The sequence below is a fragment of the Myotis daubentonii genome, chromosome 8 (assembly GCF_963259705.1).
Source record: "Myotis daubentonii chromosome 8, mMyoDau2.1, whole genome shotgun sequence".
NCBI lineage: Eukaryota > Metazoa > Chordata > Mammalia > Chiroptera > Vespertilionidae > Myotis > Myotis daubentonii.
Genome location: NC_081847.1, coordinates 83,447,011 through 83,734,378, shown reverse-complemented (window position 1 = coordinate 83,734,378; position 287,368 = coordinate 83,447,011). Strand labels below are relative to the sequence as shown.

At 46.7% G+C, this 287,368-nt stretch overlaps 4 protein-coding genes and 1 non-coding gene across 14 annotated transcripts in view; 4 read left to right on the top strand and 1 right to left on the bottom strand.

The window, feature by feature from the left end:
• The window catches only part of KATNAL2 (katanin catalytic subunit A1 like 2), a 145,250-nt gene extending 126,991 nt beyond the window's left edge, over nucleotides 1–18,259 (bottom strand). Inside the window, exon 1 of the mRNA XM_059707234.1 lies at nucleotides 18,126–18,259. Coding sequence (XP_059563217.1) covers nucleotides 18,126–18,176 — 51 coding nt within the window. The 5' untranslated portion in view covers nucleotides 18,177–18,259. The remainder of the gene's footprint in view (nucleotides 1–18,125) is intronic.
• On the top strand, nucleotides 14,510–14,625 carry LOC132240435 (U5 spliceosomal RNA). Its single transcript, XR_009454325.1, has one exon. It is a non-coding gene; the product is annotated as a U5 spliceosomal RNA (small nuclear RNA).
• A 7,438-nt stretch (nucleotides 18,260–25,697) lies between the features above and the next one.
• On the top strand, nucleotides 25,698–98,981 carry PIAS2 (protein inhibitor of activated STAT 2). Of its 7 annotated transcripts, XM_059707229.1 has the most exons (15): nucleotides 26,288–26,485; nucleotides 39,597–39,685; nucleotides 43,112–43,586; nucleotides 54,399–54,483; nucleotides 58,017–58,067; nucleotides 58,198–58,288; nucleotides 64,890–65,024; nucleotides 67,354–67,459; nucleotides 68,866–68,939; nucleotides 73,062–73,222; nucleotides 75,330–75,463; nucleotides 78,260–78,431; nucleotides 88,286–88,425; nucleotides 94,261–94,298; nucleotides 97,033–98,981. In XM_059707229.1, the coding sequence occupies exons 3-15, from the start codon at nucleotides 43,115–43,117 to the stop codon at nucleotides 97,213–97,215; spliced, it is 1,842 nt and encodes a 613-aa protein (XP_059563212.1). In that variant the 5' UTR covers nucleotides 26,288–26,485; nucleotides 39,597–39,685; nucleotides 43,112–43,114; the 3' UTR covers nucleotides 97,216–98,981. The 7 variants fall into 7 exon arrangements, with proteins under 7 accessions (XP_059563213.1, XP_059563212.1, XP_059563215.1 ...); XM_059707230.1 differs by lacking the exons at nucleotides 26,288–26,485; nucleotides 39,597–39,685 and adding an exon at nucleotides 25,698–26,009; XM_059707232.1 differs by lacking the exon at nucleotides 39,597–39,685 and having other exon boundaries at nucleotides 97,062–98,981.
• A 21,874-nt stretch (nucleotides 98,982–120,855) lies between these two features.
• Nucleotides 120,856–164,002, top strand: ST8SIA5 (ST8 alpha-N-acetyl-neuraminide alpha-2,8-sialyltransferase 5). 4 transcript variants are annotated; one of them, XM_059707223.1, is made up of 8 exons: nucleotides 121,455–122,137; nucleotides 131,995–132,102; nucleotides 143,344–143,436; nucleotides 152,528–152,614; nucleotides 156,115–156,259; nucleotides 159,684–159,796; nucleotides 160,541–160,633; nucleotides 161,794–164,002. In XM_059707223.1, exons 1-8 carry the CDS (start codon nucleotides 122,007–122,009, stop codon nucleotides 162,260–162,262), a joined length of 1,239 nt encoding a protein of 412 aa, XP_059563206.1. In that variant the 5' UTR covers nucleotides 121,455–122,006; the 3' UTR covers nucleotides 162,263–164,002. The 4 variants fall into 4 exon arrangements, with proteins under 4 accessions (XP_059563207.1, XP_059563209.1, XP_059563206.1 ...); XM_059707224.1 differs by lacking the exon at nucleotides 152,528–152,614 and having other exon boundaries at nucleotides 120,856–122,137; XM_059707225.1 differs by lacking the exon at nucleotides 131,995–132,102 and having other exon boundaries at nucleotides 121,467–122,137.
• An 18,025-nt stretch (nucleotides 164,003–182,027) lies between these two features.
• Nucleotides 182,028–284,161, top strand: LOXHD1 (lipoxygenase homology PLAT domains 1). The gene is made up of 41 exons (XM_059707222.1): nucleotides 182,028–182,188; nucleotides 184,623–184,737; nucleotides 191,019–191,099; nucleotides 191,571–191,755; nucleotides 202,601–202,699; nucleotides 208,076–208,224; nucleotides 216,001–216,124; nucleotides 218,381–218,631; nucleotides 219,701–219,836; nucleotides 220,871–221,031; nucleotides 222,020–222,106; nucleotides 222,537–222,672; nucleotides 224,997–225,151; nucleotides 225,445–225,605; nucleotides 227,619–227,695; nucleotides 228,537–228,733; nucleotides 229,944–230,136; nucleotides 234,536–234,696; nucleotides 236,229–236,697; nucleotides 237,175–237,329; nucleotides 238,680–238,816; nucleotides 241,225–241,397; nucleotides 242,180–242,284; nucleotides 243,362–243,490; nucleotides 244,612–244,776; nucleotides 247,952–248,133; nucleotides 249,100–249,216; nucleotides 249,910–250,072; nucleotides 253,175–253,329; nucleotides 254,572–254,781; nucleotides 254,901–255,036; nucleotides 257,249–257,457; nucleotides 258,316–258,501; nucleotides 261,240–261,367; nucleotides 262,515–262,632; nucleotides 263,596–263,770; nucleotides 265,730–265,915; nucleotides 269,277–269,447; nucleotides 275,660–275,792; nucleotides 277,842–278,000; nucleotides 283,173–284,161. The coding sequence occupies exons 1-41, from the start codon at nucleotides 182,059–182,061 to the stop codon at nucleotides 283,651–283,653; spliced, it is 6,840 nt and encodes a 2,279-aa protein (XP_059563205.1). The 5' UTR covers nucleotides 182,028–182,058; the 3' UTR covers nucleotides 283,654–284,161.
• Nucleotides 284,162–287,368: the final 3,207 nt, after the last annotated feature.

Below are 287,368 nucleotides of genomic sequence, written 5' to 3'. Positions count from 1 at the left end.
TTTGATTTACTATCATTTCCTGAAATCTGATTTTTGACTCTGTACCTAGCCATGCATTATGTGAACTGCAATGTATACGACTAAGTATAATGACCACAGTCATGACTGTCAGGTATTCTTAGCTCTGATCAAGTCAAGGATTGGCTGTATCTTTAAAACCCACTGTGAGGAGGGATATACAGACTGCTCAACTCAATAAATGATGTGAAACCAACTGACTCCTGGCATTTGTAAGTGTTGTGCCTGTGAATCACTGGGACACAGCCCCTGCCTCCCTGCCTGGAGCATGTGTGTGCATATGTGTATATATGCAGGCATAGAGAAAGCTCTGGAAGGGTAAATTGATAGGTATGATGGTTCCGGTGTGAATGCACATATGTCAAATATACACATATACAAGCTCTTTGATATAGCAATTGCAATGATAGGCTTTATATCCTCCAGATATAACTGTGGGGTGAGTTTGTGTGTGTGTGTGTGTGTCTGCGTGTGTGTGTGTATGAAGCTTAACACCATCTCACATCAAACACACAAATTAATTGATGATAGCAGTCCTAAATTTCCATGAACCTACTAACATGTCATCACAATAAATATAGCAAAAATTGACGGAAGCAAAAGAGAAATTGGCAAAAATCATATAATCACACTGAGAGAATTTTATATGACTTCCTCGGTTATTGATAGAACACGATATAAAAGATTTGGACAACACAATTTATAAACTTAACCATTCGTTGAGCCATAAAACAATTTTCAACAAATGTCAAAGGTTTGAAGTCACTTAGAAGGTTATTGTATGAATACAATGCAATTATTTTTTAATACATATATTTTTATTGATTTCAGAAAGAAAGGGAGAGGGAGAGAGAGATAGAAACATCACTGGAGAATCATTGATTGGCTGCCTCCTGCACACCCCCTACTGGGCAATGGGCCTGAAATACAGGCATGAACCCTGACCAGGGAGTCCAACTGGAATCAGACTGTGACCTCCTGGTTAATAGATGCTCACACACTGAGCCACAGTGGCCGGGCTTCGATGTTAAGGTAGGAAATAGTGTCAAAAAGATAGCAATAGATTTCCTTTCTGTAAGTAATACACTTCTAAATACTTGTGGGTACGAGAAAAATCCTAACAGAAATCAGAAAATATTTGGAATTGAAGGAAAAATTTTTAAATTTCAATGCTACATGTTAATATGTGGGAAGCAGGCACATTATTTCCCTCTAAAATGATTGGAGGGATGTTTAAATCCTTTGCTGAAGTTGCTAGAAGAGAAAAAAGGTTAAAACATTAATGAGGAAAGCAACCATCTGAAGAAACTAGAAAAAGTAATAAAATAAACTCAAAGAAAGTAGAAGGAAGTAAACGTTAATTTTAAGAATGTAAAAGGGTGCCGAAACCGGTTTGGCCGTGTGGATAGAGCATCGGCCTGCGGACTGAATGGTCCTAGGTTCGATTCCGGCCAAGGGCATGTACCTTGGTTGCAGGCACATCCCCGGTAGGGGGTGTGCAGGAGGCAGCTGATCGATGTTTCTCTCTCATCGACGTTTCTAACTCTCTATTTCTCTCCCTTCCTCTCTGTAAAAAATCAATAAAACATATTAAAAAAAATAAAATAAAAAGACAGGACTGGTCAACTGCTCAGCGACAGTGTTTCATGAAAAGGGCATTTGCTGTGGATCCTGAATATGAACTGGTTATAGAATTTGAAATTTCAGAAAAGTACAAAATCCACTGAAACACAGGGGACTTCCCATTCTATGCCATTGCTATTAAACACTGAACTAGATTATGGAATTATGATATGTATGTTCTTTTTTATAAAGCTCTTGCTCTCACATGATACTTTCTAATTGCAACAGAGCTGTGAGTTGTAGAGACCAGACTGCCATCTCAGTAAGTCAACAGCAGCCTCCTGATGTCCTCAGTTTCGCCTGAGAGGTGCACTGAGAGGATTCACTTAAAACCAACAGCCTTTAGAACCAACCTTCAGTTAACCAGGGATGACCAGCAAATGATATCTCAAGGAAATAATCAGACAAATCCAGAAAGGGAGAGGCTCTGCGGAACAATTTTCATGATTTCTAGCAAAAGTCAGTGCCACTAAAAATAAAACAAAGATAGAGACCATAGGGGCTGAGAGCTGTGCTAATTCAAAGAAACTTAAGGGATGGAAAAACAAGATACAATGCATGATCCTGAATTGGATGCTGATTGGAGAACGAATTAGTTAAAGGAACCGTATTAGAGGGTCAGCCTGAGGACTAAAGGGTCCAGGTTCCATACTATAGCTTGGTTGCAGGCTCCTCCACGCCCCTGGTCGGGACTCCTGCAGGAGGCCAATAGGTATTTCTCTCTGTCTTTTCCTCTCTTTCCCACTCTCTCTAAAAATCAATGGAGCCCTAGCCGGTCTTGTTCAGTGCATAGAGTGTTGGCCTGGGCACTGAAGGGTCCCAGGTTCATTCTTCACCCTGTTCAGAAGGGTACCCTCACCCTGGCCCTGGACTTCTTCACCTCCAGCTTGCGGTCTCCCTGTTACCTGACCCGCATATGCAAATGAATTTCACCTCCCTCCGCCTCGCCTCAGTTTCCTCCTCCAGAAATGGATGAATGTAACCTACAAGGTGACCCTGCTCCCTTGGCACCTGGGTCGCCCCCAGGGAGGGGCCAAACCCCGCCCCTAATCTTCGCACGCCTGGCCCCGCCCCCGACGCTACACCTTCATAAAGCAGCCGCTGGGCCTGCCCTAGACCATTCGGCTGGAGGAGAACCAGCGAGAAGGTCGCACGTCCAAGCGCCAGCATATCCGAAGCTTCGCCCGCCTGCCCGCCCGCCCGCCCACCCGCCCGCTGGGGACTTGGTGCCAGGAGCTGGTTCGGGGGGAGGAAGCACTGTGAGGAGCAGGCCTCGGAGGAGAGCCCTTTCAAAGCCCCCCTGCCCCCCACCACCACCCCGCCCCGCACACCCCCCCTCAGGTGTCTCTTCACCTGGGGGACGAGATGAAGGCAGACCCCCGCGCATCCCGCGGCCGGTCCCACAGCTCCGAGCGCCCACGGAGCAAGCACAGAGCGCCCTCGCCGCTCCCGAGGCCCCACCCAGGGCCGCGCTTTGGTGACTGGTCGGAGGAGAGAAGGCCCGGCCACCCAGAGCCTCCTGGCGGCAGAGGCCCGTCCCTTCCCCGGGGGGCAGGTGCTCCCTGGATGCCTGCAGTCCATCCGCGGGCCCCGGCCCTGGCCCCCGAGGCCCCTCGGAGGCCTGCACAAGGTCGCCTGGCAGCCTCTCCGGACAGGCCCCTGGGGGCACCCCAGGGCAGAGGGGAGCACCCGCCTTCCCACAAGGACCACCCCCCGCTGGGGGCCCAGGCCCAGGAAGAGCCCTCAGCTGGGAGCACCCAGAGGCCTCGCCCGGCCTCCGCCAGGGAGGAGCGCCCACCGCCTCTCTGCCCAGAAGGAACCGCGGGAAAGCTGTCCTCTCGTGGGGCCCAGAAGGAGAAGGAAAGAGGGGGCCGCAGCTCCCAGAAGCCTAAGCCTCCATCCCAGGTGGCTTCGCACAACCCCGACAAGAAGCGAAAGCGCACACACTCGGGGGAAACACAGTCACACAAATGTGAGCGGCGTCCGCACGGCTTCGATGCCCGAGTGGGGCCGGGGGGCCTGCCGCGCAAGGTCGGGGAGAAGGTTGGGGACAACACCCAGACTCCAGAAGGGAAGGTCAGAACCCCTCCCCTGGGAAAGAACCCAGCGGGTCCCCGGCCTGAGATGGAGGCAGCGGCGGCGCCTGAGGAGAAGGAAGAATTACACCCGCCCACCATGTCCTTTGAGGCCTCCTTCACCCACCACCAGCCTCCATCACAAGAGGCTTCAGAACACCCGGTGAAAAGGCGAAAGCACAAACACTCACGGAAAAGCCCATCGGACAAAGACAAGCAGCGTCTACACGGCTCAGATGCAGGAAGCGGGGCACGTGTCCTGACGCCCAACGTGACAGAGAAGGTTGGGAACACCCTCAAGACTCCAGAAGGGAAGCTCAAAACTCCTCACTTGGGAAGGAAGCCAGCGGTTCCCCGCCTTGAGGAAGAGGAGGCATTCCAGCCACCCACCATGTCTTTCCAGGCAGAAGTCACCTACCACCCGCGTCCATCACAGGTGGCCTCGGACCACCTCACCCTCCCATGGCTGGCAGGTGCTCCTGGCATGTCTGGGGCCCCATCCGAGGTGCCTTCAGAAAATCCCATGAAAAAGCGAAGGCGCAAACACTCGAGCCAAAGCCAATCACACAAAGACCAACAGCTTCTGCAAGCCTTAGATGCAGGAGAGGGCCCAGGGGGCCTGCTGCCCAAGGTGACGGAGAAGGTTGGGCACACCTGCAAGACTCCAGAAGGGAAAGTCAGAACTCCTCACTTGGGAAGGAAGCCAGCCTGTCCCCCGCCTGAAGTCCAGGAGGAATTAGACCCGCCCATCATGTCTTCCCAGGCCTCCCTCACCCCCCACCAGCCTCCCGCCAGGAAAGAGAGCAAGAGTGTCAAGCCTCCAACCACTGCGCTGGGAGCAAAGAGTCTGAGGAAAGAGGACACAACAAGCGCCCAGGCAGAGGCAGGCCAGTCTGAGAAGCCCTTTCCACCTGCAGCAGCGGGGGCCAGGCTCACACAGGTGCCCCCTGCCGCGACACCCGCCTGGCGGCCAGACCTCGGGCCCTGCCGGGGCCAGCCCACTGACCCCCCACCGCCTGCCTTGGCATCCATGTCCTCCTTCCAACCCAGGCCAAGGGCACCGCCTTCCCCTGGCGAAGACGAACCAGCTGGGCTCATGGGAATCAGGCTGAACTCCGGGACACAGGCGTTCTCTGGCTCCAACACGGCCAGGCGCCGCAAAATGATCACCATGCTCCAGCAGTGTGTCCAGACCCTTCAGCACAGAGTCACCTTGCTCTCTCAAGAGAGAGGAGTCCCCTGTTCTCTCCCCCAACCCGCTGTGGAGAGTTGCACACCTGAGCAGCTGCCTCGCCTGGGGGAACACCATGGAGCACCAGCTGCAGAGGCAGATCCCTTACGGAAGAAGCAGTGTCACCGCGCCTTGGACAGAGACAGGCGGGAACAACACACGTCGCACCTGCAGCCCCAGGAGCAGGAGGTCCCAGAACTGGGCCTGCACATCAGCGCCAACAGGCCCCAGGACCCACCAGCAAACATGGCTTTTGCCGACTCGTCTGAAAGAGGAGCAGCAGCAGCCGTCCAGGAAAAAGCCCTGCCGGCCCCAGCCCCCACAGCAGGCACCCGTGCTCCCTCTCACCCTGCCAGTGGCCACAGCTCTCGCCCCATCCCTGGGAAGCAGGTGGGCAGCAGCCGCAAGAAGCCTGTGAAGAAGATTGCACCGCTGATGGCCAAGTCCATTAGAGATTACAAGACCAAGACCAGGTGCTACCGACGATGAAGCCCGGGCTTGGGCTTGTCCTGGACATGGGGTTGGGAAGGAGGCCTGTGAGCACAGTCAGGGAGCGGTCCTGCCACAGGAGACCAGCATCTGGGGCTTTGTGGGAATTTGTGGACGTGACTCCCATAGATTTCCAGTGTTGCACCTGTGCACCTTCCTGCCAGCGCAGTCCGGAGCGCCTGTGAGCCCGTGCATGCATATACCACACACAGAGAAGGATCTGGACCGACACGGGACAGCTTTCCTGTATCTGCGGGGTGGGCATGTGGTGCACTTATTTGATTTACTATCATTTCCTGAAATCTGATTTTTGAGTCTGTACCTAGCCATGCATTATGTGAACTGCAATGTATACGACTAAGTATAATGACCACAGTCATGACTCTCAGGTATTCTTAGCTCTGATCAAGTCAAGGATTGGCTGTATCTTTAAAACCCACTGTGAGGAGGGATATACAGACTGCTCAACTCAATAAATGATGTGAAACCAACTGACTCCTGGCATTTGTAAGTGTTGTGCCTGTGAATCACTGGGCCACAGCCCCTGCCTCCCTGCCTGGAGCATGTGTGTGCATATGTGTATATATGCAGGCATAGAGAAAGCTCTGGAAGGGTAAATTGATAGGTATGATGGTTCCGGTGTGAATGCACAGATGTCAAATATACACATATACAAGCTCTTTGATATAGCAATTGCAATGATAGGCTTTATATCCTCCAGATATAACTGTGTGGGGGAGTTTGTGTGTGTGTGTGTGTGTGTGTGTGTGTGTGTGTGTGTGTGTGTGTGTATTCATTAATGCACAGGCATGATTGTGCCATTTGAAGCCACTTTTCTGCAAGGACATTGCCTGCTTCTCAGGGGCTGAGATGCTGAGTAGTGTGCATTTGAAAACCTCACCCTGGCCAGTGTGCTCAGTGTTTGGAGAATAAGCCCGCACTCCCAAGAGTCACAGGTTTGATTCCCATCAAAGGCATGTACCTGGGTTACAGGTTCAATCTCAGGCCCAGTAGGGGTGGGGCAAGTGGGGGAGGCCATCACCAATCAATCTCTCTCACTTCCTCTCTCTCTTCTCTTACCCACCCTCCCTCCCTTCCACTCTTTCTAAAAATCAATCAGAAAAAAATATCCTGGGGTGAGGATTAACAAAAAAGAAAGAAAGAAAAATAAAACTTCAAGGAGGTACAGGCACAAATGTTGGAGTCCAGGAGCCAGCAACAGTGGGAAGCCTAGAGGGGACCGTAGGTAAAATCTGTGAAGGGCTCAGTCCTAGGAATAAGGACAGAAGAGAAGTTAGCAGTAAGTTGCCCGGCTCAGTTTCCCATTCTCTATATGGTCCAGAAAGAAAACAAATCAGCTTCTGAAATTGGATTGAGATGCAGCCCCCTGCAGGCCCAAGGCAGAAACAAACCTAAATGCCCTCTACAGGAAGATAGCGTCACCCTTCATCCCAAATTATTTCTAAAAACAAATGATCAGCTACACTGACCTGCACAGTCAAACACAAGAACAACATAATGAGAAACACCAGTAATAGTGACCAGGAAACATCAAAATATTGGAACTGTCAGACACAGACTTCTGAAGAACTATTTTAACCCTTACCATTAATAATAGCATATATTTGGAACATATTTAACAAAAGTCGTTTAAGACTTTTTGGTCAGAATCGTGTCCCCTCCGCAACTTATACATTGAAGCCCTAACCCTGACTACTTTAGAATGGGACTGTGTTTGGAGATAGGACTTTCAGGAGGCAATTAAGTGAAAATGACCCGGTAAGGTTAGGCCCTCATCCAATATGACTGGTGTCCTTATAAGAAGGGGACTTTTGGACACACAAACACACCATTGTTGCTCTCTATATAGGAAAGACCTTACGATGTACAACATAACAGAAGATGGCTATTTCCAAGCCAAGGAGAGAAGCCTTACAAGAAACCAAACCTGCTGACCCCTTGAGCTTGGACCTCCAGCTGCCAGAACTGAGAGAAAATAAATTTCTGTTGTTGAAACCACTCCATCGGTATTTTGTTACGGCGGCCCTGGCAAGCCAGTACACCACTCTGTTGGAAATGACAGGACATAGCTAAGAGAAATTAAAGAAGACATAATGCTTATGATTGGGAAAATCACTATTGTTAGGATGTTAATTCTGCTACAAATTGACCCATAGATTCCATGGAATCTGTTTAATAGCTCAACAGGTCTTTTTCAATAAACTGAAAATCTGATTATAAATTTTATGTGAAAAATTATAATAACCAAGATAACATTGAGAAAGAGCTAAATCAGAGGATTTACACTACCAATTTTCAAGGCTTAACCTAAAGCCACATTCATTAAGCCTGTTTGATGTTAGCATGTAGACAGTCAAATATATCCATGGAACAGAATAGAGAACTCAGAAATAGACCCACAAATAAATGGTAATTTGATTTTTTTCACCAAGTTGGCTATGTAATTCAAATATGCTAGAGCCCTAGCCCGTTTCGCATAGTGAAAAGAGTGATGACCCTGCAGACTGAATGGTCCCATGTTCGATTCGCTGAAGGGTTATTTACCTCAGTTGCAGGCTGGATCTCCAGCCCTCGTTGGGGTGCATGTGGGAGGCAACCAATCAATGTGTTTCTCTCACATGGATGTTTCCCTCTCTCTGTCTCTCCCCCTCCAGTCTTTCTAAAAATTCATGAAAAAATATCCTCGGTGAGGATTAACAAAATAAAAATAAAACTATACTCAAGCAGCTAGATTACCATCCCCCAAAATGAAGCTTAACACCATCTCACATCAAACACACAAATTAATTGATGATAGCAGTCCTAAATTTCTATGTACCTACTAACATGTCATCACAATAAATAAAAAGCAAAAATTGACGGAAGCAAAAGGAGAAATTGGCAACAATCATATAATCACACTGAGAGAATTTTATATGACTTCCTCAGTTATTGATAGAACACGATATAAAAGATTTGGACAACACAATTTATAAACTTAACCATTCGTTGAGCCATAAAACAATTTTCAACAAATGTCAAAGGTTTGAAGTCACTTAGAATGTTATTGTATGAATACAATGCAATTATTTTTTAATACATATATTTTTATTGATTTCAGAAAGAAAGGGAGAGGGAGAGAGAGATAGAAACATCACTGGAGAATCATTGATTGGCTGCCTCCTGCACACCCCCTACTGGGCAATGGGCCTGAAATACAGGCATGAACCCTGACCAGGGAGTCCAACTGGAATCAGACTGTGACCTCCTGGTTAATAGATGCTCACACACTGAGCCACAGTGGCCGGGCTACGATGTTAAGGTAGGAAATAGTGTCAAAAAGATAGCAATAGATTTCCTTTCTGTAAGTAATACACTTCTAAATACTTGTGGGTAAGAGAAAAATCCTAACAGAAATCAGAAAATATTTGGAATTGAAGGAAAAATTTTTAAATTTCCATGCTACATGTTAATATGTGGGAAGCAGGCACATTATTTCCCTCTAAAATGATTGGAGGGATGTTTAAATCCTTTGCTGAAGTTGCTAGAAGAGAAAAAAGTTTAAAACATTAATGAGGAAAGCAACCATCTTAAGAAATTAGAAAAAGTAATAAAATAAACTCAGGGAAGAAGGAAGGAAAAATTAATTTTAAGAATGTAAAAGTGAAATAGAAATTAAATTTCCAATAGACAAGATCAACAAAGCAAAAGTTGGTTCTTTGAAAAGATTAACAAAATTGATAAACCACTGGCAAGACTGATGAAGAGAAAAAAAAGAGAGAGAAGGCACAAATAACCAATGTCAAGAATAAAAATGGAAGATGGTTACAGATCCTGTATATATTTTTTACAAAAATAACAGTGTAATTGGGGAGGCTGAACCAGTGGGTCCTAGCGGACATTTAGCACGGAAAACCACTTTATCAACACAGGGAAGCTTAAAAAATGCGGAGACAAAGAAAAAGGACACAAATGACAGAAATGGAGGAAAGCAAACTACTGTATATAAAGTTCAAAACCACACTTTTAAGGTTTTTGAAGAATTTTCTAGAAACTGCCGATAAACTTAATGAGATCTATAAGAAATCTAATGAGACCCTCGAGGTTGTGATAAAGAAATTAAGCATACACTGACTGAAATAAATATTATACAGACTCCGAACAGCAGACTAGAGGATTGCAAGAATCAAGTCAACGATTTGAAATACGAAGAAGCAAAAAACACCCAACCAGAAAAACAAAATGAAAAAAGAATCCGAAAATACGAAGATAGTGTAAGGAGCTTCTGGGACAGCCTCAAACGTACCAACATCCGAATTATAGGGGTGCCAGAAGAAGAGAGAGAGCAACATATTGAAAACCTTTTTGAAGAAATAATGACAGAAAACTTCCCCTTCCTGGTCAAAGAAATAGACTTACAAGTCCAAGAAGCGCAGAGAACCCCAAACAATAGGAATCCAAAGAGGACCACACCAAGACACATCATCATTAAAATGCCAAGAGCAAAAGACAAAGAGAGAATCTTAAAAGCAGCAAGAGAAAGAAAGTCAGTTACCTACAAGGGAGTACCCATACGAATGTCAGCGGATTTCTCAACAGAAACTTTGCAGGCCAGAAGGGAATGGCAAGAAATATTCAAAGTGATGAATGCCAAGAACCTACAACCAAGATTACTTTATCCAGCAAAGCTATCATTCAGAATTGAAGGTCAGATAAAGATCTTCACAGATAAGGAAAAGCTAAAGGAGTTCATCACCACCAAACCAGTATTGTATGAAATGCTGAAAGGTATCCTTTAAGAAGAGGAAGAAGAAGAAAAAGGTAAAGATACATATTATGAACAACAAATATGCATCTATCAACAAGTGAATCTGAAAATCAAGTGAATAATCTGATGAACAGAATGAACTGGTGATTATAATAGAATCAGGGGCATAGAAAGGGAGTGGACTGGCTATTCTTGGGGGGGGGAAGGGGTAAGGGGGATGCGGGAAGAGACTGGACAAAAAGCATGCACCTATGGATGAGGACAGTGGGTGGGGAGTGAGGGAGGAGGGTGGGGTGGGAACTGGGTAGAGGGGAGTTATGGGGAGAAAAAAGAGGAACAAATGTAATAATCTGAACAATAAAGATTTAATCTAAATAAATAAATAAATAAATAAATAACAGGGTAGCCCAGCCGGGTGTGGCTCAGCAGTGGAGCATCGACCCAGGAACCAAGAGGTCACCGGTTCGATTCCTGGTCAGGGCATATGCCCAGGTTGTGGGCTCCATCCCCAGTGGGGGGCGTGAAGGAGGCAGCCAATCAATGATTCTCATCAGTGATGTTTCTATCTCTCCCTCTCCCTTCCTCTCTGAAATCAATAAAAATATATTTAAAAAAAAGAACAGGGTATCATGAACAATTATGCCAATAAATTTGACATTTTATATGAGATGGACAAATTCCAAGATAACACAATATACCAAACCGACACCAAAATAAATTTAAAAATATAAATAGTCCTATGAAATGAACTTGAAGATATTGACTGATTTTGGTGCTGATTTTGTCACATTTTTCTGTTTCTTATGATTGCTAGTAATTTATTTATTGAATACTAGTCTTTGTGAAGGTCTGGTTTTTATTATTTTCTTTTTAAATGTGTTGAGTTTTGTTTTGGCAGGTAGTTTAGTTATTTGCAGCTAAGTCTGATCCTATAAAGGCTTATTTTTAAGTTTTATTAGGAAAGCTATATCTAAAGTAACCTTTATTCTAAGGCTCGTTTAGCTTACTCTTAATGCATAGCCTTCCCCAAATCTCTAAATGCTGTCCCACAAGATTTTTCCACTCAGGTTGTTCAGAATTCAAATGCCTTCCCATGTTGTATGAGCCCCAGTAGTTGTTGAGCCTATAGTAATTGAGCTTTCCCCAAGCTTCATTCATCTTCACTGTATATGTGCACAGCTTACTATTCAGCCCCAAACTCCGAATTATGAAGCAATTTGTTTGCATGGCTCCCTTCTCTCTGTTCCCCTTCCCTTCCAATTCTAACCACCTGAGTCTTCCCGAACTCTACTCTCTGTCTCATCTGCTGTGCTCTGCTAAGATCTCCCTCTTGTGCCGGAAGCCAGTAACTGCTTCCGGCAGAAGGCCTTTTCCCATGGTCAGATCGTCCAATGTCTGAAAACAGATTATTCATATATTTAGTTTAGTTTTCTAGCTGCATGCAGCAGGAACACTAGTCTGGTACCAGCCACTCTATCACATTTGAAAGCAGAAGGCTATCTTAGTTTTTTAAAAATGTTTTCAAGACTTATCTGGGTAGTGAGATATATACCTTTTTTTTTTTTGTATTTAAAAATAGAGCCTGATGTCATTTTTACAAAAGGAGGAGAGAATGTTTGCTTTTAAGTATATATGTACATTTTTACTGATTTCAGAGAGGAAAGGAGAGGGAGAGAGAGATAGAAACACCAATGATGAGAGAGAATCATTGATTAGCTGCCTCCTGCACGCAGCCCACTACTGGGGATCGAATCCAAAACCCAGGCATGTGCCCTGACTGGGGAATTGAACTGTGACTTCCCAGTTCATAGGTCGACGCTCAACCACTGAGCCACACCAGCTGGGCAAAAGAGAGATGTGTTTAACCCAAAACATCAAATATACAAGTTCATAGGTACATATTCTCATGTTTTCAGTTGGTGGTTAAAAAAGAAAAGAAAAGAAGAAGTCTGCAAGAGTAGCCATGTGACATTAGCAGTGTTCCAGGTTGTCTGATCGGTCTGCCTTTCTTGGCCCAGATACAGGAAGAGTGTGGTTCAAGAGCAGCCACAGCGTTGTCAAAGGGGCCCACAAGGCCGCACATGGGCAGTACTGAAGTGGTTAATCCTTCTTAAGCAGGAGCAGAGCACTTAAAACATGAGTTACTTAAAATTCAGCTTAGCTTTATAGGGATTTAGAGTTTGTTTAATGAGTATTTGGAACTGCACATTGTTTATAGCTATTGGTATTTCAATAGATGCTTAACTGTTTGAACACTTGAAGTTTAATAAACCTTAGTTCTTCGAAGAAAAACATTGATGTAATTAAGTTTTCAATTACTCTGGTGTTGTTTTTTAGGGGACCATGTAATTAATAAAAGCTAAGACATTTAACAACGCTCATTTAAAAACCTAGTCAACCACTTAATTAATTAGCTAATGCTTATAGTACATATTTTTAAATATAAAAGTCTCACATAAGCAGTCACAACTTTTGAAAAATACACATAACGACACATGAGACTAAATGAAAGTAACTTTGTTTCAGGATTATTTGAGTACACAATGAATGCGTGGATCAGTTATGGCTTTTCCAAAATCATCCTTACACACTCCTATCAATTACTGTTTGTTTGTTTGTTTGTTGTTTTAATTATGTGTCAAATTAAAAATACCGAAGCAATTGTTCCTCAGAGCTTCTTTGCCCTTAGCACATTCTAGAGCAGTGATGGCGAACCTATGACACGCGTGTCAGAGGTGACACGCGAACTCATTTTTTTGGTTTATTTTTTTTTGTTAAATGGCATTTAAATATACAAAACAAATATCAAAAATATACGTCTTTGTTTTACTATGGTTGCAAATATCAAAAAATTTCTATATGTGACATGGCACCAGAGTTAAGTTAGGGTTTTTCTTTTTTCTTTTTTTTCTTTTTTTTTTTTTTAAATATATTTTTATTGATTTTTTACAGAGAGGAAGGGAGAGGAATAGAGAGTTAGAAACATCGATGAGAGAGAAACATCGATCAGCTGCCTCCAGCACATCTCCCACTGGGGATGTGCCCGCAACCCAGGCACATGCCCCCGACCGGAATCGAACCTGGGACCTTTCAGTCCGCAGGCCGACGCTCTATCCACTGAGCCAAACCGGCTTCGGCAAGTTAGGGTTTTTCAAAATGCTGACACGCCGAGCTCAAAAGGTTCGCCATCACTGTTCTAGAGGGTCTTACATGCAAGTTGGAAAAAAATAAAGTGGCAGAGGTAGTTCGGATTTAATATAGTCTTATTTTAATTAAACATTAAATTTAAAGTGGAATAGGAGAAAATTTTCCATTCCCAGATCTTTGCACCCAAAGTTCAGCGCTAGCATCAGTATGACAAGGGCGCTTATGACAGATGCCCTCCCTCCCCCACGCCCCAACTACTGGATCAGTATCTGAATTTTCAAAACACCCCAGGGTTTAGTGTGCACGTTAAAGACTGAGAAAGCTGCAAAAGCAGGGTCAGTGTACTCCTCAGGAAAGTAACTTGCCGGGGTCTACTTGGGTGGAGGGAAGGAACCCACAAGGAGCAGTTCCTATACTTTCCTGGGGTGAAGGTGGTGCGGTGATCTCTATTCCTGCCGCAAAGGATGGGCACTTGATCGAGTTTGGGAAGCAGGCTCACCGAGAAAGGCACATTCCAATCCTAAAGGGCAAGACCTGGCAGGCCATTCCCACTGCTAAAGCGCCGTCCCACCTCCCTTCGCCTGAACTGTCCTCAGGTACAGTGGATGCCATCTCCTGGGGAGGGAGGGGGCGGCGATGTGCTGCTTCCGTGGCCCCGCTGCCCCTGAATGTCTGTGCGGGACAGTCTCCGCTTTTGTCCCTAGAACTGTGGGGTCCCTGCGTGTGTGGAAGGACAGCCCTGAGCCTCAACCATGGGGACTTCCTTCATCCCAGCCCGGAAGGGACTGGTGCCCGGCACCGGTGGCAAACGCCCTTTCTCTCCGGGCAAACCGGGCGCAGGTTTGCGGGTGGACCCGCAGTGAGAGAGAGGAAGAGCGGCCACCCCGGGTGCCACAGCGCCGCCCCGCGGAAGCAGCTGGTGTCGCGGCCCGGCCCCGAGCGGTCTGCGATTTGCATACCCATCGTGCACCACGAAGTCAGTTCCCACGCGGGAGCTCCAGACCCGCGGGAACCACCCACCGCCGCTGGGCACACTGCCTGCTACCAAGGCAGGGCCTCCACGAGCGCCCGGCGGAGCGCGGACCCGCGGGCACGCGATAACCATAAGCGTGCTGAGGGTGAGTGTGGTCTAAGGCATCCGGGCGGAGGTCCGCAGGTATACTCTGGTTTCTCTTCAGATCGTATAAATCTTTCGCCTTTTACTAAAGATTTCCGTGGAGAGGAACAATTGTGAGTTTTCACTCAATTTTTCGAGGCCTCGTTCTCACGAGGCTACTTTCCGAAAGTTGAAAGGTAGACCTGTTAGTGTAATCCTGTGGGTGGGGTCCGCCTTCCTTTTTTCTAGCGGAAACCCCGTTAGTATCCGAAGTGCCTGCCTTACTGGCGACGTTGCTGATCTCCAAACTTACAGGTGTGTATTAAGACCCAAGGCTCATGCTCCGTTCTCCTTCAGGTCTCGTGCAAACTTTTATTTTTATTTATTTTTTTAATACATATATATTTTTATTGATTTCACAGAGGAAAGGAGAGGGTTAGAGGGAATCGTTGATTGGCTGCCTCCTACACGCCCCCTACTGGGGATCAGCCTGCAACCTAATTGAACCTGAGACCGTTCAGTCTGCAGGCCCACGCTTTATCCACCGAGCCGGGCTCGTACAAACGTTTAAGTCTGCGCTCGCTATCCTGTATGAAACAGTCCCACTCCCACCACATCACCGTTCATTCTTTTAACCGGCTTTATTTATTTTATTTTTATTTTTGTTAATCTTCACCTGAGGATATTTTCCCATTGAAATGGGCCAGGGCCCTTGACCATCATCGAACCCAGGACCCTCCAGTCCGCCGGCCAATGCTCTATCCACTGAGCAAAACTGGCTAGGGCTTAACCCGCTTTATTTTTCTTCAGAACAGAAGCTACTTCCCGATTATAACATGCAGTAATTTGTCTGCTGTATGTTTCTCCTCCTAGAATGGCAGTCCCTGAGGCAGGGACTTCACCTGACTTGTTCTCTGATGGCTTCCATGGCCCCAAATCAATGTCTGGCCCATCAACACTCAGTGTATATTTGTGCAACAAATGGATAAATAGACTTATTTTCTAAACGAGACAGAGAGAGAGAGAGAGAGAGAGAGAGAGAGAGAGAGAGAGAGAGAGAGAGAACAAGACTGTGGAACACTAGGAGACTAGCATGAAAACCAAGAGAAGAGGCATTTCCTAAGGATAATTAACAGTGGTGATGCTCCCATTTATGGATAGCTCAAAACACCAGTATCTTGTTTTGTTTACTTACTAGAACACAGGTTTGTTATAAAATATGATGATTCAGGAGCAGCCAGATAAAAGAGATACATAGGGGAGGCCAGAAAGGATGTCTATAAGAAAACAATAGTGGAACTGAGAAACATCTGGTGAGCTTCACCATAAGAGAGGAGTTTTACAGTTCTTTCAGAAAGTGTAGGAAGGAAGTGGCATCAGAACTGTGTATAGAAAACTAACCCAAAGAATAAGGCTCTAGTTAAGATATGACTGAATCCTGCCCCAAAAGTTAAATAAAACCATATGGCTCAGCTCTGAATAATATTTACATATTCAGATTAATATAAATACTGAATCTTTATTTAACCCCAAATTGTGACAGAATGATCTTGGGAGAATGGGAACAGAAGAAAACCAAATGCTCTGTTTTCCATAAAAGTGAGTAGATTAGCCCTAGCTGGTTTGGATAGAGCGTTGGCCCTCGGGCTGAAGAGTCCTGGGTTGGATTCTGGTCAAGGACACGTACCTCGGTTGCAGGCTGGATCCCTGACCCTGGCCAGGGCACAGGGAGGAGGCAACCAATTGATATGTCTCTCCTATATGGATGTTTCTCTCTCTTTCTCCCTTCCTCCCTCACCTTTCACTCTCTCTAAAACTCATAGAAAAAATATCCTCAGATGAGGGTTAACAACAACAAAAAGACACTCATTATAGAAGTAGAATCAGTAAAATGTGCTGATGTCTTCTTTATGTAGAGGACAGAGGGGAGGGACTAAAAGGAAGAAACAGCTAAGAATGACTCCCAGAATTCTGACTTGAGCAATTGGATGGAGGGTGGTTTCACATTCCCCGATGGAGGAAGACTGGAAAAGAAAGATACAAGTTTTAGCCCGGCTGGTGTGGCTCAGTGGTTGAATGTCGACCCATGAACCAGGAGATCATAGTTTGATTCCAGGTCAGGGTACATACCTGGTTGCAGGCTCAGTCCCCAGTAGGAGGCGGGAGAGGGGGGGGTGCAGGAGGCAGGCAGCCAATTGATGATTGTCTCTCATCATTGATGTTTCTACCTCTCTCTCCCTTTCCCTTCCTCTCTCTGAAATCAATAAAAACACATATTTTTAAAAGGTACACGTTTTATTCAGAAAGGTTAAAAGTTAGGTATAGAATAAATTAAGATCCAGATACTTGAGATACCCCACTAGATTGGTCAAGTAATCAGTTCATTCATTGTCCTGCCTGTATTTCATCTTTTAGGACACCACAGGGGTTTGCGGCTCAGCAACGAAGTCCAGTCTAGAGTCAGTCTGGGGGATTGTTGGCATATAAATGGCACTAGAAGTCATGAGACCATTTCGGGAAGTAATTTTCAAACCTGGATTGTGTGTTTACAGTGCAATTTTCAAGTCCCCATCCCAGAGTGTTTCCGATTCAGTAAGTCTCCGTGAGGTTCAGGAATCTGCTTTACTAAATGCCAACCTAAAAGGTTCTGATGCAGGTGGGGTGGTTCAAGCTCAGATTGGAATGGGCTTAAGCACAATTCAAAAATGAGGGAGTAGTCACAGAAACCCTTTCCCGAAGTGAGAAAGAGAGGTTGTTATTATTAGGGGAGTAGAGGGATGGGGAGGCAATGTGAGGTCAAGCAGAAAGTTATATATATTTTTGTATTACTAGGGTTTGATTTTTTTTTTAAGGTAAAAGACACTACAGCAGTGTTTCATAACTTTGGCTACACATTGTAATTACCTGCTGACCTGCTGAGTTTAATATATATATATCAATGCACAGCCTCCATTCCAAACCAGTAAGTCAGCACCTCTGGAGGTGGGGCCAAGATAGCAGTATATTTTTTACTTCACTTTCATTTATCCTCCGCCTACACCCCAAGCATTGTTTTTACTTCCCCAGTATGTCCTCAATTCATGTTCCTTGTTGTAAAAAGTATTGCTGGCTGAGTAGCGGATGATACAGACAACGGGAAACCACTGCACATATTGCAAAGTTTATGCAATCTTCGTGTGAAAAGGAGGACAGGCCAATTTCCTTACTTTCAAATGGGGAACCTGATGACCGAAAGGGAAATTCCTAAAGTCCCTGGGCCTTGTAGTGGCGAGTCAGGACCAGAATCCAGTATCCAACTCTCAAGTCAGACTGTCCTGCCTCCCAACAGTCTTCATTTTGACCACTCCCCACACCCACTCACCTCTCAAGACTCAGTGTCTAGCAATACCTCCCCCTCGGCACCCCGTTGCTTCAGTCACTAACCGTCCCAGCCTTCCCTTTCATCAAACTCTCTGACGCCCTCAAACCCGCCTCGGTCCCAGACCCATCCTATCAGCATCATGAGATAACCTCAAGCCCAGCCCAGGACTTTACCAATAGGACCTAGAGGCCCCCTCTCCGCCCCCCGCCGTTGGCCCCGCCGCTCGGTCACCATAGCAACCGGAGACACACACATCAGCCTGCAGCAACAAGGGGAGAGGAGAACATACAGTTCTTTTATGTATTTGCTTTCCTTACCGCTTCCCGTGCCTGATGCGTGACTTTTATGGTCTGGTAAGAAAGCTCCATCGGACACTGTGTTAGGCCCGAAGAGAAGGACCCACTTGCTGATCAACGGGTAAGTAAATCCAAGAAAGACAGCTCATAGAAATCGGACGCTTAACCCGCCTGCCCCTTACAGGATTGGCCAGAGCCTAGACAGGTCAGCCAATCAGTGGGCACAGACGGATTCTTTATCATGCCAATCAATGTTAAAATTAACATGTCTAATTCAGAGTGTTTGCATGGCTCTGACCAATCAAGAGATCGAGAGAGGATGATTGGGGCGGGTGTCTGTGTGTGTGTGTGTGTGTGTGTGTGTGTGTGTGTGTGTGTCCGCAATTGGTTTGGGTCTCTTAATTCTGTCTCTAAAATGCAAGTTAACTCAAGTTTATTTACCATAGAATTTGTCCTTGATTTTGGCGGTTGTTCAGGCTTTTGTGATCCACTGCTTATGTTCTCAAAAGACTATACTTATGACATCTCTTCTTCTCTAGGACCCCCTTTCCCTCCCCACTAAGATCAAGGTTTGAAATTTCCTGCTTTACTTTGAAATTGCCTGTATGTATGTGGTCCATTTAGGCTGAAAAAAAAAATCTGCTGTGGACTCATGTTTTAAATCCCATTTAAAAATGGACAGAGGACTTGAATACACATAGAAATGGCCAACAGGTACATGAAAAAGTATTCAATATCACTAATCATCAGGGAAATGCAAATGAAAGCCACAATGCGATTTCACTTCACATCTTTTAGAATGGATATTGCCAAAAAGACAAGAGAAAGCAAGTGTTGACAAGAATGTGCAGAAAAGGGAACCCTTGTGCACTATTGGTGAGGATGTAAATTGGTTTAGCCACTGTGGAAGTTTCTCAAAAAATTAAAAATGGGCCGAAATCGGTTTGGCTCAGTGGATGGAGCGTCGGCCTGCGGACTGAGGGGTCCCGGGTTCGATTCTGGTCAAGGGCATGTGCCTGGGTTGCGGGCACATACCCAGTGGGAGATGTGCAGGGGGCAGCTGAGGCAGCTGATCGATGTTTCTCTCTCATCGATGTTTCTGGCTTTCTGTCTCTCTCCCTTCCTCTCTGTGAAGAATCAGTGAAATATATTTAAAAAAAAATTAAAAATGGAACTACTAAAGATCCTGCAATTGCACTTCTGGATATATATATATCAGAAGTAAGTGAAATCATTATATTTTGAAGAGATTTCTGCATCCCATGTTCATAGCAGCATTATTTATAATAGCCAAGACATGGAAACAACTTAACAGTCCAAATGGTTATAGAAATACATATTTCAAGTGTCCAAATGGAAGAAAAAAAAACAACCTCTCAACTGAGAATTCCATATCCAGTGAAAATATTGTTCAGAAATTAAGGTGATTTTGAAAGGGTGACTGCCAGGAGCTGGGAGGTCAGAAAGGAGGCTACAGAAGTAGTCTAGATCAGAAATAATAGGACAGGAACTAAGACTAAGGAAAAGACTCTAAGATGAGATCTTTGGAGATCACATGACCACTGAGTTACTCCTACAGTTAGTTTTCTAGAACAGAGAACATATTACACTACTGCCTACAAAATCCTCTGTGGTGGCCCAGAGCATCCAAACCTCCCATCTTGACATGTATATCCCTTCCAATATCCCTTACCCTGTTTTGAAATTAGTTTTAATTAAAGCCAACATTTTTTCTAGTTTCAATAGGTTTGATGAAAAAACAAAAGCAAATATGTATATACACATATATATGAATATTATAGTTATTTTTTTTTAAAAAAAAGAAATCTTGCCCTAACTGGTTTGGCTCAGTGGATAGAGTGTCACCCTATGGACTGAAAGGTCCTGGGTTCGATTCCAGTCAAGGACACATACGTACCTCAGTTACAGGCTCAACCCCTGGTGTCAGTCTGGCACCAGTGGGAGGCAACCAATCAATGTGTCTCTCTCACATTGATGTTTCTCTCTTTCTCTGTTCCTCCCTTCCACTCTCTCTAAAAAAAATCCATGCAAAATATCTTTGGGTGAGTATTAACAACATACACACACACAAAAATTCCCTATTCTTTCCTCCCCCCAACCCATGGCAGCCATGAATTTGACTAGGTACCACATATAGGTGGAATTACATAGTAATCATCTTTTTGGGACTGGTTTACTTATGTTAGTATAACGTTTTCAAAGTTCATTCATGTGTAGCATGTGACAGAACTCTTTCTTTTTAGGCTGAATAATATTCCACTTGTATGGAATATATAGCATATTTTGTTATTCATTTATCTGTCATTGGTCATTGAGATTATGTCTTAATCAGTTTGGACAACTAAAATAACAGGCTGGGTGACTTAAACAACAAATATTTATTTCTCACAATTCTGGAGGCTGGGAAGTCCAAGATAAGTTGTCAGCAGACTTGGTGTCTGTTGAGAACCTTCTTCTTGGTTTTCAGATGGCCACCTTCTTGTATGTTTACTAGTGGGAATCAGGAGCGCTGGGCTCTTCACCTTCTTAATACCATGATAGGGCCTCCACTATAATGTCCTCAGCTAAACCCATGACCTCCCGAGGGCCCTCCCTCCAAATACCATCACAATGGAGATTAGGGCTTCAACACATGGCTTTTGAGGGGACACAGACATTCAGTCCATAGCAGGTTGTTTCCACCTTTTAGCTATTGTGAATAATGCTGCTATGAACATAGCTGTACAAGACCTTGCTTTCAATTCTTTGGGGTATATACCCAGAAAAATGGATTAAGCCAGAGCTACATATAAGAACATGGACAAATCCCAAAAACAATGTTAAATGAAAAAATGAAGTTGAAAAAAATTTATATACCCTTTATATATTTTTTAAAAATATAAAACAATGCTTTATTTATAGATATATACATGCACATATAATTCATATACGTAACATTTTTAAATATTACATATATGGATTATCTACACTAATAAAAGAGAAAAATGGTAATTGGCGTACGACGATACCCTTTTCATTGGCTAATCAGGGCTATATGCAAATTAACTGCCAACTATGATTGGCAGTTAACTGCCAACAAGATGGCGGTTAATTTGCATATGTAGGCACAATGCAGGGAGGCGAAAGGGAAAGCAGGAAGAAGCCCCCTGCCACTGACAGTGATCGGAAACCCAGGGGGGAGCTAAGAACTGGGGGGCAGGGCAAAGGCGGCCCTGGGGCCGCCTTTGCCCTGCCCCCCAGCCATGATCGGAGAATCAGGCGCCTTTTCCACCCTGGCCATTGATAGCAGGAAGTAGGGGTGGAGCCAGCGATGGGAGCTGGGCATGGTCGAAGCTGGCAGTCCCAGAAGCTAGGGGCCCCTTGCCTGGGCCTAAAGCGGAGCCCACGATCGCGGGGCCGCTGCAGCTGCGGGTCCCCGCTGCCCGGGCCGAACGCCTCAACCAGAGGCATCCTGCAGGGGCAGGGGCGGAGCCCGCGTGATCGCGGTGCCCCCTGCTGCCACTGCAGGTCCCCGCTGCCCGGGCCAGATGCCTAGGCCAGAGGCATCAGGCCTGGGTTGGGGGCAGAACCAGTGATGGGGGGAAATGAGGGTCCCCTGCCCAGGCCTGACGCCTCTGTCAGGGGCCGATCCTGCGATTGGAGGGTGATGGGGGTCAATGCCTGAGGGTTCCCAGTATGTGAGAGGGGGCAGGCTGGGCTGAGGGACACTCCCCCACGCCCCACACCCAGTGCACGAATTTCGTGCACCGGGCCCCTAGTATATATATATATATATATGTGTGTGTGTGTGATAGAAATGCAAAAACACATGTGAATGATAAATATCAAAACCAGGACAGGGTACCTCTGAGAAGAAAGAAATGTAATCTGTGGGCCATTCTGGAGGATTTTATTACATTTATAAAGTTTTCTTTCTAAAAAAAAAAATCTGAAGCGAATATGGCAAAATATTAAGATAGAATTGGAAGTTGGATATACCAATTTATTATTCTCTATATTGTATGCTTGAAAGATTGCATAATAAAACACACAATACATTCTTCACTCCTTCACTGCTGCTGCCATCATCATCCTGGCTGACTGCAGTAGTCCCTGGTTTCATTTCCTTGCTTTCTTTTTTTAAAAACTATATTTTATTGATTTTTTACAGACAGGAAGGGAGAGGGATAGAGAGCTAGAAACATCGATTAGCTGCCTCCTGCACGCCCCCCACTGGGGATGTGCCCGCAACCAAGGTACATGCCCTTGACCGGAATCGAACCTGGGACCCTTCAGTCTGCAGGCCGACGCTCTATCCACTGAGCCAAACCGGTCAGGGCCTCACTTTCTATCTTTTTTTTTTAAAATATATTTTATTGATTTTTTACAGAGAGGAAGGGAGAGAGATAGTTAGAAACATCGATGAGAGAGAAACATCGATCAGCTGCCTCCTGCACATCTCCTACTGGGGATATGCCCGCAACCCAGGTACATGCCCTTGACCGGAATCGAACCTGGGACCTTTCAGTCCGCAGGCCGACGCTCTATCCACTGAGCCAAACCGGTTTCGGCTCACTTTCTATCTTGTTCCACAACCACCATTCTCCATATAACAGTCAGAATAAAATTTTATTAATATCATTCTGATCTCACCATGCCCCTTCTCAAAACCTTTCAATGGGTTTACATCACTTTAAAAATAAAATCAAACTTCTTATCACAGTCCCCAGGCCTTGTTTTATTGTGCAATGTAGCCCTTATTCTTTCCCCACCATCATTATTTATCTCCTCAAACTGATTTGTTCCCCTTTTGGAACTTCTTACTACCCCAATTTATATTAATTCATGGTGTATGGGTAATTATTCCTGCAGTCCCCAGCCCTCACTAGAATATAAGTTTCATCAAGGCAGAAATTTTGTTTTCTACTATATCCTTATTGCCAAGAACATTGTTTGACTCATATTAAGTGTGAAATAAATATTTTCTGCATCAATGAATAAGTGAATGATTGCATTTTCATTCAAAAAGGGGAGGAATAACATTTCAGTGGTAAAAAAAAAAAGGTGTAATAAAATGTATGGAGGTTGAAAATTACATAGTACACTATGAACAGTAACAATAGCTAAGACACACTAATTGCTCATTATGTCTAAGCACATAGTTTTTTGGGTTTTTTTTGCTTTTTTTTTATTTGCAGGAGGGGGGGGGGGGGCGTGTCAGCCTTGCTGTCCTCCTAGGCCCTGCAGACCTATGTGTCCTGGGAGCTTACCCCTAGCCTTAACTGGTTGGATCTGGATGGCATGCTGGCTGAGAAAAATTTTCTTGAAAATTTGTGCTGAGAGACATGCAGGCTGAGGAAGTTTGAAGATGAGTCATGCTAATGGCAGGACATTTTTGAGCGAAGGGAACAGCTGCAGAGGTCCTTGAAGCTGCACTGCTAGCTGCCCTTTCTGGACCTTGTTGTTCAATGTTCCTTGGTTTAATGATGACAGTTACCAGCTATCCTTCTGGTAAAATCCACTCCCTTCATTTTTAAAACGAATATGGAAATAAAAAAAGCAAACAATCTCTTAATCAAGGAAACTTGACTGAGATAGTTTTTCCTTTGCAACACTATGAGAGTGTATTACTGTTTCCACTTTACAGATGAGGAGACGGCCTGAACAGGCCCAATACCTTTCCTAAACTTGTAGAGCAGGAAAGATGCCAATCCTGGCCTGGGTGGCTTTCCTTGCTTTCTGTCTTTCCTTCCTTTCAGAGGGCTCTGAACTGCTATGTGCGGCTGTAGGAAGGGCAGCAAGAGGGCTCTTGTTGAGATGAAGTAAGGAAGACAGGGCAAACGTTTTGGTACCATTTCAGGTAAACTAGAAAATGACACTGATAACAGAGATGGGGCAGATACCAGATTTCACTTACTTTTGGATAAGCTCCCATAAAGGCTCTTCATTCTTCCATATCAACAATTGTTGGCAGAGAGAGATTTATATCTACGTGGAATGTCTATATGATTAAAACTTTTTCTCTTTCCATTGACAGAGCTGACAGTTTTTAAAGAATTACAAGATACATTTTTAGTAACATAAAAAAGGGAGTTTGAACAATATATATTTAGAGATGATTTATCGTTGACTGTCACAGGGTAGGCAACTAGGCAAGTACATTTCTTGTCATTTTTGAAAACTCCCCCCTCATTCTTGCATGCCTAGAACAGGTCTGCTGAAGATGGTGGGACATTTGCTAGTAAGTGAGGTTGTGAATACAGAATTCCAGAGGGTTTACTCTGGAATGGGGGGTTGGGGCGAGGGTTAGTAGAGAAAAAGGGATAGGACTGATGAATTAATATTTATTCAAAGAGAGTAATCAATAAAACAAAGAGCTTATGAATAAAAAATACTCAGAATTCACTCCATGAGGCATTGTGTTCTTACAGCCTTGTCCCCGAATAAACCTCAAGGTTACAGTTCTCGATTGCACAGCCAGCAAGAATCAGATGAATAATGAACGGCACTTGAGTGCTTCTAATGGGAAGTAGATGGGCCATGGTAGACGGGGACCCACCTCACGGTCAGATTGTGAAGACTGGAGTGGTATGGTGTGCCCTGAAACTATAAATAAATGTTATGCTACATGCTTTTCTCTTTTCAGAAAATTTGGCGTTGACCTCATCCAAGGTTGGGTCTTGCCTCATCCCCAACGGTCCATTGTCCAGCAAGACAAACGCTGACACTAAATTTTCCTAGGAGTGAGCCTTCCTAACACATTATCCAACCAATGCATCCTTTGGATTGATTTGTGACCAAAAGGGGGAAGCGTGGACAAAAAGGGGTCCTATACCAAACCTGATAAGCTCAGGGGAGGCCTGTCATGGGGTGGGGGGGAGGGGACCTACAAACTCAGAGACCTCAAGGAACCACACAGGATGGTCTGAAATTAAAATTTCCTCACGGAAAGCGAGTCATGTGGTGTCCTAGGCCAGAGGTCGGCAAACTGAGGCTCGGGAGCCACATGCGGCTCTCTGGCCCCTTGAGTGTGGCTCGTCCACAAAATACCACGTGCGGGCGCGCATGTACAGTGCGATGGAAACTTCTTGGCCCGTGGGCAGAAGTCGGTATTTAGTGGAAGAGCCACACTCAAGGGGCCAAAGAGCCGCCTGTGGCTCCCGAGCCGCAGTTTGCCGACCACTGGTGTCTCCTTGACAAAGGCCAATCCTTACCTTAACTGGGCCTGGCTATTGTCTTTTTGCATCTGATTAACATACCTTTGGGATGTCGGGGTAATTTCCTTTTTCCAGACCTCTCCGGGCACACTCTCCCACGTAAGCAGGGGACCGCGGAACCCCTCCTGGTTACTGTTACCGTGTTAATGGGTGCTCACTACCCGATCCCCACCAGCGTAAAACAAGTACTGTCTGCGTGCATTCCTTTTACTTTTTATCCAATCCCAGAGATTTCCCCGCTTTGCTTTCTCCCGCCTCCCTAATCTATCACCAATGGATTTCATGTAACCCCCTTACGTCTTCTCCTTTGATTCTAGTGTAGAAAATAAGGAGCCAAACTGCCATTCTCCGGAGCCTAAGCACGGTCCGCTGAGATTTCTGCTCCCCAGCAATCGTCCTCAGTTTGGCTCCAATAAACTCCTAACAATTCTTACAGCTTAAGACGTGTCTTAAACCGACGAGATTAGCCTTCCGGAGGTGCCACCAGTCCCGCACCGTCGGATCGGAACAATAGCTAACCCAGCGCCCGTATTCCTATCGTTCCCACACAACTACTCTGGGGGATGGTTGTATTCGCAGCTGCTTCCTCCGGCCGCAGCCACTGCCCCCGAAATGTTCCAGCCAGGAGTCCGGCCCAGCTCTTCCGGTCTGCCGCTCGCCGGGGCCAGGCCCTGCTCCAGCCCCGCAGGTAACGCTGAGGTCCCGCGGCGCTTCCGGGGGGTCTGGCGGGCCTCCGTGCGGGAAGGGGGGTGGGAGGCATCGCGCGGAGCTGAGGAGAGTAAGGCGGCAGGGCCGGGACCGGAAGGCGTGCGGCCGGCGGGCAGGCCGGACCGAGGGAGGGCGGGAGCTGTACGAGGCTAACGCCGCGCAGGGGCGCGCGCGGCCGGAAGCCGCGGAGGGAAAGTGGCGGGCTGGGCGCGGGGGTCCCCAGGGGGCGGGGCCGCGCGCGCCGGGGGCGGGGCTTCCGTGCCCGTCACGTGACGGGCCTGGCGGTGGCGGCGGTAGCGGCCGCGGCGTCTTCGGCGGCGCCCAGTGCAGGATGTTGCTGGAGGCGGCGGTGGCGGCCCTGGTGGCGGCGGCGTCGTTGGCGGCAGCGGGAGGGGGTGCTGTGGCGACAGCGGCACCCGCGGGTGGTATAAAATGGCGGATTTCGAGGAGTTGAGGGTAAGCGGGGGCGCGGGAATGGAGAGCGGAGGCCGCGGGGGAGGGGGAGGAGGCGGGGGAAGAAGCTACGTCGCCGGCCGCCGCCTCCTTGCTGTGCGGGGACCGGTTTGAGGAGCCCGGAGTCCCGGCCCATCTCCGAGGGGGCGCCGCGGTGGTGGTGGGAGGGGAGCCAGGCGGCGGAGGGCGCCGGGCCGCGCGGGGCGGAGGGCCTGGGGCCCGGGGCGAGCGGCCAGCCGGTCCCCCCTCCCTCCCCGCCACCCCCGGGCTCCTCACACCTGACGCGGCGGCCGGGCGTCCTCGGGAAGGAGGACGCGACCTCCCCGTTATTTTAAGGGCTGAGGTGGACCGCGAGGGCGCCCGTGTGGATGGCGATTTGCAAGTCCACAGGCTGCTGCTCACTTGGTGGGAGACTTGTTTCCCGAAACGTGAAGTTGCGTTTCGGAGTTCCTCGCCCTCCGCCCTGGCTGAGGCTGCCGGTTAGTCAGCGGTGTCACGGGAAGGCCCCCGCCACCGGTGCTGCCTCAGCATCTGGGAGGGAAGCGTGGTCTTGGGGGGAATCCTGCCTTCAGCCTCGACCCTGGATAGCCTCCCGGCGCCGCGGTCAGGAGCCCGCACAGTCCGCGTTGTGCTGGGGTTTGTTTGTAAACTCGTCTCGGGAGCTCTGGAGGGACAGACATGTCTCCCCCCTGCCCCAGAGCAAGGTCGCCGCCGCTTGGTTGTTGATGCCTTGCTCAGTGGTTCTCAACCTTCCTAATGCCGCGACCCCTTCATACAGCTCCTCAGGTTGTGGTGACCCCCAACCATAACATTATTTTCGTGGCTACTCCATAACTGTAATTGCGCTACGGTGATGAATCGTCATGTAAATATCTGATGCGCAGGATGTATTTTCATTGTTCGCGACCCACAGGTTGAGAACCGCCGCGGGAGGTTCGGGATGGGGTGTGCAGGGGGTGGGGTGGAAAGCGTGTTCCCCCCTGACCTTCAGCGTCCTCGGCGGCACAAAACGGTGATGAACGAGCCGGGCTTATTTATTTATTTTTTTTTACGGCTCGCTGAATGGCTGGCGACATAACTGGGGCACTTAGGGACGGAAACCCCGCTTTTAAAAACAAAGTCAAAAGTGGAGGTGAGAGTGAACTTGAAATGCAGGCAAATGCAAACCTAGTGTGTCACGCACGTCTGATGTCAGGGTTAACTTGAAAGAAGAAGGAAGAAGGAATCCGATAAGAGATTCGGTTTTGTACGCTTATTTATTTTATTTATTTTTGGCGAGGGATAGAGGGTCGGGGAAGGATGCTGGCTGGTTACCTGGCTGGTGGACTTCAGCAAAAGAGCCGGCAGAGCGCGTCTCCCTGCGCCTGCGTCCGGGCGCACAGGAAACCAGCGATGAATACCAACATGAGGGGGACAACCAGGCGACGTTTCTCCCTTTCTTTCCCTGACGCGCGCTCTCTCTCAAGTCAAGTGCATAAAAGGTGTTCATGACGATCAAGTAGACGGGCTTTAGTGTCTCAGAGCCCTGGCTCTAGAGCTTTTAACGTCTGTGGATCTTTTGGATGGAGCAGGCCTGAGCCTTACCTGTGCAGATGCATGCATTAAATTTAGGATGGCTTGAGAAGACTGAAGTTTGAGGTTAAGCTTCTTTTCTAACTGCAGTATTTTCTTAATTTTTGTGCATAACGGACGTATACCACTTTTTCCTCTTCTAAGGTATTTCGTTGGTGAAAACTTTTTCAAGTCTTGTCTTACACTTTTGTAACTGTTGTTGGTCAAAGCTTAGCAAAAAGCAGAGAATTTATGTACTGGGATAGGGCAGAGCAGGTGGTCAGTGCTTAGGTGGGAGCCGAACCAGGAACTGCAGAGTGGTTTGGAAACCAGAGAAGCTTTTCTCTTGTCTCTCTCCCTTTCCCCCTCCCATTTGTGTTCTGGGTCAGCTTCCTCATCTCTCTCTGTAAATCAGTTGTCACTGCTTCTCCCTGCCCTTGATCATTCCGGTGGGTTGAGGAAAGGAATGGGTCTGTTCTCTGTGAAGGGAAATTGTGGGCTGAATTACCAAAGATGATTATAATAATGCATCACGTATTAGAAGCTTCCAGGGTGTTGGAGGGAGAAATTATTCAATTCATCAGTTGCTTATTTTACAGCACTATTTTGGTAGGATTTTGTGGATAAACTAGTTTGCAAATTTAGTGAATTAACCTGGGACAAGCTTATAAGAGCTGATGCCTGGACTTCTGTCACTGCCACCCTGCTTTCTAGTCTCTAGCAGAGCCCAGCACAGAGGTGGAGGAGAGGCAAAATAGTTGGGGTTCTGAAGTCCCTCATCTCTTCTTCAGTCAGAGCAGCTTTTTACCCTTGTCTTTCTCCTCCAGTGCACCATTTCATGCTGGTGTCACCCTTCAGCCATCCTTAAAAAGGCCCCTGCTGCAATTTAACCTGGCTAATCTACTCTCCCTACTTCCCTCCACTCAAGTGTAAGGGTAGAGGAGGATCTATTGTATTAAGATTTCTTTTTTAAAGAGTCTCTTTTCTGTATTCTTCACACCCTTTGTTGCATTGAGAATTTATTATCTCTCTGTGTGTCAAAACAAGAGTAAATGTTTAAGTGTCTGGGTGTGTATTTGGGCTAGTGAAGAAGAGCCAGTGATTATAACTTTTTAAAAAAAATATATTTCTTTATTGATTTCAGAGAGGAAGGGAGAGGGAGAGAGAGCTAGAAACATCAATGAGAGAGAATCATTGATCGGCTGCCTCCTGCACGCCCCCCACTGGGGATGGAGACTGCAACCCGGGCGTGTGCCCTTGGCCAGAATCGAACCTGGAACCCTTCAGCCCATAGGCTGACACTCTATCCACTGAGCCAAACAGACTAGGGCATTATAACTTTCTTAATAGGTACTGGTAAACCAAACACAGAAAATCTTTTATACTAAGAGGCTTAAGTAATTTTGTAACAGATTTTCTATTTTGAAGTCTTGAGTATTTGGTTCCTTACACCTAGTAGCACTGGCCATTCTGGTAGAGTAGAATGGGAAGTTAAGGGGGGTTTGAAGTTAGAGGTTCTCATTTCGCCAACTCCCCAACTGTTGAGCAAGGAAATAGTCTAATTGATAATAGATGTAACAGAATCTACCATGTGATTCAAAGCTATTAGTGGTATTAAAAGATAAATGCAGGCATTACAATTTAGGAATTTATTTGAGCAAAAATCAGTTTGAATTGGGTAGCACTAAACCAGATGTGGTTAGGAGCACTTGGTTAATAGGAGCGGGGGAAAAACATAGAGAAAAGGTAGAAGCAAGGTAAGGAAATTATTGACTGGCTGTAGCTTAAATTCTTGTTGGCTTAGATTTTGGTTTGCTTACATAGGCACCACAGCATTAGAGTCACCTAGGTTTAATGGCTTCCTTGTTTAATTAATATAGCAATTTCCCCCTATGGTCATCACGTCAAACATGAGAGTTTGACTGAAAACTTGGTATCAGCACACTCTTAGTCACCATCAGAGTTAAAATGCTCTTGTTTCACCAAACTCAGGTTATGGTGTCATCTATGGAGGAATTGCTTTTGCTGTTTATCCTGTTGCTCATCTTGTTTCTGTTTCTGGGTAGTAAGGAGAACCTGCTATGGTCTCTTTTAACGAGGTTAAAGGGCATTCTTTCTTAGGTGTCATTTCCAGAATACCTACTCTCCAGGTTCTAAGCTGTGAAAGGTTTGATCATCTGTTGGAGGTTCATGGAAAGCTTCCTTTACCTGGTGGAAAAAACATTTTGACATGATGCATTAAAGCTTTACAGAATTGAGTCATTTCAGAATTTATGAGTACAGGAGATGTGTGGTTTTATCATCAAAGGCATAGTTCTTCTTGTTACTATTTCATAAGGCATTAATTTATGCTTTTCTACTAGTGTCTAATTGCCACCAAAACTAATGGTAGAACTTTTGACCAGGGCAGTCCAGTTAATTCTGTTAATTTAACTAGCTTTAGTCCATTGGAATTTACCAGGTGACTGAGGACAGTAAGGGCAATGGAATGCCATTGTGTCAGCAGTGCTGTATTTAATTAATAATTTGTCCAATGAAATGAGTTCTCCTGTGTGTGTGTTATCTCTGTGTGTGTCAAAATGAGAGATTTCTCTGGGGATACTCCAGAAAGGAAATATATATTTTCTAAAAGTTTCTTAGCCACTGTTTTGGTGTCAGCCTTTCTGTATGGGAAGGCTTTAATCCATCCTGAGGACATACAAACAATTACTAGAATATAGTGATAACTCATTGTGGGAGGCAGTAGAATGAAATCCATTGTAAGTTCAAATGGCCTAGTAAGTCACCAGTGGGGATGCTCTGTTAATACCTTAATAGCCTTGCCAGGATTATGGGCTTGGCAAATTAGACATTGGTCACAAACCAAATTTGTGATCTTAGATCAGTGATCTCACCAATACTTTTCATAGTTTGGATCATTTTATCTGTGCCATGATGAGTTGCTGAATGTAGAGCTTTTAGTAATGGCATTTTTAGGTACAGTGAACAAACCAGGTGGCTGTCTGGGCTCTCAGTGAGTCCTTGGTTAATATTAAATTTGCATCCTTGTTGGTCTCAACAGTGTTATCTAGCTTGGGTGCCTGATTTTGTCTTTTTAAAAAAATATATTTTTATTGATTTCAGAGAGTAAGGGAGAGGGGGAGAGAGATAGAAACATCAGTGATGAGAGAGAATCATTGATTGGCTGCCTCCTGCATGCCCCCTACTGGGGATCGAGCCCACAACCCGGGCATGTGCCCTTGACTGGAATCAAACCTGGGACCCTTCAGTCCACAGACTGACACTCTATCCACCGAGCCAAACTGGGTAGGGCTTGTCTTTTTTTTTTTTTTTAAGTATATTTTTATTGATTTCAGAGAGGAAGGGAGGGGAGAGAAACAAACATCAGTGATGAGAGAAAGGCTAAGTGACTGGCCGACCAGCCAGTAGGTATGACACACATTGACCACCAGGGGGAAGACGCTCAATGTAGGAATTGCCAAGTGACAGCAACTTTGCAGAGTGCCCTCTCCCATTCCAGGACCCCTCAGGGGATGTCAGAGAGCTGGTTTCGACCTGATCCCCTAAGGTCAGGACAAGGAACCTCACCTGCCCGAGGGACCCCCTCACTCCACAGGCGCCCTTCCAGCCATGTGCGGCCTTCTCCAGGTGTGCCAGTTGGGGAGGGACCTCAGGAGGTTGGCTCCAGGGCATGTCTGGCCCATCTTGCCCAGTCCCGCCCCACTGGCCACCTTCTAATTAATTTCCTTTCAATGTGCATGAATCTGTGCACCGAGCAACTACTTATAAATAATTTGGTTTGAGTCAATCATAGGAAGTTTATTCAAGTTGCATATTGGGACAATTTAGTTCTGATTCATGTTGCATCTGCCTGAGCGTTTCCCTGAACTCAGGTTCTGTTTTTCTAGTAATAGCTTCAATGTTAATAATTGCAATTAAGTTGGGCAGTAGAATGGCAGAGAGCAGTTCATTTACTTGGGGCCCATTCGCTCTCTCTTTTTTTTTTAATATATTTTTTATTGACTTCAGAGAGGAAGAGAGAGGGAGAGAGAGATAGAAACACCAATGATAAGAGAGAACCATTGATCAGCTGCCTCCTGCACGCCCCCTACTGGGGATGGAGTCCATAACCTGGGCATGTGCTCCTGACTAGAATTGAACTTGGGACCCTTCAGGCCTCAGGCTGACACTCTATCCACTGAGCCAAACCAGCTATGGCGGGCCCATTCTTGATTGCAGTTTCACTAGAAGTGAGGAAATCTCTCTGTTTCTTTAACATACCAAAGTCATGGACCACCCCAAAGGCATAGCTGCTGTCAATCCTCCTATATAATAAAAACCTAATATGCAAATTGGCCAAATGGCGGAACGACCTGTTGCTATGATGCGCACTTACCACCAGGGGCAGACGCTCAAGACAGGAGCTGTCCCCAGCCTGCAGGCTCCAGGCCAGCAAAGGCAGGTGCCAGCGGGGGCTCCCCTGATTGCCCTGCTGGTCACCCCACAGCTCGGCCCTGATCACTGGCCAGGCCTATGGACCCTACCCATGCACGAATTTCATGCATTGGGCCTCTAGTATAAAATGTTTTTGGATTTTCCATTGGATAGCTAACAAGCTAAAGTGAAGGTGTGTAGTTCTGCTGGTTGAGCAGACTTAAATTGAGGAAGGATTCCCCTTTCCAGTAGTTCATATTGAGTTGTTAACAGCATGTTGTGCTTGATATTTCCCGTCTGCAATTATAGCATAGGACCCATGGATGAAAAGGGTATTAAATCTGTGTGTTTTGCAAGTCAGTACAAGGGCTTAATAACCGTGACACCATGTCTACATAGTTATGGTGATCTGTGCCATTGTCTGGCAAGGGTAGCAGGATTGAGCAAATTGCAGCGCTTAATACGGAGTTTAAGTGAAAGGAGAAGGATCTCATAAGATGTTAGCCTGTTTGCTGAAAAATGTTGAGTTATTGGAGCTTGATAGACTCTCAGCAGCATGAGGTACTTGTAAGCATAAGTCATATCCTAATACTCATTCAGCTGAGGCTTCTACCAATTCAGCTGCCTTGGCTGCTGCTTTTAAACATTTGGATATGTTCTGATTACTGGGTCTAATTGTTAGTATAATTTGGGAGCCCTAGGACCGGAATTTGTTATAGAGCTAATTTTAATTGGCTGAAGGCTTGCTCGTGAATTTCTTCCCAGGGTCTGGGGTCTGGGATTGAGTTCCTTGTAAGCTGATACAGAGGAGTTTCAATCAGAGAAAAATTTATAACCCAAGATCTGTAATATTCTTCAAGTCCAAGGAAACTCATTAACTGTCATTTTGATGTAGGTTTAGGGAAGTTTTGGGATTATGTTTATTCTTTCAAGTGAGAGGGAAATGCCTTCTGCAGTCAAATCATGTCGTAGGTAGTGAACCTTTTTTGAGAATTGGAGTTTTTCTTTGGAGGCCTATGGCCTTTACAAACTAATTACTGTAATATATAAATTGAATCTATTTCTGAATCCTTATTAGCGGAACATAACAGATAAGTCATCTACATATTGAATGAGTGAAGATTTCTTAGGAAACTCAAGTTGCCAAATCTTTTTTAAAAAATATATTTTATTGATTATTTACAGAGAGGAAGGGAGAGGGATAGAGAGTTAGAAACATCAATGAGAGAGAAATATCGATCAGCTGCCTCCTGCACACTCCCCACTGGATATGTGCCAGCAACTAAGGTACATGCCCTTGACCGGAATCGAACCTGGGACCCCTGAGTCCGCAGGCCGACACTCTATCCACTGAGTCAAACCTTTCAGGGCTAAAGTTGCCAAGTCTTGATGTAAAACCTTCGAAAATAGGATGTGGCTTCAGTATACACTGTGGCATTATAGTCCAGGTATGTTGTTATTTTTTCTAAGTGAAGATAAGTAAATACTGATTCTCCTTGTCAACTGGGATACTAAGGAAAGAGCAGAGCAAAGATCCACCATTGTGGACTGTTTTGAGACGATAGGTACATTAGCTAACAAGGCATTGGAATTTGAAACTACCCTAGTATCACAGTTTTATTTGCACGCAGCAAATCCCCAGCTTCATCCATTTGGATTTTTAATGGGTAAGATCGGAGTGTTACAGGGGCTAGAGCGTGGAATTTTAAGTCCTTGCTTAATTAAGTTTTCTACAGTTGGTGAAAGCCCTGGGACAGCTTCTGGTTTTAGTGGATATTGAGGGGATTTAGGCAGGGGTTTGGAATGATATATTTGGAATTTTGTGGGTTCAGAGCTCTTAATTTTGTATTTCTCAATGTAAGAAGAAGCCTGTAGGCATTCAGGCACTTCTGGGAGATGGGGGTTTCAGATTTTCTCAATTTCATCAGTCCCTTGTTGCAGAGGAGCAGAGCAGCTCAGGTTCAGGAGAGTTAGGAATTTCTGAGACATTTCTTCTTCTGAGTTAAATTTTATATGACTCCTCAATTTAGAAAGCAAATCTTGTCCAAACAGGTTTATTGGGGCAGTGTCACATAGAAGGACAGTATGATTTCCAAAAATGGCCCTAGTGTCATCTGGACTGGTTTAGACCCATTGAGTTTGGTTAGAAATTTCCACTACAAAAATTCTCTTTACTCTTAGGGATTTGCTGTTTATGAAAGTAGATAAAGTGGCTTTGGTGTCCACCAGTACTACACCGATTCTTCATTAATTTTTATCTTAGTTTCCCCTTGTTCATTTAGAGGTATCATGGGGAGCAACTTCCAATGGATCCCTTGGGGCCTCATCAATGATGATTATTATTTTGGAAATAAAATCTTTCAAGACTTCTCTGATGGAAGAACAGTCTGGCAAAAGGTGGAGGTCTATTAAAGGAAGGTTCTGTAGGGGCATTCCCTTTTCCAGTACCCTGGTTGTTTACAGTGAAGGCAGAGATTTCAGGGCACAGTGTTCCTGAGTGGAGGACTTCTAGATTCTGGCTTGGAATGTGTATGTGAAGGTCCTCCTCTCGGTCCTTGGAGCTCTTGTTACTGTGGGGCCATGTTTATTGGCTTTAAAAAATTTACCTTGCTACAAGGTTTTCTCAAAATGCTCAGCTAATTCAGCGAGAGGGGCAGCTTTCCAGCCCAGCTTATGTCTTTTTATTAGGCTACTTAGTTCAGACTGGAGCCTGCTGATGAATACAGAAGTCAGGGCTTTTTCTGTGCTTGGGTTTAATAAAGAAAACCCAGAATGTTGCACACAAAAGGTTTCTAGTCTTGTATTATAGTCTGAGATTGGTTCACCCTTTTTGTTTTTGTTTGCAAGGTTGGATGATAGACCAATCAGTCTTTTAAATAAATACCTCATCAGTACTTTCAGCTAGGTCTTGCGCTATCAGGAAAGTGAAAAGGTTCTAACTTTTCCATATCCTCAAACTCATGGTTGTGGAGTGGTGTCTCATTGTGGTTTTGATATGCATTTCCCAATGACTAATGATACTGAGCTTCTTTTTTTAAAAAATTTTATTGATTGATTTTAATGAGAGAGAGAGGGAGGGATAAAGAAAAAGAGAGAGAGAGAAAGACATTGATTTGCTGTTTCACTCATTTATGCATTCACTGATTGATTCTTGTATGTGCCCCTACCAGGGATTGAGCCCACAACCTTGGCGTTTGGGTATGATGCTCAAATCAACTAAGCTACATTGGCCAGGACTTGAGCATCTTTTCATGTGCTTATTGGCCATTTTATATCTTCTTTAGAGAAGAGTTTGTTCAAACCTTTTTCCCATTTCTTAATTGGGTTATTTTAAAAATTAAGTTTAAATTCTTTATTCTAGATTCAAGTTCTTTATCAGATATATGATTTTCACTTTTTCTTTTTGTGGATTGTCTTTTCACTTTCTTGATAGTGTATGTTGAAACAAAAGTTTTTAGTTTTGATGAAGTTTATCTGCATTTTCTTTTGTTGCTTTTGATGTTAATTCAAAGAAACCATTGCCCAATCAGTGTCATAAAGATTTATGCCTGTTTTCATCTAAGAGGTTATATTTATAGTTTTAGCTTTTACATTTAGGTGATTGATCCATTTTGAGTTAATGTTTGCTTATGGTGTGAGGGATTCAACTTCTTTTGCATGTGGATACCAGTTTTCCCAGCACTATTTTTTTTAAAGACATTTTTTTTCCCTTTGAGTTTTCTTGACAGTCTGTTTTTATTCAGGTACCTCAACATAAGGAATTGTATAGTTGAATTGAAGTAAAAGTGTTATGTGGAATCAATTGGTATCATAGTCCAAACTATTTTCTATGAATATTCATTTCGAACCCCCTAGCAATGTGGCTTTTTTCCTAGACTTTTTGGAAAAGTGGTTTGAAACTGTTTGTTTGCTTTTTGACTTTGCAGAGAGCAATATAAACCTAACAAAGACATTCAGAGCTCTCCATTTGCTTATTCATGTAGGTCAGTAAAAGCAAATCTTGATTATGCCACAAAATGTATATATATTTTTAGTGTTTGCCTGGATATTGACTTTATGACATTGAACAAGTTATTGCACTTTTTCCTTAATCTGAAAAATGGTTTTAATAACATTTTATATTTTCTTATTTCCATTCCTCATTTTTTCCCCCCAAATAAAAACAGTCCTTGTGCAGATAGCGCAGAAAAATTCCAAAGGAAAGTAAAAGTCCATCCTTTCCCACTAAGTCTCACTCCTGATATAACTGCCTTAAACTCTTTTATTTTTAATTTTTAGGTAAATTCCCAAACTTAAAAATACCACATCTCTTTTTATATCTTAATTTTTCTTTGAATTCTAAGCAGTATCTGTTGCTTGACTTTCTAGTAAATATCAAATTTAGGTCATTATGTTTTCCACTATGTTTCTAATTCTGATGTTACATTTTTTTGGTTCCTATTCCGGTGTTGATTATTCTTAACTTTTTGCAGCAAATTTCTGTTTCTTGGCCTATCAGTTTCAGACAATACATCAGTTTCAGACAATACATCTTCCATTCCGAGCATTTAACACCTATCTATTTCTCTTTGTTTTTTTCTACCTCCACACTTCCTTTTCTTCCAACCTTAATTTTCTGTTTTATTGTCAAGATTTATGTTATTTGGTTTATAACTCTTGCACACTTTTTGTACTTCTAAAGGAGATTCTAGAGTACTAATAACTAGCCTTTGTTATGTAAATATTAATCACTGTTAGAACCAAGTAGAGTGGAGCTATAGAGGAAATTCTGTTAAGTAAACCCGTGCTGCCCTGGCCAATGTTGCTCAATTGATTGGGTGTTGTCCCATGCACCAAGCAGTTGCTGGTTCCATGCCCTGGTTGCAGGCTTGATTCCTGGTAGGCAGGCGGTGTGCAAGAGGCAGCTGATCGATATTGCAGTTTCATATCTATGTTTCTCTTCCCTTCCTCTCTCTCTAAAAATCAATAAATTATTCTTTAAAAATAGTATAAACCTCTGCTCCTTAAAGGAGAAATATAACAAAGTCCCGCTTGATTGAGGAACGCTCATGGACATTATTTTTTAAATTTGGTATTACAATGTGTTCTCATCTTGTAGCCATTCAGTTTTTCTGCAAGATAGGTATTCTGGAGTTCTCAACCTTCCTTTTCTAATTTGTGCACCTTCTTTCTAGGTGCGCTAATACAGCTGTCATTCTGGGATTACTTTACGTTACACTCCTGGGTTATGGCTATTATTTGGATTCCATGTCTTTTTATTTTTTAATTAAAATTTTATTTTACAGGAATACAGGATGGGGCAAAAGTAGGTTTGCAGTTGTGAGTACATGAAATAGTTTATTCTTGTATTATTATTTGTTAATCATTGTATTATTTTCCATACAAACACTGTAAGCCTGCTTTTGCCCCACCCTGTGTAATTATAAGTATGCTGGTGGGTATGTTGGTGATAAACTTTGTAAGTTTTGAATATTTGAAAATTGCTTGCCTTTTGTTTCTGATTGAAATTTTAGATATAGAATTTTAAGTTGGTAATACAACTTTTCTCTCTGAACTTTCAAAATTTTGCTATAGGAATTTAAAGCAGCCCCAATGTTGCTAATCTGGTGATTATCCTTTTGTAGTAACCTTCTTTACAGTCTTTATGATGATATCTTGATCTTTGGTCTCTTAAATGTGTTTAGTAGTAGGCTTTTTTCATTACTCCTGTCAGGTACCTTTCCAGTTTTAAGACTCTTTAGGCCTGGGGAATTATCTTTGATAATATCTTTCCTCCTTTTTTGTTTTCTTGGAGACTCTTGATGGATGACTATTGATTGGACTTCCTAGATTGAAGTTTCATTTGTTTATTACACTCTGGAAGAGTCCTCTTTTACTTTGCCTTTGAACTTTTCTGTAGAACTTATTTCAGTAATTGTATTTTTAATATATAAGACTGCTATCCTCGCTCCTTCCTGCCCTCCTTCTTCCCTCCCTCCTTTTCTTTTTGAGTATAGTGCATATTGTTGTGTTTGTTCAGACCCTTCTACTAACAAAATAATAAAGTTCCAGTTATTCCATGTCCTGTTTTTTGTTGTCCATTCTTAATTTTAGACGTTTTGGTAGATGTTTAGTGGTTTTAATTTGCATTCCCACAGTCCCCTAATAAGTAATTATATAAAACCCCTTTTAATATACTTGCAATTTGGATATCTTTTGTGATGTGACTTGCCAAGTTTTTTGCCCATTTTTATACTGGGCCTTCTGTCTTTTTCATACTTATTTGTAAGAGTTCATTATGTACCCTAGATACTAGCTCTTATAGATTATATTTTGCAGATAACCAGCCCTGTAAGTCTATTCAGAGTTCTGCTTGACTTCTCAACTTATCCACCATCCTTTCCCATTGGCAAATATCTCCAGGGGAAAAGAGGCATCCAATGTGCTACGCTTCCCTCCTTTCCACAGTCTTGGCCTCTCAGGTCCTTGCTGCCTTTGTAGTGCATGATGCCTTCAAACATATGTATTTATTAATATTATATTCAACTTTCAGATTTTAATAGAAAAAGTTAAAGTCAGTCATTGGGGGACATGGAAGTAGACCAAGTCCTCCTGCATTGCAGTTTTTCAAGGAGCTTCTTGAGTATTAGGTTCTCCACATAATTTTAGAGTCATCTTTTGAAGTTATGTAGGTACACACACACAACCTTTTGGGGTTTTTATGGGAAATGCATTGGAGAAAATTAACATTTTGTTACTAAGTTTTCTTAATCATGACCATTGTAATCTTCATATACCAGTATTTAGATCTTTTAGTGTCTCTCAATAAAGTTTTATAATTTTCTTCAACTAAACTATTGTAGATATTTGTTAGATTTATTTCTAGGTACCCTATGTTTGTATCAAATCATAAATGGTACCTTTTTATAATTATATTTTCTGTCTTGTTGGTAAATAGAAGTAAAATTTAACTTTGTATAACAATCTTGCTATACTCCTAATTATGATAAATTATCTATAGAACTCTTTTGGATTTCCTGTGTAGACCAACCTATCTGTGAATAATGACCTCTTTGTTTCCTCCTTTCCAATTCTTATGCTTTTTTTTCTCTTTCTTTCTTTCTTTTTCTTGTCTAAATGTGCTGGCTAGGATCTCCAGTACAATGTTGAATAGAAGCGGTGATGGGGGCATCCTGATCTTGTTCCTGATTTTAGAGGAAATACTTTCAAAGTTTCACAGTTAAGTATGATGCTTGCTGTAGGTTTATTGTAGATAATCTTTTCAGGTTAAGGCTGTTCCTTTCTATTACTAGTTTGCTAATTTTAAAAAATGGATGTTGAATTTTATCAGAAGCCTTTTTTGCATCTTTGAAGATGATCATGTTTTTATTCTGTAATCTCTTAATGTTTTTCTTCTGTAATCTGTTAACATGGTGAACTACATTGATTGATTTTCTAATATTTAAATCAACCTTGTGTTTCAAGTATAAAATCAACCCGGATCTTTCTGTCTCTGTCTCTCTCTGTCTGTGTGTGTGTGTGTGTGTGTGTGTGTGTGTGTGTCTCAATTTGAAGACAGTTAATTCAGGATTTTTGTCTCTAATAATGTGTAATATTGACCTATAATTTTAAAAATATATACTTTTCCCCTTTCTTCTGGAAGAGTTGATGTGAGATTAGAATGATCTGTTTCTTAAATGTTTGATAGAACTCCCTTGTAAAATTGTTACTGTTTCTTTCTTTGTGGGGCACTTTCTTAACTATTCTAATTGTTTTGGTTGTAGGATTGTTCGTATTTTCAATTTAAAACCAGTCTTGGTAGGTTATACTTTCATAGAAAATTGTCCATTTCATCCATGTTCTTCAATTTATGGTATTAATTTGTTAATCTCTAATTTTGTGTTACCTGTCTTTAATGTCCCTTTTATCTTTTTTAAAAAAACTTTCTTTTCCTTGATCAGTGTTAAGAGCTAAAAGTTTGCCAATTTGTAAGATTTCAAAGAGTTGAGTTTTTGTCTTATATGCTCTTAAATGTATACTTTACCATTTCATTAATTTCTGCTCATTTCTTTCCTTATTCTTCCTTTGGGTTTGTTTCTATTCTTTTTCTGATTGCTTATTTTTTTAATTTTAACATAGGCAGTTAAGACCAGGAATTTCTATGTATTGCTTTCCTTGTTCACACAAGTTTTGATGTGGAGTGTTTTCATTTGTGAATATTTTTCTATTTTCTTCTGTGAATTCTTTAATTTATCATTTATTTAAAAGTTTTGGTTTCAAATATAGAGACATTTCATCAGCTCCAGGTCTTACTCTTCTTTCTGGCTTCATGGTGCACATGTGTATAAATAAATATGACTCACAGGTGGGTTACCTTTGAGTTCAGAATTGACTGAAAATCACCAAGTAGGTTTATTTATGAGGCAGCAAGTGGATAAAAGTATAAACTAGGGTGCGTTGAATAAATAGATGGTAAAACCTGAAGCAGGAACTGCCTGTTACCTTCATTTTACTCCCAAGAACAAGTCAATAGGGAGTGGCTTGGAGGAAATATTGTCCTTTGAGATTTTTAAAAAATTTTTTTATTGCTTTTAGAGAGAGGAAGGGAGAGGGATAGAGAGACACATCAATTGGCTGCCTCCTGCCACACCTGCTACTGGGAATCAAGCCCAAAAACAGGGCATGTGCCCTGATCAGGAATCCAACTGGTGACCTCTTGGTTCATGGGTCAATGCTCAACCACTGAACCACACAGGCTGGGCATCCTTTGAGATTTGTGATCACTCATTTCCTTGCTCTTCAAAGGTCTTTTCCTCATTGGATACTCAGCTAGCTTAGAAATTCAGTTGTTCTAGAACAGCGGTTCTCAACCTGTGGGTTGCGACCCCATTGGGGGTCGAACGACCCTTTCACAGGGGTCGCCTAAGACTATCGGAAAACAAATATATAATTACATATTGTTTTGTGATTAATCACTATGCTTTAATTATGTTTAATTTGTAACAATGAAAATACATCCTGCATATCAGATATTTACATTACGATTCATAACAGTAGCAAAATTACAGTTATGAAATAGCAACGAAAATAATTTTATGGTTGGGGGGTCACCACAACATGAGGAACTGTATTAAAGGGTCGTGGCATTAGGAAGGCTGAGAACCACTGTTCTAGAAATTTTACTGTTATATAAGACTAGGGGCCCAGTACACGAATTCGTGCACCTTAAAAAGGAACTGTGGGCCACGAGGCTGCAAGTAGGCACAGGGGCAGGTCTTGGCCCATCCTCTGTACCCCCACCCAGTCCCTCCCACCCGGCCCCGGTACCCTGTCTGCCGTCAGTCCTGCTCCCACCGCTCCCACTCCCATGCGCTGACGTCACCAGCCCCAATCGCACCCACTGAAGGCATGGAGCGATTGGGGCCAGCGCCAGCAGTGGGTTCCAGCAGCAGCTGCTTCCCTGATGGCCCCTCAGGAGCAGGGGGAGGTGGAGAAGCCCTGAGGGGTGATTGGGGCCTACAGCCGCCACTCACACCTGCTGATGGTGCTGAGTGTTCAGGACCAGCACCGGGCACGGGCAGTGGTGGCTCCAGTGCTGGCAGCAGGAGCGAGCACTAGGTGGGACTGCGGCTTGCGGGAGCAAAGAATTTTCAATAACCACCAGCGGCTCGCCCCGATGACAGCAAGCGGTGCCCCACCTTGGTCTGGCACCCCCACTCACCTGTTCCACCATCTCACCACAGCCAACATCTGCCATGTTCTGCACACACCCCCTGGTGGTCAGCGCACATCATAACAACTGGTTGTTCATTTATTTGGTGGTTCTAGTTGTTCTGCCATTCGGTCTATTTGCATATTAGCCTTTTATTATATAGGATATATGGATTTTTAGCTTTAATATTAAAAACATTATTTTCTTATATTGTCCTTTGATATTTAAGCTGGGGTAAAAAATTCATTGGCTTTTGGATTACAAATCTGTCTTGCCCCAGCTGATGTGGCTCAGTGGTTGAGCGTCTACCTATGAACCAGGAGGTCAGGGTTCGAGTCCTGGTCAGGGTACATGCCAGGGTTGCAGGCTCAAGCCCCAGTATAGAGCGTAAAGGAGGCAGCTGATCAATTATTCTCCCTCATCATTGATTTCTCTATCTCTCTCTCCCTCTCCTTTCCTCTCTGAAATCAATAAAAATACATATTTTTAAAAATCTTTTCTTGATATTGTAAATTTACTGCTTAGTATCAGAAGTTATGCATATACTGTTGTAAAATTCTAATTGGTCAATTGATGATAATGCTGTAACAAATATTATGTATTAGTAGGGCTTAGTTTTAAAAAGGAACATTTTTATTGGTTATAAATTTCATAGTCCAACAAATACAAGTTTTCACTTGAGCATAAGTGGATTATGAGGCTTAATAGAAATTAATAGACTACCAAAATTAAGAGTACAACAAAACAAAATTACCACCATAACTTGAATGTAATTTAGTGAGGGTGGGCTGGCAGTATAAACAGGAATGATTCTAACTGGTAAGTGGAAATATTGGTTGCTAGCACATGCCAATTGATAGAATGCTGGAAAGTAAGATTTTATATTATATTCTAAACAGGGTTTTTATGTTCTTGGCTATTGGCTTACTTATTTATTTTTTCTTTCCTTTTAGAATATGGTCTCTAGTTTTAGGGTTTCTGAACTACAAGTGTTACTAGGCTTTGCTGGACGGAATAAAAGTGGACGCAAGCATGACCTCCTGATGAGGGCGTTGCATTTATTGAAGAGTGGCTGCAGCCCTGCCGTTCAAATTAAAATTCGAGAATTGTATAGACGCCGATACCCACGGACTCTTGAAGGACTTTCTGATTTATCCACAATCAAATCATCAGTTTTCAGTTTGGATGGTAACTCATCACCTGTAGAACCTGACTTGGCTGTGGCTGGAATCCACACATTGCCTTCCACTTCAGTTACACCTCACTCACCATCCTCCCCTGTTGGTTCTGTGTTGCTTCAAGACACTAAACCCACGTTTGAGATGCAGCAGCCATCTCCCCCAATTCCTCCAGTCCATCCTGATGTGCAGTTAAAAAACTTGCCCTTTTATGATGTTCTTGATGTTCTCATCAAGCCCACGAGTTTAGGTAAGTGTTAGACAAATCCATTTCTTCTAGATAAAAAATAAAGCAAAGGCCTGATTTGCTGTTAAAAGATAAATTGAGGCATTAATGCTAAATGTTTAAGTGCACAGATAAAGAATATTGGCAGCCATGACTGAAATCTAACAGAAAACTGTTGATTTCAACATTCTCATTCTTTTGGCTTAGAACTCAAATCGCCTTTATATGTATATGTAGGGGAGCAGACACAAATCTTCTTGCCTGTGATATTCTGTGTTTTGATTCCTTTGATATTTTTACAAAGAGACTTAGTTTCTGTTTAACATAGCTTTTAAACTGCTTTCCTAAGAAGTAAACCTTTTATACTTAACTAGAGGTACAGTGCACAAATTTGTGCACCAGTGGGGTCCCTCGGCCTGGCCTGCAGAATCGGGCCGAACATGGCTCTCCGACATCCCCTGAGGGATCCTGGATTGTGAGAGGGTGCAGGCCAGGCTGAGGGACCCCACTGGTGCATGATCAGGGCCTGGGAGGGACGAGGGAAGTTGGCCAACCAGGGAAGGACCGCGGGAGGGCTCCAGGGCCTGTCTGCCCATCTCACCCTGTCAGCAAGCTAACCTACCAGTTGGAGCGTCTGTCCCCTGGTGGTCAGTGCACATCATAGCATCTGGTTAACTGTCTGCCCCCTGGTAGTCCGTGCATATCATAGTGAGTGGTTGAGCAGCCTTAGCATATCATTAGCATATTACTCTTTGATTGGTTGAATGGCTGACTGGTCAACTGGACACTTAGCATATTAGCCTTTTATTATATAGGATTTTTTTTGTCTAAAGTGGCAAAAAAATATTTTCTAAATTTTTTTGCTTTTTGTTTAATATTCATCAATAGCTCAGAAAATATAAATTTTATCATGCTACTTAAAGTTGATACAGGTATGTAACAAATTTTTATCTAGGTTGATGACTTCTATGTTGGAACAGCATAATTTCTTACTGCTTAATGAAATTATATGCAGAGGTATTTGGATTTATTGATGAAATAAACTGTTTGGGATAGGTATTTCATAGTTAACCTGGGAGGTTACTTTCTTTTCCATCCTGTGAAGACCCTTTTTGTTTTCAGTTATTTGAAAACTCATATATATCAGTGTGCTCTTTTCCTTTGGGTAGGATTATACTGCAGTACATCTTGGTTGTGCTGGAAGGAAATTTTGAGGGTCAGAGCTGGTTAATGGAGTCAATATGGCCTGTTTGGTTGGCAGGCCAAGGTGGCTATGCTTTTTCCAGGCCCTTTCTCTTTGCTTTGTTTTCATTTAACAATATTGAGCCAGGCAGGTAGAGTAATGCATTTTTATCCTTCCATTATATTCATTCTGCAATAAGGATTCTGTACTTGTTCGCATTTTTATTATTTGTACAGAGTCCTACGAGTAGAATTATTGCATCAAAGAGTAAGAACATTTTAGACTCTCGATAACATATTGCTAAATTAGTTTCCAGAAGAGCTATGCTAGTTTAAATTACACAAAGTGAGGAATGCCTATCATTGCACTTTACTTCCTGCCTTTATTAGTTATTAAAAACAAATCTTTGTGATTTTGGTGGATAAAAACTTGTGTCTTCTTTAGATTATTTTATTTCTAAAATTAATAATAGGAGCAAACTTTTCAAATGTTTACTACCCAGTGCCTTTTTAAAATACTTTTTCATCTTTAACTTATTTTTTTTAACAGCTTCATTTATCTAGTTAAAATGTTTCCATAATTTTATTTCTCCCATTGTCATGGTTTTTTGGTTTATGCCATGCTACCAACGCACAGTATCATGGCTCATACATATGTTTCTTTCTCAGCAATTATTGCAAGAAAGCAACTATTTCTTTATATGTATTTTGAGAAAAATTCAGACTTATGATATATGCTTACGTGACCCTACCTCATGGAACTCCTCAGGAATATGGACAACGTGAGGACTGAGAATATAAGAGAGCCTGTGGGATCATGGTTACAGTGGAAGGTGTTTCAGAGACACGGTTGAATGCCCAGAAAAAAAGACTAGAGACAGAAGATGCAGCAGCGTGTCTTCTCTGCCTATTAGTATCCTTAGTGCACCAAGGGGTGACCTCTGGAGAGGCTTCCTGCTTTGTTCAGAAATAGAAATATTCTTGCTTTTATGTGTTCTTCATAGTGTTTCTCTTTCATTAACATCAGTAAGGTTAAAGAAAAGTAGTAGGGGTTTTGTAAGTTTACTAAAATAAAACTTTTTTCATTTGGCTTAGATAAAATACTGCCAGAAGTATTTTGTGTTGAAAAGTGGCTTAGAAAAACTTGTGTTATGCTCATGGTTAGAATGTAAGAAATAAAAATCTATATATATATATTTTTTAGAATTTATAAAATAACTTCTTACCTCTGCGCTGAAACTTATCTATATAGTTTTTCAGGAGTCTTGTCTATCATTGTTTTTATAAGCATTATAAACTGATTCTTGTTTAAAACAAGGCTTAAACATTTCGTTATTCTGCCTTCTTCCCTAAAGAGAAAAAGAATTTTCTTAATGTATTTAGTCCTATTATGTCTGATTGATGAAACACTCAGTGAAATGCTTTGAAATCCTAAGAAGTGCTCTTTTTAAAAAATATGTTTAATTGATTTCAGAGAGAGGAAAGGAGAGGGAGAGAGAGATAGAAACATCAATGATGAGAGAGAATTATCAATTGGCTGCCTCTTGCACACCCTCTACTGGAGATCAAGCCCGCAACCTAGTCATGTGCCCTGACCAGAAATGCTCTACCACTGAGCCATTCCAGCTGGGCTAAGGAGTCTTTTAGACTTTGAGGTAGAAAGTTTAAAAATCAGCATAGTGCCAAATAAAAGTGGAAAAATTTAATGTTTTCCGGTAATGACCTTTAGTTGAAAATTTTTTATTTCACATGTCTAACGCAATGTAATATGGTGTTGTTTTATGATGTTGGAAATACTTTTTTTTTAATTAAATCTTTATTGTTCAGATTATTACATTTGTTCCTCTTTTTTCCCCCCATAACTCCCCTCCTCCCAGTTCCCGCCCCACCCTCCGCCCTCACTCCCCACCCACTGTCCTCATCCATAGGTGCACGATTTTTGTCCAGTCTCTTCCTGCATCTCCCACACCCCTTTCCCCCCAAGAATAGTCAGTCCATTCCCTTTCTATGTCCCTGATTCTATTATGATCACCAGATTATTTGTTCACTTGATTCTTACATTCACTTGTTGATAGATGCATGTTTGTTGTTCATAATTTGTATCTTTACCTTTTTCTTCTTCTTCCTCTTCTTAAAGGATACCTTTCAGCATTTCATATAATACTGGTTTGGTGGTGATGAACTCCTTTAGCTTTTCCTTATCTGTGAAGCTCTTTATCTGACCTTCAGTTCTGAATGATAGCTTTGCTGGATAAAGTAATCTTGGTTGTAGGTTCTTGGTATTCATCACTTTGAATATTTCTTGCCATTCCCTTCTGGCCTGCAAAGTTTCTGTTGAGAAATCAGCTGACAGTCGTATGGGTATTCCCTTGTAGGTAACTGGGTTTCTTTCTCTTGCTGCTTTTAGGATTTTCTCTTTGTCTTTTGCTCTTGGCATTTTAATTATGATGTGTCTTGGTGTGGTCCTCTTTGGATTCCTTTTGTTTGGGGTTCTCTGCACTTCCTGGACCTGTAAGTCTATTTCTTTCACCAGGTGGGGGAAGTTTTCTGTCACTATTTCTTCAAATAGGTTTTCAATATCTTGCTCTCTCTCATCTTCTGGCACCCCTATAATTCTGATGTTGGTACGCTTGAAGCTGTCCCAGAAGCTCCTTACACTATCTTCGTATTTTCGGATTCTTTTTTCATTTTGCTTTTCCAGTTGTGTGTTTTTTGCTTCTTCGCATTTCAAATCTTTGACTTGATTCTTGCGTTCCTCTGGTCTGCTGTTAGGAATCTGTATAGTATTCGTTATTTCAGTCCATGTATGCTTAATTTCTAGTTGGTTCTTTATCACAACATCGAGGGTCTCATTAGATTTCTTGTAGATTTCATTAAGTTTATCGGCAGCTTCTAGACAGTTCTTGAGAGACCTTAAAAGTGTGGTTCTGAATTCTATATATTCCATTGACAATTTTGTCCTGTTTCTTTGTCTCCGCATTTTTTTTTATGCTTTCTTGGTGCACCCCCTAGTGGTCTTTGTGCGCAGTCTTGTTGTAGTTAAGCCTTGATTATTGTAGTTAATACTGGGGGGATTTGACCTCCAGGCCAACTGGCTATGAGAGTCAGCTGTGTCTGCAGTAGGAAAACTTCTGTCCTCTGGGGAGGTGCTAATCTAGCCTTTGCCTGAGGCTATCTGGCAAATGGCTCTGTGCAGGGCTTGGGTGGGGCGGGTCAAACTGGATCAAACAGGGCGGGTGGGAGCGAGCAGTTATGGCTGCTCTCAGTTCAGTCCCTAGGGGCTCTGCCTCACAGAGTCCCAGCAACTGCTGCAAACCTCGGAGAGAAAGCTGCCTTCAAGTTCCGACTGAAGCCAGACAGTCCCGCTTCTCCCGTTTGAGTCTGGGTCCCTAGAGACTCGCCCAGATCTGGAGCTCAGAGTCTGAAACTCCCTCCTGATTGAAAACAACAACCGCGCCCTCCTCCGCCAGCCCGCTCCGCGCGCGCACTCCGCACCTGAGTATTTCACTTCAGCACTGCGCCTCCTCTGAGTCTGGGTATGATATTCTCTTTCCTCCTAGTTGTAGAATTTCCACTCAGCCAGCCTTCCTGTGGTTCTGGATAATGTTCGTTCCGTCTTTTAGGTGTACCCTTGAATTGGTTGTTCGAAGCAGCAATCTCCAGTGTTAACCTATGTCGCCATCTTGGTTTCTCTCGGAAATACTTTTAAAAATAAAAATCTCTGGGAAAATTTATTCATTTGGATACCGCTATGGAGAAACCTGTTTACATTTGGGAACTGAGAATTAAAAATCTTCAGGAGTCAAAAGGGATATCAAATCCAAATTTTAAAGCATATATTTTTGACAACTGCAAGCCAGTTTGTGTGTTTTTTATTTTATATACAATTGATTAGAAGATTTTTAAACTGTCAACATATTGTTAAGTAGGAATTGACAACATGGGAGAGACTGGAAGAGCCCTGGTAGGAAAAACAGATACAAGAGGTTAAAAATAACATTCCAGAATCTCTTGTGATATTGAATCCAAAAGAATTGCTGTTACAGCATGGCACGCAGATTGATGCTAAAAAATACCAATGACACTGAAACTGGTTTGGCTCAGTGGATAGAGCGTCGCCTGCGGACTGAAAGGTCCCAGGTTTGATTCCGGTTAAGGGCATGTACCTGGGTTGCGGGCACATCCCCAGTAGGAGATGTGCAGGAGGCAGCTGATTGATGTTTCTCTCTCACTGATGTTTCTGACTCTCTATCTCTCTCCCTTCCTCTCTGTAGAAAATCAATAAAATATATTAAAAAAAGTCAATAAAATATATTTAAAAAAAAATACCAATGATGATGAGTATATTCTATTTAAGAAGATACCTTATTATATAGTTTGCAGTTTGGAATCATTTTTATTCAAAATGATTAAAATTAAAATATTTTAGCATTTGAAATGGCAGACTGGCATCTAGAAAAGCTGAGTGGACACAACAATACTAAATCAGGTTCTCTGTATCTGTGGTTATACAGTATCAAATGGGCAATCCCCTAATCTAAAAGCAAACTAACTAAAATCTCTGTTGTCTCTTAAATAGCTATTCTGATTTGCTCTCACAGGCAGTATTTTTCTTCTCAGTTTTTTTTTCTTTAAGATAATTTCTTTTGAAGGTGAAATCCTTTGAGAATTGTGTTTCTACTTTAAAAACTTGTCTATATTCAGTCTATACAAAAGATAATATATAAAACATTAAGTTCTAAGGAATATCAATGAAATTAATACCTGTGAAACCTCTACCCACTTTTTTGTTAAATCCTCACCCGAGGATCGAAGATATGTTTATTTACTAGGTGTACCGGTTAATAATGCGGATTTTGTAATCAAAGAAAACACGATAATTTCAAGAGAAACATCAAAAGTGCTTTATGCAAAATAATGTCCACCTCTAGCTACACATTTCCCCCATCTTTCAGGTAATTTGTGGATACCGTCCCAATAGAACTTTTCTTGTTTGAGGCAAACCATTCAGAGACCCAATTTTCCACTTAATCATACGTTTTGAAGTGCTGCTCAGAAAGTGTGTGTGTGCCATCGATCGGAACAAGTGGTCATCTGGAGGAGCAAGGTCTGGTGAATAAAGCGGGTGGGTTAATACTTCCCAGACAAGATCTTTTAACGTGTCTTTAACTGGTTTTGAAGTGTGTGATGGTGCGTCATCATGAAGCAAAATTACTTTGCCATGTCTTCTGGCACATTCTCGTTGTTTTATGATCAAAGTGTGATTCAAATTGATTATTTGTTGTCGGTAGCGATCAGTATTAATGGTTTCACCTGGTTTTAGAAGCTCATAGTACACCACACCTTCCTGATCCCACCAAACACAGAGCATTGTCTTTCCGAAGCGATTTGGCCTTGCAGTCGATGTTGATAGTTGAGCTGGCTCAGCCCATGATTTTGTGCATTTGGGATCCTCAAAATAAATCCACTTTTCATCGTCAGTCACAATTCGATGCAAAAAAAAGACTTTCTTTCGTGCAGTTGAAGCAACATTTTACTGATGACTCTTCGGTTTTCCATTTGTCTTTTGTTCAGTTGATGTAGCACCCATTTTCCTTTAAAGTCTTTCCCGTTTCCTGTAAACGATCCGAAATTGTTTGCTGAGCAATGTTTAATCTTTCTGCAAGTTGTTTTTGAGTTTGACACGTATCTTCATCCAATAATGCTTGTAATTGTTGGCCTTCAAACTTTTTCGGTTGACCTGGACATTCTTTGTCTTTGACATTGAAATCATCACTTTTAAAGCGTTTTAAACCAGTGTTGATGAGTATCTTGAGATGGAGCATGTTCACCGTAAGCTTCCCGAAGTTTTCAGAAGCACTTTTCTTCAAAATAAAGTAATGAATTAAAACTTGATGCAAATGTTCTTTTTTTTTTTTGGCACAAAATTTGACATTTATAAGCGTAAAATTATCTATGTTAACACCTTCAGAAAATTTGACATAGGAAGTTTTGAAGCTTGCTGTCAATACAACAAAATAGCATACATACCAAATCTCATATATATCAAAATATATGTAATTCCATCTACTGAAAAAAAATCTGCATTATTTACCACCACACCTAGTATTTTAGACAAGATGGGAGAGAGGGAGGGATGGAGGGAAGAAGAGAGAGCAAGAGCGAGAGGGAAACACCTATGTGAGAGAAATATCAATCCTCCCAATTTACCTTAGTGAATTCACTGAAGATCTTGCACCCAGCTTTGCATTTTGGCTACATGTTAATCAGGCTTATCAGAATGAATCAAGAATTATAGATGTTGAGTAGATAATTTCATATTTCTGTCTCCTTTCTCCTGCCTTTCAGTGCTGTTACTTTTGCTTTAAAGTTATATTTATAAGGAAATCATAAAAGAAAGCATATTACTTTATCATTACCATTTATTAACTGTTTGTGGTGATTTTCATTCCCGAAAATTTAAATTTGGTATCATTTTTATCTTGATAATTTTCTTTTACATTTCTTGTAGTGTATGTCTGCTTTCAATAATTGTCTCGGCTTTTTGTTTATCTAAAAGTCATTATTTCGCGCTGTTTTCAAAGAGTATTGAATTTTCAGTTGACAATTTTTTCCTTTCACTCCTTTGAAGATGACATATGGCCTACTTTGTTTCTGAGGAGAAGTCAGCCTTTATTTATATTGTTCCCTTGTACGTATGGTTTGTGTTTTCTCTAACTGCTTTCAAGATTTTATAGTCGTCATTAGTTTTCAGTAGTTTGAATTTGATTTGACTAAGTGTGTATTGTTTTTTTTACTGTATTTATTTTGCTTGGGGTTTGATCTGTAAGGGCTTTACCCCCTTCCTTAAAATTAGGGGATATTCTTCCATTATTTCTGCAAGCTTTAAAAATTTTTACATATTTTTTATTTTATTTTTTTATGCTCTGTTTTCTCTTTTTATGGGACTCTATTTGTACCTGTGTTGGACTGTGGTTTCTGGCTGGAGAGACTAGTTGCTCATACATTAACTAAAATTGAAAATGCAGTGTGTTTATCTCTAATCTCCAAATATACCTGGTAGGTTAGTAAATTTGACAGTTAAGAGGTCATCGGTAATATTAGCCCTAGATAGAGAATGGAAAGTAAAATCTGCACGGAAGAGTTGAAGAGTGAACAGGAATTGAAGAAGTGGAGAGACTTACTAATGTAGTTCTGTGTTTGTGTTTTATGTGCCATAGTTATGTTTATGACTTATAGTTTGTCTCCTTTTTAGGCCTTCAGCATAAACATCCTCCCTCCCCTCTGTTTTTAAATGTTCTGGGAGCATAATTGCTATAATAAATTACCTATGCTTAAAGAAAATACTTTTTTTTTTACTCAAGGAGTTAATATTTTCTTGATTTGGTGTGACTGGGGATTGAAGACTTCTGATATTGGATATTCAGCTGGTATCTTGTTTATCTTCATGCATTAGGAAAACTGGCCAGTAACACACAAGGACCATTTTGCCTTATTCTGTATGTTACTGTGGTATTTGTTGGGAAGCAGAACACCTGAGATCTCTATATTAGCTTTAGTTTTGTCTTAATGAGCGCTAGAATATCATTAATACACCAGTATATATGTGTTTAAGTTCTTTGTGAAGTGAATACATTATGATTTTTAATAATATAGTTAAGGATGATTTTATTATGTATCCTTTTAAACTAGATAATCTTTTATATCAGTGATGGCGAACCTATGACACGCATGTCAGGTGACACGCAAACTCATTTTTTTGGTTGATTTTTCTTTGTTAAATGGCATTGAAATATATAAAATAAATGTCAAAAATATAAATCTTTGTTTTACTATGGTTGCAAATATCAAAAAATTTCTAGATGTGACACAGTACCAGAGTTAAGTTAGGGTTTTTCAAAATGCTGACATGCCGAGCTCAAAAGGTTTGCCATCACTGTTTTATATGCAAATCACCATTATGTATTTTAATAACTATCAACTTAGACATTTTAAAGTTTTAAATTTTCTCTTCTGTGAGTAATCTGTAATCTATACTAATAAAAGGGTAATATGCTAATTAGACTGGATAGACCTGACGTCCTTCCTGACAAAGCCGAGGCCTGGAGGAGCCTGGGCAAAGCCGCCCGGGGTCTTCGGTGCCTGCCCGGGTGAAGCTGGCCCGGGCCCTAGTCCCGGGTGCCTGCAACCAGCCAGAGGGAGGGAAGCCCGAGTCCTGGTTGCTTGCAGTCGGCTGGAGGAGGGAAGCCTGGGTCCCGGGTGCGGGGGCTGAGGCAGAGGCAGTTAGGACCAATCAGGCAGGCGAGCGGTTAGAGGTGATCAGGCAGGCAGGTGAGTGGTTAGGTGCAATCAGGCAGGCAGGCGAGTGATTAGAGGTGGTCAGACAGGCAGGCAGAGGCGGTTAGGGATGATCAGGCAGGCAGGTGAGTGGTTAAGGGCAATCAGTCAGGCAGTCAGGCGAGTGGTTAGGAGACAGCGGTCCTGGATTGCAAGAGGGTGCAGGCTGGGTTAAGGGGAATCCCTGCACGAATTTTGTGCACCTGGTCTCTAGTCCTATATAATAAAAGCCTAATATGCAAATCAACCCAACGGTGGAATGACCGGCAGAACAACCAGTCACTATGATGTGCACTGACCACCAAGGGGCAGTCGCTCAACGCAGGAGCTGCTCCCAGCCCGCAGGCCCCAGGCCAGCCAAGGTGGGTGCCAGCAGGGGTCCCCCCATTCTCCCTGCTGGTCTCCCCATGGATTGGTCCTGATCACTGGCCAGGCCTAGGGACCCTACCCGTGCATGAATTTCATACACCAGACCTCTAGTCCTATATAATAAAAGGCTAATATGCAAATCGACCGAATGGCAGAATGACTGGACGTACACTGACCCCCAGAGGGCAGACGCTCAACACAGTTGTTGCCCCCCAGTGGTCAGTGCGCTCCCACAGGCGTAGCGCTGCTAATCCAGAAGCCGGGCTCAGCCAGAAGCTGGGCTCATGGCTGGAGAGTGCAGAGGTGGTGGTGGGAGCCACTCTTGCTTCCATGACAGTGCTAAGGACCCCTCTGCGGACATCCCCCAAGGGGTCCCAGACTGTAAGAGGGCTCAGGCTGGGCTGAGAGACCACCTCCCCCCCCACACCACCCCCAGTGAACAAATGTTGTGCACTGGGCCTCTAGTTGAATATAATGTATCAAAAACAAACACAACAAAGAAAGAAACAAAACAAAACAGAAAAAAATCCAAAACACGCCTGAATCTGGGTTAGAGTTCAACTGGGGGGAGTTTTTTAAATTTCAATTTTATTTATTTTATTTTATATACATACAGATTTCTTAATTGTTAATATTTAGGAGTTTTTCACTTGATCAGATTTTCATTAGATGGTATAATATAGTCAAGAATGCAATGTAATATTGAAGGGTTGTGTTATATTTTGACTATTATAATTAGTGTGCTAGAATTAAAAATGCTTAAGATGGGACCGGCTTTACTTTCATGATTTCAAGATGATTGCAATTTAGTACTTATCTATTTTGAAGTATTTTAGTTATAAAAAATTCAGAATTTGGCAGACTCTTTATCAGAATTACCTAGTTGCTGTAGGTTACAATATCCTTGGATTTGTTATTTTAATATCAAGTTTTTTCTTCCCTCCCCAGTTCAAAGCAGTATTCAGCGATTTCAAGAGAAGTTTTTTATTTTTGCTCTGACTCCTCAACAAGTTAGAGAGATATGCATATCCAGGTAAGAGGACTGTTTGGAATATATTTCTCCGTGAACATTGGTGTATTAGTCTGCTAAGGCTGCTGTAACAAAGTACCACATACTGGGTGGCTTAAACAGCAGAAATTTATTTTCTAACATTTTAAGAGGCTTGAAGCCTAAGATTCAGTGTTTACAGGTTTGCTTTCTCCAGAGTCCTTTGGCTTTTGGATGGCTGCCTTCTTGCTGTGTATACTCACATGGCCTTTCCTCCGATGTACCTGTGCATCTCTGGTGTCTCTCTTTTTATGTGGACACCAGTCATATTGGATTAAAATCCCAATCTTCTGACTTCATTTAACCTTAATTACCTTTTTAAAGTTCTCATCTCCACATATTAAGGGTTAGGCCAGGGCTTCAATATTCATTTTGGGATAATACAATTCATTTCATACGAGTTGAACTATTTCTTTTTAAGTAAGTGTGGTGTGTACTTTAACTAAGGTTACCAAAATATTTAATAAATACTCTGTATTAGAATAATATTTAAACTTTGAGTAAAACACCAGAGTATCTTCTGAATTACTTTTTGTCACATTTGGCAATAATGTTTTTAATGAAAAATTTATTTCAAATATAGCAACATAAAAAAGAATTTGTGATAGTCCAAAGACAGTATGATCATATACTGTATCATCCAAACTGAGGCATTTTTAGAGCAAAAGGAGACATTATTTGTAATTTTTCTGGGATAAGAACATCAACTGGTACTGTTCTGAGCATAGTAGAAAGATTAGTCCAAAAACCCCAAAATCCAAATAATTAGGGGATTCAGAAAAAATAGAGACAATTTAGAGGAGGAAATTGCCAAAGAAATAAAATGACTGTAGCTTGATGTAATCCATGTTCATCAGTGGTAAGGGGTTGAGTTAGTGTAAATTGGAAGTACTTTCAATCTTGGGGATAGTAATAAATCAGCTAACAAACAAATAGAACAAGTAAAATATTATAATTTATATCCAAAACCATGTCATTAACCTTAAGTTTTGTTTGTTATTTAGGGATAATCCCTTGCTTGAGATTAGCATTTACTAAGTGTTTTATAAGGTGCAAAGCACTGTATTATATGATATAACTCCTTTCTACAAGTTGTTTTCCACAAGTCTTGTTAGTGAACCAGTTTATATTCATAAAATGATCATTGGCATTGTGAGGTGTCATGTGAAAAGAGCCAATTCAGTAAGGACAAGTGAGAGCTGATTTATAGGAGGAGGAGATTACTTTTAACCTTGACGGTCTGGGGAAAGCTTCACTAGAGTGTTGAGTGGGCCTTTGACAGAAGATTATTTAGAGTAAGTAGATTTCAAGATACATTTTCAAATAAATTTTTAAAGTTTGAACTATGTGAATATATTCACTAAGAAATGAATGATTAAAATTTAAGTAATTTTAATTTACAAATTTAATCATGTTCTAGAGATGGGTGATGGTGATGGTTGATACTCAACCACTGAGCCATGCTGGCTGGGCACCACCAAAAACATTTTTAAAATTAATGATAAAAGTAAGGCTATTTACAGTTCTTCTTCCAAATTAAAAATAAAGCTCACATACACATGTACATAAAACCCCCAACCTTTTCAGTGTCGTCTAATCAAAAATTTCCTTCCGAAGTGGAAGTAAAAGCTTGGTACCCATTACTGTGCTTTAGTAATTATCAAAATTTTGGAAGTCTGTACCATATATGACCTCCCCTCCACATTTTTCCTGAAATATTTTAAAGCAAATAACAGGCATCATATAATTTCACCCAGAAATACTTCAAAATGCATCTTTGATTAATTTTTAACACAATCATAATTGAATCATAATTTATAAGTCCTTAATATAAAACAGTGTCTAGCCCAGCCGTGGGCAAACTACGGCCCGCGGGCCGGATCCGGCCCGTTTGAAATGAATAAAACTAAAAAAAAAAAGACCGTACCCTTTTATGTAATGATGTTTACTTTGAATTTATATTAGTTCACACAAACACTCCATCCATGCTTTTGTTCTGGCCCTCCGGTCCAGTTTAAGAACCCATTGTGGCCCTCGAGTCAAAGAGTTTGCCCACCCCTGGTCTAGCCTATGTATTACTTCGTACTCCTAAATTATTTTTACTTTGAAGTAATGATAGATTTACCGAAAAGTTGTAAAAAGTGTAGATATACTTTTCACCTAGCTTCGCTTAACATTAACATCTTGCATAACCATACTTTAATTATCAAAACCAAGAAATTAATACAATACTGTTAACTAAATTACAGACTTTATTCAGATTTTACCAGTTTTTCTACTATTGAATTTTTGTTCCTGGATTCAATCCAAGATCCCAAATTATATTTAATTGTGTCATTTTAGTCTCTTTCAGCTTCACAGTTTAATTTTGCCTTGTTTTTTTTATAATTGTTGATACTTTTGAAGAGTACTAGTCAGGTATCTGTACAATGTCCCTCAATTTGGGTTTGTCTGATGTTTTGTCATGACTAGATTGAGATCAGGCAATTTTGGCAAGAATGCCCAAGTTATATTTCTTTCTCAGTGTATCATATCAGGGGCTACAGAATATTGATACATCTTATTTTTGGTAATGTTAATCTTGGTCACTTGGATAAAGTGTTGCCTACCAGATTTTTGCACTGTAAAGTTGCTGTTTTCCCTTTGTTATTAAAAAATTTCTTGGGCCGAAACCGGTTTGGCTCAGTGGATAGAGCGTCAGCCTGCGGACTGAAGGGTCCCAGGTTCGATTCCGGTCAAGGGCATGTACCTGGGTTGCGGGCACATCCCCAGTAGGAGATGTGCAGGAGGCAGCTGATGGATGTTTCTCTCTCGTCGATATTTCTGACTCTTTATCTCTCTCCCTTCCTCTCTGTAAAAAATCAATAAAATATATTTAAAAAAAAATTTCTTGTGAGCCCTAGCCGATTTGGCTTAGTGGATAAAGCATTGGCCTGTGGACTGAAAGGTCCCAGGTTCGATTCCATTCAAGGGCACATGCCCGGGTTGCGGGCTCTATCCCCAGTAAGGGGTATGCAGAAGACAGCCAGTCAGTGATTCTCTCTCATCATTGGTGTTTCTATCTCTCTCTCTCTCCCCTTTCCTCTCTGAAATCAATAAAAAAAAAAAAAAAGATTAAAAAAATATCTAGGAAGGAGGAGGTACTTTGAGATTAGGCACATATTGTTTCTCCAGATTTTTGCTCACCAATTTAAGCATTCACTTGTGGTTATTGCCTTTAGCAGTTACTTCACCATAAACACTCTTTGTGTTTCAGTGGTATGATTTTCTTTTGTCCTTATTCTCTTCCACATTGGAGTTATTTTTTTTTTTTTTTTTTTATGGAAGAGCAGGCCCTTTCCCCCTATTTATTTAATTACTTACTTGTATCTATGTGTCCATATGGGCTCTTTCTTGGTTACTTTGAGGGTTGTATTTCAATGCTATAAGTAATTTATGTTGTTGCTCAAACTCTTCTATCTTTGGCCATTAGACATTCTTTCAGGTTGGTTAACCCAATTTCTTTCTGTTTTCCAAAGGGATTTTTTGCCAGGTGGTCGAAGAGATTATACAGTCCAAGTTCAGCTGAGGCAAGTTTGAAATTTTCTTTTACTTTAATAATATTTGCTAACTATGTGCATATAGTCATGAATTTGAAAATACATAAGCATGTTTGAGTATACTATTTAAGAATAATTTCTTTTTTCTTCTTTAATGCAGACTTTGCTTGGCAGAGACAAGCTGCCCTCAAGAAGATAACTATCCCAATAGTCTATGTATAAAAGTAAATGGGAAACTTTTTCCTTTGCCTGTAAGTTGCTTTTAATTCACCAGGAGGTCTGGTAGAATAGATAAAGACTAAAACTATGAGTAAATAAATTATTGATTGGATAATGGGTTTATGGGAGTGCATTATACTTTTTTCTTTCTTTTTGTATATGCTTTGAAATTTTCAGTAAATCTATAAAATAAAGAGGGAATATGCAAATTGACTGTCACTCTACCACAAAGATGGCGGTGCCCACAGCAGTGGTGGGGGTTTCTGTAACACAAGATGGCTGCACCCACAGTGGAGGCCGAGTTTCCGTAACGAGTCTTAACGAGCAATCAGCAGGACCTGAGGCTGCGCCCCACCTAATTCCCCCTCCCCGTGGGGCTAGACAGGGGACCTCAGGCCACTCCCCCCCCCCCCATGCCAGGCCTGGGACCTTAGGCCATGCCCCTGCCTGGCGGTGCTTGATGGGGGACCTCAGGGTGCGCCCCCCCCCAGCCCTGACACCAGGCCAGGGGACCTGAGGCCGCAACCCCCACCCAGCAGGGCTTGACAGGGGACCTCAAGGTGTGACCCCCGCCCAGTAGAGCTTGACAGGGGACCTCAGGCCATGCCCCCCCATCTGGTGGAGCTTGACAGAGGACCTCAGACTGTGCCTCCGGCCTGGCGGGGCTTGACGAGGGACCTCAAGGTGCGCCCCCTGGCCCGGGGTGGAGGACCTCGGGCCGTGCCCTCCACCCTGGTGCCGGGCCAGGGGACCTCAGGCCACGGCCCCTGCCTGGTGAGGCTTGATTGGGGAATCTCAGGCCACATCCCCCACATGGCGGGGCTTGATGGGGGACCTCAAGGCTTGCCCCCTGCCCCGGCCTGGGCTGGGGGACCTCAGGCTGCGCCCCCCACCTGGCGCCGGGCCAGGGGACCTGAGGCTGCGACTCTGCCTGGAGGGGCTTGACAAAAGTGGAACTGGCCAGGTCTGGATCTAGCCCAATGGGGGTGGGGCCAGCTGGGTCTTTTCGAGGCACACGTGGGTGGGCGGGGACTTGACTCTGGGTCCCATGGTGCACCCCAGACTCTGACAGGAGGAAGATTGTCATATACATTTTATTAATTTTCTTTCATCTCTGACACTTCTAGTATAGAGAAAGGGCAAATAGCAATATTAAAATATTTCCTCTAATTAATCCCCCTTTAATGTGCACGAACTTCGTGCACCATGCCACTAGTCTGTAATAATAAAAGGGTAACATTCAAATTGACCAGATGGCCAAATAGCAGAATGACCGTCAGGACCACCATGGTATGACATGCACTAGCGCCACGCCTGCCAAGGCAGGTGCAATGCTATTGGTTGGGGGGCTCCATGATTGGCACAAAGAGGGAGGCTCAGGCCACCTTCTGTGGGGCAGTAGATCGGGGGGCTCTGTGGAACTGGGGAACCAGGGGTGTGTGGCGGTGGACACGGTTCTGCACCAGGCCAAGGCAGGTGCAGGCTGGGGGCGGCTGCTGGCAGCCCGGGCTGCGAAGCAGGCAGCTGGTAAAAGGAAGGCCTACCCTTGCATGAATTTTGTGCATTGGGCCTCTAATAAAAAGATAAAAGACATCTTTGAGGCAATTGGGAAATTTGAATATAAACCTTACATTAGATAATTTTTAAAAATTATGGTTAATTTTGTGAGGTTGCGATACATTTTTTTAAGGTCTTAATAAAGATGCATATAAGAGTATCTATGGATTAAATAGCATGTCTAGAATTTGCATTTAAATACTAAGGGGCAAAATCAAATGTGTGTTTGTGTGAGGTGTGAATTTTGGTGTGGGCTGATTAGGCCAGAAGCAAACAAAGCACAATTAGCAACATGTTGATAATTATTGAAGCAAATTTGTGGGTACTTATTGTTCTCTTTACTTTTGTATATGAAAAGTTTTATAATATAAAGTAAAAAAGTAAATCTGTATTGTTAGTATTGAAGTAGTAGTAATTAGAAAATGCTAAAGGAACAGCATTCTTAACTTGTCAGAATTACAAATAAGGTAGGATGTCCAGATAGCATGTAACAGAAAAGGTTCTTTGAGTATATCTTTTATTGAAATGTTAGATTGAGACAAATAAAATCTTTCACTGGCTCTTCAACAGCCTTTATTAAAAAGCTTTTAGATTTTCGTCAGAGGTCCTCTGTTAAATGATCTTCATTTTATTTATGCGTAAGGTATGGAAAATTGTTAGAAATATGTGAAGGTTAACTATATTTTACAAATTTCCAACTACCAGGTCTACCGGTTAATAATGCGGATTTTGTAATCAAAGAAAACACGATAATTTCAAGAGAAACATCAAAAGTGCTTTATACAAAATAATGTCCACCGCTAGCTACACATTTCCCCCATCTTTCAGGTAATTTGTGGATACCGTCCCAATAGAACTTTTCTTGTTTGAGGCAAACCATTCAGAGACCCAATTTTCCACTTAATCATACGTTTTGAAGTGCTGCTCAGAAAGTGCGTGTGCCATCGATCGGAACAAGTGGTCATCTGAAGGAGCAAGGTCTGGTGAATAAAGCGGGTGGGTTAATACTTCCCAGACAAGATCTTTTGACGTGTCTTTAACTGGTTTTAAAGTGTGTGATGGTGCGTCATCATGAAGCAAAATTACTTTGCCATGTCTTCTGGCACATTCTCGTTGTTTTATGATCAAAGTGTGATTCAAATTGATTATTTGTTGTCAGTAGTGATCAGTATTAATGGTTTCACCTGGTTCTAGAAGCTCATAGTACACCAAACACAGAGCATTGTCTTTCCGAAGCGATTTGGCCTTGCAGTCGATGTTGATGGTTGACCTGGATCAACCCATGATTTTGTGCATTTGGGATCCTCAAAATAAATCCACTTTTCATCGTCAGTCACAATTCAATGCAAAAAAGACTTACTTTCGTGTCATTGAAGCAACATTTTACTGATGACTTTTCGGTTTTCCATTTGTCTTTTGTTCAGTTGATGTAGCATCCATTTTCCTTCCTTTAAAGTCTTTCCCATTTCCTGTAAATGATCGGAAATTGTTTGCTGAGCAATGTTTAATCTTTCTGCAAGTTGTTTTTGAGTTTGACACGCATCTTCATCCAATAATGCTTGTAATTGTTGGCCTTCAAACTTTTTCGGTTGACCAGGACGTTCTTTGTCTTTCACATCAGTATTAATCACTTTTAAAGTTTTTAAACCAGCGTTGATGAGTATCTTGAGATGGAGTGCTGGGGTCCAACCCCAGCAGGTCCAGGGGTCCCCATAGGTGTGGACGGAGTCAGCGAAGAAGGAATGACACGGAGACAGCGTTCAGTTGATCAGCAGCCTAGCCAGTATCTCTAGCCAAGTTCTGGTCAGGATCTCCAGCAAAGTTCTGGTTAGGATCTCCAGCCAGGTTCTGTGTCCATGTTCTCTTGCTAGGTTCTCCAGGTTCTAGTCAGGTTCTCTTGCCATGGTCTATCCAGGTTCTGTAGCCAGGTTCTGTCTCTAGGTTCTGTGTCTAGGTTCTGTGATCTGTCTTGTTACATCTGTATTTATACCAGTTGATTCCAATCCTATCAATCTCTATTCCAAAGGTTAGGGCGTTTCTTATCTCCATTCCAGGGAGTAAAGATTATGTAGCTTAAGCATGATTGTTCGTAGTTAAAGTGATTAATTTACCTGCCTGGCACTCAGTTAAGGGGTTTTATTCCCTCCCTAACTTCAGGGGAAAATCCCTACCTGGGGAAACAACCTTTCTCGGAGAGGTGACCTTGGTTAAAACACATAGCGCCAAGAAGGTGAGTAAACATATTAAGAACAGTATGCCATATACGCCAGGTAACTTGAAACATATGCTGTGCAGATGTTTCTTCCCTGCAGCAACTGTGTCAAGCAGCAAGGATGGACTGGCTCCCAGCAATGGAGCACGTTCACCATAAGCTTCCCGAAGCTTTCAGCAGCACTTTTCTTCAAAATAAAGTAATGAATTAAAACTTGCTGCAAATGTTCCTTTTTTTGGCACAAAATTTGACGTTTATAAGCGTAAAAATATCTATGTTAACACCTTCAGAAAATTTGACATAGGAAGTTTTGAAGCTTGCTGTCAGTACAACAAAATAGCATACATACCAAATCGCATATATATCAACATATGTGTAACTCCATCTATTGAAAAAAATCCGCATTATTAACCAGTATCCCTGGTATATTCTATTCTTAATAACGGTAATAGATGTTGAATGGAGGCGATGCTGATAATCAGAGGGAGACTACATGTTAACAGATAACTCAGAATTACCAGTGAAATCAAACTAGTCAAGTTAAAAATACTTGAGGTGATTAAGAGTAGTATCATATTTGATTTTGAATATGCTAACACCTCATTCTTACAGTCATTGTTATTATTTTCTTACCCCCTATTATTGCTCTCTTTCACAGACTAACTTAAAACATTGTGGCTTCGTGTCTAAAATTCCATTTTACAGAGTTCACTGTTTAGCTGGTTCATGAATTTTTATCATCTTGTTTTTATTTGGTTAACCTAGCAGTGGACGTACCAGAAGACAGAATTACCTTCCAGGCCAAATATAGGCAAAACAAAGGTTCCATTCAAATTTACCCAGACATTTGTGTTGATATTCCATGTGCTTGCTGCTCATTGAACCATTTCCTAGAGTTTTTAAATGAATGTTTTGTTGATTTATTTTACTTGAGCAACCTTAGATGAGCATCACCCTCTTCCACATACTACTACATACACATACATTTCCCTTTTTCAAAGTATAATGGAAGTTATTTTCTTTGCCTAGTACTTCCCTGTACACTGTTTTTAATGATTTTCAGTCTTATCACAAGTTGTAGATTACAAGTAACCATGTGATTCCTACTTACTAATTACTATCCTACCTCCTATGAAGCAGTGAAGGATGTTCCCTACTTGTGATAGACGGAATCTATTCCTTAGCTCTGCCGTGTAATACCATCAATAGGGTATTTCATTTTTTTCTAAGATGGATATTTTTAACATTCCTAAAATCTAGAGTTGTTTTACAGTTGCTAATGACCAGGTGGCAGCTGTAATATATTCTCATTTGCCTGTATTTGTACAACCTTGATGTTATTTCCATGGTATGACTCGTCAGCTGCACTCCCTGGGTTTTTCAGTCAGCAAGTGATTTAAGTACATTTTGAGCTAGGTTCATAAATCCAGGGTATTGTGTGGATACCACTGATTGATATCCTATACAATAAAAGGCTAATATACAAATAGGCCGAGTGGTGGAATGACTGGTTGCTATGACGCGCACTGACTGATGGGGCAGACACTCGACACAGGAGCTGCCCCTTGGTGGTCAGTGCGCTCCCATGGGGAGCAACACTCAGCCAGAAGCTGGACTCACAGCTGGTGAGCACAGCGGCGGTGGTGGGAGCCTCTCTTGCCTCTGCGGCAGTGCTAAGCACCCCTTGGGGGATGTCCTCCGTGGGCTCTTGGACTGCCAGAAGGCGCAGGCCCGGCTGAGGGAAGACCCCCCGGTGCACCAATGTTGTGCACTGGGCCTCTAGTATTCTCTTAAGATCCAGAGTGTATCAGCAGTAACACATGTAGTTAATGTGAGGGTGTCAGTCACTTGCAAGGAAATCTAAGAGATGTTAGTGGAGGTAGAGTATAGTTTTATAATCAAATACAGTAAATATATAGAATACCTTTATCTCCAGAGCTCATGGTGGCATATAGGAGAATATTATGTGGAAAACATATCTACTGATAACTGAGTGAAAAGTAATTCAGGAGATTCTTATCCAAAAGGAATATGTTAGCCAATTCATTTGCTTATATCCCCTTGCTATGTATGCAGAAATAAGTAGTGATACACTTGTTTATATCCTTAACTTAGTGTTTTTTCCTTCTCATTGGTGCATAAATTATATCAATTGCACCTTAGTAGTAAAATACATCTTTTTTAATATAGAGATATTTTTGCAGCTTAGAATTTTTAATTTTCTAAAAAATATATTATTTGGGTTTGAAAGTCAAACTGAAAAGTTCTATGGTAATTGAAAATTGGATATACCATAAATAAAAAAATGAGTACATTTGCTATTTAAAAGAAATACTTAATGACTAGGGGAGTGGAATAAAGCATAAATAGCAGTATTACTATAGACATCAAGTTAATTTAATACCAATTATCACAAGATTTTCATAATTATTTTGAAATTAATTATTATTACTTTTTTAATTCCCAAAGCTTATTTCCCTTCTTTCCCACCCCCAGTATTTGGATGCATTTTTAATGGGAACTCCTAAGATGCAGTAATACGAAGAGGTGCAGCTTTATTGTTTGTAAAGAGAAAAAAAGATTCATAACCAATGTGACAAGATGTCAGCATTTTAAATTTTAATGGTAGAACGGGGATTTTGTTTTTGGAGGGGGATAGTTTTCTGAACTTGTGAAATATTTTATAACTTTAAAAAAAATGTCATTTTTCTCTTTTGGATTGGTGACCTTAGGGTGAGGACTATGTGATTTCTAGTATAAAATTAAAAGAATTATTGTAACTGAAATTATACAAGATTCTGTATCTATCTTCAAGAAAATGCTTAATGCCTACAGATAATTTAATTTCTTTCTTATGGTTATAGGGCTACGCACCACCACCTAAAAATGGGATTGAACAGAAGCGCCCTGGACGCCCTTTGAATATTACATCTTTAGTTAGGTTATCTTCAGCTGTGCCAAACCAGATTTCCATTTCTTGGGCATCAGAAATTGGGAAGGTAAAAATTCTCTCCTCTGAGCAACATGAAAGTAATCCCATTAGTTGATATATTTTGGGGTTTTTTTCTTAGGCTACCAGGTCCAGTTTGTCCTGTTTTCTGATTTTAATCTCTAAAAAGCAGTAATTTCCAATTCAGGAATGGAGGTATTGGGATTCTTAAAGTTAAAAACTTTAAGGTTTCCTGAGTCTCATCTCTTTATTTTCCGAGAAAGGAAATACGTATAATTACAATATTTCTTAAGGTAATGGTTCAATCACAATAGTGTTTAAATGACATGTTAAGAAACTGGAAACTTTGGGTAAAGTTTTGTTATTTATGAATAACAAAGAAGCTTTATCTAGCTTTGGGGAAAATAGTTAAATGTATTCATGTTGTAATAAATAATCTGTTCTAGCCTTAACAGAAACAGCTGATACTTCAGATAATATGTGAGCATCTCATGAACACATTTATTTAGAATTGTATTATTTCCTCTATACCTTTAGGTTGATTATCTGGCTTTCTGTTGATTCTTAGTCTTAAAATGCATTATATCAGTTATGAGTTACTGGTTAATACAACAAGGGATTTTCATTTTAGAACTATTGTTCATGTAACTGAAATAATAGGCAAATTTCAATTAATTTCTGAACATAAACTTAAAAAAATGTTTTTATTGATTTTTTTTTTTCTTTGAGAGAGGAAGGGAGAGGGATAGAGAGATAGAAATATCAATGACAGAGAAACATCATGGATCAGCTGCCTCCTGCATGTTCCCCACTGGGGATCACTAGTTGAACATAAACTTTAATGTTGCTATTTGGTAGGAAAAAAGGATACTATTTTGAATTTTATGGATAGAGAAGTTGAGTCCCATGTTTGTACCAAGAATTTTTTGGTTTTATTACCAAGGTAATTGCAGAGATGGACAATAAAGAAGCTTGCAGTATTCATTTTAGACTATAAAGATATTATTCTCTAATGATTGTTCTGTTGAGTCTCATTTCTGAATTTTTACTATAACTTATCAGTATTATCATAGTGTACTGATTTCTAGTACTTTTTAACTTGCATGAACTGAATGTGCAGTGATAGAGCATTGGATAAAGATTCAGAAAATCTTGGCTTAGTCTTGGCCATTGTTTGATTTTGGCAAAGTTGCCTAATTCCCTGAGGCTTACTTATTAGAAAGAATGGGTAAAATCTTGAGAATGAGTGTTGTATGCAAATGTAAATAAGGTTATCAAAGGAGCAAGTATGAATACTTTAGAGCCCTAGTGAGTAGAATTTGAACAGAATAGTATATTTTTTTGAAATGATTATCAGCTTTCAGGTTTTTGAATAAATGATTGTAGGCATTGAAGATCTGGTAATTTTTTTCTTTTTGCCACACAATGAGAATAATATTCTTTCTTTGTAATTATATTAATTGACTTAAAATTGGCACACTGTCTTGGGTATTCAGATATTTAGAAGGACTGTTTCGGGACATTAAAAATGATACTTTATATAATTGGTTTGGCAACTACTCAAAGTATTTTCTTATTATAGAATTCATTGACTTCATATATGTAGTGCAAAGGTAAGAGATTTTTAGCATTTTGGTAAAATTATATTTCATCCCTTTATAGCTCTATAAATAGCTAATGAAGGTTCCTTTGTGCCAGATTTAATAGGTATAGATTGGTGCAATTCTGGCCTTGTCTAGTTCATTTTTATTATGTATTCATGTGTCTTACATACTCCAGTAGCTGCCCCTTTCCTAGTAAAATGCCCATTTCAGAACAAGAGTTAATTTCTTAGAGTTTTTCTCAGAAGATAGCTGATTTGGGGTTCATTTAAATGATTGCTCAAGGCCGTGAAGCACGTGGTCTCTTCTGCTCAAGACCATGAAGCAAGTGGAATTCTGGATTTGACATGTTAATTCAGACCACTGGTGTTTGAACTTTCTTCAGTGGAACCCATTTTTCAATGACAATATTATGAGAGCCCATGCATAAAAACAAAAATTCTAGTTAGTAGTCAGCAGGGGAGGGTATATTTTTATTCATATCATGATGGTCCCTGAGGTACCAGGTTTGCTAGATTAGGAACATAGTTTGAAAGCCACTGATCTGAGGTATGTAATCTTTCCCATGGATGTTTTAAAGTGATAAGTGATTGAGAAATATCTTTAATATGATTGGGCTTTTATCTCCCCTGAAGGAGCTGATTTTGTTTCCTTAGCAATCATTGACCTTCCTGTGGAAGTTATTTTGAATGTCATTTTTAGAAACCAAACAAGTATTTTATGTAAATAAAGAGACTATTATCTCTTGTCTTTAATACAGATTATCTTTCTTTGTAGAATTACTCCATGTCTGTATATCTTGTACGGCAGCTCACATCAGCCATGTTATTACAGAGGTTAAAAATGAAAGGTATTAGAAACCCTGATCATTCCAGAGCACTAAGTAAGTAATGTTTGTAAGGTTGAGCATATGAGATGCTTTAATAGAAAAAAAAAAGCCTCACATATACATCAATGTAGGAATAATTTAGGAACAATTATTAGAAACCTAAAATGAATATTGAATTAAAAATACTCCAAAAACACTGCCCTATAAATTGAAAAAACCTTTCTCTTACAAACTATTCCCAAGAAGATCAATTTTAAGCCCCTACTAGTGTGAATTTGGGCCTTCTCATGAAAACTTATTTAAATAAACATTAAGTTAATGGTAGTTTGGATGTATACATTAACTTGAGAATAGGAATCCAAGTTTTCAAAACCTCCAGTGTTTAATAGAATATGCATTTTAAAAAATTGTAAATAATCAAAAGCTCTTTTTGCTGAAGAATGGTTGATATCCACCAGCAACAATATTTGCCTTCTGAGATGTTTTATTTTGTACTTTGCTTTGATAATGTATACTAATAGGTAGAGAGAGAAAAAAATCTAACCCAAACTGTAAATAATTCAGACCAGTAACTAAATTTAATTGATCAAGACATTTTGGGGGGAAAGAAAATATTTTCCCTCCAGTTACTTCCCTCACCGCTGAATGAACCTGAAAGGAGAAAAGAATCTATAGATTGAAAAGGGAGCCAAGTAGGGCTTTTGAAATGGTATTTTGTTTCTTATATCTTGAACCATTTCTTATCTCCTCAAACAGCATAATATTGGTCTTTTTGCCTAGACTTTGAAGCCAGGGAAGATCTTTTCTAATTTTTCTTGTCTTGCTCCAATTTTCACTGTCTCTAATTCCAGTCCCATTCTCCCTCCCTATAATGGTGTTGAGAATTAGGCATCTGAAGAGAGTGCATATATTTATTAGCTTATATGTGCAGTAACTTGTATACATTACCTGGTGAATGAAAACTCAGACCGATTATCACATCCCTTGTAGTTTTCAGTTGTCAAAGGAAGTATAAAAATAGTTGACTTTTCTGTTTATAAATTTAGTAATTATTGGAAACAACCAAGACTCCCTAATAAAAAGTCATGAATGTATGTTAGAATAGCATTGAAACTCAGAGTACTGCTGCTTTCTAAGTTCCTTTCCTAATTGTTTTGTTCTTAAATCTTAAACAGCTTTCTGTTCTGAAATTCTTCTTACCTACAATTTTACTTTTAAAAATTTAGTTGAACATCTGATACAGAGTTTGCAAGTTTGCAATTCTTTAACCTAATACTGAAAGTATAATTCAGTTTTTAATACATTAATACCTAACATTTTGTTTGATTTGCTTTTGTAGTTTCTTGACCTATTCAGAGTGTTTGGGGAAACTTTAAATAATATTATATATATTTCTATAATTCTGTTCATATGCCACAATTAATATAAAAATTTTAAATTATTTTTCCTTCTTTTTGAAGTTAAAGAAAAACTTACTGCAGATCCTGATAGTGAAATTGCTACAACTAGCCTTCGGGTATCCTTGATGTGCCCTGTAAGTAAAGCAACAAAACATTCTGGGGTGTTTTACTTTTTATAAATCACTAATTTTCCTATGAAAGTAAGTGTGGGAATGAATGATATATTATGGTAGAACTAGAGGCCCAGTGAACGAAATTCGTGCACCAGTAGGGTCCCTAGGCCTGGCCAGCGATCAGGGCTGATCTGCAGGGTGACTGGTGGGCCAGTCGGGGGCCACCGCTGGAACCCGCCTTTGCCGGCCTGGAGCCTACCGGCTGGGGAAAGCTGCTGCATTGAGTATCTGCCCTGTGGTGGTCAGTGCATGTCATAGTGACTGGTTGTTCCACCTGTCGTTCCGTCGTTTGGTTGATTTGCATATTGGGCTTTTATTATATAGGATTCTAAACTTCTGTCGTTTTCCCATTTGGGAATTTCATGATTAAGCATTGTAATTTCAAAGAATGCAAACATTCTTCAGGCAGTGACTAAGCAAGAAGAGATGTAAAAGGATAGTTGATCGTAGGGGAAGAGAGTTTTTAGGTTCAGAATAATACAGGTAATGCTATATATAATCCACAGCTAATAATAAACCTATAGAGAGAGTTGTTTGCTCCTTTTATCAAACTATCCTATATAATAAAAGGCCAGCCACCATAAGCGTAACGACCGGAATGACCAGAGACCAGAACCACCATGGCCCCTCGCTGGGCTGGCCCTGCCCCCAAGCAATCGGTTAGGGGCGATCAGGCAGGCACACCAGCAGTTAGGGGTGATCAGGTAGGCAGACAAGTGGTTAGGGGTGATCAGGTAGGCAGGCCAGTGGTTAGCAGCCGTGGGCAAACGACAGCCCGTTTGAAATGAATAAAACTAAAAAAAAAAAAGACCATACCCTTTTATGTAATGACTTCTTTCAGACTTTTACTTTGAATTTATATTAGTTCACACAAACACGCCATCCATGCTTTTGTTCCTGCCCTCTGGTCCAGATTAAGAACCCATTGTGGCCCTCGAGTCAAAAAGTTTGCCCACCCCAGGGTTAGGGACAATCAGGTAGGCAGATGGCCCCTCGCCGGGCTGGTCCTGCCCCCAAGCAAGCAATTGGGGGCGATCAGGCAGGCAGGCAGAGTGGTTAGGGGTGATCAGGTAGGCATACCAGTGGTTAGGGGTGATCAGGTAAGCAGATGACCCCTCGCAGGGCTGGCTCCGCCCCCCAGCAATCGGGTGATCAGGTAGGCAGGCAAGTGGTTAGGGGTGATCAGGTAGGCACACGGCCCCTCGCAGGGCTGACCATGCCCCCCTGCAGGCACAGGCCATCAGCAGCGACTCCGTGGCAGGTGTGCAACCAGCCAGCGATTGCCCCACAGAGGGAGGCCAAGGCCAGCCAATCCATCGCACCCCATGCCTGTTGCCTGCAGAGGGAGGCCGCCGGTGGCAGGGGTGCTGGGGGTCCAGCTGCCTACAGCCGAGGGAAGGAAACCCTAGGGACCAGGCCTAGGGACCCTACCTGAGGGGTCCCAGATTGTGAGAGGGTGCAGGCCAGGCTGAGGGACCCCCCCCCCCCCAAGTGCATGAATTTTCATGTACTGGGCCTCTCATAAATGGTAATAAAATCGCTAGTACCTAATAAATGCTAATTGATGGTTCTACTTTAATGAGTTAGAATGTATAAGGTGTCTTAATTCATTTGTAATGTACTTCTAAATTGCACAATCATTTTTATTTCATATTTCCTAACATAGAGACTATAGGGGAGAATCGGTCAGCAATGCAGATAACTCCTCCTGTGTGTTCAGTACTGAGCTAATTGTGGGAGAAAATACTGAAGATTTGATAAAGTTTTCAGAAAGTTAATAGTCTAGTTTGAGAGAGAAAGCTAACTTACATGAAAAAGCAAAAGACTTGCCATATATAATTATGTTATTGGAGTACCAGAGAAGAGATGGGAAAGGTCAGGAATCGTGGATGAAGGCTTCTTTAAAATCAATACTGTTGGAGGGGACCCTTTCCATATGAGAGGGACTTTATATGGAATCAGGAATTTATAATGCAGTTTAGGTGGCATTTGGTAACCAGCCATCATTATAAGAAATGTATAGGGTGGGGAAAAGTAGGTTTACAGTTGCGAGTAGCCGAAACATAGAGCTTATTCTTATATTATTAATTAATTATTGTATTAATTTCCATACAAACAACTATAAACCTTTCTTTTTACTTTTTTTAAAAAGTATATTTCTGTTGATTTCAGAGAGGAAGAGAGAGGGAGAGAGAGATAGAAACATCAATGATAAGAGAATCATTGATTGCCTGCCTCCTGCACGCCCCCCCCTGGGGATGGAGCCTACAACCCAGGCATGTGTCCTTGACCGGAATCAAACCTGGGACCCTTTAGTCCACAGGCTGATGCTCTATCCACTAAGCCAAATCAGCTAGGGCTGTAAACCTACTTTTGCCTCGCCATCTACAATTTTAAATGGAGAGAGAATTGTTTCAGGGAGAGAGAGAGAAGAGAATAATTTCTCAATTTCCTATTATGTGCCCCTTATTTAACTTTCTTAGCAAACCTGTATGGGGGTTGTTCCCATTTTGCAGATGAGCAAACTAAGACTGAAAGATTGACTAATCCAAATCACACAGTAGTAACTAGTAGAACAAGGATAACAATTTTGGTCTTCTGGCATCATTTTAGTTCTCTTAACAATATACCATATTGCTACATTGGGCTAAAATAATAAATATTCTGATTATAAGTCCACGAGGAGGCAGTAACAAATGCCAAAAGCTTTTTTAAAAAAATAATTCATTTTTGTTGAAAATATTACATATGTTCCCCTTTCTCCCCCATTGAATCCTTCCAACCTGTCCCTGTCTCCCCTCCCCCCCCCATCCTGTACCCACCCCAAGCCTTCAGCACTCTATTGTCCATGTCCATGGGTTATGCATTCAAGGTCTTTGGTTGATAAGTCCACCTCTCTACCATTCTGGAAAGTGGTATTTGCAGTTATTTTTATTTTGAAGCTTTTTAAAAAATTATCATTAACTTAAACTAACATCTTTATTGAAAAAGGGATAGAATTACATGAAATTGGGATTGCTTAGAAATTGAGAATCTGTGGTTGTCAAACCCAGAGAGAAATCTGTAGTGCCAGCAGGGGAGGTGGTGGCAGAGGTCCTATCGGGCATGTGTTTGGACCCAGGACCTCCTATTCATAAGCTTTATGCAGACCTTCAGGTATAAGTTTTAATCCTTCATATGATATACTTCATATCAAATGTGATAGCTTCATATTGTGATAGTTTTTTCTGTACTGATATATGTGAAAAAGTTATAAATTTATATTATGTGACAGAAGGTTCAAAATTTTGTATATCACATGCCACCATTCAGGTGAAAATGTTTTTTAAAACAACATAGACCATCTATGAAAGGACATCCAAGAGATTGGTAACAGTGGTTCTCTCTAAATAGGAGAACTGGTGACAGACATGTTTTCATTGTATATGGATGTTATCCTACTTGTGAATTTATGTTACCTATTTTCAAAACATGAAAACATTTTTTTAAATTATAGGGCTATCGATGAATATTAATAAAACTAGAAGCCCGTTGCATGAAGATTTGCGCAATAGGCCTTCCTTCCCTGGGCTGCTGGCACTGGTTTTCCTCCGGCACCCGGGACTCAGGCCTTTGGTCCAGCCACAGTGGAGAAGCCAAGCCTCTTATCCCCTCCAGCCGCAGCGAGGCTTGGCTTCTCCCCTCCGGCCGCAGCGAGGCTTGGCTTCTCCCCTCCGGCTGCAGCGAGGCTTGGCAGCGGAGAAGCCAAGCCTCTTCAGTCTTCAGAATTCAGTCTTTACTCTGGCCGGAGCCTTCAGTCTTCGCTCTGCGCCTGCGTATGCAAATTAACCGCCATCTTTGTTGAGTTAATTTGCATAGTTGCTCTGATTGACTTGTGGGAGTAGTGGAGTGATACCAATTTGCATGTTTCTCTTTTATTAGTGTAGATGTGTGGCAGCCTTGATGGAAATAAATTCTTTTGAATTTTTTTTTCATTTTGATCTTCTTGTATGACTTCTTTCAGACTTTTATGACTGACTATTCCCATTGAGGTTTTGTTCTCCTTTCTGAAATGGTTTCTCATGTTTTCTTTCCTGCCTGTAGTTAGGGAAAATGAGGCTGACAATCCCATGCCGAGCGGTGACTTGTACACATCTACAGTGTTTTGATGCTGCCCTTTATCTGCAAATGAATGAGAAGAAGCCCACCTGGATTTGTCCTGTGTGTGACAAAAAAGCTGCCTATGAAAGTCTAATTTTAGATGGGTAAACATTAGCTTTGTCTCCAGTACAGCCTCATATCAATTCTCTTCTAGCATAAAGTCAAGATGTTTGTATGTTTTCTGCTTTATTATACTCAATCTTCTTTTAAAACTGTCGTTAATGGCTCTTTTATCTTTATGATTTCTTTTGGGGGCAAGAGGTAGAGTAGTGTCCTTTTTTTTTTTTTTTTTTTGCTTCCCAATATCATATTTCATAGCCTGTCTTAAAGAGGGCAAAGCCCACTTTTTAAGTGAGCTTAAGTCTGACTGGAAGTTCGTTGATTTTATTGACCTTAAAGTACCAGTATTTTTGTTTCATTGATTTTTCTCTATTTCATTTGTTTCTTTTTTCTTTTCCCATTTGTTTACTTTCACTTTAATTTGTTCTTTTTTTATAGTTTCATTTAGATAGAAGCTGAACTTACTGATTTGCATTCTCCTAATATAGAAAGACTAGAGGCCCAGTGCATGAAATTCCTGCATATGTGGCGGGGGGGGGGGGGGTGTCCTCTCAGCCCAGCCTGCACTCTCTCCAATCCGGAACCCCTCGAGGGATGTCTGATTGCCAGTTTAGGCTTGATCCTGGGGATTGGGATTGGGCCTAAATGGCAGTCGGACATCCCTCTCACAATCTGGGACCTCTGGCTCCTAACTGCTCACCTGCCTGCTGGCCTGATCACCCCTAACTGCCCCCCCTGCTGGCCTGGTCGCCACCAACTGCCCCCCACCCCTGGCCTGTCCGCCCCTTACTGCCTCCCTGCCCACCAGCCTGGCCACCCCTTACTGGCACCCCCACCGGCCTGATCACTCCCAACTGCCCTCCCCACTGGCCTGGTCACCTTTTACTGCCCCCCTTGCCGGCCTGGTTTCCCCCAACTCCCCCCACCCCCCTGCTGGCCTGGCCACCCCTTACTGCCCCCCCACCGGCCTGGTTGCTCCCAAATATCTACCCCCCCCCCCCAGCCCCCGCCTGCCTGGTCGCCCCACACAGACTGCTGCTCAGTTGTTTGGTTGTCCCTCACTAACCCCGCTGCCAGCCTGGTTGCCTCACGCAGCCTGCTGTTCGGTCGTCTGTCTGGTTGTTTTGGTCGTGATGGCCCCTGGCTTTTCATATATTAGTATTAGTGCTATAAATTTTCCTCTAAGTACTGCTTTAGCAACATTTTTAAAACAACATAGACCATCTATGAAAGGACATCCAAGAGATGGGTAACAGCCTTTTAATAGTTATTTTTAACTAGCCTTTTAACCAGCCTTTTAGTAGTTATTTTTCATATGTAAAGTAAATGAAAAATAAAATCATCAAATTATTTTAATATATGGTGTTTGTTACAAAATGAAAAGTTATAAATGACATTTCTATGGACAGTTTTTCAGAATTGTTTTTAGAGTACCTGTTTTGGTACCTGTGAAGGTGGGGTTAGAGAGATTACTTCATCCATTAAGGGAGGGTAGAGGAAGGTGATCAAAGGTTAGTTGCTCAAATATTTTGTTATATTTTTACTTTCATAAAGTTTAAAATACTTGCTAATTTATTTTTGTGTTTTTGATGTGTGTGTTTTTTTTTGTCCCATGGGTTGTTTGTAAATTTTCAAACATATGAGGATTTTCCAGATATTTTTCTGATGATGATTTCAAATTTAATTTTATTTTGGTCATAGGACATAATTTGTATGCTTAGTTATTTTAAAAATTTATTGAGACTTATATTGCTATTCCTTCTTCTTTCCCCCACCTCTATGATTCTTTTTCCTTGATAATATAAGCTTATAAGTTAGATTTTGTATAATAACATTTCTGTTTGCTTTTGTGTATTTTATGTGTTGTATTGAAGGTTGTTCTTTACTGCAATCAATTTCTGTTTAGCCACTATTTTTTAGATGACTCAGTAAGTCATTTAACTCTTTCATTGCCCTTTAAAGATCTAAAATATAGAAGGAAGGGGGTATAATAGTTTAATAGTTGTCCTAAAGTCTGAAGTATTGAAATACCAAAACAAACAAACTGAAGTCAGCATTACTTTTGTCTCCAATGTAATAAGTACTTCTTTGTTATAATTTCACTTTTGAACAAGGCCACTGATTACATTTTTCTACTTACTTGGTTTATAGCCTTTTTATGGAAATTCTCAGTGACTGTTCTGATGTGGATGAGATCAAATTCCAAGAAGATGGCTCTTGGTGTCCAATGAGACCGAAGAAAGAAGCTATGAAAGTATCCAGCCAACCATGCACAAAGATAGAAAGTATGTGTAGAATGTCAGCAGAGAGCAAAGCAGTGAGACTCCTGCAGCATTATCTTTATTCTTAACATTGGCCACTAGAACCTCATTAGAAGCTCAGTTTGCTAACTTTGTGTGTGTTAATTCTCACCCAAGGATATTTTTTCCCCTTGATTTTTAGAGAGAGTGAAAGGGGTGAAGCAGTAGGGAGAGACAGAGAGAGAAACATTGATGTGAGAGTGACCACATCAGGGGTCCTCAAACTACGGCCTGCGGGCCACATGCGGCCTGCCGGGTGTTTTTGTCGTCGCTGTGTGCATAGGAATTTGTTCATAGTTTTTTTTTAAACTATAGTCTGGCCCTCCAACGGTCTGAGGGACAGTGACCTGGCCCCCTGTTTAAAAAGTTTGAGGACCCCTGGACCACATCAATCAGTTGCCTTCCGCATGTACCTTGATCAGGGCTGGGATCGAGCTTTCAAATGAGGTATGTGCCCTTGACTGGAATCAAACCTGCGACCTTTCAGTCCGAGGGCCAATGCTATAACCATTGAGCAACCGGCTAGGGCTGCTAACTTTATCTGTTGTTTTTTTTTAATATATTTTATTGATTTTTTACAGAGATGAAGGGAAAGGGATAGAGAGTTAAAAACATTGATCAGCTGCCTCTTGCACACCCCCTACTGGGGATGTGCCCGCAACAAAGGTACATGGCCTTGACCGGTATCGAACCTGGGACCCTTGAGTCCGCAGGCCAACGCTCTATCCACTGAGCCAAACCAGTTAGGGCTAACTTTATCTTTTTGATCATCTGTTACATAGGTAATTTCCTCCAACTGGTTTTTATTCTTCCTTTTAAGAAATGTGCCCAAGTTTATATACCATTCTTTTAACCAGCCTTTTAATAGTTATTTTTCATATGTAAAGTAAATGAAAAATAAATCATCAAATTATTTTAATATATGGTGTTTGTTACAAAATGAAAAGTTATAAATGACATTTCTATGGACAGTTTTTCAGAATTGTTTTTAGAGTACCTCTTTTGGTTCCTGTGAAGGTGTGGTTAGAGAGATTACTTCATCAATTAAGGGAGGGTAGAGGAAGGTGATCAAAGGTTAGTTTTTAAAAAAAAGTGGAAAGGAATTTTACCATTGCCTTGGTTGCGTAGGGTGAGTACTAATCCTTCAGTTCCCTGTAGCTGTCCACACTGAGTGGGGAAACAAAAGGCAGTTTGAGTTTTTGAAACCCATAGGTGAACTTAACCCTTTGCAGTCGTATTAAATTTGGACATGGGTGTCGTACTGGTCGGAATTAATTTCCATTGAAAGAGCAGTGATACATAACATGCAAGATTATGAAGGATGAACAAGATTTATTAATTCTTTTTTGGAACTACGTCACTACTAGTAGAATCACTACAAACATTATCGCTTTCAACGTCAGAGTCAGTATTCAAGGTGCCAAAATAAAACTCTTCATCGTTACTTTCAGATTCGCAGTACACTTCTTTCGGTAACTTTCTTTTTGCCATTTTGGAGTATTATTTTGAAATACCTTAACAAGCGAGAATGCCTAATTACAGTTAAAAGTAATTTGTAAAGCTTTATTTGAAATTCTGCGAAGTATCTCCGAAGCTTGTCGATTTCTTCACTCTCAAAAGGCGACTGACTCGCCACGGTGTTTTGCATGGCGAGTGTGGAACGACCGCGTTTGTTTATATTGAGTTTCGATATCTCCGATTTGCTGGGGCAATGTTTTGGTTCATGACAAGGTCGCTTAGACACCTAAGAGCTTTCAGAGAAATTATGAACTGATACATGAATGAATAGAGTTAAGATTTGTACGGTTCCTTGCTGCGGTGGCTGAGAGCAGACATATGACCGCAAAGGGTTAAAACTTCTTTTTATCTGACATAGGCTACTCACTGCATTTGAGTTTTGTTTTGACTGTAATTGATGTTGTAATAATGTAATGGATAATAGATGTTCAGAGTAAGAAGAGAGGAAAAGTTCAGGATTAATGTCAATGTTAATCGGTCTCCTGTAATTGTTACTGAACCAATGGGTGGAATGATGAAGGAAAAGTTTCCCGCATCTTTGAGAGAAATAGTGATTTAGTTGATTACTTGCTGCTGCTTTTTCATTATCAACTAGCATTCATTTACTGCTAAACAGATTGCAGGGCACAATATACTTTCTATGAAATGGTGAGTGTATGAGACTATCATAATGGGCAAAAAGGAGAACCTAGGTGATTAGTAGACAGACAGTTTATAAGGAAAATTTTAAATGTCTGAATAACAAGTGAGAAGTTTGGGGTTTTTTCATGGTGAAAATTTTTGTCAAGTTCTGGTGAAGAGTCTATGCATTCTTTGATATGAGCACCCTTGCTTTGCTAGAATGGAAAATTCTGATTCTGACTGAACACTGCAACAAGTCTGTGAAAACACAGTGACACCACGTATTCTTGTTCATGGCCGGAGATCAGCCCCCTAACTCCAGATGTCTGTCTATAAAGTGACTGCTTACTTGCTAAGACACCGTGAGCAGCGGGATATGTGCATATCCATTGGTAGTGCCAGGTAGAAAACTAAGAGCATGTTTGAAGGAGGCTTTTGGCTCTCTGTCAAGGCATAGAGCTTACTCTGTCTCTCCAGGTTAGTAGTCATTTTACAGAGAGATGTCTGGAGTTAGGGAGTTGGTCTCTTTCTGTGGGACAGGGTATGTAGCTTTACTGGCATGCTGCACAATTAAGACTCCTGTGACTAGAGTTTGTGTCACAACCTTAAGTTTTTTCCTTTTTTTCTGTTCCCTACATGCAGGTTCAAGTGTCCTCAGTAAGCCTTGTTCAGTGACTGTAGCCAATGAGGCAAGCAAGAAGAAAGTGGATGTTATAGACCTAACAATAGAAAGCTCTTCTGATGAAGAGGAAGACCCTCCTGCCAAAAGGAAGTGCATCTTTATGTCAGAAACACAAAGCAGCCCAACCAAAGGGTTTGTTAATTTATAGTTTACTACTTTTTATTACACTTGGAACTGATTGTTATTGGGATAGGTTTGTACATGTCTCTTTGATAGTTACATAATCATAGAATGCTATTTTAATTTGCCTTTGTTTAGTTGAAGTATTTTCAATATTTAAAAGAAGAAAATATTCCCATCTTTGGGAAGTAAGAGTTGAAATCTTCTCACGTGTAAGTATTTCATGTAAGTAGCAAATTTGGCATCACAGACCAACAGAAAGAAGCCTATGGAATTGGGAATCTGACAAGTGTGGATTCCAAGTTTGATACCATTGCTTACTCATTCATGATGTTGGATGAAATATTTAACTTGCTTGAGCTTCCTGTTTCTGTTCTGTATAGTGGGGTTAGAAAATGCCTACCTCATGAGATTTTTTTAAGATTTCAATAAGTTAATGAAAGAACTTAGCCTCAGTGTCTGGCAAATCAGAAGGAATAGAAATGAAAAACCAGGAAATCTTATTTTATGTTTTAGTCTAGAAATTTTGTGAGCAGTTATTTTTTAAGAGGCACTGTTTTTGTAAAACTTACAGTTTTACAGAGCACCAGAGGTAAAAAGCATTCTGCCTACAGATAACCACTGTTAACATTTTGATAGTGATTCTTCTAACCTCTTCCTTGCATACTCTACTATAATCCTTAAATGCAATCATGTAGTACAGTGATGGCAAACCTATGACACGTGTGTCAGAGGTGACATGCAAACTCATTTTTTTGGTTGATTTTTCTTTGTTAAATGGCATTTAAATATATAAAATAAATATCAAAAATATAAGTCTTTGTTTTACTATGGTTGCAAATATCAAAAAATTTCTATATGTGACACGGCACCAGAGTTAAGTTAGGGTTTTTCAAAACGACATGCCGAGCTCAAAAGGTTTGCCATCACTGATGTAGTATCTATCAGAAGAAAATGGCACCTTAATTTAAGACATTTAGAAAACCTCTGATATTTTTGTACATGAAAAGATCATTTTAAATATTATGTCCCTACCCTATTCCCTGGAAATTGAATGTTGTTTTGTCATTAATATGGAGGTATTCTAAAGATAGGAAACAAAAAATAGAGGTTAATAATGTATTTCTCTGGATTAAAGATCATTAGGAATTGGTTGCAAAATTATATTAATATTTTTATGATTGTAAAGTGGGAGGGAGCACATGATTAATTTCAGGCTTTAGGATAACAATTCAAGTTAACCCATTTTTAGATATTTAAGTGTGGACCAAATGTGATAAATTCAGTGATCCAGTATACATTCTAGAATACTAATATTCACTGTCTTGCAACATTCTAGCAATTTATCTTTGTACTATGAAATAATGAATAAGACTATAAAATTTAAAAAATATATGTGTACACATTGATAATGTATATATACATATGCCTGTGTATTTGCCAATTCTATGAGGAGGCAGCAACATGTCAACAGCTTTTTTTTTTTTTTTTAAGAATTCTTTATTGTTGAAAATATTACATATGTTCCCCTTTTCCCCCCATTGACTCCCTCCAGCCTCCATCCTCCCCCCCACCCCCCGGCTTCGACCCTACCCCAGGCCTTCAGCACCCTGTTGTCTGTGTCCATGGATTATGCATTCAAGGTCTTTGGTTGATTACCTCCTACCCACCCACCCTCACTCCACCTTCCTTCTGAGATTCTGCACTCTGTTCCATGCTTCCATGTCTCTGGGTCCATTCTGTTCATCAGTTTTTTTTGTTACTTAGATTCTACATGTGAGTGCGATCATGTGATACTTCTCTTTCTCTGACTGACTTATTTCACTTAGCATGATACTCTCCAGGTCTCTCCATGCTGTCTCAAAGGGTAAGAGATTCTTCTTTTTTACAGTTTTTTTAATCTACTCATCTGTTGATGGGCACTTGGGCTGTTTCCAGATCTTAGCTATTGTAAATTGTGCTGCTATGAACATAGGGGTGCATACATTCTTTCTGATGGGTGCTTCAGGTTTCTTAGGATATATTCCTAGAAGTGGGATCACTGGGTCAAATGGCAGATCCATATTTAATTGTTTGAGGAAACTCCATACTGTTTTTCATAATGGTTGCATAAGTCTGCATTCCCACCAGCAGTGTACTAAGGTTCCCTTTTCTCCACATCCTCGCCAGCACTTGTCATTTGTTTATTTGTTGATGGTAGCCATTCTGACAGGTATGAGATGGTACCTCATTGTCGTTTTGATTTGCATCTCTCAGATGACTAGTTACTTTGAACATTTTTCATATGTCTCTTGGTCATCTGTATGTCCTCTTTGGAGAAGTGTCTATTTAGGTCCTTTGCTCATATTTAAATTGGATTGTTTGTCTTCCTTTTGTTAAGTTGTATGAGGTCCTTATGTATTTTGGTATTAATCCTTTATCGGATGTATCATTGCCAAATATGTTCTCTCATACAGCGGGCTCCTTTTTCATTTTGTTGATGGTTTCTTTTGCTGTGCAGAAGCTTTTTATTTTGATGTAGTCCCCTTTATTTTATCCTTAGTTTCCTTTGCTTTAGGAGATATATCTGTAAACATATTGCTATGACAGATGTCTGAGATTTTGCTGCCTATGGTTTCTTCTAAGATTTTTATGGTTTCATGACTTACATTTAAGTAGTTTATCCATTTTGAGATTATTCTTGTGTATGGTGTAAGTTGGTGATCTAGTTTCACTTTTTTGCATGTATCTGTCCAATTTTCCCAGCACCATTTATTGAAGAGACTCTCTTGACTCCATTGTATGTTCTTGCCTCCTTTGTCAAATATTAATTGAGCGTAATAGCTTGGGTTGGTTTCTGGGTTCTCTGTTCTGTTCCATTGACCTATATGCCTGTTTTGTGCCAGTACTAAGCTGTAATCAAACTTGAAATCTGGTATTGTGATTCCCCCAACTTTGTTTTTCTTTCTCAAAATTGCTGCAGCTATTTGGGGTCTTTCTGGATTCCATATAAATTTTTGGAGTATTTGTTCTAGCTCTGTGAAATATGCCATTGGTATTTTAAGACACCACTGCACTCAGACCAGCCTACCATTGGTATTTTAATAGGGATTGCATTGAATCTGTAGATTTCGCTTGGGTAGGATGGACATTTTAATGATGTTGATTCTGCCAATCCATGAACATGGTATATCTTCCCACTTGTTTATATCTTCTGTCTCTTTTTTCAACATCCTGTAGTTTTCTGAGTATAGGTCTTTTGCCTCCTTGGTTAAATTTATTCTTAAGTGTCTTAATTTTTTTGTTGAAATGGTAAATGGGATTGCTTGTTTAGTTTCTCTTTCTGAGAATTCATTATTGGTGTATAAAACAGCTATTGATCTTTGGGTGTTGATTTTGTATCCTGCTACATTGCCAAATTCATTTATTAAATCTATTAGTTTCTTGGTGGACTCTTCAGGGTTTTCTATGTACATTATCATATCATCTGCAGATAATGAGAGTTTTACTTCCTCCTCCTTTCCAATTTGGATGCCTTTTATTTCTTTTTGTCTAATCACTGTGGCTAGGACTTCCAGGACTATGTTGAATAAGAGTGGTGAAAGCGGACATCCCTGTCTTGTTCTTGTTCTTAGGGGAAATGCTTTTAGTTTTTGCCCATTGAGTATGATGTTGGCTGTAAGTTTGTCATATATAGCCTTTATTATGTTGAGATATGTTCTCTCTATTCCCACTTTGCTGAGAGTTTCTATCCAAAATGGGTTTTGGATTTTGTTGAATGCTTTTTCTGCAGCTATTGATATGATCATGTGATTTTTGTCTTTCAATTTGTGTTGTATAACATTTTGTTGATTTGCAAATATTGTATCAGCCATGCATCTCTGGAATAAATCCCACTTGATCATGGTGTATGATCTTTTTAATATATTGCTGGATGCAATTTGCTAATATTTTGTTGAGGATTTTAGCATCTATGTTCCACAAAGCCGGGGCCTGAGGGAAGCTGGCTGGGGTCCTGGGTGTCTGTGGGTGGCTGGAGGGAGGGAAGCCCGGGTCTCAGGTGCCAGAGGAGAGTCAGCGCTGGCAGCCCAGGGGAAGGAAGGCCTACTCTTGCACAAATTTTTGTGCATCGGGCCTCTAGTATACATATAAAAGCCTAAGCTACTGAACGACCAAATGACTGATCGCTATGATGTGCACTGACCACCAGGGGGGAGATGCTCAATGCAGGAGCTGCCCCCTGGTGGTCAGTGTGCTCCCACAGCCAACCTCCTGCGGCCAGCCAACCTCCTGTGGTCCCTCCCCCTGGCCAGCCAGCCAACCCCCTGTGGCTCCAATCAGCCCGCCCTGAGGAACACCACCTGTGCTCGAATTCGTGCACCGGGCCTCTAGTATGCAATAATTAGATGTGACCATGATGACAGTGTGTTGGGATGTTGATCTGACTCCTCTACAAGTATAAGTAAAGGGGCGGGGGAGGAAAGTGAGTTTGGTTGTTTCCTGTACATCTAATCCAAATTGAATGGTTAATTCAGGATCAAGACAAAATAAAATCTCCATTGTGTGATATCAAAAGAAGAAGAGAAGGGGAAGCAGGAGGAAAGCATGTTATTTATTCATTTTTGAGACTAACTCAGTTGCCAGCAGTCATATATGTACTCTCAGTAATGCTTCATTTTGCACATTTTCCAGTGATATCTCTATTATTGATAAACTAAAGAATAACACCTAGACAGCAGCCTCATGTCATAATGCAAATTAGTTTTAGGGGATTCAAGTGTTTAAGTCAGTTATTATTTAGTGGTTTGAGATCTAAATAGAGACTATGAAATAGTTTTGTTGTTTGTAGAGTATGAAGAGTGTCATGCAACTCTGTCATCATTTATTGTTAACTCATTTAATAATCTGAGCAATAAGAGGAAGTGTTTCAAACAAGAGAAAGGACATCATCTAGAGGTCCTACTTGACATCTTAGTTTAGCTTGTGACCATGGTTCTACCTTAAATTTCTATCTATTTTATTTTCTTTGTCTTTATTGTGGTCCCTTCCAGCTACAGAATTCTGAGCCTCTCATTAAACTTACAGTTTTCTAACAGCACTGTGGGATGTTAACCTAATGTCCCATGTCCCAGTCATTTCCCCTTTATTTAATAAAGTTTTATTTTTCAAAATGTACAATTGTTGGGACCTGTTTCTGAATCTTTAATAGCAGCTGGGCATGGGGGGTCCCCATCCTTGGTATTTCTAGTGTAAATTACTTGAACTTTGTGCTTTGAAACCAACATAATAAGTATTTTACTGAGGAGCTCCCAAAGGGGTGCCCTGGCCAGGAACTGCCAATGTTCAGTCTTTCATAGACAACAGCTGGGCATATGAGCTTATAGTTGAGAACTTGCAATGTATCATATGTGTTTTTGTCAAGATTAGGTTATTATGCTTGTCCCAAACTTGGCCTTTGGACCAGTTCTTTTTGGCCTTGCCCCCAGTTTGTTCACTGGGTCTTTGTCTTTCTTGGCCGATGGCACCTTTCTTGTCATCCTTGGGTAACATCATGGAGCTCAGAGAGCAGCTGCTACCACTGTAGCCTCACTGACATGTCGAACAAAAAGCTGGCCACTATCAGCCCGTAGGGTCCATAATATTGCTTAATTTCTTCTTTATATTAAAGATGTTTTTCTTCTTAAGTTCTGTTTACCCTGAGCAAAGAAAAAAATGAGGGGTAAATAGGAAGAAGTCAAAATTATCTCTCTTTATTCCTGAACTTAAAAGAAATATATTTATACTGCTTCTTAAAATAATAGTTAAAATTATATATACATATTGTGTGTATATATATAACACCATTTATAAAGTGTTGCTTAAGTGTGTTTAATTTCAAACTCATAACCCCCCTTAGAAAGATAGATTGTATCACAGTAGGCAACATTTTATTTCTGGCTATTATATCTTACATCTTGAGTAGTCATCTTTTTAAATTTCTCATTGCTGCCTATTGTCATCAGGTTGGCAATCTTTAGGATTGGCTTTCTTTGCTTAGGTGATCCCCAGATAAGTGTGTTAATAATTGCCCTAGCTCCGTGGTCGGCAAACCGTGGCTCGCGAGTCACATGTAGCTTTTTGGCCCCATGAGTGTGGCTCTTCCACAAGATACCACGTGGGGGCGCGCACATACAGTGCGATTGAAACTTTGTGGTCCATGCGCAGAAGTCGGTATTTTGTGGAAGAGCCGGTATTTTGTGGAAGAGCCACACTCAAGGGGCCAAAGAGCTGCATGTGGCTCGCGAGCTACAGTTTGCCGACCACTGCGCTGATTTGGCTCAGTAGATAGAGCATCAGCCTGTGGACTGAAGGATCCTAGGTTCGATTCCAGTCAAGGGCACAGGCCCAGGTTGTGGGCTCAAACCCCAGTAAGGGGTATGCAGGAGGCAGCCAATCAATGATTCTCATCATTGATGTTTCTATCTCTCTCTTCCTCTCCCTTCCTCTCTGAAATCAATAAAAATATATTTTTTTAAAAAATGAGTGCTAATAATTAACACAACTCATGCTAGAACGAAGTAATTCTGGTTGAACTATAGTAAGTAGCATCACTCATAAATTGCCCTGATTTAAATAAAATCTTAGGAGTCCTTTATTTTATTTCTAAATTTTAAAAATTGAATTTATTGGGGTGACAATAACTTTATTGCAAAACCATACAGGTTTCAAGGGTATAGCTCAATAAAACATTATCATTGCCCCAAGCAAAGTCTCTGTCCCAATTTTCCCCCTCTTTCCCCACCTCCACTACCCTCCCACTCCCTTTCCCCTCTATCACCACACTGTGGTCTGTGTCTGTGTGTTCTATATATATGTTTTTTGGTTAAGCCCTTTACCTTCTTTCATCCAATCCCATCCTCTCTGACAACTGTCAGTCTGTGCCGTGTATACATGCCTTTGTTTCTATTTTGTTTGTCAGTTTATTTTGTTCATTAGATTCCATATGTAAGTGTGATCATATGGTATTTGTCTTTCTATGACTGCTTTATTGCAGTTAGCATAATAATCTCCAGGTCCAACTATGCTGTAAAAAAAAAAGTCTTTCTTTCTTTTTTTTTAATTAAATCTTTATTGTTCTGATTATTACAGTTGTTCTTCTTTTTCCCCCCCATAGCTCTCCTCCACCCAGTTCCCACCCCACCCTCTGCCCTTACCCCTCCCACTGTCCTCATCCATAGGTGTACGATTTTTGTCCAGTCTCTTCCTGCACCCCCACACCCTTTTCCCCCCAAGAATTGTCAGTCCACTCCCTTTCTATGCCCCTGGTTCTACTATATTCACCAGTTTACTCTGTTCATCAGATTTTTTATTCATTTGATTTTTAGATTCACTTGTTGATACATATGTATTTGCTGTTCATAATTTTTATCTTTACCTTTTTCTTCTTCCTCTTCTTAAAGAATACCTTTCAGCATTTCATATAATACTGGTTTGGTGGTGATGAACTCCTTTAGCTTTTTCTTATCTGAGAAGCCCCTTATCTTATCTGACCTTCAATTCTGAATGATAGCTTTGCTGGATAAAATAATCTTGGTTGTAGGTTCTTGCTATTCATCACTTTGAATATTTCTTGCCACTCCCTTCTGGCTTGCATAGTTTCTGTTGAGAAATCAGCTGACAGTCATATGGGTACTCCCTTGTAGGTAACTGACTTTTTTTCTCTTGCTGCTTTTAAGATTCTCTCTTTGTCTTTTGCCCTTGGCATTTTAATTATGATGTGTCTTGGTGTGGTCCTCTTTGGATTCCTTTTGTTTGGGGTTATCTGCACTTCCTGGACTTGTAAGTCTATTTCTTTCACCAGGTAGGGGAAGTTTTCTGTCATTATTTCTTCAAATAGGTTTTCAATATCTTGCTCTCTCTCTTTTTCTGGCACCCCTATAATTCGGATGTTGGTGAGCTTGAAGTTGTCCCAGAGGCTCCTTACACTATCTTCGTATTTTTGGATTCTTTTTTCTTTTTCCTTTTCTGTTTGGGTATTTTTTGCTTCTTCCTATTTCAAATCTTTGACTTGATTCTTGGGATCCTCTTGTCTGCTGTTGGATCTCTGTATATTATTCTTTATTTCAGTCAGTGTATGCTTAATTTCTAGTTGGTCTTTTTTCATATCCTCCAGGGTCTCACTAAATTTATCAACGGTTTCTAGAAAATTCTTAAAAAACCTTATAACTGTGGTTTTGAACTCTATATCCAGTAGTTTGCTTTCCTCCATTTCTGTCATTTGTGACCTGTTTCTTTGTCTCCACATTTTTTATGCTTCCCTGTGTTGATAGAGTGGCTTTGTGTGCTAGGTGTCCTACAGGGCCCAGTGGCTCAGCCTCCCCAATTACCTGAGGTGGACACTCTTGGTGCACCCCTTTGTGGGCTTTGTGCACAGTCTTGTTGTAGTTAAGCCTTGATTGTTGTAGGTATCACTGGGAGAAATTGACCTCCAGGCCAATTGGCTGTGAGAGTCAGCTGTGTCTACGGTGGGAGAACTTCTGTGCTGAAGACACCCTTATGGGGCAAGACTTGGTGCTTGCTGAGTCTGCCCCCTGAGTGTGTCCCTTATGGATCTGAGGAGTTGTAATCTGGATGGTCCCACTCTGACCACTGGGTACACTGGCTCTTGGATCTAAGGAGATGCTAATTTAGCCTCTGCCTGAGGCTACCCAGCAGGAGCTACAAAGAGATCTGCAGATTCCCCTTCCTTGTTTGGGGTTTGGAGGTGCCCAGATGAGGCCCAGCTGCAGTTTGTTAGGTAATTTTCAGATTGCAGAGGGCCAGGGCATTCATATGCAAAAGTCTCTGCCTCAGCTTGGGTGGAGTAGGGTCTCAGGGAATCAACAGGGCAAAGCAAACAGCTATGGCTGATCCTCAGCCCTGCCCTCAGGGGCCCCGAGTCTCAGTGTCCCAGGGTAATCCCTGCAGTCACCTCTGAGAGAAAGCCACCCTCAAGTTCCGAGTTCTGCCCGATGCCAGACAGTCCAGTTTCTCCCCGTATGAGTCTGGGTCCCTAGGGACTTCCCGGAACTGGAGTTCAGCGCAGTCAGGGGCTTGTGACTCCCTCCCGATTCAAAAAGACAGCCGCCTCCTCAGTTGCCAGCCCTTGCTGCGTGCACCTCCGTACCTCTGCACTTTACTTCTGCAGCTCCTCTGAGTCTCAGTGTGCTTTTCTCTTTCCTTCTAGTTGTAGAATTTCCACTCAGCCAGCCTTCCTGTAGTTCTGGATGATGTCCGTTTTGTCTTTTAGTTGTATTTTTGTAGTTGTTGTGGGAGGCAGCAATTTCCGGTGTTTACCTATGCTGCCATCTTGGTTTCTCTCTCTTTTTTTTCTTTACGGCTGAGTAATATTCATTGTATAAATGTATCACAGCTTTTTTGACCACTCATCTACTGATGGGCATTTGAGCTGTTTCCAGATCTTGGGTTTGTGAATAATACTGCTACGAACATAGGGGTGCATGCTAGTATATTCTTTCGAATTAGTGTTTCGGCATTCTTAGGATATATTCTTTTTTTGTAGATAAGACTACTAATATCCATATGTGTTACCTACATTAATAAAAGCATATGCAAAGTATATTTCTACTTGTGAATGAACATTTTATGTATTACTCCAGCACTGTACATTATGTTTTAATGTTGACTCGCTCTTATGTCACAGCTGCTGAGAGCCATATACATGCATGTTAAAATGTAGACTGTTAATGAAAGAGGAGAGTAGAGGGTAGTGCTGTGCAGTGAGTAGCTGCCATATAGTCGTGCTGAAACTTAGTGAATTTACAACTGAGAATGTGCAGTAGTACAGCCCTTCTGTCCTGTGAACTAACAGCCAGATTGTTTGTAATTTCCCATGCTATTTAAAACAGGGTTCTCATGTATCAGCCGTCTTCTGTAAGGGTGCCCAGTGTGACTTCGGTTGATTCTGCTGCTATTCCGCCTTCATTAACAGACTACTCAGTACCATTCCACCACACGCCAATATCAAGCATGTCATCAGATTTGCCAGGTATGTGAAGATTTATTTTTGTTTGTTTGTTTCTTATTAAGTCTTATCATTTATTTTTAATCTTAACCTGTGGAGCAAATAGAGTTTTAAAAATGTAAATAGAAATGCTAAGGAAATTCGAAAACTTCATATAAAGGTAATGTCTGTTTTAATATATCATATTCATTTCCTATCATCTTAACTTCAGAGCAATCTATAGATTCCTAATAATAGGAAAGACAGTAGGATAGTAGGAAATTTTTATAGATTTTATTTTCCTTCAGAGAAGATTTGTACTCAGAGGTTTTCCTTAGCTTATTTATTATTCAAGCTTATAGGTTCGGGAGAGAGTATTTTCTCATACTCTTCTTGGTAGTCCATCACAACTTGGGGTGTTGCCAACAGCTTTACCTTGTGATTTTCCCCTGTAAAATAGGACCTACCAGCTGTCTCCCTAGAGCACTACTCAATATCTGAAGACATATTTTACATATATATATTAACTCAACATTTAAAAATTCAAGGTTATTTGAATTACCTTACTACCAAGACCTGTGCAACCAGGGCCATATTATACATTTAAACTCTGCCCTTCTCCCCTCTCTGTATACCCAGTGTTTTTTTTTTTGTTTGTTTGTTTGTTTTTGTTTTTTTTTAAATATATTTTATTGATTTTTTACAGAGAGGAAGGGAGAGAGATAGAGAGTTAGAAACATCGATGAGAGAGAAACATCGATCAGCTGCCTCCTGCACACTCCCCACTGGGGATGTGCCCGCAACCCAGGTACATGCCCTTGACCGGAATCGAACCTGGGACCTTTCAGTCCGCAGGCCGACGCTCTATCCACTGAGCCAAACCGGTTTCGGCTACCCAGTGTTTTTACAGACATTTTTGATCTATCAGATGTGAGCAAGTTAGAACCAGTACCTCTTAATATTCATGACTTCCCTTCTTTCTAAAGGGTGCTTTTAGTGGAATACAATTCCCTCTTCCAATTAATTAATTTTCCCCACCAGATTTCTGAAGTTAATTTTAATACTCTTAGGGAGGTCTTTATTGTAAGAACAATATATACTCTTTTGGACAAAATTTGTGTTGTTTGAAACAGTTGATGGTTTTGTTATCTGGCCAATTCAAATACAATTTAATGGAAAAGAATAGATTAAAAATACTATCCATCAAAAAAATTGTAAATACTTTTTCTTAAATATGTCTAGTACTTTGGGAATTGGTATTTAAATATGTTTAGTCCATGTATACTTTGGGAATTGGTATTTTAAAAAATTGTTTGCAAACCCAGCCATGACCAGTTATAAAGTATTTTTTGTATCCGAAGCTTGATGCTAAGGTATAGGTGAGGTCTCACAGTCCATAAGAAATACACTCAGAGAGTCTTAATTTCTAACTGCTATGTTTTGCTCTAACTTTGGCTAGTTTTAAGTGAAGTTGAAGAGTGTCCACATGTCATCTTAGTATACGTTATAAACATTTTTTAAGGATTTGTTTCCTAAAGACTTTGAATTAAAAATTGATCTGGAAAAAAGATTATAAACTTTCATTTACTAAAGTGATTCTGGCCATTTAGCAGTAGAATAGACACAATTTATAAATCACTTGCTCTGTTTTCAAATTATGTGATTCTGAATGAATTTTTAGCTTTAGAGAATTTACAGTTTTTCAAAATTTGGGTATAAATTGAGACTGTTTTATAAAATGTGCAGATTTGAGAAAAATGCAGTAAAATATGTTAACTGTATATTTCATAAAATACACTTCAAGCCTGGTATTAAGGAACTAAGACTAATATTCAGGCCAATATAAACCAATATGGTAATACTGGTTATTAAAATGTTGAAATGCTTTTTACAAGTTGATAAACTGAATAGAATAGGGTCTATTGTACTTTATAAGAATTAACAGTTTTATTTATCATCATCTGTGATTCATGTAGCAATCACTACATCTAAATAGCTTAGTTTTTACTTTGGTTTTATTGTTAGTGTGCTCTTTTGTAATTAGTAGTTACTTTGCTTTTATTTTTGTGCATAAATTTTATGTAATTAGTCATACTATACAGAGTTGATATTTATAAATTTAATAATTTATAATAAATATTAAATAGAACACCAAGAATAGTGATAGCATTTTAATACATTTCTTAACATTCTTTTTAAACATCATAAACATGAATCTTCTGAATCTGCAGGGGAACAAAGAAGAAATGATATTAATAATGAACTGCAGCTTGGAACATCTTCTGATACTGTGCAACAGTGAATTCAAAATAAAACATAATTTGTATTTATGGAATGGAAAACAGCTTGATTATTTCAAGAAAAAATATGACTGCCTTATTATTACTAGTGACATATTGTCAGGTGTGAGTGGTGCTCAAAAGTTGTGTCATTAAAATTTGGAAGTGCTAAACATTTACATATTTAATCATGTAGCAACCCTGTTTGGTTAAAGTTCATGGCTCAAGTAAGGAAGATGCTATTCTTAGTAAGACATGTAGAGTCAGTTTCACATAAAGACACATTTAAAATCTAAAAGCAACAATTTTAACTGTTAATAGAACAAACATTTAGAATGTACCATGAGAATTTTTAACCTGCTTTTTAGTTAAAAATAATTGAGCACATTTTCAACCTTGAAATACTTAGGAGGGCATAAATATATATTAATATAATCTATTGTTTCAATTGAAAGTTATGGTAAAATAAGAAAACACCATTTTGCTAAATTTATAAAATAAGGATATAACAATCACTATGAAACTTCAACTATTTCATATGAGTTTTAATAGTCTACTTAAAATATAAAATGCAAGACTTTGATAATGCAGTTTATTGGAAGGAATAACATCTGAAATACTATATCAAATTTTAGAGATGGTGTTTGAGAAAAAATGGTTTCACGGAGAAATATTTACATTAGAACATTATTGGATTTTGTATAGACAGCATCTGTATAATGCTGGGGAGACAGCCTAGAATTTCAACCAAGAGCTTAGAAAAATGTGTGGGTATTTTACTATCTATAATAACAAAAGCATAATATGCTAATTAGATTGGACATCCTTCTGGACGTCTTTCCTTGTGGACAAAGCCTCAGCGGGGGTGGGGAGGTGGCAGGGGGCTGAGGCAGAGGCGGCAGAGGCCCTGGCTGCGGCGGCGGGCAGGGGCCGGGGCCAAGGGCCTTGCACGAATTTCATGCATTGGGCCTCTAGTGCATTATGTAAGTCACCATATTCATTGATCTGTGGATGAGGTGTCAAAAGATAGAGATCAAGTGAATCTCTTAAATCACATGAAACAGTAAAGAATTACAATATATGTAAGAGCTGAAATAATGAAAATAGGAAGTCTCTGCACCTCAGTGGACAGCCTTCAGTTCTGGAGCTGTAAAAAAAAGCCTGAAAATTACAAGTCTGTGTGTTTATTTAAATTGAAGTTATGAAATGGGACTAAACATTTAGAAAATGAGCATTTTTGGGTGATTGGCTTCAATACAAATATTCCAGCAGAGATAGCAGTGCTTTCTTAGCTTTTTAAGTGTTTGTTATTCAAGTGGACTGAGTGATTAAAAAAACATTAAAAGTAATTGAACATATAAAATCCTATCTAATAAAAGAGCAATATGCAAATTGACTATCACTCCACAAGATGGCTACCCCCATGTGGACACACGATGGCTGGCAGGGGAGGGCAGTTAGGGGTGACCAGGCTGGCAGGGGAGGTTCAGTTAGGGGTGACCAGGCCGGCAGGGGAGGGCAGTTAGGGGCAATTGGGCCAGCAGGGGAGCAGTTAGGCATCGATCAGGTTGGCAGGGGAGTGGTTAGGGGGTGATCAGGCTGGCAGGCAGAAGCAGTCAGGGGCAATCAGGCAGGCAGGCAGGTGAGCGGTTGGGAGCCAACAGTCCTGGATTGTGAGAGGGATGTCCCAGATTGGAGAGGGTGCAGACTGGGCTGAGGGGGAGACACACACACACACACACCATGCACGAATTTCGTGCACCAGGCCTCTAGTCCTATATAATAAAAGCCTACTGTGCTGTGTCGAGTTGGCCATTAAACCAATCAAAGCGTAATATGCTAATGATATGCTAAGGCCGCTCAACTGCTCACTATGATGTGCAGTGACCACTCGGGGCAGACGACTGGTTGACCAGTCACCATGATGTGCACTGACCACCAGGGGACAGATGCTCCAACTGGTAGGTTAGCTTGCTGCTGGGGTCCGGCCGATGGGTACTGAGTGAGACATGTACCAGTGGGGTCCCTCGGTCTGGCCTGCACCTTCTCGCAATCAGGGCTGAAGGACCCCACCCCCTCCGAGTGCACAAATTTCATGCACCAGACCTCTAGTTAATAAAAAGAAAATTGTTACACCATTTGAAGCAAAATAAAATTAATAAAATTTAAAAAATTAATTAAATGACACGCTGATAAAGTATTTTTGTGACTCAGTCAATAATGGAGATGTTGAATATATAAAACTCTTGGAAGATATAAAAGTTAGACAAATTTTGAATTGGTGTTCAACAGAAGCAGAGAGGATTTACTGAACAAGATCATTAATGTGAAAAGAAACTGCTTATGGAAAAACGTCGCCTACTGAAGTTGGAATCGTTCATTGTGATTCTCTTTGTCCATTGTTATCTCAAACCCTGCTGTGCCATATAGGTAGTGACAGACATACAAAATGAAAAATCATAATTTTTTTACATGCTTTATAAATGGAATGGTTTCTTTCAAATGATTGGTGCTGTAGTTTCTATTACTTGATAAGCATTGTAAACATAGCTTATTTAGAGATTATAAGGGACTAACTATACTTAAAATGTTTGAGTTATAAATTATTCATTCTGCTTATGAAATATTTTAAAGATAATTTCTACTAATATTCTCTATTTTGAGTAACAGTCTAATATCAGACTTTACTCTGTATGATTGTTATTTAAGGTAACATTGAATGCCAGCAAATAAAAATGTATAAAATTGAATAGAAATTGACCTGTCTTAGTGACCTATACTTAGTATCTTTTTGTTGTTGTTTTGTTTGTTTTTAATGTTTTGGAATTTAGTCAAACAGGGACTCTAGGGGAACTGACTTGGAAGTTTATTGATAGACTTTTTAGGCTTGAAATTTTAAATTATTTATTGTTATAACTTTAATGCTTTGAAATGGTGTACTGGGCAACCTTTTTCACATTCCTGTTTCTAAAGCTTAGTTGGAGAATCTCACATCTTTGGTTTAGAAAATTGCATTGGCTTATAACCTAGTACGCCTTGATAGGATTTAGCTTGTTAGTGAGCAGAAATTACCAAGGCTTGCTTTGTGCAGAGCATGGAACTGGAGTGATCCCTGGATGAGGTACTGCTTTTAATGTGGAAATAGGGGGACAGAGAGCGCTTCATGAAATAGACATCTGTTTAAGAAGTGGTATTTTAGATGAAGTTCATTGTGATGTATTTCTGACAAATAAATGTGAAGTATCTTAAGAGCTTAAGTATGTTTTTTTAATGGTTCGTATCCAGATCATTATCTCATCCATTTTTTTGCTTCTCGTTCTGTTAAGTGATGAAGCTAAGAAATGTTTGCTTTGACTAGTCCTGCTTCTTCCTTTAAGTCTCTGGGAAGTGATTTTTCCAGATGTTTTTTAGGGGATATGTTCATTTTGGAATTTTATACACATTAAATAGCACTGCTTCTGGTGTAGACCTTTCCTATCATGGAATGGTAAACAGTTAACCCCAAATGTTTTCTGGCTTGTGATAAATATAAAATGATTTTGGGAAATAATTCTTGTCTCCAAAATATGAGACAACTATTAACAAAGCATTTTTGTTTTAGGTTTGGATTTTCTTTCCCTTATTCCAGTTGATCCCCAGGTATGTATCCTGAATTTAAGCAACTAATTTGTATTTGATTGTTGCTTATGTCATACTAACTAAAAATGACCAGTTGCATAAAATCAGGACAGTCAACTCTCAGTTACTTAAATTGATGCAAAGAAAGTACTATATAAACATTTCAGTTTTATTTGGAGAAATAAAGTTGCTGTTTTTCAATTTATGATATTTTTTGGTCTTGATATTTGAATTTGAAATTTTATTTAGTTTAATAATCAGTTGGCATTATCAAGTATTTCAGTGATTAAAATGAGGGAAGCAGTGCTAGATTACTAGAAATTAAAATTGACAGAAATTGTAAAACACTTGTTCTATATAGAGAAAATAGCTAAAACTGATTAAACTGCTTTGAATCATTATCTTGAGTCTTCCTTATTTTTAAAGGCAATCAGATTCAGACTTTGGGGATGCCCCAGCCTAAGTTGCTATAAATTATAAATTATTCCTGTTTTCTCTGTCAGAGGTAAGAAATTCTAGTATCCCAGAGTCCCAACATGAAGACCTTGCAGTGAGCATGGACCCCACTGGCAGGCGTGTAGCAGAGGCAGAGCAGAGGAGGGAAAGGCATGGGGCAAGCCAGGGGCAAAGTGAAACAGACTTTGAAAGGTGTGTTGAGAGTAGGAAGGGAGTAGAGGAAGAACATGGACCACCACTTCCTAGGTGCTCAGAATCAGCTAACTACAGGTCTTGTATTGGCCTCCTGTTTGAATACTCTGTATCTGATCACACAAACAACACCGGAAATACTGGCCCAAGGTAACGTGCACAGAATGAAGAATTTCTTCTTCTCACCCTGAATTGACTTTGTGACATCAGTAGATTCTATCTACAACAAAAGTATACCTATATCTTTCTAGGAAATTTATTCTTTGGGCTTAAAATATTACTGATTTTTTTTATGTGAACCATCCTTTTAAAATAAATTACCTTGGAACCTAGAGGATTCAAATTTCATAGTGCTATTTAGCCTGCTAGTGTCAGGCTAACTTAATTGATAAGGCAATAGAAGAGTTATAGGTTGTGCCTTCAGTCTCCATAGAATCCTTAAGATTTGTTCTACTTTACCTCCATGTTGCCCCATTATTTTTGTGCAGATATGTGCCAGTTACACATAAAGAATGGAGTTACAGGTAAATGCCTGCAACCCAAGTATAATAAATATTCAATGCATAGAGCCTATTGATAGCAGGACTGTAGTATCTAGCATTCATTTTATAAAGGAAGAAGAGTACCTTTTTACTATCACACAATCAAAAACTGCCTGAGAGGCAAAATAAAATGTAAGTTTCTGACCTTTTTTCTAGATTCCTTCCCCAATTTTGTTGGAAAGTAGGAAATGTATTTGCTTTTAAAGAAAGTTAATACTTGAGAGTTTAACTTTGTTTAGAACTCTTTAAGAACAATATCCCTTGAATTTCCTGGTGCATGACATTCATTTTATTCATGATCCAAGACAGTTATCCATCCTAAACGTTAAATTACTTTTTTGAAAGGCAGCTGAATTTAGTTCTTCTTACTGACTAGCAGCTCATACCTGGGGCTTTTTCCCTTATCATTTTGCAGATCACGTAATCTAAACAACCTCAGTTTTAAATTCTGTTCTGTAACTTAGTATCTCCAATGATAGCTGACTATAGAAGTGATAAGATTGATCAGATACCCTTTCATACAGTCTGAAGATAAAATATTTCTCACATAAAATATTCTATAGCGATATAAAAATAAAGCTTTTAGTCTTTCCTCTCTCTCTCTTGATCAATACTAGAGTGTTAAACTCAGGTTTGAATTTAAGAATCAGCAACCAAGCTGGTAAGGAAACAAAATATGAATTCTTGGAGAGGGGTGTCAAGGAAGCATCACAAGAAAAATTACATTAGATTAGATCTTTAAGATTTATTCCAAAATTTTGTGATTACGTGACATAGTTCTATGTTCTGGGCATCCCTTGGTAGCTAGCTACCATGTTGTCTCTGAATGCTGTCCTTGCAATTACACAGGTATTGTTACATGTATGTACAGAGGAGTCAAATGCCACTCTTTAGTTGGTCAGTTTTTTGTTTTGATATATGTTTTTTTATTGATTTCAGAGAGGAAGGGATGAGAGAGAATAATTGGCTGCCTCCTGCAGGCCCCTAGTGGGTATTGTGCAATGATCAGAATCCAACCTTGACCTCCTGGTTCATAGGTTGACACTCAACATGGAGCCACGTTGGCTGGGCTAGTTGATCAATTTTAACATTATTCCTAACCTGTCTGATTGATAATAAATTTTGAAAGAATTGTTGAATTTTGAAATAGCATTTTTGCTCACTACCATTAAAAATCAGTATTTACTATCATTTTGCAGTGTGATTTAAATCTGGTGTAAACACATGTAGCGAGAGATCTTTTTGAGGTTATTTTGAGTCATGATTGTGGGGTCCATATTCACTATTAAATATTGTTGACATTTTTGTAATTGCACCTATATATTTGGTCAGCAAACAAATTCTGCAAGTTTTGAGAATCAAAAATATATGCTACATTCTCTAAGTAATATAAAATACCTAAATTCATGCCATCTTTCATCCAAAGACCTGGAGTTTTGAGAAATTTTTAAATCCCATTGGGATTAAAATATGTGGCTCTCACTTGTACATATCTAACAATTTCTAGTCTCTTTATTTGAAATGAATGTAGCCTCTTCCTCATCAGCATCATTGTTTGTTTCAAGCAGTACTGTCCTCCTATGTTTTTGGATAGTCTCACCTCACCCTTAACAGCAAGCAGTACGTCTGTTACCACCACCAGCCCCCATGAAAGCAATACTCATGTTAGCTCATCCAGCAGCAGGAGTGAGACAGGGGTCATAACCAGCAGTGGAAGGAACATTCCTGACATCATCTCATTGGACTAAAGGAGGACTCGCTCGATTCCAGGAATCATTCATCAAAACTGCTCTTTCTTGGATCTCTGGTCCGTGGAAGCTATTTTTTTAATAACAGTTACTTTGATATTTATTGAAACGTCAAATGGATTCTTTTGCTTTCTGAAAGACGAACACAGATGACTGTGGCAAGAACCAAACGACACACATGATTTTCTTATTCATGCTGTACTCTGAGCATCAGATGCGTCAGCCATAACTTTGTCTTCTCGGGAGACGGATTTCAGTTTCATGTTACTGGATGGATTCTACAAATCAGTTAAACATTTCTTGTAATAAACAGCAATAAAATTATGTAAATGTGCAAGTAAACTTTTTTCTAATTAAAAAGGATGTAATCAATGATTTTAAAAGGACAGCAACTTTTGTTTAACCTGACGTGAAGGAAAAATATATGGAAAGAAGTTACGTTTGCCAAATGAGTCGTTTCCACGCAGATTTGTTCTATTTCGTTGAACTGATGAAGTCTTGGTAAGTGGCCAAAGCGTGGGCTCCACCTTTCTTCCTGATTCCATCAAAGAAGAACGGCCTTTGTGTCATGCATTTTCCCTGGTTGTCATTTACATTTGATGTTATTTGCTACTGAATGCAGAGAGGGGCTCTAGGGTCTGGCTGTTCGTTATTGGCGAGTGTGTCGAAGAACACTACACAGATTCTACCCTGATGTAACGTGTGTTATTTCTGGCAATTTTATAATCTCATTCTAGAGGTTTCGGTAAATTCGGGGCTTGGCTTCTCAAAGAAAAAAAAAAAGTGCTATGCAGTCATTGAAGGAAATGTTTTTGGAGTAAGGTGGCTGGAATGTTAGAATTTTGTTCTTACTGTCCAGAATCATTGAGAGCTTAGAGGCAATAGAAGAATGGATTTAGGGGAGCTTGGGAATAACAAAGTTTAATTTGTTCCTAAGAACTTCTTTTGCTCATTTACTTTATAGAATAATATTCAAATCTTGTTGAAACTTTTCAGATTTTAGTGACACTGACCAAGAAAATATGTTTTAGATCTCTGATCATTTTTAAAGAAAAAGCAAATAGCAAGAGATAGGGGTGGTATCAGATTTCCTTTTTATTTTTTAAAGAGAAATCTTTCCTGAGACCACAGAAGACCTGAACCCCACTTTAAAAACCACTCTACTTTCTTTTGCTTTATTTGGCTTCCTAAATAATTTTAGAATTCCCAAGGAGTTAATACTTTCCCAATGTTTAGCTTTCTCTGCCTACTTTACAGATAAACTCTTTTTAAAAAATGGGTAATCTGATTCTCAAGCTAAGTGCCCAGATGAAAAGCACTTAGTTCAGTGAGAACAGGGACGCAGGACTTGGGGTTGGTGCAGCTCGCGGAGCTGACTTGGCAGTGCTTGGTTTTCACACCTCAAGTTTTCATGGCCTCTGTACACCTTTTGTGCTGATTTAAGATCATGTGATTTTCTGTGTCATCCCTTCTTTGGCTACATCATCCCCTTAATGTATTACCCTTTTTGGAGAGCTGCTTATTATAAAAAGCGTGGAAAATAAACTTCCTGCAGTAGTTGTGCCATAGTTGCTAGTTCTATCTTGTCATTAGATTTCAATCCATGTTACAGTCCTTTGGTCCAGATACAGAATATCTTCATAGTAAAGTTTTATGTTGCTGCTTTAAATACAGATGCAATTTCTGTTAACTCTATAATCAGATAGAAAAAGTAACCTGATTTGTGTGGTATAATTTGTCAATAAAGAAATGATGTATATTTGTTATCATTTTGTTACCCTTTGGATTCTCAGCGACTCCCCTTCCCAATTTAATCAACGGAGTTTTATAAGGTCAATTAAAATGTGAATAGAAGTTTACTTACTTGTTTTTTATAATGGATACCTCTGCTTTTATAGTTGTGATCTGTTTCTTTTTCGATATTTTATGTGAATAGTTTTAGTGTGCCTTTTAGGTGCTTTCCACTGAAGTTACATATAAATTTTTAATTTATCTTGCGCAGGCATATTTAAAAATCACTATTAAGTTTATAATCTTAAAATTGGGGACTTTTGAGTATACATCTTTGAAGGTGAGCACTTTTCTTTATGCATTTGGCCTTATGACAACTGCATGTTTATTAAGCCATTATCCTTTTTCAATGTGGTCACTAAATATGTTTACCAAGACCCTGACTTTTTTTGTTGTTAATCCTCACTGGTGGATATTTTGTCCATTGATTTTAGAGATAATGGAAGGGAGGGGGGAAAGGGAGAAAGGAGAGAGAAACATCCATGTGTGAGAGCCACATCAATCAGTTGCCTCCCACACGCACCCCAACCCGGGGTGGGGAACCTACAACCCAGGTATGTGCCCTTGACCAGAATCAAATCTGGGACCCTTCCATTCTTGGGCCAACACTCTAACTATTGAGCTACGCTGGCCAGAGCAACCCTGTCTTTTTAGCAGTTGATTTTGCTAGTCCGGATTTTTTGTTTAACCAAGTATAATGCAGTTCTAGAGGAGATTGTCTTACTCAGGGGTCCTCAAACTTTTTAAAAGGGGGGCGGGCCAGTTCACTGTCCCTCAGACCGTTGGAGGGCCAGACTATAGTTTTAAAAAAAAACTATGAACAAATTCCTATGCACACTGCACATATCTTATTTTGAAGTAAAAAAACAAAACAGGAACAAATACAGTATTTGTATTTGCATGTGGCCCGCGGCCCGTAGTTTCAGGACCCCTGGTTACCTGTTGCTTAGATGTCAGCCAGCTGGCGATTATGTGGAGTACCTTAAGGGAAGGATCTGCTGTTACTAGTCTCTTGCAAACACCTGCCAACCTATATTTTTATCTTTATTCCCATAGAAATGTTAAGGGCTTGTCTTGCTTTGGTACCTCCTGGCAGTGTAATTGGTGCTGATAAAGCTTCACACCTGCAGTTCACTTACATTCAATGACTTTCTGATCCTTAGATGAGCCACTTTAGGATTTCACTTCCATTTTTACACTGTATTTTTCTGTGTGTAAGATGCTATACTTTTCTAAAATCGTTAGACTGAAAATTGAGGGGCGTCTTATACACAGCAGTCAGCAGAGGAGAGCCGTGTGGGTGCACAGCTGCCCATATCTTGTCAAACAGGCTTCCTCCAATCACGAGCCTTATTATTACTGATGTCAGCTGATGCCATAATTGGAGGTGGTGGCGGAGAGTGCACAGATGCAACAGGGACCTGAGCGTTCTGAGCCCATAAAGATGTCAAAAATAAAAAGATAAGTACCAGTAAGTGATTGTCTTATTCTGCAAAATTCAAACAATGTAATCAGCTCTGCAAAAGAACATGGAAAAAGACAATTTGGACCTTCTCCTACTGAATGTATGATCAGACAGTGGAGAAAACAGAAAGAACAACTCCTTAAGATGCCAAAAAAAGAAGGCCTTAAGAGGAAAACCAGCAAAATATTTAAAATACTGATTTCTTAATTTTGGGTTGGAAAATTATACACAGAAAAATTATACACGGAAAAATATGGTAAATACCTGGCATCTGTCATAGGATAATTATGAAGGCCTAATGAAACAGTAGAGGTAAATTTAGGCTATGTGCCATTTATCTAATGTGTTTCAGGAAAGCTAGAATGAAAATACCATGATTAGAGATCGTGAGTATAAATTAGTTCTGCAACTCTTGGTATAAAACAAGTTTCCTTAGCATCTTCAGGAATTTGAAGAAAGCTAAGGTGTTGCATTTTGGGTGAAGTGTTCTACAGAGACTTCTGACCTTGAGATTCAGATCTTTCAGATATTCTCCCTTCAGATCAATCTTGGACACTTGATTTAGTGACCAATTATCTGTGTTTCTTCTGCCAATAAAGTCTGTATTAGTTACATTTTGTCTTTTTTTTTAAAAAAGTTGATTTTTACAAAGCATTAGTTTAATTCTCAGGTATGCTGTTCATTTCTTTCTAGCCCCCAATTAGTAAAAAAAGCATTTAACTCTTTTGGTGTTTTTGGGGTGGGTGGGGGTGGGGGTGTATTTTCTTTTTTAGTAAACACTTTTGTTTTACTAATTTTTTCATGTCGAAAAATGTAGGGCAGTGTTCCATTTAAACTTGGGTTTGACATTGTATTTAGTGGCTCTGGATCCATGTGGTAGGAGCTCATTGATGATTCAATCTGTTCTATTAACCATCTTTTTGCTACAGTTACACATAAACATGGTGAAACTATTGGAAAAGACTAAGAACTCTGCTATTTTAAGAGTCTGGTGCTACTGTCAAATAAATGACTGGTTTGTAAGTTTTTATGTTGTTGCTAGGAACCACAGCAATTCCTAGCAGCAGAAACAAATAAAAATGCCCATTCTTCTTTCATGCTTGCCTGATTCAGTAATGTTTTTGTTTCTGTTTATATCAGTAATACATTCTCATTATGAAAAAGTTAGACAACAGAAAAGTATGAAGAAAAACGATGTCAACCTTTATTAATTGCATGATATTCCTTTGTATGGGTGTGCCATGATTCCTAGCACTTTTTCCCTTTGGACATTTTAGATTGCATCTCATAATGTTACAGTTGAGTGTCCTTGTGCACAAATTTTTCCTTAGGAAAAATTCCTAAAGGTGAATTTCTGGGTCAAGGGTATAAACACTTGTAGTTCTTGCTTCATGTCACACCTTACCAAGTGGATATACTAATTTCCACCCCAACCCTGTGGTGTGAGAAGAGCTATCTGACTGTATTTTCCAAGAACATGCACGATTTATCTCTATCTGACTATTTTCCAAGAACATGCACGACTTATCTTTATGCAGGTATCTGAACTAAGACTCTGCCTTGCTGGCCTGGATGAGATAGGCTAACTGATTTTGGAGGTAATTAGCAGAGATTTTCCTGAGCTGTCTCAGTATCAAATATATCTGACATGTTCCAGAAACACCTGTATGTAGATATCCCAATGGTTTTTCACAGAGTTGGTTTTTTGTTGTTTTTTTCACTGTGAAGTAGCCCATTGCCAGGGTACACTTTCCAGTCTTAGAAAATATTGACACTTTAAAAATATTGTGCCTAGGGCCAGCCCTTAGTAGCCTGCTCTTTTTTCCTCTTCCTGTAGGCTCCATTTTGGCCTTTCAGTAGGATCTCCTGAGCCAAAGGCAGTCCAGCCCAAACTGGGAATGTGGTAAGGCTAAAACAACAGCTGGCCAAGCTTTGCCTGTTTTACTTTAGTATTCTTTCATGTTTCCGATCAGATCTTGGTGTTCTAAGGGCAGCTATGGGGAAAGAGAAACAGATAGCTAGCTTCAGGTATTTAAGGTGTGTTATTTTCTTGCTTGGTATACCACATCGATTATTTCCCATTGGCTTTTTATTTCTGAGTGGCTTTAAAGCTTACTTTAGAATCTCAAAGTTTAACTCTTTTAAATGAAGAAGAGTGTTGTGTTAGAAAATAGACCATCCTCTTATTTTGGCCTCCATCAAACTACTCAACGAATGTTTATTCAGTATGTTTTGTAAGTGTATGTAGGGCACAGTAGTAGAAGCCATCTGGTCGCAGACTGCAAAGGGCTTATAGTCAAGTTATCAAAAATCAATAATTTTTACCTAACACTGTGTTCAGGACTTTACAAAAAAGACTCATTCCTTACAATAGCACTTCAAAGGGAAGTGGTACTGTCCCTATTTTACAAATGAAGAAACGTGTGTAGGGATGTTTTGTGGTAGACTTGGGAGTCTGAAATAGATCAAACCCAAAAGCCCTCTCTCTGACAGAACTGAAATGGCATTAATTAGGTACACTACCTAGGAGACTGATAGGAGAATCTGGACATAATTCTGAGAACTGATTTCAGACATGGCCACAGGAACAAGGAAGGGAGTGGATCTGGGAGCCATTTCAAAGGAATACTCAAGATTCAATGTGAAATGGGCATGGGAGTAAGGGCTGAGCCCATTTCTCAAGCCTAAGCAACCAGGATAATGGTGCTATTTACAGATCCAGGAGGCAGTTAGCATGGACATTCTCTGTAGGGGGGACGATGGTTTGATATTCACCATGAGGTTTCAGACAGGAAGCACTCATTGTTTTGCTGCTGTCTTTCAAGGAGTGCAGATTTCCCTTGTCCTCCATTTCATCTTCATTTGTCTTCATTCTGTGTATAGTCTAGTCCCTCCCAATTGACCACCCATCCTCCTTCCTCCCTGAACCATGCTCAGTGGCATCTCAACTTTTTCATTTTTCTCTTCCCTGCCCTGCCATAACAAGTTTGGTTGTCACCTGAAGTGCTACCGTAGCTTACAGCTCTCTCCAGTGTGGTCTGTGCTCACATTCCACAGAGGTCAAGAGTTGGTACTTGCCTCCTTTTCTATCATTTCTAAGAAACGAAAGGCCTTGTAAATCAGAAGTCAGTGAAGAGTTTTCAGTCATTAGCAGTGTTGAGCATTTGTTGAGTTTGGTATCACTCTTTCCATTTTGTAAATGTGGAAATAGAATCTGACGGTAAGTGATATGCCTAAGGTCTAGCAGCTTGATGGTGGGGAGCCAGGCATCAAACCCAGCTTTTAACCACAAGACAGACCTTTCCTGATCAGTCTATCTAAAAAGTGGGTGTTTCCTGACAATCCTTATAGCATCACCCTGTTTCTGTCCTGTATGGCACTTGTTACAACTGGTGTTTATGTATGGGTTTATTGCATACTGTCTGTTTCCCCTACGAGATTGTGAGCTCCGTGAGGGCAGGGCTGATATTTTATTTCACTTGCATCCCAGAGCCTAACATGCTGCATAGTAGGTGCTCAATAAATACTTGTGAATGAAAAAAAATGGTGGGTAACTGTATTTGACGCTGTCTGTGGAAATCATTTAATCTCTGAGTAGCAGGTGTTCACCCAGAGGAAGTACATGCTTGGGGCAGATGATAGTGGTGAAAGGTGCTGGGAGCTGGGAGGAAGTCAGTGGACTGACCTGGACTCCAAGGTCTTACAGGGGCAAGAGCTGGGAATGTGTGCCTTGTGATGAAAAAGGTTGAAAATTGCTGGCTTCTAGGACATGTTAGCATCACATGCATACATTGGAAAAGAAGAATATCTGAAATCAATAATCTAAGCTTTCACTTTAGGAAACTAGAAAAAAGAAGTTAAAGCCAAAGTACATAGAAAAAGATAAAAAGTATATATGTACACAAATGCCCGTAGCAGCATTTTTCATGATAGCCAAAAGATGGCAACTGTCCAGAGGTCTACCAATTGGTAGATGGATAAACGACATGTGGCGCCCTAGCTGGCTTGGCTCAGTGGATAGAGCGTTGACCTGCGGACTGAAGGGTCCCAGGTTCGATTCCAGCCAAGGGCACATGCCTGTGTTGTGGGCTCGATCCCCAGTTGGGAGCGTGCAGGAGGCAGCTGATCAATGATTCTCATTGATGTTTCTATCTCTCCCTCTCTCTTCCTCTCTGAAATAAAAAAATACATTTTTAAAAAAAGCATGTGGTATGTGCATACAAAGGAATATGATTTGGTCATGAAAAGGATTAAAATATATTTGTATGTTTTAAAAATTGGCTAGGCCAGCCAGTGTGGCTCAGTGGCTGAGCATCGACCTATGAACCAGGAGGTCACAGTTCCATTCCCGGTCAGTCCATATTCTCTGGTTGCGGGCTTGATCCCCAGTGTGGAGCATGCAGGAGGCAGCCCATCAATGATTGTGATCGATGTTTCTGTCTCTCTCTCCCTTTCCCTTCCTCTCGGAAATCAATAAAAATATATTTAAAAATTCTTGGCTATCAAAGATATACTTTTAAAAGGCGACTCACAAGGCAGTGTAAACAGCTAAGCAGTGTGTTTAACACTGAGATGCAGAAATGGAATAGATGGCCATTCACAAACTCTGCTTGTGCCTTCTGGGGGGAGAGGGTTGTGGAGAGGGAAGCAGAGAAAGTAACAAGTCCCCGACACAGGCTAGGCAGCAGGGATGATGCTTTGCTCATGAATCCTGCTCGCCTAAGAACACCCAAGAGAGACCAGCAACGCCTGTATTATATTGTAGCAGTTAGAGCCGTTAGAAAAAACATGGCGGAGGTAGGTCAATCTGAAACCAACATTTGCCATAGAAGGCCTCACCCTGCGCCCCAGCACAAACGTGAGCATCCTCAGAAATGAGACCACAGCACCCCCGCTGTCCCCACCCTGAAGGCTCTGATGACACTAGGATAACATTCAGGCAGCATCGTAGCTTAAAAGTACTTCTAGTTTTATATGCTCTTTCTTATTCACTCTCGCATCAGAGAATGACTTACCAAAGTGTATGGGAGGAAAGATACCCTACAATTAAAGGGGCCATTCTCACCCTTAGCCTCACATTGGAAATACTGGGGGAGTTTTAAAAAGTGTAATGCCCAAGACACCTCCCAGGCCAATCAGAATTCAGGGGCCAGGAGCCAAGCGCAGCAGTGGCCACACACACAGCTGCTTTCTCTGATGTCCGCCTGGGTCTTGGCCTTTGGAGATCCTCGGCATCACTGCCCAGGAGCAGCTGGCCCGCGGGGGGAGGGCAGAGTGTGTGTGTGTGGGGGGGGGGGGGGGAATGGATCAGAAGAGTTTTTTGGTGATAGAGGCTTAATGAAGCAGGAACTCAGCCTGAAGCTCAGCTGCCCAAAACTACCTGAATTGATGGTAGAAAGGAACGCAATGATAGTGAGTGCTGTACTTTATCTTGGCTCAGCAGCAGACCCAAAATCATGGATAGAGGGAGAGAAAGGTTCCCATTCAGAGCCCACCTCCTTCAAGAATTTGGCGATTTCTCGTTTGTCTCCCTGTCAGGGAACATTTCATAATTCCGAGCAGCTGCTTTCCTGCTATCTGCTCAGCCACTTTCACTGTTTGCCAAATTTCTGTACGTGTTTTGGTCTATTTCTGTGCTCTCTGTTCTGTTCCATTAGTCATTTGTCCATTCAGGTGTCACTACCATACTGTTCTAATGATTGAGGCTTTATAGTATCTGGTCAAGCTGTTTCCCGCGGATTGTGTTGGCTTTTCAGAGTTGGAGAAAAAGGTTTAATCAGAGTCACACGTTTATCTATCCTGGACTTAATTTTTCATGCCCACGGTTTGCAAATCCTCTCTGCCCTTGCCCCTGGCCCTATGCTCTTTTCTTCATCTTTGGTGAAACTCTTCCTTTCAAATGAAACCTTGTACGTAGACGAAGAGCGGCCCAGGTGAAAGGTGGTGGGCGCTGGAGACCTATGGTTTTGAAGGAGAGTCTGAAAATCACTGACTCATGTACTTACCATGCTGCTGCCTCATAATCTGCTAGAAACAGCAGCAGTTCTTCTCAGCCACTGCAATTAACATTACCTCAGCTCCTTCAACTGATTGGGTGAGGGATTGGGTGATGTCGACCCTCAGTATGAAGAGTAGTCAGAGCCTACTGACTTAAATGTGAATCTCGTCTTTAAAAATCCCTCCATGGAAACATCTTGAATAGTGTTTTGACCAAATATTTGGGTACTGTGGCTTAGCCAAATCGACACAAAGTTAACCACACTGAGCAGACATTAACGGAACATAGCTTCCCTGGTATAGCCATAAAGGAGAGGAAGGTTGCTGGTCTCAGCATTGTTACAATCTGGTCGGGTATAGCAGCTTGCACATGTAGGAGTAGGTGATGAGCTCACCCGCAGGTGAGCATGAAGGGGTGGAGGGAGGGAAAGCTTTTCGGGGGAGTGTGGGGGGGGGGGGCACAATTAAACTGAGCCTTGAAGGCTTATTTCTGTATTCTGAGCTCCTTGGCACATGGCAGGTGCTCAATAAATATTTGTGAGTGAAGTTGAGAGCCATGGAAAAAGGTGGAGTGAGACGGTGATAATCCTTGCCGAGGAGTTGAATGCGGTGGAGCGTGACTGACACATTAGACAGTGAGACCAGCGTTGAGAAGGCTGGTGGTGGGGTGCAGAAGGGACTGTAGGGGCTGACGGGAGGCTGGGGGAACAGTCTGAGTCCACTACATTCGACCAGCCTGGCATAAATAGGCAGCTAACCAAGCCACTGGCAAGCCTAACTGGCGCAGGATGGAGAGGAGGGAGACTTGGGAGGCAGGACTGAGCGTTGAGGCTCCAGGCCTGGACCCCACCCAGGAAGGGCTCTCACACACCCTTGTTTTACAGACGAGGACTCAGACCCCGAGGAGGCGAGCGCTCTGACAGCATATATTGGACCAGAACCCAGGTCCTACCTCTGGTCCGGTGCTGTTCCCAGGCCTCTTGCTCTGCTAACCAACTGGTGCTCAGCGAAGTTCCCATGGTCATCCCAGCCTCTACGGCGGGAGGCGGTCCCCAGGCTCCGCACTCAGTGCCACCTCTGGCTGCAGAGTCTGTGGGGACGGCGATGGGGGGAGCAGTCACCCGAGGCTCCTCGGGGTGCAGTCTTCATTCTGGAGTGGCATCCTTATTTTAAGTAATTCACGTTGGAGGGAGGAAGTGACCGGGGAAAATGTGAAAATGAGTAGAACTTGCAAGATGAGTGTGACAGGAAGCAGGGAACTCGAATGCTGACGACAAGGCACAGCTGTTATTTCTGCTCCTTTTTATAGCAACTCTAAGGCAGACTTTTCACACACGGTAGGAACCCCTTCGCTCTGAGTGATTCCGGGCCCACACCCTCGGGAGCCCCGATGGGAGCCCAGGAGGGTGGGTGCTGGGGGCCCTGAGACCAGACCACCCAGCTCTGTGCAGAGACAGGATGGGCTTTGAACGAATGCCAGCCCTTCCCAGCTGCCTCTCCATGCATTGAGGAACGGGGTGCCTACCTCAGTCCTCCCTAAACCCAGGGACACCCACACCCAGACTGTTCTTCATGAGCGTCCATGAAGGCCAAGCGTTCATTTTCGTAAGAATATGGACACCATCCCCTGAACGTGGAGAAATGCTGGCATCCTCCCTCCAGTCATTTTTCCTCTTTTTGGAGGCAGATGGGGTGCCCAGTGGCCCTGTGCCAGTGGGGACTGGGATACGTGGCTGAGAGGTGGGGTGACAGAGACAAATGATTGCGTCGTTTTCCGGGAGCTGCTGTTCGTTCTGAGGCCCATCAGCTGCTGTGAGGGAGGCCTGGAGGGCTGCGGGGGCCCCCCCGTCCCTGACACAGCCCCAGCCCGGCTGCTCGGGCCTCCACTTCCTCGGAGGTGCCTCCTTTGCAGGGAAACATCGTCGAAGGCTCTGGTGGAAAACAAACCTTGGCGGGGGAGCGTATACAGATGAAGCTGTGAGCTATTAGCGCCTTGGCGCGCACCCGTTTATTTCTGTTGATGGGCGCTCAGCGCGGTGCTAAGATTTATTGTGGGAATCGGAAGAGCTGGCCTGCTCTTGCCAGGGCGTCAGCTCCGGAGGAATGAGAGAGGAGCAGAAGGACAGATGAGAGGGGACGGAGGCAAGACCTTCTGCCGGGAACAAGGGTGGGAAGGGTGTTTCAGGAAAGTGACTGAACACGTGGAGTCATGGCCACAAGGCATGCAGGAGAGAGGAAGTGGAGGGGGCTCCGTGGCTGGAAGCCACGTGTCTGCAGGGCTGCCTGTCAGCACGTGGTGGTGTTTTCTCCGGCAGAGGGGACAGCCTGGATGTAGAAGCCATGGCGAGTCCTCAGTGGCTGTCCGTTGAGTTGGCCAGGCAGGTACCGCTGTGGGACCATCTCCCCACTTTTCATTTGGGACAGGAAGGAAGCAGGGACTGGCGTGGCTCTGTGATTAGGTCCGGCTGATAGGAAAAGGGATAGAACAGTAGGATAGACTGCTGGGGCTCTGCATTTTTTTGTCCTTTCCTCTCTCCCTTTCTCCATCGTGCTGTCTGGAAAGCGGGCACCACGGCCGAGCTCGGACGGCTCCCTTGGGCTCTGAGACAATGTGCTGAAATGAGTGAGCAGCAAGAGCGGAGGAGCACGGGCCCCTGAGGCCCTGACTGTCACCATCCCATCTCTGGGTGGGCTAACTCGAGGGTGTGTGTGTGTGTGTGTGTGTGTTTTATGTGTGAGAGAAATAGAACCTACAATTTTAGTGACTGTTATTTTGGGTTTTTTATTATATTGACACTGGACCTAATCCTAATAGAAACAGACCAAGTGCAGGGAAAGTGTGGGTAATTATAAGGATGTCAGTACAGTGATTGGCCAGGAGGTCTTAACAAAACAGGGAGGGAGGAGAAGCCAGGAGGTGGCCGGCACCTGAGAATGGGGGCTCCAGTCCCTGGGCAAACGCAGCAGCGTCGCCTGGCGGGGGCAGGAGGTCTTTACGGGTGGAAAACAGAACGTTGTGGTGGGAAAGTGAAATCTCTGATTTTGTGGTTTCAGAGTTTGCTTGACAAGCTGTGGCCACGTAAGTGCTAACATTTCCTGCGTGCCTCCGAAGCAGCCCTCGCCCTTTTCAGTAACTGGCGCGCCTAGCCTCACGCCTCATGTAACGCTGGCAGGGGGTTTCTCGTATTAGCCTGTTTCATAAAGAAACCGAGGCTCAGAGAGGTCCAGAAACTTCACTGCGGGGACAAGTCTGGTCCCTGGCTGGGTTGGCATCAGAACCCAGGCCCGTGACTCCAGGGCCCAAGCTCTTAGCCACGCCCACTCTCCTGCGGGCACGGAGCTGGGACCACCAGCGGGCAAGCAAGAGCGGCGAAGGCCTGGGTGGTGGCTGCTGGCTGCATCCTCTGGATGGACGTTCAAACCCCCCAGCGTGGTGGCCCGAGATGAGGTGAGGGGGAAGGCAGTGCCGCATACCAGACATTGGGTTTCCCAACCAGGGCGAGGAGAGGGTGGGACAGTGGTGACGGGACCCTTGACAGGGTGTGGAGGAGCTGAGACCTGGACACGCAGGGGTGCACCAGCCCTGCCCCTGGTCCCTGGGGTTCAGAGGCTTGGAAGACAGCACAGAGTGTAGGGAGCCAGCACCCTGCAGCGTGGGTTAGATTGGGGCCGATGCAGACGCCCTGGGTTCACATCCCATCTCCACCTCTCACGCGGTGTCACCTCAGACAAGTTTCCCAGCTTTTGTGCCTCAGTGTCCGCGTGCATATGGCCACAGTGGTAGTTTCTGGCTTGAAAGACTGTGAAGATGAAATGAGCACGTTGCCCAGTGCCTGGCCCGTGGTGAGCCCTCGGGACTGTTGGTGTTTCAGGGCTTCGTGGACAAGGTAAGGGCCTGAGACAGAGCGGAGTGAGGTGAGGAGGGGCTTGCAGACGGACAAGGGGAAGCCACAGGCTTGGCCACACTGCGTCCCAGGGAGGGCTCCCACCCTTGTCCTCCGGTCACCACGCTGGGCATGTCCCTGGGCCTCTCTCCTCAGCATTCTGTTTCTAATATAAGAAAAGACCCGCCCTTCTAATGAAATGCCTGAACATCTCGGGCAGGGGCAGTGTTTTCCTCCGCCTGTGTGTCACCCGGCACCTGTACCCAGGCCATGGTCTAACAGTGTTTGTTGGATGATGGCACAATCTACCCCGGCCTTGCTAGCAGGTTCACTGCCCTCCTGGTCCTGCCAGGAGCCCTGTTTGCCAGCTCCGGGCCCGGGCCCTGCCCCGGCTGCCGACGCCGCTCCGCTCTGACTGTTCACGTTCTGTCTGCGCCTGAGGGTCCCACCCTCTCGTTGCATGGCCAGCTATTTACTGCTTTGGGTCTGCAGTTATTATTAGACACCGTGGAACCCAATCCTGCTAAGGGAGTTTTTATTAGCAAGTGTCATAAGGCTGGCATCTGTGTGTCTGTTTAGGAAAACTTCTGGTGAGGCTGAGGCAAGTTATTAGGATGCCAATGAGTCTGTTAAAGAACCAGGCACCACTGGGCCTACAAACGCCTGGACGGTCACAGGCCGTGGGCAGGTCCAAGCTCTCTTTGGGTCTCAGCACCTCTGGGCCAGGAGGGGGCAGCTCCAGGTCACGTGCCGGCCCAGCCTCTCGCCCTGCACTCTGCTGCTGACGTGCAGGGTGACGCTGGACCAGGCATTTCATCTCGGGGGCATCATGGTGTGGATCTGTGAAATGGAAAGAATGTTGCCTCACAGGGCCCAGCATGCCGCAGGTTCTTGTGGGAAGGACAAGAACCAGCAGATTTGACCTTCAGGACAGCGCTTGGTGTCGGTGTCAGAGAAGCTACATCGCTTGCCCAGATTCACAGAGCGAGCGAGCCGAGGAGCTGAGATCTGGATCTTGGTGAGTCTAGCTCCAAAGGTCATGCTATTTTCTCTGCGCCAGAAGGTCAAACAGCCTCAAAGAATTGCCACCTCCCCCAGGGTATCTGGGAGGTTTGGGAAGGGAGGTGCACAGAGGAGAAGATGGGGCGAGGGCAGAGTTGGGAGGGAGAGGGGACACAAGGGAAGGACCTCAGTGGCACATTAGCTTGGGAGGACTCCAGGCAGGCTCTTTTTTTTTCCTTCCCGGTAGTTACATGGGTGTCTTCACGTTGTGATCATTTGTGGAGCTGCACGCCGAGATTTGTGCACTTTTCTGTACATATGTTACACTTTTAAAAAAGGTTTTTAAAAAAGGAACTTTGTATCATACAGTTATGGAGTCCAAATGTATTTTTAAAGTTCATACTCATACTATTACATATGCAGCTGTCATCTGCATCTATTCAAATGGCATTAAAAGTTACCTTTAAGAATCTGAAGATATGCGGGTAGAATTCCCAAGAGTCAGGGTCCACGTGCAGATCCCAGAATTTCAATTCTGGGAATGGCTGACTTTCCTGTGGTTGACTCGCTCCTGACCGGGGGACCACCGTGGGTCACAGACCCTCCTGCTCCTGCCCAGCTGGAAGGCTGTTTTCTTCAGCTCCCCTTGCATCTAGATCATCTACAGGACTTAGGTTAGCCAATGAGATGTGAGCAGAAGTGTTAGGTGAGGCTTCAGGGAATGTTCTTAAAGGGAGAAAGAGCAACCTGTCTTTACCTCTTCCTCCATCTTGTTAACTGGACTTTAGATGTCATGGCTGGAGCCCTGGTTTCTACTGTGTAACACAAGGACAAGAGCTACATCCTTGGGATAGTGGAGTAATGAGCTAGAAGGAGCCCAGATTTTCAAAGACTTTTTCAAGTGGAGCCACTCCCTAACCTTGGATTGCTTCCCTTAGAATGTCTGTTCCATGACCCAGAAAAAAAAAAAGTGTGTATCTATTAGATCTTGTCATTTGGGGATTTCTGTTCCTCGGAGCTGAACCTGATTTTATTTCATACTCCCCCCATGAAAGACACGGTGGCCTTTGCTTGTCCTTCTTGGGCCTCATGGTTAACCAAGGATCAGATGGGAACCCACCCTTTGACAGGCTGCACGTCGAAAAGCCAAGAGGTCACGCTCACCCCCACCTCCTGACATTAAGTCCCTACATGAAAGCTGAATGGATAACTCAAGTGGAATGATTTTATGGGGTCCAGGGAGTTGCCAACCACCTCTTCACATATGTGGTGCCTAAAATTCCACGATATGATAATTTCTTCTCAAACACAAACGAGTCGAGGAAGGAGTACAGCATATTAGTATGAAGTCATTATCTGAGAAGTAGAGTTAGAGAAGCTGAGTTAGAGAATGTTAAACATGAATGGGACCTCGGGGGCTCATCTAGCCCAGTGGTTTTCCAGCCCTCACATTCTGAGATGGTGCCTACAGGCTGCCATTTAGGCCAAGAAGGGGTATGTGGGGAGGACAGAGGACACAGGGCTCCCTTTTGCTTCGGAGCCAAGTCTTCTATGCTGGGAACAATTAAAAACCACATTCCTCTTTATTTTATAGGCTAATGTCCAAGGTTGCCAATAGGTTCATCAGGCCTGAGTTCAGAAGGCCCGTTGGTGGCAGAGCCAGACCTAGAATTAGGTTTCTGACTTTTAGGGCTGTGTTCTTTCTAGTGTCTCATAGTTCCTTGGTTAGCTTTAGGCTCACAGGCAACCTTCGGACAGGTAAACTTCAGACTTCCTGAAGGTCAGCTGCAGGTGTGTATTAAGGAGATGACATAGTTGGGTGGGAGGACAGTGAAGGGCACATCTTCTCACTCCCTCATTTCTCTGTCATCAGCACTACTCCATCACAGCATCCGTGCTCCCTTAAAAGGAGGAAAGGGTAAATGCGTGGGGAAAAGTGCTGCTCTTTAATTATTTATTTATTTGTTTATTTTTATTGATTTCAGAAAGGAAGAGAGAGGGAGATAGAAGCACCAATGACGAGAGAGAATCATTGATCAGCTGTCTCCTGCATGCCCCCTAATGGGGATCAAGCCTGCAACCAGGGCACGTGCCCTGACTGGGAATTGAACCCACAAACTTTCAGTATATGGGACGATGCTCTCACCAACTGAGCCACCCGGCCAGGGCAGAAGCCTATACTTTAGATGGCAGAGCAGAGAATGGAAAGAACCAGGGTTCTAGAAATACTGATTAGCCAGTTGTGGGACCCACCCTTCCTCTAGCTTTTCTGATATGTGGAAAAATAAATTTCTCTACAGCTCCTGTTACTTTAGTCAAAAGATTTTAATTGACACACTGATCTTCTGGACACAAGGAGCACAACCCATACTTAAGCTCAGTAGTCCCTGGTGGCAGGGGCATGTATGATGGGACAGCTGGCCAAACATGGAGGGCACTTCATGCATGGAAACGCCATCCCGTGATCTCCAGGCTGCACCTCAAAGATAAAGGAACCTGTGCTCACACCCTGGCAGTGGAGAATGGACTAACAGGTTATGGTTTATTAGGCCTTTGCAGACATAATGCCTGAACGTGGGAATGACTTTTCCTGGGACTGTTTGGGTCAGTGGGTAGGACTTTTTGCACGGGGCTCTGTGTATCACATGGTGTGGGCCAATTCTGCTCACGCCCATTCATTTCTGTGTGATGTACACGTTCATGGCAACACCAGAGTCCTGTGCAACAGACACCGTATGCCCCCAAAGCTGGCAGAATTTACTATCTGGCCCTTTCAGAAAAAGCTTGCTGGTCTCTGGGGTACAGCACTGTCTACCTGACCTGTCAGTCATGACAATTTCGGCAAACCCACAACATAGCAAGCTAGGCTGGCATCTTGGTGACCACACTGTGGGTGTGCAGGCAGAATACACCAATCCTCTTATTTTTTGTGTATAAGTATTGACATTGCAGGCAGAATACACCAACCCTCTTATTTTTTGTGTATAAGTATTGACATTGTTGGATGACAAGACATTTTCTTTAATCCTGTTTCCACTAATGTCTATTTTAGCATCAGGTATGTGTTCCCCATTAGATCGCACTAAAGATGGGTGAGGGTGAGGTTAAGGGGATGGTCGCCTAGGGTTTCCTTATGGTGCTCGGGGTGCAGTCCTAATGGTTGCGACCTTTCGTGCGGGCACAGAGGGTAGATGCTTCAGATAAATTGCTCTTCAAATGGAGCACCAGAATACACATGCAAGCTATCGGAACCTTTCCCAGCAACAGGGTTTTCAAAGGGAGGGAGAAAAGAGTGTTTTTGCACCAGGAACCTGTGGAGCAGGGGGAACCCCAGATCATAGCGGAACACGCATCCCCTTTCTCTTCACAGGTACCCACTCGCAAGAAAAGTGAGCCAGAGACAAGCTCCGAGGCCACCGGTGCTCAGTGGACCGGCCCTGGGTGACCATGCTTCATGGGGTTTCCATGCATATCAAACAGGTTGGGTGCTGAGGCACTTACTACGGCGCCAGGTTTCGTAGGGCAGTGACCCTCGGCCTGTCCTCCTTGCCTCTCCCCTGGAAGGAGGCAGAGAGCTCACCCTCAGGTTGGTACAACAATGAGACCCCAGTGGGGTGGGAGGCTGTGGCAGCAGGGAGGGGTCAGATCTCTCAGGGGGAAGAAAGATAAGCCATCCCATGCATGCCTTTTCCGCCATTTCTCCCTCAAGCTCTTCGCTACCAGCCTGCAGGCTGATTTATCTAAAGTGCAGATCTGATCATATCGTTTCCCGACTTAACATCTTGCAAGGAATGGATCCCTGGATAAAATCCCAACTCCCCATGCTCCGGCTCCTGCCCACCCACCCAGCCGCCTCTCTCTAGCCACGCTGAGCTGACTATGCTACGTCTTCCAGGGACAACCATTGCCCACATATCCCCCTCTGCCCAGCACACCTCACCCCACTCCTTCACCCGGCTGGCTGTCCTTACCCATCACAATTCAGGCCACCCTCCTTACCATTCTGCCCACCTCCCCACCCCTAATTTGGCTTAGACTTGGGAATAGTTACCCTGCTATAGGGTATTGTCTGTCTGCCTTCTCCACTGTGCTTCAAACTCCTTGAAGGGCATAGATGATGGCTGGCTGGTCCTCATCTCCTTGGCACATAATCCCTCAGTTGACACTCCCACCATGTCTACTGAATGACTGGAGCTGCTATTTAGAACCTAGGATGGCGGGTTCTTTTAGTGAAATGACACATGCTTTGCTGTGGCCATGGCACTAGCATTGGGAAGCTCCCCTGGTGCTTTAGGGGGTGACCATAGTGGAACCCTCATCCCTTTTCCCTTCTCAGGTACCCAGGGCGCCGTAAGCATTCCTAAGCAGCTGTGTTTATAGGGCATTCTTTTGAAATGCTAGCATTGTATAGGCCAGTGGTCGGCAAACTGAGGCTCGCGAGCCACACGCGGCTCTTTGGCCCCTTTGAGCATGGCTCTTCCACAAAATACCGACTTCTGCGCATGGGCCACGAAGTTTCAATCGCATTGTACGTGCACGCCCGCACATGGTATTTTGGTGGACATGAATCTTTCTGCACTGCAATGCATTGGATGCATAAACCGTTAGGGGTAAAAACAGAGGCGGCTGTTTCTCAGGTTGGAGATGTGAAGGTCAAAGGTATGACTTCATATCTATGTTCAAGATTATTTAATGTTCTTTGGAACGCAGTTGGCACTTCGTAAGGCAACTGAACAAGGGGTTAAAATTACAGTTCTATTCGGTAATAGTAACTTACTGAACACAAGGCTGATGAAGCAGAGTCCAGTGTCTGCAGTTGACCAGGCCACGGCAAACTCTGGCTCTCTGGTTGTCAAGGGGCATTTCTGTTTAGTGGCTGCAAAACCCCCTCATCACACGCAAAGCATCCCCACCCCAGAAGTCAGCCTCTTGAAGCTTGCCTTGTTAACACCAATATAAGGAGGCACGAGAACAGCATGATGTACTTATCACAAACTCCTTGAATACGTGGGTGGAATGTCACTTACATAATCTGGCCATCTGACACAAAACCTGGCTTTCCTAAACCGGCAGAAACCTCTGAGGTCTTGGGTAAAAAGGAGTCTTTCCATTTTGTATCGGAGACAGTGCGCACAGCATGAGCAATGCCCATCAGTTATCAGCAATTTACCAGCTTGTGCCAGTGTTGGCATGTGTTCTTGGCTTAATTGTGCGTGAGCTTGTGTTTGAAACAATGACGCAGCTGTCCTCATTCCTGGCAATTAGGATGTAAAAATGGTGTTCGCTGACTCTGGTGTTGCGATAGCTTATGCATGTGTTTACTCCTTTGTTTGCAAGGCTTGCTGAGTGTTTTTGCTGCAGTTCTACAATCAGTATGTGCTTTCGGCTTCAGATGGAACCAGATCCATATTAATAGCAACAACGGGGACTGCAGACCTCCGTGTTTCAAGATCTTGGGGTCTGACCCACCCCAGATGCTTGTGTTTGTGTGCATGTTAAGTAAGATGCTTCTTTGACTGGCTGTGAAAACAGTCAGATTTAAAACACCCTCAGGATTAGAAGGGCAGCGCCAGCAGAGGTGCGCTGGACAATGCTGATCGTTTGTAGAGAAGCAAGTGATCCAAATCCATCCCACACAGCAGGCTGCCGCGAGGTTCTAACTGTGCGAATGTCAGCATCAGTCTTCTTCCCCGCTAACTCAGGCGGGCGACCTGGCCATGGAGAAGTCAGTGCCAGGGTTCAATGCTGTTACCTTCCCTGGACTATTTTGGCTCTTGGCTCAGTGGGCTTTTTTCTATTAGACTAGCCAGATAATGATAGTAGTGTTGGTGAGGGTGGGGACCAGTTCCTATTAGGTCATGGCAAGTCTGGAAAAATAACTTATATTTTGGAAAACTGTTCGGTAGTCATCACTAAAGCTGAACATACGCACATTCTGTGACCTCAAAATTTCATTTTTAAATACCAATACCCAGCAAAAGACATGCACTGGAAGTTCATGGCAGGAACTACCCACATGTCCATTAACAGAAGACTCGGTGAATACGTTATATGCAGTCCAACAGTGGCATACTCTACAGCAATAAGATGGAACGTCCTCTAATGGTATCTATAAACTATCTAAACTGTAACACATAGGCCAGTGTTCTATCCCTATGAAACAAATGGCCACAGACTACAAATGACAAACGTAGGGCTGAAAATAAAACACATTTACCAGCTCACAGGTGTATAGGCCTTAAACCTGGGCACGATGTAGCTAGGTTCTCTGCTGAGCGCCTCACGAGCTGAAGTTAAGGTGTGGGTGGCTGGATCTCAGGATCCTATCGAAGCATGAAAGGTCCAAACCTGTAGAGAATTTTTTACGAGTTTATTTGAGTCAATTGCTGGGAAACAAAATGCTCCAGAGAATGGCCGTTTTACAGCTTATTTTGTATATTAGAATCAAAGAAGGAGATGTAAGGGGGTTACATGAAATCCATTGGTGGTAGAGTGAAACGAAGAGATAAATACTTCTCTTACATTGGTGGGTATAGGATAGTTAGCAATATTTACAGCACATAGAGATGGTATTTGGGGGGGGAGCAAGATAACAACGAGGGGTCCTGTGGCCTCTCTGATGTGGTGGGTGTACCCTGAGCGGTCTGGAAAAGGAAATTACTCTGACATTCTTAGAGAATAGACAGGGTCACTTAAAAAATAAAGATTGATTTTTGTCAGGGAAGTAACAGGCCTAGGAAGTGACTGCTGCCGTGGCTCACTTTTAGTTAGGAATCTTTATGTTCCGACCATCCTATATGGTTCCTTTCAGTCTCTGAGTCTGTAGGGCCCCCACTCAGGCCTCCCCTGAGCTTGCCAGGGTTAGTATGTGGCCCTTTTTCACTCACAATCCTCTTCCAAGCTCCTCAGGTTGTTGGCAGAATTCAGGGTCTTTTGTGATTGGAGGACTGGCTCTCATTACTTGCTGGCTATGGGCCAGGGGCCCATCTAGGCTCCTGGAGGCCAGCAGCATCTCTGGCGTGTGGACCCCTCTGTCTTTGAAGCCAACGATGTAGAACGTCCCTCGTGTCCATCCCCTCATACTTCGAATCTCTTTCTTCAAAAAAAGCCCTGGGCTCATGCGATCAGGTCCATCGGGAACGATCTCCTCAAACACAGGGCCTTAATTCCATCTGCAAAAGGACGCTACGGCAGCACCTAGATGGATGCCCGATTGACGAATGCTTGAGAAGGTGTGTGTACAAGAGAGACGGATGGAATCTTGGGGGCCATCCTAGAAAACTCACAGCATGTCACGCACAACATGTGCATGAATCTCACAACTGGTGGTGAGCAAAAGTCAGATATGAAAGTATATGTAATGTACGATGTCATTTGTATAAAATACAGGAACAGGAAGCACTGATCTTTGGAGCTAGAAGTCAAATAGTGGTGACCATCGAGTCCATGGTAACTAGAAAAAGAAAGGAGGGAGTTTGGGGCAGGGGGCTGATAATGCTTTTGTTTCTTGGTCTTTGTCCTGGTTACATGGGTGTGTTCAGCTTATGAGAACACAGCAAGCTGTACATTTTGAGAATAATCTGGATTTATTGCTTTCAAATAGATTCTGCCCCCTTCCCAAGGAAGCATGCATCTAAAGACAACTATCAGAGTGGATATCTGATGAGGGTGGAGAATGAGGAGGAAAATAAAGACACAAGGGTACCTTGCCTGGAGAGATGATTCATGAGCTCTGCAGGTGAGGGCCAGCTAGGTAAAAAATGGGAACTCTGCCAACGGGGGCCTGTGTGGGACCTGCCACAGAGTTTGTGTTTTGCCGGGGTCCAACCCCAGCAGGTCCAGGGGTTCCCAAAGGCGTAGACGGAGTCGGCGAAGAAGGAAGGACACGGAGACAGCGTTCAGTTGATCAGCAGCCTAGCCAGGATCTCCAGCCAAGTTCTGATCTGGATCTCCAGAGAGGTTCTTCTGCTGTTTATTGTCTTGTTACATCCGTATTTATACCAGTTGATTTTAATCCTGTCAATTTCTATTACAAAGGTTAGGGCGTTTCTTATCTCCATTCCAGGGAGTAAAGATTATGTAGCTTAAGCATGATTGTTTGTAGTGATTAACTACCCGCCTGGCACTTAGTTAAGGAGTTTCATCCCCTCCCTGACTTCAGGGAAAAATTCCTACCTGGGGAAACAACCTTTCTCGGAGAGGTGACCTTGGTTAAAACACACAGTGTTAAGGGGAGCAAACATATTAAGAACAGTATGCTATATATGCCAGGTCCCTTGAAACATATGCTGTGCAGATGTTTCTTTCCTGCAGCGACTGTGTCAAGCAGCAAGGATGGACCGGCTTCCGGCAGTGTTTCCCAGGGTAAAGTGAAGTGAGGGCCTCCTTGTTCAAAAACCTTATCACAAATTGGAAGACAGCAAGAGTGGACCAGTAAGCCAAGAGTGGGGTAAGAGTAGGCACTGGTCCCACCCCACGGAGCCAGCCCTGCCTTTATGTGGGAGAAAGAGCCACATCTCTGACTCCAAAGACTTCTTGGTAGGAGAGCTTTTGGGCAGCTAGAGCGTTGATCCTTTCCACCGCAAAATGGGCTAGCCAGAGGCTAGGGGGCGCTAATGAACTAATATATGCAAGAGCAAGCACTTTTGATGTGTAAGACACCAAACAAATATCAGGTTTATTGTAATAATGGGCCATATAAATGTTTATGTCTGTTTTTTTTAGTTAAAAACCCTATCTGGCCTGGCCAGCGAGGCTCAGTGGTTGAGCACTGACTTATGAACCAGGAGATCAGCGTTTGATTCCTGGTCAGGGCACATGCCTGGGTTGTGGGCTCCCTCCCCAGTGTGTGTCTTGCAGGAGGCAGCCCACTAATGATTCTCTCTCATCATTGATGTTTCTCTCCCTCTCCTTCTCCCTCTCCCTCTCCCAAGTCAATAAAAATACATATGTTTTTTATTTTTATTTTATTTTTTTAAAAATATATATTTTATTGATTTTTTACAGAGAGGAAGGGAGAGAGAGAGAGAGTTAGAAACATCGATGAGAGAGAAACATCGATCAGCTGCCTCCTGCACATCTCCTACCTCCTGCACATCTCCTACTGGGGATGTGCCCGCAACCCGGGTACATGCCCTTGACCGGAATCGAACCTGGGACCTTTCAGTCCGCAGGCCGACGCTCTATCCACTGAGCCAAACCGGTTTCAGCCATACGTTTTTTTAAAAAGAGGAAACTATTAAATGCCAACTCCAGAGCATTGGAGTCTGGGCACTTCTCCACCAAAGTTCTCTTTCTTGATGCTATCAGAGTTGAATCCCTGACCTGACTCTGGAACACCCTCCCTCTCCCCGAGGCTGGAGACCCTCGGAAGGGCGCCCTTAGAATCTTCCAGCCAGGGCTCAGTGGCGACGCCCCGCGGGCACCTGACCCCCAGGCGCGGGGAGGCTGGGTGTGGGATGACAGGCTGTCGCTTGCTTGCGTGGGGTGGGATGGGGAGGAGGAAAGGGGAGCGCATTCAGGGGTTAGGATTCCTGAAGAGGCACGTCTTGACATTGCATTTGTGTTTATTTTCCCTGGTGTGCACGCTTGAAGTACAAACCTTCCTACTTAGTGACTGAGTAAGGCTTTGGGGACTGTGGTACTCGAAGGCGGCCAGCTGCCTGACCTAAGATTTACGAGTGGTTCCAGCGACGAGACAAGGTCCCAGTGTCTCGGTGACAACAAGGTCTTTGATGAACAGCCAGGAGCTGCAGTTGGGAGGGAGAGGAGGCGAGAGCCCCCGGATTGCCTCCTCGCAGGAGTGGGGCGCCGGGGGCCATCAGCATGCAGGAGCCGCGAGCGTGTCCTTGAAGGGCTGCCCGGCTGACCTTGCTCCGCATTCTCCGGAGAAGCCTCCCCGAGCGCGCGAGGCCGAGACCGCGCGGTGACTCAGTGCCCGGCGCGCCGCATGCAAATGTTCCCCTCCAGCGAGCCCGGCGCCGCAGCTCGGCCTCCCTTTCCTTTCCTGCCCCCCTTTTAATTCTACTCTTCAAACCTGGCTCCCTCCTCCCCCTCTGCACCGCCCAACAGCCCGACTGTCCGGGCGTTCTGTCCTCCACTTCCCATCCGCAGGACCGAAGGCCAACCTTCGCGCTCCCTCGCTGCGGGGATCGGGGATCCGGGATCGGACCTGGCCCTTCCGAGCCGGCACCGCGCAGGGTAACCGCGATCCGGCCGACCAGAGGGGGCGGCGCGCGGCGCTCCGAGGCGCACGGGCGGACGGCCGGTCCCCGCTCCTCATTGGCCGCCACCTCCGCGGGAGGGGCCGTCCTGCGCTTGGGGCACGGGGCGGGCGCTGCCCCTCGCCGGGAAATCGGCAGATGCCGGGCACTGGCGCGTGGAGGTGAAGGCAGTGGAGGGAAGGCCGGGGCGCAGCCGAGCTCCCTGCAGCCAGCCCTGCCCTGCCCTTCTCTGTCCGCTGCCCCGGTGCTGGCGACGCTTGGTTGCCCCCTATGCCCGCTACGCCAGCCGGAAACTTTGCCCCAAGAAGTCCTCCTCCGCCTGACTGCCTAGTCCGTCTTGTGCCCCCTGCCCCCGGCCCCCGCGCGTGATTGCGGGGACCCCCGGCGCCTGTGCCTGCCACGCCCCGCCGCGCGCCAGCGGCCGCCAGGATGCGCTACGCGGACCCCTCGGCGAACAGGGATTTGTTGGGGAACCGAACTTTGCTCTTCATCTTCATCTGCGCCTTCGCCTTGGTGACTTTGCTGCAACAGATCTTATATGGCAGGAACTACATCAAGAGGTGAGAGAGTACGCGTGCGGTTGCTTGTGCGTGGAGCCCGCGGGCGAGCCCGGGTGGCGTCTGCGGCTTCCAACCGGGTGTCCAACCGGGCGTCCGGGGGTGCATGACCCTGGGGTTTGCGCTTAGCCCTGAGCCCCTCCGCGGTACTAGGTTTTGGCCACCGCGGTGCTCCACAGCGCACCTCTCCTCCCAGCCAGAAGAGAGCGCCTGCCCAGCGCGGCCCGAGGGCGCAACAACTTTGTTCTGTTGTACAAAATGGGGGACCGGTTAGAATTCTGAGTGGCCACGCTGACAATAAACCCATTTGACTGTCCTGAGCGGCCGCAGGGGCCCGATTGGTGTCCCCCAAATCTACAGTGCCATGCCATGCGGTTGGAGGGGAGGCTCCTGGGAGAGGGAAGCTCAAAGCCGAGTGGATTACCTGGCGAGTACTGAACTTGTGGGGACCCTTGGGAGAGAAGCATATCTCCCCCCCCCGCCCCCCCCACCCCCCGCAGGAGCGTCGGGTGATAGTGGGCTGATGTGATGCGACAGGGATAGTGAACTCATAAACCTCTGGATCTATGAAACTCACAGCCTGATCCCTTCTGAACAGATGGTCCTTTCTCATCCTTACGCCCAAGGTCAGACCTGCCCCAGGAGTTAACTCTGGCTTTGTTGGGCTCTGCTGTTACCCCCCACCCCCTTCTCCGTCTCCCATCCACCAGCAAACTCCATTAAGGGAAAGAGCAGTAGGATTTGTCACTGGGAGACTGGGGCCCAGCCTCGGTTCCTTGCTGGTTCTGCCCTGCCAGCTGAGGAGGAAAGCTTAGGGTTACCTGCCTGGTTTCCGGGCCTGGGAAGAGCGCGGATAGACCAGCCCTCTCAGAACCTCTTTTGCAAAGAGCCCACCACTCCTTTCTGCTGGAGGTTTTCCCTTTGCTGCCAGTGTCTCCCCACTCTCACTGCTCCTCCCCTGGGCTGATAGAAAACGAAACGCCTCTCTCGCTATGTAAACATCCCATTTCTTCCCTAAACTTGCAAATACAACCGTTGTTCTTCTTCATCATTTGTGCCCCCCATTCTGGGCCAGGCCTGGGCGTGGGAGAGTGAGGTTGCTGCGGAGACCCTGGTGCTCAGAGTAGGAAGCCAGCAGCTACCTCCTTCCATGTCCCAGGGCTGGGGATGTGAGGTCCCTTGTCTGGACATTTGCTTCAGACTGCCCCTGCTCCGGCCTGTCCCCCGCAGTGTTCTTCCTGGTGGAAGGCGGTGGATGAGCTTGGTGCTGTGGCTTTAAAGGACATTTTCCGAGAATTTCCTGGCTTGTTGGAGCCCATTGGGCCTGCTTCCTCCCCCTAACCATGTCTGCATTCAAGGACAGCGGGGCCCCACATAGCCTGCTGCAGCCCTCCCCTGCTGCACTTGTTCCTCAGCAGGTTGGCTCTGGGTTCCTGCCCCCTGCTGGCACCTACCCAGAACCAGAGGGGCTGTAGGGATCCCTGCTGCCTTATCAAAAGTGGAAGAATATCAGTGACCATGGCAAATGTCAACTCAACCGCTACTGCTTGCTCTGGCAAGCCCTCCCTGGTCCTGAGTGGATGGGCTAGCTGCTCAGGGTTCAGTGGGCATTCCAGTTGTTCTCATCCTCCCTCACACAGAGACCCTGGGCCCTTAAGTCTCAGGCGCCACCGCCCCTGGCCTTACGCCAGGGACCTGGTTAATCCAACCAAGCAAGCAAAGCTTATATGTGCCTGATTCTGGAAGGGCGCCAGAACAGTGTGGTCCTGGTGTTCAGGGAGATAGAATTCTGTTTGGGGAAACAAAATGACCACATGAGACAGCTATGAAGTAAGTGTTAAAATGTCTGAGGAGGGAGGCACCACTGGACTGAAGTAGTCAGGGTAGGCTTCCTGGAGGAGGTGGTACCTGAGTGGATCTTTGAGGGAAGGATAAGATTGGGGTAGGGCACAACCAGAACTAAAGAAGGAGGCAGCAGAGGTGCAGAGATGTGGCACGGCCTCCTCTCACCTCTCCCATGTGTGGCTCTACCCACACTGTGGCACTTGGCCTCACCATGGGTTAGCACTTCATGGAGCCACCCCGACCCTGAGCCAGGTTCCTTTTCTAACTTCTTAAGTTGGATGCTTATCTCTTTAAGTTCCAGTCTTTATTATTTCCCAATGTAAATGTGTAAGGTTATGCAGTTTCCTCTAAATAGTTCTCTAGTTATAGCCATTCAATTTTGAGATGATGATGATGATGATGATGATAACAACTCAGAATTATATTGCATTACTACGTGCCAGGTCCTGGTCCAAGTGCTTTGTATATTAACATTCTGAATTCTAACAAGTAGTAGATACTATTACTGCTCTCATTTTATAGGTGAGGAAACTAAGGCACAGTGAAGCTAAGTAATTGTTCAAGGTCATACACATAGTAACTACCAGAAGTACTTTCATTATTTTGAATTTCAAGAATTTTCTAATTTTTATTATTATTTTCACTCATAAGTTTAGAAATGCTCTAAAATTTCCAAATACTTTATTTTTTTACTTCTCTTTTTTGTTGTTGTTGTTAATCCTCACTCAAGGTTATTTTTCCATTGATCTTTTTTATTTTAGAGTGAGAGTGGAAGGGAGAGGGAAGGACAGAGAGAAACATCGATGTGAGAGAAACACATCGATTGGTTGCCTCCTGCACGAGCCCTGACCAGGGCCCAGGCCTGGGAGGAGCCTGAAACCAAGGTACATGCCCTTGACCAGAATCGAACCCGACACCCTTTGGTCGGAAGACTGATGCTCTACCACTGAGCCAAATTGGCTAGGGCTTTAGTCATCGTTTTGAATTTTGAACCCAAATGCATTGTAGGACAACATGGTATTTATAATGTTGATCCTTGAAAATTTATTGAGATTTGCTTTGTGGTCTAGTAGGTGGTTCATTTTTATAACTATTTTGTGTGTACTTAAAAAAAGTGTCATTCTTCTGTATCCTTATTGATGTTTTCTGTTTGTTCTGCTTGATCTATCAATTTTAAAAAGATGTGTGATGGAATCTTCCTCTATGACAGTGGATTTATCAGTTTCTCCTATCAGCTTTTACATTATGCAGATTGGAGTGATATTTTTGGATGCATACTAGTTTAGAACTATCGTCCTCCTAATGAACTGAATCTTTTATTGTAATATAGTGACTTTATTTCTAGTAGTGCTTTGAGATGTTTTGTCTAATATAATATAGTGAGACCGCTTCCATTGGGTTAGTACTTGCTTGTTGCAATAATATAATGGCCTTTAAAAGGAAGGCATGAATTATGGGGATTGGCAGATCCCTAAGGCAGCTTCTGGCTTAGAACTCATCTACTGCTTCTTTCCCTGCCAGATTATTCATCTGTTTAGGAAGGCATCGATACGCATTTTAATCGTTATTTCAGTGTTTCAGTGGGGATGGTGCAGAGGGGGTTCCTGGAAAGCAGACCCTCAACCAGAGATGCGAGCAGCATGCTTAGAAAGATGTGTCCTTGAATCTACACCTCAGAAGGGAGACTGAGCCGAGGGAGAAACTGAGCCACGTGCGGTCCCCCGCGAAGGCCCTGGCCAGCCCACAGGGAGCCCCGCAGCCAGGCCTTCATGCCTCTGTATTGAGTTTTCAGTCCCTGGATGTGGGCTGCCTCTGGAAGAGGGCGTGACCTTGGCCCAGTTGACTCTCCTCCCCTGAGACGATCCCAGGTTCCCAGAGGGGCCCTCCCTGCACCCAGCAGGTGAGGATGGATCCTTCATTCCTGAAGGGGCACCTGCCGCCGAGGCGTTTTCCATCTGCCGCGCTGCAGGAAATGGAAGTGGCTCATCCCCTCCTCCTCCCCAAACACGAGTCTCACTCCTGGGATCAGTCTGGGCCTGGAAGTCTGGGCCTGAGCCCCACTCTTTAAGGAGAGCATCGCTGCTGGCAGCCAGGGGTCTGTCTCGGACCCACATCACAGCTGTCCTGAGGCTGTGCCTTGACCCACCCGGTGTCCCCACTGCCCTGCCTTCCCAGCCGCCTCTCTGCCAGTCCAGTCCTGCTTCTCCTCTGGTTCCCAGCCCACAGTGTCCTTCCGGCTCCGGCTTCCTGGTGCCGTGCTGCCTGGACTCAGCGCTTCCCGCCCAGCGCTGCCCTCTTGCTTTCTGTGTGGCTGCACAGGGCCAGGATCCGAGCTGGGCGTTTGCCCGCCTTTGCAGAGCGGACTCTCCTGGGCTCTGTCTTCCCCCACCTTCCTCTCCTGCGCCTCCTGGGTGCCCATCTGGGCTGCCTGCGTGCGGCTGGTGCCGGCCTGAGACTTGAGGTTAAGAAACTGGGTCAAGGAAAAGTACAACCTGACTTGGTGCTGTGTCCAAAGTATGTATTCAAAGTGCTGTCCTCGCCAAGCTAATGTCCCCTGACCAGGGACAGAGACTTCGGTCCCACGGCCCAGAGGAACAGGCACAGGCCTGAAGATGGGGACCAGGGGACAGAGGATGGATGCAGGGCTGGGTCCGGAGGGGTGGTGCTGAGCTGGAAGGAGGACAGAGGATGGATGCAGGGCTGGGTCCCGAGGGGTGGTGCCCTAGAGAGGAGGAAGGAGCTGAGCTGACAGCCACCTGGGGTGTGTCCTATGCTGTCCGAACAACAGTTTTGCTGTTCAGAGCAAGCTTTTACCGAGTACCTACTGCAGGGCTGGCACGAGGGGGAGGCAGCAAGGCACCAAGGGGACAAAACTGAAGGAGGCTCCCTCTTGTGTGCTGACCCTGTCAAGCATGTCAAACCCGGAGCCGGCGGGCCGCATGTTTGACATGCTTGCACTTGGACGGGTCTGAGATGGGGCCGCCCTCACTTGTGCCCTGGGAGCCTTGCTTGCTCACCCTAGCCCTGACCCGGGCCTGCTGTGTGTCCAGCCTGCACCAGTGGTAGATAGTAGCTTCCTGTCCCTTCCCCAGCGTCCCCCAGGGACACAGTGCTGCCCTCTCACTCTATTCTTTGCCCATTTCTTTCTAGTCTTTTTCTTTTTGCCATTTGTATTTTCTGGAAATGTTTACCTCTTAGAGGATCTGGCTTCTCCTCTTTGACTTATCCAGGCCCGTTCACTTCTCATCTAATAATCGCTCACCCAGTCATTCTCTAATATAGCCCTTAATCCTATGTGTAGGGACCCCCTCCCCCCACCACACACACACACATACAGGTGACGGATTCATCAGGTAATAACATTAATTATTAACATTCACTAAGAGATTATGAGCCAGGCTCTGACCTAAGCAGATAATCCTGAATGAGGATTATTTCATTTAATCCTCACCATGATCCTGTTAAACAGATATGATCATCCTCATTTAATACTTACTCAGAGAGGGTGAGTAACTTGTATAAGGTCACACAGCTTGTCAGGCCCTTGTAAGAGACGATGTATTCATCCCTGAATTCCCAGGACCTAGCCCAGTGCCTGACATGAACTGTTGAATGAATGGACGCATACAAAGGGAGTCCTAAAGCTTTTTTCTAACCATCAAGGGGCGTTCAGCGTTGTGTCCGGGAAGAGGGAATGCTCCTGAAGAATTACTGGGTGTGATTCATGTCTTTGACGAACTTCCAGAACACTGAAAGAGACAAATATGAAAAATACCTAAGACAGTTCAAATACATTCATAATTGTGTGGCGTAGACTGTAAATCTTGTAGGTTTCTGAGGAGACAGTAATCAGGGTGGTGAGTAGCCAGGTAACATCACAGTTCGGGGCCCGAGCGCCAGAGGAGAGCTGGAAGGCTGGTGTGTGCGCCTCCTTGAAAGGGATGTTGATGAACTGTTTAACAAAGAGTAGCTGGAAGGGGCCTGGCATTAGTGGATGGTCTGGGTGCCCACGCATGTGGCTCTGGCCCCCAGGGCAGGCACTGTAGGTCTGGGATGTCAGGCCAGGGGGCAGGACTGTTTGGAGGTTGGCCTGGGGGGAGGGGCCCAGGTTCCTCTGGGGTGCAAAGGCAGGGGGTGGTGAGGTGGTCCTAGAGCAGTGCCTGGAGCTTGTCCAGTTTCTCTCTCTGGACTCTTCCCATGGCTGTGTGCCCCGTGTGCACTCTCCCTGCCCCACCCTGACACTGCCAGCTCTGGACTCCCCCCGGGCCCTGCCCCAGCCACTTACTCATAGCCACAGGCCTTAGAATGGGAGGCTTCCTCTGCTCACCAGCACCCTGGTCTCAGGCTGCAGGCCGGGGCCTCTCAAAGAAGCCAGCCCTCTGCTGCCTGTAGACCCTCCCTCTTCAGGGCCTGCCACTTGCTCTGCCCCCCCCCCCCCCTTTCCCCTCTGGGGATGGAGAGCGTGGGGACCAGCCGGAGGAGTAGCTGTTCCTCTTCTCCCTCAGGAGGCCCTCACTCAGCACCCTCTCTGTTGCCCAAATGAAGGGCCCCATAGGCGAACCCTGGGGACGATCCCACTTCCCTTTCCCCCTGAGGTTCTGGGGGGGGGGGAATGTTAGCATCTGATGCTTCACAGGGAAATCGTGAGTCACCAGTGAGTCAGGAGCCAGGACGGGCAGGGACACGTGGAACTGGTCATCGATCCCATTCATCCCGCTGAGAAGGTGTCCCAGCTGGCGGGCCTTTCCGCTCTGACCTGGGTGGGCAGGTCCCAGCACCTTCTCTGCGAGGTGTCCCCTGACCACCCACCACCCCTTATGTGGCCTGGGGAGGGCAGAGCACTGTGGGAGGCGGAGGAGAGCAATCTGGGCGCCCCAGGAAGGGCCCAGCACTAGACTCCCGGGTGGTCCTCAGCAGATGGGGCCCACCTCCCTCCTAGATGGCTTTGAGGGGCCACAGGAAGGGGCACTGCTTCTCTGAACTGATGCCACATCACCTGCCAGCTGTCCCTGACTCACGCAGCCCAGCTGCTCGCAGCACCTTGCCAGCCCCAGGGCCATTGGAGCAGATGATCCTCCCCCGGGGCGTTCTTCCCCAGGATCCGCCTGCTCCCGCATCACCCATCGCCCACTTCGTGTCCTGCTCGGACGCACTTCTCAGGAAGAAGCCCACCCCATGTGGGGTAGCACCCCCTACTCCCCCCAAACACCTGTCCCCCCTGCCCCCCTTTCCTTTTTCCCACAGCATTTCCGCCATCTGACCCATGACACACCGTGTCGCCTCTTAGTTTACAATCGCTACGTCTGCCTCCCTCTAGTAGAAATTGAGCGTCACGGGGGGCAGGGCTCTTGTTAGTTTGCTCACTGTTGAACCCCAGCACCCAGCCTGGCATGGCTGTGCGATAAGTTTAGAATAAGACAACAAGATAAATATTTGATATGTATACATATATAATAAAATAAAAATAGCACAGATGGATAAAGGCAAGATATCTTCAGGAGGCTGTGAGGTACAATGCAAGTGATTTGCTGATTAATAATAGAAGCGTGTTTATGCATTTCATTTCGCAAGCTCGGTTTGAAAGAAATGGCTCATTGCCTCATTTTCTTTTGATTAAGAAAAGGACTAAACCTTAGCCACCAGCTGGTGGAAAATTTAGTTCGTCATTATTGAGGAGCCTTCCCTTCACCTCACCCCCCTCAGGGTCATGTGAAGGTCATGGAGGCTCCTAAGGAACAAAGATTGTGGGGGGACTCCCCAGGCCACCCCAGCCTCAGCCAATCTGCTCACTGCTCTCTGGGGGCTTCTAGAGCCCTGGGTCTAGCCTCCTGAGGTCCCGAAGCATTAGTCTCTCTGGGTCCTGCTGTCCATTTAAGGGGAGACCTAGGGGAGGAACCCCAAGCCACCATAGCTTCCTGGGCCTGGGGAACTTTCTGCTCAGCTGTGGTTTCACCACATCCACCCAGCCCTCCACCCAGGCCTCCCCCCAGCCCTCCACCCAGCCCTCCACCCAGCCCTCTCCAGGCTCGAAGGCCCTCCGGCTGCCCTTTAGAACGGCCTAGCAGGGCTTCTCTCAGCCCCAACACCCCACATGGCCCTAAAGTAAGAGGGGTAATGAAGCTAAGCTCCCTTCTTGGACCAGGGGAGAGAGAATACAAACGAGTAATGCAATAGGTTATCCCCCCAGGAAAGGTAAGTACTGATGTTTTGTGAATGATTTTCTTCTTTTATTATTATTTTTTTTCAAATAGAGCCAAACCCAAAGTTATCCTTGTAATCATAGCAGCTCAGTCATTTGCATCTCTATTGTATGCTTCGTGGAGCAGGAGGGAACGGGGTGGTGCAGGCAGAGCTCCTGAAGGCTCCCACCTGGGCTCCCTCTGTGGGGGCCTTTTGCAAAGGTGGTCACGTCTGGTGCACGAGGCGGCCGGCAGCCAAGGTCACCACCCAGCCGCCAAGCTGGGAGACCCCAAGGGGTGCTGGGTGTAGCTGACTCCTGGGACGGGAGCCAGAACTTTCCTAGCCAAAGAGCTGAACTGGGAGTCAGGACTCCTGGGCCCCAGGCCCCGAGCTGGCTGAGAGGCCACTTCCCACTGTCTGCCTCAGTTTCCTCATCTGTGATGGGCGAGGCACACTTCGTCTCCCTCTTTGGACGAAGGCCAGGATCCAGCAAGGTGATATAGGGAGGGGGTCGGTCGCCCATGGGGGTCCCAGGCTGCTAGGAGTATTTGGTCTGCAGTGTGTTGCAAGCTTGAATGAGTGGATTAGCATTGAAAATCTGGGGTCATAAAGTCTGAATTTCCAGCATCTTTTGGGAAACTGAGCACAGTGCCATTTTGTTGGTGTGTGTGTGTGTGTGTGTGTGTTTCTGTGTATGTGTATGTGTGTGTATGCATGTATGTATGTCTCTCTCTCTCTCTGTGTGTATGTATGTGCGCATGTGCGTCTCTGTGTATGTGTGTGTGTGTATATGTGTGTCTCTGTGTGTATGTGTGTCTCTGTGTATGTGTATGTATGTGTGTATGTGTCTCTCTCTGTGTGTATGTGTGTGTATGTATGTGCGTGTCTGTGTGTGTGTGTGTGTGTGTGTGTGTGTGTGGCGCTATCTTCCCACCTTCCCAAATGGCAGCAGGGCACTGCCGCTCAGGCACCTACCCTGGCAGGCAGGACGCACACCCTGGCTTCCCCAGCTTCACTCATTCCCCTTCTGTTCTCCGGAGGCCTGACTCCGCTCCCTGGTGGAAGTGAAGCACTTTGTGGGAACATAAATATTAACGTCTGGTTGGATTGTTATGGGATGTGTTAGCCAGGGTGTGTCCCAGTCCAAATGGTCCAAGGAGAGTGTGAAGGGAAAGGGAGGGCACCACGGAACCACCCCCGGCTTCCTGAGCTGTGCGAGGGGAATAGACTTGCTTCTGGTGGACAGTTAGGGCTCCGCACCTGCTTGTCATCTCCCCCAGTGTTGTCCCTAGCCCCTTTCCATCCCTGGCTCCAAGCGCAGGTCCCTATTTATCCCTTTGCTATCATTTCAGCCAGGTTTGGGGAGGGAGCAGAGAGGACCTTGTGCTTTGAGTCCAGCGTCTTAACCTAGGAGGCGTGTCCTGCGCTGGAAACCCAGGTGTCACTAAAAGCTTTGCAAGTGTGTCTGGCCTCTGAGGACAGTGTGGCGATCAGGGGCTCTTGTGTAGGTCTCTAGAGGCGGGAACTGAGGGACACACCACTTGGGAGGCAGGAGGGCACCGTGACCTGGACCTGGCTGAGCCTCAGTTTCCCTGTGTGTGCAATGGGAAACCTCAGCTCTGCCGGCAGAGGTGCGATGAGGGGATGCAGTCGAGCAGAGACCCCTGTAAAGGTTTATTATCGTCGTCCCCACGGTTGGACATCACCCTCGTCCCCACTGAGTGTGTGATCGAGGCGATGTGCCACTGGGCACACGGCAGCCCGTGGCTCTCTCTGGTAGACAGGCTTAACCCAGCACCTGAGCGTGAGTACCGACTGCCTCGTTCTCTTGCCAGAGGCCTCCAGTTTGGTTGGCAGAGTGGCGACCAGCTGGACAATTGGACGGGGCTCTTTAATGCCACGGACGACCCAGAGTCACCCGGCGGCCGTGACTCCAGCTCCAGGTACAGACCCGGGCAAATAACCAGGGAGGGGGGAGCCTGTCGGGGTGACCCTGCAGCCCCCACCCCGTGGCTCACCCCCAGAGCAGCCCTCGGGGAAGAAGCCAGCTTGGCGCAGTGGCTCACTGCATCTTGGGATCCTGACTTGTGTCCTTTGACATGAGGGGTGAGGCCTAGGACCCAACCAAACCAAGTAGGGACTCACTGGCCCCCTTCTGCTGGGGGTGGGCTGGGGAGGCAGCCTGGGTCGCAAGCCTCCATTTGAGGTGGGGCCTCAGTCCATAGCTGCTGCAAGGATTTTGAGTATCAGCCTGCAAGTGTGTCCAGGTGTGTGGGGGTGGCAGCAGGGGTGGGTGGCAGCTGGGCTCCCTGCTCCTCTGCAATCCCACTGTGAAGGCGGTTCTGACGGCTCCACCCATTCGTGAGGGTGACCCTGGCTGGGGAAGGACCGTTGCCATCAAGACTGCAACTGAGATTTGACATTCACACCATCACGGGGTTATTTCTTCTCGATCTGCTGTGGTGTTTGGAGCTAAAATCAGTGATTCAGGGCAGTCTGCATGCTCAGCAGTGAGAGTTCAGTAATTATTTGTTGAATGAGAGAAAACAGAATATTCTCAGGCTGGATGCACGCTCTGCCTGGAGCTGGGTGTGGCTGGAACCTGCCAGCCGAGGGTTTCCAGGGACTGATTAAATTGTTTTGTTCCTTCATTTTTGCATCTCTAAGTACCGGCTGACTCTCAGTCTGTTTCCCTGGGAAAGAGGCCTGAGTGTCTGCTGCTGTTAATACTGACACCAAAACATTAAACCGCCCCCGCAGAGAAGTAGTATGTTCTTCAGGGACCCCCAGTATGGACGATTTTGTCCAGTGCTTTGGAAAATAAAAGATATGGCTGTAATATAAACACTCAGTCGGGGAGGTGTCCACAGACAGGCCTGCAGGCCGTGAACTGGAATCAGGGCCTCTCAGGAGCTCAGTTCTTTCCGCAGGTGTGTGCTGGGAGCTCTGGCCCCTGGGATGTCACCAGCGAGAGTGAGGAGTCTAGAGTTGTCCCTTCCAAATGTTGAGGCTCCAATGTTGGCCCTTTGCTGTGAGACCTGCCCATGCAGATAGGGGGGTGGTCTCGGCATGTCAGCAAGTTTCCTCATGGAGAGGTTTCTGTGGAAAGAGGTTTCTGTGGAAAGTGCTAATCCAAGACGGGACTGGCTCCTGGGGGCCGGTTTGGGCAGCCGCTCTGAGACCATTGCACATGGGCTGTTTCCAGCTTTTCCCCCTGCCAGCGTCTGCCACCTGCACCTTGCCCCCCATCCAAGTCCTGTTCTCCCTCCAGTTTCCGCCTCCTGCCCCACCTCCTCCCTGAAGCCTTCCCTGATAGCCCCTTTAATTCGATGTTCTGTGCGACGTGTGTGCGCAGAGGGCTATTTCTATCATTGCCCACACGGAGAACTCTCTGCCAGTTTGCATAAACCCTTCTGCATTTGCTCAGGCATCCCTCTAGCCCCACGGAGCCCCCCGTCCCGGAGAGCCGGGCCGGACCCTGTGCACGCAGGGTCTTGTGGGCCCTCTAACTTCAGACCAGCCCACAAGTGGCCTCGCTGGCTGGTCTCATCGGCCGCTTCTCCCAGGCTCTGCACAGCCTGAGGCACCCTGGCCTGGGGTAGGATGGCAGGGGGTGGTGTGCAAAGGCAGCTTCAGGGGCACTTCCCTCTGGGTTCTGGAGCAGAGCTGGCCACGCTGCCACTCACCTAAGCTGTTTGCTCCTGGGCAGCATTCTCCCCGTGCAGCTGGGCTTCAAGTTGGGGTCCGGGGCTCCCCTGTGGGAGGGTAGCCGGCCACAGGAGGAAAGAGCAGGCCCCAAGCTGAGGGTTGAGTGCTTGGGCCGGAGTCCTCTCGGCTGAGATCCACCTGTGTGTGTGTCTAGCGTGCACTGCACAATATGGGGTTTGGAGCAGTCGTATTTCAGAGCAGGAAGGAGGTGGATGGACTTCAGTTCAGCGCTTCATTATGCTGTGTTCAATTGTTCCCTAATTGTTTCAAGACTGTATATAATGAGGCGATAAGCTGTGTGGGCCAGATGGCGAGGGCTCCAAGGGCTCAGAGTGGAAGTCGGAGGCGCTTCCGCGGAGGGGTGAGACTTGGCTTGGACCTCCACAGGCGATGCCCGTGGCCAAGCACTACTGGGGGCTGGGTGCCAGGCATCTTACTGCCTTTAATCCTCACCCTCAAACCCTTAGGGTGGCTGCTGTCATTGCCCCCTTTACAGATGAGGAAACTGAGTCGCCACTTCCAGGTGCTGGTGGAGGAGCTGGAACTCACCCCGTCCAGTGTGACTCTGGGGCCCCAGCACTGACGGGCCATGCTGGGTAGAGGGATCCTCCCTTCTGGGCTGCGGGCAGGTCACGCAGGGTTGGGTGGCTCTCCTGAGCTTTCTTGCCAAGTCCTCCATGCTGTACAGTCCTGTCCTCGCCCCCGGCTGGTAGACTGTAATAGTGACTCAGGTAGGTAATTATGTACATATTCCCTTCCTATAATGACTGTTGTCCTTAGCGCTACAGGCAAGGTGATCTGTAGGGTTTCCCGTCTCCCCTCTCCTCTTTCCCACTTTTATCTTCTATGTGTCACCCTCTACCCCCATCCCTGTGCTTAGCATTTCCTGATTATTACCCCCAAAACGCTCCTGGGATTTCTGCCTTTTGAAGAGGCGCCCTCAGTGGCAAGGTCACCCCAAAGGAAAGAACTATGCATCGTGGACTTCCAGATGTGGTGACAGCTGTGGGGGGCCAGGCAGCAGACGGTCTGCACGCCCGCACCGTGGTGCAGCCTGGCTTAGCCTAAGCCTTTCTGGTCAATTTCACTTCTGCGGAAGGACAAAAATAAATACATAAATAAAGGGACAGCGCTCCTGGGCTCCATCCAGCTGGGAAGGATTCGGAGGCTTGGGTTTGGCAGAGTGTTCTGGGCTGGGTGCTGGAAAAACCAGACAAAGTTGGCACAGTTTCCCCTTCCCTCCCGGGCTCCTAGCGTGGGCCTCAGGGGCTGAGACAGGGACGAGGCTGACTGTGCGGGCAGGGATGTGGGCGCCCTGACACAGGGAGGAGGCTGACTGTGCGGGCAGGGCTGTGGGTGCCCTGACACAGGGAGGAGGCTGACTGTGCGGGCAGGGCTGTGGGTGCCCTGACACAGGGAGGAGGCTGACTGTGCGGGCAGGGCTGTGGGCGCCCTGACACAGGGAGGAGTCTGGGTAGGAGATGCTGCCTCTTGGGGCTCTGTTTCCAGATCAGAAGATGATGGGTGCCTGTCAGGGCCTCCCCCTTTCCTCCCCCAACATCAGCTCCCCAAACTGTCTGTTACCCCCTTCAACAGCCATCATCCAATCTCCCTCCTCTCCTCTTCACGGCTCCCATGCTCCTGGCCTCCCTGACCATCTGTGAGAATTTTGTACCAGTCCCTTACCGAAGGCAGAGGCCACAGAATGGAGTCAGAATGTAAAGAAATGGAGATGGAAAGAAAAAGGGTCGGGGTCTGGGTCGGGCTGGGAGGAGCAAGCACCCACCCCATAACCAGCTTAGGGGGCTCAGAAAGTAAGGCACCCAGGGCTGTCCCCGTCTCCCACTCCATGTGGCCGTGTGCAGCCCACAGCCCGCAGCCCGCAGCCCGCAGCCCGCACCCCCTTCATCAACGCCATGCGGGAGGGCGGGGAAGGCTGCTCAAGGCTGGCCTCTGCTCTGTAGCGACTGGGAAGACACAGCGAGGAAGAGGATTCCAGACAGACACTAATCAGGGAGAAAGAAGACCAGGTCAGGTCCCTGGCCCTGCATGGAGAAGAGGCCTGAAGTGAGCGATGAACTAGGAAGAGGCCACTGGGCTCAGCTGGTGTAGCTCAGTGGTTAAGCATCAAACTATGAACCAGGAGGTCACAGTTTGATTCCCGGTCTGGGCACATGCCTGGGTTGCGGGCTCGATTCTTAGTGTGGGGCATGCAGGAGGCAGCCGATCAATGATTCTCTCTCATCATTGATATTTCTAGCTCTCTCTCCCTCTCCCTTCCTCTCTGAAATCAATACAAATATACTTTAAAAAAAAAAAAGAAAAGAGGCCCCTGGGATGTAGCTCTCCGCTTGGGTGCCTGGGGCACGGTGGGGGAGCCCCAGGAGCAGTAGGACAATGTGCATGAGGAAGGTGACCAAATTGACTTTCGACACCTGGAGGCCCATGGCCGGTGAGCTGAATTTTACAAGGGGAGCTTGTCAGGGCTCCCTGATCTGGGCCCAGAATAAGGCCCCCAAATATGTGCTCTTGCAGGAATGTGCTGGACACGTGACTTGAGGCCCTGCAGAACTGCTGGTTGGGGTAGGGAGAAGTTTCGCAGTGGGCTATGCCCTGACCCCCAGCTCCCACCCCAGGCCAGGGATGGCACTTCAGCGAGGCCCCTGCTGGGAGAAGATCAGTCACAAGACTAGCACGGGTTACACTCAGAACATCAGGCTCTTTAGCTTTCAGTTCTCACATCTCCAAATAGCTCAGGGACCCCTGTGGACAGATGAGGAAACCGTGGCTCAGACAGGGCCATGGTCCAGGCAGGGGGCCGAGCCAGGTCTCTCCACCAGTGGGAGCTGTGACCTGCCGTTGTCAACAGCCAAGCCTTCGTGCCTGTCTCTGCACCCGTGTGGGAAGACACGCAGTCCTTTGTGTTGTCAGGCTGTAGTTTTCAGACTGATTTCTGTGCATTTGCTCTGACGGGTGGTGTGCTGTCTGGAACCGGCAGCTGTTCTGGCTCTAGAAATAGCACAGAGCTCACCGAAGGGGGCTGTGGGCCTTGCGGGGGGGGGGGGGGGGGGGGGGCGGGGAGAGGGGGCCGCTTACTGAGAAAACCCCAGTGACCTGGCTGTGGCTTATCAGAGTCAGAACTTGGGTTCTGGGCTCTTGGAAGCCTGGGGTTCCCTTTCTAGTGCCACCAATTACTAACCCAATGCCTGTGGGCAAGTTACTTTACCCCTTGCAGTCTGAGTCTTGGGTATAAAATGAGGAAATAATGCCTGCCTCGTAGGGCCGTTAGGAGGGTTAAACAAGACAAAATTAGAGTCTAGCATCAGGCTGCCAGATACAGATGTGCAGGGTGGGCTCTGTGCAAAAACACCAGCCGAGGGGGCAGGTGCGGCTGAAACCCCCCTCGCCCTCACGTGATAAGCCGTGTGCCTGGCATGAGGCTTAATTCACCAGGAGAAAGAGGTGCTTTTTCCTAATTTGTAGAGGTGCCATGCCCACGCGGGCTTCCCACCCAGTGTGGAACAAACAAACGACTGTTGTTCCTGGAGACTCTGCCCCAGGCTGACAGGGCCTGGGGTGTAGACTCCTGAGCTGGGGCCACTGGCCTGCTCCAGGGGCTGGAGGAGGCCTAACAGGAGTGCTCTTGCTCAGCACAGCCACCTTCTCTGGGCTTTTGTTCCCTGAAGGTCAGCATCTGGGGAGGAAGGGAGTGTTAGATAGGAAGTTGAATTCAGGGGCCTCATCCTGTAGCAGCCAGTAGTTGCTGGGCTCAAAGTACTGTGGCCCCCAAGGAAGACCCCATGGTCCTGAGGAAGCTCTGGAGGGGGGATCAGGCCAACAGGGGGGCCTGTGGGACAGGCTCGTGGGGAAAGGCGGGCAGACTATCTGCACACCAGGCCCTGGGCCTGCTGACATGAGGCCTCCTCAGCCTGTGAAGCTGGGGCCCAAGTCTGGGTGGGAGGAGGGGAAACCATGTCGGGACCACCAAGCGCCCTCTGCCCTTGGCCTTCTGCATTTGTCCCCTCACTTAGTGGGACCCCCAGTGGCTGGCCAGGCAGACAGGCCTGTCCAGCCTTGCCCGCCACAGTCCCGAGGGCACAGAGACAGGGAGCAGGACGGATGCAGCCTGGCACCAGCCTCAGACTTGGCTGCCGGAAGCCAAGTGGCATCTGAGACGAGCTGGGCTCCTGATCTGGCGGGCGGGAACTATTTATACCAGTGAGGTGCCCGAATGGGATGCCAGGGCCCCCTCCCCTTCGAGCTGCATAGAGATCGTCTTTCCTGAATTGAAAGAAGAGACAGTGACAAACTCACCTTGAGAGGCTAATGGCGTTAAGAAGGTTGGAGAAACTGCTTCTCCCAGTCTTCTAGCAGGTTAAGGGGAAGCTAGAACAATTTCAAGGGAGATCTAGGACTTAACATAAAAGGGCAGTTACTAGTGATTCCCAATAATAAAAGAGTCATAACTCCATTACAGAAAAGTCTTTTTTTTTTTAAATTTTTTTTTTAAAAAAATATATATATATTTTAAAATATATTTTATTGATTTTTCACAGAGAGGAAGGGAGAGAGATAGAGAGAGTTAGAAACATCGATGAGAGAGAAACATCGATCAGCTGCCTCTTGCACATCCCCCACCGGGGATGTGCCCGCAACCCAGGTACATGCCCTTGACCGGAATCGAACCTGGGACCTCTCAGTCCGCAGGCTGACGCTCTATCCACTGAGCCAAACCGGTTTCGGCTAAAAAATATATTTTTTATTGATTTCAGAGAGGAAGGGAGAGGGGGAGAGAGATAGAAGCATCAATGATGAGAGAAAATCATTGATTGGCTGCCTCCTGCATGCCCCCTACGGGGGACCGAGCCCGCAGCCCATGTGCCCATGGCTGGAATCAAACCTGGGACCTGCAGGCCAATGCTCTATCCACTCAACTAAACCAGCCAGGGCCAGAAAAGTATTTTTTAAAACCACTCGAAGAAACCCACTATTAATGTTTTGTTACAGCCCCCCCCCTTCCACATGCATTCACATATGTATATGTAATTCTTCTTATAAAACCACAGTTTTATAACTTGCATTTCCCACTCAATGTTACCATGTGAGCCTCTTCCTATGTCATTACACCAAAAAATGGAAGCCTCATTTTTGATGTCTGCATGATGGGCTATATCCAGACCAAACAGGGATTTCCATAGCCTCTCCAGAATGCAGTCCTAGGGCATCTGTCAGAAGCACGCTAGAGGTGATTAGTGTGGCCGTGCTTCTGGCAATTTCACTTCCTCAGGTCAGTCGTCTTTAGAGACGGATGGAGCAGTAGAGCTCCCCTCCCCCAAAGGAAAGCCCAGGTAGGATGGAGAAGGAAGCAAGGCCTATTAGTTCTATTTTTTAGATGGGAACGCTGGAGGCTCTAGACCCAGCCTTTGGAGCAGTTTTGATTTTGACTTAGGTACCACCCGGAGTGTCTTCAGGCACCTGGGATAGTAGCCCTGAGTGTGAGAGAAGTGGGTGGGGGTGGGGTATGAGCTCAGTATTGGTGGGTGTGCATGTGAAAGGTGTGTTCACAGGTTAAGGGGAAGCTTGAGTCAGTCCTTTATTATCTCAAGGAACCTCTAGGCAAGCCCTGGGAGGGGCAGTCTCCCCAGAGGCAGCATGTCCCGACGTCAAAGCATCAGAAACACAGTTGTGTGACTGGAATCTGCGGCAGAGATGGGTGATCAAGGACATCCCCACGTCCACGCAGAGCTCAGTGTGGCTTTATTCACGGTGCAGGAGAGAGGGTTACTAATAGCAGCAGACGGTGGAGAAACTTCCTGAGTTATTCATCTCTGACTCAGCTCTGCCACCAACCAGCTGAGGGACTGTAAGCAAGTGTCTGACTCTCTCCCTGGGCAGCCACTCTCAGTTCTTGCCCTTTAATAGCAGGAAAAGAGGGAAAAGGGAGTGAATATTTATTGGGTACTTCCTGTGTTCCCGGCATTTGCTACTATTTTCTCTGAAATTATCATCAATATCTTGTCTAAACCCTGTTACATATGTGCTACACTTAAAAAAATTTTTTTTATTGCTTTCAGAGAGGAAGGGTGAGGGAGAGAGAGAGAGAGAAACATCAATGATGAGAGAGACTCATTGATCAGCTGCCTCCTGCACGCCCTATACTGGGGACTGAGCCCCGCAACTCAGGCATGTGCCCTGACTGGGAATTGAACCGTGACCTCCTGGTTCATAGGTTGACCATTTGGGATCATTGTCTAGTTTCTTATGAATGATGTTGGGGATTCAGGAGAAAAGGAGGCCCAATGGAGGCTGATGGAGGTAAGGCAAGGATGGTCTCACAGAGGCAATGGAGGGGCTAGCTGATCGAAGGGAGGGGGCTGATTGGTTTTAACTTCCTCCTGTGTGTGGACCATTAATTCATAGTATCAATCTGCCTTGATTAGTGAGTGGGAAATTCTGGGGAAGCTTGGTATCGAATTTTAGTGCTGGATGGGCCTTTCGATATCACCTAGTTCAAACAGATTGTTTTAAGGAAGAGAAAGCAGAGGCCCAGAAAGGGGAAGTGATTTACCCAAAGTCACACAGCTGGTTTAGAGGCACATCCGAGATGTGTCCACAGCTTTCCCATCTCTCTCCCCCTAACGACCTCCTGCGGCCTTTGAATCGGGAGCAGCCTGAGATCATGGCTGTGGATGACCCAGTGGATTCCAAAGGGCTTGGTGCCACTGGCTCTGGTTGCGAATGATGATCTTTGTAATCAGATACCAGACCCCACTTTGTGTGGTGTGACTGGAAAACGACATGAATTAAAGCCAAGGTCATGGACATTTTTCGTGGCCCCAGGCTGACCTCTTCCTTGTTCTTAGTTGCAGATAACAGAATCCTTTTTAACTAATTCAAACAGAAAAGGATTTATCAAGGGTCCAACTGGTTCCAAAGACAGACACGAGACAGAGCTTCCAGAATTGCCTCCCCTAATTACACTGTGAAATGAGGCCACGGTGAAAGCTGCTGCCTCCGATAGAATCATGAAAGTGCTGCCACCACTACAGTTTCCAAGAGCCATGCCATCTCGGCCACATTCTGCACCAGCTTGTCATTCTTCTCCAATAACAGTCTTGTGCAAGTGCTTCTGAATGATTGAACTTCAACTTTATCCAGGACCTAGCTGCAAGGGAGTCTGGGAAATATAGTTCTTAGCTTTCCTGCCTCTGTAGTACAGAAGGTACAGAGATAACAAAAACAGTTCCCATGCTTACAGTTTGGAAGGGAAATGGATATATAAACAGACTATTTTAATACAGTGTTATTTGCTCTAATTAAAAGACAGTGTACAGAAGATGATGGAGGTAATGGCCAGGAAGCCTTCCCAGAAGTGGGTGCATTTAAAGTGGGTACTGAAGTATTAATATGAGTTTGCTGGGTGAGAACAACAGAGGAGGGAGTTCAAAAACATGAGGGAAACAGAGAGAAAAAAGTGAGTGTGATATGTTGGGGATCCCAAATACATAATTCTTATTAACTCTACTTCAATTCTTTTATGATACAAGAACAAGGAGCCAACTTATTTTATAAATAGGAGCCAATTTGTTGTATAAAATGTTTTCATATTTTGAAATAGAATTTTAAATTACTTAAATATATAATTACACTACTGTCAAATTAACTATTACTGTATTAAAATTATTAAGAACATATTCATGAATATATTTTTAAATTAACTATGAAATTATATTTATAAGTTATTTAAAAAATATTTTGTTCTAACATTTCATTTATTTATTTTTATTTTTTTATCTTTAAATTCTTTATTAGGTAAGGAATTACATATGTGTCTAACATTTTAAAATTCTTAAATATATAGTTATGCTTTAAAATTAACTGTCAAATTTGATTAAAATTAAAAAACACATATTTATAAACAGAATATGTTTTAAAGTATTAAATATGAAATTAAAAGTTGTTTAGCATACGAATATTTTTCAAAGACACCAACTTACTGGGTAAACTGATGTAGTATTTCTAAGGCAGCCGTACATAAGTGTGCACATGTAAGTTGGACACGTGAGAACACAAGCAATAATTGCCGACGGGTTTCTGGGAAATGCCCGAGGAATGCCTGTATTTTAAATCCTTGCTCATGGATTGCAGGGCCCGGGAGCAGCCCTGGGGCACCTCTCCCCCTTCTGATTCTCCAGGGCTCCCTACTGCGAGGTCAGTGACCCCACATTTAGAGTGGCTTGACCCTGCAGGCTTCTCTTCTGAGGAGCTGAGGCTGCCATGCGCCCAGCCTCCTGGCTTAATCTGCCCGGTCTCTTCTGCACCACCTCCAGACGGAGGCCATGAGGAGAGGGTCACCTGGCCTCGGCCCGGGAGGCCCCACCCTGCCTCCTTGGTCAAGCCCAGCAGTGAACCACTATGTTTTATCTTCAAGGGAACCTTCCCCATAACTCATCCCTCCCCACCCCCAGTCAGGTGATGCCCTTCCTTCCAGGGTGTGAGAAGGGGAGGCCTTAAAAGCATCCTTGGCAGTGCCCATGGGACACCAGGTGAGTGGACAGGAGCAGCCTTGAGGCTCGTGGTGCAGCTCTGCCACCTGCTATCCACACGACTCTGGGCAAGTGAGTTAAATCCTGGAGCCTGTTCTGATGCTTATGGCATCCCTTTCCTTGGGGGCTAGTTATAAAGATCAAAGTGGATGCCTCCTTGTCAAGTGCTGGGCCCAGCCCTGGGCCCGTGGTAAGGGCTCGGCAAGCATTGGCTGAAATTGGAGTTGTGATTCTGCATGAAGCTGCTGAAGGGACCCTGAGGTGGCTCTGACATGCCTGGAGCCAGCTGGTGTTGGAGGGGCTTGGGCCCCCCTGCAGTGGGATCTAGACCAAGCCTGGCCGTGCCCCACACTGACAGTGGGACCTGGAACTCCATCTGTTTAGCCTCAGTTTTCCCAGCTGCCGAATGGGGAGAAAGAAATGTCAGTCTCACCTAGTCACTGTGCGAGCATGAGAATCAAGTGAGCTAACGGAGATAGAAATGCTTGTACGGGGGGGAAAAGCGGTGGGTCTCAGCTGTGCTTGTGGCTGTCATTGTGTAACACTTTCCCAAGAGGAGCATGAGGGGGGCAGGAAAGGGCAGGGCTGGCTGAAGGCAGCCACCTTGCCGCCCGGCCCAGTGCTGCCTTCTTCAGTAACTGATCACAGGAAGAGCCAGAGCAAGTTCCCTTTCCAGCCACCAACTTGGAACCACTTGCTTCTGATTGTCATGATTTGCTGAAGTGGGGTCGTGCTCCCATAAATGCTTAGACTCAGTGATCGAGCCAGAGGCCCAGCAGTCCCAGGGCCTTCCACCAGCTCATCTGCTGGGTGGGACTGGTTTGCTCTATTTATTTGACAAGGACAGACACCGCCCCCCACCACCAACAAGGGTCCCTGAAAGTCAGGCGGCTTCTCTGCGTAGTAACCTCTGTCCCTGTTGGTCCCCAGGTACTTTGAATTTTACGAGGGCCCTCTAGAATATAACTCCACAAGATGCCTGGAGCTGAGGAACGAGATCTTGGAGGTGAAGGTGCTGTCCATGTGAGTGTGGCTGGGCTGGGCGGCGGGTGCATGTGCACGTGGGAGTGGGGCAGGGCCAGGGGGCAGGTGGGGATTTGGGCAGAAGGAAATACGGCAGGAACCTCGGTGGATCAGACAGAACAAGCATTAGGTCTACTTCCCAGGGCCCTGGCATCAGGAGAGCCCTGTGGGCCGCACGCAGGGATGATGGTGTTTTGTGGAAAAAGCCCAAGTTTGCTAGGTTACCTCTGTGGACTTGGCCTTTCAGTCCCGGCTCAGTTATCCGTCTCCGAGATTATCATCACCGGCTCCTCAGGTATAGAAATCGAACAGGGCCTGGGAGCGTCTTACCTGAAATGTAGTCCTGTGTGCGAGGGTTAAGCATCACCTTCGTGCTATGGTCTTTTAAACATTTTATATTCATTAAAATTTTACAGAAAGGTAAACATTGAAAAGTCCCCTGCCCACAGTCCCTTGCCCACAGCCCCCCAGTTCTCCTCAGAGCTAAGAGGCCACCCCTGTGTCTCCTGCATCCTCCCAGAAAGTCTATGCAAAACCCAGCATCTCCGTATAGGTATGTTTCACTCTTTCTTTCTTTTTTCTTATAAATGGCAAGAGACCTATGCTCTCTCCTCCTACTCAGCAATAGATCACCTGGCTCTGTTACAGCCTGTGTGAGAAAAGCATGTTACATGCTGAACATTTTAGCGAGTGTCTGTCCCTGCTTTCCCTCCCACGACTGCCATGAATTTGGTAAACCGTTCAGAGGACTGGGTGCTGTGTTCATCAGGACAGGTTTATGTTGATTTTAAAACAGTAATGTCTGGATATGGAAGAAGTGAAGTTTATGGAGGCAGGCAGTGCTGGGTGCTCAAGTGGGCTCATGGGCCCCGGATGCGATCCCTGCACTGCTGTCCACGGCCCACAGGCAGGGGCCACTGCTCCTTGAGCCCTTTGACATGGTCTCCGGGGAGCGTGGGTCATAGAAAGAACATGAGCCTTGGGTTCAGGCAGACCTGGGCTCCAAACCCGATGCTGGGCTTTACCAGCTCTGCCTCTTCATACAATGACTTAGCCTCTCTGAGACTTCTCTTGCCTATAAAAATGGGGATACTCTCACCCCGCTTTTAAGGGTTGCTATAAAGACTAGTTGACTTAACATACGTGAAAATAGTAACCCAGCAGTCCCCATACATACATAGTAGCACACACAGTAGGTGCTCAGCGTTCATTGCGGCTTCCCTTTCCTTCTCTCCCCTTTCCTTCCTCTCTGGAACCAGCAGCAGCAGCAATAGCTTTTCTGGGCTGTCATTCAGACTCCGAAAGCTTAGTAGCTGCAGGAAATGTCCAAGATAAGAGCAAATGTCCAGCTGGGATTAGCGGTGTCGCTCCTGGTCTCTGTACTAACCAAGGGGCTGTGTGCTCTCTCTAGAGAGGAACATGTGAGCAGCTCACCCTCCCGCCAGCCCACCCAGCCCTGGGCTGAGCACACACCGGGGTGCCTGCCCCCAGGAGCTCCCAGCCCAGCGGGGAAGCGGACAGTAATAACTGATTACCTTAGGGAGATGAGGGTGACAGGGAACTTGACCTGGGCTGGGGGGAGGGGTGGTCAGGCCAGGCTTCTCTGAGGAAGCGACGGTGTGAAGGGTGTTTGGAGTTAACTCGGCCAAGAGGATTCCTGACCGAGGGAACAGTTTGTGCAAAGGCCCGGTGCCAGGAAGGAGCCTGCTGTGTCCCAGGCTGTGCAGGGTCAGGGCAGCTTGAATGCCAGCAGGAGAGGGGGAAACAGAAGCAATGCTGCTAGAGGGGCAGGCAGGGGCCGGACCTTGTGGGGCGGGATTTAGTTTTATCATCAAAGGGCACTGGCAAGGGTTTGAGGCAGGTGGGGGGTATGATGTGATTGGTGTTTGATACATTCCACCGAGGAGTGGGGATTTAGTGGCAAAGATGGGTGCCCTGACCCCAGTTAGGACCCCCATCCATAAGCTCATAAGCAGAGAGAGAGCCTTTATGTTTTCCCCAAATTCAGAGACTGCAGGCCCGTCAGTGCCGCACTGTGCAAACCCAGGGCCCTTGTGGAGAGCGCTCTGTACCGTTACAAAGGGCAAATCACCCATGTTTTAAATTATGAAAAACAGGCAGTTTCTCCACGGTTACTTCAAGGTCTGCACAGGACAACCTGAGGGACCCCTATATTCAGCTTCCCTCTGCGCTGCTTCCCATTTCTCCACCCGTATATTGTGTATATGTTGGTGTTTGTCCCTGTACTGGCCTGTTGGGCTCCCATCACAAGGGACCACAGCTGGGGCTTAAACACCAGAGCTTTCTTTTCTCGAAGTTCTGTGGGCTGGAGGCAGATCGAGGTGTCAGGAGGGCTGGGTCTCTCTGTGGCTTCGAGACGGCTGCCTTCCCTGTCTCCACATGGTCGTCCTTCTGTGTGCCTTTGTCCTAATTTCCTCTAATGAGGACACCAGTCACAGTGGATTAGGGCTCACCCTAGTGATGCTATTTTAACTTAACCACCTCTTCAAAGACTCTATCCCAGAAAGATGGTCACATTCTGAGATGTTGGGGGTTAGGGCTTCAACATATGCATTTTGGGGGAGACACTACTCAGCTCATAGTACTCCCTATCACACCTTCCATTTAGGGACTAAATTAGGAATTCCCGGGCCCTTTGTTTCAAGCCCGAATCACAAATGTTGTGGGGTGCGATGGGGAGCCTCTTATTTCCCAATGATTTGTGCCCACCCTGTCCCTTGTCGTGTTGGTGGCATTTGGTCCTCTGCACGGTTGGTGTTAGTTCTCACCTCTGCCTCTGGGCCCCTGAACTGAACATCTATCCCAGCTGGTGCCCTCTGGGCCTTGCAGCACCCTGGGTCTCCATGGCAGCTGCCCTCCTGTGGTCCCCAGGCCCTGGGAGTGGGCACTGGAGGTCTGAGAGGTAAGGAGAGGCTGGGGCTATTCATGGGGCATCAGCATGGCAGGCTGTTGGGGAACCGTGAGCCTCATGCCTCCTTTTCTGAGTCCTCAAGCTGGGGGTCAATGGGCCCTCTGGGGCTGAAATCTGAGAGCCCAGAGCCCGGCCTCCGATCTGAGTGGTTCTGACCACCTGGGCACCTGCGTGCTTTGCTCCAGCCCAGAGCTGTGGCCCTGCTTGTGGTGGAGACTGTGAGTCATTGGGAAAAGGTTAAGTTCTCATCTATGACCTGAGGGGCTTGGGTGGATGCGCTCCAAGGCCCTTCAGCGCATGATGTCAGCTGGAGTTCTGGCTGAGGAGATGGGACCTGTGTGATTCATCTGGGGAGATTCTCATCCAACATTGCTCCTCTCCGTGGTGAAAGTCAGTGAGCTGGAAAAGTCCACCCAGACAAGCCTCACTCCTGACAATATCAGATTGTGAGAAATTGCACTATGACGATTTGTTATGAAAATGCATTGTCCCTATATTGTAAAAATATTGACGTTGAATTTAGTGATTCTAGAGCCTCTTTATTTTTAAACTAGAGGCCTGATGCACGAAATTCGTGCAAGAGTAGGCCTTCCTACCCCTGGCTGCTGGCACTGGCTTCCCTCTGGCACCCAGGACCCAGGCTTCCCTCATAGCCCCAGCTTTATCTGGAAGGTCATCTGGGAGGACATCTGGTCTAATTAGCATATTATGCTTTTATTATTATAGATCAGCTGCTGCCTGTGCTCACACCCAGATGATCTCACCCACTGGCCGCCCTCTCCTGCCTCCACTTCCCCATCTTTCTGGGGTGGAGCCCTCAATGAGACAGGAGAGGGGATGGGGCCGGGGATGGCAGGGTTCTCCAGGCCTCTTTGAGTCCTGGAGCCTGGCCCTGCATGGGCTCAGGATGTGTTTGTTAAGTGAATGAATGGATGGAAAAGTGAATGCGACCAGAGTGAAAACGAGGTGGTCATGAAAGAAAAGGGGGGGGGGGGAAGGAAAATGAGATGACCATTATCATCTCATTATTATTGCCATCTCTAGCATATGGCTAGAAACATCAAGTAGAATACGAAAGTTTATAATAATAAAAAGTGACAGTCCCCTGCCCCACACCTACCCTCACCCCTGCTGCTTCCAACTCTTGGCTGTTTCTGCAGTACCTGCTCCCATACCTCTCAGTGGCACGTGCACGCTGCTGTCTCCTGACTTGCCCTGTTTGCAGAGTGTCCCCTCCCGTCCTGCCTCAGCGATGGGTGAGGATTCAGCTCTCTTAGCCCACACCCAGCCCCGCCCCACTTTCCTGGGTGAGGACTATTGCTATTTGTAGTTCTTCTATCTATAGATTGCCCAATAACCTGTTTCTTTTTCTACTAAATATTGGCAGTATCTCTTGATCCAGTACTTTGTGATATGAGGCTGTTAAAGTTACCCCTGCTTTTTAGTTCCAGCCTCTGGCTTCGATCATCCATGAGTTTACCTTTAAAATGTCAAGGCTGCTAACATGTACATTCTATGTGTAACCATAGCAGCCTGTTGCAGGCTTTTCTCTATAGGTTGATTCTAAAATTTGAAGATCAGATAATGGTGATTCTATCTTTTTGTACATTTCTCTCCCTCCCCTTTTTTTTTCTGAAGCTTCTAGTCATCTTTTCCCCCTTGAACTCTCCTGTCTCTATTATGCCCTATTTCTCCCACCCCCGACCCTCCTTTCTCCATCAACTAGGCATTCCCCTAGGTTTCCCTTCATCCTCCTGCCTCACCCCAGACAGGCTGCGTCCTGATAGGCCACACATCTTCTCCCCAGAGCTTCCTTCTCTGCCTGCTTAGGTCGGATTCACCTGAGAACCCATAGCTGCTTCTTTCTTGGTTTACTCCTCATTTTGCCGCTACCCCCTCTTAAAGCAAAGTCCCCAGAAGGATGGGTGGGAGTCCTTCTGTGTCTAAATGCCTTAATTCTTCCCTTATACTTGGTCGCTGGTTTGGTGGGGTTGGTATTTTAGGTGGAAGTCGTTTCCCCCCAGAATGCTGCTGAAGAGCTTCTGTCATCTGCTTGCACCCAGGGCCACACGCGCACGACACTGGTTCCTTTGGAGGTGACCTGCCTTTTCAGATCACGACGTTCAGAAACGTCCTGATGGTGTGCCCGGGATGCGCACCACGGGGACCTCTTCATCTGGGGCTCATGTCCAAACCCTTGAGCGTTCTCTTAGAGCTCTTTGTATTTGCTCTTCTTCATTTTTCTGTTTCCTCTTTTTAGTGCATCTAAGAGTTGAATACTGGCTTTTCTCGATAGCTCCTCTAGCGCTCGTATAGTTTAATCTCATCTCTTGCTATCTCCCTGTCCTTTGCTTCTGCTTTCTGAGAAAAAAAAAAAAAGTTCTTGAGTTTATCTTCTATCTCATCTAGTGCACTTTCCCCCTCAGGAGCTCTGACTTTGTTCTCAGAGTGGCCTGTTCTTATTTTCAGGGCCTCGTGCCTTCTTGAACTGCTCTGGGGACACTGAGGAGAATATCTTGGAGTTCTGTTTCATGCCTCCAACAGTTCTCTCTGTGGTCATATTTTTTTAAAACCAGTATTTTTATTTATTTATTTTTGTGTGTAGGCACAAATAGTGATTAATAGGAAATAGTTTAATTAGGCTTATATTATGAAGAAAAATAATGAAAACAAAAAAGAAAAAGAAAAATGATGCCCATAATTATAACATACCAAAAAATCAAATATTTTCTCTTTTAAAATGTGTTTTTCAATTACAGTTGACATACAGTATTATATTAGTTCCAGGTATATGGCATAGTGATCAGACATTAACGTACGTTATGAATTGATCACCCCAATAAGTCTAGTACCCCTCGGACATAATTATGACACCCATATGACACCTTGGATGGTTATTACAGTGTTACTGACTATATTCCCTAAGCTGTCCTTTACGTCCCTCTGACTATTTTAATAACTGGCCAATTTGTACTTCTTAATCCCTCTCACCTTTTCACCCATCCTCTCAACCCCCTTCCCATCTGGGGACCACCAGTTTGTTCTCTGAATCTATACATTTGTTTCTGTTTTGTTTGTTCATTTTTTAAAATTCCACGTATAAGTGAAATCATATGGTATCTGTCTTTTCCTGTCTGACTCATTTCATTTAGCATAATACCCTCTAGGTCCATTTGTTGTCACAAATGGTAAGATTTCATTCTTTTTATGGCTGAGTACTACCCCATTGTATATATGTTCTGCATCTTCTTTATGCATTTGTCTATGGATGGGCACTTGGGCTGCTCCATATCTTGGCTGTTGTAAATGATGCTGTAATGAACATAGGGCTGCACATATATTTTCAAATTAATGTTATGAATTTCTTCAAAATGAATTCTCTGTGGTCATTTTATCTGATGGTTTATCTTGGATTATCTCCTCAGGTTGACCAGGTGGCCCTTGGTTATCTATTCCTATTTGAACAATACAAAGCTGATAGGGTCTCTGAGGCTGAGAGCAGCTTTCATGGAGGGTAGGTGTTCAAGATTGCTGCTGGCCCTTTTGCTGTTAGAACATCCAGATCTTTTCACTGGGAGTGATAATTTTTTTTTAAAAGCCGGAACTGACAGTCTGATTCATCCCCTCTTCCCTCCTCTGCTTGACATTAAATATCTGGCCGCTGTGGGGGTGGGCTTGATTGTTCCGGATGTGGACTCACAACCAATCCTCATTTTAACGTCATGTCCCTGCCCCACCCTCTACCCCCTTTAAAATTTTCTGTGCAAATCGGCTCTATCCATGGGCTATGCCCTTCCTCCTTATGTCACCCCTTCTCCTTCCACACACTTGTTGAAATCTCTCTTCCACTGAGACCTTCCACCCACTCCCATCATTCTATTCACCTGGTAGCTTATACCTTTTTTATTCTTCTGGAATATGGTATCTTGGGAGAAAGGAAATAAGGGCCTGGGATCAACCCTTCATCTTAAAGATGATCTGTGCTTCTATAAAGCAATTTACAAAATATTTTTACAAATATTATCTCTTTGGATCTTTCTGACAACCTTCGAGATGGGCAGGACAGAGGTTATTGTATCCATCGTACAGATAAAGCAGCTGAGTCTCAGAGGGATTAAATGACTTATCCGAGGTCACATTGCAAGTTGGGGATGGAGCCAGGATTCAAGGCTGGGTGTTCAGGCCCCAACCGTGGTCCATGTATGATGAGGGCATTGGAGGCTCAGAGAATGGGGCTCAGACGATGGTAACAGTCGAACTTGGGAGCCTGACCTGCAGTGTTGCCACGGCTGTGTTTCTGGGAGGCGTTGGCAGTAGAGGGGGCTGCTCTGGGGCCTGGGTTGCAGGAAGTGGGGGAGGGAAGCAGTGTGTGAGCCAGGGTGCCGCTGTGCAATGACACTTCTCCTCTGGTGTCACGGGAGCTTGAGAGAGGAGAGCTGCTGTGGAGGTTTGGGAAAGCCAGAGGAAGGGTCAGGATGGGAGGGGGCTCCTTCCAGCTCTTTAAAGCTGCCAAGCAGGTGTGTGAACTGGGCCTGAGACCCATGTGCCCCTCTGCTTCCCAAATTCATGGACTTTGTTGCTATCCCGACTTCTCCTGAAACCCTCCCCCACCTTCATGTGTCCCATGTAGGTGAGGCTTGCCCTGTTTGGGAACAACTACACCCCCCTGCCGTTAAACACGGAAATAGCTCTGTTGAATGAACCTGTCATATTTTATTTTTGTAATCTTACAGTTGAATATTTGCCTTTTTTTTTTTTAAAATCATGGACCCCTTTGGGAAGCTGATGAAAGCTTCCAATTCTCCCCAAGATGTGTACCCGGTGGACAAATGTGAGATTGTCACTATGATTCAGGGGGCTCATGGGTTCCCGTGAGCCCTTCAGGGGACCCCTGGGTAAGAGCCACACTGACAGTAGTTTTCTGCTAACACCCAGCTCCTGGAGCTGGCCACCTCCCCACTCTTGAGCAAACCAGAATGACCTTACAGGGCTGCTCTTGGTACCATGCCCAAGCCATCCGGCTTCTGAACGGCCACCGCCAGGTGACCCCAGACAGCGGCAGGGTGCAGGCGCAGGGAGGGGACTGCGGTGGGCAGGAGATCATGGTCCATGCAGCATTTCTCCGTGTTCCTGAGAAACTCCAGTCTGCTGCAGTGCTCAGTGGGAAGACGGTCCCATGATGTAATGCTTTCCGCTGGTTTCAGTCAAAGCACGCATCCCACCGGATTTAGACGTTCCCTTCCCAGAGAGCATGTTAGGCACTACAGCCGAGATGTTCAAAACCCGACGAGCACAAAGAAAGCCTTGCAGATGGGTGTTCAGGTGAAAGGGACATGCCCCAGGTTTCTCACCTCTTCTTATGTGTCATCTGGAAACTGTGAGCAGGGCACACCCTGTGCTGAGCCCTACTGTGTGCTAACACAGTGTGAGGGATGCACAGACATTCCTTTGCCCTCTATAGGTAGATGTTCCTGGGGCATCCAGGCAGGTCCTGGGGGGTGGGCATGTGAGGAAGAATGCTTTAAAATGTAGCCTGGCCTATCGCTTCTCGGCCTTTTGGCTAAGATCAAGTGTAAAATGTAGCCTGGCCTTTTAAAAATCAGATATGATAAGACACCCAGGCACAGAAATGACATCGTGAAAGAAGGTCTGATACTCCCAGAGCCGGGAGGCACAGCTCGCCATGCAGGGCCACCCGGGGAAGCGGAAGAGGTGAGGGGAAACCTGGGTGAGAGCCTTCATGTGGTTCTCACAGGGAGGAATGGCGAGGGGGGGTGGACAGGTTTAGGACTGGCCAGTTTGAATGCTCTCTATGGGCTCTGCGGCATAGGGACTGCCCCTAGTGGCCTGAGACCTGGCCCTGGCATGATTAGGGCGGTGAGCCAGTGGTTGGGTTGATAAAGGAGGTGGTTGCAGGTATGGGCTGTGGATTGGTCGGTGTGATATGAAAGGTGTGCTTGCAGGAGATTGCCTGCCATCTCTAGGAATTAGCAAGGCCCCAGGGCCAGAGCAGCAAGAATTCAGAACGGAGACGATCCAGTTAATACAAAGGACCAGCCAGGATTTGGCAGAGCGGGGAGCAGGAGGGGGCATGTTTGGGAATGACGACACTCTGCCAGCCTGGCCCTTCATGGACTCTTCTGTCCTCCACTCCCCAAGGGTGAAGCAGTCGGAGCTGTTCGACAGGTGGAGGAGCCTGCAGATGTGCAAATGGGCGATGAACATCTCCGAAGCCAACCAGTTCAAGTACCTATGACTCGTCTGTCCTGCCCCGGGGTTCTCTTCCTGCCTCCTCTGCACATCCTCCCGGTCCTGCAAGGCCCAGCCCCGGGGCATCTCCTTGGAGCTGGTCCTGACAGGGCTCTGGAGTCTGGGCAGCGGGGGGCGGGGGGAGGGGGAGGTGGAGGGTTCTGACTCAGCACGCAGGCTTAGGCGGCACCTGCTGGGTGCTGTCCTCCATTCTCACCCTGCAGCATCCCTGCAAGGTCAGCGGTGTCGTCTCCAGTAAAGCCGAAGTTCACTGAGTATACTCACCCTACTCTCTCCCCCCCCCCCACCCCTACCCTGCACACACACACCTCATTGTACCAGATTCCTGCGAACCTGAATTGAGAATCTTATTATTGTTCCATGAGCTTCTAATAAGAGCAAAGGGAAATGATGACTGGCCTTGAAGGTTTTTCCTTTTAAAGCATGGCCTGACCTGATGTCATCCCCACTTCCCACACCGGAAACCACCCCCCACTCCCATCCCAGAAGGGTCTCAGTTACCCCAGAGTCTCTCCTCCACAAGCCGCTGGCTGATCCCTGCCAAAGGGCCCTATGCCTCTCTCTGTTTTCCTCCTGCCACAGGCCCTGGCATGAAAGCACACCTTTCATATCACACCGACCAATCCACAGCCCATACCTGCAACCACCTCCTTTATCAACCCAACCACTGGCTCACCGCCCTAATCATGCCACTGAGGTGAAGCGATTTTCAGGTCTCTAGCAGGCCTGTGTGTTAAGGCACAGTAAGCACCATCCACGGCCCCACCCTGTTTCCCTTCTCACCTCCAGCCCAGCATCCTCTCCTCCGAGCTCTTGAGTTCTTATAGCTCAGTGGTCGCCAACCTTTTGGACCTCATGGACCACTGGTTGGGGACCGCTGTTATAGCCTATCCTGAACGCTTGAGTGTTGCTGTAGGTGATTTTCTCACGGCTCTCTAACCAAAATTTACAGATCATAAGCTCCCAGAGCTTAAAGTTTTCCAGCCTTTGAGAGCCGCCTACTGTAGAAGTAGAACGTGAACTTGAGCCAAGTACAGGAAGAAGGGGGGAGGTCCAAGGTCTGGCTTTATGTGCTGCCCAATCCACCCTTAGAAAAAGATTACTGTGGGGACTGGGCAGGCAGATAACCCCTCAGGGTGGGTGCGGCTCGAGAGCCCTGAGGGAGTGGCCAGGTCAGGGAGATGCACAAGGATGCTGTCCAGGCTGAGTGGACAGAAGCCTCATCAGTGGGATTCACAATATAAAGAAATAATAATAATAATAATAATAATAATAATAATAATAATAATAAAGCACCAGGAAGATACTGTGGCAGGAGGAAAACAGAGGCGTAGGGCCCTTTGGCAGGGATCAGCCAGCGGCTTGTGGGGGAGAGACTCTGGGGTAACTGAGACCCTTCTGGGATGGGAGTGGGGGGTGGTTTCCGGTGTGGGAAGTGGGGGTGACATCAGGTCAGGCCATGCTTTAAAAGGAAAAACCTTCAAGGCCAGTCATCGTTTCCCTTTGCTCTTATTAGAAGCTCATGGAACAATAATAAGATTCTCAATTCAGGTTCGCAGGAATCTGGTACAATGAAGTGTGTGTGTGCAGGGTAGGGGTGTGTGGGGGGGAGAGTAGGGTGAGTATACTAGAAGACAGGCATGAGCATTCTAGCTACAGAAAAGGAATCCTGTAGCGGAGGCCTTCCCTCACCCTACTGCTTACAAAGTAAACACACTGGCATTCTGGTCTACATATCAGGCACTTGTGAGTTTGGTGAGTGTGAGTTAGTCTCCTGCAATGGGGTACTCTCCAGTGGACTGATAAGATCGAGTTTCCGGACCAACAAAGATCAACAGCCCAGATGCTGGTTTGTCATGCTGACCCATGGCCCCTGCCTGGCCAGGCCTCTGGCCTTCCCTTGGGGAAGCCTCAGTCACATTCTGAAACCCAACCCTCCACAGGAAAGAATGCTCTCCACAGCCAGGAGCCCGCTGAACTCCCCAGTGAAGTCCCTGCAAGAATAAAGTCATAACAAGTATTTGTATAACCTTCCTGGCTTTGGCAACCTGGAGTCATGGAATTACAGAGGGTCAGAAGAGCCAGCCCTGTATTGCACAGATAAGGAAATTAATTGAAGCCCAGCGAGGGCAAGAGACCTGCCCAAAGCCCCACAGCTGGCGGGGGCCAGCAGAAGCTAGAACCCAGGCTTTTTTGACACCAAGTTGGCAAGCCAAGTGTCCACCCGGGACCTTGGGTGTGAACTTTCCAGAGAGCTCCTCCTCAATTTTAGTTAATGGTCATCATCCGGGCTCCACGGAGAAGGTGTTCCGTTCCTCCTGTGGCTGCCTGGGCACCGGACGTGACTGTGCCTGGAGCCAGTGTCGGGAAGGCGGCCAGGTGGCCTCAGCCCACTGCTGCTGCCTTAGGAGAAAGCATGTCCTCCAGGGCCCACAGTCCCTAATGGAGTGGGTAGCAATTTGCATCCTTTGTCAAGCCTGGCCCCTCTGCAGCCAGGGCAGGGGGAGCAGAGTGTGCCCAGGGTCTGACCCAGCACCACGCCTCACCAGCAGGCCTGGGAGAATGCCCCGTCGGTAGGATGCCAGCCACAGGGAAGAGAAAAACCAGGCTCTGTGGCTGGCTGACTCCCAGTCCAGCCTCAGCAGCCACATTCTCCCTCCGAGGGTGTTTTAAGCCTGCTTACCTCGTCTCAGCGTTCATAACTTCTGGGAGCTCATATTTGAGTGTTTTTGTGAGTGAAAAACCACAGGTTCTAATTATTTTTAAAATTAAATAATGAACTCCTGGAAACTTGTTTTGGCAGCAGGTCCATTCTGCCGGATGTCATCCAGTATCAACTCACCGTCCCCAATTTCTGACCCCCCCCCCCATTCCTAAACCACTTTCTAAATGATTGAAATAGTACATTTCTGTTGACTGTGTGTCTTGGCTTTTGGGCCCCATCATATAGGGAGCATGCCTTGTCTAGGGTCTGATATGGGGGCCAACGGCCTGCGGAAGGGCTCTGCATCCCCGGGTTTCCATGAGGACTCAGTTTCCATGTCGAATGGCCTGTTTCCAGGAAGTAGCAGAAAGCTTAGCAGACCTTAATGGAAGCTCAGATGAGGATGATTTGTCCCACAGTTGGCAGGCACCTGGTTGTCAAGCACCTGTGTGACTGACATGCAGGATCCAGAGAAGCAGGGTCCCTGCCATTGGGGGCTGTCATTCAGTTGGGGAGGGAGGCGGCAGACGAGGAAGCCAGTGGGACCCTTGGAGGCCAGTGTGGTCAGCGGGGACAGAGAGAAACCTGGCTCCCACCCGAAGGCCCAGGCACTGGGAGGAGTATGGAAAGGTGTGCGGTGGGAAGGGGGAGGTGGGAGAAAGTGGGGCTCCCTGGCTTCCCCGAGGGGCCTCGGTATCCTGATGCCTCTGTTCTTCAAGAGGCTCTGCTCTGTCCATGTCATCATTGTCTCCCGTCTGTCTCCTGCCCGCAGGTCCACTCTGTCCAGATGCTGCAATGCCCCCTCCTTCCTCTTCACCACCCAGAAGAACACGCCCCTGGGGACAAAGCTCAAGTACGAGGTGGACACCAGCGGCATCTACCACATCAACCAGGAGATCTTCCGCATGTTTCCCAAGGTGCTGCTTTGGGCAGGGCGGTCTGGGCAGGGCAGAGGAGCCGACCCAGCTGGGCCCTCTGTGGCCATGCCCCGTGGCTTGGCACTGCTCTGCTGTGCCCTCTGCACCCAGTCCTGGCCCTGGTTGGCCATGCTCTGAGGCTCAGTAGAATATCTTCTGGGGTTCTGTCTGGCATGATGAATGGCAACTGGCTATTATTTAAGTGACTTCTGGCAAGAAGGTGGCTATAAAATTTTGGCTCTTGCATTGCTGGTAGAGGACATCCTGAAGATAAGCATTTGTCCCCCACCCAGGGGAGGCACAAGAGCAGAAACATCCATGCGAAGGCTGTGCGTGCACAATAAATCAACCAATGCAAAGCACGGCACTGAAAGAGGGGTCTGTATTGGATGACCTTAGGGGGTCGTTTTGATTTACAAAGACTCAGTCTGCCCCTTTGTAACATGGGGTTTGGACTGGAATGGGGTTGGCTGCTTATAACAGAAATCTAAAATATCAGAGTCTTAAAGAAGATACACGTTTATTTTTTCATTTCACATACAAGAGATCTGGGGGTGGCTATCTGTCCGGGGCCAGCACTGTGGATCCCTGGTCATGGGGACCACAGAGGAGGATCCATGTGTGCGAACTGCTCAGGTCACTGAGGCTTAGGTACATGCACTCACTTCTGGCCTGACTGCCGCCTCAGACTCTCAGAGAAGGGGCCCTAAGCCTGCCTGTGTTTTCAGCTGATTCTGAAGGTTACCACCGAGAGAGGAGGAAGGCTCCATGGGACATGAGCACCTCCTGGAGAGTGCTGGGCTCCGGGCAGGACTTGATTGAGCCTAGTTTGTAGAAAAACTGGTTGGGGTGTGTTCAGGTCTTTCTGGATGACGTCCGAGGGCCTGGGCTGAGTGCTGATGAAAGAGAGCCCAGGGCTTCTCTGCTTTCTGTTACTCAGGCAGGGTGTCCTGGTAAGACTGGGCCTTGTGGGGGCACCGGGAGGAGCTGGAGGTGCCAGACGTCCTCTCTCAGGTCACAGTGCTGGAGGACATGGGGTGTGAGCCATCTTGGCGAGGTGGGTCTTGCAAGGCCTGGAACATGAGGTTGACAGCAGGTGAACTTGCATCTCACACAGGTAATGCCAGTGGGTGACACACAGCTCGGTATGACATATGGGTCCAAGGAGGGCCATGGGCATGAGCCGCTGAGGCCCAGGAATTAGAGAAGGGATTGCCAAGGGTTCTTTGGAAAGGGCCAGAAAATAAATATTTTAGGCTCTGCAGGCCATCTGGTCTCTCTCACAGCTACTCACTTTCGTCCTTGCACAAAGCCGCCTGGCTGTGAGTACACCAGTGAGCGTGGCCCTGCTCCAATAGCTCTTCAGTTCCTCTTAAACGCTGACATTTGTTTATATACTTTTTACATGTCACAAAATATTTTTCTTTGGATTATTCTCCAACTATTACAAAATATAAAATCCATTTTTAGCTTGCAGGCCATGCAGAAGTAGGTGATAGGTCAGATGTGGCCCGCGGGGCTGTAATCTGTGACCCCCTGAACTAGAGCACGTGACACAGAAGTATTTCCCACACTTCCTAAAAGTGCATATATCTTTGAGTTTGTAAAAAATAGAACTCCTTGCCTCCTACCTCCACCCTGAAGATTCTGGTTCCGTGGTTCTGGGAAGGAGCCCAGGAACTCAGGTAGTTTTGATTTACAGAAGTTTGGGAAACACTGACATACAACATAAAAAAGCCTTCGATGGTCTCTCCAAAGAGGATTGGTGTTTTCTGTTTCTCTGGTAAAAATCAAACAGTGCCGTTTCCCCCACTGGTCCTGAGACACCCCGGTTTCCCCACCTTGGCCCCCTGGGCCGGTCCCTCCAGGGAGAATGGGCCACGAGGAAGGACAGTCTCCCACAGACCTGCCGCATCTCCTTAGGTTTAGCCGCATCCCGATGAGGCTGTTGTAGTGTGATTTTTCCAGGACGCCTGCCTGGAAGTTGGTCCCAACGGAAGCCCAAGGGGCTGACAGGGCCGCTCTCCTGCAGGCTGGCCAGCTGGTGTGTGCTGGGAGGACAGCTGCCCAGCAGCCTCCTGCTGTCCGAGATGGAGGGGACCTTCGGGCCATCCAATAACAACCTGGTCCCCTTGCCGAGAGCCCTCTGGGCCGGGGCCCTGCACTGGTAGGCTTTTCATTGACACCAGTGGTTCTCCACAGGGGGATGGTTTGGGGACATTTGGCAATGCCTGGAGACATTTTTGGTTGTCATGACTCGAGGGCACTCTTGGCATTAGTGGGGTGAAGCCAGGAATGCTGCAGTGTACAGATCAGCCCCAACAATAAGGCACGTCAGTGCCAAGGCGAGAAGCCCTGCTTTATATCATATTGAGCAGCATGAAGTACACAAATTACATTTTAATTTATAACACATTTTATAAAATTTATAAAACCAAAACACTGGGAGCTCAAAGACCTTGCTCTCACCTCATTATAGATTGAATTTGGGGCTTTGCATCCTGTGCAAAGTCCGCCAATCCTGGCAGCTGGGATGTTTGGTCACCCTGCCCTTGCCTCCAGGTCTGTGTGCCTGCCCTGTGCCTGCCCAGTGGCACCTGCCTCGGGTGGCCCACGAGGGAATGTGACAGAGCAGGTCTCTTAAGTGTCAGGCCAATATTTGCTTTTTCCTGCCAATTTGCCCGTGGCCCCCTGGAGGGCATGCCTAGAGTGCCTTTGTGGGCAGCCAGTACCCAGACCAAGGTAACCCCCAGTTGAGGTGTGACCAGGTCAAAGCGCTGTGAGACGCTCACTCCCAGTGCTCCTCTGACTGTCATCATCACTCAGGGTAAGTCCTAGGCTCCCTGGGTGTGCCAGCCTCTAATTGTTCCCCTGAGGTGGCCTTGCTTGCTCACCTCGTCTCTTATCCCCACTGCTGCCAAGTCCTGGCATCTGTCCCAGCCTATATGACCTTTCTGTCCTCCTTGTGGACAGAGGGTGGCTCTGCACCTCGCCCTGAGCTGAAAGGGCTGAGGTTTAGGGCTCTGGTCCCAGGGTGGCCCTGCCCTCATTTCTGCTGCCATCATCCCCAGAACATCTGCATTCATCATTAAAATATGTGCACTAGCCGTCGTGAAAAAGCTGAGCCTCCAAACATGGGGAAACCGAAGGCCGACAGGGCCGTCCTCTCTGCGTGCCGGAAACCTGGGTCATCCTGGGGCTTACTGAAAATGGCCATGGAGACCTGGCTTCTGGCCCCAGCTTATTTGTAGTTGCCTGTGGAACTGAGAACAAACCTTCTGACCTCTTTTCTCACCTGCAAAGTGGAATAACCACTTTTCTCTAACGTTCCCTACAAGGCTGCCTCATGGGACCAGGAGGAGTAGAGGTGGAGGGGGGTGCGGAGGTGAGAGCACCCGATAAGGGCTGTGACCTGTCTCCCCAGGACATGCCCTACTACCGGTCCCAGTTTAAGAAGTGCGCAGTGGTGGGCAACGGAGGCATCCTCAAGAACAGCCGCTGTGGGAGGGAGATCAACAGCGCCGACTTCGTCTTCCGGTAAAAGCACCCTCCTGGTCTGCACTTGCCACTTCTGCCCCCACCCCCCTCCCTTCCCCTTGGTTGCCCTCCCCCCAATGCTGCCATTTACATGGTTAATCCCCCACTCCCCACCCCTGTAGACCCTCATGCTCCAGGTTGTCACTTCTCTCTAGTGCTGTCCCCTTTGGGCACATGGTGGAACCTCTCAGAGCCTCAGTCTCCACATCTGCATAATGGAAGCAAATGGCATAACAGAAGTGAAGAGACTCAGGACTCACTGGGGCCCCTCTGGGCGGCCACCTTCCTGGTTGCGTTCTACTCTTCTGGAAGCAAAGCTTGGAACCAGGGTAGCTTTGTATCTAACACCAATTTGAACTTCACCCTGGCTTTGCCTAAGGTAGAGACTGGTCCTTATATTTATTCTTCCTTATGTAGAGCCCCTCTTATCTTGGGGACCCTCACTTACATCTTTAGTCTGGATAACGAAGATGGGCTGAAAATGAGAGATTAAGGCAGAGACCTGGGCTGAGGCTGCAGTGGGCTCTCCGGTTGTAGATTCAGTTATTGGGCTGCTCAGGGTTGGTGGGGGAAATGGTTGAATTGGCCCCTCCATTCCCAGGCCACAAAGATTCCACCCAGTTGGCTGCCTCCGCATCCTTCTCTCATGTGATCATCCCTCCCCTGCCCCCTGCCCTTGCCCACTCCCCGCTCCATCGGGCATGACTGACCACAGGCCGTCGGGCTGCCTCGTCACTTCCACAGGTGCAACCTACCCCCCATCTCAGAGAAGTACACCATGGATGTGGGGGTGAAGACGGACGTGGTCACCGTGAACCCCAGCATCATCACAGAGAGGTCAGTGGCCCTCTTTCTAGACCTGTGGGGTCCAGTAGGGTAGCCACTGGTCACATGTGGCAACTGGCACTGACGTGTGGCCAGACTAGAGTGAGATGTGCCATCTGTGAGTGCCACCACCCCCCTTTCCAAGATGTAACGTGAAAGAGAGGATGGCCCCTATCTCATGAAATCTTTATATCGATTATATGTTGAAACGATAGCCTTTTGAGTATATCAGGTTAAATAAAATATAAAAATGAATTGCACCCATTTTCTCCTTGTGTAAATGTGCTTTCTAGAACATTTAAAATTACTAGTATATATGTGGCCTGCATTATATTTCTCTTGGACAGTGCTGGTCTAGACTGTCCTCACCTTGTGATGGGTCAGAGCTCCCAGTCTGTGAGGGGAGAGCGGCTCCCTATGCAGTGTGTCCAGGCAACACTGGGGAGGAGCCTCCTGCAAAGATCTCCTCCCCACCTGGCTCCCTCCTGGGATCTGTCTGGGAGGCCTCAGGGGAAGAGGCTCATGTGTTAAAACTCCACCTCTGTTTCATAGTCACACCATCCAGGTCAGATGAAGGGTAAGGAGGGGGAGCTGTTAAATTGGGTCAGAGGCCCAGGAACAGGGACAGTCAGCAGAGTGAAGGAGCATTTGACACCTGTGAGATGGGCCAACCTGAGGGCTGTTTAATGTAAAGGAAAGATAAGTGAGGGGCTGCTGGTGGTGGGGAGAGGGGCAGGCAGAGAGATCAGCAGCTGGTTTGAGATCCATTAGGGATCTTAGGGAAGCCAGGACAGGTGAATGCCCCCAGGGCTCCAGGGAAGGCCTCCACTCCCTCACCATCCCACCGAGCTCACCCCGGCCAGCCTCGGCCATGTGAGTGCAGCATTGCCCTCCCCTGGCAGCCACACACTAGGTATTTGTCCCTTTGGGCCCTGACTGTCCTCTCCTGCACCCACTTACAAACACATACCTGTCCTGGGGACGCCTAGACATTCGTCGCTGAGGTGACTGAGATGAAAGGAGGCAGGGATGGCCCGAGAGTCCCTCCCTCCTTTGGAAAGACCCGAGGGTGCAGGGCTGGGGAAGCAAGGGCGCGGGGCTTGGGGGCCCGGGGGCCTGGGGGCCAGGGGCTCAGGGCGCAGTGGCTGACCCTCTCGCTTGCGCCCGCCCAGGTTCCACAAGCTGGAGAAGTGGCGGCGGCCCTTCTACCGCGTGCTGCAGGGCTACGAGAACGCGTCCGTGCTGCTGCCCGCCTTCTACAACACGCGCAACACCGACGTGTCCATCCGCGTCAAGTACGTGCTGGACGACTTCCAGGCGCCGCAGGCCGTCTACTACTTCCACCCGCAGTACCTGGTCAACGTGTCGCGCTACTGGCTCAGCCTGGGCGTGCGCGCCAAGCGCATCAGCACCGGCCTCATCCTGGTCACGGCCGCGCTGGAGCTCTGCGAGGAGGTGCACCTGTTCGGCTTCTGGGCCTTCCCCATGAACCCTGCGGGCCTCTACATCACTCACCACTACTATGACAACGTCAAGCCCCGCCCCGGCTTTCACGCCATGCCCTCCGAGATCTTCAACTTCCTGCACCTGCACAGCCGCGGCATCCTCCGCGTGCACACGGGCACCTGCAGCTGCTGCTGAGGGCGCGCTGCCTGCCCTGCCCGTCGGCCCCCAGACCCTTGCTCCTCCTTTCCCTCCTGCGCTGGGCAGGGCAGGGCGAAGGTCTGTCTGGAAGGCTGTCTGTCACTACCTGGTAGTTCAGCTTCAAGCTTGGGACCCCCCCCCCCCCCCCCGTGGGCCGGGAGACAGGGGTGGGGCTCGGGGCAGAGTCAGCTCTGTGCTGGGCATCCAGGGCCTTGGTCTGGGCCCCGTGTCTCTGCCCGGCCCACGGTGGCATGCTGCTGGGGATTGCCCGTGAAAAAAGCACATTTCCACTCAATGTTGGCATCCAAGAAAGAGAGCACACTGTATTGGCCTTGTCACAGCTAAAGGAAGGCCCCACGGAGAATGGAGGAGAGACGGCAAGATTTAATTCAGACTTTTGGGCTCCTGAGTTGCACTCCAAGGCCTCAGCCCTGATTTGCTGTCTAGAATCTCAGAGCTTAGCAGCCAGCTCAGCCACCAGACCTTCCTGTGAAGACAGAGTGGCCCAGAGAGGTCCAGAGACTTATCAGCCAAGGTTACACCTACTGACCGAGCCCATTAAGTGACCAGTGAAAGCTAATGCGAGGGCTGTGTAAGGATCTTCGCAGAGACCCCATCAGCTGAGGAGAGCCACACCGTTTCATACACATCTTCACACACAGTCTTGGTGCCTCCGGGTTCAATCCTGCATCTGATCTTTCAATGAGAAGAACATAAACCAGACCAGCCATTGCACTAAGGTTTTCAAGCCAATGTCACCGACTCATTAGCGCTCAGTGATTTGCTTCCTCTTCTGGCTCCTTATTTCCAGCTCTGTTTTAACCAGGAGTTATTTATAAGACCCGTTCCTCTTTATGTTCCTGAATACTGCAGAACGCCGCTATGTCGTGTTCCTGAACAGGCTCTGTAAGGCTCGGGATGAACCGAGTAAACGGTGAGCGTGTCGGCAGGAAGCCCATCATGGCCCCGGACACCAGCATCACCGAGGGATCTGCACAGGCGGGACCACCCATGTGGCCAGTCAGGCAGCCCACGCACACATGTGCCCGCAGGGCCTGCACTGGGGGAAGTTAGCTGTGTCTAGCTGAGAGGGATCAACAGGTCACTTCACAGCTGAAACTCATTCCCTTTGCTTCCAGCGTGATGTTTCCACCACTAACTTGGCTGTGCCGGATAGACACTGTTGATAAATTGCCTTAGAACTTAGTTTTGTAGAATCTTAGAATGTTAGTCCTGGGGAGGACTTCAGCCTCTTCCCTCCCTTTCTTTTTTCTCCCTCCCCACCTTCTCTCCTTTCTCCCTCCCTCCCTTTCCTCCTCCTTCCTTCTCTCCTTTTCTTCCCTCCCTTCTGTAAACATGCCCATAGCTTGTCTTGTTTGGTCTGGGCTTGGGCTTGGACATAATGATGAATATGGACACATCTCATTTTATTGCACTTCATATATGTTGTGGGTTTTTTTAAAATATATTTTTATTGATTTCGGAGAGGAAGGGAGAGAGATAGAAACATCAATGATGACAGAGAATCATTGATTGGCTGCCTCCTGCATACCCCCTACTGGGGACCAAGCCTGCAACCCAGGCATGTGCCCTTGACCGGAATCAAACCCGGGGACCCTTCAGTCCACAGGCTGATGCTCTATCCACTGAGCCAAACCAGACAGGGAAAGATGTTGCATTTTTTACAAATTGAAGGCAAGACCCTCCACCAACAAAAAAGATTACGATTTACGTTTATTGCTGTTGTATCTCTCAGTATCCAGTATCTGAGGCATGCCTTTATAGGCGGTATCTCTGACTCGGGCTGGAGGGAGACCATAAGCAAATCCCAGTCCCACCTGCTGGGTGCCCTGAGGAGGAGGGGGAGGAGCTGTGGGAGCACAGCTGGGAGCAGGGCCTTTCATCTGATCACCTCATTTACAGCAGAGCAACAGGCCCAGCCAGCAGGAGACAGGCGAGTGCAGGTGCTGTCCTGACCTCCAGGCTCAGTCCAGGGCTCTCAGCCTTGGCCTGTGCTTCGTGTTGGTGGGTCGTACAGAGCGCGTGTTCCATGCACACGCTGTTCTAGATGCTGACCTTCCCGCTTCGTTCTGAGCTCTGAAAAAGCTTCAGGCTGCTCTGAGGCTCCGTATGCTTTTCGGCACAGCAGGGATGTAGCCAAGGAGGCAAGGTAGGCCCGAGTCCTTGGTAAACGGGGAGAACTGCACAAGGACAACGCATGGCTATGCTTTCTTAGGTTCTGCCTGTGTCTCCTAACGAAGGAGCTTCTGGGAAAGATTCTGGTGTCCTGACGTTTCCAGCCACGTGTCTGTGGTTCATTGAGCCCCGTTTTGGAAGCCATGGCGTGCCGGAACTGGAAGGCTCTTAATGATCATAATGTCCCACTTAAGGAAACAGGCCCAGAATGGAGAGGTGAGCTGGGTCAAGTCAGGCCTGGGGCTCTACCGATGCCTGCTGTGGACAGACCCTCCACCTGAAGCGTGTTCCAGGAGGGGTAGTGTTGGGGAGCTGGAGCCTGGGGGAGCCACACACCAGGGCTCTCACACTGAGGGTGTGGGGAGCTGGTGTCGGCCAAGCCAGGGCCCTTGTAGGAGCCAGGGATGGAGCATGAGGAGTCACCCCATGGAGGAACTGGGTTTCATGGCTCATGGCCCTATTCCTGCCCATAGGTTTCAAGGCAAGTCCCTTCCTCTCCCTTATGGTCTCGGTGTCCTCATAAACAACTAGAGGCTTTGATCTCTAGGGTCTCTATAATCTCTAAAATTTTTTTGAGACATTCATGATGTATGAGGTCTAAGCCATAAATATTTATGATTGTACCATCTAAGAGTTACTGTGCTCATTCTCAGGACCAAGACTGAACACTTAATTTGCATGATTTCCTATAGGCATCACAGGACCCCCTTAGGTTAGAAGATTCCCATTAGAAAGATGAGGAGACTGAGGCTCAAAAACAATTCAGTGACTGGCCCATGGTCAGGCGCCCAGTGGAGGAAACTGCACCCAGGTCTGTAGAACGCCAAAGTCTGTGCTCCAAACCTCGGCCTTAGCCACTTCCCATCCAGAGGGATCCTGATCCAGATGTTACTGCATGCACTGGACCCTGCTCTAGGGTCACGTGCTCTGAGAGGCTGTCCTGGGTCTGGAAGACAGTCTGTGCTTATAGGGGCCTTCCCCCCCACCCCCACACCCTCCCTCTGGCACTGGAGGCGAGCTGAGGCCATCTCCACATTTTTCAGGTGAGCAGAGATGACCAGGATGGGTACACATTAAATGACACCATGGTGAGTGACTTGCCCAAGGCCACATGGCCAGCTAGTGCCTCAACTGGGATTCACCCCATTTCCTGCCTTCCAGGTCACGCTCTTTCTCCTGCAGCCAGTATTTGTAGGAAAAACGTTTTTCAAAGGCTCAGAGACACCTGGGCATAGACTCGGAACCCCCACCATGTTCCTCTCAACCTTGTCCCTCTCCCACCCTGCGGTATAGACTACCAGTTAAATTCTTATTTAGGGCAAATTGATGCTCCACAGACAAAACAAAATCACAGCTTCCTTTGTGCTAAATCCACTGCCCCAGGGTTGAAAGGCAGCAAAAACAAGTAAATGACTTGGTGCCTAGCCAAGCCAAAAGGAAGGTGGCTCAAGGTCAGATGCGGCCTCTGAGCAATGCTGTCACGGCAACTCTGCCCGCTTGTCACCTGGGGCTGCAGAGAGCCTGGTGCCCTTGACTTTGTAAGGGTGTGGGGAGGAGGCAGGGACAGTGCTTTCTGACAATTGAGGGCAAGCACAGAACTGGCTTCAGCCAGGTATTCAACCAATATTTATGGAGCACTCACTTTGTGCCAGGTGCTGGGGAACTATGGTAGTGTTGAGCACAACATACCCGCTGCCATCCTGGAGGTGGCGGTCTGGTGGATGTGTCCAGACACTGAACCAAGAGTCCTACATGCACACAAGAGCTGTGCTAAGTGCGGGCATATCCCGGCTTGTGGACAATTATCAAGAGAGAAGGACATGCCCAAGTCCATCCTGAATTCGGAAGGTTGGCGGGAGAAAGATGATAATTGCCGAAGCAGTGACTGCTTCTCAGGTCTCATTGTCGTCATCCATGTGACATGTGACAGGCGTGGCCTCTGGTCTTTGAGTTTTCTCCTCCTTTGTTTCCTCAAAAACCACCCTCCCCCCACCCCGGACTTGCCTCCTGTCTCCCTGAATGCTCCCTCTCAGGCCCCTTTGTGATTCATCTTCTGTGATGCCACTTTAGGGCTTTCTTCTCCTTTGGGGAACATTCCTTCAGAAATCTCATCTGTTCACAGCCTCACGTCTCTTCTGTCCTTGCATCTTAACCCCCTTCCCTGCAGGTTGGTCCTCTCTCTGAGCATCAGAAACATGCTCACCATGGCCTCCTGAACATCTGTACCTGCATGGCATCTAAAGCTCAATATGTCCTCAACTCGTGTAGTTAAAAGGACAATTGGGACTTCACATCACCTCCTACCATTTACTAGCTGGGTGACTTTGGAGGAGTTGCTGAAACCCCTGGAAGCTCATATGAACGAGGCCAGGTCACTAGCTTCAACCGTGGCAAGGGTCAAGTGAAATAGTGTTGCACGATGCCTAGCATGGTGCCGGCACAAACTAGACACCAGTGAGCACAGGTTCTCTCTCTCTTCTCCCTTCCCCAGTCATCCCCTCAGTGAATGGCTCTACCGCACTGATGGCCACTCTACCTCAAACCTGGATCACCCTTTGCTCTTCCTTTTCCTTCACCTCCTGTGTCTATTTGTTCTCCAAATCAAGTCAATTCTGACTCATAAATAGCCCTTGAATTTATTCCCTACTTGCATTCCTTCTGCCCTAAATGCAGGCCCATCTCACCGATCTTCTGCTTCCAGAGAATTACCTTCTGGAAATACCTTTGGTGGAATCCATTGCCTGCCTGTACCATATAGTCCAGATTCCTTACCCAGGTGGCTCACTCCCTTCCCAGAGACCCTCCTGCCACCGCTCCCCATCCCCCTAGCACTCCTCCAGGCACTGTGCTTTGTATAGCTGTTGGAAATGCCTGGATTGGCCCACACCCCGCCTCCCTCTGTCCTCTCCTTGACTCTATCACTTTTGCGGATGATGTTACGTTGTAGTCCCTGTGTCCTCCCCTCTGTGCTTCTGCCCCAACCATCACTGACTTCTGTTAGGACATCCTCATAGCACATGGCATGGGCATCCTGTGTCCTTGGCCCAGGGTCTGTCCTTCCCTAGGGGAAGCCTCCCAATTTGGCCCATCCTGGTGCCCTTGCACTGGCACAGAGCTGGGTGTTTACTACAGCAATGGGGCCTCTGGTTACCTAGTGGGCTCCAGGGGTCAGGAGACCCAGTTAATAAACTGAGTAATGCCCTTCGAAGTTGTCAGCTTAGGCGAACCCCTTTGATTGTTTTTTGCCTAGTACCATCTATGTGGGAAGCACTGAGCTGCGTAGACACCCCCGTCTGTCCTCGGAGCTCGGGGCCCAGGAGGCCGGGACATCTGTGATGTGGTGGCTTGTGGGCTCATCACCCAGTCTCAGCTCCCCTCTTTGTTTCCATTATAATCCTGCTCATCTGCCTCTTGCCTGCTAACCAAGCCTCTTTCTCTAGTTTAAACTAAAGCAGGGAAAGGCATTTCTTTCTTTCTTTTTCTTCCCTCCTCAAAACCATATAGATTTGTCAGGATCTTATATCGCTGTGCTGAGGTACAGGCTGGTAATGAGGGATTTATCAATAGTGTCGCCAAAACGAGTGGCCTGAGAGACAGCTGAGCTGAGCTTTGCAAATGTCTGCTGCAGAGGCTCTGTCCTTGGCAGGAGGGGATGGTGCTGCTCTGAGCTCAGCACTCACCCTGCCTCTCCCTGCCACCAGGGCACCCTCCTCAAGGAGGCTGCTGTGGTGCAGGGTCAGGCGAGGCCAAGCTAGGGATGTGCGGGTGGCTGGGCGTGCCTTCTGTTGTCCTGTGGAGGTTGATCACATCCTGTAAGGTGTCCTGAGAAAGCAGTGTGTACTTCCAAGGGTGGCCTGGAGGTCGCCTGTATGGAAACCCCTGGGTGCATGTTAAACCCCCACCCCTGTATTGAGAGCCTGGCAGGTGGGGGTGATGCCGGGGATCAGCTTGTATGACATCCCAGGTGGTCCTGGCGCTAGAGGATGCTGTGCTGCTGGTAGGTGCAGACTGGTGTGTGGCTTGACATTCAGACTGCAGTCTTAAGTGAGGAAAAGAGAGCAAACAAGAATCTGGCACACAGCCCAACTTCTGCGTTTTCTAGAAATATAAACATAATATACAGCTCGCTATTAAACTAGCAATGAAAAGTAACTGCTCAGGGATCTCTAACATTTATGAAATCTGTTTTGGCTTTGACACTATCAGAGATTTTATGTGTGTGTGTGTGTGTGTGTGTGTGTGTGTGTGTGTGTGTGTTTACCTCATTTTTAATTGTGGTAAAACACACATCACATAAATTTACCATCTTAAAAATTAATCATTTTAAAGTGTGCAGTCAGTAGTGACCAGTATATTCAGAGTGTTGTGCATCCCATATCCAGAGTGCTTTTCATCTTGCAAAACCAAAACTGGACACCTCTTAAAAGACAAGTCCCCATGCCCCTCTCCCCCAGCCCCAGTAACCACCGTCTGCTTTTTGTCTCTGTGCTTTGAACCCTCTAGGTTCCTCATATAAGTGGAGTCACACAGTAGCTGTCCTTTTGTGGCTGGCTTGTTTCCTGCAGAATCACTTAGATACGGGCTGTTCTCAGTGCCCCTGTAATAGGATTATGCTTTTGTTTTTGCCTGGAGCAGTTGTTCTGGGTCCTCGGTGGGTCCCTGGCTTCTGGCGCTCAGGCACCTTTGCTGAGGGTCAGAGCAGACCTGGTCTCGCTTCGCCAGCTGGGCTCAGCTGTCCTGGCAGCCAGTGTCCTGAGAGGCAGCCCTGCCCATCTTTTCTAAGTCTTTAGATATTTCCCCTGCGTAGACTTTTCATTAAAATAATAATAATAATAATAATAATAATAATAATAATAATAATAAAGAAAGAAAAAGAGAGAGAAAGATACACTACCACAACATAGCTCTTGGCACAAAAGCCAGAAATCAGTGATGGGCACGCTTTCCAGTCGGGGGATGGTTCCCTTGGCAACCAAGTAACTTATTTCCTTCAACTAAATGACTTGTTCAGCTTCGGGGTTAACGTTCTATTTGCTCTAGAACTGTGGTTCTCAACCTTGTGTGCACAATAGAATCATCAGGGGTCCTGCCCACAGGGGTCGAAGCCGGGCCCAGCGCTCTGCCCGCTCCCCACCATGGAAAGCAAATGTGGAAGGTGGTGACGAGGACACGTGGGTCCCTCAGACACGGGCTGGGGTTCACACCCACTGGCATCGTGCTCTTCCCCCCTTTCCCACCTTCCTTTGGAAAAGGCTCGGAGGTGAAACCAGCTGGTTAGTACCTGGTTTCTGCCTCGATCTCTCCTCCCTCCAACTGGAGGCGAGTCTCCCCCTCCCTCGGAAGATGCCCAGCAGTGCGGTCCCAGTGTGAACCCTATCCCTGTGGCAGCCCGAGATCCGCATTCAGCTGCAAAGTTGTAAGAGGAGGAAATAAATGACTGCTATTTTATTGAAACGAAGTCCAAGCACACCTTGCTTCCCAGGGCCACGGATCCTGCAGGCTCGCTCAGCCCGCAGGGAGCCGGGGACTCGGAAGGAAAATTAATCTGGAGCCCTGAATCCACGCTATAGAGCTCTGCATCAAAGACCAGACGTTTTGCTAACAGCAAATCCCTCATGGCGTCTGCTTTACTCTTCGCTTCAGTTCCAGTGACCTTGGTTCTGGTGTCTCACGATCAAGCAGACGAAGAGAGTGGCAAGAGGTGCTAGATATAGCAGAGGGGGCAGCTAGTCGCTGGATAGCAACGGCATAGAAAAGACCACAACTCTGCATCTCAGAAACTCCCAAGTGATCTGAGGCCGCCTAGTGGAGGGGCAAATAGTTCAGGGAGGGGCAAGTAGGTCATAATCACTGCAAGGGCAGCAAAGCATTTCAGATCTGTTCACCCTGAGATGTCCACGTCAGGCCAAGACAGGAAAACCTTCCGACACGGTTCACACACTGCAGCTCAGAAGGGAAAGGAGCCTCTTGTCCACTTTATAATTATTGCCGTCCCCAAACACTTACAACACATTCATAGCAATCTTGGTGCTTAAGAGCTTAGCCCTCCCTCACCTTGAAGTTCGGGTAGGTAGGCCATTATCCATGGTGCAAACTCTCTGGGACTTACATGTTCCCTCTGACATTGCCATGCTCTCTGCTACCCTCCCCCAAGACAGAGGGAGAGGAGGGGGGAGACGTGCTTCTGCACCTTCCCTGCAGGGGAGCCTGCAGTGTGGTCCCCGGTCCACGGTCTGTGGCCGTGGCCAGGGCAGCCTCCTTCTGCCTCTGCTTCCATCTGTGTCCTTGTTGCACATGGGGTGGGGGGTGGGGGGGGGGGAGGTCAGGACCTCCGCTGGGGCCAGAGCTGGCTCTGCAGTGACTCAGGCCTGGGTTCATTTGTGAATTGAAGAATATGACTTTTTTTTTGTTCCCATAGATCGAGCATGTCAAACTCGCACCCGCCGACCACGAGTTTGACACACTCACCATAAATGAACATTTCTACTTTTTTTTTCTTAAATCCTAACCTGAGGATATTTTCCCATTAATTTTTAGAGAGAGTGGAAGGGAGGGGCAGAGACAGAGAGAGAAACATCCATGTGAGAGAGGCATTGATTGGCTGCCTCCCACATGCACCCCAACCAGGGCCGGGGATGGAGCCTGCAACCAAGGTACAGGCCCTTGACTGGAATCGAACCTGGGACCCTTCAGTCTGCAGGATGACGCTCTATCCACTGAGCCAAACTGGCTAAGACCTTCTACTTTTTAAACGCCTTCGCCATCCCTTTTCTCACGGGGTCTCCCTGTATTCCTGAGAAGAGGGTGACAGGCCCAGAACCATGACAGGGGTGTGCCCAGCTCACACGGGGCTGGCGATGGAGCGTTGGTGTTATGTCCAGGCTCCCAAGGGGCAGGGTAGGTGGCCTTGTCCTGCTGTAGCTCTCATGGCCCTTCTGCTTTCTTCCCTGTGGGGTTAGGCTGATCTGGAGTCTGGTCCAGGCCTCAGGCCCTGCCCAGCGTCCGTGTGGAGGGGCCTGCTTGGTATTCATTTCTCTCTAGTTCCCAAACCCTGGGCACCCAGGGCACCCAGAGCCAGCAGCACGGGGTGGCCCTTCCTGGGGGTGGGGGCGTGGGAAGTGAGGCAGACGACTGGAGAGTCCCTGGAGGCCACAGGCCTGAGCAATGCGGGGCTGTGGAGAGAGTTGGCATTCAGCTTGTGGTGCCAGCCCCCTGGTGCTGTGGCCGCGTGGGAGGAGGCTGGTGGGTCCCAAGCCACAGCTCCTGCCTGCCCCCAGGGAGCTAGCAGGACCCTTGGGCCCCACTCTGACTGGCTTCCAAGCAAGCTCCTCCACTCAAGGTTGCTTTGAGGGACAGCTGTTTCTCCCTGGGACTCCCACACGCTGCACACACATTGTAGGGGTGCAGCTAGGCTTGGTGGCTTACAGATTCTCTTTCTGGACCTGTCTACACCCCCATTCAGAAAGCCATACTCTTCTTCAAAGAGCTATGAAATAGATGTATATGTATTTTTTTTTTTTAAAATAAACTAACCTTTAACTCAGTGGGCATACAATGGGTTGTCAATGGCACAGAGGAGTCAATCTCCTGCCACCTCACTCCCCAAAATGAAGTCGGGACAGACGGTGAGGTCAGCAGAGGAACAGGGTGAGGGGAGGGGGCCTGCAGCCATGTGCCCACTGCCCTCATGTGGCTTCAGCCAGGCTTGATGTTAGTTCCCTGCCTTGGGGTTCAGGTGAAGGCAGCCAGGGGAGTTTGTCCCTGAGAGGTGGTGGCACCAATTCATCCCTGAGCGGCCTCCTGTGTTAAAGAGAAAGTGGCCATGTGGCCCTGACCGTCACACCTTCATGTGCTCCCCAGCCTCATCTGCCCCGCACCACACTGCGCTGTGTCCCACGCAGCCTCTCCCATTGGAAATGAGAAAGACAGATGCTGTTCATTCGCTGGGATGTGGAGACACTCGACCTGGGCGTGGAGCAGCAGAGATGCTTTAAAATCCCTCTGCCCTGTGGACTTGCTCCTCCCCCGCCCTGGAGAGGAATGCTCTGTGCCCTCCCAGGTGTCTGGAGGGGCTGCAGCATTATTTGTTTTCATGCAAATATTGTCCTGGGAGCAGGGGCTCCTACCAACTCCTGCAGCATAACCCCGGCTTGTGTGTGGTCCTTGAGTGATTCTAAGTGATGGCTGTGACTTATGCCTCAGAACATAATCAGGGTCCTTTGTATCTGTCACTGTGTTTGAAAAGCCCTCAATTTCCACCCAATAAAACCGGACAAATGATTCATCTAGCAAGGGCTCTGGACTTGGCTGTGTGTGTGTACGTGTTGGGGGACTGGGCTGGACAGGAGGCCTGACACAGCCAGCACGTCACTGTGGGAGGTGGCCTGGTCTTGGGAAGCATGCACAGCCACTCTGGGCAGGGGTGGCAATCAAAGCAGAGATACAGGTGAGCTCATGGACCAGATCCAGACCAAGCTGGGGGGAGCGCTGAATTGTCAGTACACGGGAGCAGGAGGTCATGACCGAGGACCACAGGCTGCCATAGGAGGAGGAAGGGCCCCTGGTTCCTGAGGGCTGGAGGCTGCAGAGCAGGTGGGGCTTGGGATGTGCTCCCACCTGGAAGCAGCCCCCACCCCCACCCACCCCAGCATGCCGTCCTGCCTCTCTTAGGTCCAGAATCGCATCAAAGGCATCTGAGCATTAATTATCCTCTTTTTTTTTTAAAAGTTCTTTCAATGCCAACCTCCTGTTTAAAGTAGGACTATATTTTTGAATCTGAATTCATGCACAAACTGCCCGTGGCTGGGGCCTGCCTGGCCGAGGCGAGGTAGATGAGATGGCTTAGCTTCCTTGTATCTGCAGTTTGGGGAAGTCCAACGCCTTCCCTGTGCTTTCTGCAAATTCCCAGGGACGTTTTCACGATCCCCCTGCCTCAGCACGGCCCTTTGATATGAATGATCTTAGGATGTGGGCCAGAGTGTGTGCGAGGAGATGGGAAAGACATGGAAACCACCTCCAAATGGGCAGCCCCAGCAGGAACATGGTGAGTGCCCGGGCCACACGTCCTTGGACTGCCCGTCCACTGGTCAACCTCCCAACTCGGACATGGACATGCCATGCGGCCCAGCCTCAGCCCGTCGCTGCCTCCTCCTCCCAGTCCTCAGCTCCCAGCACCGGCTCCGTGGAGATCACAGCTCTGCACTTCCTCTTGGGAGCAGCTTCAGCATGCTCTGTGCCCTTGGTCTCCTGCTGAGCCTGGAGCTCAGCTGACCTTCTGCCCCCAGGAACTTCAGTGCCAGATACAAGGCCTTTCAACATTTCCTGATTACCGTTTATAAAATGCCAAACACTCGAATGAGCAACTGTGGAGCCTAAGGATATCATTCGAGGGTCAGCCCTGGGACCCGGGCTCTGAATTCTTGTCTGTCATAGTAAGAAAAAGGGCTGAGGGCCACGGAAGTAGGACTTCAATACCTATTTTTGAATGAATGAATCAATGAGCAGAGAGACAGGAGTTTAATGTAACCCATTTATTTACTTAATAAACACTTATCAGATGCACACCACTTGTCACTTCATTCAACAAGTATTTATTTTTATTTTTAAATTTAAGTATAGTTGGTATACAATATTATATTAGTTATACAGTATTTGTTTCGGGTGCACAATATAGTAATTTGACACTTTTAGACCCTACAATGTGATCACCTCACTAATTTTAGTAACTCATGTCACCGTGTAAACTTATCACAATATTATAGACTATATTCCCTTTCCCCCTTCCTCCCATCCCTCACCCCCTCCCTTCTGGCATCCCTTTGGTCTCTGTTTCTATGAATCTGTTTTTGTTTGTTTTGTTTTTAGATTCCACATTTAAGTGAAACCATGTGGTATTTGGCTTTCTCTGCCTGACTTATTTCACTTAGCATAGTATCCTCTAGGTCTATCCATGTTGTCGCAAATGGCAAGATTTCTTTTTTTGTTCATTACTGTGATATTCCATTGTCTATATATCCTCTTCTCTACAAGTATTTCTTGAGCCCCTACTTTGGGCCAGGCTACTTTTTGTGAATACACATGCTACCTCTGCATTCACGGGACATAGAGTCTGGCCAGAGGAACAGAGGTAATAAAAACATGTCTCGGCTCAATGTTTAATTATAGACTGAAAGGAGCACACAAGTGTGGCTGACCTGAGGTTGAGTCCAGAAGAGCATTCCCCTGGGGAAGTGACAATGGAGGTGACAGCTGAAGGGTGAGGAAGGGGTAACTAGGTGCCAGGCAGGGGTCAAGTTGTGGGGAAGCAAGTCCAATGTAAAGAACCAACCTTAAGGTAGAGGGGTGAAGGAGGTGCTCATTGCTGCCTCTCCAACCCCAGGCTTAGTGGGAGGGGCTTCCATGGAACCACCCAGAGAGCATGTAGTTGGGACACTGAGCACTGGCGCCCCCTCTTGCCTGGGGACGCTCAAGGGGCCTGAGTAGCAGAGTCAGCTGAGTTGGGAAAGTTCCCATGGAGTCCTGCTGGTAGGGATGTGTCAGCCAGAGGTCATGTAAGAAGGGATTTTCACTGGTGTGGCTCAGTCGGTTGGAGCATCATTCTATACACCAAAAGGTCTCAGGTTCCATTCCCAGTGAGGGCATATACCCAGGTTTTGGGTTTGAGCTCTGATTAATGCTTCTCTCTCACATCAATGTTTCTATCTCTCTCCCTTCCTCTCTCTCTCTAAAAACATATCCTTGGGTGAGGATTAAAAATAGTAACAATAAAAATAAGAAGGGATTTTTCTTTGGTGAGGGTGGCCTCCTTGGCAGTAGGAGTCTGTAGGGCACATTGCTGGGCAGAAGCTGAGGTGGGACTGGGGACTGTCTACCCACGGGAGGGCCATGGCCCTGCTCAGGGCACAGGGTCGGAGGGAAGGCTGGGAGCAAACCTGCAGAGGTGTCCATGGAAGCCTGGGCCTTACCCATCCATGAGGCCCAACCCCGCCGTGGGGCTGGGTCAGACCAGCTCCTAAGAGAGGGACGAGGTGAGCAAGACAGAAGGTGGCAGCCCCTCCTAAGGCGGCAGCTCAGCCTGGCTGGAGAGAGGATGAAATATATTTATTAGAGACCTTCATGAAAAAGCCGGAGTTTCACACACACTGGATGTGGGCCGCCACGCGGACTCCGCAGTCCTAGCTGCTGACATGAGACAGTGTTTGTCACTTAGCGGAACCTTATGGTGATCAGCAAAGTCAGGGGTGCATGTGAGATTTTACCCAGTGTCACGGGAAGGCTCACTCTTACCCAGCAAAAGTGTCACAGCCACAGGCCTGCTTGCTCGAGGTGCCAGGTACAGAAGGGATTACAAAACAGTGAGCTGTGTGCCAGGAGCCAGGTCAGAGCAAACGGGAGGAGGGTTTTACGGAATGACCAGGGACCAGGGCTTGGACTGCGCTTTGGAGTCTGCCAGTCAGAGAAGGGGACGTGGACCCGAATATGAAGGTCATCAGGAAACAAAAGCATTTGGGGAGTGTGCTCAGGTGGGGTGGGGTGGGGCTGGGATGCTGGGGACTGGGACCCGGCTGGAGTAGTAGACAGCACCAGATTTTGGGGGGACTTGTGAATGGGGCTGAGGAATTGGTAATTTGCTTTTAGGAGAGGGGTAACAAGGGAACACTGCGTCATTCATCCACGTGGGAGCATGTATCACTACTTCATTCCTTTTGTGGCCGAGTACGATGGCCAGCTGATGGGCCCCTGAATTGTTTTCCAGTTTTTGCCCTTTATGAATAAAGCTTCTCTGAACACTCACATGCAGATTTTGTGTGGACATACGTTTTCATTTCTCGTAGGTCAGTACCCGGGAGAGGAATTTCTGGGTCGTGTGGGAAGTGCTTGGTTAGCTTTATAAGAAAGTGCCAAGCTCTTTTCCAAAGTGGCAGTACCAGGTTACACTGCCGCTCTATGGGAGCTCTAGTTGCCCACGGCCCTGGTACACCTGCGATTGTCTGAGACCCCATCCTCTTAATCGTCACGTTCTAATGTCGTGAGGATCTCTAATAAATATACTTTAAAAATATGTTTTTATTGATGTTTTTGAGAGAGGAAAGGAGAAAGGGGGAGAGAGAGAGAAAGAGAGAGAGAGAGAGAGAGAGAGAGAGAGAGAGAGAAAGCGAGAGAAGCATTGATAGCTGCCTCCTACTGGGGACGGAGCCCAAAACCCAGGAATGTGCTCTGACCAGGAATCAAACTGGCGACCTCTTGGTACATGGGATGAAGCTCATCCAACTGAACCATACCGGCCAGGGCACAAATATTTTTATTTCAATCTTTTGAAAAAACAATCTAATGAATATTTTATTGTTTTTTTCTCTGAATGGGCCCTCATGCAAAATGAATACTTTATTTTACTTTTTCTCTAAAGGGATCCTCTTGCAGAATGGTTATTTCCCTAGTTTTTCCCAATAATTAAAGTCTCCCGAAAAACCTAAATGTTTAATTAACAACAGAGGTCAAACCGCATGCTGCCAGCAGGGGGCGTGTGTCACCCACAATTAAACTTCACTCCTCTCCCTCATTCCCGACTTGGAGCTGACTTTAGGGCTGTCCTTCTGCAGAACAGGGGAGAGGTGAAGCTGATCTTTTTGGGGTGAGTTGTTTAAGGGCAGAGTGCCTGCTCCTGGTGGGAGCCTGGGTGGCTCCAAGGAACAAAGCTGCCCCAGGGATGTGAGTGCCCGATGCTGCTCAGATGTCCCCTATCAGCTGGGAGCCCTGAAAACTCCACCCAGACCAAGAGATAGGGATCTCGGGGTAGGACCCAGGGTGGGACCCAGGGTGGGACTCAGCATTTTTGGGAGGTGGGCGGTAGGGAATATCTTAATAGTCTTAATACTTATTTCTTTCATTTTTTTATTTTTTTGCATTATGTGAACTTTTCTTTTAACCTAGCTATTTTAATACATTTTATATGCATTTTTTATGTGTATTGAGTGGAAACATTTTTTTAAAAATTTTCATTTCCTACACCCTACCATTTGGCAACCATCAGCTTGTTCTCTATATCTATGGGTATGTTTCCGTTTTGTTTTATTTATTCATTTTTTTCAGATTCCACATATTAATGAAATCATATAATATTCATCTTTCTCTGACTTATTTTACTTAGCATAATGCCTCTAGATCCATCCATGTTGCCACAAATGCCAAAAGTTCATTTTTGGAAAAATCCTCATCCAAGAATATGTTTTTTATTGATCTAGAGAGAAAGGAGGGAAAAGGAAGAGAGAAACATCAATGTGTGAGAGAGACGTTGGTCAGGTTGGCTTCCTGTATGCACCCCGACTGGGGATGGAACCTGAATCCTGGGTATGTGCCCTGACTGGGAATCGAACCTGCAACTCTTCCGTGCATGGAATGACTCTCCAACCAACTGAGCCACACTGGCCAGGGATTCATTCTTTTTTTTTTAATTTTATTGCTGAATAATATTCCATTGTATACATGAACCACATCTTCTCTATCCAGTCATCTACTGGCGGACACCCGTGTTGCTTTCATATTTCATCTATTACTAGTACGGCTGCGTTTAAAATTTGTGTTTTCGTTTTCTTGGGATAAATCTCTGGATGTGGAATTGCTGGATCATATGGCAGCTCTATTTTTAATTTTTTAAGGAATCTCCATACTGTTTAAATTGTGGCGGCACTAATTTTACAATCTCATCAACAGTGTAAGAGGGCTTCCTTTTCTCCACATCCTATTACTCCACATCCTATTATACAATATTAGAGGCCCGGTGCACGAGATTCATGCACGGGGGGGGGGGGGGCGGGCGGGGGCGGGAGGGGAGTCTCTCAGCCTGGCCTGAGCCCTCTCACAGTCCAGGACCCCTCACTCCTTACTGCCTGTCTGTTCACTGCTCCTTAGTGCTGCCACAGAGACGGGAGGGGCTCCCACCACCTCCACAGCGCTCTCCAGCCGTGAGCCCGGCTTCTGGCTGAGCAGCGTTCCCCCTGTTGGAGTGCACTGATCACCAGGGGGCAGCTCCTGCATTGAGCGTCTGCCCCCTGGTGGTCAATGCACATCATAGTGACCGGTCATTCTGGTTGTTCCACCATAATGGTTGCTTAGGCTTTTATTATATAGATTATTATTGTATTACTGTGGATTTCTCCCTTATGTCCACTAATAATTGCTGTACATATTTAGGCACTCCTACTTTGGGTGTGTATATATTTATGATATATCCTCTTCTTGGATTGAACCCTTTATAACTATGTAATATCCTTCTTTGCCTTTTTTTTTTTTTTTTTTTACTTTTAAAGCCTTTTTTTTTTGGGTCCAATATAAGCATTACTACTCTTTCTTTTCATTTCTGTTTGCATGGAATATCTTTTTCCATCCCATCACTTTCAGTCTGCATTGTCTTTTGATTTGAAGTGAGTCTCACAAGCAGCACATAGATGGGTCATGTTCCTTAATCCATTCAGCCACCCTATGTCTCTTTATTGCAGCATTTAATTCATTTACATTTAAAGTAATTATTGATTAATATGTACATATAGCCATTTTTTAATTGTTCTTATGGGTGTTCTCTTTTCCATTCTTCTCACTTTCTTTGTGGGTTGTTTTTCTTTAGTGTTTGGTTTGGGTTCCTTTCTCTTTATTCTTTGTATATCTTGTGTAGGTTCTTGGTTTGTGGTTACCATGAGGTTTATGTACATCATTATAGATAGTAGTCTATTTTTTTAAAAAATATATTTTATTGAGTTTTTACAGAGAGGAAGGGAGAGGGACAGAGAGTTAGAAACATTGATGAGAGAGAAACATCGATCATCTGCCTCCTGCACACTCCCCACTGGGGATGTGCCTGCAACCAAGGTACATGCCCTTGACCGGAATTGAACCTGGGACCCTTGAGTCTGCAGGCTGACACTCTATCCACTGAGCCAAACCGGTTAGGGCAGATAGCAGTCTATTTTAAGCTGATAGTTGTTTAATTTGAATATATTCTATAGGGACTACGTTTTTACTCCCTTCTTCATTTTTTATGTTATTAATGTCATACTTTAGATCGTTTTGTGTTGTGTATCCCATAACTACCTGTTGCAGTTTGAGTTGAGTTTGATACATTTTTCCTTTTAATCATTTAAAAATATATATATGTTTATTGATTTTAGAGAGAGGAAGGGAGAGGGATAGAGAGACAGAAGCATCCATGAGAGAGAAACATCTATCAGCTGCCTCCTGCACGCCCTCAACTGGGGATTGAGCTTGCAACCTGGGCATGTGCCCTGACCTCTTGGTTCATGGGTCAATGCTCAACCACTGAGCAACACTGGCTGGGCTCAAGATTGTTTCTTTATCTTTCACTTTTACCACTTTAACTACAATATGTCTCTTTGGGTCATCTTGTTTGGAACTCTGCTTCTGGTTAGGAAAGTTTTCCTTTCCCAGGTTAGGAAAGTTTTCAGCCATCATTTCTTTACCTAAAGTTCCTGTTCCTTTCTCTCTTGCACCTCCTTCTGGGAATCCCTATAATGTGAATGTTTGAGCACTTGATGTGATCCCAGAGATCCCCTAAACTATCCTAATTTTTAAACAATTCGTTTTTCTTTCTGCCATTCTGATTGGTTGATTTCCACTAGTCTGTTTCTACATCCCTGATCCATTCTTCTCTGTTCGCTGATCTACTGTTGATTCCTTCTAATGTGTTTTTCATTTCCTTGTGGACACAGTGAGCTTTGTTTTATGACTGCTTACCAGATCTTCCTGCACTTCGTTTGTTCATTCGTTCATTCATGGGACAAATGCATATGGAGGCTGTCTGTGTGCCAGGTGTGTTATAGGTGCTGGGACCCTTACATTGAACCTGCCCTGTGGTCCATGCCCCCAGAGAGCTCATGGCTGGGAGAAGCAGGGGGAGGGCGTTAAGTGAACACGCCCTTAAAGACATCCTCCCTGGAAATTGGGAGGATGCAGATGTTTCAGTCTGTCCACTGTGGCCTCTTTGTGCTGTGGTGGGCTGTCTCTGAGGAAGGAGGACACAGAGGCCTGCCCTTGCACATGGGACCTGAAGGAGGGCTTCTGGAACAACCTGGGATAATAACCAACACCGCCCCCCCCTCCCCCCGCTCCCGCCGCCCTGATCTGACATAAGGAAGAAATACCCATTAGAGTCACAAGCATTTGCTAAGCCCCGACTGTGTCCCAGAGGCTGCCACTTCCTGAGCACTTTCCCAAGGGCTCAGTGTGCTTTACTGGGTCACTAGTTCTCCTTATGGATGGGAGGCAGGCCTGTCCAGGCCACACGGCCAAGAGGCGGTGGTCAGGCCCAGTTCTCTCCGACGGCCTCACACGGCCAGGACAGAGGGATGAGAGTTGCAAGTGGATTGAAAATTTCTAGTATTTCAGGATTACATAGAAACCTTGCAACTTGGGTTGTAAGAAATCTTAATAAAACCCTAATTAAGTGTCTTCACAAAGTCTTAATAATGTAGAATAAGCAAGGAAGAGGAGTCTAGCGGCCCTAAAGGAAACTTTCCTTGCTGATCAGGGCAGAGAGGGGCCTCTGGGCGCCGGTTGTCTTGCTGTGACTCAGAATCCCCCACATGGGGCTGTGGAGTGGGTTTGGCGACCGCAGTGGGCTCCGAGGGTTTTTTCCTGTTTCATGAGAGAGTGCAGGGGGCAATACGACACACGGCGAGCTCTTGTTAAACAGATGCTGGTTAGTTTTGCCCGCCCCGTCTGGCACTGTGGGTCACCAGGAGGTGGTGGGCTTCCCCAGGGAACTTGGCTTGGGTCAAGCAATGCTGTAACTCACAACTCAGTGTGTGCTTTGTGGGTGGTCTGAGTGCTGGTCTGAGGGGCATCTCTGAAGGGCAGCAGATGTCCCCTGGCTGAATGGCCACTCCAGAGGCATCAGTCTTGAGGTGGAAGCAGAGAGAAAGATAAGAAGAAGCCAGTGAGAACCTCGCCTGCTCCGTAAAATGATCAGAGGTCATGAATAATGGAGAGACATGGATACCTCTGAGTCCTGGCAGCTTGGCTGATCTGGGGCCCTGCCCTCCTCAGGAAGGTCTCAGGTCTGAGGACGTCATTCATGGCCTTTGAGACCTGGGAGGCCAGGGGGAACTCCACGGGGGGGGGGGGGGGGAGGCCACCACTTGCCTTTTGGGGGTGTGGATTCTGGAAGAGTCCCCGGGCCCCCTTGCTGGGAGGCCAGGTGGGAAGCTGATGCTAAGGGTTCGATTTCACCTGATTCTCCATGAAGGGGAGAGTGGGGGCTGATGGGAGGGGCTGGGAGGAAGGAGGATGGCCTGCTTTCAGTCCCCATGAATAAATGATAAGGCCCAAGGAGAAACCCCAGGGCAGGAGCAGGAGGAGGTGGCCAGCCAGAGGGTGACAGAGAGAGGGGCCAGGGATAGGAAGGGCTCAGAGGCCAAAGAAGTGAGGGGAACGGGAGCAGCACGGTGGGCACAGGGTACACCGAGTGTGGGCTCTGGCCCCACCAGACGTGGGCACAGGCGCATAGGGAGAGAGGGTTGAGGGTCCAAGGAGGTGCAGGGAGGTGGGTGCAGTGAGCCAGCAAGTGCCAGGAAAGGGCAGCTGGCAAAATGATGCCCCAGAAGAAAAAGAGGAGGAAGAAAGACATTGACTTCATCGCACTGTACGAGGAGGAGCTGCTGAACTACGACTCGGAGGACAACGAGGATGAGCTGGAGCATGAGTACTACAAGGCCCGAGGTGAGGGCAGGCCAAGGGTGGGTGGGCAGCGCGGTGCCTGGGAGCTTGGGCCGGTGCTTTGAGGGAGGAATGAGAGGTTGCACCTGTGCTGCAACCCTTGGTGTAGATGGAGTAGGTGATACACGAGACCCCCACTGCTCGAGAGGCAAGGCGACCTGCCCTTGGTCACGGCCTTAGTGGCACAGAATGCACTGGAGCCACAGCGCCCAACTCTTCAGGTTGTACACATCCCCAGAGCCACGTTCCAGCCTGGTCTCCACGGTGTGGGCTGCTTCAGGCAGGGCCTGACCTGACCAGGCTGTGAAGGGATGTGGTGGGGAGGAGGCCTGACCTCTCGTCACATGCCCAGTGGGGACTGGGGACTCTGTCACTGTGGCCTCAGGAGACGGGGTCTCTGGCTTTTCTGGAGAGAAGCTATGGTCCAGGTGGAGAAGGCAGTGCTCCGGGCCCAGGGCCTTATCCTTTTAGTCTCCTGGGGGGCATGGGAGCCGCTTTGAAATGCTCCACCTTCTTGCCAGGTAAACCAGAGAAGGCACCTCAGTGTATCGCCCGACTGAGACAGGGCCTATGAAGGGAAGAGAATGACTCAGCAGAATCTGAGACCCAAAGGGACCCAAGAGGCCATCCTGCACAAGCCTCCAGCCCCGGGCCTCTCCTCTCCTACAACCAGACAGGGGTTGCCCAGAGACATGTTGGGATACAATCTCCCAAGGCAGCCTCCTTGGAAAGTGGTGAATGAGCTGATGCAGTGATGATGAGGCGGTGATTGCTGCTGCTGCTGACAACAATGGAGATGATGATGGTGGTGATGATTGTGATGATGATAAGTCCAACTCCTTATGGAATGCACTTCTTTCACCCAACTGTGGAAGAGTGTCTGCAAGATAAGGTCCCAGAAATGGAAATGCTGAGTCAAGGAAAATGACCATTGAAAACTTTATTTTGATTTAATCCTTAACATAACTTTTTAAGGGAGAAATTATCATCCCTATTTTAGAGATGAGGAAGTTGAGGCTAAGAAATTTGGTTGAAACCACATAGCCAGTAATAGAATTGGGATTTAAATACTGGCCCATTTAGTTTCATAGTTCATATCCATTTCATTGATTGCTTTCTCATTCATCCACCCAGGCAATTACTTATTGAGCATCTCCCACTTACCAGGCCGTGTGCTAAGAGCAACTGACTCTGACAGTTCTTTGTGTGGATGAGGGGACTTTAAAAGTTGGGGTCGTCCCTCTGGGGTCAAACAGAATTTTGTGTTTTCCACAATATATTTGTCTTCCACAAGACAGTTCTTCAGCTATCTAAATTGTTAATGTTTTGGTTAAAATTTTTAAAATTGAGAAATAATATATATTTCAGCACAAAACTCACAAAGGTACAACGTGACACATTTTTACATCTGTGCAGCTTGTGTAACCAACATTCAGAACAGGACACAGAGCACAGCCAACCTCCAGAAAGCTCCTTCACTCTCCTTCCCAGCGGTAACAGCTTTCCTGATTCTATCACCACAGATTAGTGTTTTCTGTTCTTGAACTTCATATAAATGGGATTGTGCAGTATACTGTTTTGGTGTCTAGTTTCTCTTTCACTCAATATTATATCTGAGAGATTCATCCATGTTGTGACATGTTATATAGTTTGTGTTTTTTGTGGTTGTTGTGTACTATCACATTTTATAAATGCATCACCATTGATTTAACCTTTCTACTGTTGATGGATTCTTGGGTTATTTCCAGTTTTTATCTATTATGAACAAAGTTGCTACAGATCTTGTACATGTCTTTTGATGGACACATGCACTAATTTATCTTAGAATTATAATTAGAAGTAGAACTAGTGGGTCATCAGGTGGACACCAGGGCTTGTAACAATTTACACTCTCACTAGTAATGTCTGAGAGTGCAATGGCTCCACATTCTTGCCAATACTTAGCATTGTCAGCCTTTTTTATTGTAGCCATTCTGGTACAGAGTAGTATCCTGAGGTTAATGACAATGCCCAGAAGGTCATGGGAGGTGAGGGCGGCACAGAGGGCAAAGAGGAAGGTGAGAGCTAGGTATAGGCCCTGAAGGTCGTGTCTAGGAAGGCATCCATGTGCTGGGCTGGAAAGAGCACAGGCTGGGCATCAGGAGGCCTTGCACTGGACTCTGGTACTGACGCTGTATAGTGTGTGACCTGGACTTGCCCCCGGCCTTTCCTGTCAAATGAGTGTGCGGCATTAAGCGGGAGGTTTTGGTCTCACACTAGGACTTGCTGTGGGTCTGATTGTGGCTCAGGAGGTTGCAGGCTGTAGCAGGAGTTCCCAGAGTCCTTTGTGGCTGGGCATCCCCTGCAGGGCTGGCAGGCTCGGTGGCTTCTCCAAGCCCACATAAGATTTATGGTGTTTTTCTGAGCCTGCCATCTGTCTTCTCCTTTCCTCCTCCAGTGTATGAGGTGGTCACAGCCACGGGGGATGTTCGTGGTGCAGGGACAGACGCCAATGTCTTCATCACCATTTTCGGAGAGAATGGGCTCTCTCCCAAGCTCCATCTCACCAGCAAGTGAGTACCAACTCAACCTGGGTCCTGGGCCGGTTGGAACCCGGGGGAGAAGACGTGTGTCCACAGGCATAGTAAGGGGTAGGGGCCTCTGCTAACCACAGCCAGGTCTCTCCCAGCGATTTCCTGTCAACCTTCCGCAGCTCCTCTCCTGATTTTTATGTGCAGAATATGCCCATTTTGAATCTCAGAATTCCCATGAATCCATGTGAGCTGTTCCTTGATGCGGGAGAATAACACTTGGGGTCAAGTCGCCTGGGTCTAGGGCCAGCTTTACCACTTAGTTGCCATGTAACTTTGGCCAAATCTTGTGCGTCTGAAGACTTGGCTTCCTCATACAACATCTGGAATTAATAATCCCCTTTTTACAAAACTCATAGGACCTTTGGGAAGAGGAGACAAGATCATGCATATGAGAGAGCCATGAGCTTCAATGCTATGCACCCAGGGACCCACAGCATATTAAACCTGCCTGCATTACTCGTGTGTGTGTTTGTGCAGATGTGCTTCTGTATGTGTATGTGTGTGTGTGTGTGTGTGTGTGTGTGTGCGCGCGCGCGTGCACGTGCGCGCACTCACGCCAGTGTCTCCCATTTTATTGTAACCCATTGGGAGCAGGGGCTGCTCTCTCTTCTCTTCAATCCTTTCCCCCACCACACACGTGCACATACAGACATACGCAGTAACACTTAGCAGAATCACTGAATTCCAGAGATGTCGAGGGGCCTTGCGGATGGTCTGGGCAGCTGGCATTCAATCTGTGCTGAATGGCACAGGGGACTGACCATCTGGTCCTGAGCCCACCCCATCCTTCCTTCCGCCGGAGCAGCTCAGCTTATGGTTGTTTTACTGAGAGTCTGAGTCAGATTCTATTTGCGCCAAGAGCTCCACAGCCAAGAGGAATTTTAAAACCACCAAATCTAACTCAACCATTCATGGGGAAACTGAGGCCTAGAGAGGAGCAGGGAGCAGCGCTAAGTCATGGAGCTTGTTGGTGGTAAAGCTGGTCCTCCAGCCCAGGTCTTGATGTCGACATTTTCCTTGAGCACACGGCCTGGTGGCCCTAGCAGGAATGGGGGAGGCCTCCTGGGCTCCAGGTTTGACCTCTGGGGTTAATGGCTTGGCACCCCCAGGGGTGGCAGGGGAAGCTGTGGAGGGGTTGGGTCCACAGTCCAGGACATCCCCGCGTCTGGGCTTAGCAGACTGACGAGGCCCGTGTCACATGCTTGCCCTGAATGTGGGCTGTGGTGTGAAGGTGCAGCGTCGAGGCTGGCATAACATCTACTTTGTTTCTGCAGAACAGGGTACCCGCCTCCTTGCACTGCTTACCCTGCAGAGTGACTCGCTTGTGGAGCCTTTCCCTCCAGTGTCGTGGGCACGGTAAAGAGAAGACATGAAATGCCCATCCTCTTTGCCATGTGACCTCCCAGAGGCCAGTCCTCTAGGGAGAAGCGACTAGACCTTGGGGATTTTGGCCGACTTGGTTTTAGAGTTCCCAGCCTGTCTTTTTAAATGAAAAGAACCATTTTCTTCCTTTGTGGTGGCTCCTCACTGTCTTTCCTGCTTTCGTGCATCCAGCATCCTCAGACTCTCCCCCCTCACCTTTTTCATTTGTCAAAATATCCTCTCGGGAATGGCCCCCAGGTCACCTTCCATAACCCGGTGTGAAGCTTGGTCCCTGGGCATCTGAGTGGGGAAGGGCAGCCTGCGTCCTGGGAAAGGGGTCTAGAGCAGGAATGAGCCGGCGGGGCCAGGAGTCTCCAGGCTCTGGTGACACCTCATGGAGGCACCAGCCTCTACGACTCGATAGGAATCAACAACCCACCCCACCCCCATCACCCCGCAGTCTGCTGACAGGGTCCCTCCGTGTCTGCATCGTGCTCCAGGGAGGGAAGCAGGAGCACAGGTCTGGCCAGGACTCCAGTCTGGCTGGTCCCGAGGGCTCTGCTGGGCCCATGGGGAGTGGAGGCTTCAGGGCTGTGGGCACGTTTTACACTATCAGCTGTGTGCCCTGGAGAGGCGGGACGTGATGTGGAGAGAGATGCCTCCCATGTCTATCCCAGTTCTTTGCAAATAGTCAGAGCTCAGTGAATGATGTGGGATCAGCAGGGCTAGAGCGGGACTTTACAGGGGAGGATACGCCCTCTGGGCCTCACATGGCGGAAAGGACTCAGATGAGAGAGGGATGGAGAGAAGGTACTTTAGAAGGGGACTACCTTGCAAAGGTATAGTGGCTTCAGGGGCACCGCAGGCCTGTGGGAGCTGGGAGGGAACCTACTGGCTATGTGAGGGCAGAGAGGAGGCAGGTCAGAAAGGCAGGGAGGACCAGACTGCAAAGGTCTTGCTTGAAAGCTGATCAGTGGAGGTTCAACTTACTCTGTGTCCGAGACAGATTAATCTGACCCCGGTGAGCAGGTACACGGGGAAGGAGAAGACCGGAGGCTGGCCGCTGCAGGACCCGAGACAGTCTCCCAAGAGAATTGTATAGACACAGTCCTCACCGGGACCCTTTCCATTTGGGCCTAGGAGGGAGCATGGCTTTCCGGGGAATCCCAGGTCCAGGTCCCCATGCAACCCAGCTGCAGAGGCTGCGGGGTCACCGTGCTCCGTGAGGCGTAGATGCAGTTAGCTCAGCCCACCCTCACCCCCACCCGTCCCTGCGGCCTGCTCAGAATACCCACCGGTCCCCAAATCTCTCATCTCACTATCTGGGCTGTCCCCTCCTTACTGCGCAGTGCCATCCCCAAACAAAGCCGTGTGTCAGCTGGAACCGGGCTCTCTCTCTCTCTCTCTCTCTCTCTCTCTCTCTCTCTCTCGGCAATTTGCAGTGTACCAGATTTCAGATTTCAGTGATAGTGGGGACACCAGAGAGAGTTCACACCGCAGCGAGGTGAATATCTTAAAACGGAATAGCAGGCCCCTTAGTCTTGAAAGTAAGTCACCACCTTTCCTGGGATTCCTCCCTGACCCCTTTCTCCACAGCTCCAGCCACGTGTCTCACTCTGTCTTTCTTGGTCGCTTCTCCTATGTCCTTCTCTCTCTCCCCTCAATTCCTGCTCTCTCTGTGCTTCTTGTCCGAGGCCCCAAGATTTTTCCCCTTCCAACTCCCAAATGGCTTATCAAGATTTTCCCCCCTCAACACAAAACAATTCCTATTGCAAGAAGAACTTTGGTGCCTGTTGGTGGCAAAGGCTGTGACATGTTCATTTCGATTCCCCCATGAGCTCACCTCCACCCCGACCCCCACACTGGTTAAGAGCCAACAGCCATGGCCTGGGGGTTCCCTTCACCATCACCCAGGACCACCCCAACACTGGGTCACGTGTTCAGAGTATGGCAAAAGGATGGGATCTCATGTATCTTCTGGAACACGGTTCTCCTGTTGAGAATTCACCCTTTGAGAGTGTCCGAGAATGCCTGGCATTTCAGCCCGCTGGCCCTGCCTGGTTGGCGGCTAAAATGCCTTGTGGGCCTGTAAAGGCTCCCCTGGGTGGGGGCCCTGGGCAGGGGTGTGTGCTCTGCATTAGCCTTCATTTGCAGGTCGACCAGGAGCCACAGAGAAGCCGCAGTCTCCAGCAGAAGGCATGACGAAGTCTGTTTCCTGTTTCCTTTGACCAGGGAACCCTGTCCTTTGCTGTTCCCACCCCACCCTAATCGGTTTTCTGAAACCCACAGGCACTAGCATTCTGACTCACCAGAAGTGAAGATCCTGGAATCTGACCCCCGGTGGGTTGAGATTGGGCCTCATTAGGGATTATCCAGGCCCCTTCCTGAGAGAGGGGAGTCTGTGTGGCCCTGCCCGAGTCCTTTCCTCCCCCTCCTCGAAGGAGAGAGAGTCAGCAATGCAGAAGGCCTTCCTCTTGTTTGCCAAGATGATGTTGGTCTCCATCTCATAGACACCGTGGACCATTGCTTTGTTCCCATGGTCCCCCTGGACGGCTGCAGCGTGGTCCCGAGAGGCCCATCCTCGATCTCTCTGCTCTGGTCTCCCTTCTTCCATCTTGTTTTCTAAAATTTGTTTGCCGAGTGATTAGAAAGCACCATGGCCAAGCATTTAACGTGCTGGGATGTGAATCCACACTCCCCGGGGTCAGTGTACGGTGCCTTTCTGAAGGCGCGGAGCCCCCCTTATGGAGTGCAGCTGTGAGAGCCCCTCTTCCGGAACGCTTGTTGGAGGCACCCCAGAAAGCTGGCTGCTTTCCTTCCAAACCCACACCTCCTCTTTCCCTTTCCAAGTCAGCCTTGTCTTCCCCTAAACATTGGCCTTGGCCGTTTCCCAAATCCATGCACTCTGAGCGCGGGAAGCCAGTACCCCTCGTGCCCATTCCAAAGATTTCGCCACAGGCAGCTGCGGGCCAGGAAGAGGGGGCTGCTGAGACTGGGGCTGTGCTTTCCTCATAATTGCAATCCCAAGACATGCTCCCTTCAGAAAACTAAAAAATATATACAGACCAGGATAAGTAATAAATAAATAACCAACACTTCATAATAGTCTTTCCATCTAGACATGTTTCTGTAGGAATCTCCCAGTCTTCATTGTTTTTAAATGAAATTGGTGTCCTGTGTATTGTTGTTCTGTTTGTACATTGGATTTTAACCTGCCTCCTTTTTTAAAGCCTCTATCATAAACTTGTCTCTGTTTCATGAAATCTTCTTTTATAACAGACTTTTCAGTGGCTGCATAATATTCCATCCTATTGCTCCCCAGGATGACTGTTTCGTAGGGTATTTATTTGAGGTAAAGACTCTTGTCTATTTATTCTAAAAATCCCCTTTTTTGGGGGGGGGCATCTCATATGTAGAAATAGAAAGTGCCTCTTATTCGTTTCTTTGTTTCTATTCACATTATTCTGATGCATAGGGTTGATGTTCACGTGTTTTCCAAGTCATTTAACCACCACTTTGACTCTGAAACAAAGCACAGGTGCGCTGTTATTTACCCTTGGATGTGAGAACCTGACAGGGATATTCAGCGGGCCTGGGAGTGGGCCCTTGCTCTCCAGCGAAACCGAGAAGGGTCGGCCACTCTTGCCCCCTCCCCTCTGTGCCCAGAGGCACCTCTGACAGTTGGCCTCAGTGTCCATGGTCACCTGGTTTCATGAGTTCTGCACTGCTTTATGGGGGCTGCAGGCCTGGGTCTCGTGCTGTGCACACCACCAGAAGGAGACTTCACCCGGGGCAGAGTGCTTGCCAAAGCGGGTCTATTTTCAGAGTCACAGCTTCTGAGTCTGTAGGACCTTAAAAGCCTTTTGTTACTGAAAGAGCTGGAGGCTTGTTGCCTTGGGGAAAAGACCCTTGACATTGCTCTTCATTTGGAAACATATTGATGGCAATAAACAGGCATATGTGTCTGGGCCTTTCTTTTCCCACGGGCTGTGCTGATGCAAGATCCCTGGCTAGGAGCTCTGTGGGAGGTCTACAGCTCTCAGCCCCACAGAGGCATCACCGTGGGGCAGGACGAGCTGCGAGCAGGCCGGGCTGGAACGGCAGGGGTCCTGGCCCACAGAGAAGACAGAGCAGGTATCCACGTGCGATTCAGGCTTTCGCTCCTGGAGGACTCCATGGTGCGGCTGCTCCAGCCCTCCAGTGTCTAAGCTGATGGGATCTAGGATGCTCCCGGGCTGGACTCACCTGGCACCTCACTGTGGAATATCTCAGGTGTACCTGCTTCTGATCGCACCATCTGCAGGATGCCAGATATGCCTTTTCTCACCGCCCCACTTCCCTGGTTGCTGATTTGGGTTGTGTTTCCTTTCTTGTTGGAATGGCAGGACCATGGACTCACACCCAAGGTCTGCATCCACTTGGGGCTGCCATTGCAACTCTACCCAGCAAGGGCAAGGCAAGAAAGGAGAGGCTTGGAGGCCTGCAGACCCGAGAGTACCATGGCATCCATCATGCCTTCCTTCCTCCCCCACTGTCCCAACCCAGAGCAACTGGAGGGCGTTGGATCATGGCTTTGGAGAGCCAGGTCCTGGTCCCAACTCTGCAATCAACTAGCAGTTTACTTGAGTGTAACATGGGGCTAATATTGCCCGCTGTGCTTGCCTTAGTGGTACATGACAAGGATCCTGAGAACCTGGGTGTGAAAGCAAGGAATGAATACTCACCGGCCTTGCCCCTGCCTCTCCAAAGCACATCAGAAAGGGATCCCAGAATGGGCTCGGTTGCTTGTAGCACATCCAGGAGTGGGATGGTGGAGGAGGAAGGGGATGCCAGCCCTCGGCTTTCCTCCCGGGCCTGTGAGCCACACCTGATCTAAGCTATGTGCATGTTCATTGCAGGAGCAAATCTGCCTTTGAGAAAGCCAACATCGATGTCTTCCGGGTGAGAACCAACAATGTGGGCCTCATCTACAAAATCAGGTGAGAGTCGGCCCCTAGCCAGGCTGGGATGACATGGAGGCAGGTAGATTAGGAACTCACTTCACTATTGACACTTTCTGGGTGTTATTACTCTCCTGGTGTCATTTGAGGGGAGACAAAAGGCCTGATTCTTTTCCTTCTATCCCAAGTCACAGTTTTCTAAACTTTCCTATTAGAGATTCAATTCTCTGGGTTAAGACAAGTTAAGGCAATTTTTCACAAACTTGGGAAATGTGCTCTGAGAGACACCAGCACAGTGGTTAGAGGCAGACCGAGGCAGTCTAGACTTATTAACATCATTAATAAGCATCTTGCAAGTTATCCCCATTTGGTAGATGAGGAAACGGGTTCCAGAGGTAAAGCGCCAACAACGATTGAGCCTTTCCTTGGAGTAAACAATTGGGTAGTCCAGCGTGAAACGGGAGTCATCGCTGTGCTGCCATGACTGTGTGGGTGTGTGCTTCTGCCCAGGATTGAGCATGACAACACAGGCTTGAACTCCAGCTGGTACCTAGACCGTGTGATTCTGACCGACACAAAGCGGCCTCACCTCCGTTACTACTTCAACTGCAACAGCTGGCTGAGCAAGGTGGAAGGTGACCGCCAGTGGTGCCGTGACCTGTTGGCTAGCTTCAACCCCATGGACATACCCACAGGTCAGTGCCAGGCTGGTTCTCCCACCGTCCCTCCCTGCTGGGGCTGGGCTCACCCAGGCCTCTGTCTTGCATCTGGGCAGTCCCATCTCGCCTTGCCACCCTCCAGGGTCTTCCTGTTGTCTAGGGCCTGGGTGAAGCCCCATCTCTTCCTTGTGGCCTTCCCAAGAGCAAGCTTATATGGGAAGTGGGGAAATGTCAGAGGACCTAGAGACATGAAAGAGGGGTGGACGGGAGCAGCCCTGAACACATCCTGTGTTTCAAAAACTCCTGTTAACGGGTATTTACCAAGAGTCCCTCTGACTTCAAGGTCAGCATTCCCTGCTTTCCTATTCCATTACCTCCCTTCTGATGTCAAGGAAGGCGCGTTACAGTCAGGGCATGGTGGATGGGAATCAGAACTGGCTGCTTCCAGCGTTCCATCATGCTGCCCCCGGCTCCTGATTTTCATGAGTGAAACAGCTTATTTCAAGTGCATGTCTGGCCAAAGGCCTTACATTCAGTCATATTAGCTCAACAGGACTCGGGAACAAAGCATGTAAAAACACACACTGTAGTCCATGTCCCATTTTATCTCATCTTTGTTCCTTAAAGCTCTGACCTCCTCACCTCGCCCCATTATTGAACATACTTTTCCAAAAAGGACTAGCACATGTGGGTATATTCATCATAACATCCTGGTCACATAGAGTCATGGGCCACCGGAGGGAAAGGCATGTGGCAGCCAGAAGTGACACTCCTGTGGTCACAACAGAAGGCTGACACACCCCTTAGATTCTGCCTTCCAGCTTCTACTCTTGGTCTCCAAGTTCCACCCTCTCTTGCAACCCAGCTGGGCAGAAACAGACATAGCCTCTGTCCCAATGGGCTTCAGCTCTCAGTTTCTCTGTCTACCTCTGATCTCCCATCTCCCAGCTGACTTTGAACACTTGACTTGCTCCCCTGATCCCTATCATAACAACTTGCAAATTTATTCTTTTTTTCCTTAAAAAAAGATATGTTATTGATCTTTTATTATAAAAACCAAATTTGATCATACAGAAGAATTAGAAAATAGAGGCACCCTTGTTGAAAGTCATTTGACTATACATACATGAGGGTTGGTTTCCGGGCTCTCTGTTTTGTTCCATTGGTCTAACTGTCTGCCCATATGCCAGTCCCATGCTGTTTGATTATTGTAGCTTTATAGGAAGTTTCAAAATTAAGATGTGTGAGACCTTCAACTTTCATCTTCTTTTTAAAGATTGTTTTGTCTTCAGGGTTCCTTGATGTCTTGCTTCTTTTAATGCATCCTAAATTTTCAGTAACTCTTTGTAACAGTGGCAATATACCATATTGACTTTGCAATCAAAGGGCTCTTATTTACCCAGAAGAAAAGAGGAATATGGTGCCTGCACCCCAAGTCCTAAGTTCTTGCCAAAGACTTCAGGCTGCTGGAGAAAAAATCCTGGATTCTCCTGACTTATCCCCAATGAGTCAGCAGGAGTGGGTGTCCCAGTCTTGGCTGGCTGGCTTCCTCCCCACATTTCAATGGACTGGTACAGGCATCACACTTCCTGACTAAGAATCTCAGACATGTGTGCACACTCACAGGGAGTTGGCAGCCATCCCTGTGCTTGTCTCCCTCTTAGTGTGGGCATCAGGGGTCCTGGCACTTCATGGAGCCTGGGGAAGGTTGGTAGGCACTTTTTCAGCATAACCACATTAGCATAACCACATTGGTTATTCCTGGGGACACAGTCTTGGCTATCAAATTGCTCCAGACGTTTAGTGAAATTTCCTTCCTGCCATCACCTCTTGGCATTCCCTCCATTACCATGAATGCCCGACTTTGTTCAGCAGGATTTCTTCCACCCTGTGTGGAATGGTTCACCTTTTGACAACCCAGAACCCAGAAAAGGAGAGTAGCTACATTGGCACTTACACACTGATGGCAACCCCTGTCCAGGCCTTGAATTGACCCATCATCACTAACAGCTGCCGTCAGTGATGGCTCCCTGAGCTGCTCTTAGGGGTTGGGTCTGAGGTGAGGACATGGTTCTTGCCCTCCAGGTGCTCATAGTCCAGTGGAGGGCACAGATGGCCTTACTACCAGGCACCCATAAAGAGGGTAGAGGGCATCATGGTTCAGAGCTCCAAATCGCAAGTCATAGAGTCCTAGGTTCAAATCCCAACAATTCCATTTACTAGCTACATGTCCTTTGGACAAAATACTTCTGTAGCCTGTGTCCCACGTGTGTACATTTTGCAATTACTATCTAATTTAAAATCCAGAGCACCGCTAGGAGGTAAGGTTGATTACTATCTCCACTTTTCAGGGTTAGGGTTAGGGATTAGGGTTAGTTTAGGGATTAGCATTAGGGTTAGGATTAGGGATAGGGTTAGATTTAGGGTTAGGCTAGGGTTAGGGTTAGGCTTAGGGTAGGATTAGGGTTAGGGTTAGAGTTTAGGTTAGGGTTAGAGTAGGGTTAAGGTTAGGGTTAGGGCTATGAATTAGGGTTAGGGTTAGGGTTAAGGTTAGGGTTGGTTTAGTGTTATCGATTAGGGTTAGGGTTAGGGTTAGGATTAGGTGTAGGGTTAAGATTAGGATTGTGTGTAGGGTTAGGGTAGGTTTAGAGTTAGGGTTAGGGTTAAGGTAGGGTTAGAGTTAGGGTTAGGGTTAAGGTTAGGGTAGCATTAGGGTTAGGTTTAGCGTTAGGTTAGGGTTAGGGTTAGGTTAGGGCTAGGTTTAGGGGCTGTCACATGGTAGGAAAGTGTGGGTTAGACCTATTTTGGAAGACTCTGCGTGGACTTCTCAGTGCCGATATGATATCATTCCCTGCCTTTTGGCCAAGTAATTGTCCCCATCCCAGTGCCACCCTCCAACTCACCTTGAATAGATTGAGATGGTCACGTGGCTTACTTATGAGCCCACACCACATTGCTCATGGAAGCTCTGGGCAATGAGACAGGCCTCTGAAACCGAGAGCTGAGTTCCAGCTGGCCTGGGGCTGTTCACACCCTGGGGCTGTTAATGCCCAGGCACAACAGCTTGTCAATGTTTCAGAGCCAGGCTCTGCCAACAGCAGAGAGGGCCCTTGCTCTCCTAAGGGCCCAGTTTGTGGTGGGTCCCATTCCCTCCCCTGCCAGCTGGGACCTGCTCACTAGGCCTCCTTAGGAATAAGTTTTTTTTTCCCTAAGAAATATTTTTCTTTGGTGGATTAATAATAAATATGACTCAGCCTGTTTCATACTATGCTCCAAAGAGACCGAGGGGCCAGTTGTCGGAGAAAAGAGAACTATACCAAATGGTATAGCTAGTGCTGGGGCTGAAAGCTGCCCGGAGTCTGGGAAATGGGATTGTATTTGTCCAACCCAGTTACTGTTTCCACGCATGGTTATTTCATCAGGTAACTGGGTTGTAATTTCACTGCAGCCAACACTGTGCTATACAGTGATTATCACACAACTCCAGAAGTGCACCCGGTCTTAGCAAGACCATGTTGGACAAGTGCCTAAGGTGCATTTGAAGAAAGGACAGGACAAGACAGGGGTTGTGATTAATGTGTTAAGGGCCTGTGCAAATTGTGCTACCTGCAGTGAATTGCGGCCCTGCCAGAGGACTGCATGGTGCAAAAGCAAAGGCAAATTGAAAGCATTCTGAGTGATTGATGCAAACAACTCCCATCATGAGGGTCCTGCCAAATAAGCCAACAGGCCCAACTTGCTCCCAGCTTCTACTGGATAATACCAGGGGGTAATTAAACCATTAATTAAAAAATATAACTCTCTGGGTCACAAAGCACATGAGACTATACACCCCAAGTTCTCGTTCTGGGTTTCCCACCCAATAGTGATGAGACCTGGGGCAGATCTCAGTTCCTCTCCCTGCCTCAGTTTCTTCCTCTTTAGAGTTGGGCATACTAGTTGGCCTCTTGAGTCTTTTCAGGATTAGTAGAGTGTTTACCTTCACAACCAAATGACAAAGATGGGCCCAGGACTAGCTCTCCTCTACAGGGCGAGAGATTGGCTTTTGATGACCTCCCTTATGCTATGGATATGCCTCCCCCCCTTTACTTTCTATTCTTCTACATAGTGCCGACCTCCCACCTATGAGCTCAGTCTCTGGACCCTTATTCTCTGTGGTCAAATCCTGAATCTGCCACTCTACCAGTTGTGCAAGCATGCCTTAAGCTCTTTGTCTCCGTTTCTTCATCTGTAAAATGAGGATAACATTAATTTCCACTCATAAAGTGGTTGAGCTGATTAGCTGGGGCAATAAATATACAGGACTTAGTGCACGGTGGGCATAGAGTAAGTGCTCAGTAAATATCATGGTGGTTGTTGCTCTTGTTGCTATTCTGATGTTTCCTTATCCTCTTCTCCTGCTTCTGGCTTGCTCTGACTCTGAGATGCACAGACTCAGGATTCTGTCCTCTCAGAATCAGAAAGGATTTTGGAACCACTCAGTGCCAGGACCTGCCTCTAGAATCCGGCAGGCTTGTCTAGACAACTGGGAATGGACTCATGACCTTGATTGCCGTTGAAGCCTGTGGGAAGCACCTTTCTTCCCAATCCTCTTCCCTTCCTTGATATGTACCCTTAACAAAACTCATGTTCTCTAGGGCCCTCTGAGCTTTGGTTGCTGTAGGTGCTGTTAGGAGTAACTGTTTCTCAGGACCCTATGAGGTGGTCCTGGGCCCGTGGACTCACAGTGATGAGGACTTCAGGGTGGGAAGAGCTGGGCCAGCCGCGCATCACTCTCCTCCTCTGAACTTCACAGCAGCTTCCCGCCCACCCCATCTGCTCCCACGTAGCAATGCAGAAAATCATCTCCGGAAAGAGTGGGAAGAAGAAAACTGCTTTGAATGAGGCCCCAGGGAAGAGTATCAGATAATTTCAGGACCAAAAGGGATTTTATCCATTTTATAGAGGAGAAAACGGAAGTCCCAGGAAGTTAAGTGACCTGCTCTTGGTCACCCTGGCTCAAGATACCAGGTCATCCTCCCCCAATGTCATGCAGTGATTCAGTGGGTGTTTACTGGGAATCTTTTATGCACCAGACCCTGTGCTCATGGAAAATAGGCAGGAACCTAGATTATGAAGAGGAGAAAGGTAGGCCAACAAGTAATCACAGTGCAAAGGTATAGAATGTTCTAAGTGAGCGATGACCAACGGGAACTGATAGAAGCATAGAGGAAGGGGGCATCAGGAGGGCTTTATAGAGGAGGTGATGCCCAAGCTAAGACTTCACGGTTGAAAAGGAGTTTGCTAGGCTTTCAAAGAGAATGAGAGCACTTGGGGAACTAAGGGCTCTGATGGCACAGTATCTCATTCACACAGCTGAGAATAGGCCCTCCAACTCACAGCTCACTGTTCCTCAGGCTCTGGGCACCATCACAGTCCATGCTCTCTTTTAACCCAGCAGCTGAGACCTTTGGGGGATGCATGAAATTGTATATTTGCCCTCTATTTGGTTATTTTGATTTTCAAATGGGTGTTTATAATAACCTTTGCTTTTCTATTTGTGGAAACAGCACTTTCTCAGTGCTGCTTTTGTATGCATGACATTCTGGACTTATGATACCAACATTGCCTTGGTCCTGAAACAGCTGTTGGTATGCATTCTAACTACCTATGGTCTCCGACTTGACCCCTCCCCTGAGCTCTGAGTGTTAGCCAGAGTGAGCCCAGTGAGAGCCACAGAAGGGGTTCCCATCTGCTTGGGGCACTGCAGGCTTGGAAAGTGGGTTCAAGCTAGACCCAGACCACACCGGGGAGGGGTGAAATGACAGCTAAGAGAGCACCTTCTTGTCCAGTCCCTTGAGTCCAAATCTGGGCTTCACCCTTTCTAACCGTGGGGACTTGGTTAACTTTCTTAACTTTCTGCTTTCATTGTCTCATCAGTAAATGGTGACATTAGCAGCATTTGGGTCTGTCATGCTGAGGATTAAATGAGACAGTAGGTGTGACTGGCCCAGAGTAGGTCCTCAGCAACCATCAGAGTCTCTTATTATTATTTTGATAAGTGGGTGTGTGCACAAGGGCAGCCAGGTTGAGAAAGCAGAAATGCTCCAGTCCTATTTGAAGAACGGGGTGAATCTGGCCGAGAGACTGGGCCTCTGACCTGAGGGAAGACAGAGGAAACCTTTGGGGGCAGCATGGAGGAAGGGCTGTTGGTCAGTGGCTGTGCCCCAGCTCCTGGCATGTAGCATTGCTGCTCATCTGTGGGTCCGCTGACCATGTCCTCTCCATACCCGGGTTGACCTGGATAAGTCTCCCCACTGAATTTCTCTCCTTCCGCCTAGTGCCTGTGATGTCTCACTTCTCTACATCTGGCTCTCAGTGAGCGGAAGTGAGGGGTGTCAGGGTGTGAGCCATTGCAGATTTGAGGGGGTGTAAAATAAAGTCCAGTCATCTTCCAACCCACTCCCCACTCCTCACCTGCCCAAAGAAACAAGGCCACGGTCTAATCACACGGGGTCTGAGAACGGGTGGAAGGCAAGGGGAAAAAAGCTCCGTGAGTCAGTTCACCACCAGTTCATTCATGATTCTCTGCTTCCTAAAAAAGCCCTGGCCACGTGAGCTTTCTCTGAGGCACAAATGCTGGTGGGTGTGGGATGGTCCCTTCCTGGGCAGGCGGGATGGAGGCTTCGTTACAGAGCATTTGCTTGACTTCTGTTGTCATGAACACGATGAGCAGCTTGGCTGGCTCAGTGTGCACACGGTACCAGGACGGGGGCTTCCAGCCCCCCGTGACTGTGCCTCCCCCGCGCCCACAGTGGCTCTATGGAGATGTATCTTGTCGCTGCCGTGTGCCGACTGTTCCAGACAGTGCAGGGGAGGCCGTGGGGGCGGCTGGCGCACCAGACGCAGGAGGCAGCTCGGGCCTGCCGTTGCCTGCCTTTTCTGGAAGCCCACGCAGGCAGCTTCCGGCCGGCCTGCAGGAGACAGATTTCCTGTTTGATGGGAGCAGCCTGGGCCTCTGCCATGGGGCCAGCAGAGAAAAGAAAGAAAGAGGGCGACGCTGGGCATGTGTTGTCCTCCCCCCGCTCCCCCCACCGCCAGGCAACAAGGACAGACCACCCTCTGCTGCGGCCTGAGGCAAGCAGCCTGTCTTTAGGCTGCAACTAACTCTGCCAGCTCAGCCCCGCTCTGATTTTTGGAAGGCACCACGTGATTAACTGAATCCCCGCTTTATCTTCCTTACTGTATCCTTTTCAGATCAATGCTCAGCTTAGCTTGGCCTCTCAGAGCTCACACTGGCTTTAGTGGGAGAAGGCTACTGCCTGGAAGGTGGGGTTGCCGGTTGGGTTGTGCAGGCTGAGCGCTGCACCAGCGTGTCTCTGTGAGGACACAGTTGAAGATTTTTGCATTTCTTATGACAGTTATCCAACAGATGGCAGCAGCGTGTCTTGAGGAAGGGATCCTTTTTTCTCATCTGCACAGAGGCACTGTGTGGGCTACTGCTGGTCCTGCTGACAGGCCAGAGAAAACTCAGTGCTGGGCGTTTCCTGACAGATGATGTGCCAGATGTGTAAACCATGGGCCAACCTTGGCTCGGGCAGCAGTTCCCGCGCTCCATCACTAGGCCCTGCTCCTCCCAAGCTTGCTCAGGGTGATGAACGCCTTGCTAGCTCCTCCTCCAACTTGATCTCTCCCCTCTTCCCAGCTCTGCTCCTTGCTTGCTCTCAGTTAGGCAATGAGTTGAAGGCACAATGCCTAACACTGAAGAACTGGTGCTTCCATCTGTCCCCACCTTCAGGAAAGCCCAGCCCGTGCCGGCTTCTCACTGGACTCAGGGAACTTCAGGCTCAGCTCAGGCACACAGCATGGTGGAGGCAGGGACAGCTGGCCCCGCCTGCCCACACTAGGCCCGGGACATGCTCCTTCTCACCTCCTCCACCTCTGAGAAAGGGCACTAGTTCTCCATCCTTTGGAGCCTTGAGCTGCTCAGCTCGTGGCTAGGATGTGCCGTGATTATCCTGCAACCAGCAGCTGACCAGGCAGCTATGCTCCCGCTCCAGGCCCTGAGCGCTGAGTTGCCCACAGTCCTCCGCCTAGAAACACACAGAACAATGCTGAGAGCACAGGAGAGCTCAGGGCAGGGACTGCCAACAACGGCCTGTGGGCCAAGCGCCGCCTGCCACCTGTCCGTGTGGACCTCGAGCTAAGAAAGGTTTTTACAGTTTTAAGAGGTTGAAAAAAAAAATAAACACAAGAATAATATTTCATGACACAGGAAAGTTATATGAAATTTAAATGGCTGTGTCCGTAAGGTTTTATTGGGACACAGCCACGCCCGTGTGCCTTTACGTAGATTGTGCATGGCTGCCTTAGTGATACAGTGGTAGAGTTGAGTAGTTGAGGCAGAGACCACATGGCCTGTATGACCTACAGTATTGATGACCTGGCACTTTACAGGAAAAGTTTGCCAGCCCCTGGAGAGAGCACAAGAGGCCAGGAGTGTCCCGGAAAGAGCCCTGGATGTGGAGACGGGAGACCTGGCCTTGATCCCCTCTTGAATCATTTAGCTGTTGTGTGACCTCGGGCATGCCACCTTGCCCTCTGAGATTCAGTTTCCTCATCTGTAAATGAGAATATCAACAGGACGTGCCCCTCCTGTGTCATGTGGCTATTGTGGGGATCAGATGACTTCAAGGACATGCTAGTGCCCTGCGAGCTGCAAGGCCTGTGTGAATGTTCAGTATGATTTGCCCCAGAAGGGGGGTCAGCCCTGCCCATTCTCTTTCAACCTTTGTTTCTTATCATCTTTCTCCTTTCTGGCCTCAGGGCAGGGCAGAGATTTTCATAAGCCCTTCACCTCTCCCTGTGTTATTACAAGTTCCTGTTACCAGGAGGGCCGCCAGTTTTCACAGGTGGGCATTTTACCCTCTCACTGATCATCAGATTAAGGGGTGGACTCAACCTATCAAAATCCACTTGCATCTGGATTGTGCTCAGTGAGATGCTGGTCACAGGAAATCATGGGGCTCTCACAGGACCCTTGGGGAGCAGGGTTTGATGCACTGTGCTGACAGTTTGCCAACGGAGAGAAGGGAGCCCTATTTTATTCAGCTTGCTCTTTCATCGATATATGCACTTAATTACAATTAGGGTTGGCACAGGGCCCTAGGCCTTGTTGGGAAAATGGCAAATCAAATAGTCAGATAGTCTGAGGTTCTGCTTAAAGAGAAAATGTAAAAAAAAAAAAAAAAAAGGAGGAAGAGCAGTAATTTCATCAGCCTCATTGTCACTCTAGGGGACCCTTTAAAGAGCAGCTGTGAGGTGTGGCATCCCCCTTCCCCTAGTGTGATTGAAGGTCATCTGACATACAGGATCCTGCTCTGTACTCAGCCAACTGCATGGGGCTCTAGGACCCCATTTTGCCATAGAAAGTTCTCAGAGGTTAGAAGGCTGTCAGCCCTGTGCCTGATTTGACTTCCTCCTGCACTGGGTTCCCCTGGCTTCCCGATCCCTGGGCACAGCCTCAGCCAGAAGGTCCTGGAAGCTCCTTCCCACCCCAGTGCTGCCTGTTCTCTGGATCGCTGACCCTTGGCTGCCTCCTTGTTGCCTCACTTTGGCCCCGACACTCTGCTTGTGGGCACTTGTCCAGCACAGGGATGCCGTGTGTTCCCAAAACCCTGCGTGGGCTCCTGCTTCCCAGGCCTCATCTGGCATGGCCTTGGGTAGCTCCCCCATCTTCTGAGATGCTTCCTTCATCTCCTGGCTTCCCTGCACAGTCTGCAGGGCTCCCTTTCCTGGCCAAACGATGTGGAATTGCAGAGTGAAAAGGACCCTTAGTGTTCTCACATTCTCTCACCTCTGGCGTGTTCTCCACAGCATCTCCGACAGATGGCTGTCCACCCATGTGCTTGGCACCTGATAACTGCCTATGTGTCTTTAGGGGTGAGAAACTCACTTCCCAAGGGCATCCCATTGCTTGTTGGATAGCCTTGGCCACTAGAAATGTTGCTTTTTTGAGCTAAAATATCCTTCTTTATAATTCAACCTGCTAATTTGAATTCCACCTTCTGGAATGATTCAGAATGTCTGCTACTCCTTCCACAAATGCTCTCCAGTCCCCCAAACCCCCATCCTTTCTCCTGCTTCCCTGTGCCCAGTGCCCTCTGGAGTCCTGGTGCCCCTTCTGACTGACTGCTGTTCAGCAGTGGCCTTCGGGGGCACCCCTGGGGCTAAGGCCAAGGCAGAGATATTTGAGTGTTCAAGGAATGGAGCAAAGATACAAGAAGCAGATACAGGTCTTTAAATGAGGTAATTTCTAAGTGTGCATTTGCTGGCTACTATTGGTGCCTCTAGTCTTTGCATTGGGTATAGCCTTGACAATTTTCATTTACAGAACCCATTTTCCCCAGTGAATTTTTACACTGTGATGAAGTATGGAGAACAGATTGGAGAAGGCAGAGCAGATGCAGGGGGCCCAGTAAGAGGCATTTCAATATCCTGGAGAAATGTGCTGGGGTACCTTGGATTTGGGCTGATTCATGCATCCCAAGGCAACATGTTAGTAGATAAAAACTGAAGTCCACTCTACCTCTGATTTATGCTATGCAATCAATTTAAAAATGACCATTTGACTATTTTCCAGCTTTACTGAGCTATAACTGGCATAGAGCATTGTATAAGGTTAAAGTGTACAATGTGTTGATCTGAAATGCTTATGTATTAGCAAGGGACGTTTGGAACCAATGTCAGGCAACTTGGTTGTTGCTCAGTTACTGACAGTGATCATGACAATTCATGCCTTGCTAGAGGGAAGGGTGGGTGGTGTGGTTGTTACTTTGGGGCCTCTGTTCTTCCCTCCTCAGGATCCCAATGAACTGAGGCTTTCTCTGACCCCTTTCTCAGGTAACAGGTATGAAATTAAGGTGTACACTGGTGATGTCATTGGTGCAGGAACAGACGCGGATGTCTTCATCAATATCTTTGGAGAATATGGAGACACAGGTAAGGGGTTTGAAATTCTTTCTTTCACAAACCATGCCCAGAAACTGTTCCTTAGGTGGGCTGTTTCCTCCCCTCCTTGCAGCCCCAGTTTCTCTAGGCTGCTCTGTTGAGGATCTCTCTTCTTACGATGTGGTTGTCATGGGCTCCTCTGGGCAATAAGGTGTCCCTCTTGTAAAATTTATCTGTGTGATGTGTTTTCAGGGTAAGGTGTGCTTAGGTTTTGGCTTGGTTTAAAATTGTCCTGCACCCTAGAACAGATCCAAGCTCCAATCACCATGGAACTCATTCTCACTTATCCTATGTGTCTTTAGGGGTTTCCCCAAGCTGCATGTCCATCTTGAGTTATAATCTGGGACGTGGCCTGGCCTGATTCAATGCAGTGGTTTGGGGCAGACCAGAATGGGACCAGGGATAGAATTAGAGTTGGCCTCATAGATGGAGCAGGAACCGAGGACACAGACACAGCTACAGGTGTTAGGAGGAAATTCAGGCCAGCGGAACTGAGGCAGATGGTTCTCTCCTGCTTCTGCCAATTTAATGGAAGAACATAGGAGACAGTACAGCTACCGAGACATGTTAATTTTGGACACAATATATTGAAAAACTCAAAATGCATTGCTGAGCTTATAAGAATAATAAAAAAAAAAGTCTCCAGGTGCCGGAAATGAAGAGGGAACGCAAAACCAAAATATTAGCTACGAATTGATGCTGTGGCTCTTGAAAAGAGGGAGCTTTCACATTCAGCAATCTACGGGGTGGATTTTATACCATTTGAGGTCATAAAATGAGCTCTTGGCCCTTCATGAGGCGAGGTATGCAAAATTAGAACCACACATAAAGCCAGGAGTCTTGAAGGTTCACAGGAACATTTTCAGTGAAAAAATAGAACAGGAAAACATTTGCTCGTCAGTATAGTAAACTTATCTCTGCAAGAGCTCCAGATTAAAAAGGCAATTGCTGAGAAATTGTTACCTTCAGCTTGTACCACATGTGGGCTTGAGGTTTGATTTTACACTACAAGTGTGCTTTGGGGACCTCCTCTCCCCAAATACAGAAAATTGGTTCCGTGTTAGTAATACCCTTGGGTACTTACCAGAAGAATTGGGGGACTTCCTTTCCCACAAATACAGAAAATTGGTTCCGTGCTAGTAATACCCTTGGGTGCTTAGCAGAAGGATTGCGATTCCTATAGATGAAGTACTGAAGATGGATTCAGTTTCCAAAACCACAAAACACTTATGGACACAATTCAACATGGCTAAGCACCAATAGATACAACAAACAATGAGATTAACACACTCACACACACCCTCCGCTGCCCCCCTGGAGAATTTCAGATAATATAGTAACCTGAAAAAGGCTATAATTTAAGTATTTTAAACGATCAACATGAAACATGCAATTGAAGAAAATAACAAGTACCGTGAAAAATATAGCAAACAGCAATACAGGAAATGGCCCTGGGCAGGTAGCTCAGTTGGTTAGTGTGTTGACTCAATATGCCAAGGTTGTAGGTTTGATCCCTGGTCAGGGCACATACAAGAATGAATGAACGAACACATAAATAAGTGGAACAACATTTCAAGGTTTTTCTCTCTCTAACATCAATAATTAAAATTTAAAAAAAGAAATACAGGAAATAAAAATATAGTGAATAAATACAAATGCTTAATAAATGGCTTAATTCACACAATTAGAAACTATTGAATAGATAATTTGTAAGCTATAAGATAAATATGAGCAAAATATTCAGATGTAGCAGAGAGAAAAGGGGTTGGAAAATATAAAAGAGAAGTCATGAGGCATGAAGGAGAGAATAAGTCCTGATAGATGTTAAGCAGGAGTTCCAGAAACAGAGAATATATAATAGGTGAGAGGAAATATTTGAAGAGATAATGGTTGAAACTTCAAAATTGAGCAAAGATATGAATCTTCAAGTTAAAGTAAGAAAATGAGTCATTAAACAGGATAAATAAAAACATCCACATTTAGATACATTGTGGTGAAGTCAGAGGCAAAGAGAAAGAACTTAAAAGTAACCAGATTTGGTAGGTTACCTTCTATAAAAAATTTAAATTTATAGCAAATTCCTATCATCAACCTATAGAGGGCACAAGTTCACTGAATAGTATCTTCAGTTTTCTGAACAAGAATATATATCAACCTAGAATTCTGTACCCAGCTAGGTTATAATTCCAGCATAAGGGCATAACTAAGGAATTTCCATGCAAACAAAGAGAAATGGGCTTTACCACTCATAGACCTATGCTTAAACAACCCCTAAAGAATATGCTCAAAGAGAAAGGAAATTGTACCCCAAAGAAAGGGTTGGATGTAAGAAACAAAGTGAGCCAAAAAAATGATAATTATGTGACAATCTAAGCAAGCATTGATATACAAAGTGATAACAATAATGACTATATCAGGATATGAGAAAATGTGGACCCAAAACACTAAAAAACAATAATCTTTGAGAAGGAAAGTAGATAATAATTGTTAAAACATAATAAAGTTCTTGGTCCCAGTGCATTCTCCTATCCTAGGAGAGTAGAGATATTAAATTTAGACTTTAATGTCAAGTATGCATATTAAAATTATAAAATGAATCACCAGAAATAGAAATGTATAATTTCTAAACCAAAAGAGGAAGTAAGAAGAATAAAAAGTCAATCCATCCAGTAGAATGCAGGAAAGGAGAAAAGAGAAATAAAGACAAGGCATAGTTAAAAGCAAAAAGTAAGATACATATATAAATAATCACAATAAGTAGAATTAAATGAAACTCACCAGATAAAGGATATATGTTCTCGTATTAAATGAAAATAAATAAAACTCAGCATAAATGATACAGAAGGGCTGAGAATAAATAAGATGGAATAAAGTATTCCAGGAACATATCAGCAACAGGAAAGAAGCTGGTATAGCTATATTAGTATCCATAAAATTAATCTTTAAGGGAAAATGCTTTGTTAAATATAGAAGTATATTAGGCAATACCAAAAAACAAAAATAAACCTGGAAGATATGATAATTCTGAACTTGTATAAATTTAGCAACTTATTCCAAAAATATGTGAAGTAAAAATTAACAAAATTCTTGGAGAAACTTGGTAAATAATCATAGTGGAAGATTTTAACACAATACTCAATAATTGATAACTTAAATGGATAAAAATTTAGTATGGCTGCACAAGATTTTAACTACACAGTTAATAAGCTTGATTTTATGAAAGTATGTAGATTCCTGCACCCAACTGGTAGAGAACACACATTTTTTCAAGCACATAATGATAATATACTAACCCACAAAGCTAGTCTTAACAAACTCAAATAAGTCAATATCATTGAGACAACATTCTTTGATTATAAGTCAATAAAATTAGGAGAAACTCCAACCTTTCACTCCATTTAGAAAGAAACTTTAATTTTCATAAAAAATAATCATTTACAAAATTTAGGAGAATTTACAAGTCATTTGAATCAATGGGAGAGAAAGTTTAATAAAGGTTCTGGATACCAGATTAATATACAAAAATTAATAAAATCAAACATTTAATTTAAAACATGTGACTTCTAATAGTAATTATAAGGTACTTAAGAATAACTCTAACAAAAGAGTTTTCTAGAAATATATAAAATTTTATTTAAGGATATACAAGAATACCTAAACAAATGGAGGAATATATTATGCTCATGGATGAGAAAAAACTTAAATTTATTAAGAAGTCAAATTTTCTCACATTATTCTATAAATGCAGTGAAATTTTAATCACACTTCCAAAGGGCAATATCCTACAGCTTAAGCTGCTAATAAAATTCATGTTCATAAAGAACTATGTATTGCCAAGACAATTTTTTAAAATATATTTTATTGATTTTTTACAGAGAGGAAGGGAGAGAGATAGAGAGTTAGAAACATCAATGAGAGAGAAACATCGATCAGCTGCCTCTTGCACACCTCCTGCTGGGGATGTGCCTGCAACCCAAGTACATGCCCTTGACCGGAATCGAACCCGGGACCTTTCAGTCCGCAGGCCAACGCTCTATCCACTGAGCCAAACCGGTTTCGGCTGCCAAGACAATTTTGAATGTTGAAAAGTATATTAACAATATTTACAATATGGGGATATTTACCATGCCAGATATTAAGACATTGCAGGTCTCTAGAAACTGGAACAGTGTGATATGGATAGAGGATAAACAAAAAAAAAACTAATGGAACAGAATAAAGAGTCCAGAAACACACATAGAGGCAGCATTATAAATCAGTGGGAAAAGGATGAAATAGTCAGTTACTGGTGTGTGAACAATTGTCTCACCATATGAGAAAAGATAAAATTAGATTTTTTTTACCTTCCACCATATACAAAAATAACTTCCAGATGGGCTAAAGACTTACATGTGAAACAACAACTCTGAAAATTTTAGAAGAAACTTTAAGAGAGTGTCTTTTTTAAAATCTCAATTCAGGCCGAAACCGGTTTGGCTCAGTGGATAGAGCGTCAGCCTGCAGACTGAAGGGTCCCAGGTTCGATTCCGGTCAGGGGCATGTACCTGGGTTGTGGGCATATCCCCAGTGGGAGATGTGCAGGAGGCAGCTGATCTATGTTTCTCTCTCATTGATGTTTCTAACTATCTCTCCCCTTTCTCTCTGTAAAAAATCAATAAAATATATTTTTAAAAAAATCTCAATTCAGAATGGAGTTTTTTCAACTATTCACTAAAAGCAAAAACAATGAAGGAAAGTATTGATAAATTCCATTAAAACAAAAGAAGTTTGCATGACAAAGGAAAGACAATAAAGTATATGAATAAAAAATTACAGAAGAGCAAGATCTAAATTACATATATACCAATCTCTCAAATATATATATTTCACACACATATATATGTTCAAGTTACCTTTGTTGACTTTTAAAAAAATTTAACTTTATTTTATTTTAAAAAAATATTTTTATTGATTTCAGGGAGGAAGGAAGAGGGAGAGAGATAGAAACATCAGTGGTGTGGTGAGAGAGAATCATTGATTGGCTGCCTCCTGCAAGGCCCTTACTGGGGATCAAGCCTGTAACCTGGGCATGTGCCCTGACTGGGAATAGAGTCAAACCAAACCATGACCTCTTGGTTCAGAGATGGACCTTAACCACTGAGCAACACCCACCAGGCTTAACTTTATTTTTATAGCAGTTTTAGGTTCATAGCAAAATTGAGTGGAAGTACAGAAAATGCCCATATACCACCTGTCACCCACTATAACACCTCCTCCCCTCGTTGACCTTGGAGACCATCCTTCAGTGGGTAGACCATTAGGTATTGGAGTTGGTTCCCTCTCCTCCTCTGGTCTTCGCTGTAATTTTCTTGCATGTCGTGCGTGCAGGGGAACGGAGGCTGGAGAGTGAAAAGAACAACTTTGAAAAGGGAGCTGAAGACAAGTTCACACTGGATGCCCCTGATCTGGGGCAGCTGATGAAGATCACTGTTGGCCACAACAACAAGGGGGCGTCTGCAGGTTGGTTCCTGTCCAAGGTGGGTTCAGCGCCTGTCTGTGGTCCTTGTGCCCTGGGAGGGGGATTCTGGCTCTTCACGGAGTTACATTTCAGCCCTAACTTTCCTCTCATGATCTATCTGCCTCTACTCTTCTGCCTGAGCCCGCTGGCCAACCATGCTGCCCTCTTCATACCTCCAAGACTTTGCCCATGTTATCACTTTCCTAGAGAGCCTGGTTTACCCTTCAGTGCTCTGCCAGGAAGCTTCCCCTAACTTTGGCCCACCAGAATCTCTCCCTCCCATGAATGTTTATAACCCTGCCTACTCAGAGCATTCATTTGACCCTAATCTTGTGACTTATTTTGGGCTCATTTTGCTTTATACCTCAAATATCTGACTCTCAGGTCCTTCGTAATTTCACTTACCCAGGACAAAGTTACAAATCAAGAAGATGACAACAAGGCTTCTGAGAAGCTAAAACATATCTGGTCCAAAATTTGAAGGAAAGGTCATGCCTTGCTCTGCCTTCATTTTGATGGCAAGACCCCCTTGGACTCTCATCCCAGCCTAATGCTTACTTACAACCCTTTCTAACAAAATTGCTACATGCATTTAAACCTATAGCCAAAAATTAGAGGCAGAAAGAGGCACTATAATAGGGAGGACTGTTGAGAATTATAATGGGAGTCATAGAAGATAGAAACAGCCAAAAGAATATTAGCAATTAATGGAAGTTGGAGGTTATTTAGAAAATGGGCTACCAGCTCTTTGCATATAGTTCCCTTAGTCACGAGGCTATCAATATATTTCAGCTCATCACAGATGATAGGAAAAGGTTAATGTATAATATAATCTTGAAAAAGGTCTTATTTCTTGAAACAGAAAACGCTCAGATTTATAACAACTTGACTATAGAAAATGAAGCTGTTTGATAGCAAGATTTTGTTGTTACTTCATTTGTCTTCTTTTATCAGCTAGGAAGGTATTTGGCTGCGAGTATCAGAAAATTGAAGTGCAGAATTAAACAATTAGGGGCTTCTTTTTCTCATCTCACAGGAAACCAGATGTGGCCAGCTCAGGGCCGGTGCAGCTGCTTTCTTTCTGAGACACCGGCTGTCGTGCTGCATCACCATTCTTAGTGCTGTGGCTCTCATCCTCCAATGTGGTGCCTCATGATCACATGATGGCTGCAGAACCTCTAGCCGTCTTATCTGTGTTCTAGGCAGGAAGAGAAGGGGAGACTAAAGGGGAAAAAGACTATTTTTCCTGGCAAGTCTTTCCTTATTGTGAGAGAAGTAACACTCGCCTTGGAACTTCTGCCTGCATTTTATTGGCCAGAAATATGATATGGCTGCATGGAAACTGGGACATCAAGGGCCTAGCTTTCCAGTCTTCATAGTAGAAATAGGCTACAAAGGTTATTGGCATGGGTGTTGAGTGAACATCCTAGATCAGTGATGGCGAACCTATGACACTCATTTTTTTGGTTGATTTTTCTTTGTTAAATGGCATTTAAATATATAAAATAAATATCAAAAATATAAATCTTTTTTTTACTATGGTTGCAAAGATCAAAAAATTTCTATATGTGACACGGCACCAGAGTTAAGTTAGGGTTTTTCAAAATGCTGACACGCCGAGCTCAAAAGGTTCACCATCACTGTCCTAGAGTGTCTGCTACACTTCTCTCCATAACTAGCCCTCGGTACAGGGCAGGGTGCTGAATTTGTGAAGCAAAGAATGGCCAAGTTTCCTTTGGAAAAGAGAGGACTTGTCTGGCCCTTAGAGCAGCCATCCTGGTGCTGTACAGGGTGTCAGGAGGCCAAATGCTGGTTGGATGAGAGAAGAAATGGGGCAGGAGTCTAGACCCCAAACATCCAATGCACAGACGGAGGTGTGTCTTCAGGGAGGTTTTTGTTCCGCTGGGCAGAGGTGGGAGAGGAGGCAGGTGTGTTTTGTGACCTCAGTCAGGATGGGGCTCAGAGCAGTACCTGGAAGCCCAGTTCCTGCATCCTCCCGAAGGTTAGTGAAAGGAGCAGCAAAGTGCACCTGAAGTCCAGGTGTGACCTTGACACCATTGTTGCAGCTGCACTTCATGAGGTTGGGTTCCTTCATGGTCGCATGGGCCACTTACCAGTGAGCTCAGGAAGCTTCATGAAGGAGGCAGGTTCACACGGCAGAGCAGGGCCGCTCATTATCTTCATGCTCAAGGCAAGGGCAGCTTGGCAAAGTGTGAGGACAGTTTTGTCCTCTGAAATGTCAAATCTTGTTCCATTGCCTTCTGACATCTGACATTGAGGCCAAGCAGACTTTTGTTTCTTTTTGGAAAAGCTGTTGTGTGGGGTTCTCACCTCCAACCCCCAAGCCAGGAGGCTTGCAGAATTGTGTCTTCATATTTATCATTCTAAAGTCTTGCCAGAAAACATCTAGGAGCAGGGCCTATGTTGGTTCATTATCTTCCCCCCACAAAGAGTTCTGCTCTTCTTCTCATTCTTTGGAATGTTTTCTTCCTCCCTCTTTTTCCTTCCTTCCCCCTTTATTATTGTTTGCTGTTCAGACACTGTTTTATTTTTAATTGATCTTTATTGTTGAAAGTATTACAGGTGTCCTCCCTTATTCCCTCCCATTGACCCCCTTCACTCCCCCCTCACTCCCCCCCCCCCCCGCCCAGGCCTTCACCGCACTATTGTCTGTGTCCATGGGTTATGCATATTTGCATGTAAGTTCTTAAACCCAAAGGCCAAGCAGGCTACTGTCAGTGTGAGATTGATTATTCAATTTGGGGCTATATTATCTACACAGGTGAGCTCAGGGCCTGGTAGGCAGGGCCCCACCCATCCCCCCAAAGCCAAGGGTGGTTGCTTCTCTCAAAGGTTCACTGGCTTTTCTGAAAATATCCTAACAGCCTGTATTCCTTTATCTTAAGCAACCAAAATGCTCCCGAGGATAAGACATACAAACAATTCAAGCATTTTGTAGGTCAGCGTGCCTGGATTTACTAGACATTTTCCTGAGGAATAAAGTGTAATGAGAAAGGAGGAATGAAGGTTGGAGGTCCCAGGCAAGGTGGGTGCAAACTGAAAACCGGGGCTGGGGGGAGACTCAGGGCCACCTCTGGCCACTTTCCCATGTGCCTGGGATAGCGGCCCTACGCTCCTGCCTCGCCCACCTGGTCTCCAGGCTGCCCCTCCCCTCGTTCACTCTGATTGATCCACTTGCCCTCAGCTCCCCAGAGACACCAATTAAAGGGGCCGTTAGATTGACTGCATCATCAGGTTTGACACGCGCACAGACAGCACTTCCATTCCAGAGGTTGCCGGCTGAACTTCACATGACAACCACTCCTGTGGCCTTTGTGTTTAAGGCTTTGGTGGGATAAATCCAAAAGCCAGTATCATTATTCCCTTCATAGGTTATCTCCCTCTTTTTCTGTCTAGTTAATCACATGTGTGTGTTGCTCAGCCTGAGCTGATGGGCTGAAGGACCTAGGTGTGACCAACACATCCCTTCCCCGGCTCTTGCCCCTTCCTGGGCTGACATCCTCCCTTCCCCAGGCTTTGCGCGTGGCTTTGGTCCCCACATCTGGTTAGCCCCACAACTGTGATTGACTCAAATGGTCAGTTCAGTTCAACAACCACTTCAAAAGATCAGCAGTCACAAGATGGAACATTATTCGGCCAGTGGGCCTGTCCTTGGTCCATCTGCTTCAGTAAAGAGATTTGCTCCGGGCCTCACAGCTGTTCAGTGGCAGGACTGGTACTACCCCAGGTTCTCTGGACTCCCAGTCTGTTCTGCCCATTGCGCCATGTGTTAGAAACTCCAGAATTGAGCAGATGGCCTGCTGCATGCTGTGGGGAATATCAGTGCAACCAGCACCACTGCCTCTGATAGGAAGAGAGACAGAAGCTCGGGGAGTGGATTGCAGGGGCCTTGAGAAGCCCAATGTGCCCTCATGTCACCAATTAATACTCGACATTCAACTAACATTAACTGAGTGACTATTGCATCGTAGGCCCCACACTACCAACTGTGGCTGTTATAATAAACATGGTCCTGCTTCTAAAAGAGATAGGACAAGTCCTTAAATCATTGCTTATTCACTGTAAGGCAGGTTGCTTACGGTACCTTATATCCCAAAACTTGATGCAAAGTCCAGCTTTCAGTGAACAAGCATTCTGTCCTAGGGGGTCCCATTCGTGCTGATCAGACCGTTTCCCAGTTTGAAGGTCAGGATACAGAATCCCCGACCTTAAGGCAAAGCAGGATGAGATAACAGTCTTGAGCACAAGCAGGTGTTGTGGGGGGCGCCGTGTCTGACCGGGGATCTGAGAGGCGTCGGGGAGGGCCTGCTGGAGCTGGCCATGAAGATCAGTAGCAGGGACAGGGATGTTGAAGAGATCTGGGCACAGGGCTCAGAGAACTGAGAAGTGGTCTTAGGGAAGTAGGCGAGGGCAGGTCTTTATTGAGTGAGGTGGCCTGAGGTGGTAATGAGGGAGCGTGTGTGGGGGTGGTTTAGAGGAAGAGGAAGACAGTGTAGAGAGGAAGGAGCGAGAGTGCTGGGGATGTCACCAAAAGCTGTCACTTACAGTTACTGGTATTTATGGTAAGTTACATATATGTGACAGTGTTTCAGTGTGATGGGTCAACTGCAGAGCATGTGGGGAAGGGCAGCCTTGTGGCAGGGAGGAGGAGATCCCACCTTTCTTTGCTGGCCTGTTTCCCCCATAGAACATCCCCTCGTTCTTTTGGAGCCCAGGTCTGTTCTGCTAACTCGTGGATGCTGGGCTTTATTTCAAAGTAGATTTACCAGCTCCAGACCTCCCTCCCTTTTTCTCCCGTGTAAAAACTCACCTGTCCTTTGCCTCCTGGTCTTAGAGCTCTAAAAGTTAACCACAATTGGAATGTGGTGATGGCTGCTTACTGGAGATGGTATCTGTGCTTTTAAAGAAGGAGTGAAAACTCCTTGAAAACAGAGACTTGTTTTTGTTCTTTTCCTGCCCTGTGGCTGGTGCTTCGGCACAGGGCATGGAGGCAGGAGACCCTTGAGCCACCCAGTTGCTAAGCACAGAATGGGCTTCTGCCCCAATCAGCTTATTTATGTAAAATTGGTGAAAGTTACTCTAATATTGAGGAGAGAGCGCTGCTATGAATCATAGTTGACATTCCACATCAATTGAAAACATACTGACTCCAAGACCAACTCCATGTATTGGAGACACATCAGGGAGGACACAAAGGCCCCGAGCCCTGGATCTGTTTGGACGTATCTGTGAACCATCTGGAAAGAAGTAACGAAGAAGTGACCCACACTTAGCAGCTCCATCTTTTGTTCCTCTTATTCAGGGGTCGGTTGTCCTTCTTGCCTTTTTTTAACCCAGTGGTCTTGCCTTGTGACTTTGCTGTGTGCCTGTAGCTATACGCATGACTCCTGGTCTCTGTTGCCTCGTGGAAGGCCAGCATCATCTTCCTCGTGGGCTGGGCTGCAGTCTGCGCATGGAGAATATTCCTCCGCAGGGGAAATAGCTCTTGTTGTTTTTGTTTTTTTATTAGATCATTGCTTCTGCTCCTGTCTGTCTGTCTGGTTCACACACAGACACTCTCTCTTTCCAGGTGTGCACTTCTATTGTCCATGGTGAAGGGTGCTTCTGTCTCTCCCGCCTTATTTTGCACTGACCTCTGCCATAACAGCAGAATCCATGGAACAGTGGTCTGGAGGGAATACCACCATTTCATTCTGTTAGCAAACACGTTCTTAAAAGGAACTCCGTGAAAATCCAGAGGTGCCTGGGCAACTTGTGAGAAAGCTGCTTAGGCCTCTCTTGGAGGGGGTCCGCCAGGACCCATGTCAGCAGAGGCCGGAATGCCCTTGGGAGAACCCTCTGCGCCCTGTACAGTCTCTATACGTGAGTGCCTGTGTCAGTTCCCTCCTCGTCTCACTTCTCTGCTCCTTCTCACCTTCCCCATCACCATTTGCTGCTAGATATGTTCCAAAATTTTCCACCCCCAGGTGCCAGCTTCCTCCAGCCTCATCTTGCAGATTTGGGGACCAATAGATGTCATAAATAATTGTCCCCATATTTCAGTATGAATCTGGAAAATTTCTAAACTGTTCATGGACTGTTATACTTGCTATACCAGTATTTAAGCTGCGATGTTCTCTTTTGGCCTTTGTTTTTCTTTTCTTCTTCTTTTTTTGGTACTTTGGTTGTTATTTGAATATTCATTCAAATGTCACTTTCCTTTGGGTTCAGCTGTGCAAGCTAGTTTTGTCCCATAGAAGTATTCAGTGGTGCACATTTTATTTCTCAGATTAGCTAAACTTCTCAAGTCAGGAATTTCCATCAGAAACCAGGCCAGTTGAGGCCCTTGATTGATGACATTACTGTGAACTGTGAGGGTGTTTCCCTGGCCCTTCAAACCTTGGCTGGCACTGGTCTGGGAACATTCGAAGGCAAAGACGGTGCATCTGTATATCTAGGTTTATTAGTAGACTTGACAACTTATCTGATAAATTAAGTCCTGTCTTTCTTTACCTTGCTTTCCCAACTCTGTGAGAGTCAGTTTGGGGGTTAGGAAGCAGGCTGAAACCTGGACCAGACCCTTGTCAGTGACTCCCCCATCTACCCCAACCCTGGGAGACGAAAGCCACAAAAATGTGCAAATTGATGAGTTGGGAGAAACCCTCTGGGCAGTGCCACCACCACTCAGCTTTAAAAGTACAGACCTTCAATCAAATCAGCAGGCTCTGGGGATGACTCACACCAACCAAACTCACAAGGGACTAATTATAAACTGAGGCCTGAAAGCTGGCTTGTCTGGGGAGAGAAGCCTGGTGGGATGGCTGGTTCCAGTCACTGACTCAGGCCCCGGTTCCTGTCTGGTGGGCGGAGTCCTCAGGAGGCCAGCGCTTAGACTCAAAGGTTCTTTGATGGACACGGGATTAACGCAAGGTGAGATGCCTTCAGGCAGCCCCATGTGTGCCCTGTTTCCGCCCTGCAGACACTTGGATCTTAGGAAGTGAGTTTTTATTGAAAATCAGAGCCCCCCTCTCTCGGGCAGTCTTGGGAATACCCGGGCAGACATTGTTACTCCCCAGGCCTGTCTGTCACCAGATCTTCTGCCTGCACAGTGCAAGGACTGGAGGACACATTCCAGTTATTGACAATTCCACTTATTTTAGAGGGAGTTTTCAGCTGGGTCTTCTCGGGACCTTTGGGAAGGGGACCTCAGGTCCTGGGTAATCTCTAGAAGACACTTTATCTCACCTCGCCAACCCAGCTCACAGGTGAGACCCCACAGGAAGCCTCATCAGTGGCCAATTCCACCAGCCTCACTGTCCATGGCTGGCATTTTCTAACCTGATCACCAGATCCTGGGCTTCTGGGTGCCAGATTTGAGACTTGCCCTTCCTTCTGCATAGACTCTGCTTCTCACCAAGGTTAGAACCCCAACCTTCCTCAGATAAGGAAGGTAATGACTGTCCTGTCTGCAATTCAGGCTTCCAGCTCTCACACCCATCTCACAGGGCACATCCTGCCAAGTGTCTTGCATTCAATTTCAAAAAATGATCTGCAGCAGAGGAGGGAACAGTGGCTCAGTAATTCAAGTAGGGGCACTTGCCAGGCATCCCTATGTGACTCTCAATGTTTTGCAAGGCTTTCCAGGCCACAGCTGTGTCCTTGTGGTGAGTTTTCTGTGGGCCACTAGGAAGATGGCAGTGTATTCTTAGAGGACACTCAGGGATGGGGAATTTGGATTGGATCGCCAGGTGCATCCTCAACGACACTTAACATTCCTTCCCTCTCTTCTTCTTAGATCCTCATTGAAGATATTGCGAACAAAAGAAAATATGACTTTCCTCTTAACCGCTGGCTGGCCTTGGATGAAGACGATGGCAAAATCCAAAGGGATATCTTCGTGGGTGGAGCTGAGACCACAGGTAGAAACAAAGAAAAAGGAGACTCCATTGGCTAATAGTTTGCTTTCTGCCTGAGGCTCAGTGTTCTCATCTGTGGGCCTGGAGGACTGCAATCAAGTGGGAGCCAACTGGGTCTTCCAAGAACATTCCTCCTGCTCTTGAAAATGTTCTGTTTCTCTGAGCTGCAGTCTGGGGCTCTGCTGATGCCAGAGGTGATGGAGAGATGCCCCTGAGCAGACACTTACTGCCCAGGGCAAAAGAAGTCATCCATGGGATGAAGCCAGAACCCCTGATACATGTGGGCATTTATAAGGACATTATTTTAACTCCTCCTAATATTGAGTGCTCACTATATACCAACCCTCTGCTAGGCACCTGGCCCATTTCATCTCCTTTCATCCTCACAATGACCCTGTGATATAGGAACTGTTATTGTTCCCATTTCACAGATGAGGAAATGGAGTCACATAGAAGTTAAAAGACCTGCTCAAGGTCTCAAGCTGGTAACTGACAAATCCAGGATTAGATCTACCTCCTAAATCTCTATGCTGTATGAATTCCGTGGAAAACCTAAAACTCCAAGCATGAAAGTCTGTGGAAGTTCCAGAAAATCTATGTTCATGAATGCACATGTGAGAATGCGCTCTGTTGCAGAACCTCCCATGGCTCCCACTGCATAGAGGATAAGTCCAGGTTCTGGGGTGTGGTATTCAAATTGCTCCTTGAACTGGCTCCAGTTCACCATATTAGCAGGATCTTCCAACAGCTTCTCCCACCACTTCCACACACCCTCCATCTCCTCTATCTCCTTTGCATACCTTTCACTCTTTCCTTACCTGCACTCCTCCTCATTCCCCCCACCTCCCCCACAGCTTCTCTCTGCCCTCCCTTATTCTTCCTCTCTCTTTACCTCATGCCTTTTTTCTCAGCCTGTAATGCCATTTCTCTACTTTGTGTTTCCCAAGTTCCTGCTTCCAGTCACTTCCCTGAACCCTCCCCACTTCCTCTACACAGGACAATTCCTCCCGTCTTTGTTCAGGGCACCATGAGCTCCTCTGCTCCAGCGCTGCGGCACCTTGGGCTGGCCTGATCTTTGTTGCACAAGTCATTTGTAACTCAAGTTCACAAATTATTTACCTAAAAACATACATTAGAACAGATTTAACGTAACCCCTGTAACCATGATGCCATTACTTGCCTCCAGTAGTAGAGGAAAGGGAGAAATGGCAGTCAGAGGCTGGGAACTGCTGGCGACCCAGGCCGAGGGAGTATGTCTCGTGTGAGAACAGCATCCGTGTGTGTATTTTGGATAATAAAGCTGGAGACCCATTCTTTTAGGGCAGTGGCCACTCTTTTTCATCCTCATATTCTCCCAATACCTGGCATATAATAAGCACTCAATAAATGTCTGTTGAGCAAAAGAAGGTGTAAATGTTTGAATGAATAATGCATCTATGTAGTTGTACGTGCTAGCTCCCAAATAAGTTTGGGATTTTTATTTCTCTGGGGCCAAGGAGTGAAGGTGGGGGTAAGGTGCAGCCAGGGTAGGAAAGGGAATTAACAAGGACTAATGTGCCATTGCCTTAGACTCTGGGACAGAATGAATGAAGGAGACCAGACCTGTCCAGTTGTCGTCTTTGGTGTTTTCTCTTACTCTGCCCCATCTTGGAGTTTAATCTTCCCTTGCTGGCTCTCCCCCAGAGCTCCAAGTCCTCAGACTGCCTCCCGACTGACCAGAACCCCACAATGTTCTCTTCCTGCCTCAGTCTCCCCTCATCCCACCACACCAACAAGTGCCCTCTATTAAAAATTATATTTTGAAGTGATGAGCAAGAGAGCAAACTAAATGAGTCAGATGGCCCTGAACATAAATCTCTATTAATGGAGTTGACTATTACAATTAAATTAGATGTAGCAGAACTCATCCGGCAGCTATTAAGAATCTGCACATGATAATTAGCATTAATAATAAGTACTATTCTTAGCTATCCCAAGTTCCTCCTTCTCTTTCAGTTTCCTGTGATTAGGGCTGGCAGCTTCCTGTCATAATACCTGCTGTTTATCCCTAGACACAGAGACACTAACACACAAACTCTGAAAGAGATGAAGTGAGGTTGAGAGCGGCACTGGGTGCCATCTGGGGAATGGACCAGGGGATTAGGGCTGTATGGAAGAGGGAGACCTGGGGAGATGGTGGCCAGGGAGGGAGAAGGTGGGCACGATATGGTAGCCAGTGGGCACTGAACCCTGTTCTTTCCCCTCTTGTTTCCACACCAGCTATCTCATACATTGTCACCATCTTCACTGGGGAATTACAGGGGGCTGGGACGAAATCCAAAATCTATTTGGTCATGTACGGGGCCAAAGGGAATAAGAACAGTGGAAAAATCTTCCTGGAGGGTGGTGTGTTTGACCGTGCCCGCACAGACATCTTCCACATCGAGCTGGCCGTCCTCCTCAGCCCCCTTAGCCGGGTCTCCATTGGACACGGCAATGTTGGCGCCAACAGAGGCTGGTACTGTGAGAAGGTAAGGGATGCTCCCTCTCTTCTTTAACTTTTAAATATGAACTAACTCTAACCTGCTTCCTACTTCCTCTGGGTCAGTAACAGGGCACATGGGCAATGCCTTTCACTGGGCATTTTGGATGGTAATGTGCCCATTCACCTTGTCTTGGAGATGGTCAGGAATGGGGCTGTTTTGTTTATGCATCCAAGGGCCAGACACAGGGTAGGGGATCGAGATGTACTCAGTTGGTGGTTGTAGACTATCCCGATTTCTGGTGTGGCATTTAGCTCCAGTTTATAAATCTCTCAACACGTATTTTTAAATATATGTTTGTATTGTGGATACTTATGCTTTAAAGAATATATATAACAAACGTGAGATAAAACCAAAGTCAATTTTGTCTACCACCCAACTTAAGAAATAGAAAAGTTTCAATGCTCTTGAAACTCCTCTGAGTCCTTCCCCAGCCATATAATTCTCTCTCTCTCTCTCCCCAAAAAAGCATACTGTATTATGAGTTTTGTCTCAGTGTATGTTAATAGAAGATTTTTGGAGTGTTCTAGGAACTTTCCTTTGAACATCTATAGTGTGAGTGGCCTGGGCTACATAGACTTCCATGTTCTAAAACCATGACTTTGGAATGCAGGTTCAGATGGAGAGGGTGTAGGAGAGAAGGTTGAATGAAGCTCAAGTCCAGAAAAGGGCAGTTAGTTTTTGTATTAAATTCCAGATATTAATTACCTTTCATGTGATAGATCTTTTTTTACAAGACAAATATAGGGAATTAATTTCGTATCCAAGTTACTTTGGTTCAGATTGAGATTTTTACAATGTGCTTAAGGAACTATGGTATTTAAAGAGGTTATTGAGTATAGAGGAAAAGGTTTGAGATTTGGGCTGGTAAATTGGAGGATGGATGATACCTATTTGGGAAGACTTCTTGGAAGAGGTATTTCTGGATCTAAAATGAGATAAGCAATGGGAAGAAAGTGCATTCCTTGAAGGTCTTAATGTAGATGACCCTAAACATGGGGCTGAGGAGGCTGCTGAGCGTTGCAAGCCGGTCCCAATGTGTGGTCTGCTCCCGCAGGTGGTGATCCTGTGCCCCTTCACCGGCATCCAGCAGACCTTCCCTTGCAGCAACTGGCTGGATGAGAAGAAGATGGATGGGCTGATCGAGAGGCAGCTCTACGAGATGGTGTCTCTCAGGAAGAAGAGGATGAAAAGTAGGTGGAAAGGCCCAGAGCCTGGCAGCCCCCCAGGCAGGGGCAGGAAAGGCCAGGGCGTCAGACCACTGGGCAAGAGCTTCAAGGGGGTCCACTCTGCTTCTCAGTTCTCCTCTGGAAAGGAAGAGCAGGGTCCCCAGAGAGCTTAGGTCTCCAGGGTCTAGGCCAGTGGTCGGCAAACTGCGGCTCGCAAGCCATATGCGGCTCTTTGGCCCCTTGAGTGTGGCCACGAAGTTTCAATCGCACTGTACGTGCACGCCCGCACGTGGTATTTTGTGGAAGAGCCACACTCAAGGGGCCGCAGTTTGCCAACCACTGGTCTAGGCCACACACCTGCCACCAAGGCTGGTACCCTGGTGTCCTCAAGTTGAATAAGCTGCCATGATGGACTAGATCAGTGGTTCTCAACCTTCCTAATGCCACGACCCTTTAATATAGTTCCTCATGTTGTGGTGACCCCCAACCATAAAATTATTTTCGTTGCTACTTCATAACTGTAATTTTGCTACTGTTATGAATCGTAATGTAAATATCTGATATGCAGGATGTATTTTCATTGTTACAAATTGAACATAATGAAAGCATAGTGATTAGTCACAAAAACAATATGTAATTATATATGTGTTTTCCGATGGTCGTAGGCGACCCCTGTGAAAGGGTCATTCGACCCCCAAAGGTGTCGCGACCCACAGGTTGAGAACCACTGGGCTAGATGAATGGCTCAACACTGTGCATTCTGAATGCACTGGACATAGGTAGGTGGAGTAGACCCTTCTCCCTGTGTAAAACACTTCCTCCATTATGCTACGCTTCCCCCATTAAAGGAACATAAGTCTCCCTCTTTCAAATAGCAAGGAATCCCCGGCTGCCTAAAATTGGCACTTGTTACAATGGGCTTTGTGAGAGTGGGGCACACCTATGCATAACCCCTGCTTCAGTCCCGATCACCTTTGATTTGCTCTTCTTCCCCACGGGTACCATGGAAATCTCTTTGCTTATTAAAGCTTTTGGTGCAACTTGACCTGTCTCTGCAGAATTTGCTTGGTCCCTGTGGGTCTGGACGACTGACTTAAAGAAAGCTGGTACCAACTCTCCCATCTACATCCAGCTTTATGGGAAGAAGGGGCGGACGGATGCGCTTCTCCTGAACCCCAACAACAAGTGGTTAAGACCGGGCATAATTGAGAAGTTTAGGGTAGGAGAGAAGTGTGACAGGGTGGGAGGGAGGAAGGAGGAAGGGGCGTAAGAGGCATTTGTCATGGGATTCTGGTTTTCTGAGCCAGGGTTGGGTGAAGTGTGAAGACACAAAGATGCAATGGAGACTTGAGGTCCCCATGAGGAGTGCCACATGTGATCTATGGATAATGCATTAAATGGGGGGCAGGTTAGCTCTGGCCCTTCATCTGAATCAGACAGTCCAGAGCCAAGCCTGGGGGAAGAGGCAAGTGTGGAATGGTTGTGAGCATCCGGGAGCCCAGAGATCCTGAAGCCAGTTAGTGTCAAACCACCCGATCTGGACTGAATTAGAGAGTGAGGAGCAAATTTGAGGGAGCGACAATTTTAGAACATTTTCAAAGAAATACACCTTTAAATTTCCCGTATAGATACATATATAACTAGAGCAAGGCTTGTTTTGCCAGCAGAAGTGCAGCTCTGACCTTTAGGTAAGAATACTTTGCAACGTGCTGCTCTCTTCTCAGACCACCCCACCGGTGCCGCTATTATACCACTCAGTTCATTGCTCTTTCTGTGTTTGTCTTCCTGGCCAGACTGCAAGCCCCTAGGGAAAGGGCACGGCTGCTGTATTGATCTTTTTGTCTGTTTCAGTGCCCAGCAGAGCTGTGGGGCTGTGGGCTTGTACTAATTTGCAGGGCTGCCATCTGGATTTTGTTCCTGGAAGTTCACTGCTTAGGAGATTTTCTTTAGTCTGGATCCTACTGTGGGTCAGTTATTTTTGTTCAATTTCACGAGCTCAGACCGAAGCCTAGCTGCCCATGGCTATCTCACCCTCTGGTTACAAGGGCCTGAGAGGACACAGTATATGAGAGTGGACTGAAGCAAACCCATCCTTGTTGCTAAAGAAACAGCCCAAAGCAGGTTCCCTCCTGGCAGGGGGTCAGCTATGAGGATAAACACATTTCACTTGGTTGTCCCCACTCAAACCTTGTTATTTCTCACTGTAGTTTGAGCTCCCGGATCTCGGCAGGTTTTACAAGGTTCGGGCATGGCATGATAGCATGACTCCTGGCTCTGGGTGGCATTTAGAAAAGGTAAGATGCACCATCTCGGGGGTTGGGAGGTGGTTGGGAGAGGAGCGAGAATGGGCCCTTTCTGATGAGCCTGTCACCTCAATTTGCTTTGTATATGTTTGGAGTGAGGGTGGAAAAAGGTTACAGTAAGACACGAATTTGGACACAGCACACAGGGACTTACTGATGGGGCGGGGACTTATAAAGTAGACTAAGAAATTGCTCAGGTGTGCAGTCTTACCTTGCATTCTGCCCCAGCACCTGGCTGCTAGGCAAATGTAGGTCTCAGGGGCCTGAAGGATACGTATTAAACTGGCACTCTACCTCCCACAAGAGTCATCTCTAGATAATGGCCTTGGCCTCCTTGAGATCAGATAGCAGCTTGAGGACCACAGGGCATGGGTGAATATCTTTGGTACACACACTTGCTCACCCCAGGACTTCATTCCAGATGACCTTGATGAACACTCTGACCAAGGACAAATATAACTTCAACTGCAATCGCTGGCTGGATGCCTTTGAGGATGACAACGAGACTGTGAGGGAGATGACTGCAGAGGGCCCAACAGTGCGGAGGATAATGGGCAGTAAGTGCTCACCAGTTGTCCATCCGGGGGAGGCAGTGGAGCCTCTATTTGGTGTGCCAATGAGGGTCTGGCCAATGAGCTGGTAGTCTTGTCCACTGCGCATCATCAGGCTCCATGTGAATGCCAGGGAGGATTTAGAGGTCCAACCTCAAGACCATCTTGAAGGAGCCATCTCCAAGGCCTGATGCCAGAGTTCTGTGGTGATAGGTGTGGGAGATGGAGGGGAGATGTATGGACCTTTAAGTTGGTTATGAGGGCATGAGAAGAATATGCACTGGACAATATTTCTCTAGGGCTGCCCTGAAATTAAAGGAAACATCCCTTTTCAAATTATGTACAAGATGCCCCCCAAAATGGAAGGCTGGATCTGGTAGCCATGCTTGGCTGCTCCTGATGGGTCCTCTATTTAAAGCTAATAGGACCAGGACAAAGCTCTTAATCTGGAGTCCAGTATCCACATTCAAAGGGGTAAAGGGAGATCATTTTGCCTCTAGGTTATAGTAGCAGCGTGTTGGCAAATACACAGCACATGTCCTGTCCTTTTCCTTGGCAGACATTACTGAGCGATCACAGCATTCTCTGCCACTGAGTATGAAATGAGCTTCATAGCTCTCAAATAGCATCCAAGCAGACATTGATCAGAATTGGCACTTAATATAATTAACTTATTTGTTATACTCACGGTAGTCCATAATTTGTTAGTAGTAAAGTAGTATTGCAAAATTATAGAGTTAAGAATATATAGACAATGATGTCACTCACAGTTCTAGTAGCCCTTATACATATTTCCATAGTGTCACTTTTCAGGCATTTGCACATCAGTAAAAGCTCAGTATATATTTATTGAAATTATTTGAACAGAGTTAAATACTCAAAAACATAGAAACTCCAAGCAACACATATCTAAAAAGAGATCAGCCAGTCTGTTAGTCTAATTAGCCAATGCTTGCAGTTAGCACTATTTTATGGTTCTTCTTCATTTTTAATTAAAATGTATGGTTACAGAATATTAGTGTTCAAGGGCCCTTAAAATAGCCTCATGCAGATAAGGAAACTGAGGAAGTTCTTGCCCTGGTTCTCCATTGGGTAAACAGAGTTGGACAGAGAACAAGGTCTCTTGCCTCCTGGGTCAGTGACTATACCCTGCCTGCTCACATTCAGTAGTATTTTCTTTGAAAACAAGGCAATTATTTCTCCATTGTGTTTTGTGGCATCACTCCACTATGTGATCTTCATCACAGATGTAACTCAGACATTTTCCTGCTCATGTTTGTTTATGATTTTACTGTTCATCTCTCCTCTCCACTCTTCCGCTTTCACTCATGGGAGCAGGAGTCGTCTGTCTTGCTCACTGACGAATTCTTGTACTAATTATGGCACCTCACACCTACCAGGTTCAGTAAACAGATATTGTTTTGTTTTTTTAAAAAATATATTTCTTTATTGATTTCAGAGAGGAAGGGAGAAGGAGAGAGAGAGAAACATCAATGATGAGAGAGAATCATTGATCGGCTGCCTCTTGCACACCCCCTACTGGGGAACGAGCCCGCAACCCAGGCATGTGCCCTTGGCCGAAATCAAACCTGGGACCCTTCAGTCGCGGGCTGATGCTCTATCCACTGAGCCAAACCGGCCATGGCCAGATACTGTTTTAAGTGAAAAGTGAGGCTGTAATGTGCAAAGATGCAGGTCTGCTTCCTTCACGGCACATCTTCAACACAGGAAGAAGCTGCTGCCCGTCCCATGGTGGCTGTGTTATGTGCCCTTTCTCTCTGCTTGTCTTCCTGGCATGTCCTTAGTGCTGGACAGTTCCAAAGAGAAGGCTCCATTCTGGTTCACAAAGTAGAGTTATCCTCCTGGGGAAGACAGGACACACATGAATTAGAGAAAAACCTAAAGCAAAAAGCTCTCCTGGCTTGGATGGAATCAAATGCCAAAATGTTGGCATGAGACCTGTGGTCCCCAAACACTGCAATGCCAGCCCCAGGGAGCTTGCAAACAATGCAGTCTTAGGGGTCCCACCTCTGGAAACTAAAACCTGGGAGGCTCGGAGTGAGGCTCAAGAACCTGAATTTGTATAAGTTTCCCGGGGATTCTGATGATGGACTAGCAGTGGGAACCTCTGGTCTGTCTGGGACAGGGATTTGCAGGTTTGCAGGGACTGGGTGGTATGATATGGGATTTGATAGCTGGGGAAGGAGCAAGGTCAGCGCAGATGAGAGCTGAGCGGAGAGGAGGAGGCCGTGCTTAGAGGTAGGGAGTAGTAGGGCCGGTATGGGAGGTAAGGGCTGTCAGTCAGTGGTGGCCCTTCTTTCTGCCCATAGTGGCCCGGCACCGTGTGACCATATGCACCGGGGACCTCCGAGGGGCCGGGACAGATGCCAGTGTCTACCTCTGCCTTTATGGTGACGTGGGGGACACGGGGGAGCGGCTGTTGTACAACTGCAAGAATAACGACGAGATGTTTCAGAAAGGCAACGTGAGTTGCAGCAATGAGCCACCACCCCTCCCTGCCCTCACCCTCACCCTCACCCTCACCACCCCCATTTTCACTCCCCACTCTGCTCTGCCAAGCACAGCTGACAGCTGGTACTGAGCCATCTAAGAGGCTGGCTCCGGGTAAGGGGAGTGGGGACCTAACATGCCTGACACCCACGGGCTCTAGGACCATCTGGCTGGGGCTCTGGCTTTGCTGTGTCTCCCCCTTGGTGTTGGGTCCCAGGGGAACACCGTCTCACTGGCCTCATGTCCTCCCTGCCTCCCCCTCTGAAGGCCGATGAATTCACCATTGAGTCGGTCACCATGCGGAAGGTGAGGCGGGTGAGGATCAGACACACGGGCATAGGCGGGGGCAGTGGCTGGTTCCTGGACCGGGTGCTGGTGAGAGAGGAGGGACAGCCTGAGAGCGACAATGTGGAGTTCCCATGTCTCAGGTATGTGGGTCCTGCCTGCTTTTAGTTTCCCAGCTTAGCTTATGGGCCCCAGTTCTGGGAAGACCCAGCCCTACGAGCAGGACCAGGGAGCAAAACAGTGGCTTAGGGAAGTAATTGGCGCAGAAAGAGATGGCCCTGCTGGAGGTGCTAGGCTCGTCCCCAACCCACAGGTGATGGAGGGCACACCAGTGTCCCTGTGTGGCGCTAGCGTGCGTACTTAAGTTCTAAGATGTCAGCATTTTTTTCATGTTGAAATGTGACAATTTCAGAATTCAACCGAAAGTTAACTCAGAGAGTTACACGCTGAATCAAACTTTTGAATCAAAGGTGTTTGTTTTTTATGTGGATAGCCTTCCAATACATCTCTTCCCTGTTAATATATTTCAAGACACCTTACTTTGTTTTCATTTCCCTTCCCCAGCTTATCAATGAGGTAAAGTTTCTTTTATTTTTTTCCTTAAATATTTGGATTTTTTTCGTAGCCAGTTTGGGCTCCCACTGACTTCTAGAAGTTACTGATAGAGACATTTTAAAAATGAAGAACAATATTCGTGGGTCTTTTTTGTGCTGCCAAGTTGGCCCCCTGCACTCACCAGTAGCAATGTCTGGGAGGTGTATGTAGTGAGCTTAATTTGAGGCTTAGGACTGCTGGTCTTTGCAAGGCCCGGGTCCAGGCAAGTCCTGCACCTGTGGATGAGGTGCTGCGTGTCCAACTCACTTCACTGGGGCTGGCCCAGGCTTCTGGGGCCGCACTGGGACAGCCCCGCTGTGAATGCACTACTCTTCCCTGTCCATGCACACACATGCACTCAGGTGCACGCACACACACACACACACACACATACACACACCCCAGGAGCCCAGGAAGAGCAGTTTCCCAGCCATGGTGGGCCACTGGGATGTTCCCACCTGAAACTTTTATGTTCATTGCAAAGGTCTCTAGTCTTCAAAGTGTAGCCACTGTTACCATTATAAGAGATTACATAGGCACATGGAGACACATTTGGTCAAGACGCAAGTATCTTGGTTTCCTCATTGCCCTGGAGAACAACAAGGATGTCTCTTCTGCCCATCATCCTGTATCACAGACCATCTTGAGTACTGGGGCCGAGACAACCCGTGCTTATAGATTGTCTGAGTTCTCAGGCGGGTCTCCGTGCTCAGAGGGAACAGTGCTTTTTTGATGAATTCGCCCAGTGTTTTTGCTAGCTGATGACCAGCAGAGAGCTGGGTCCATGGCCCACGGTAGCAGGTTGATGAATCAGTTACCCAGCCCCAGCCCTCAGGGTCCACACCAGCGCCTCTTTGTTGGCAAATCTTGCTCACCCCTGAGGACTCAGATCAAAGTCCCTTCACCTCGACCCTTTCTCCTTTCCCTGAATTCCTGTTGTAGTTACTTTGATCTAACATCCCTCCCTGTCTTCAGTGCCTCTGCCAGTCTATCCTGTCTTCTTAACCAGACTGTAGGTCCTTGAAGGGCTGGACTGTGTCTCAGTTATCTCCTCTGTCTTCTCCTCACCCCAGAGCCCTTAGCACAGCGCACACACAAGGTGGGCTCTCAGGAAAAAGGTGGTTGTTTTGATGATAGCGATGTCCTAGGTGTTCATGGCGTTTAGGACAAACTTGTTCACCATAATTGCCAAGGTCGCACATCGAGTGACCCTTCCACCTCTCCAGGCTCATCTGCCAGCACCTACCCTTTACTCGCTGCATTCCACCCACATTGGCCTTCGGTCAGCTTATCCCAGCCTATGTTGTTCCTTCTGGAATGTGCCTCCCTTTCCTCTGGATAACTCCTAGCCATCCTTGCCATTTCAGCCAAATATCACCTCCTTTGGGCAGTCCTCCCTCCCCAGTCTGGGTTGGGGTCCTTCATTCTAGCTCTAGAGGAACCATTTTCCTTTGCTTGAGTTCAAAGTGCTGGCCTCCCTGGTGACTCTGCATAAAATGTGTGATGGTTGGTTGTCTGCCTGCCCCCCTCAAAGAGCTAACAGTCCCTCATTTGCCCACCAGGTGGTTGGACAAAGATAAGGATGATGGACAGTTGGTCCGAGAGCTGCTGCCCAGTGATAGCAATGCAACACTGAAGAGTAAGTTGTTCTGATGACCAGGTGCTGGCGGGCCCTGGGCGTGACAGGCGCCCTCCCTTGGCTACACAGAAGCAAGCCCTGGAGAAAGCACACGCTCCTCACTTCATTGGCACCAGGAGGGTGGAGAGAAAGGGGCTCCAAGGGAGGATCTGGAAATCTGTCTGTCTGTGCTGTGCACACAGGCTCTTTGTGGCCTTGGGGATGGGGCCCTGAGAGCATTTGGACCTCGCTTGGTTAGAGTAACAGAAGCAATAGCACTAAAGCTAAAAAGTCCTTCCTTGTGCACAGATGATGCAAACCTTCCTGGGTGATAAAATAGCGTAACCCCAGCATTGTGTCCCACTTAAGAACCGGGTCTTCAGGTCCACATTAAGTCCACATTAGGACTTCACTCCTGGCTGTCTACTGATCAGCTGTTGACTTCTTGAGCCAAACACATAAGCTTCTGAGGCTCCAAATCCTCACTTATAAAGCCGAGGTCAGAATACTTAGCAGTAATATTGTGCATATAATGTACTAAGGGGCCGATGCTCCCTTGGCCTCAGATTCCTCATCCATCAGATGAGAAGTTGCTTTCAATCCTTTGCCTCTTACACGTTAGTGTTGCCTGCGTCCCTGTTCCTTGAACGTTCACGCTGGGTGGGGCAGGTCGAGCAGGTAGTAGAATTCTGCTGTTGTAGATGAGGGCGCCCCGCAGGGATGAAGGGAGCCCTGTCTCAAGTCACAGGACTACTTAGAGCAAGAGTCCACCCCTGGTTTCAGACCCGCCCCCCCTTCTGCTCCATGCTGCCTCCTGCTGGCCCTGCATTAACCCCCTTTCTTCCTGCCTCGGACTATTTAGACTACCGCTATCATATCCGCTTGAAGACGGGGGATGTCCCTGGGGCCAGCACCGATTCCACAGTCTTCATCAAGCTCTATGGCGATAAATCTGACACCATCAAGCAAGACCTTCTTGTCTCTGACAACAATCTGAAGGACTATTTTGAACGTGGCCGCGTGGACGAGTTTACCCTCGAGACCCTGAACATTGGGACTGTAAGTCTCCTTCCCAGGACCACATGACATCATCTCACCCATCCCCCTGCATATATCTATCTGCCTGTGGATACACACACACGCGCACACACACACACACACACACACACGCCACTCATGTACACAAGGATGAACTTATTTTGAAGGGAAAAAATGCCCACGTGGGGGTTAATGAGGTCCGTTGTTTTCCTGCTATGACCTAGAACAGCAGCAGATATGTGAATAGTGGTGAAACTTTCAGAGTCTCTTTGGGGATGGAATGCATGTATATACTGACTGTAGATCAGCTGCAAAGAGACACTGAGTACCCATAACAGTGAGATCATGGCTGACATGGACAATTTTCTAAATCTGGTGTTTTGGCACCAGACTCCTAGCTAATATCACCCCTACAAACCATCACAGGGAGAATCTGGGGGGCTGGAAGGGACCTCAAAGGCTATCTTATAATTCCATCTAATGTTAGAATTGCCCAGCAAACAACATTTCAAAAAAATGTAAAAGCAATTTGAACACTGCAGAGCCACATATATATAAGGATGGTAGCATGATCATCTACACAATCATCTATGTTGCCTGTGGGCAAAGATGTTAGAATTACAATGAAAATAGCAAAGCCAGTAAAGTACTGAGTGCTACTGGAAAGAGGAAACATTCCCAGACCAAGAGGGGAGGAGGAATTGGATACAGATGACAGCCCCCTGAGAGGCTGTCCACATAGTGTCACCTACAGGATGGAAGTGTCAGAGAAGAAATGCAGACACACGTACAACAGTGCATGTTTAAAACAAGTCAAAGCCACATCAGTGACATGGCTACCAGCCACAGATGGTTAACATTGTGAATGTTTGCTTTCTTGCCAAGTCACCACATTATTATTAATTGTGTATTAAGTACCCGCCTAAGTACACACCAGAGCTTTCAAAGTTCATGCCTCACCTGTTCCCCCACTTGCTTCTCGCAACACCCGCCGGAGGTGAGCTGGACTAAAGAGGGAGCAGAGATTCCAGACAGGAGAGGCGGTGCCCTCGCCCCCAGCTGGCTGCTGGCGGACAGGCCCGGGGCCCAGCCTCCTCCTGCTTAGCCTCCCTCTCCTGAGAAACTGGGGTTGAGTCACAGTTTGAGCAGGTGTCTGGGGAGGTAGGGATGGAGGCATGGAGGTTTCTGGGCACCAGCTCCTTGCTCACCCACAGCCTGGTTTTCCTTCCAGATCAACCGGCTGCTGATCGGGCATGATGGCACGGGCATGGGCGCCAGCTGGTTCCTGGCCAGTGTGCAGATCCGTGTGCCCCGCCAAGGCAAGCAGTACACCTTCCCTGCCAACCGCTGGCTGGACAAGAACCAGGCTGATGGGCGCCTGCAGGTGGAGCTCTATCCCAGTGAGGTCGTGGAGATCCAGAAATGTATGGAGGGGGCAGGGGTGGGATGGCAACATCATTCCCCTGTGGGGTGGGGTGGTGGGGTTGGAGGACAGACTGTGGGGCAACTTAGGTCTTATCTCCAAGGGGAAGAGTGAGGGGAGAAAATGGGGGCTTCCGCTGGTACCATGTTTCCAGAAGGGAGGAGGGCTCATTGCACAGATGGGGAAACTGAGGAGTCAAAGGATGAAGCACTTTGTCCTGGGCTAAAGTTAGCACGTGACTTTATAAGAAATGTACATTCTCAGTCCTGTGGACAGGAGGACATAGTCCATGTCTTCCCCTGGGAAGACTGGCTGAGGAGATAAAGCTGTTTGTTCAGTCATTTATTATATATGTAACTAGAGGCCCGGTGCATGAAAATTTGTGCATTCGGGGGTGTCCCTCAGCCCGGCCTGCATCCTCTCACAGTCCAGGACAACCTCGGGGGATGTCCACCTGCCGGCTTAGGCCTGCTCCCTGGGGGATCAGGCCTAAGCTGGCAGTCAGACATCCCTCTGGTAGCCCGGGAGCCCTTGGGGGATGTCCAACTGATGGCTTAGGGGGAATGGGCCTAAGCCACAGTTGGACATCCTTAATGCTGCCAAGGAGGTGGGAGAGGCTCCTGCCACCGCCACTGCACTCACAGCTGTCAGCCTGGCTTGTGGCTGAGCGGAGCTTCCTCTGTGGGAGTGCACTGACACCAGGGGGGAGCTCTTGCTTTGAGCATTTGCCTCCTGGTAGTCATTGTGCATCATAGTGACTGGTCGTTCCTGGTAGTTCTGCTGTTAGGGTCAATTTGCATATTACCCTTTTATTATATAGGATGTTTCTCTGAGCCAGCACTTCCCTAGGCTCTGTGGGGGCAGCCATGAGCAAAACAGATAAAATTCTATCCTCATGGATTTCATATTCCACCAGGAGAGACAAACAATAAATATATACGGCCAAGTAAGAGTTGTGATGAAAAATGGCATGGGGGTGGGGCCTTTATGGACAGGGTGGTGACATCTGTGAATGAAGGCGAAGTTCAAGGTGACCTGGCCACCCATTGCACATAATGCAAGAGCCATAGGTCATGGTGGGGCTCAGAGAAGCAAGAGATTATCGAGAGGGTCAGGAAGACAGTGGGACCAAAACCTGCGTTTGCTCACTTTCCTCACCTCTGCGTTTCTACATCTACTCTGAAACAAGTGCACAAGGCTCCCTCCATAGGAAGCTTCCCTGAGAGGATCCCCGATACAAACTCACCTCTCTTTCCCAGAACCCGTTGTGTCTTTCCGTGTGTGCATTTTCTGTCCCCAACTAACCTACAGGTTCCTTGAGGGCTGTGTCACATACACATGTTTTGTAATGGTACCCGCTAGTGTGAGGAATCAACTCCTTCCCTCTTTTTATGAATTAGGACTTGATTTCCAACAGAGTAATACAGATACTAGTTAACAACAGAAAGGTAAAAACACAGTAGTTCCCTTCCTCTGCCCCAGCCCCCTTCTTCAGAGGTAACAACTTTTCAATTACTTTAGCTTTTTCTCCTGAAATGTACCTCCATATTTTAAATAATGTGCTTTATCAACTTCTTGATTTTCTTTTCAGTCAAAGACATTAACTATTGACTTTCTACTCCAGAAAAGGAGGATTTAGCTCTTTAACACATGTGCATGTGTAAGTGTGTGTGTGTGTATACACCTACACGCTTCCCCTCCTTCCAGCCCTCAATAAAATTAAGTCAAAATTCAATTTTTACACTATTATGACTATGCAAATATTATTCACTGCTGAAATACCTACTATGCAATGGCTGCATTCCTGCATTGAGCGTTTGCTCAATGTGTGCAAACCCAACAGGAATTCTGTTGATTTTCTCTCTACCTCCTTCTCCCCTAATCTTTTGTATACAATTTTCTGTTTTTTTTCCTGGAGTTTAGTGATAACCTTGTTTTTTCACTTGCATAGTTTTCTATATACCTATCTGCATTTCTATATACCCATCTGTATAGCCACCTGTCTATATAAGTGTGCTAGGACTGCCGTAACAAAATACCAGACTAGGTGGCTTAAACAACAAAAATTTATTTTCCCATAGTTCTGGAAGCTAGCAGTCCAAGATCAGGTGTGACTAGGTTGGGTTTCTTGTGAGGCCTTTCTCCTTGCCTTGCAAATGGCTGCCTTCTCACTTTATGTTCACATGGTCTTTCCTCTGCATGAACAAGTCTGTCCTATTCATCTCTTATAAAGACACCAGTTATATTGCATTGGGCTCCATCCCGATGGCTTCATTTTAACTTAATCACCTCTTTAAAGGCTCTATCGCCAAATGCAGTCACATTCTGAGATACTAGGGATTAGGGCTTCGACATATGAATTTGGGGAGACACAGTTCTCCCACAATACCATCTTATCGCTTATCGCCATGTCTCTAGCAGAACTAAACATTTGTGCATGTGTGCAAACACAACAGGAATTCTATTGATTTTCTCTTTACCTCCTTCTCCCATCTCTGTCTTAAGACATTTCTTTGGGAACCTCTGCCCTCTAGGCTGCCACAAAGCTCTCCTTTTGGTACTCCCTTTCTTGCCATCTTTTTGGAAATTCCTCTTTTTTTGGTTGTCCCATTTCCTGGATTTCACATCTTTCTCTTCTTTGATTTATTTCCTCATTTCAGTAGAACACATTCTCTACTAGTAGCTCCCAGAGAAAAGGTGGAAGAGAAATGGTGAGACCTTGCATGTCTGCCAATGTCTTTCGTCTATTCTCATGGTTGATCAATAGTGTGGCTTGCTACAGAATTCTGAGTTGAACTTTTCCCCTTAGAGTTTAGAAAGAATTTTTCTACTATCTTCTAGCTCCTTGTGTTCCCATTGAAAAGTCTGGTGCCATTCTGTGATCCAAGGCCTTAGGGTTTTTTTTCCCCCTCTCTGAAAGCTTCTAGGATCCTATTTTTATCTCTGGCATTCTGAAACTTTATGATGTCTTCACTGCCTTTTGTGATTTAGTTTCATCCATGGTTCTTAGAATTCATGGGCTCCTTCCATCCAGAAGCATTTTTTTAGTTTGGAGACTTTTTTGTATTAGTTATTTGACAATTGACAACTCTCTGTTTCCTCTGTTTTCATTAGAACTGAACTCTTAGTAAGATATTGGACTTCCTCTGATTTTCTTACCCTTATATCATTTGTCATTTTGTTCTTTGGAAATTTCCTTTTTGTTCTTCAGAGCTGTTCTTGACTATATCCTTGCTGTGGAATACTTCATTCCAGCGATCACATGCTAATTTCCAATGGCTTGTTCTTGTTCTCTGACTGCTCATTTTTATCTGACCTAATTCTGTATCACCCTAGCTGCTCATTGTTCTGAGAATCGAGGGTCGGAATGGGGTTGGGAGTCCTCTTCCTTCAGAATGCCAGCCTTTACTGTACCCCCTGTTATCCATGTGCTAGCTCACCCTCACTCCCAGCTGAGCCTGGTATTTCTAGTTCAACTTCTTCAGACTTGCAGCTAATCCTCTTGCTTTCAGCCTCCAGTTTCTCACATTGCCATGGTAATGGAAGATCCTCGTCTTGTTGAAAATAAGTCTTTACTTGAAAAAAAATCATGATATTGTCTTACAGCATTGCTGAAAGGGCAAGTCTTAAAATAGTCACTGAAAAAATATGGCCTCAGAGTTCTGAAGGCATTTGGCTCTCCACTGGGAAGCGCCCTCTAGTGGTGCAGACCTGTAACATATTTCCACCCTCTAACACAGTGGTTCTCAACCTTCCTAATGCCGCGACCCTTTAATACAGTTCCTCATGTTGTGGTGACCCCCAACCATAAAATTATTTTCGTTGCTACTTCATAACTGTAATTTTGCTATTGTTATGAATCATAATGTAAATATCTGTTATGCAGGATGTCTTTTCATTGTTACAAATTGAACATAATTAAAGCATAGTGATTAATCACAAAAACAATAATTATATACGTGTTTTCCGACGGTCTTAGGCGACCCCTGTGAAAGGGTCGTTCTACCCCCAAAGGGGTCGCGACCCATAGGTTGAGAACCGCTGGCCCAGGGGGAGGCACACAGCAGAGCGTGCCAGCCCTGTATTGACTATTCCTCATTCCTAGTGCCCGAGGACGCATGTGGTACAGTGGGCGACTGGGTTTTGGAGTCTGATTGATTGGGTTTGCCACTCCTGACACCGACTCAATTCCTCTATGCCTCAGTTTGTCCACCTGTAAAATGGGGATGATAGTATCTACACATGATATTGATGAGGTTAGATGAGATAATGCCTGTGAAGCACCAGACACATGGCACAGGCCTGGGAAATATTTTTGTTACTATCATTGCTATTGTTGTGATTACCTAATGTCCCATTTCTCCCCCGCATGTCCCATTTCTCTCCCACTAACATGGCAGTGGTCCACTACGAGGTTGAGGTTTGGACGGGAGATGTGGGCGGTGCAGCCACCACTGCCCGAGTCTACATACAGATCTATGGCGAGAAAGGCAAGACAGAGGTGCTCTTCCTCTCCAGCCGCTCGAAAGTCTTTGAGCGGGCATCCAAGGACACATTCCAGGTGTGTGTGGGGAAGGCAGCGGAAGTGCCAACAGAGGGCCCAGGGGACGCCTGGAAATGAAGGGATTGGACTAGATCAGTGGTTCTCTGGCTTCTTATTAGAATCACCTGGGGAGCTTTAAAGAAAAACTGGTCCATACCCCGATCAGTTAAATGAGAAATTTATGGGGATTCTTTGAAAAGCTTGAGTAGTGATACTAATATGCTGTCAATTCTGAGAACCGTGGGAGTAGATAAATCTAATTTAACAAAATATGGCACTAGGCCCGTGGTTACTGCATCCATTTCCAGCCCCGTGGCCTCTGATTCCACAGCTCTGTCGGCCTGAGGGCAGGGCCATCTTCCCAGGCAGGGTACTGGGAGGCCTGGGGGTCTCTGGTTCTGCTTTGAGTGCCCTGGGCCTCAGCCCGCCCCTTTGAGTAGAGGAGAAGAGAGTTGAGGATATGGGCATATTGTTAGCAGGAGAGGAGAATGCAATGACTGTGCTCATTGGGTGACATATAGAATTTTGATATGAGACATGAGTTCCTGTGTGTGTGTATGTGTGTGTAGGGAACATGATCGGACTGGTGTTCTGTGTGTGTTTGTGTGACACAAGCAGCTGAGCCTTTAGCAAAAGTCCTAACCCAGTGCCCAGTAGAGAAGGCCCTGACTGGGCTGGGCCAGGGCTCACCCTCACTCCCAGCTGAGCCTGGTATTTCTAGTTCAACTTCTTCAGACTTGCAGCTAGTCCTTGGTGCACAGAACGCTAGTGCTGGATGGGCTCACTGAGTCCAGCCCCTCCATGCACTGCTGAAGAGGCAGCAGCCCTAGCCTCGGGCCTCTCTGAGCCTCAGATTTTCCACCAGTTCACACCTAGCTTTATAATGCCTGCCTGGCCTGCTTCACAGTCCCTGGAAGGATCAAAGTAGTCCATGTCAGGGAAAGTGTTTGGGAAACTGACCAGTCATGGAGATGTGACAGAGCGGTACATCTTCTGGATGCAGACCGACCGGCTGGGTGAGGCAGATGCATCATGGGTGGCTGACAGGTGGGGAGAGGGGACAAGAAGTGGGCCTCCCTGGGCAGGTTGATCACCCGGACACTGTGACCTGGGAAACACTGAAGAGGAGATCCAAGGTGCTGAGGAAGGGACTAAGCAGATTCAGAGCCCATCCCCTAAGTAGGGGGGAGGGAGGGGGGAGAGGGGGAGAGAGAGAGAGAGAGAGAGAGAGAGAGAGAGAGAGAGAGAAAGGAAAAGGAAAAGGAAAAGGAAAACGAGAGAAAAGAGAGAAGAAGCAGGGAGATCATCTTGACCATCACAGGGGTTTAGAAAGAAATACATCTGGGTGGAGGGTGGGGCTTGCGAGAGGTCCTCTAAGGTGGGCAGAGAAACAAGGCTGGGCGTGTAGGACAGAGGGAGCCGGTGGAAGCTCTGAGCTTTGAAGCCTGGGACTCTCCATCTGTGACTCCGCACCAAGCCTGTGCCTGGCTCTGCATGGGAGGTGGGAGGACACCAGGGCCCACCCCACCACTGCTCCCCTCTTTGCACAGCTGGAGGCAGTTGACGTCGGGGAGGTCTTCAAGATCCGACTGGGGCACACGGGTGAGGGCTTCTCGCCCGGATGGTTCGTGGACATGCTGTGGCTGCGGCACCTGCTGGTGCAGGAGGTGGAGCTCACCCCCGAGGAGGAGGCCCGGAAGAAGAAGGAGGAGGACAAGCTGCGGCAGCTGCTCAAGAAGGAGCGGCTGAAGGCCAAGCTGCAGAGGAAGAAGAAGAAGAAGAAGGGCAGTGACGAGGAGGATGAGGGGGATGAGGAGGAGTCCTCATCCGAGGAGTCCTCGTCTGAAGAGGAGGAGGAGGAGTCATCTGAGGAGGAGGAGGAAGAGGAGGAGTTCGGGCCGGGGATGCAGGAGGTGATTGAGGAGTACAAGTTCGATGTCAACCGCTGGCTGGCCAGGGGCAAGGAGGACAATGAAATTGTCGTGGAGCTGGCGCCCTCCGGTCGGTCGGGTCCTGAGCGTAAGCCTGAGCAGGGGTCAGACAGCCCCCCGCCCCCAAGGGAGCCCAGGGAGGGGGAGGTGCCTAGCTCTCCTCTCACATGGGAGCCCCATAGGTGGGCACCCAAATAGCTCTCCTGACATGTGTCTTAAATGCCACCCTGGACAGTTCCCATCTGGGGTTAGCATTGCTTTGTCCCAGGGCTCTCAGGAGCGGTTGGCTTAGAGGAGCCCTGATATAACTCAGTGTTGGGGACATAAAGTAGGAGGGCTGCTCAGGGTGAATTTTCCCGGGACTATGACTTCTTGAGATATATAGAAAAGAAAAAAAAATCTTGGGTGGAGAGAGGAAGGGCAGATTTCGTTCCAGGTTAGGGTAGATGTGGAGGTATCTGTAGACACATCTAGCTTCCACCATCTACCTGGATCCAAGAGACTGAACCTCAGGCTCACTCAGAGGCCCGTGTGTCCTCAATGCTGTGTCTTTCTCTGTCTCCAGCCAACACCTACCAGGTCCAGGTTATCACAGGGAATGTGCCCAAGGCTGGCACCAGTGCCAACGTCTTCCTGACCATCTATGGCGAGGAGTACGGGGACACAGGGGAGCGTCCTCTGCGGAATTCAGACAAGTCCAGCAAGTTTCAGCCCGGGCAGGTATGGTATCATCTTCTGGCCATTGGGTGGGTGATTGGGACTCAGACAGAGGGAGCCCTCTGGTGGTTCCCAAGGCCTCCCCCCAACCCCCCCACCCCCACCCCAGTCACTGCTAGGTCCAGCAGTGAGCATTGTTCAGCCCAACCAGGTGTCGTGGAAGTGCCTCCTCTTTAAGAACCAACGCTTTCGATGGGGAACGTAAGAAAGGCATAGGTGGGGGGCCAGCTCCATGACCCCACAGGAACTCACCGGAGATAGCATGGGTAGCAGACACTCAGTGCTAAGTGGGTGGAGCAGGGGTTCAGGAAGGAAGCATGACCATAAGATGGCACTTTGAGGGACAGAGAGAGATAGAAACAGACTTGGTAGATGAGTATGGTACAGATGTACAAAGATGTCAGTGAGAGGTGCTCTCCGAAGACAGGACCTCATGACAAAGATGTGGGTAGAGATGTGGAGGCCAAGTTGAGGATACTGAGTCTTCCGGCAGGGCTGTGGTTAAGGCTGAGCCATAATGGGCACTGCCTCTGGGAAGCTTGATGAAACTAACCTAGGGGGTGGGGGAATGAGAGCCTTGAAAGATGGGCTAAGAACTATATCCTGAAGCCACAAAAACTTTTAGCATTGAAAGAAATGCACTCCCCTTCCTTGTATAGTGGGAAAGCATGAAAAATACAGCTGCCTCCTTTGTCCTTAGAAATTGCACAATATCCTCTGGCTAGAAGACTGTCCCTCACATCACCTTTCCCATTCTAAGCCAGGTTCCCTCATCCACACAGAGGAGGAAAGAAAGAAATCAAATTCATTAAAATACTTTTGGACTCATCACTGATTTATTTCAGAGAGCCCTGGTTTTTCTCCCTTCCCATGACTTAAGGATCATGGTTTATTTCTGTTTCAGTACTTTTCTTGAAAAAAAAAATTATAGCCACTATGATCTGGGATTAAAGAGTTTAAAAAGTGATAGCTAAGAAGACCCTATTCACTCATCTGTTTCCTGCTTCCTGCTTCCTCCTGTGCCTATACATACACTCGTCCACATTCAATCTTCCCACCTCAATAGTGAGCAAGTCCAGTACTTCTGTTTCTGGAAATCACTTTGGATTTACACTTTGGCTCCGAGAAGGTCTTAATTAAAATGTGTGGCTGAAGGAGTTTATGCACACATGTACACACAGCACATATCCAAGCAGCAGTTCGCCCTCCTGCCCAAAACATATATCCCACAACATAAAATCCATGTGTCCCTTCCTGGTTTGGGTCTCACAACAGCCTCAGATCCTGCGACGGTGAAACTGATGCAAGGTGGAGAGGGTACCACCCTCTGAGTGCTACCCTGGCCCCTTTCAGACAGACACTTTCACCGTCAGTGCCATTGACCTGGGGCCCCTGACCAAGATTCGGATTGGCCATGACAACGCAGGCGGCAGCAAAGCAGGATGGTTCCTGGACAGAGTAGACATCACCGACATGAACAATGAGACCACGTGAGTGGGGCTGGAGGGGAAGGAGGACAGGTCATGCTTGCCACTAAGATAGTCTTGGAATGAGGGCTGAGGGTGGGGTGGCTGTGATGCCTGAGGGTGAGGGTGGGGTGGCTGTGATGCCTGAGGGTGGAGGTAGTGGGGGGGGCTGTAATGTAGGTTTGGTCCATGTAACTAGCTAGATGGGCATTGCCTCCCTCCCTTCCCTCTCATTGGGCAGCCCCTGAGTTCCTTGCCATCTCAGGTAGCAGTCTGATAGAACATCCAATCCAGTTCTTGAGGTCCATCAACTCAGAACGTTGGGTTTTCCTTCCCTGCCAGACCATCACTGGCCCACTCTCCACGGCCAGACTTAGTCACCTATATGTCTCTCCAGGTATAAAGCGACTTCCAGTACATTGTTCTAATGTTCTAGGCCACCTGGAAAGGCCAGATAGTAAATATTTTAGGCTTGGGGGCCACTCAGCCTCTGTCACACCTGCCTGACCTTTGCAGGAGGATGATTCCTAAATGAGGGGCTGTGGCTGTGCTCCAGTAAAGCTTATGGACATTGAAACTGGAATGTCATGTCATTTTCACATGTTGCAAAATATCATTGTTCTTTATATTTTCCCCCAACCATTTAAAAATGTAAAATCCATGCTTAGTGTGTGGAATGTACATCAGCAAGCGGTGGGCAGCTTTGGCCCACAGGCCCACTGTGAGCTGGGTTGGAAAGGGGGGACTTTCCTCCCGACAGGTGAAGGATCGCCCCCAAGGGAAATACAACTATAGCCCCAGAATCAAATTGTGCCCGAACCAGGTCCAGGACTCCAGACCATCAGTGATGAATGTGCTATGCAGTATTTCTAGCAATAGACCCCATTGCCTTTTGGGATGTGCTGGAGGCAGGGGAGAGGCAGAGGGGAAAGCAAGGAAGATCCTAAGTGGGTGTTGTTGCTGCCCAGGGCCTGCCAGTGCCTGGGATGTAGCGGACACCCAATAAAAACATATTTGTAATGTAAACAACTTCCTGGCCTTTAGCCTGGTGTCTCTGGGAGCATGTTCTCTTCCTGGCTTTCCTCTATGCAGGGTAGGGGGTGAGGAGGCTCACCCCTCTTCCCACCTCCTTCCTGCCCCATCAGCCCCAGAGATTGCTCCAGATGGGAACACTGAGGCACAGCTCTCACATGGCCTGACATCATGGATTTCTATGAGGCCATCGTGATGGTGCCAAAGAGCCATTAGACAACCCCATGCTGGGATCCAGGGTCCTGACCTGGGGTAGGTCCTCTGCCAGAAACTGGCCAGGTTACCCTGAACAAGTTGCTCCATCCTCATGGCCTTTCATTTGCTCTTTGGATAAATGGGCTTAATGATGCCAGCCCAGCTTATTTCTCCAGAAGTTCTGAAAATCTAAGGCATTTAAGCTGAAAAAGATAAGTGTTGCAGAAAACGTAGGGACAGGGACAACGTGTGAACATTGCTGCTACCCCTTGCAGCTCTGTTAGGGTCAGTTAAATCTGTTCCATTGATTTAGCATTTCTGGGCCAGCCCAACAATTTTTAAATTATTGTAGCTTTATAATCTCTTTTTAATATCTGTCACTACTTGGCCTCTTTCATTATTCTTCAAAAATATTAGCTAGTCTTACCTTTTCAAATTAAGACATGTGATTTGAAAAAACTATTGGAATTTTTATTGTTATGCCATTAAATGTATGTGTGGGGAACTGCATATTTAAAATATTAAGTGCCACCCACAAGGTACACATTTCCATTTACCCAAGAGTTTCTTTAAGTATCTCAGTAATGCTTTACAATTTTCTACACACAGCTGCTACACATTCCTGTGTAGTTTACAACCAGGTATTTTAGTTTTATCACTCTTGGGAATGGAACCCCCTCATTACTCATCTCTCTTCCTCCCCATCCTTCTTCCCTCCTTTCTCCACTCCTTGCTCCCCTCATTGCCTCCTCTTCCTCACCCTCCTTTCCTGTTGTGTGTTTATATGTCTTCATTTCCTTGTATTGAAGCCACAGTAAGGGCTCCGTGTGCAACCCTCTCTGCTAAAGTAGTCTGGCTAACAGATTAGCTCCAGAAAGGGTTGGAGCAGTCCCCAGGAGCCCCTCTTCACTAGATGCCTCCAATATGACCCTGATTGGGGGTCAGCTGTGCCCCAGGCTCTGCTACACAGCATTTTTAATGGGTTGTCTGGAGACTCATCCCCACATTTGTTCTCTGCAAAAGGCAAGTGACACTGCTGGGGTGATTACTAGGCTAGGTAGGATGGGGGCAATGTCATGGAGGGCAGACAGGGGAGCATCTGGGCTCCCCACCGAGGGCCTCTAATTTCTCAGCCCATGACTACTCCTTCATGAGACCTTTCCACGGAGATATTCCCAACCTCTCCTCATTCCCCACCCCCACAGGTACTACTTCCCATGCCAACGCTGGCTGTCAGTGGAGGAGGATGATGGCCAGGTGTCCAGGGAGCTGTTGTCAGTGGATGAGTCCTATGTGCTGCCGCCGAGCGAGGAGGACGAGGAGGGTGGGGGTGGTGGTGAAAACAACGCCCTCGACAACATGGGCCTGGAGCAGAAAGGTTTTCTCAACTAGGGCTGATTTCCTCCCTCCAGCATCCCTCCCCTTTGCCTCTGCCCCATCCTAGGTCTCCATCTTCCCTCCTTCCCCTGTGAACTCTGAATACTTCTTCCTTTGGCATCCTATCTGTACTGCCCTCTCATTCTTCCATGGCAAGAATGGGGAGGTGGGTGAGCATATTCATACATGTCCAGCATAAGCCTGGGTATGTACAGAAAAAAGGTATGGAATGAAATAGAATATGATAGGATAAGGTAGGGTAGAATAGAATAGAATAGAATAGAATAGAATAGAATAGAATAGAATAGAATAGAATAGATAGAAGAGCAGGTTCTGACTTGGCCTTGTATTCTCCCTTCCAGGCACATTAGAGGCCCTTAATACATTTTTGTCAAGAAAAAGAATGAACTTTCAAGAGTTCTGTGGTGTTTGTGCTCCCTTCCTTGCAACTCAAATTCCTAAAAGTCTTCTAAACCTGGAGGAGTCAGACTAAGGTTTCTGGATGATGAGCCTGGGACCCTCACAGTCACCCAAATCTCCCCTAAGCATCCTACAACTCTATTGGTTGAGGGCTTCCAGTGTGAGTTGGAGGTAAGGGAGACTTCATCTCTGCCTTCAGGATGTTTCCAGACTAAAGGCAACTGCAGAGCAACACATCCTGCAAGCACAGTGCTTCATAGGAATGGTCAACATGAACACAGAAACACATTCAGTATGTTTCGCTCTCCTTCCTGCAGGGGAGGAGCCATCTGCCACTCACTTCTCCACACTCCTCCCCTGCAGATAAATCTACCACATTCCAAGTGACCATAAAGACCGGGGACAAGAAGAATGCAGGCACAGATGCCAATGTCTTCATCACGCTCTTTGGTACACAAGACGACACTGGTAAGAAAACAGTGCAGGTCTGAGATTCACCCACATTATCCCCAGAGAGACTGGAAGACTCAGCAGAATGTTCCAAGGAAATCCTGGTCCTCCCTCCCTCCCCCTCTCTCTTTTAAAAAACCCCCTTTTAAGAACCCCCCTTTATCATTTTATTGTATTTTAACGTGGGAAGAACACTGAGCATGAGATCTACCCTCTTAAGTTTTGTATGTGCAATACATTATTGTTGGCTATAGGTATGTGTTGTATGGCAGATCTCTAGAATTTATTAATCTCACTAATCTGAAACGTTATCCCTGTTGATTAATAATTCCCCATCCACCCCTTTTGACATTTGAGGAAACCAAACCTCAGAAAATTAAACCATTTGCCCAAAGCCGCCCAGATGTTAAGTGGCAAAACCAGGCATTGGACCAAGGTCTGTCTGTTAAGAGTCTGCGAATATCAGACTTTCTACCTGGAGAGGGCTCAGAGCTGGGACTTACAGGGGTAAAGGAACTTGAAGACAGTGTGGTACATGCTGAGGCCGGAGGGGATGGCGATGATATTGAGACCACCTCAGATTTCAGACTGATGCCACAGCCAGGGTCCCGGGACAGATTGCATATGTGAGATGGGTGGTGGGGGGCGTTGGAAGCCATGCCTTCCACATGCCCCGCCCTTCAGGGGAGCCCCTGTTTCCCCAGGGAACATGGGGAAGGTGGCTTTCTCACTGGCTTCTCCCTAGGTGTAGAGACGGTGAGGGTTATGGAAGGAGAGCAGTCATTGACTTAGGGCCCCATCACTTTCTCCTGGGTGATCTCAGATAAGGCACCTGGCCTGTGGGTGTGTCTCCTTTTCTTTAAATACAAACTGGAAGCAAACATACATACCTCAGAGGGTTATTGGGCAGCTCAATAAAGAGATACCCACCAAAATAAAATATTCCAAAGGTGCCCAGTGGGTGGTACTTGCACAGTCTAAAGCTGATGAAAATTCAAAAGTTGGTCATTATGAGGAAAGACTAAAAGGGTTGGGCAGACTAGGTTTGGAAGGGCTCCGGGCCAGCCAGTCACATTGCGGTCATTTGGTTGACAGGAATGGCCCTCCTGAAATCCTCCAAGACCAATAGCAACCCGTTTGAGAGGGACAGCATCGATGTCTTCACAGTGGAAGCGCTGGACCTGGGAGATCTGTGGAGAGTCAGGATCGGCCATGACAACTCAGGTCTGGCTTCCCTCCCTCTGCTCCCTGCTAAGAACGTAGGGACCACAGACAGGTCCCAGTGTGTGTCTGGGAAAGAATCTGGGGGAAATTTGGATGTTATCTGCCTTTTATAATTACACAGCTTCCTAAATCCTTGCAGCCCAGTGGAGCCCTGGCTGCATGCAGGATTCTGATCTAATTGGTCTGGGGTGGGGTCTGGACACTGATGATTTAAAATACTTTCCTTAAACCCCCACCCCCAGTAATTGTAATGTGCCGTCAGATTTGAGAATCCCCGATCTAGCTCAGTGGCTCTGAAATTTGAGTGTGTATCAGAACCACCTGGAGGACTTATTAATACACAGATTTCTAGGTCCTATCCCCAGAGTCTTTGAATCAGCAGGTCTGGGTAGGGTCCAAGAGTTCATATTTCCCACATGTGATGCTGAGGCTGCTGGTCTGGGGACCCCACTCTGAGAACCACTGATCTAGCCAATTCTTTCTAGAAGCTGCTGACACTACTACTAAAGGATGTGCCCAAGTTTGTTCTTTCTCAGTAAAATTGGACTCATTTACTTGGTCTTCAAACCATGTCTTCTAAGCCCACAGAAGGAGGCCCTCCTCTTAGCACCTGGGGCTGAGGGGCTGGGTTCTTGGTTTGGCTGCTATGGCCTTTGTTAAGCCTGAGCACTCCTTTTCCCAGGAAGAAACATTGATCCTTCACTGATTTCCCTTCTCTTCGTGAATCACAAACTGAGGCCAGGGAGCTGCGATGGGGTGAAATTAACACAGTCTCTTTCTGGCACCTCTGGGTTCCCTGTTTGGAGTACCTTCCACCCTGGACAGTGTCCTTGCTTCCCTCCCCTCAGACTCTGCCCTCCTGTCATCTCTTCTCCATGCTCCTTTGCTCTTGCTAATGCCACTGACAGCAGCCCGGAGTGCGATCCAGCGCCAGCTGGGTACGTGATTTTACAGGCATCATTTTAGCCATGCTGTGCGCCAAAGGGATGACCCGCTCATGGTGGAGCTGTAGGCGTCAGCCGTTGAGTAGAGAAGGACGCGTGGAGTCCCTGACATTACCGATAGGAAACCACCATATCGAAGTCCTTGATGGGTTCTGTGTCTCCTCTCCCTCCCTCCAGGCAAGGCTCCAGGCTGGTTTGTAGAGTGGGTAGAGGTGGACGCCCCATCTCTTGGAAAGTCCATGACGTTCCCCTGCGGCCTCTGGCTAGACAAGAATGAAGAAGACGGTGCCATCGTCAGGGACCTCTTCCACGAGGAGCTTCAGACGAGGCTGTACACGCCATGTAGGAACCACACACAGCAAGTCTGGCCCTGTTTCCAGATCCCATCACCCACCCTCGCAACTCAGTTCCAACCCCTCCTCCAGTGTCCACTCTGGGCCAGGCTGACCTGGGAGACTGGGTCTCTTGCTCCTTTTCCAAACTCTCTGGGTCCTGTGAAGGCTGTGGGCTGAGCCCTGGACCCAGGAAAGAAAATATGGGACTTATTCCAAACTCCACCCCAAACTGGCTGGTGAGAACAGGTAGAGAGCCTGACCTTTCCCCATCAGCCAAAACAGAGATATCAGAGCAGGATGGTTGTAAGACCCCAAAAGGAAGAATGATAAAAGTCTAACTGTGAGTTATTGTCATCAGCCCCATCACCTGTCCCCATTCCAGTCATTACATGCTGGAGAGGCACCACTATAAGATTTTATCCTGATTGGGGACAAGTAAAAAAGAAGGTAAATGTAATTTCTTTTACCACTAAAGGAAGAGAGGAAGGGAAATAAGTGGGTGAAGTTTTGACACTTTGCTCCTCTATCATCATCAGAAAGTATGTATTAAATGTTTCTATGCATATAGGTAAATACTAGGTACTGGAACTCAAACTGAAGTCAACCATACTATTAAAAACTGTCTGAATATTCTAAAATCTGAACTAAACCCAGAGAGTATAATTTTTTAAAATCAAATAATTAGCTGTATTAAAATATTTCCCTCCACGCAACTCATACTTAGTATAAATCAGTTAACAAAAAGATTTTTAAAAAATCTTTTGCCTACAGCAATTAAACTGGCAATGGTCAGATCGTCAAAATACTTCCCAGTCTAAAGCCTAAAATAAAGTGACATTTTCTTCTAGTAAAGTCCCTGCATATACAAAGCAAATTCTAGGTCCCGCCTCTGCCCCAGGACTGGCCTGCAGCCTAGACAGACACACCGCCTGGCAGATGCACACAGCTGGCGGCAGCATTGGGAGGGAACCTTCAGGACAGAAGTGCTCATTCCTCCCTTTGAGCCTAGGACAGGCCTTGCTCTTTACAGAAAAGAAAAAAAAGAAGAATTTGTATGGCCTGACCTTGAATACATTCAGTTTGAGCCTAATATTAAAATTGAGCCATCTGCCCTTTGTCCTGCATTCACATTTGTCAAAAAGGGGAAAAGGGGGCAGGAAAGACTTGACTTACAGACCGATGAGCTATGGAGGCCCCTTCAAAGTGCAGCTCTCCCCAGGTGGGGACACAAGGCGGAGTCTGCTGCCCAGAACCCACTGCCCTGATAGGGAATGTCCTGGGGGCCAAAGCCAGGAGCTCCAGGGGCTGAGGGGCCCTGGCTCAGGAATGGTGGGAACAGGGCCCAGGCATCCTCATCGGGGCCTGGAAGGACCCAGGGCGGTTCATCAAGGCTGCCAATACACGTGAAACCACACGGTAGAGGCATATCAATGAAGAAGGGAGCTGTTGTCATGCCTGACCTCATAGGCTTCAGGGGGGAGGTGGGACACAGCCCGGAGCCCGGAATGTCAGCATCGTGCCATGTCAGGGCTGGGAGAAACCTCAGTTTTCAACCTATGTTCTGAGGATCCCAGGTGTTGAAGGGGTGTCTGAGGGCAGCTGGTGGGAGGAGGGGGCTGAGAAGGGACAGTCCTCCGCCCCCCAATTCATGCCATCCAGAGAAGCACCTTAGCTTTAAAAAGTCAAGTGTTTTTTTTCTGAATATTCTTGATAAATGTATTTATACAAATTCTGCAGTTAAGGAAGCTGAAAGCCACAGCTCTATCTAGTTAAACCCCCTCATTTTCTAGGCAAGGAAACTGAGGCCCAAAGAAGCATAACCACTTGCCCAAGGACACACAGCAACGCAGTGGCAGGGGCAGAACTAGAAACCAGGAAGCGAATCGGAGCCCAGGCCCAGGAAAATGGGTGGAGGGTGGGCTGTTCCTGCCAGACATTTTCCAGAGATTTCCCCACTGCCACCTAGTCCCAGGGCAACTCAAACCCATTGCCAGCTTCTCTGCTCAAGGCCTCACAAGCCGTAGGCTATGGTGAAGCCCAAGAGAGCTAAGAAGGGGGACCCCATGCTGCAGAGAAAGCACCTCCATTATTGCCTGGGGGCCTGGAAGAGCTGGGACATGTTTCCCCTTAACCCACTGTCCAGGCCCTCATGGGACCAGCGGTCTCCTGCTTAGGCCGCTCCTCCCTGTGGCTTGTGGGTAGGCATCAGTACTCACTCCAGTTCATGACAATAGCACCCATAGAGGTTGGCTGCACAGGATTTGGGGTCGGACATTTCTGGGTTCAAGTTCAAGTTCCACCACTGACCGGCCATATGGTGACCTGGGAGTAGTTGCTTCACCTCCCTGGGCCTTGATTTTCTCATTTGTAAAATTCAGTACAACAATACCTACTCCACAGGGTCACTCTGAAGGTGACATGAGATAAGGAACATAAAATGCTTAATACTTACTCAGCGAACGATAATGATTACTATTAAAAATATTATTACTATAGTTTCACAGCAAGGTAACCATGACAATAAATGAAAAGCAAATTCCTTCTCTGGAGAAGGCTGTGCCACCGGTGAGGAGGTGACTTCTAAAGCGACTCCTTTCAAGGTCAAGATCATAGGATAGGGTACATTTCCTCTTGAACTCTTCTCTGGGTTTTCAATGTGACCCATAGTAAACATACATATTTATATACAAACTAGAGGCCCAGTGCACAGATTTGTGCACTGGTGGGGTTCCTTGGTCTGTCAGCTATCCGACATCCCCAAGGGGTCCTGGATTGCAAGAGGTCGCAGGCCAGGCTGAGGGACCCCATCGGTGCATGATCAGGCTGGGAAGGGACTGCAGGAGGGCTCCAGGGCATATCCGGCCCATCTAGCCCAGTTCCAATTGGCCGGACCCCAGCAGCAAGCTAACCTACTGGTAGGAGCATCTGCCCCCTGGTGGTCAGTGTGTATCATAGAACAGTCAAACGGTCGAACACTTAGCATATTAGGCTTTTATTACATTGGATGTGAAAAATTAAAATGCCACCAAATCAATGTTACGTCACTGTGAAATAGCACATGAAGGTCAGGTCCCTGGGCAGCAGCATCTCCTGGGAGGCGGTCTGGGGCAGTGGTGCTGTGAAGAACTTGACCTTGCCTATGTTTGTTTTCTATCCTCACTTTCCCTCTGGCTTTCCCCTAGTTGTCCCTTACGAGATCACCATCTACACCAGCGATGTCTTTGCCGCCGGGACAAACGCCAACGTCTTCATTGTCATTTATGGCTGCGATGGCCTGTGCACCGAGCAGAGGAACCTGTGCACCAACAAGCGGGAGCAGAAGATGTTCTTTGAGAGGAAGTCTGCCTCCCGCTTCATTATGGAGGTATGTGGGCTCAGCAGGCTCGGGGAGCCAGGCCTGGGGGGTGAGGTGGGCCCAGAAGACCAGCAAGTAGATGGAGCCCTGCACTCAGAGGTAGGCATGTCTGACGGGCTGCTGTTAGAGAGAAAGACGGGCAGCTCATCAGCCTCTCTTGGTGTCAATACATCCAAGAATCTGGGAGGAGGGTGAGCCTCACCCTATCCCTCAGAACTGGTGTCAGGATCAAAGGCTTTGGGTTGGGGCGCCAGGTGGCGGGGGGGGGGGGGGGGGGGCGGGGCGGGGGAGAGTGTCTGTAGGATGCTGTAAGAACCTATCAGGAAGACATCTGTCTTTCTGGTGGTGGTCAGGGGGCTTCCCTGAGAAAGTGATCCTTGAGCTAAGACCTGAATGATGAGGTAGAGCAGACACTGATTTATGTAAAGAAGAGGAAAGGGAGGGGCAGGGAAAGCATGTGCAAGGGCCCTGTGGCAAGAAAATGTAAAATCTAAGGGACTGGAATTTGAGGGATATAGAAGATCAATGACTAAAGGGGGAGGGGAATATTGGGGAGCCAAGGAGAAGGTCAGGCTGGCAAGACAGGGCATGGGTAGAACCAGAACTCACCTTCTGATACCCAAGTCAAGTTCTCAGGCAGGAAATGAGCTGCTACAATGATAAGAAATGACAGGGAAGGAGATGGGCTCCACCATGAAAAGAGGGGGCAGCCTCCCAGAGGTTGACTGGATGAAGGTGATTGAACTGAGACTAGACTGCTTTTAAGTGGGGCGAGGGTAAGGGGAGCATGAACAGGGCATGTGTAGAGGAGAGTGGGGGCGGGCTTGGAGTGGGCAGTGGGGATGTACTGGGGGAAAGTGAGCCCTGGAAGTTCAAAAGAACTCAAGGCTGGTGCCCTGGGAGGCAGGATTTTGCTTGGGTTGTACTTTCTTGGACCTGTCAGCCAACATCTGGTGCATTTTCTCCTTTCCAAAGCTAGAAGACGTGGGGGAAGTCATTGAAAAAATCCGGATTGGCCATGATAACACAGGCATAAATCCTGGGTGGCACTGTTCCTATGTGGAAATCCGCAGGCTCCTCCCAGATAAAGATGTGAGTTTCTGATTGATCTGTCCTGCTGTTTGTTGTTGTTTTTTTCCCTTTCCAGAAGAGATTCCAGGAAGATTCATTATAAGAGCCTGCAGCCTTATTAAGTTAAGATAAACTCTTCTGAAAAAAATTCCCTCAGTTCACTTCGAGTGCAGAAACTAGCTGAAGTCCCAGATGGAATCTTTTAGAAATTGCTTTAGGCGTCAAGGAGGAGGGTCTGGGCAGCCAGTCTCTGCTCCCCATCCCAAGGTCATGCTATTACTGAGTGACCAAGACTGCCCTTCCTGCTACTCAAGGTCAACCCACAGACAGAAATCCACCCGAACAACTTGGAAAAGATTCTGAAACGACAGAATTCTAAACCCAGGAGGCAACCGTAGCTATGGATATGAGTGACTTGGTAGGAATTTAAAAATACACACCCCTCCCCTTACCCTTTGAATCTGAGTCTCCAGGATGGGGTTCAGATATTTATTTTTCAGTGACTCTGGGAGCTCCAACCTTCAAGAACCAACCGCTGATGTGGTTGTGTAAGACTCGATCTGCTGGAATTGGGCAGGGCTGTGGCTTTTGCATTATCTATGGGCCTCCGCGACCCTTGTCTTTGGTCCCCATGAGTGTCAACATGCTGATGAACCCCTGAAGTGGGCAGTGTCCTCATTAAGTGCTAATTTTCCTCTTTCCTCCTCACCCCAGGGTACAGAGACCGTCACTTTCGCTTGTGATCGATGGCTTGCCACCTCGGAGGATGACAAGAAGACCATTCGAGAGCTGGTTCCTTTTGACATCTTCACTGAGAAATACATGGCGGATGGGTCCTTAAGGCAAATCTACAAGGAAGTGGAGGAGCCATTGGACAGTAAGTGTGGTGCCATCACCCTCATCACCTCCCTTGTCGGGCACCTGCCCTATGCCAGGCAGAGCCTTTGCACCCAGGAGGAAGAGTCTATTATTACTTTCATTCAATGGAGGGGGCAACTGATGCTCACAGAGGTTATATAACTGCCAATGTTCCCACAGCTAATAAATGGCAGGTCTATTCTTCAAAGTCTCACTGCAGGGTTTGTACTCAAATCCTTTCCTGGTGATGATACATCCAGATGTGTGTTCTCCTGTGCCTGCATTATCCTGGTCCTGTTCTCTCTTTTCTCTTGGTTTATTTGGCTACAATCTGTGGGGCTGGTCCCCTCTGCTCTTGCTGGACCCAGGTGTTCCCATCAAGGATGAACCCCGAAGCATCTTGGAGTCATCCGTAACTGGGGCTGTTGTGTATTTGTTCTCAGGGGCTGGGTGCAGCTCCAGAGCGTCCAACGTCATGGGTTTCTCTTCGGCTGTGCCCGTTAACTGGGCCCATTCCTACAGCTGTGGTTTTCTCTGTAGGATTTGCGCCAGCCGATCACTCTATTCTTCTTCCGTTGCTGTAGTACCACCATTTTCTTGTTCTTTCTCTACCTTTCTGATGCTATTTTCCTTTCTCCTGCCATGTGGCATTGCTCCAGGCTCAGTCCTCAGCCTTGTATGCTCCTTTCTTTCTACACTGTGTGACTGTGAGTGAACACAGACACACACACACACACACACACACACACACACACACACACACACGCTCACACATACCCATTCTTCCTGGACTACATGGGTGGAGTCATACCTCTGTTTGGACCAGTGATGCCATTGTCCATGTCCACCCCCATGTTATTCACCGCTGGTCAGCTGTGTCAAAAATCAACTTCACCTGCAAAAAACAGACTTTCCTCCACTGATCACATACAAAAGAATACTGTATTTTATCTTTGATACAAGATCAGAGATGCTCCAAAACCTTGGAAATCCAGCTTATGTTTGTTGCACTGCCTTCTTGAAAAAAAAAAAAACTGGAATAAAATTCAAGATTACAGACCCCATATGGAACCAGAGGGATATAAAATAGCTCTAACATTTCTTTTCATCCGAGTTGCCACTGCCTAGTGATAAAAACAAGTGTTGCCTCAATAATGTGCCTTTCCATATTCATATTATTTCCTCTGACTTTTCTTTGTTTTTGCATCTGGGGGATAATTCCCTTTGGTACTTGCACCCAGAGGACACTCTGGGGAGCTGTCGCACTGGCCCCTTGGGCTGCTCTGTTTTAATAGCATGGCGCAAACCTACTCTGTGCTTGGTTGTGTTTCTAGGGAAACTTCTTTCCACCGAGAGCTGTGCTGCCTGGGTGGGGATGGGAGGGAGGAGGATCCAGAAATAGCCAGATTTGACTGCACAGCCGCATTGCTCAACACTCAGAAGCGGAATCCGTTTTCCTAATTCCCAAAAGACTGGCTGGAGCAGTGGGGGTGGAAGAGGAGAGCAAGAGGGCATTTAGTCACAGTTCCTGGTGACATGGCACCCCGCTCTGGGGCAAGCGCTCCTAGAAAATGCCCTGCCCGGGTGTGGAGCAGGGCTGGATGCACAGCCAGGAAACAAATGGAGAGAAAAATTGGGGTGGAAAAGGGGGAGGGGAGGAGAGTCAACTGTTATGTTTAAACTGTGACAAAATCCCTGCTGTGACTCATGTCAGTATTAACCAGACAAGCTTGGGTAACGTTGACTTTTAAACACCAAAGAGAAGATTTTATTTGTGATGCAACACATGAAATGCTGAGCAGGTTCTGCACTGAGCTGAGTGGGGTGGGCACGGGGGGCAGGGTGACTAGTCCTGGTTCCTGCCCCTGAGGGAGGCAGGCCTCCGACAGCCATTCTCACAGTGCACCTGCGAGGTTTGGAGAGCAGAGTGCTGGGTGTGACTATGCAGACAGGGCAGGTGGGTGGGGAGAAGCTGGAAAATAGGGTGCAAGGGGGATGATCTCAGGTTTGGGTGTGAGACTGTGACTGTGTTCTAGTCTAGGTGGGTGTGTCCCCTAGGTCAGCAGTTGCCAACCGGTGGTCCGTGGACCACTGGTGGTCCGTGAGGTCTGAAAGGTTGGCGACCGCTGCCCTAGGTGACAGAGGTGTGAACCCAGAGCACAGGAGGACACTGGGTTGGAGATATGGACTCATGGACCTCATGGAAGTCAGCACCCAGGGCTTGCAGGGTGAGAGCCAAGGGCAGCAGATAGGACCAGGTGACAGTGGCATGGGGACGGAGGCAGAAGATCAGGAGCCATAATGCTGCTCAAGAGGGAGCAGCCAGAGAGGCTGGAGGGGAGCAGGGGAGAAAATGCCGTGGAATCCTGGGAAAATGAAGGAACCTAGGAGCCAGGCGTGGGCATGTATGCCTTCCATAGCCATGCTATGAGCAATTCACATCACCTTGCTTTTCTAAATTTAATTAAATGTGGCTCTGAGCCCATTTGCAAGGTTGGTAAGAAAGTCCATCTCAGTCCCTGCACAGAGGGGGATCCCCTTCCAAGGGTCTTATAAGAATCCTGAGGCTACAGACTACGAAGCGCACACAGGCAGGCAGTTCCTGAGTCTTTCCCCCAGAAGCCATAGGGGGTGGACGGTTTGAGGGGTGCTGGGAGAAGCCTCCATCCTTTGAGTCTTTTTTTTTAAATCTTTACCCGAGGACATTTTCCATTGATTTTCAGAGAGAGTGGAAGAGAGAGGGAAAGACAGAGAGAAATATCGGTGTGAGAGAAACACATTGATTGGCTGCCTCCTGCAGGCGCACCACCAGGGCACCTGCTAGGGAGGAGCCTGCAACCGAGGTACATGCCCTTGACCAGCGCAGGCTGACACTATCCACTGAGCCAAGCCGGGTAGGGCCATCTTTGGAGTCTGAGAGACCACCTTTGTCAGATCAGATGGGCAACTTCCCACTGGTGAATCCATGCGGAATTGAGCAGATAATAGGAAAACACTAACTCCTCCTTGAGCCTTGGGCCAGATGCCTGAACCTCCAGTTCCCTCAAACCTAAAGTGACGCCATCTTTTTTTCCCCTTTGTCCGTCCCTCTGTCTGTTTTTCTGTCCATGTGCCGGCCCAGTTGTGCTGTACTCGGTGCAGATCTTCACAGGAAATGTTCCCGGGGCAGGAACGGACGCCAAGGTCTACATCACCATCTATGGAGACCTGGGCGACACCGGGGAGCGGTACCTCGGCAAGTCGGAGAACCGCACCAACAAGTTTGAGAGAGGGACGGTAGGAGGGCCCACGAAGTTGACCCCCTTCCCTTCTCCTCCTCAGATAACATCCCACACATGAAACTGCCATCGTTATTGCCCTGTTCCCCAAGCGCTAAACACCGGATGGTCCAAATTTTCCATTGTAACAATTATCCTGCAACAGACATCCTTGCTCACCTGAGAAAGTGTCCCCCCAGGAAGTGGAATTGCTGTGTCATAAGGCGTGCCCATTGTTGCTCCAATGCATTCAGTCACTAGCCAGTGCCCCAAGGCCTGCGCGAGTCCACACCTGCCCTCAGCCATGCACATTCACCTGCAATTCCTCAGCCTGAAGACTGGCCTGCCCTGGCTGCCTGGATGGCCAGCCCCCCATCTTCATCTTAATGCCACCACCTGGAGAGTCTTCCCAGCCCTGCCTCCAGCCCTACCACAGGTGGTCACTTCCACCACCTGGGCTGTCCCAGGGAGGAATCCTGTAGTATTTAGCTCTGGGCTCCGACTACACTCAGCACAGTGACTCAGCACATTTTTCAGAAGAAAAGTGCGTGTCACTCGAGGTTACCTGTCCCTCCTCCTCCTCCTCAGGCTCCTACCTGCCACGTTCAGTTTGTGTTTTGACTGCACTTTACTCAAGGCCTAGAACTCCACATCTCACTGAACAATCCCCAAAGAATCCAATTACCCGAGTGTAATGTCACTTTACTGAAGGCATAATCAGGTGCACAGAGGAAGGCTTTATGTCACACCCTACACAAACCCTCCTGAACCCCCACTTGAGATGATGTCCCCTGCACTCTCCTCAGCCTTGCCTCCACCAGAGCCTGCACCCTAAAGGCTGGCCCTCCACTGCCTCCCAGCTTCCCCATGGAAATTTCAGGCCGCTCCCATCATTCAGAAGGACTCTACCTCGTCCTCAGCTCTTACCCGCCAGCCTCCAACCTGAATTCATGCTGATATTCAACTAAGGATGCCCAGTTACCAGGACATCCCACCCCCAGTCACACAGCTCATCGGGTCCATCTTCCAAACACCCACAGGGATTTTCCCAAAGGACCTGGACTGCAGAACAGGGCCACATGCAAGCGAGGCCTTGGAATACCAAACTCTACGGGTTAGAGATTTGGGCCGGGAGGGCTCCCCAGCTGGGAAGGTCTGCTTAGCTCGACAATTGGGGGGTGTGGAAGGTGCTGGATGGACGGGGTTGGAGTAGAGGGAGGTGGGGAGCCCCCACCCAAGCCCCCACATCTGGACTCCCCAGGCCGACACCTTCATCATCGAGGCAGCTGATTTGGGCGTCATCTACAAGATTAAGCTCCGCCATGACAACACCAAGTGGTTCGCGGACTGGTATGTGGAGAAGGTGGATATCTGGAACGACACCAACGAGGACGAGTTCCTGTTCCTGTGCGGGCGCTGGCTGTCCCTGAAGAAGGAGGACGGGCGACTAGAGAGGCTCTTTTATGAGAAGGTGTGGGAAAGGCAGCGGTGAGCTGGGCTCAGCCAGGCCTGCCTATCCTCACATCTGGGGTAGACCCAAGGGAGGCAGGTGTGGCAGGTGGAGGGGGTCTGGTCGTGCTCTCCCCACAGGAGTACACAGGGGACCGGAGTAGCAACTGCAGCAGCCCGGCCGACTTCTGGGAGATCGCCCTGAGCTCCAAGATGGACGGTGTGGACATCGCCTCCGTGACGGGGCCCATGGCCAACTACGTCCAGGAGGGCCGGGGTAAGCCAAGCAGGCGCAGGACATGGAAATGTGTTTAAGATGTTCTCAGACAGGCCATGCCTTAGCTCACCATTGTCTGTCTGACTCACTCCGAGCTGCGCCATGACAACACCAAGTGGGCAGACTTGGTGCTGACGGTGGCCTCGCTGATGAAGGTGTTTGATGTCTTATAATTCACACAGTTTTCACACCTACTGCCTATTTCCACCCCCACAACCCTGAGAGGTGAGAGGGCAGGGATTAGCCGCTGTGCAGATGGGAAAACAAAGGCTTAAAGAAGTTAGAGTGATGATGTCCTTAATCCTGACTGATCCACCACCAGGAGGGGTCATCCTCAGCTCTGCCCTTACCCAGACTCTCGGGCTATAGATTCTGCCCAGGGACCCGGGACAAGTCTCATCCGACAGAGCTGAACTGTAGCAGTGAGAACCCCTTCCTGTTCGTAGAGCATCACACGAAGGACTTGGCCACACAAACTTAAGTCGCAATGTGTTGGGGGTTGGGGGGAGAGGAGGAAGAAGTCCTGAACTGGGTTTTTTTGGTGATTTAACTTCCACTTCTGGTTCTGACAATAATACATGGGGCCCTGGACAAGTTACTCTTTGGCTTCTGTTTTTCCCTCCTCCATAAAACAATATTATAATCCCCTGACCAATTCCTTTTTTCAACCAGATAAGGCAGTTCTATATTTGTCTATTGGACATTTAAATGCGCACTGCCTTTCTGCCCAGTTCTCTTAAGTATAGAGCGTGACACCACTACAGTCCTCTCCAGGAGACCACATGGTGGGTCTGTGGGGTTGAGCAGAGAGTGTCGATCAGTTTATATTCTACCTTCTCACTATGTGAATAAATGATGGGAACCACGAGAAAGTGCCTCTCCTTGATTAAGCCACTGTGATCACCACAGAAAGGTCAACAGGGCTCTCTTTATAAAGATGGACCAAGGCCATGGGCAGGTACAGAAAACAGTGCAGGTCATTGCAGTCAGGAAAATCTAGCTTGGAAACTTTTCAAAGAGATATGGATTGCATAAGCTATAACCCACTACACCAGGGCAGTGTCTCCCAAGCTAGTGGGGAAGATGAGCCAGGAGAAGGGTTTTCAACTTGTATCAATAGTAACTGCCAGTGACAGAGACCTGGAGATAGTGACTTAAACAATGGAGGGATTTTTCTTTTCTCTCACCTAGAAGTTCAAGGGTAGACAGTTGGTACTGAGATGGCAGCCCCGATGAAGTCAGGGACCTAGGCTCTTTCAACTTAATCACTCTGGCAACCTCACAAGTGGCTTCCATCCTAAAGGTTGCCCATGGTTCCAAGGCGACTGCTGGAGCTCCAGCCATCACATCCACACCCCAAGCAGAATGAATGGAAGGGTAAGGGGCAAAAAGGTGCTCCTCCCTGTTGAGTCAGACCCTTTAAAATAAATTATGCTGCCAGACTTGTGTAGCTCAGTGGTTGAGTGTGTTGACCCGTGAACCAAGAGATCACAGTTTGATTCCTGGTCAGGGCACATGCCCGAGTTGTGGGCTCTATTCCCAAGTAGGGGGCGTGCATGAGGCAGCAGATCAATGATTCTCTCTCCTTTTCCCTTCTCTTTCTCTCTCCTTCCCTCCCTCTAAAATAAATAAAAACCTATTTAAAAAATAAAATAAAAATTTCCAACAACATCTGCTTACATATCATGACTGCCCCTAGCTGCAAACAGAACAGATACTGGGTGGGCAACTAGAACTCTCTGCCACATGACCTGAGCAAGTTTTTATGCTGATCCGTCTGGTTTAGTGGATAGAAATGGATGCTTTCTAGAATTTTCATCTACCATGTTACACACATAATACTCTTTTATTCTTCTTCCCCAAATTCCTACTTTCTGTGAGACCTTGGTTTTGCCGACCTCATTCTTGCTGATATCGGAAGCTTCTCGGGCATCCCCTGTACTTGGGGAAAGGTGGTTGTTCTTACCCACTTCACCTGGAGTGCCAGGGGCAACTAAGTTTTCATGTGGCAAGGATGCTCTCTTTGATCTTCACTTGGGAGTCAACAGCTCCCCCACTCCTTGGAGGGTAGACACTCACCAGTCTGGAAAGCTCCCTTGCACTTTGTCTCGGAGGCAGGGAGGCAAAGTCTCCAAGTCTCATTTCCAAGTCCACGCCAAGCCTGCCGGGTCCGCCTGGCCTGTCATGAGGTGGGGGCCCTGATCTCTTGCAGTCATTCCCTACTATGTGTCAGTCACCACCGCCAAGCACCAGGACGCAGCCACAGACAGCCGGGCCTTCATCATCCTCATCGGGGAGGATGATGAGGTCAGTAACCGCATCTGGCTGGACTATCCCCGAGGGAAGAAGGGCTTCAGCTGTGGCTCCGTGGAGGAGTTCTACGTCGGAGGATTGGATGTCGGCGAAATCAAGAAAATAGAGGTGCTGGCCTGTAGGGCCTGGGATAGTGACCACCCCCAGAAAGGAAGGAGCTGAACTGTACATGGGTGGGAGGGGCGTGGAGGGCAGGCAGAGGAACTGACCTGAGCCCCACCTCAGAGCAGGAAGCAGAGGAAGACCCCCTGGCCTCTGCCATCACCTTGAGTGAGTTGTCCACACCTCCAGGTCCCAGTTTTCCACCCAATGGGAATGCCTTGTGTATTCGCTTTCTATTGCTGTGTAACCCATGGCCATGAACTTAGTAACTTAAGAGCACACAAATATATCATCTCACATTTTCCTGGGTCAGGAGTCTAGATGTGAGTTAGCTGGTTCTCTTCCTAATATGCCAGTGTGCTGAAATCAAGTTGCTGCCAGGGCTGTGGTCTCAGCTGAGGCTTGGGATCCTGTTCTAAGCTCACTAGTTATCGGCAAAATCTATTTCCTTGTGGTTATAGGACTGAGGCCTCCAGTTCCCAGAGGCTGCCCACACTCCCTACCATGCAACCCCCTCAAAAACATGGCAGTTCATTTCTTCAAGGCCAATAAAAGATGTCTTCTGCTTCATATCTCTCTGACTTCTTCCATCTCTGATGTCTAGACCCTCTTTTAAAAGGGCTCACCTGATTAAGTCAGGCCCATCCAGAATAACCTTTTTATTAACTCAAAGTCATCTGATTAGAGACCTTAATTATATCTGTAAAATCTTTTCCGCTCAGGGGAGGGACTTGGGTCAGTGAATCCAGAGCACATTGGAAGGAAGCACTGCGGGAGGAGGCTGAAGGGGATGCTGAGCAGAGCAGGGAGGGCTTCCTTCCCAGTGGTGCCCAGAACCTCACAGCCCCTTGTGTCCCCTCATAGCTGGGCCATGATGGGGCCTCCCCCGAGAGCTGCTGGCTGGTGGAGGAGCTGAGTTTGGCTGTGCCCACCCTCGGCACCAAATACACACTGCGCTGCAATTGCTGGCTCGCCAAGGACCGAGGAGATGGCGTCACCTCCCGAGTCTTTGACCTCCTGGATGCCACGGTGGTGAACATTGGGGTGAAGGTATAGACGGGCCCTGAGTGTGTGCATTGCACAGCAAGAGCAGTGCAAGGTGGTGTGGGGGAGCGGTAGGGAGGTGGATGTGAGGGAAGCAGGAAACTCATCTCTGGGGTGTTGGCCAAAGCTGCAGCCCTGGTCTACCAGCCAGATGCTTTGCTTGGAGCCAGGAGACTCAGGTCTCTTTTGGTCTGCTGCTGCGTGACCTTGGGTAAGTCAGTTCTCCTCTCTGGGCCTTGGTCTTCTCCTATAGCACCCGAAAACCATGCTTGCCATTCTGTTTCACGTTAAGATCTTAACTAATGTGATCACGATGAGCCTTGCAAAGTAGCAGCTCTACATAGATGCTCAGAGTCAGTATTCTCCAAGTCTGCTCCATCAGCCCCTCTGGATATGATGGGGACAGGTGCACTGGTGTTCTGTGAGCCTTTGGGTCTCAGTGAGAGCTGTCCCTATAAGACCCTTTGACCATCTGCCCTGGCTGCACCTCTAACTGACCAAAAGACCTGGGATGAGTTATATAAACTCACAGGTCAGTGCTGGGCAGCAGGCAGGATGCCTGGGGGCTAATGTCTGGGGAACACGGCCGGTTGGCAGCCCAGAGGCCTCTAGTTCACGTGACCCCGCAGGCTTCTCTTTCTCTTGGAAAAGCCTCGGGGTCAGCTCGGTTCCTGAATCCAAACCGATGGGTGACTAGATTTAAGCCAGAAGCTGTCCCACAAAGGTCAGAAGAAACCACCCTGGCCTGAGCATGCGCTGCCGTGCTGTCGATGGAAACAGAAGGAAGGGCTGAGTCACGGGCTGTAAAAACCGTGACAGGCAGGAGAGTGGGTGCCTGCCCCTCCCCTGCGTGAAGCCAGAGGACAGAACTCTCTACAACATAGACAGCCCCCTCCCTTCCCCAGACGACTCCATCAGTGGCCAGGCGGTCTATGTGGGTGATCACACAGTTCCTCCCGGGACCTCTGTCCTGACCCAGGTCCCCGTGTGCACGTGGGTGTGTGTGCCTGTGTGCGCGCCAGCCCCCAGCACATGCACAGCCCTCGGCGCGGCTGCCTCTCCCTCTGAGCTCTTCAGTCCATGGAAATCCGGACCCACATCCCTGTTACCCATGTGACAGAGAACACAGGTTTGCCGCTTTACAAAGAGCCGCCGGATTCTCTGGGCTGGCCGTCCCCCCAGGACGCCTGATATCAGACTGGAATTACAAAAGCCCCGTTTCGGTGTTTCTTTCTGGAAACACAACTGTGATATAAAAAGAGACGTGTTTGTGTAGAGGAGAGAGATATGGACACAGAGAACACAGGAGTCTGGAGGGAGCCGGTCTCCTCAGGACCACGAAGCGCCCATTTTGGCCCTTCTATTTTCCATGCCTGTCTGGACAAGAGCAAAAAGGCGCCAGGCTCCTGCTTTTATTCTCACTAGCTCCGTGCCCATCAGATGTCCTTGTTAGATGGTCTGCATGGAGTTTTCTGGTAAAGCAAGAGGCTCTTCAATTACTCCCTCAACAAACCTATGCCCTGGGCCAGGCCTGAAAACACTACTTTCTGATCTTGGTATCCATGACAAAGGTTCTAGCTGCTGCTTGACAAGCACAGAGCATCCAGCAGGTACAGCAGTGGTGGCATGATCACTGTGATGGATAATGTGGGTTCTGAGTTCTAAAGCTTCTGGTGTGTGGGTACCAGGCACCTGCACAGGTGAGAATACCTACCATGTGGCAGCCGCAGGGGAAGGGAAGGGCCAGGTGTGTGCAAGGGAGATGGTTAGCTTGGCATTTCCTCTGCCGTGTGTGCCAACCACTCCTGACCCTTTGGGGCCTAATTGCTAGTCCTTGGGCAACAGGTGAGAAGGAATGGAGTAAGAAGCCAAGGCTGGCAGACACCCCAAGTCATGGTAAAGATGCCCCTTTTGCCACAAGGCTGCTTCTCAGAGGAAGAACCAAGGCAGGGGACTTAGTGGGAGTCCTGGGAAGAGCAGGCTACTCCCACCCCCTCTGGTGAAGACAAAGGGACTATATCCTCTTTGCAGCAAACCTCAGGCGAAAGGAAAAAGTTCCAAACTAAAGCAAAAATCAGGTAGACTAGGTGGTTGTCCCACGTCACAGTGGATGGAGGCTGAGCTCCCTTAAATGGCACCCAGGATGGACTCCTAGCTCCCCGATGTGCGGGTGTCTGTTGGCTGCAGCACGCAGGGGGGACAGTCACCCAGAGCTGGTGCCACTTCTTGAGGCCAAGCCACGTGGCACGCCCCGTGTCTGCAGCTCTCACAACTCTGCAAGGTGTTTGTCCCCATTTCACGAGGACAAAGCAGAGGCTGGCAAGGGCCGTCTGCCCACGTTCAACAGCCTGCAGGTGGGGGGTCTGGGATTCCAGTGGAGCTCTGGAGGCTCCCAAAGCCGCTGTCCTGCCACTACGTGCTGCATGGACTTAGGCTGGGATTCGATTCACTGAGGAATCAGTTGACACTGGGACTGTCAGTCATGTATCTGCTGCACACACGTTCTCTATGTGAAACAGAATTCCCTCTAGTACTAAACTGGGCACAGTGCGGGACATAGAGTGACAGGTCTGACTATTGCTCTCCAGTCATTCATAGTTGATGGGGCAGGGAGGCGGGGGGGGGGGGCTCTCTTCAGAGCACAGAGCTTGGAGAGAGTGTCGTCTTGCCTGGTGAGAATGAGGCAAATCATTGGGGCTGGTGGGTGAGGCCAAAGCTCAGGGCCCGCATCCCTCTCCTGGCAGGAGCTGTATGAGATGACTGTGTGGACGGGCGACGTGGTTGGCGGTGGCACCGACTCCAACATCTTTATGACCCTCTATGGCATTAACGGTAGCACAGAGGAAATGAAGCTGGACAAAAAGAAGGCCAGGTATCCAGAGGCCACCTCTGCCCCTTGCCCCTCACACATCCAGTTCTCCACTTTCTAGCCATACCCCGCCTTCCGCCAGATTGCTTCCCTCACACACCTTCATATCTTGGGGCCTTCCAGCCTCCACACCTTTGTCCCTATGATTCCCCCTTCCTGGAATGCTCTTCACCCACTCTTTTGTGTTTCAAGACCTTTCTCTTTCAAGGTCCAGCTCAAATCTACCTCTTCCAGGAAGCCTTCCTTGATTACCTCATTCCATAACCCACCTGTTCTTCCTTCTTTTTCTTTCTCTCCCCCCCCTCCTTTCTCTCTTCCTCCCCCTTCCTCCCTCTCTCTCTCTCTCTCCTTTTCCTCCTCCCTTCCTCCTTTTCTTCCTCTCTTCCTTCATCCCTCTCTTCCCTCCCTCCCTTCCTCCTTCTCTCCCTTCCTCCCACCTGTCACTAGGAAATGTTTACTGTAAGGTCTGTAGACTAGTTAAGAGTATCATGTCAGTGTGAATCTCCTGGGCCTCAGGCTCAAGACAGGCTGCTGAAGTGTCTGGGTTTGCCCTGTGTATCTGCTCAGAGAAGCCTCTCTACTCGGCAGCTGAAGAGGTGACAACTGGGGAGCATGGCCACTGGCTGCCCCGCATTCCCTTTCTATGCTGGTTTTCTCCTGGTTCCCAACCCTGCTAAAGGCTATCCTGGAGGAAGTACCCAACTCCCACTAGCACATTAGTATCTGTGACTGGGAACAGCCTGAGGCTGACCAGACCAAAGTCTTAGGCTGGGAGGCAACTATTTCACAGAAGGACTTGGGCCTTGAGGGACATGGATCAAAGGCTGACCATTTCTCCAAGGCAGCCCCTTTGTGTGGGAGGAAGCCAAGTCCCCGAGGGAAGCTGGGTGGCTTAGGTGGCTAGCAGAATGAGATCAAGACCCAGAACTGGTAGGTCTTGACTCAGGACCACTTCTACCAGGGAAACTCACTTAACCCAGTATTTCGGGAGCACGTCTGGGGTGCAAGTGACAGGCTATTGGGGAGTCAGTGGGAACTGAGAGGGAGGCTGAGTAAACGTTTGTTCTCTCCTTACCCTGGTCTGTGGCACAACCTGGGCCCCTCACCACAGCCAGCCTCCCTTTTCCATGCCCCTGCTCTGCACCCCCAGATTTGAGCGGGAGCAGAATGACACCTTCCTCATGGAGATCCTGGACATTGCTCCATTCACCAAGATGCGGATCCGAATTGACGGCCTGGGCAGCCGGCCCGAGTGGTTCCTGGAGAGGGTAAAGTGTCTGTCCCCTCGCTCTCCCTTCCACCATGGCCCACACCATCTTCCTGCTCTTTTGGGCTGTCGGTGCCTTAATAGAGTGCAAATGTCACCTGAGAGGGTTATTACACAAACCTGATCAGTATATAATCCTTAGGACCCCCTTTGACATGAATTAATCCAAGAACACAGTTTTATTTATTTGTGTCCAGTCAAAATTGAATCAGCTGCCAGAGAACAAAGCATGCACTGCAGCAAGCAGAGGCTTGGTGTGGGCTTCCTGGAGGAAGTGGGCTGGGAGGAGTGAGAGGAGCAGCAGGGGCTGGGACAGCGAGAGACTGTGGTGGGAACTTGAAGCAGCCCAGCGAGGATGCTAGTGGTGTCAGTTATTGGTGCCTCTTTCTCCGTCTTGGACCTCCAAGGCAGACTGACCCCCTGAATCAGTCTCTCATCCCCCGTCCACCAAAACTTCTATCCCAAGTCCCTCAGGCTCCTACACCCCTCTTAGCCATTAGCAGATTTTTGTTTGAGCCAACAATATGGTGCCCGTGCCAAGGGCAATCTGGCCAACTTCAGTAAATGACAGTGAGGTCAGTCAGCAGATGTGTTAGGGGACCCAGAAGAAGGCACCTTACCTAGTTGGATGACAGCATTTGGTTGGTCCACTTTCCGTCTTTCACTCAGCAAACGTTTCTTGTGGCCAACCTTGGAAACATGTTTGGACAAAGTGCCCATTTCCAAATCCCTAGACTAGAGTTGTCATGGTGGGGGTTTCAGAACCTGTGCAAGGCACACGGGGCAGGTTCTTCGTCTCAGGGAGGACCCTTTCTACTTGTCTTGAGTCCAAATCAGAAGAACTTGTCTCAAGACTTGGGTTCTGGGTCCTTGGAGTTCAGCCAAAGGGGCTGCATTAGCGGGGGGGGGGGGGGGGGGGCCGGTGGGTGGGAAGGGCATTCCCATGCCGGGTCCTCTCTCCCAGATCCTCCTGAAGAACATGAACACTGGGGACCTGACCATGTTCTACTATGGAGACTGGCTGTCCCAGCGGAAGGGCAAGAAGACCCTGGTGTGTGAAATGTGTGCCGTCATCAATGGGGAGGAGATGATGGAGTACACTTCCTACACCGTCTCGGTTAAGACCAGTGACATCCTGGGTGAGTCAGGGGGCCCCTCATCTCCCAATACCACCTCCCATCTCCCACTACTCTTGCCCCTCTTCAAGTTCTGGCTCAGGCCCTGGACTCTGGCAAGGACATTTTTTAGATGGCCTTCCAAAACTTAGCCCAAGTCATTTCCACAGTGTGTTACTTTCTGTCTGGACAGAAGGACTTCCTCCCAGGGACTGAATTAGCTCTGTTCCTCCTCGCTCAGAGAAGAGGGGGGAGAACATTATTGAACAGTATGGTCAGCACCTCTGTATTCCTGCTGCTTCCTAATGTCCCTCACCCAGGTGCCATACACCCCTGACACCCATCGTTCCTTCCCACAACCCTGCGCTTTGCAACCATCTTCTGTGCGCCAGCTTTGGCCTAGGGCAGTGGTCGGCAAACTCATTAGTCAACAGAGCCAAATATCAACAGTACAATTGAAATTTCTTTTGGGAGCCAAATTTTTTAAACTTAAACTATATAGGTAGGTACATTGTTATTAACTTAATTAGGGTACTCCTAAGGCTTAGGAAGAGCCACACTCAAGGGGCCAAAGAGCCTCATGTGGCTCGCGAGCTGCAGTTTGCCGACCATGGGTCTAGGGCAGCTGTGGGCAAACTACGGCCCGCGGGCCGGATGCGGCCCGTTTGAAATGAATAAAACTAAAAAAAAAAAAAAGACCATACCCTTTTATGTAATGATGTTTACTTTGAATTTATATTAGTTCACACAAACACTCCATCCATGCTTTTGTTCCAGCCCTCCGGTCCAGTTTAAGAACCCATTGTGGCCCTCGAGTCAAAAAGTTTGCCCACCCCTGGCCTAGGGTCTCAGGATGGAGATATGACCCTGGGCCGTTGTGGGTTTGATATTGCCGTAGAGCAATGACAGTGAGGTTCTGTCAGCACACGTGCTGGGGAACCCCTAGATGGGGACCAGGGACAAGGGTCTGGGAGGGCTTCCCAGAGGTGGTGCCAAAGTCTAGTCCAGAAAGTCAAACAGAAGCCACTGAGGCAGAGGGGACACTAGCGTGTGCAAAGGCCTGGAGCTGAGAGGGAACACTCTTGTCATGGAGGCAGTGCCTCCTACCTACCCCACTCCCCATATCAGTCCTGCTCTCCACGGGCTTGGCAAGGAGCCTGGAAAACTCATTTACACTAATGAAAAATGTCTACTTTAGGATTAGCTTGTCGGCCCTGTTAGTTTACATTTTCAACAGAGAAACATTTAGCCAAAGAAATGAAGCTCTCATGGTAAAATCTCAGGCATACCTGATGGGCCAGGACAATTGGTAAAGTTTGTTTTAGGCACCTCCCTTCATCCTTTTCTCCTCACAGTGGAACTTTCACTCTTTTTGTTTAAAGTTACACATGTTTTCAAGCCCCTTCATCCCCTCATGATGCACCCTCAGAAAATAATTGATAAATTCATTGATGACCACAGGGTCTGTATCAAAAAAGCTTCACAGGGTCACCTCTCCCAGAAGCATTTTCTTTTTAACTGGGGTCAATACCTCTATTTGCCTTAAGCAAATGATATGAACTCTGGTGTAGTATGCCAACCAGAGGCAGATCTGGGGAACAAGAAACTTTCCTATTTCCTCTGAATGCACAGTGTGTAGGAGGGAACCTGTATTTCTAAACCGTAAAGCCAGTCTACATGGCATATCATGTAAGTGTGGGCGTATTCCCGAGAACTAGGGGAGTTCTTGTACTAAACCATTCATACGTGCTAACCAGGACCCCAGTGAGCCCACCAGCATGTACAAAGCACAGAGATAAATGAAGGATAGAGTAGGAGACACAAGAGTTGCAGGGCAGTAACCAGCCCTTTCCAACATCACCCTGGCCTCACTGACTCCGAACTCGCCCATCTGCATGCCTGGCTCCTCCAAGGAGGCCAGAGCAAGAGGGGCTGTGTGTCAGAGAGGCCAGCACCCAGAGCCCTTGTCTTGAATATTCCCAGGTGCGGGCACTGATGCCAATGTGTTTATCACCATCTTTGGGGAGAATGGAGATAGCGGGACCCTCGCCCTGAAGCAGTCAGCCAACTGGAACAAGTTTGAACGGAACAACACGGACACGTTCAACTTCCCTGACATGCTGAGCCTGGGCCACCTCTGCAAGCTGAGGGTCTGGCACGACAGCAAAGGTACCTCCCGCTCAAGGTCAGGCTGGTTGGGGAGGGTAGGCCTCAGCACTCCACCCGAGCCCCTCCCCAGGATGGCAAGCAACTAAGAACGCCTGATGGCCACCATGTTGATACTCCCATTGGTTAAAAGAGCCAGTGTTTTTGGACAAATTTTAGGGGAGAGGCTTAGTCCCTCCTGCTCTCTCCCAGGAGGATGAATGGTTCTCAATTTTCTGTGACATTGGAGCACTGTCTTCCTAGTTCAGACATAAAAATTAAGAAAAAGAAAAAGGCTATGTCACCAGATTCACTTCCTGTGGATTTCCTATAAAGGCTTATGCTGGCCATGAACTTCAGGATCCCGATGAGGCCCTCTAATACTGGCTGCCAGTCTCTGACACCGATTGTGTGCATATCTAGACTTTCTCAGCTTCTTGATGTATTTTTCCTTCTATGCAAAAATCTGGACAGTCAATTCTTTCTATCTCATCACTGACTCAAAATCCGGAACGAAAAGAGGTGGTTCAGCACCACGGACAGCTACATCCAGTGTTTTAGGTGCCCGGCTCTTCAAAGACCTTGATTCCTCCCTTGGATAACCCAAGACTTCGGGCTTGTCTTGGCCTCATCATGGCTCTTTGACATAAAAGGAATCCTGAGTCATTGATATTATCTTCTTCCCTTTGTAGGCAGAGAAATGGGCCTTCTCTCCTTCAACCAGACTTTGGATCTGAAAGCAGGACCATGTCACTGGCAGGGAAAAGAATATTTCTGTATCCTTATTAAACCCAGGTGGTTGGGCTATTAGGGTCAGGAAGTCCAGGTTCTGTGCCTAACTTTCTCTTTATAGTAACTTTCTCCTCCAGAAATGGAAGATTAAATGTTAATATAAGCTAAGATAGCTAAACATGTCCTTAAATGCTCTCTATTCCACATTTTCCCTATATATCGTTTAAAAATATTCAAGCTACATTATGCTTCCCTTGCATAGAAATTTATGGGCACAAATATATTTTGTTTGAGAGTTTTCCACACAAAAAAAGATGTGAATCCTGAAAAATTACTGTGCAAGTCAGGTTACAAATGTTTAGTTAACTTAATATCATAGCAATCTTCTCTTTCCCTGACTCTACCTTTCTATCTCTTTTGTTTATTTAATGGTTTATTTTATGAAAAATTTTAAACGTGTACAAAAGTGAAGGAAATATATTAATGAACTCCCACATACCCATCACATAGATTCAACAATTAAATTTGTCATGCCTGCTTTACCCTTTTTATTTTTTTCTTTGGGTTTTTTTTGTGTTTTTTTTGGTTACTGCAAGAAATAAAATAAAATTCTAAACCTCATGTCATTTCATCCCAAACATACTATTTAGTATGTTTCTCTTTTTAGTATGTTTTATATTTTCTTATGAAATTACAATGCTGTTATTACACTTAACAATGATTTTTGTGATATCCAATTTTCATTCCATATACAAATTTTCTTAATAGCATAAAAATGTCTCTGTACTTTTGATTTTATTTGAATCTTTATGCAAACAAGGTCCATACACTACATTTAGTTGTTATGTCTCCTTAATCTCTTAATGCAGACCAGTGTCTACACCCTTTATTTTTCTATACCATTAACTTGTAGAAGGAATGGGGTCCAATGAGCTGTAGAATTCCCACATTCTGGATCCTATCTGTTTGCTTCTTGGTGGTGTTGCTGCCTCTTTGTTCCCCATATTTTCTATAACCTGGAAGCCAGCTCTCAAGGCTTGATTAGATTCAGGTTCAACTTTCTTTGGCAAGAATACTTTATAGGTGGTATCAGAACGACTTTAAAATGGGACCTGTGTACTTCATGTTACATCAAAGCAGTCCCACTCTTATTGACACCCACATATAATAGGACCCAGGGACTGCCAGCCTGATTACTCCATTGTCAAGTTCCCCCCTAAGTTTTCATCTCATGGCTTCATCCAGTGATGATCTATTAGGGTTATAAATGATGATTTTCTTCTAATTGTCACTTCTTATCCACTTATCAGTTAGAATTCTGTTAATAAAAATTATCTCTCAGGCTATTTGGTTACTATGAAATATAGTTTATAGAGGAAAATAAAGATAAATGATTAAATCTTCTTCTTAATTCCAGTTACCAGATAGCTCTTATAATACAGAACAAATTATAACACAAGAGTGTTGATTTTATAATTCATCTTGCTCTGTCTTGCTTCCTCTGAAATGAAAACTCTCCTGAAAGGAGGAATTTTTTTTTTAACCACAAAATGACGTTATATGTTTTCTTTTGGATAATATGAATTCATAGAAATATAAAAGACCTCAGAAATCATTATCATCATAACCTGTTACACCACTGGAATTTCTCCCCACATGTGGTCCTTTAGCTTTTGAGTTCTCAAGGACGCTGAAGGGTTGAGAGTAACTGAACCAATGCACAGTGCAGATAGCATGCAGCTCACAGAGCAAATACACATAGATTCATACATGATGGCTATAATTTGAGGAACACTTCTAAAGGAATGCCTGCCAATTACAGCAGAAACAGCTGATTATTTAATATTAGGGAAAGATGTGTCAGGTTTAGCAACGTACCCTACAGAAATATCTGTTTCTGACCCCGTCCTCTGATTGTCAAACGGCAAATGTTCTCAAAATCATAAAATACTCATTTGGCATTAATTAAGCAACTACTACATACCAGTTGCTATGCTGACATTGGGGAAACAACAACAAATAAGACCTGGTCCCTGCTCTTAAAAGCTCATGATCTAGGGGAAGAGACGCATGTAAATAGGGTGGTCAGGGCATGGCTTCAGGGTGCTATGGGTGCAAGGAGGACAGCTGATACAAGCTGAATAGGCAATGGGAGAACAGTAGGGAAGACTTGCTGGAGGAGGTGATGCCTGAACAGACTCTATAATGATAATGAGTGCGAGAGAGGTGGATAGTGGTGTCAAGGAGTCATAGGATTCATCCTTCAGCTTTATGAACTCCAAAAGGTCTAGTTCTTGGGCCAGAGACCTCACTGTGAATCTGACAAAACAATCAACCCTACCCTGGCAAAATGCCCCTGTATAATTATAGCACAATTTTTCCAGGCCCATAGACTATTTCAGTCCCATACACAAATCCTCTAAGCATTCATGAACCCCAAGTTAAGGATTCTTTCAAGAGAATTATACTCTCTATGCCATAGGAGCCCTCAGAGATCATCTGACCCAACCCCTCATTTCATCAACAAGGAGACCAAGGCCCAGAGAGGATAGAGAACTTGTCCAGGACCACACAGCCAGAGGGCTGGGGCCATGGAAACCAGAGGGGAGGGAAAGCACGTTCACCTCCCGTCCGCATGATCTCTTTCCCTCAGGGATATTTCCAGGCTGGCACCTCAGCTACGTGAATGTGAAGGACATCGCCCGTGACGAGATCTTCTCCTTCCAGTGTGACTGCTGGCTCTCCAAGACTGAGGGGGATGGACAGACAGTCCGCGACTTTGCCTGTGCCAACAACGAGATCCACGATGAGCTGGAGGAGACCAGTACGTGGGGATCCCAGTGGGCTCAGCCTGGCTGTGATGCGTGGGCTGGATCTTCAGCTAAATGAGAATTAGCTTAGGAGGGAAGTGGGAAATGGTGTTGACAAATCTAAAGAACAGATTCTTACAGCTGGAGGGGAATCAGCTGCCCACTGAAGGAAATACTGTTGGGGAGGTATTGGGGAGGTACATAAGTAAACCCCTAAATGTTGTTTGGTGAACCTAAAGCAGCCAAGATACTGGTACCAGATCATGGCTCTGAATCTCATGGACTAATTAGGTAGAGAGAAAACCCACTGGGGACAGGCTCACCCTGCCCTGAGGGCTGGGCAAGGAAGTTTGGCGAGAAGCTCTCTCTGTTTTATTTTTATTCTAGAGGTCTGGTGCACGAATTCATGCACAAGTGGGGTCCCTTGGCCTGTCCAGTGATCAGGGCCAGTCAGGGCTGTCTCGCCCAGTCCAGGGGGAGGGACTACAGGAGGTTGGCCAGCTGTGGGAGGTTGGCTGTGGGAGTGCACTGACTACCTATGTTGAGCATCTGTCCCCTGGTGGTCAGTGCATGTCATAGAAACCAGTTGACAGGTTGTAACAGTCACTTAGGCTTCTATATATAGAGATCATGGACTTCTTCCCATTGATGCCGGTAGCAATAGCTGCCAAATCAAGACTTCCTGGAAACAGAATGTGTGGGTGTGTGGGGTGGAGGTGGGGAGGGAGCCAGCATCTCCACCAGCTGCTTTCTCTTTGGTCCCTTCCTCAGGAGATATTTAAAGGGAAAGAGTAATTACTTCATAAGGTGGGATGGCCATCAGGGAGGTGTTTCTTCAATACACCTAGTGTCTGGGTTTAACAGAGCAAAAAAAGGCTCATCAAGGTAGAGCCCAGTGTAAAGAAAAGATTTTCCAACCTTAGTTATTAAGGTAACACTAGCTATAGAACAGATAAACTCCAAAACTCAGTGGTTTAACACAACAAAATGTATTTTTCACTCAGGTAATAGTCCAGTATTGGTGTTTGGCAGGAAGTCTTTCTTCCACACACTGTGATTCAGGGATCCAAGCTCTTCTCATCTGTGTCTCTGCCATTTTCGACATGTGGCTCTCACATTTCTAGCAGAAGGGAAAAGAGAAGACTTACTTTCCTACCTTTTCTAACACATTGACTTATTGTACTTTCTATTGGTGAGAATTAGTCGTGTGGCTCCACGTTGATGCAAGGGCACCTGGGAAATGTAGTTCTTAGCTGGACAGCCCTTCCTGGCAAACACTACACTGAGGAAGGGAAACATGGATCTTTGGTGGGAAGCGCCTACCCATCTCTGTCACGCCATCCAAACTACTGAATGACGAGATTAGTTGCTTTGAGAGGTATTGAGCACTGATGTTCCTAGGAGCATTCAAACGAGGGCCAACCTCCCATTTGTCAAGTTATCTGTATGAAGATTCCTGCACTAATTTAGAGGGTGGACTCTCAGCTTCTGTAATTGCACTTAATGAGGTGTTGCTGGGTGCTTGGTTTTAATTTAGATGCTATGAGTGGTGCACACTGCTCTGTGACCCCTAGTTGATTTGCATCAACCTTTGTACAGTGTCCCTGCACAACTATAAGCTCCTAGAAGTCAGGGACAGAATCACTCATGTCTGCAGCCCTCTGCAGCTCTGTGGGCTTTGGGGCCTAACAGGTGTGCAGTTAGTTAAGTGCTCAGTGAATGGAAGAAGGTGCAGTCCTTTTCTTTAGAGCTTTACAATCCTGTTAGAAGGAGAAACTTAAGCCCCTTATGCAATAGGAACACTTAAGCCCCTCGCACAGTGCCAAGGTGAGCAACAGAGGCTCCTCAGGCTACTGGCGTTCAGGGCAGGAGAGATTTGTGAGGCTTGGAGCAGAATCACTGAGTCTCCCTCACACATGTCCTGCTTGACAGCTGCTAAGACCTGCGGGATTTGGGTTGGCAGGGAGATTGCAAAGGGTAGGCAGCACGTGTGTTAGTTCTGGAAGGATGTGTATGAACTGGAGAGGGGAAGGCCGGGGCCCAGGGCCCAGGGCCCAGGAGACACCTCGTAAAGATCGGTGTCTTTACAAGGAGCCCACAGAGGACAGAGTGGCACCCACTTACACTGCCCATCAGGGGACAGACAGCCACATCTCTGTCCTCAGATGGAAGCTCATCCTGAGGGGAACAAGGATGCAGCTGGAGCCAAACAGCCATCTCTCAGCTCCCTTCGTTTAACCATTTGGCAAATGCTTATTGAGCACCTACTAAGTGCCACAGTCTATTCTGAGTCCTGGGGACACACCAATGAATAAAACAGAGACCCTGCCCTTGTGGCACTTACATTCGGTGCCTGTGACTCAGGGGCACCTCTGGGCACTGGGCTTGTGATAACAAACACCCGCTGGTACTTGAACAGGGCTTCATATGCGGAAAGCACTCCCTACCCATGTTGCTCTTAGGTCCTCGCAGCCCCCCTCCCTCCCCGCGAGCCAATGCACACCTCTCCGTCACGGGTAAGGGAAACAAAAGTCCACAGAGGTGAAGTGACTTTCCTAAGGCCCATGGGTAGCTACTAGCACCCAGGTGACCTGATTCCTAGCCCAGGACTCTGAACCACCACAGGAGGTCTTGTCAGTATTGAGCCTGGCTGGCACTCCAGACTGATCGATTGCCCCACATCATTTATCCTCCTGCTCCCTGCCTTCACCTCCAATTCTTGTTAGCAGTTCTGGAAGCTGCTCCCAGCCCTCTGCAAGCATGCGCCTCTGCATTTGATCTAATGTTCAGCTGAAGCTGAAAACCACTGGCAATCTTTAAATAATACTGATGCCCAGGTCCTACCCCCTGAGATTCCATTGTAATGGATACAGAGTAAGGCCTGGATAGTAGGATCACATGCTCATATGTGCACATACATGCATGCACACGAGAACTCACACACACCTGGGAGGGCAAATAAGGTCTCGCAGGCTGGGACATCCTCCAGCAGGACCCGTGCTTCCCTCTTTACAGCTACCATTTTCCATTCCCCCTCTTGTGGGGCCCTTAGGCCTGGACAGTCAACCCCAAAACAGCCTGGTGATGGCCAGCTGCCCAGGGATAGGCAACTCACTGCTTCACCAGGCGGCTCTGTTAGAAAACCCATCTTCATAGTCATGCTCTTGAAGCTTCCATCCTTTGGCAGTCCCAGTGAGGTCAAACAGAAAACTTCAGGAGTGGCCAGGACTCTTGGTTGTACATGTCTGAACCCCAACACTAAGCTAGATCCAGCCAAAGGGGTGTGTACTGGTTCCCAGAACTTGGAAGTCTGAGGTGGGGCTGTCTTGAGGCTGTGATTTCAGTATCCCCAGTGGTTTCAGTGTCTCCGAACCCCCTTTCTTCTCAATGGTTTCTTTCTCAGCATTGTGGGAAGATGGCTGCTGGCCACCCCAACCCCATAGCCTTCTAGCTCAATAGCCTCCATGGAAGGGAAGAAAGTATTGCCCAAAGGAAGATTCTGACTGGCCAGGAGGGGCCTCTCCACCCCATCTACACCATGTAGGAGCTCCCCAGAGTAGAGAATGTTCCTGGCAACATGAGGTAGAGAAGGCGATAGGAAGCTGGAAGTTCCAGGTGCCTACTGGAAGCCCAGTGTCCTGCCCTGGCATTCCTCCACAGCATCACTCCCTGCAGGTCTTGCCTCAAGACAGACACCTGTTCATTCAGCAGCTGCTCACGTGACATGGTATTGGCTCCTCTCAGTGTATTCTGGATTGCTTGTCCATCTGCCTCTGCAGATGCCCGGCCCAGAGCACACGCAAGATGTAAAGGGTGGTCTGCCCGCCTCTCCTATCCTGCCACTTGAACCACACTCATGCCTCCTGAGCTCAGGGTAGCTTTGCTGGTGGGCCTTCATGCTGGTGACTCACATGGTGGCTCCCTTTCTCCATCTGGGCTTGTCCTGTGGGTCTGCTGGCCCTATGGTAAGCCTTAGATTGACCCCCTACTGGACTGGGCTCACCCCTGCTACCTGCCTGCTCTTTCAGGTCCCCCACCCTCTTCTGTCTCCTCTTTCCTCCCAGCAGCCTATCAACAAAGTTGAGAGTCAGGCCTCCACATTTTTTCAAGCCCCTGACGACTTGGGAAAGAGGGCAAGGTGAAAATATGTAGAATGAAACTTCCTCTCAGAAGACCATTGACGCGACCAGCAACATTTGTTTCTACCTAAATGTCCTCGCTTACACGTCTTACCTCTGTCCCTTACCCTCAGGACCCTCAGAAAGGAATGAGTTACAGTCCACATTCCTCCATCTGCATCATTTCTCACATTTCCTCCTTGAGGTCATTGCAGTGAGCATGGAGGTTCCTTGAGCTCCCTGCTCCAAACCATTTCCTTACCAATGCCAGGATCCACTTTGAACTCACAGGCATTTGGTTTGCAGAACACACCTCCCCTTCTAATGGGAAAAAAAAAATGTTGGGAGAAGTGGGATCACTCTCCGCCCTGTCGGGGTTCTAGTCCCTGACAGTGACTCAGCAATTTTACATTCTCTCTCTCTCTGTCCTAGGCTGGGCTCTGTGGGCCCCACCCTTTTCCAGGTGTTAAGTGCTCTCTGGATGTCTCTTCCTGTTGTGGACTACCTGAGTCTTTGCTCAGGTTCATCCTACCTGTTTCAGGCAACACAGATTCTCCCTGAGAAAAGTTGCAAAGGAAAAATGTTGCTGAGGGCCTGGAATGGACATTACCCTGAGCACCAGCCATAGCCATCCCTTCACTTAATTGTCGTCATCACGTCTCTGAGATAAAGGCACAGAAAGAGAGCTATCTCCTTTGGATTCCGAACCCCAAATCCTCACCAATTAATTTACTGCAGTGAGAGCTTCATGCATAGGGACACTCTGAACAGAGATTTATTGTATCTGTCTGTGTGCCGGCTCCATCCCTGGACTTGATCCTGGGGATCAGGTCTGGATCATGTGGACTTCAAGCCCCTGCCACACCCCTCAGTATCTTCTCATGCTTCTCCCTCTGCCCAGAACATTCCTCCACTTTCTGCTGATCATAGTCATGGCTCTTCTTCAAGCCCAAGGTGAAATGCCACCTCCTTCACAAAGAGTCCTGTGATTAGCCCAATCATTCATTCATTTGCTCATCACATATTTACTGAATGCCTCTGTGCTGGGCGCTGTTCTGGGCATGTGGGGCCCATCGGTGAGCACAATGAAGACCCTTACCCTCAGGGAGCTTGCATTCAGGTGGGAGGGGGGATTCAATAAACAATAAAGTAATAAGTAAATGACATAGCATGTTAGAAGGTACTAGCTGATAGGGACACAAGAGAATAATAGGTAAAGCAAGCCAGGAGCGCTGCGGGGGAATCAGGTTGCAATTTTAGATGTGGTGGTTGGGCAGACCGCAGGTGGTAACATTTGAATAAGAAATAGAAGCTGGTGAAGGAGTGAGCCAAACCGATATGGGTGGGTGGGGGAGCGATGCAGACAGAGGGAACCCTCATTGCAGAGCTCTAAGGCAGCAGCCCGCCTCAGTACTCTGGGGACAGCTCAGAGGGAGGCAGAGTGGTTGGAGTGAGCCAGGGAGAAAGTTCTAGGTGCTGAGAGAACTAACAAGGGGGCAGGTTTTTCCTTGGGCCCTTTCTCACAGGGCTCCCACGTTCTGTCCTATGGTATAATCTGTGCCTGTGTGTCTGGGGCTAGAGATTGTGTTCCAGTGTCACCCAGAGTCCAGCCCAGTACTGACAAATGGAATGAATGCAGACAAGCTTGAGGGAAGTGGGGGGGGGGGGGGTTGTGACTGAGCTGAAACCGGAGTGAAAACTGAGACAAATGGGAGTGGGACTGCTTGCTGGAGAGGGTTGAGGTGATCCTAGAGTCTTGCCTGCCTGGGGCTTTCCAGACCCTTCCAGTAGTGGGGCCCACTTCTCCTCCCTATTATTTGCCTATGGTCTCACTTTGTGTGTCAGGGAGCCAGGCCCAGCAGCTACCATGTTCCCCAGGCAAAGAGGCTGCTACTATAAATAAAATGGGAGCACCATTCTAGCCCCCCAAATCAGGGCAGATTCTATTTTTACTGCCTCGATTGTGGCTATTATAACCTGCCCCCCTCCCACACCAGACTTGGTCTAAGATCAGATGTAGGACCTGGAGGGAGCAGCCATCAAACTCCTGCCCTGGTGGTGGGCGCTGCTTCCCCTCCACTGACCCTCTCCCACCTTCTCCGCTGCAGCCTACGAGATCGTCATAGAAACGGGCAACGGAGGCGAAACCAGGGAGAACGTCTGGCTCATCCTGGAGGGCAGGAAGAACCGATCCAAAGAGTTTCTCGTGGAAAATTCTTCCAGACAGCGGGCCTTTAGGAAGTAGGAAGAGGGGTGCCCACAGGGTCATGGGGGTGGGGTGGGTAAGAGAGGGACCCCAAGGATGAACCCCCCTGCTGGGAGTCATAAACATATTCATGGGCTTAAACTGCAAGTGTTTATTGAGTACCTACTGTGTGCTGACTCCTAGGGATGAAACAGGAGTTTATAAAGGAAAAGCTAGGAGGGGACTGTCATTTAAAGAGAGTCCGCCAGCCTGGCCGGTGTTGCTCAGTGGGTGAACATCAACCTCTGAACCAGGAGGTCACAGTTCAATTCCGGGTCAGGGCATATGCCGGGCTGCAAGCTCAATCCCCACTGTGGGCCGTGCAGGAGGCAGCCGATCAATGATTCTCTCTCATTATTGATGTTTCTATGTCTCTCTCCCTCACTGAAATCAATAAAAATATATTTAAAAAAAAGAAAAAAATAGAGTCCACCATAAGAGACTAGAACTTAATTGTTCCAGCCACTAAAAAGAAAGGATGATTACATAATGTGATTGAGATGCTAATTATCACTGTACTAGCAATCACAGTACAATATATGTTATCGAATTAATGTGTTGTACACCTTAAATCTACACAATGTTATATATCAAAGATATGCCAATTTTTTAAAAAAAGTTAACAGAAAGCTACAGCAACAACTAGTTAATTAAACTAATTAATTAATGATTGTGCAACAAGACCCAGAATCACTGCAGACTTTTTTATCCCTTGTCCACACAGACAAGGAACTCACGATCTAGTTGAAAAGGAGGACTTCCAGCCGTACAATTGCAGAAGAAGCATGGAAGACAGCATAGAATTAAGTTCTGTTTAGAAGGAGGAAGGGAAGGGACAGCCTCTAAGGTTCTTTATAGGAAAACCAAAATTGGGTCTCGTATAAAGGGGCCTCCATTCACAGCTCCCTGTTGGCAGACACAGCCTGGAGAATCTCACCTCCTTCCCGCATCAGAGCTGCCTCTGAGCTGCTCAGATGCCCACTTCATCTCCCGACTCTCTCCAAAACTGCTTCAATAAAGTCTCTCCCTCCCATAAGCCACCTGCCTTTTATTTAAACTCCCTCTAGGTCAGGACAAAGTCTGAACTCTGATTGGCACTTACAGACCACAGACTGCTGCATTTCACCTCCTTTTTTTTTTTTCTTTTTTTTTTTTTTTTGATTTCAGAGAGGAGAGAGAGAGAGAGAGAGAGAGAGAGAGAGAGAGAGAGAGAGAGAGAGAGAGGTCAATGATGAGAGAGAATCATTGATCAGCTGCCTCCTGCACACCCCACAATGGAGATCGAGCCTGCAACCTGGGCATGTGCCCTGACTGGAAATTGAACCACTCTCAACCACTGAGCCATGCTGGCCAGGCGTCCCTCACCTCCTTTCCATTGCATTTCCCTCACTGGACCCAGCCTGCAGCCAAGCCAGCACTCCCCCCAGAAATGTCTGCACCTCCCCACCCCACTCTTCCCATCCCATGGCTTTGCCAATTTGGGTCCACATCAGAGGACACTTCCCTGCCTCTCTCATCCCATCACCTTCTCTGGCCAACACCCAGGGCCCAGGGCCTCACCTGCTCTCAGCTCCATGCGCTGTTGCCTCCACTGGTGCTGGGGCCCGGCAGCAGGTAGGACTTTTTAATGGTGGTGATTGTCTTCTTCCAACCTTAGTCTGAACCCTTCAAGGGATGAAGACCTGACATCAGCTCTTGCCATTCTGTTCCTGTTCCTCAGACCAGAGCCTAGAACAGTGATGGCGAACCTATGACACGCGTGTCAGAACTCATTTTTTTGGTTGATTTTTCTGTGTTAAATGGCATTTAAATATATAAAATAAATATCAAAAATATAAGTCTTTGTTTTACCATGGTTGCAAATATCAAAAAATTTCTATATGTGACATGGCACCAGAGTTAAGTTAGGGTTTTTCAAAATGCTGACACGCCGAGCTCAAAAGGTTCGCCATCACTGGCCTAGAATACAGTTGGTACTCAATAAATGTTTCCTTTTGTCAGTGGGCATGGGTAGCTCTCATTGGCCACATCTTTATGTCCTGCAGGGGGACCACAGACACATTTGAGTTTGACAGCGTCTACTTGGGGGACCTTGCTGCCATCTGCGTGGGCCACCTTGCCAGGGAGGAGCGGTTCATCCCCAAGAGAGAGCTGCTCTGGCACGTCAAGACCATCACCATCACCGAGATGGAGTACGGCAACGTGTAAGTGTGTTCCGCCCGCCCTCGCCCCCTGCAGGAGCCTGAGGCTGGGCCATGGGTAAGACAGCACAGTCAGGGAGGTGTCACCTCATTCAGGAGGCAGGAAGGGAAGAGGCAGGTGTACTGGACCGAATCTATCTGAACCAGAGGCCCACCCCAGGGGCTGGGGCCTAGGCCAGATGCCCTTAGGTGCTAAGCCTTTTATCCCATCGATGCTTTGGAAGAACTAACGCTGAGCAAGTCAGACAGTGCCAGACAGCAGAGACATTCCTTCCCCTCCTTCCCATCACTGTATGATGACAAAGAAACACAGCTTTGAAGCCTGCCGCCATCCATGTGGGCAGGGCCCTGGGCCAGAGGCAGCTGGGGTAGCACCATACCCACCTGCCTCCCAGGACCCTCAATAAAGAGCTTTGCCTTCCCCCCACCAGGGCCTTCCTGGGGACTCAGGCATTTTTGGAGGATTAAGAGTCTTAGTTTCCTGGGTAACCGTCCACAGTTATCAGTTTGTCTAATTAAAACCACTTGGGAACCACGTTGGAAGCCAGAAAAGAGCCTGAGGTCTGGAAGGCAGGGAAGACACTGCAGAAGAACCAGGGAGGAGGGAGAGGAAGCTGAGGGCCATGCTTGCCTCGGGGAGGGTGGGCCTGAGGAGTGAGTGAGAGCCAAGGTCATAGGTTGGGCTGCGGCATCCCCACAAAACTGCTGCTGGCCCCTCAGGACTTGGTGTAGACTTGTGGGGCTGGTCCTGCCCAGCCCACACCTTTCACGGTAAGCACAGCAGGCAGAAGCAGACAGATGCAGGCCTGCGGGACCCAGGCAGGCCCCTCAGCTGCAGGCTCCAGCCTTCAGGAGCCCAAGCTCCTCAAACAATGTCTGACAAGCCCCCCCTTTGGGAACCGGCAGGGAAGGGTCTGACCTCTGGGCTTCTGTCTTACCCGGCTCAGGCTGCCTTACCAAAGTACTTAGGACTGGGCAGCTGCTCCCCGTCTGGAGGCCAGAAGTCCGAGGCCAGGGTGCCAGCGTGGTTTGGGTTCCGACGAGGCCTCTCCTCCTGGCTTGCTGTGTCCTCGCTTGGCAGAGAAAGGGAGTGAGCCCTGGTGTCTCTTTCTCTTCTTTTAGGGGCGCTAACCCCATCTTGGGCCCCCCACCCTCATGAACTTACTTAAGCCTAATTATCTCCCAAAGGCCCCATCTTCAAACACCACCACACTGGGGATTCGGGCTTCAGCATGTGAGTTTGAGGGGACACAGTTCAGGCCATTGCAGCTTCCCTTGGGGCTACAATGCTCTTGTTGCTCTGCTAGAGAAGGGCAGCTGGGGCGTAGTAGGTCCTGGTGGAGTCACGGGGCATGGCTGTTGGGAGCAGCACAGGGAGGACTTGGAGTTGGGGGGCCCTGAAGGGTCACTGGCTCACCAGCAAGCCAGGGTCAGCTCAGAGCTCCTCCTGCAGCCAGTGACTGCCTCCCGGCCACAGGGAACACGGCTGCTGCTCTGCTCCTCTGCAAACCCCCAACATAAACACACAAAACGCTGCTTCTTGATACAATAATGAAATAAAATAGTCATCACTGGAGTTAGCTCTAAATGGACACTGTGAATGAGAGGCAGCCAGAGACCTCAGCACCACCCGCACCTTCCGGTCTTGGGAGGAGGGGAAGCGAAGGCCCAGCCCATGAACTTCCCGTCCCACTGTCCGGGGGCTGAGCTGTGGGGTTTCTCATCCAGTGCCAAGAAGCCTCCACTCCCAGGGAAGCCTCTTTTCCTTCACCCTCAAGAGGGTGGCCTTTGGTCTGTTTGTCCTCAGGCTGGATGGGGAGGAAGGGATGTCCTCAGGGCAGGGCTCTTCCCAACGGGAAGAGGGTGCTGGGTGTCCAGACCCCCAGATGTCAGAGCTACCGTGGGTCAGCTGGGAGGCCTCAGGCAATAACCCACCAGCTCTCTGTGCCTCAGCCTCTTCTGGGAGGCGAGCTGATGCTCTCTAGAGCCAGGAGGTAGGCAAGGATGCAGGGTGCAACCTGGGGCTCTCAGGAGTCCGGCTCCAGCCCAGGGCCTGTGCAGGTCTCAGGCCTGTGTTGCTGCTGGAAGACAGCCTTTCACCCCCAGAAATGTCACTCCATCCAGAAGGGGGACCGTGCAGGCATGTTTAGTCATTGTGATGACTGGCCTGCCACTGGTCTAGCATGTACTGGCTTGCTGCCATTATAAAAGCCACTACCTAGCCCTGATGTGCTTCCACAGTTCCTTCCCAACCACCACATTCACCGTAATATTTGGTTTCCCATGAATTGCGCGTAAATTTAATCTCAAGCTCTTATGAACACGATCATGTCAAATTTCCATCTCCCAATCTTTCCCAGTTCTGGCTCCTCTGAGGCAACATGCGTTCCTTTTGACCAGCTTTTCTCTGTTAGGATTCCGGAGGAAGGACACAGAGAGAGGCTTGTGTTTCTTCTTTTCAAGACCAGAAACAGCTTCATTCTCCTATCCCAGTATCATATGTAATGCACAGTCATTGTAAAAATTCAAATAACACAAAGAAAGTGTGTAAAAGAAAGTAAAGATTCCACAAAGCCCTACCCATCCGAGGAGGCCGTCATGAGCCTTTGGTGACCGGTTGGTTCTTTCTGGCATTTTCCTAACATCTCCCAGACACACTGTTCCCGGAAGTGTGATCCTAGTCCACATGTTTTTTCATGTATTCCGTTCCTTTTGTGTTTGCTATTCTCTGCTCTTGCCTTTACTCTTACTGATGACTACTTCCAGTGGGAACAGCCTGGCTCGTGTCCTTCCCCAGCTAGTCTTGACCCCACAAAGCCCTGAGGTCCCGCGGCTTGGTGAGCTTACAATTGTGTCTATTAGAAAACATCTCCTGATAGCTACACCAGGGAAGAGTTTTCAGCCATTAAAAATTATGAATTAAATATGTACCAGATGACTTGGAGCAAGTCCCAGGAAGGACTGTTGAGCCAGGAAAGCAAGATATGGAAAAAGACATATTGCCTGATGCCATTTTGTACATGGAACACGGACGTCCTCAGTGTGTGTGTGTGTGTGTGTGTGTGTGTGTGTGTGTGTGTGTGTGTGGGCAGGGTTGGTGAAATGGAGGGGAATTGGGCAAGATCCACTTGCCATTGTGACAGGTTATCTGAGGTGACCGTGGGATGCTGACATGGAAATGAGGGAGAAAAAAGGAGCTACCGCCAAGCAAAAAGGAAAAGAAAAGGAGTGAATTTAGAAAAACATGCATATGATCACACGATCTGTGCGTTTATATATAACCATATATATTAGTGAGCATATGCATAAAGAAATACATTTTAAAGGAATTTTCAAACAAAGAATGCAAGTGTCTCCCCCACTAAGAAAGTGCACTTCTTAACAACAATCCAGATTTTTCCAGATAAATTGGGGGAGGACAGAACTCCGAGCAGAATAAGGATGTCCTGCGAAGTATCTGTCAATAGCGGGCCCTTCAGCGGCCAGGCAGGCTGGCTGGGGACCCCGGTTCTGCGGCACCTTGAGCAGTGACGTCTCTTCCCAAAGCCTTAGTTTCCCTCCTGTGAAATGAGGGATGATGCCTACAACTCAGGGCTGTTGTGGGAGTTAATGAGATGCAAGAATGCAAAACCCTGGCATTTAGTAAGTTTGCAGAAAACCAAGTCTTTTTGCTGTTCTGGATTTTCATCTAAAATGGGTTTGATTTTCACCCTAACTGGGTGGCTCAGTTGGCTGCAGCATCGTTCCGGACACCAAAAGGTGCGAGTTTGATTCCCAGTCTGAACACAATACCTAGGTTGCAGGTTCGATCCCAGGTTGAGGTGTGTATGAGGGGGAAGCAAATGATCAATGTTTCTCTCTCTCTCTCTCTCTCTCTCTCTCTCTCTCTCTCTCCCACTCAAACCAATAAAAAGTATTAAAAATAAATTAATTAATTAATAAGAAAATAAGAGTTAACCTAAAATAATAATAATAATAAAAAGTAGTAGCTTGGAGTGGGAAGAATCCATAGCAGTTCAATCGAAGCCTCTAGCATTGCCAATGGGAAAATCAAGGTCTGGGGAGGGGTCTGACCTGCCCAAGGTCACACAGGTGGCAGTGCTGAGGCAGACTCCAGCCCCCCTTACACCTATGCACTGTTTTTCTGCTGTGCCCTCTGACTTCCTTCTTGGTAATCATTGGATTCATTGCCAAAACTGGGGAGCTGTGAGGTTGGAACGGCATTAGGGAGGGGACTTTTTGGTCTAAGAAGTTGCTCTTGGCCCTGAACTTGCTTCTAATTATGGTGGCTTCTTCAATGGGGGACTTTCTCTTAACCCAAGAACCTTGCAGCCAAGAGCATGTACACACACACACACACACACACACACACACACACACACACACACTTCAACTCAGCCAACTGTGAGGGATTTGGGAGCACATTCTATAGCCATGATTCCACTTGGCTTTGGCTGGGGTAGTCAGTCCGAACCCTGCAACTGCCTCTGACAGTGACATCGGGTGAAACATTCATTCCCTTTGAGGGAGTGAGGGGCTCAGCATGGCTGGTGTGGAGTGAGCTTAGAGGAGAAGAGCAGGTGACAGGTCGGGAAGGTCAACAGTGGGAGGAGGGTCAGATCAAGAGGGTCTTGCAGGCCTTTGAAAGGTGGTGATTTTTGCAAAACCTGGGAAGCCATTGGGGGCTTCTGAGCAGAGGAATGGCATTCTTGGGCTTATGTCTCCACGGGGTCACTGGGCTGCTGTGTAGAGAACTGACCGTGGGGAATGAGAAGCAGGGAGACGGGCGGGGAGGCTGATGTGTCCAGGCGGCAGGCAGTGGTGACTTGGACCAACGGACAGCCGGGCAGAGAGTGAACCCTGCCTACTTTTCCAGGTGGGCTGGTTCTGGTTCTATGTTACAGAACAGCTCAATGGGACTGGCTGGTGGATCAGATAGGGAGTGTGGGGGGAGACATAAAAGGAGAATAAAAAATAAAATAAAAAAAAAGACAGCTGGATGGGTGGAGAGCACTCTGGATGTTAAGATAAACAAGACTCAATCCTCATGCTTTAATGCAGACATTTCCAGCCCAGGATCCTGTCCCTTGGGAAGGAGTCATCTACGGAGGAACAGAGGTCCTGGGAGGGTGTGGGCCGGGCTGGTGTCTGCTGAGCTTCCCCTCCCGCCCACAGGTACTTCTTTAACTGCGACACCCTCATCCCCCTGAAGAGGAAGAGGAAGTACTTCAAGGTATTCGAAGTCACCAAGACGACCGAGAGCTTTGCCAGCAAGGTCCAGAGCCTGGTGCCGGTCAAGTACGAGGTCATCGTGACGACGGGCTACGAGCCCGGGGCGGGCACGGACGCCAACGTCTTCGTGACCATCTTCGGCTCGAACGGGGACACGGGCAAGCGGGAGCTGAAGCGGAAAATGCGCAACCTCTTCGAGCGGGGCAGCACCGACCACTTCTTCCTGGAGACGCTGGACCTGGGCGAGCTGCGCAAGGTGCGCGTGGAGCACGACAGCAGCGGCTACTACTCGGGCTGGCTGGTGGACAAGGTGGAGGTCACCAACACCAGCTCGGGCGTGGCCACCATCTTCAGCTGCGGCCGGTGGCTGGACAAGAAGCGGGGAGACGGGCTCACCTGGCGAGACCTCTTCCCTTCTGTCTGAGGGGCTGGAGGTCTTCCTTCCAGCTTCTCACCCAGCTGCTCCCAACCACACCGTCCTATCCCTCACCGTGGCTTCCGGCAGACTTTCCCCGAAGCCCCCCGGAGCTGGGACTGGGGCCCAGAAGGGGACATGTGCCTCTGTGGGCCAGAACATCGGGGTCCTTCAGGGGACACGCTGGGTGACTTCTTGGGGGGCCCTGCCCCTCCCCAGTCTCTGGAACCTACAGGAACCATCAACATGCGTCCCAAGCCGTGGCTGCACGAAAATAACTCTGCATTTTCTTTTCCAATAATAGCGGCGGCCAGGCTGACACTGCTGGGGGTGCAGATGGGAAACCGGGCTTCACCCAGGGGACAGAAGTGGGGAAGAAGATGGTGTATTTTAATAAAAAAAACTAATTAACACTTTCCCCTAAAAAAGCTGGGCTAATTAAATTATTACCAACCACACCCCACAAAGAATGCATCTTGACATCTGCTCACTGAAAATGGACCCTTTTCCCAGTTTCAATAAACCCTGTGCAAATGGAGAAAACCATCAGGAGGAAGTATTTTTCCCGGCGGGTTGGGGGGGGCGGGGGAGGGGGGCGGCGATTTATGAGCCTGTGAAAGGTCCTTGATTCTTTCCATCACTTCCCAGAGAACCATTGCCAAGTGCCCGCTGGCTGCCCTGGGCTGTGATAGCACAGCTGAGGCCTGAGCAGAAGGTGATGGGGGTCGGAGCCTGGAACAGCCTGTCGCTGCTGCATTCCGCTGGGAGGGGAGCAGGGAGGGGCCTCGGGTTATTTAGCACCTACTGCCTGGGGCTCTGTGTGGGCAACGTGGACTGAGAACTGCCTTCCAGGGGGTCGTGACCTTGAAGAGGCAGCAGGAGAGCTGCACACTCATGTGCACGTGCTCCCTCCCCACAACACACACTCCCTGACTGACAGTCACAAAGGGGCTGGACATCACACAGCAAGAGTGCAGCGGAACTGAGTGCCCCACTTCTGATTTTCCTGCAGTCCGATAGGAGGGCACCCCAGTAATGGTTTCCGCTGCCCTGCTGCACCCCCTGTGCCCTCCCCCACACAGGTATAAATTCTTAGCAAGGCTAAACTGGCTCCGAGGCAGGTTCCAGGAAGTCTAGGGGCTCTGGAGAGCAGCCAGGTTGAAAGCACAGGCTGATAGGCAGGCCCCAGCTGCATCTCTCACCTGCTGGGAGAGCTTAGGCCTGTGATGTCCTCTCTCAGGTCTCAGTTTCCTTATCTGTGAAATGGGGAGAATGATAGTACTTACCTGGTAGGCTATTATGAGGGCTAAATGAGCTAATACGCAGTCAGGTTTAATCCAGCACTTGCTCTGAGGAGTGAGTGTGTGTCCTTAGTGTTAAACAAGCAGGACTCCAGAGGGCTGCGCTGGGCTGGGGAGAAGTAGCCGTTAAACAGCTTTATTGTGCCTTTTTCTGGGAGCTGGTTCCTCCTCTGTCTCAGGCAAGCCTCACAACTCTTCTGGACTCTCCTTGGTTGTAAAAACTCCACCAACCACTGTAAGTCACAAAGTCCATCTCAATTCTGTCATTTGAATCCCTGGCTCCAATATAAATTCCAAAATGTCACGGGTAGACCCCTGGGCGCGCTATGGGCGGTGTCTCTTTCTGGACTGGCAGGTGTTTGGACCCTTCCTCTCACTTCACTTGTGTGGGTTCTTTCTCAGTCCCGTCCCCCCCTCCACTCTGTCTCCGTATTTCAGATCTGAGCCCCCGCCCCCCACCCAGCTGGTTCCCAAGTTCCTGGGACCTGGGCCATTTCCATCGCAGGCAAGTTGCCCACAGCTCCACGCCCAGCGATGCCGCACACCGTCCGCTGCTGTGCCGCTGCTGGGACTGTTTCCTCTGCTTGCCGCTCCTCACCACCCATCGCCCCCCCACCGACAGCTGCTGCCCTTGGCTGAAAGGTCTTCCCTATAAGGATGGCTTCTGAGTGACAGGTTTTAGATCAGCTCGGTTTTTCCTCACGGGATTTAGAGACAAGTCTACATGAAAGACTATTTGGAAAGAACCTTGATTGTATTGCTTTCGAGTAACTGCTAACCAAGTATTTCCAAATAAGTTTCTCCAGGGGTCTATATCAAAGAAAAGATTAAAACTCGTTTGCAATTAGCACGAGCTATTTACATACAAACTGTTGCACCGCAGTCTAAAAAACACTCTTACTCTTAAGTAGGTTAAACAAAAGCCTGCCGTTATTATTTCCTCAGCTCCGGCTGAGCAACCCTTTCCTCCCAACATTTTGAAAGAAGTCAACTCAGCCAGTTCAGATACGTTATGAATCTGATGAGGTGGGGTCACACCGGTGAGGTCAGAAGCACTGTGGGTGCCCCTCTTCCGATGGACCCCTGTGCTGTGTGTCCATCCTAAATGGCACCCGCATTACTCCCAGCCCCTTGGCAGAGCAGAGCATGGCATGGGCGGGCACCCAAATGACCTGAGCAAGGACAAGGTGAGGGGCTTCAGGAACAGGTGGGATGTTTGGCCTCAGAAAAGGGAAAGGAGATTTGGGACAGATGCGCCTTGAGAGTAAATGTCCTTTAAGGGGGAAAGAGCTCGTTAGCCCTAATGTAATGGGAAGGGTGGGTAGTGGCACCTGGCTGGTGGGGGAGGTGGTGTTGATTATGAGCCGCAGGGAAGATGGGGTTGCACTCCCAGCCTAGAGGTCTCAATATGGCCTGGGGTGAGGTGAGATCGTGTGTGTGTGTGTGTGTGTGTGTGTGTGTGTGTGTGTGTGTGATGGTTAATTTTGTGTCACTTTGGCCCCTGGGAGCCCAGGTTAAACATTATTTCTAGGTGAGTCTGTGAGAGTGTTTCTAAGTGAGAATAGCATTTGAATCAGTGGACTCGGTCAAGTGGATCACCCTCCCTGACCTGGGCGTGGAAGTGGGGGAGCCTCATCTCATCCACTGAGGCCTGAATAGAAGAAAATGGAGGGGAAGGGAGACTGTCCGCCTTCCGCCTGCCTGCTTGCATGGGACACCGGTCTTCTTCTGCCCTTGCACTGAGACTTACACCATCAGCTCTCCTGGTCCTGAGGCTTTCAGACTCAAACGGAATGGCAGCCCCGGCTTTCCTGGGCCCCAGCTGGCAGACAACAGGTCGTGGGACTCTTCCGCCTCCATAATCACAGGAGCTAATTCTTTCTCCTGATAAATCTCCAGATATACAGAGATATCTTATCCACCTATCTATCTATCCATCCATCCATCCATCCATCCATTCATCCATCATCCATCCATCATTCATCTATCTATCTATCTATCTATCTATCTATCTATCTATCTATCATCTACCTACCTACTTACCTACCTATCATCTCCTATTGGTTCTGTTTCCCTGAGAGTCCTGACTAATACAGACAGATGTTCTTCCTCCTAAACCTCCTGAGGATCTTCATGGTGATGGGAGTCATGACCTGCACAGAGGATGAGCCTGCATGTTTTCTGAGAAGTCCCTTTTCTCCAGGGCACTGCAATGGAAAGTGCCAGAAGGGAGTAGTGATTAGGAAGGGTATATTTGCCCATGTAAAGGGGTAGGACAAAATCCAAGGAAAGAGAACCATTTCTCCCAAAATTGCTCAGGCCCTAGGGGAACCTCTGCTGTGTAAACAGAGATTACCTAGACAAGGATAATGGAGGAGGTGGCGTCTGTAAATAAAGACCTGTGGCCTGTGGAAACTGGAAGG

Bases quoted from the DNA above. Each gene is read 5' to 3' on its own strand.
- PIAS2 (XM_059707227.1), top strand. From the start codon at position 26,462: ATGGCGGATTTCGAGGAGTTGAGG. The intron at 58,068-58,197 runs GCAAGTTTGAAA...TCTTTAATGCAG, and splicing joins ACAGTCCAAGTTCAGCTGAG to ACTTTGCTTGGCAGAGACAA. The intron at 73,223-75,329 runs GTAAACATTAGC...CTTGGTTTATAG, and splicing joins GAAAGTCTAATTTTAGATGG to CCTTTTTATGGAAATTCTCA.
- ST8SIA5 (XM_059707223.1), top strand. From the start codon at position 122,007: ATGCGCTACGCGGACCCCTCGGCGAACAGGGATTTGTTGGGGAACCGA. The intron at 122,138-131,994 runs GTGAGAGAGTAC...TTCTCTTGCCAG, and splicing joins GGCAGGAACTACATCAAGAG to AGGCCTCCAGTTTGGTTGGC. The intron at 160,634-161,793 runs GTCAGTGGCCCT...GCGCCCGCCCAG, and splicing joins CCCAGCATCATCACAGAGAG to GTTCCACAAGCTGGAGAAGT.
- LOXHD1 (XM_059707222.1), top strand. From the start codon at position 182,059: ATGATGCCCCAGAAGAAAAAGAGGAGGAAGAAAGACATTGACTTCATC. The intron at 184,738-191,018 runs GTGAGTACCAAC...TGTTCATTGCAG, and splicing joins AAGCTCCATCTCACCAGCAA to GAGCAAATCTGCCTTTGAGA. The intron at 216,125-218,380 runs GTAGAAACAAAG...TTTCCACACCAG, and splicing joins GGGTGGAGCTGAGACCACAG to CTATCTCATACATTGTCACC.